We start from the raw sequence: 288358 nt of genomic DNA, 5'->3' as shown, positions 1-288358 counted from the left end.
AGAGTCTCAGTGAGAGTCCTAAAAGGAAAAATACTGATTATATTTGTTTTGATTTTGTCTTACATGAAGTAAAAGATGTGTGGTGTGTCCTGGGTCGCCACCCTAAGGGGTGTGTACTTAAAGACAACAGAATCAGACTCCAAGACTTCGATGTGGTTTATTTTGGTTGCAGGGCTGGGAAGATAAGATATAATTGTACCATATACATAGTGGTGCTATCAATCTGATAGATTATACTTCCCATACACCCCTGACCACCTTGCCTACCCTCTGCCTGTTAATCTGTTTCTAGCAGGATAACACCTAGCTTTCTGACCTTTCAAGAAACTTTCAACTACGATTTTTAAAACAGTCACAAAAATGTTTTTCTTTCTCCAAATGTGCAATTCTTCTCTCTGATGAAAGCAGTCAGAGGCATGAGATGGGTAACATTGATTACTAAAGCTGGTGTGCAAGTTCAGGTTCAATAAATTGTGAATCTTAGGGGCTAAAAATTGTTTAGTAATCTATTCTGGGTCTGGGAATAAGAGTAGACATTTATTGATAGTCCTGTTGTTTGCACTCCAGCAGATTCTAATACTGTTATTTTAGAACAATGTTAGATTCGTTTTTTAAAGTTTGTTAGACTTGGTGTGCCCTGGGAACCAGGTTAGAAAAGGTCTGAACTAATAAAATATGCAAAATGTGGTTTTAGGGCTCTCCTTTAATGTGGAAAGGGGAAGAAAGGTTTTAGTTGGTTAGAGCAAATCCAGTAAGGGAACTGTTTACTTAACGGTCTCACAGTTATTTTTTTTAATGTGCCTTTTCAGAGCTTTTCAGCTGGGTTTAGTTCATGTGGACTAGCATATTAAATAATGTTTTCTACTGATATGTGTTTTTCACATATCACTTTTTCACTCTTCAGTAGTTACAGTCATTTTCTTTCTGGCACACTGGTATAATAGATCCCAAAAAGCTAAAGGAAAATAACTGAACAGGATTTTGGAAATGGGGGAATATAAAATATAATCCCTATAGACCTGGAATTTAGGTAGGAAGATTGCATCTGAGTTTATTTTCCCATGAATATATCTAGCATATATAAATTGATGTGGCATTAAGAATATTACAGATTCTTGTTTCGTATGGTTTATATACATTGTGTGACTTTTTTACTTGAGTGATGCAGCCATCCTAAGAAAACGGAACGCAACAAAGTGTTTATACTGTCCTACTGAGAATGTCGTGTCTCTTCCCAAGTCCATGTAGTACTTGCATGTAATATAAAACCACATCCAACAGGTGTGTGTATCTGAAAATGGCAGAAGTGCCACTTCCTATCTCAGGAGTTCCAGTGCTTCCCTGGCTTCCTCATATTGATGATCGTTTCAGGACTTTTTTCACATTGGGAAAGACACTGGCAATACTGCATATTATTTTCCTACATCAACAGAAATGATCGCAAAAAATGCAAGGTATAGGAACATACTCCCTTTGTGCCAGTTAGGTGATACATTGTCTATGCTGGTTATGCATATTTGGCTTTGGCCTTTTTAGAGCCTTACCAAGTTTGGGTCCAAGCTGCTGAAGAAATTGTCTTGTACTTTATGTTTTTGCGTATAAACAAGGGGTTGCTTGGAACAAAACATTCTAGGTCAAATATCCTTGCATTTTCCTTATATCCTTCTGCCATCTTGATTTGGTGACATGCTGTAAAATCCACCTGTTCTCCTGGCTCATTTTGGACTCTGGAGAGCAGTAGATGAATGAGCCAAACATGAGAAACAGAATGGACAGTGAGTGTAGACAGTAACACTTTCCTTCGGACCTTAAAGTCTTAAGAGAATTTTTTCTGTGTCTGGGATGTCCTGCTCTTGTGCATTAGGTAGACTGACTTTTTTTTTCAGACCAGGAGTCTAATCTTTTTTCCCCTTCTTAAAAGAAATATAAAAAAGTCGCTCTGTTTATAGTAACAGTGGATCTAGATTCATTTAATTTTGATCTGATCCTCACAAAACATCAGATCTGTTTGCAGAGCTAATAGAAGTGTAATGGCAAGAGCAGCAGAGGCAAAAACATTTTTTTTTCCTTTTTTTTCTCCTTAATATCAAAGCTAAAAATGTGGTCTTGATTTATATGGAGGAGTACTGATTCGTATACTGTTAAAGCTATATAATGATACATCTAAAGCCTAGCACAGTTTATAAATACACAAAACATATGTAACTTAATAGCTATTTGTGCTGAATCTTTTTTTTTTTCCTGCATACTCTGTCCTACCTTTGTTACTCAGGGCACTAATGCTGCATTAATGTAAGCAGCAAACAGCTGCATTTATCTTCATTTTATTCTTCCAAGTCACAGCAACATGCTGGAACAAAAGCCATTGTCTATAGCAAACCTTCTTAAGTCTTTTAAGGGCATCCATCTGGATAGACTTTGTGGTTATAGAAGGGCTGATGCTCTAAGTATTCATTCCACTAATGATCTCATTGATTTTTATTTACACTCTTTGCAGGTTGCACAGAGTCTCAGTTTGAGTAAGAATTGCAGAATATATGCTGAATTCAAGAATTACAGGAGTATGTTAAACAAGGTTTCTCTATCTGTCTTTAGGGTGCTTAATCAAAGGGGTGGCTCAGAAGTAGACTGAACAGTCTTCAGCGAAGCAGATGAGAAGTGCAATTGGTAAGCACTGTTAAAAACCAGGTGCATAAGTTTGAAAATGTTGATCCAAATCACATTATAATAAGCAGTAGGGAAATGTCATGACTTACTGAGATTAAACAAAGACCTGCTTAGAATCTTGTGACTTCAGCTCATAAATGGATTTCATCACTCATTACAGCTGCATAAACAAATGCATGTGGTATATATGCATGTTTTGTTTTTGGAAGTTGTTGTTTTTAAAATCCCCTCAGAGTTTTTTTAATTGCTTCTAATGAGCCAACGTTCCCTAGTTCTGGAGCGATGCCTCGTGTACCTGAGCAGCATAGCACAGTCATTGCATTTAAGGGAATAGTTTGCCTGCTTTTCTCCCTTTCTGGCAGCTGAACTGCTTTGGCAAGCAAGTTATTTTAAAGGAGAAATTTACAATATGAAACCTGGTGTCAAAACTTTTATTCCTTTTATGAAAGTAGTCTTACCCTAGCGCTCCTTTGGAGCTATAGAAATGTAATCCCAGCCCAATCAACAATTGGAGAAAGTCCTATGCAATGTCTGAGCTCGTACAGAATAAGTTTGTGACGTATCTAGATATTTTTCAGTTGTTTAATGTAATTTTTCATGTTGTCTGTGGCCTCATTTCTCCTGATGGGCGCCTCATAAGGAATCCTAGAAACGGATGCCCTGTGATTATCCATGGGTAATTAGTACTTCCCCCATGTTTTCTTGCCAATATGTTGCAAGTGGGATGTGGCAAGATTAATCAAAGTTTTGGTCTTCCTGCTGCGATTATTACGTGAAGGCACTAATGGTGGCAGTAGTTTGATGTAGAGCAGACACTTCTCTGTGGATTTAAAAAGTAGTACAGATCAAAACTATCAAGCCATTCTCATATCTCTTGGTTAAAAGTTGCTGCTTTCAGTTAAACCTATACTATTCAGCATCTCAAAGCAGGCAGTGATCAAAGTTTAACCTCAAGAAACCAAGATGGCAAAATGTATGGGTAATTCTTTGAATTTCAATATGCCATTTCATATTCAGAACTGGGATGCTGTATGATTCCTGAATGGGTAGTGTCTCATTTTAATGTTACACTGTAAATTTTTTTTTTAACCATATCTAAAGGAAAATTACTTTTTTTTTTCCCCAAAGAAAAATATTCAAGGACACTCCATTTCTGTTGCCATTTTCTGAGAAAGATTTAAAAATCAAATTTAAAAATGGATATTGTTGGGGAAAAATTGTACTTTTTCTCCTGTTTTACTCACAGCCTCCTCTTTTTACTTCTAAAAACTAGAGTCAGGAAGGTAAAAAGAGCAACAATATGGGACAGTTCATGGTCAGGGATGCTTACACATGTATCCTATATAGATGAATTTGGCCTGAAGGGGTTTAGTTTGTTTTGCTCCCTAGAAAAATAAAACAGGTAATAAAAAGAAATGTAACTTAAACTGAATGAAACTAAAATATTTTTGCTTTTGTCAAGCAGCCTTATTTTTTAGGCAACTGGGGAGGAGTCTTAATCATGTGTGTTCCTAAAGCTTGCTTAAACAAATTGCTGAGTGTCTGAGGCTTTGAGTGTCCTGCCCCTTCTGTTAAAGTCTTCAGAAAATCCAGTTGCTCATCACCTCTGAAAAACCGCCCTCTTATGTAGGTAGCTAAAAAGATGCCTGACATTAGAGACTCGTGCTCCAAAATGTTGCCTCGAATGCCTTAAAATGTCACATTAAAATCAAGTATGGTTCACCCACAAACCATCTGGCTTTACAGATCTGAAAATGATCTTTCAATTAATTAAGCTTCTCTGCTTCCTAATAAGGCCTACTTGAAATGCTCGGAGGCTGGAGACACCAGGGCTGTCGGTCTGCGCCGAGCAGGAGAGTGGCTGTGGCCAAGGGTCCCCCCAGCCGGTGGTGGGTCAAGCCTCGCTGGGGAGCCCTGCCTCGCCTTACCTTGCTGCGCTGGCTGTGCAGCTCCTGGTACGGGGCTGGGGAAATACCTGGCTTTCTCCTTATAAGGCCAGCGAGCTGCTGCGGGAGCCCTGTTCCTGCCCCAGCGCTTCCCAGCTCTGCTCAGCCACAGTCCTAAAAAGGCAGTTCCTTGCTCCTGCTTCCCACAGCTGAGCTCCCCAGGGAGGACAGCCCTCCCAAGTCAGGCATTTTGCTTACAAGGAGAGCCGTACTTATGGATTTTGCTGTTGCTTCTCAAGGAAGCCGTTGTGTTTACAAGCACTGCTGGGGTTACCCTCTCGTTTAGTGAATAAGCAGTGAATAATGAAAAGTATAACAGAGTGCAGTGTCTGAGCCTGCAATCCTCTCCACGCAGGCACATTTCTGCAACGGTGTAGATCCCTGTAGGGTCCCGTGTAGGGAAGGAGGTGCACCGTGTGAAGCAGTTCAGAGCCGTAGTCTTGAAAGCATATTAGGTTATGGTTTTATAATAGAAAGTACTCAGCAGCAATATGAGCTCAAAGCAATTCATGTCCTTTTTCCTCCCTCCCCTGGCTGCCATTCCTGCGCTGCCTCTTTGCTTGTGCTTGCTCAGTTCTTTGTGGGGGCCATGCTGTGTTCTTGGTTTGATTTGTTCTGAAAGCCAGAAAAGAGTTTTCTGCTCAGACTTACAGTGTGGCTTCACAAAAAGTCATGCTAGTGTAAATGAGTGAGTGGTGGGTAGGAAAGGGGGGAAAAAACCTTTGTAATTAATGCCCTGTGCTCTTCCTAACATGAAACCGAAGCTGCTGTACTCTCCTCCTGAATAAAAACTCTTCAAATGCTGAATATTTTATTAGATATTTTTACAGGTTTAATTGAAAATTTCTGAAGGATCTGATTATTGACTTATTTATTTCACATGCCAAGTTACAAGCTTAGTTACAGTCTGATAGATTTTTAAGGACAAGTTCTTTACTGGAGCCAGATTTTGGAAAGACTTGAATATGCTAATTCAGAAGGGGTTTTACATGGGATTTTTTCTTTTTATTAAATCAACAAATCATCCTAGCTTAATTTGAAAAAATAAAGAGGAGTGTTTTTCAAATTTAAGATCTGTGAAATTTGCAGTGCATGTGCAGTGCACCGAGCGGTCACATACTCATTTCAGAAAGGGGCTTAAAATAATTCTTTTTCAAGGGGGCTATTAGGGAAAAGTCTCTGGACAGTGTGCTCTTTCGAGCGTGTGAGATGTTGGGGTACAGCTCGCAGAGTTTGAACATATTGTACTCGGGCACAGCAGTTTGTCTCTTCAGAGCCACATACTTTCTTGGTTTATCAGACTGCTCCTGGCAATTCTGTTCAACCTTTGGACTTTAAGTCCTCTCTCAGAATGTAGCATTGGTTCCCTAATATCTCTTCTCTTGTCTTTTATCAAGTTTACAGCAGGCAATGAGGCCGTGACAAGCAGAGTCACAGGTGTTGAAAGAAGTCAGCAGCACAAACAATTATTACAAAACCAGATTCCATGGTTACAAGGATGAAATACTGCTTTTCTTTATGAATCTGTCATACCAACCCCATCTTCTCTTTTTCTGACATTATAAGGGGTTTTCTAGCTCATTTTTCTTTCGTACCAGTGCTAGGTGTGTGCCTGTGGATTTAGTAGGTGGGGTTAACAGGACTGATGGTATAGATTTAAAAAAAATTTAAAAAAGAGAGAATGCCATGCACTCATGTAATGCACATTGTTAGCTGAGATCTGTTGTGTATTTTCTAATGTTGTTTTCATACTGCTGGTTCCTTAAATATGTCTGTCATGTAAAACATGTTAAACAAGTTATTCACATGTTTGAATGGTAGTAAAGGAGATATTTAGAAAGAAACAGAGATCAGACGATAAGGAAGAGGGTGATTAGAGAGAAACGTTGATCGGGCAATAAGGAAGAGAGCGATAGCAGCTCTGGTACGATGAGGCAGGAGATGACGTGTCTGACCAATGGCTATGTAATTTGATAATTTAGGAGGAAAAAGCATTTACAGATATAAGTTTTGGACACTAAATATAGCAGAGGAACATTTAACAAAATCCTGGTTGGCAAAGGGATGCTCCTGCCTCTGCCGAACAAGGTAGGGGCTAGTCAGAAAAGGTCGTGTTGGAATATGGGAAATACCGCTCACTAAAGAAATTGTTCCCCTTAGCATTTTTGGCTGGCTGCTGGTAGTGGTCCCAACACACACCATGTGTCACATTTTGTGACCCAGAGCTTTGGAGGATGTATGTTGTTGGGAAGACACACACATGAAATGATAGTGGGAGGACTGCCAGAAGCACAGTAGTTACTCTGAATTCAGAAAGTGCCCACATGTAGTTTTTCAAGTGAAAAGCAACTCTGCTGCAAAGTGTTCTGTCTTCCATGCTGTGTCAATAAAGCAGACTAAACTGTCAAGGTCTTTTAGAAATTTTAGAAAAATTTAGAATTTGTTTGACTGTTAGAAAAGTTCTCTATATACATAAAGCACTTGAATGCACCTGAGCTACAGTCGATTTGAATTAACAACCCCCATCTCATGCTCAATAGTGCCACTCTCAACCTATGATTGTGTTGCTTTTCTTAGTCCAAAATGTAGCTGCTCTGCATGGAGCTCTCACTCGTCCTTGTTTATATACAAATTTGTAGCAGAGCAACTCGGTCAGCTTTAGTGATGTTAGTATTTTTTTATACACTATTCCAACTGCATTCCTTTGTCTGAACACAGTTATAGTGAAATCAAAGACATAGTCTCCTTCCAGTATGTGAATTAAGTTGAATTGCAGAACCACATTTCAGAAATTATGAACCTACCCACTTCAGAAGGTTTCACTGCTTTAACCATACTGATAAAACAATGGAAACTTGTGAATGTTTTGAAGGTGAAATTTAGAAAGCCTGGGACCCTTTCAATCACAGAGGTGGTCTGAAGTCCCGCTGTCTAATGGTAACCCTTGTGTTAGCCCTGTGTGCAGTCTCAGCCCTTTGTTCATTCCCTAATCATCAATCTCCAGTTAATTCAGTGAGACTTGTTGTGGAAAAAGGTGACTAAAGGTATCTGAATTTGCCCTTTAACCATATAAGGAATTCAGCTACAATTCTGATAACACAGGTTAAAGCACACTTTAGAACAAGCTAATGTTGTTAAAACTGTGCATATTAATCTGTGCTTCTAAATGGGACCATTATCAGGAAACGTCACTAAGAGTCTAAGGAATCTTTAACGAATAGCTTATTACTTCCAGGGATGGGCTCTGTAGGTAGTTTATATAAAGCTAACATTTTAGTGTTAGTGTATTTCATCAGTAAGCAAATACACTTTTATAGTAAGTGCATTTCAATGTAAACAGTACAAACTCATGTGTTCTAAGCTGTCAATGTCATTGCCACTTGTGAAAATCAAACTTACAGAATTTAGAGAATCAACTGTCACAGCTCAGCTTACTACTTGTTGCTTTAACACGGTGTGTTGGAAATCAGAACAAAGGAATTAGTTCTGGGAAAACATTTATTGTTAATTGATTCCTGGTAGCCTGTGGATCATATTCTTTGATATTTCTAAGGCTGTTGTAATTTCTTTTTCATTAAGTGCAAATCCTTCTGTTTTAATAGAAAAACTGAACTCTTCAATGCTTGCAATAGACATCCTGAAGGCAAATGGACTAGTTAAAACCCTGAGTAACCTGGTCTGACCTCATAGATGACCCTGCTTTGAGGAGGAAGTTGAGCTAGATGTCCTTCTGAGGTCCCTTTCAACATGAGTTATCCTATGACCTTGTGATTTGTAAAAACAATTAATGCTATTTTTGTATCTCCTTTTGGGGTATCATACTTTGAACCTTTTTGAGATGGTCGCTTTTCAGAAAAGGCTGTAACACTGAGCACTGTCACCTGCTTGACTCTAATCACACAGTCAGTGCCACTGAAGTGAGATAGTAAGCAGACGTCATGTTATCCTTTAAACGTGGTTACTCAACCAAGTATGCCACTTTGCACACAAGTTAGTGCTAGCCACAGGTCTAGGTGTTCAGTGTGTTGCAGGAGCTAGACCATGTGTGTATTATCCATTTTTAAAAAAGATTTCATTAATATTTGATCTGGCCTGCCAAAAACTTAGCAATGTATGATTAGGCTTTTTTAAAATATCATGGCTTCAGGATTCATTTGGGCTGGGAGGGAAAATATGCCATCTCCAGGCATGTGAGGTGTCTTCTCTGTTGTACAGGTTGTACAATTTATATGCCATTTGCATTGCAAAAGGCAAAGTGGTAAAATACCATCAGAGTGCTTAATACAACTCATGGGGCCATGAGTTTTTTTCATGGGCCCTAAGAGCAACATATGGTGATACTAAAGGAGTTTACCAAAAGGAAGGTGTCATTTTCTCGGGCTCTCATCACAAGTGGGTACATCCCAGGTTTTAAAGGTACTAAACAGAAACACCTTGAAATGCTGGGCTGTAAACTACAGCAGACCAGCAGCTGTTGTGCAAGCTGTTTGATTCTTGTGGTGAGGATGGGAACGTTAAAAATCGGGTAGGGTAGAGAGCAGGAAATGGGAGCCATTACAGCTGTCCCAAGGGAAGTGGTTCCACTCATGAATCACAGTCCTGGTTTCGCCGTGCTGCGTGGGAGTGGCGTCCTGTCCCAGGCGAATATTGCCAGCTTCTGGGGCCCAGCAGGTCTAACTGCCACAGGGGGAAAAAGAGCAGGAAACTCTTAGTCCCACCAGCATCACTCCTCTGCAGCCTGCTAACCATCATTTGGGCAGCTAGAGCAGGGGAGAATCAGGACGCGTCAAGCCCTGTATGCCGCATGAATGAAGTGATATGGTCCATTGCTATTAAGAAGATGACCAGAGAGTGACAAGGACTGCAGTCCTTTACTGAAGAGTTTGACCACATACCACATAGGCGTTGGGTTATCCCGTGGAGAACAAAACCTACTACTGTGTGAGACAGCCCAGGTTGCCAAGTCTTGCCTTCCCCCCCGCCCCCCCATGAGTCACACGGCTCTGGCAATGGCTGGAGCCCATCTCACAGTGTCACAGGAACCTCCTGCCCTGGCTCGAGCTCCAGCCTATCCTAGAGAAAACCCTCTGTGTAGGCTTCTGGGCCCTCTCTTGCTGTGCCAAAGAGCTGCCACACCCCAATTTCTTCAGGCCTTCTTGTCAGGGCACCACTGACTTACTCATAACGGATACAGACATTGCAGCCAAGCAGTCCCTCCTCTGCTCTGCATGCTCTGTGGCTCCTGGAGGCTTTTTCAGTGCTGGAAGGAACGTGCCCCTTCACTTTGTTCTGTCTAGTCCAAAGCCTCCTACAGGAGCTGTTTCCATCCATTCTCAGGAAGAGAAGGCAGAAATGAGACAGATTCTGGCTGTTGAGTGTTGCTGTTATTTATCCTTCCTAAGCCTAATCATGAGATAAATCCCCAAACCACTGTTCATCCAAAGCTTGTGTGTGTTTTCTGTAGCAGTGCTAGCAGTGACTCTACGTTGGTAGCACAAGTCTGCTATTTGCAGTTTGAGAGACAGTGAGTGTGCACAATGGATGATGTGGAGAAGGGACAGAGCTGTGTCTTCCACTTCTATATCCTTCTGCACTGATTTACGTGCATCTTCTTCCGTCTCTGATGCAAAGGTGCACAGAGCTGTACCACAGGAGGAGATCATTTAGAGGTTTCTATTGTTCATAAATCATGGTGGAGAGAAAGCTAACATCTGAGTCCCCAAGGCTTCTGGTAATGTTGTGGCTCACCAAAGATCTTTCATCTCAGGCCTTATTTCTCACTAAGAACCTATCATCTTAATCATGGAGCTAGAGGTGCAGCAGCACCAACAATTTTGGGAACTTAGGTCTTTGATATAAATTTGAGTTAATTTTATGATATTAGGAAGCTGATGCAACAGAATTTTTGTATCATGAGATGTCTTTGCAGTAACAAAGTCTGTCATTAAATCTTAATGGCAACCCATGAAAGTGCTTGCAGTTTTGGACAAAAGGTGGCACTTATCTAGTGAAGTTAACAGGGAAGTGGAAGTCTCTAGACCTGATAGGAGTGACATAGGGCAGGTCTATTGGTCTTTTGTGGGTGGACTTCAGCTTTGTCTGCTCATATGTCAAGACAGCCAGGTGTAAACTATTTCTGTTAGAGAAGTTAAGTGTTCATGTTAAAGTAGCTTGTGGCCTGAAACAATAACCCCTGCTAAGGACCTGAGTTTATTAGGTCAATAATTAGCTTATTAGGCATACAGATATGCCTGTGTAGGTTTTTGAATTTCATGTTCCATCTGACTTGCATCCAGTGGGTTCGGTTTAGTCTGTAAAAGACAGTTCATGTATACCATGAAGGGGTTGTAAAAAGATTTGTTGAAGAAACAAAGGGGGAAACCTCACATAGGAAGTCTCAGGATACACAGGAGGGAGGAAGAAATGAATGTACTTTTTCCACAGAAGTTAGGTTTAGCTGAAGGGCCAGTCTAATTCATAGAAAGCAAGCTGGTCTGAAGGAGCTGTGTGGTTCAGAAGAAAGTCCTTGCATCTGCCTGGATCCTGTACCCTCACAGGGAACCTAGTATGACCCAGAGAATCTGCTAGAGCTATAAGCAAGCTGAGACAAGGTAATCTGCACGCAGTTGATTTCTGGGTTTTCAAGAGGAGCTTTGCACATACTTCTAAACTCACAGCTGGCCTGCTTTGCTGTGTTTTCACTATCATACAGCCCACCAGGATTACACAGTGAGCCGGGCTCCTTCTTCGGCTGGGGTTACAGGGAAGAGTGCGTGCAAGTTACAGGGGAATCATCAGGGTCAACAGAAGGCCCCTGGATGAAACAATTGGACTCTAGTTCTCAGGAAGGAGCACTGGAAAGAGAATGTGTGCTTAGAAAAGCCAAAACTAGTGTGCTTAGAAAAGCCAAACTAGGTTGATGCTTGGACTTTGCTCACTCCACAGAGGCTCACCACACGTTGTACCATGTGGGTTCAGAAGTTGATTACGTATTCAAATAGGGAAGGGCAATCGGATCTGTTGTCTAGAGACAGTGGTCATCTCTGCTTTCACTAGCATCTCAAGAATAGTGCTTTCAGGTGAATTCCCCACCTGCCTATAAGCTCAGGTAAGAGAAAACAGGCACATAGTAGGGTCTTAATGATAGAAAGATTAAAAGAAGAATCTTACAGAGAAATGGTAAGCGTGGAAGGGATTTCAGGGGTGGGTGTGCAATAACTTCTGAAAGGTAGAAGAATACTTGCAAAAATTGGATCTATTCAGATGCAAACAATTTCTTTTAGGGATATCTGATAATAATTTCCCCAGTCAAATACAATTTTTACTTTAAAAAGTGTGAAGAGATTCTTCTGGTTTAGGGTAGACTGAAAGCAACTCAAACCCCTGACTATCCCTCAGTAACTGCCATTTTCTTAGGTAGCTATAGCATCTTGGAAGTTTGTCCTTCCTGATAAAAGGGGGACACCTTTTCATTTCTGTATCGTAAAACAGTCTTCCCAAAGTCATGGTAGGGTTGCACAATATGTTGAATACAAACTATGTACCTGAACACAAAACCCACCAATCTTACGAGTTATTTTGTATTTGTTATTTTATGTTTTTGTTACAGACAAAATAGTCAGTAAAGTCAGGAGGGGAAGTGAAATTGCTTGCTACCAAATTCTAGTTGGTATTTTTAATGTAACAGTACCCCATTCCTGGATGGGAAATACACATGAGGTGACAGGTGGATGCAGATGGAGCACTGGGAAACTGGGAGGTTAGGTCAGGCCAGTGACACCAGGAATTGAACAAGAGCTAGGGCTAAGATTCCTAGTAAACCTTCAATTAGACATTCAAGCTAATGAAAGAGAGGCTTAACCTTAAAGACATCCTCTTCCTGGTGGTTTCTTGTACTCCTGGGTGCCAAGGCTTGTCGTGTTATGAGCACAGATCTGCAACAGCAGCTTTAATGAAAGTAGTATATCTTTCCAATATCACTGGAGATTTAGAGTGCACATGGGCTGAATCAGCATTTCTGATTAACCTCTGCTTTTTGTGCAAATGTTCCAAGGTATTAATCCTTATGTTAGTGTAATGAGCTGGAAAAGCTTTAGGTTGAAATCCAAGCAGCATCTTAAAAAACAACTAATGTTTTTGAAATTTTCTTGACTGGTAGACTGAACCCAACTTGGTCTGATTATTTTGCAAGTAAATGTGCTCAGACTGACAGCTTGTATGTTGTGTTTTATCTTCCAAAATAATTTTTACAGTCTGTAGTTATAAGCTTCAAAAATAGTATAGGTTTATAACTGAAGGACTGGCAGATGTTTAGCTGTTGTAGATAAAAGCAAGGTTTAAGTACAGCTGTTAAATTCACATGCTGGTATCATGTAAAGCAGTGCTGAAGACCGATGCATTATAATTGGCTTTTAAGGATACTAGCACCCTAAGAAATTGTTTATCTCTCTTCTGCTTATTCTTTGTAACTCTTTGTAATGCTTCCAGTGACTACAATGATATACTTAGATAGAAGAGCTGATCTACTGAAGCCTTACCCTAGAAATGAACTCCGCTAATCAACTGCTCATGACTCCAACAGATGTTTCTGTTTTTCAGACAATTGGAACCTCATGTTCTACTATATTTTTTAATTTTTTTTTCTTCTTTTCGTACTAGCGGCAAATGTCCCATTACACATGTGAGCTTCAAAAACCCATCACATGATACAAGGAACAAATTGTTAAGACAGTCAGCAAAGTTCAGGTTTGAAGTGGTGGTCCACTGGAGGCAACTGGGTCTTAGGAGCCGGAGGAGTGGTTTATGGAACTACCATGCTGTGGTTTTGTTGTAAATGCCAGTACTCTATTTCAGCCTCTCGTATGAAATTTGGAAACGTCAGATGAACTCAGATCACAACTCTTTTTTCAAAGACTGAATCACTTTAGGATGTGGAGATAAAGTTAAGTGATACTTTTTGAGGATATGAGTATTATACTCTTGAAACCACAGAAACGGGATGCGAATTGTTTATATGATGTTATATAAGGACTTCTTTCCTGTGGCGGGTCAAAATCAGTGAATTTTCAGACATAGTGGAAATACAGATGTGAAGAATTTACTTTTTACTTCAATTTGTTTAGTCTGTTGCATTTAACTTACCACTCCAGGTTTTTCTAATTGATAAGCGACTGATGGATCCTTGATAAATCAATATCTGTGTATGATTTGGGCAGAAGGAAAAATAATGTGGGTAGAAAGGATGATATATTGTCACACCGCAAAGATGCAGCGTACTCTGCTGTCAACAAAATCAGAACTACTTAGTGGAAACGAAACACCTGTTAAAAGAGTACAATGGAACCATTAGAAATTGTAGGCACTGGAGACACACTTCTTTGGGATTAAAGCAACTCATTTGCAAACCATTTTTCTGTTAGCAGTGAACAATTAACCATGAACTTTCCCCTACCCACAGCTCACCCACGCTGGATTGATTCAGGAGCATGGAGCAGAGCATGGCTAGATAGGCAAGACCAGGAAGTTTATCAGTATTCACGCTTCGTTAGCTAAGCAGGATCCTGACCAAATATGGGATACCGTAACTTGTTCCTTTCACTCTTTCCTGAAGTAAATATATTAACTTGCTGCTGTTGCTGGACTTGATTGTCATGATAAACACAAGTACAAAGAGCAGTGTGAGTTGTAAGCTGTTTCATTAAGTGAATGGAAAAAGGTAAGACTGAGGTTAGAGAGGGACATTGACTGTCTCTGCAGCCACTCTTAGGATACTAGGTACTTCTGAAACATTTCTCAGCTGATAAAGATTTAATCAATTAAGAATATGGCCAATAATATGCATTGGGCATGTTCGTAGTTGTTTTCAAGCTGGTGATGTGCTCTCTTCTTTGAACATCACATTCCTTCCTGTTGTTTTAAAGCCAAACTCTAATCTCCTGGTGCCATTTGCATGTATTTGATGGAACTTGAACTTGGATTGAAGGTCTGGAGTGCAGAAGGATTTCTGTCTGCATAGAGATGCTATGGTTTTCCATGGCTGTGGATGAGATTTCTTCTTTGATTTTTGCACTCTCTGTATAGAGAAGGAAACTGAGAAGCCCATAAAAGATTGGTAACAGAAAGCCAGTGGATGATCCTCATTAGAACATGAGCACAGAGTGATGGGAGTGGGAGAAGAGGAATCATTAGAGGAAAGAATCGTCTAAGCCAAGGGATGACAGGACTTCCAGAAGAGCTTTATTAGAAGTGCTGAAGTTGGCTGACAAGTCATGGAGAGAAAGGATAGAGTATTGATTTGAAACTTCGGCAAGTGCCTTTTGAAACTGAGAGAATAATGATTTTGGTGGAATGAAGGGGCAGGAGGTGGACTGAGCAGAGTCTGGCATGGACCTGGAGGAGGAGAAATCCAGATGTTGTTGCAAATGGTGAGCCCAGTGATCTTAGAAATAAATGGAAGAGGTGGGAGATGGGGGACACAGAGTGGGCAGTACTGAAAAAGGCAAAGCTGGGAAAAGAATGGATTTGGGTTCTTTTAAGTTAGCAGATATGTAAATGAGCACAAGCATGTGCTGTAGAGAGAAAGAATATAAGCACTGGAGCAGAAGAAAAGGTGTAAGGGTGAACAAAAAGAAAACAAGGTTGATTTGTGGATCAATGGAGAGGCTAGAGGGAAAGCAGATAAGAGGTTTCTTTATGGGATGTGAGAGGGCCTTATTTGGCAGAGAAGAAAAAGAACACATTGTGCATTATCGGTTTAACTCTTGGAAGTGATAAGCCACGTCCAATGCAGAGAGAAAAGTGGGGACAGAAGAAAGGGAGTATTTGGGCAGCAACAGTTTTGAGGGCTGGTCAAAGGAGCTGAAAAGACTGCTAAGATCATGAATGTGGGTTACAGCTAAATTAGAGGTGAATTTCTAGCAGTAGAAAAGTGGCAGGACAGAAAGGGGTGGAAATCAGTCTTCAGGGGCAGACTCTCACCAGGAAATTCTAGAGGAGGAGGCAAGTATAGGAAACAGAGGAGGCAAGTATGGGAAAAGAAAGAAAAGGATTAATGGAGAAGAATAAAACATGGAGAGAATCAAGCTTGTTGATGGGAGAAAGGTAAGATAGAAGTAGGGAGAAAGGTTGAAGCTGGGCAAGATGTCACTAATGCTAATGGGAAAGAGCAAGTGCAAGATCCCTGTCAAGCAATGCTGGAAGAGACTTAGGCAATGACTGAACTTGGAAGCTCAGCAGCAGAGCAGTGGAAGGTACAAAAAGCTTTCATGAAGTCAGCTCGGGGTGTCAGAGTGTTGCTGCAGTTAATTCCTTCTGATGTGAGCGGAATGTCACCCTCGTCAAGCCATAGGGTCTGGCTGAAGTGTGGCCTTCCTGCTCTTTGAGTGCTGGGTGCCAACTTGACCAGACCTTCTCTCTTGCATTGTCTGTTCTGATAGGTTTAGTCTCATTTCTTCTCTCCATATAGGCAGTCCTGCAGCACACGTAAGAGACTACCTTTTAAAACAGTTGCTTCTCAGAGTAGCCTGCCAGTTGGTGATAGACCTGATGCAGAGCCTGCTGAAATAAATGCAGATACTCCAGATGATGTCAGTAGTATTGGATCAGTAGATATCTGATGAAAAATCACTTTTCCTTTGGCTGTGTTTTCAATTTCTCGTTCTCTCACATGTTCAGGAGAGTTACACTACGAAAAGCACAAATCGAAATGTGTCTAAAGGAACATGTCAAGAGGTAATAGCAGTGAATAGAGTTGAAATGCTGAGTGAGTCTTTTGGACTTAACAACTTCTACAGTGGTGGTCTCGTATCTGGAGGCTGTGATCAATGTTCTACCTCTTGAAGTATCTAGAGAAGATAGCTTGTTACCATGTTAACCTTACCTTTGAAAACAGACCTGGGGTGTATAGAGAGACCAGAAGTCTGAATGGCCAGTGAGAATAATTTCAAGTGGTTCCCCAGACTCAAGATAGCTTGGTTCAAATAGTTCCCAGACATACAGAGATGAGAGAGAAGTTACGTGGTCAGCCTGACAGAAGCATTTCCCCTCCCCATTCTGGGGCAAGAGGAGTCAGTAAACCAAAGCCAGCTTTGCCTGTAACCCTGATTAAGGAGCTCCTGTAGATTTTTGGAGGGGTGTAAGAAAACTCGGTTACCCTCTGCTCTGCTTCCAGCCTTGTGGCCAGGGAGATGGAGACATTCCTCTTTCCGGGAAGGATTTCCAAAAGTCTTAAATCTGCTGTAGGGTTGACTTGTAGTAATCTTGTGTGTGTATCTAAAGCACATGACCTGGGTGAACGGGTCCCCTTGAGAGGGCGATGATGGGAGATCTGCTCTGTTAGTAGCTGGTCAAAGCAGTGGCTGCGTGGGCTACCCAGGAGAGTTCAGTCCCTGAGCGTTTTCGGTCTGGCACCTCTCACCCGCATTCATGCGCTCGCTCACATACACACAGTGCCATCAATGAGTAGTCATCTGCCGGCTGCACGCCCACAGAGCACATCAGGAAGGAAACGGCTGGTCTCTCAAAGTCAGGAGTATTAAAAAAAAAAAAAGGGGGGGGGGGAAGGCAGCAAACAGCAGGCAGCCTGTGTATTGTACCAATTCCTCCTGGACTGCAGGAATCCTTTGCCCCGTGATTCATGCTGAGCTGTCCGCTCCATCCGGCAGCAGCCGTGTCAGGCAGCCACCCACTTCTAACTGGGTGCCGGCTCTGCCGCTGCTGGCACCGGAGCCTACAGCGTTTCAGGATTCTTTTGTTAGTCAGGGCACTGGCACTTCCTTTGGCATTTGTCCGTCTGCAGGAAGCCTTGTGTGTGAGTAGGGGCTTTTTTTTTTTTTTGTTATTATTTTGTTCGTTTACACATTTTGGAACCTGAAGGTTTGATTCAGACGTCTTCCTTGCTCTCCACTTCCTGTAGGTTGAAGTCTCTGTTTTCTGATGATTAGCCAATACCGGCTGTTCTGGCAATGAAGATGTCTCAAATCAATCCTATCTTGTCTGGCTTTCCAGGAAGAGAGCTGCCCCTCCCCTCGCTCTCCACAGCCCCTGTCATCCAAGATTGAAATTTATCAGAGCTGCTGCGAGCAGGAAATTAGCTCCTTTACAACTTGTTCTCCACTGCTTCTCATTCATTTTATTGTTTTAACATTTTCCAGAAAATAAGGCAGAAAACAAACCTGCTTCCTCTTTAGAAGAGTTGTGCTGTTAACCTGTGAAATGCTTATTTCCCTGGCAGGCTGCTGCTTATCTGTATAGCAGAACCACAAGATTAAAATCAGTTAAAGTTGAACTGAGATAATGAAGAAAACACTGGAAAACATTTAGTCATCCTTTAGCATCCTGAAGATAAGGATTTCTACATATAGGCATCAAAGCTGTAATGAACACCGAGGGAGGGATAGGCTCAGGAAAAATGGAGTGAAGGGTACTGCCTACAGACTTAGGAATGTGCCTGTGAGGAACTTATTTGGGGGCCTGGGTCTTCAACACCTATATTAAGTTGACTTGACTTTCCTGAAGAGCTGAGCACCTGCTACTTCCATGCATGTGAAACACACCTTAGAATTGCATTCAGGTAACAGAAAAGTGGTTTTCACTTATTTTATGTCTGACTTTAAATATGGATATATTCATGTTTTCTGTGTGTCTTTCCAACAGCAACATTGGAAGATTATTGGTTTTGAGATATGCAGAAGGAAGACACTCTCTTAATTAATATCAGACATTTTTTGGTGTTATTCAGCATTAAAAATAAACCTCTGCCTTTGCCAGAAGTAAATTTGGCAATTGTGTGCTCCCTGCTGCAGGAAAACAATGTCTCTCTTTAGAACCAAGAACCAAGCTTTGGCAATGAAATGAGGCCCAATGTCCATTGATCTCAATGGAAAACCTATTATTAGAAAGATCACTGTGACCACATCCTGCCATCATTTTGTACTGAGAACCACCACTGAGGTCAGCAGGATTTTTGTGCAAATATTTATGGCAGGATATGGCCCACTTCAGGGCATTCTGAGGGTTGACAAGCCTTCAGCTGAATTGTTCCTTCTTCATGTTGATCCTATCAGCCCACTAAAATCTGATCCATGAACAATTCAAAATCCCACCATCCAAGCTGGTGTTGACTGAAACCAAGTAACTCAGTTCGTGCAATTTGAATGCAGACATGAGGCAAGACTCTGGCATTGCACAATGTCCTGACTGATTATGCTGTGCCTTGGACACTGAATGGGTTGTATCCTTCTAACTTCTCAAGAAAGCAGCAAGGAGTAAATTGCTGCTGTGATAGATAGGCCTGTGGCTTCGGCAAGTGAAAACTGTTGTTAATTGAGTAACTCAAGATTTTTGTTTTCAGCAAATGCTTTGCATATGTGACTAGTGCAGCTAATTTCCTGCTTGCCAAATTCAGTTCTATCAACACTTATTGGAACCACGAGCTTGGATAGCAAGGGGAATGCTCTCTCCTTTATCCTTTTGATATGGGGAATAAATGAATTCTTTTCAGCTTACTGTACATCCGTGTTTTCACTGGACAGCAGAAAACTGTGTCACTGACTCATTGTTTGATCTTGGGTAAAGCATCTAATCCTGTCTATCCCAGTACCCTCATGTGCATAAATAATGTAATGACTCTCATCTGTCTTTACAAGCTGTTAGAATAACTTTGGTTTATATAGTTTTAGCTGTTCTTTAGTCTTTTCCACAATGTTTTATTGGTGAAAGAAGGAGGCTCTTACCCAAGTCAAAGCCAAAAGGTTTCTTATCCCGCTCTGGGTGCTGAAATAATCAGTATTCACAGGTTTTTGTAATTTACATAAATGATAGCATTTTAGCTAAAGTGTTTCTCATACCTGTAGGGTCAGGCTTTAAGTTTATACAAATTTGACACTGCAGAATTTTCTCTGATAAAATGACAACCTGGCATTTTCAGTAATAGCTGTTGGAGCCCAACAGGCTTTTGGAAGGTGGAACATACCCGTGCTGTAAACCTCAGTTACATTCTTGAAACTCTACATGGATTCCTTGTAAAAGGTGAAATAGGCACAATGACGAATTGATGCTCACCTGAAAGAGGAGTTACACTATTGCCTGGTTGATATGAAGAGTGTATTTTAGATGGAAGCCTAAAAAATTACAAAACAAATTAAAAGCTTAATCATTTCCCTGTGTATCAACAGCTATATAGAGAAAACAAACAAAAAAAACCAATAAAAAACCAAGCCCAAAATGTGACCTGAAAAGATAAACGGGCCATTCCCCAATAGCAAGCCTGCAAGACATTTTCAACTATGGACTGTGCAAAATGATTCTTTGCATTATAATCTGCATCTTGAGGCCCAGGACATGAGGTTTATGGCCTCCTTCTCTTCCTCCTGTAGTTATATGCCTAAAGAAAATGTCACTCTAATGCTGGGAAAAAATGCCTTGCTAATAACAGAACTTTAGATAGAAATGTATTAGTTTCAACAAAACTGGTCTCTTGGAAACCTCCTTCACTCAGAGATAAAACTTCTGGAGGGAGGAGACTGCAGGATATGAGGATCTGAGAGTACAGGGGATGGGTGGTATTCTCAGTAAGAGCACTTCTAAGGGATGTGGGAGAGAAAGGTTTGCATCTGTTTGTTTGGGGTTTTTTTTACTTGACTTTTCTCTTTGGCTTTGGTGGAAAAAAAAGTCTACTTTTCAATTTCAGTATTATCCCAATGCAAGAATAAAACGAAAACCTCAAAAATGGTTGCAAAATGGAATTCTTGTTTTCCAGCCAGTTCTGGGCCAGAACAATTCTATGTTTGTGGAGGCCTGGAGAGAGAGGTTTCCTCTTAAACAGGAAAAGTTTAATCCTGCTACTGCACCTGAGTCAGAGGAGATGTCTGGTTCCCTGATAGAGCTTGCTGCGAAGCAGTCTGCATTCGATCCCACACAGCAACCATAGCATAGGCAGTAAGTACACTAATGGAGACAGCTTTGCGGTTAATGTGCTGAATCGGGACTCAGACTAGGTTCAGTTCTGGCTTGCCCAGAGATTCTTATTTAATCTTGAGCGACGCATTTAATCTGTCTGTGCTTCAGTTTCCTTTCTGTGAGAGTTTGCCTGCATGAGGAATCAGTGAACTGCTTTAAGTACAGATGTGATATTAATTTAGTACAACCCGTGAAGCAAGCTAACCATTTTAAGGTTAGCTTAAGCTTTTTTGGAATAGGTTTAAGCTAAACTAAAGTAGCTAATTTTCAACTCAGAGTACATACTTTGCACAGGTGCATCTAAAAATCTGATCAGATCAAGGTAATGAAGCTGACAGGTCCATGCACACACGTGCTTGCAGCTTAAAAATATTTTTTTCTCTAAACTTTGTCTGGAGGGACAGAAACTACCTTTTGTCTGGCTCCTTGCACACAAATGATCAAATAATTTCTAGGCAATCCTGGAGGTGTGAGGCTACCAACACCCCTGTTAGTTGGGGCCCTTATCCTGTGAGCTCCCGCACCTGAAAAGGCCCTATATTCATCTATGTTTTGTAGGGATAACGAGACAGACTTCAGGAGGGGCACAAAACCTGATGATCGAGGTTTCTTACAAGGCTCTAATAAAGAGTGAAGGAAGTACAGTGAGAGAAATCTTGACATTGGTCTCCATCATTGCAGAGGCTAAAACAGTAGGAGACTCCGAATTCAGTGGTTTTATTGCTGCCCTTTGAATGAAAATGTGCAGGTTCAGTCTGCACAAAGAAGTCGCATCACTGAAACGAAAGGGAATCTTTTAACCGCTTCCTTCTATTGTCTTGTCTGACTATCTGCTTTGCCACCGATGTTCTTTTTTGTTGGAATTAACACCATGGTTTTTGTTCCCAGGAATAATAATAGCAATGATAGAAAATCCCTGCTTTGCAAATAATTTTGGAAAGTACATACGGAAATCTTTAGGAGTGAAAATAGCTGCAATGGATGATAGTTGCTACTAGCAATGAAAATGTTTGGCTTAAGGTATTAAAAAAAAAAAGCATGTCAGAGATGCTGAAATTTCATCTGGATAGATATACACATAGACTGGGTGCATGATCTTCTCAGCCACTGGAAGGATAGAGGGGAGATGGTGAATACCCCGAAGTCCTGACCTGCCTTTGTAAAGTTCTCCTTACCACAGGCACTAAGTGTTCTTTAATGCAAGTCAAGCACTCCAAATGAGGAAAGAGAGAGAAATTAGTCTGAACAGGAAGCTTCAAATATTCTAAGACTAATTGAGTTTAGATAATTAAGGGGTTTTAGAGCAGTAATTCAGAGGAGAATGGAGAGGGGAGGACAGTTTAATTGAGATTGCCTGTCCATCTGTGAATTCTCTGTGCAGCCTTCTGTGGCATGTCCTGGTTGTCATTTGTTCTGACCTAAAGGAGTTGATGTCGTTTGTATTGACCTTATTAGTTAGCAACACTGCAGGCTTCCCTTTGCATTTTGTAGCTATTCGCGTACTGCCTCTGGTGCAGTGCGTGTGTGACAGTTGTCTGTGGTGTCCTTGACTGGAGGAAATGCCCTGCCCTGGCACGTCTGCCCTTTTGAGACCTCATAGTATGCTCTGGGGTCACGCCAGGAGTTGGGGGGATGAGGAGCAGTGTTTGAATGCTGCTTTGTAGTTCAGTAGAGGCTGTTCTGTGCGTATTGGAGCTAAGTCTTCATCTCTGCTACAGCAAGGCAGCCAAAACCGGAATCAAAACCCAAACCTCTGCTGCTAGGAGTGGGTTGATGGTGATGATAAGCCTGGCTGGTTCAGTAGGTGAGAGGAGATGGCAGCCAAGCCTCATAGCTTCCCAAGGGAAAAGGTTCCCAATAGCTTTGCACTGACTGCCACTAAGAAAACAACTTCCTTAAAGGATGTCATTGTATATTCTGCACCTCGGGAGCAAACACGCCTATGCTAGCTGCAGTGCAGCACCATGGATCCCCTCCTGCTCTGCGACTCCCTGTGCAGATGCAGTTGGTTGATGTCTCACAGATCAAGCTTGCCTGCTGCCTTTAACGGGCAGGGAGCATGACAGAGAGAGAGACCCCAGCGTGGTGCTGCGGGCAGGCGAGATTTGGGCACGATGGTCAGGAAGCGGATGAGTGAGACTGTCCTGTGGTGCAGGAGATGTGCTGGTTGTTGAGGATGGTGCTGAAGAGCTCACAGCCTTTGACTTAGCTACTGTTTGGCAGCATGGGCAAACCCAGAGTGCTGTAAGATGGGTGTTGACATCTGCATTTTGATTTAGTATTGAATAAATGAGAAATATGATGCTAGAGCTGTGTCCTGCTCGACCATCCCTCTCTTAGGCCATGTCCACCATGGCACGGGCAAGTGGCATGAATTCCGATTTTATGCTGACTGGTGCCTGTAGACGCTCCAGTGATTTAAATGGGGCTGGCCCAGCACCATACCAAATGTAATCAAGATCAAAATGCTGTTGAAACTGCAGCAGATCACATTTCTTAATTTAGAAAGAAGCTAGCAGATAGTGAGAGGAAAGGCCTTGAAGCCTCTACGAGCACTGACAAATGGTAATGCACTTCTTGTGCTGTGTTTGTAAATACAAGCAACTTGACTCTGCAGGCTGTTCTCTCACCATAAGGACCTCTGAGAAAACAATAAAGGCATCTGGAAGTGGATTGGGGTTTTCTTCTTGTCTCCTTCTGCTCTTTTACAAGTGTTGCAGTGGAGGAGTTGCAGCGAAGCACGAGGGGCCCTTTTCTGACAGACCGTCCCGCTTGCCCCAGGAGTCTGCTTATCAAAAATGAGGAAACAAACTCTAGGATATTTTCATGGGGAGAGCCAGGCAAATGCTCTGTTCTAACCTGCTATCATCAGATGTTTTCCTAGTGATTGTCATCGTTACCACCCCTCTGGGGCTATTTGGATACGGGAAAGTGGAATAAATAATCAAAGAGGATGTTCCTAGCTGCTAATTTTCAGTCAGATTTGATACTGGTCCAAGATTTAACACTTCCGTTTTCTGCCAACCACATACTAAAAATAACATATTTTCAGGATATTGGAGACCACTAGAAACCTGTGGTATTTGGCACGTGAATACTGCCTTTCATCTGGAGATCTCCAAGCAAAAATTGGAGCCTCACCGTGTCTCCTTGGAATTGGGAGAATTTGAGACAGTTATGGAGCTGTTTGAGATGTAGGTAAACAAAGGAGACAAAATCTCGGAATGGCTCAAAAGGTCTGAATTTTCTTGTTGAGTGACATCTATTTAAAAAAAGAAAAAAACACCTTTACCTTGTCAGTCTCATGGGTCTTCTGTCTGTGCCTCAGAGCATGGTTAGTCCTTCGTGGGGCCAGGGGAGATGCACGTGGTACATGTAATGGGGATACGTTAACCGAGAGGACGCTTTCCTCTGCAGAAAGGTTACAGCCCCCAAAAAAGATTGGGGAGGAGTTAATTCACATATTAGTGTTAGGTTTGGGTTTTTTTTTTTTCCTAGTTAAGCAGGGCTTTAGACTGCCTTCCAGTAATCAGACTTATTAACTAATACTTCTGGCATAGGGAATGTTTTTTTGACAAAGGGTTTTCTTTTTTGTTGTTTTTTGTTTTCCTTCTCTGTACTTTATTTTTCTCTTTGGTCTTAGTCGTTGGTAACATAGAGATGGTGGAAGCAACTAAAAAAATAAAAGTACTGTTTGGCTGGAAGAAAACCAGATTAGGTCTGTTTGTGTAGATCGGTTGTAATGTCACCAAGAGTCAGGAGGGTTCCCTGCCTGTTTTGTAGGCTGCCTGTTCTGCCCTGAGTATAACATGTCAGATGGGTCTTCTCAGGCCTTGGGAAAGCAGCTGCTTTTTCTCTGTTGGGAAAACAACACATAGGTGGTGAGCTTCAGCCAAAAGTCCAGTGAAAGAGCTTAAATAGAGACTGATCTGAAAGGCAGGCTGAGAGCAAGGCGTAAGTTCCCCAAGGAAACGGGATTTATTTGGATTCTCTCTCTGAGTAGTCAAGTGCTTTTCTCCCAAGACTCAAAGTAGCTGCGGAGTCTCTTCCATCCAGAGCTGAAGCACAACTAATGCTTTCTTGTGTTTGATAGTTTTGATTGCTTTGCTCATTTTGATAATTTGCTTAAGTCTCTGTAATTTAATCAAATTGGCAGTGATAGTCACTTGCCTGGAAAACAGCAAGACCGTTCATCCCATGGCGGTGGTGTACACAGCTGGCCATCGAGGCCACGTGCAGTCGCTGAGAGAAGAGCAGATTGTCTTGGGAATCACTGTCTCTAGCATCTCACACATCAGTCGATGTTCATGTTGTGCCACCTCTCACAAAATGGGAGGTGGATCAGGCCTTGAATTACCACAGGTACTGGGGTGTTTTCATTACTGGGAAGGGGGTGTTCTTACTCTTTGATGTTGGTGATGTGATGGCATGGAGATAACTACAAGAGCCTCCTTACTGTGAGCAAGCGTTGGATTGTTTATTTGGCGTAGAGAATGAAGTCACCTGCCTGATGAGAGATGTAAATGTTAGGGAAATGTCAAAACTGCCCACAACTGTTTGATCTGCCAAATCTCAGGGAAGTTATCATTTCCACCCTGCTTGGGGAAGCTGTTTTTGTTATGTTTTAGCAGGGTGGCTGTACTGTATTGTCTACCTGACTGTGCACTGAAGCAATTTGTTAGCTTCTGGTTGCCTTACCTCACCCCATCCTGACAGATGTGAAGGAGCACAGGTGGATCATAGAAGATTTTTTTTCCCCCAGTATTGATGGTAAGGTACAAGTACCAGGTCTGGTTAGAGATATTTCATGCCTGACTGTTGCATCATGCTTAGTGACCTTCAAACTCTTGCTTGTGTGGAGACTGGGGACCTTTTGATTTACAGCACTGCTATTTAAGTGGTTGTACACCTTGGCAAGGGCCAAATTACTATTTCAGTTCAAGTCTGTGGGTGATGAGTGAAGAGACACATTTTGCACTCCTGTCACTGCTGAGAGATTTATTTGTTTTTGAATGTTACAGATTTTATTTGAAGTATAAAAAGACCTTTTTTTGTCTGAAGAAGAAAATGCCTTGATGAAACATTTCTGTGTCTCTTTACTTCTTACTCCTTGGGGGTTGCTTCCTCAAGGAATCTCTGTCCCAGCTTTTCCTCCAGCTTCTGATTGTTCTGGGCCTTTCTCTCCATGTTAGTAATTTCTGGCTCTTGCTTGGGTTTCTTCCAGTACCCTTCTCTTCATCTCCACTTGAAAAAAAAAAAATCTTTCCTTTGCATCTTGACTCTCTTTTCCCTTGGCAGGAGACAAAAGGGAGGCACTGCTTGTGGAAAGTAACCGCTTTCAGACCTGTGAACATGAAGTGAGGCTGAGAGAATCAGATGCTCTCCAGATCTGGAGATGCCGTGCCTGATGTAGAGATGGAGAGATAGTAGATGTTTGGGGGATTCCTGCATTGCTTCTGGGCTGGAGGAACAGAAGTGAAAGACAAGACAGCTGTTGGGGGAGAAGAATTCATTCCCCGTCTCTCTGTCTACACTCTCTGGCCTTCTTGGACAACGAGCAAGCAGGTGCCTGTCGGCTGAATTGCAGTGGATATTGCACAAGAAACTGTAGGCTGGTGGAAAGACTCCAGGGAGCCAGCTTCAGCCTACGGACAGTAGGTTTGACTCCCTTAGTCTAGACACTCTCACAGGGATTACATCAACAATAATTTGTCAGTCTCTATTTATTTTCCAGTGGCATGGTTAGTATTTACTAATGCTGAGATTCTCCTTATAGTCTTCCATAGTCTATCATACAAGATTCACTTCTAGCAGAGCAGCTACCTAGGCCACAATTTCCATGTTTTTTTAAATAAAATTAGTGATACTAATGCTTAGGAGAAGGAAAGGCATAGGATGTACCTAAACATCCACATTCCACTGAGAGGCAAGAACGTCCTTTGTGTATTTTGAGAATCTCCACTTCCAACTGATGGCCCAAGAGCATCAGATATTTTAATAAGGATTGTACATATTCAAATATGTACATCAGGTTTGGGAATAAGGTATGAGAATACATTGCTGTCACATTAGGAAAAAATTCCTTCAGTCTCAAAACCACCGATGAAATGAGTGTCACAATTTCAGTTTTTTACACAACAAACCTATCACTTTCAGGTACAGTAACTTGAGCAAAATTATACACAATCCCTGGGGAATGTAAATGCAGCCCAACTTTAAACATTAATTTAGGTGCCTAACATAAGAGGGCACTGTCTCTGGGTTCTCTGTGTAGTTAATGAACAGGTGACTCTAAGCTGCCTTTTGCAGAAGCTTTTCAAGTAAACTTCTGCTCCGAATCACCCTCTGGAAGAGTTTTCCTCTTCCTATGGACTGGAGAGGAGGTCTGAATTAGGTAGAATAAAATTTTAAAATAAAGCTGTGTGAATAACCACCTTTTTGCTTCCTCCCTTCTTTTTGCAACTAGGATTAGAAGTTCAAGTGCTGACAACATTTTACGCCCTACCTTCTGGACTCCATTCCCTCTAATGACATTATGTCAAGTGTCCATAATACAGAGAGAGGGTGATTGAAGTATTGCGTATGATAAGGATCTGATATGAAATAACCTAAGTCTACAAAATACGGACTTCTTAGAATGTGTTTAATGCAGTGCTTGGCTTATAATATGCAGCAGGATAATACAAGTTTTGCAAGATGTGTCTTTAATGTTTCAGATCCCCCCCCTCCCGAGTACTGAAAGGGTACTAAACTGTGCAACTTGGTTGTTGGGGAGAGGGGAAACCTGTGGAAAAATAAATCTTTAACTCAAAACAAAAACCGAGGAACTCTCTCAAACTCAGAGGATCGATGTTGTTTTATTATTAAACCACTGTGCTGTTGTTCCCATGGAAACAAAGAAACAAATATTTGGAGCTGTGTAACACCTTCCACCAAAATTCCAGTTAAGAATGTTTTGGAAAGTGTTTCTGTCAATGAGAGCCCTCCTGTTCTCTGAATAACTGCTTTGTGCAGCCTTCCTGGCCTCCGGCACAGGCGAGAAGGTGAAACTCCGCACTCAACCTCATGAACATTACTTGTCTTTGCAATTCTTTAAAAGGAATTAATTGCATCAGGAGGTCTTTGCCCAGTACAAATGATAAGTTTGAGGCTGCAGCAATGACCCAAATGAAATGAATGTGGGGCAACGGCAGCATTTGGTCATTTGCTATTGGTTTGGGTGGGGTTATTTTAATCCATAATTTTCTACAGATCAATCGTAGCAACTTGCCAAATGATTTCACCTTGAACCCAGCATGATCTGTTCGGAAATGGAAGAAAAAAACCCCATGAAATACAACTGACATTTTGACTAAAAATCATATTTACTTTGCTAAGATAATATGATCCATCTACTCATTACCAGTGGGAAGAGATCTTTCCATGCTGCCAGATATCTTTTACCTGAGGCACCCCATCTGTTTATATTTGCAGACTGGGGTGGGAGGAGGAAATCTGATCAAACTTAGCAGGTGCTCCTTTTTTTTTTTTTTTGGTTTTTTTTAAATTAAAATGCTGCTATTGTCTTCTCTTTGTCTGCACACTTGCTTTCACCTGCAGGTCAACTGTCACATTTTAACCAGAAAGTTTTCTTGTTACCTTGTTTTCCAAACAAGGAGTAGTAAAATATATTGACTCTGGTTTTCTGTGTTAGATTTTTTTAGTGAATATAAGGTCAAAACTGTAATTAAATATCTCACCACTGGGAAAAGCATCATACTTCTCATTTCCAGTGTGGAAAATAGTCGGTGATGTCTCATTAAGTGCAAGCCCATTTTGCAACCTTTCCCTTGCTGGAAGCACTAATCACCTTTTTCTTGTCTACCCACATACCTATTTTCACACAGTTCATAGAAGTTTAATATCTCAGAAATCTCTTCTGCTCTGTTAAATGTCTTTGAAATCTACTAGTTGGGTTGGAAGTTATTAAGGATGAGAGGGGGAAAAGACATTTACATACTGGTTTTGCACATTAGGCTAAAATGTAAATTTCTGATGTGTGAAGAGACATCACAATGATTTCGACTCTATAAAATTGTGCTCCCCTTCTGAACTAGAGTTCATTATGCTGCATCTACTCTGTGTAATACCACTTGTACATGGATGCTGAAGCCCTCCGAATGTGAAATAAAACAAATACAGTTGTCTAAAACTTTCTAAATTTTAATGGAATTTTTCTCATCTTTCCCTCCCTAGTGAACATTGACATTATAGTTCAAAAACTGCTCAAAGTTGGAAGGTTTAAATTGTAACCAGCTCTAAAAATCATCCTTTTCAAATCACGGGCAGGCTAAAATATACCAGCATGGGAAAACCTTCCTTTGCTGTAGGGTGAATGAACTGTTCAGATGCCTTTGATAGACCACACATTGTAATACCTTTCACTATTATCAAATAATAACTCAGAAACCCTTGGCCATATGCTGTTTGAACTGAAGTCAGAGGGCATATTTGGCATGTGGTTTATCGTCCCTGGAATATATTGTGATGGGTGGAATATACTGAAATGAGGGGCTAGGAAGTAGTGCTTTTTATTTGTAAAATCCTGCTTAAGATAATTAAAGTAGTGTAGAGCAGAAGGAAGTCTTTTGCCTAGGCTAGTGGTTATCTGTGTATCATGGCCTAGCATGTCTCCTGTCTCAAAGGAGTATGTAATTCAAGAAGTGTCCCTATGAAAGGGAGAAGTAGCTTTTGTTCTCAAAACCCAGCATTGTCATGATTGAGGCCACATGTTCCCTTATGGCCCGTAATCAGTTTGAGGCTGATTCCTATTTAATTCCTTTCAACCACTGTTATTCCAGCTTTATGCTATTGTAAATTTGCTCGTTCTCATCAAGTTATACTGGAGTGATTCTCTAGTGTGTCAGGCTCTAGGTATACGGACACTGATACTCTTTGTAAGGTACTTTTGCTGCCTTATGCTGGGTAATATTTTTCTACGTAATGATTCACAGTAACTGTGCCTCAGGCAGTGGCTTGAGCTAGAAGGTTATGCAGCAAAGCTACAATACCACAATACAATACACTTTAAAATATCAGTTTTGCTTTTAAAGACGTGCGTGAAAAGGGAGGGGTGTTCTTGGGCTGAGGGTCGTCTACACAATTTGAACGTGTTGCAATATGGTGAAAGATAACCCATCATCTTGCAGAGAGACATTGTGAAAACTCATATCTTCTAAGCGAAGACCCTGCTGCAATTGCAGTTATTGGTAATGAATGTTTGAGGAGGCACACTCAATTGATCAAGGTGGCTGTGCATTAATGTTTTATAATTATAGCTTATTTTTCAGAACTGTAATTTTGCTAGAAAAGGCAGTTGTTACTGCTCCCAGTTAGTTTCATCTTTAACATGTCTGATAATTGATAATATTTTCTTTGTTGTGAATGCATCGCTGTTTTATCAAATACTAATAATTAGATTTATAGAATTAAAAAATAGTGAGTCTAATAAAGGGAATTCTTACCCTGGCTGTAGGAAAGCTGAGTTCTAGTCCCTTTTCTCCAGAAGGACTTGAACCTCTATCTCCGGCTTCCAGGAATGGTCTCAATCACTACATTTTAGGATTGGGTTTTCATTTTGAAGAGAGAACATTATGTTTTCTGGATCACTCACTGGAATTGGTCTCTTGCCCTCGAGGTGCTTGTCAAATCCACAGGGCTGCTGATTTATAGGTCATTCTCATTCTCACTATCTGGCCTGATGCTTTCTGAGGTTCTTCAAACAAGGGAGGAGTACCAGTAGAAGGGGCTTATTGGGGCTGTAGCCCAGAATACGCTGTACTGCCCAGCTGGGAGACTGGTCCAGATATACTTTCTGGGTATACTTTGATTAAGGGGCAAGGAGCCAGCATGTCAGTTGTTTGCTCCACCGAATTTAAAAGATGGGTTTGTCTGCCAAGCAGTTTTTCCCCAAGTCTTCATAGTACTAACATGAACTAAAATAATGCACTCTGCAATTGCTGTTATTAAACCCAGCATGCCTGTATTTCAGCCAATGCATTTGTGTTTAAACCAGTGAACTAATGATCAAATCCACAACTTCTAATTGCAACCAGTACATGGGGTTGTAAACATGATGCAGATGGCCTTGCTACCCTGTTAGCTTCCAATTAAAAAAAAAATAAAATAAAATTTACTGGTCACTTAACCCTCAGTAAGTCTCAGTGTAAGTCTCAGCCTGACATCAGTAATGCGTATTTATTTGTTGACTAGAGGAAGGCACTAGAATTTCCCTTCTTGCACTTTTACTCTTCCTTCTGTTAATGTGATCAGTTCGAATTTGACATTGGCTGCAGAATTTGCAGAACTTAAACATGTAATTTTTAGGACAAAATGGAGTTGCTATGGAGTAGTAAAAATGATTATTCCTCCTCTAGCCTAAGTTACTCACTTAGCAACAGTCCTAAACTAGATCTGCTGAGCCTGAATTGATGTTTCTGTGTAGTTGTTTGCCTGTTAAAAATATGAGAATGTCTTTATTCTTTCATGAATGCTAATAGTATCTTCATTACTTGATTTTGTTGGAGACAAAATTTGTCCCAGCTAATACTTTTTCCTTGACTGATCCAACTGAGTAACTAAGTACATGCCTAACTACAGGAACCCGAGTAGTATGACTAACTAGAGTATGATTCCCCTTGTACTTAAGAGATTGTGAATATTTGGGTGGGCTGGGACTGTTATGAGCCAGTTCATGCTTTAATGCGGTTTTTGTAGGGATGGTGAACTATATACTTTTTTGTGTATTTTTGATAAATTAAAGATACTTCTGACAAGTTCTGTAAATAGAGGAAGGGAACACTTTTCAGGACCAAGAGAGCCCTTTTCTGTCCAGTCCTAGGTGTTCAGATGTGCCTGCAGTTTTCATCTGGTTTTCCATGATGAAATGGTTTTGCTCAGTGCATATTACTGTGACTTGAGCCAACTCTGTTTAGGGTTGATCAGTGTATGTTCACTGAGCTTTGCTGATTTACTCCTGTTAAGAATCAAGCTTTTTCTTCTGAAATAAATAGTGGTTTAAACCCTGCGGCCAGTTTGCAGTGAGCTTTGGGAGACAACATATATTTTGGCTGGACAAGTCCCCGCCTATGGTACATCTTTTTCCAAATATAGTCCAGTGGTACTGCTTTTTTTCCCAAAGCAGATTTGGGAAAAGAAAAAGTAAGCAGTGGCACGTAGGAGGAGAAGTGATGTTCAGAGGGAGCACTGGGATCCCTGCAGCTCTGGAAAGCAGGCCACTTATATAGGGGTCAACACCGCTGTAGGAGTGCAAGGAAGACGATGCAACACAAGCTGTAATTTTGTAGTGGAATATCTCCCCATAAAATGTAAAAAGTGCTTTGAGACCTTGAAAGTCTGGCTTAGTTCTTGGTTTATGCAGCACCTGAAACAGTAGAGCCCTGACCTCTGAGTGGGGCTTCTGGGTGCTGCTGTGATATAAAAAGTGAAAAATACTGAGAAAAACGCTACTGGGACAAAACATGAGATTCTTTGTATTAATGACATTGCAAGACACAGGAATCTAAGAATGTGTTTGACAGTCTGTCATTGTAACCACTGAAACCTTAAAGGTCCAATTAAAACCTCATAAAGAGTAATTCAGTGATGTTTGCATATGTAAAATAAAATGCTTTCATAGCTCAGCTTTATGAGCATGTATGGACTCTAAGAATTCTGAAAACATTCGTGTAGTTTTATGAATGTCATGAACTCAAAATTATTTAGCAAATTTTGCCACTTTTTTTTTCTCCGCAGGCTTTCACCATTGCTTACAGCCCAAACCACAAATAAAGCATTAAAATTATTGATGTGAGCTAAGCAGGAGGGCTATTGCCAAAAATAGCAGTATTCACTCAGGCTCATTCTATGTAGCTCTGGAAAAATTATTCCCATGCTACAGCAAAGATCACATTTTTTCCTTTCTTCACTAATAGCAAAAATATTACCTTTCAAGTGGTCTGTTATTCCTGCAGCTGGGGGATAAGCAGGTTGGATGAAGTTTAAGGTAGCTAAATGAGCAAGGCTTGCCGATCCAGCCTCCTGCTAATACAGTGAATGATTTATGATGCTTTTCTCTCCTGGTGCCTTCCCACCCCCTATTTTTGCCTTCAAGGTGACGGCAAAATGAGGCAAACGGGCAAATGAAACCTCGTGTTTGACCTAACTGAGCTCCAGGAGCATTGCTCTTTCTTTCCACTTTAATGAAGTGCATGGGAGCAGTTTGAGTGCATGGTTGGGCTCTCAGAGAGTGTGTTAAGAATGGATGCTCACAGTCCTGCCTTGCTGTGACCGAAAAGACACTTTAAGACCAGAAGAAACATGGGCACTCTGAAGTTTGAAAAGAGTACGGGTATGTACATGCATGAGACTTTCTTGCGTAGTGTGTCAACATCCTCTCAGAGAGATTCAGTCCGCTTGGCAGTGATGGAAAGACACTTTATTCTTGGATAAGAATCCCATGTGTGGTGCTCTCTTAAGGCCAGGATCCCCGATTTGGGTGACCTCTTCCCCCATAGCAGCAGCAGCACACGGGAGGCCTGCTGCTGGTTAGTCCCTGTATGTACAGAGGACTCTGCATCATACGCTGAATGGAGTAAGCTCAAACTTATTCCATGTTATGTATGCAGCCTTGCTGTGCCTAGGGCTTGCCAGATGTTTCAAGGTGGCTTCACACAGGAGCTGACGTGTCTTAACTTTCATGAGGTTCCCCCATGTACACATGACATGTCACAGATATTAGTACTGTGGCCTTGATAGTGGAGCTCTGGGGGAGAGGCATACGAGCAGCCAGCCTTCGTGTGTGAAGCTGATCTCCCGCGCTGTATCAGACCTGCTTTCCTGACTGTCTCCTTCAAGAGAGCACAGCACCCTTGCTGACCAGTCCCTTACTAGTTTGTGACACTCTCATCAGGTGTCTGCATGAGAGGAGCTGAGCTAGCACTTGGCATACATAGTCTTTCAAGCCTCCAGAACCGAAGTAGCTGTTTTATGGGATTCAAACTGCAGCCCTGGGAGCTGTAGCGACTGGTACATGGTCCCAGGCTGAGTCAGTACCAGTGGCAGAAAGAGCCCACCAGTGCTGTTGCGGGGGGAGACAGGAGACTTTGGAAGGCAGGTAGAATTTACACAGAAATATAAGTGATCCAATGAAGTGCTGAGAAAGAAGGTGAGACATGTAAAGGAGAATTTTCTAAAAAGAAACTGATAATCCCGAAGTGTGTTACATTGTTGACGGGAAAGAGAGGCAAATAATTGATATTGTCCATTGTGATAAGTTCCCTTTGATAGGTACAACTCTAATTACTACGAAAATGCACTTTTATACTTCCTTCGGTTGGTGAGAGTTAGCTTTTGTGCTAAGCAGTGCTGCTTTCTGCACTGCAATTAACCGCAGCACAACGTCTCGGATGATTTGTTAGCTGGTGCTCCAAGTGATTTAGAAAATGACTTGAGGAGCAAGTTTTGGAGGTGGGTTCTCTTACCACCAATGCCCAGGTTTGTCCTTCGGCAGATCTGTAACCACCTCACTGCCTGTACTAAGATGAGTACAACTATTTCTTATCTTCCCCAGATGGTTTGAAAGGCTAAATTTATTTCTGTGAGAATATAGGGTTTTGAGATCTTAGAACAGTATCAGTACAAGGAATGATCATTGCCAGTTTTAAAATCCATCCTTGAGTCCATGATTCAGAAGTAAAGTGATCACGAGCAAAAATGAGAAAGAAACCTGATATCCCTTTAAAGCTCGACCACAAAGAGCTCATCCTGTTGATGAGCTATTGTCAGAGGTGGGATAGCAGAGAAAATGGACAAGGTGTTTTGTACGGTGTTTTGGTGATGACCCTGGAGCTCATTCTGCCCTGACTGAAGCCAGCTAGGCTTTTGTGTCCGACTTCAGAAAACCCTGTGTTATGCTCAAGCCATGGACAAATATACAATGACTAAGAACTTAGTAAGCATCGCACATCAGGTTATGCATAGTGAGATTGAGATCATTCCTCCACTTGCTGTCTGTAAAGGGTTTTATCTTGGAGCATAGTAGCAGCAGATCACCGGGAGGGCAGGTAAAGTGTGGGGATGCTGATGGCTGCATGGTGAGAGCAAAAGGAAATGATGCAGATTTGGAGCTGGGGGGGAGAAAGGCTTATTAAGCTGAGAGATCAGTGCCAGTAAAGGTGGGACCTACAGAAAAAGTAGGATCCTGGGAGAGATGTGTGCCTCCAAGCCCCATTGCTAAATAATGTGGAAAGAAACACATGCACATCATTGTTGTAGGAGTTTTTCTCATTAGATCAGAAGGACAACATCACAGCAATCTGTTGCTTCTGCAGAAAACACAGCATCCATGAGGAGGAGGAGACACATGTGGGCAGCAAGAAAGCTCTTGAAAAACAACTAAGGAGACAGCATGGAAGAAACAGCTTACGGGGTGGGGTCAGAGCAGTCCCAGTGCAGTCAGAGAGGAATGAGAAGGCAGATGAGTGGGTGAGAACAGACACCCTACTGAATGTTGATTGTGGCACAGCCTCCATCTGTCCTTCCTTGGTGCACCCACTCCTAGTGCTAGGAATAAGCTGTGATACCATGGAATCAGATTGCTATTTGTAATGGTAAAACTGCTGCTGAGAAACACAATCTTCGTTTCCTAGTGAATGACAAAGAAACAATAATAAATGGTGTTTACAGGCCTGCGTTGTTTATCCTTCTTTGTAGCAGCGCTCCTTTTCTCTACAGACTGTTTTGTGTGTGCCATCACAGCCTGGAGACCCCATGCACTATACGCATGGGTGACTTACCTTTCTTAAGCCCCAGTAATTCATGGCTACGAGACCAAGGCACTTAGATACCGTACAACCTCCACATTAAATAAGCACCACAGGAATTGCTGCTAATGTAAAGCTACATCCAAGAATTCAATAACTTTCACTGTTGACAACCCAGTAGAGTTTCAGCAGTTAAGACCTTCCTGTTGTGAAGATTCTCCTTGAGGACTATGGAGTAAAATAAGTCTAGGGTTGGTTAAATTGTGTATTCCAGCTTAGGCATTAATCTAAAAATGTAAGTTACCTTCAGAAAGTAGAATACCTTCAATCTCGTTTAATTCTTGATACATCCATCAAAAAGACCTTGTCTTTGTAATATCACATATCTTTCCATCAAGAAACTGGACAGGAATATCAGAGGAAAAAGAGGGCTTTTTTTCCTTCCTTATTCTTCTTTCAGACAGTTAGTAGGGAGAGGACAGAACCAGCCGTACTATGCTGCCTAAGCTACAGGGCAAGTACTCAAATGTCTGCAATACTAGCATAGTATGAAAAGCAGACAGAAAGGTCAGACCAACTTCCACACCCCAGGTTTGCTGTTAGATTAGTGCTCTCTTGACTTGTGTACTTGGCACTTTCCTTATGACTGCCTTGATACTGAGGATGGCTCTACAGCTCCAGATGTCTGAATTTTGTGCTGCTGGTAGAGTCCTGATTCACAGAACAATCCTGCTTAAAAACCTCAGGAGCTGTTGCACAGACACAATGAAATGTCAGAAGTAAAGAAATGGTTTTTTATTTCGGCACTGAATTTCCTTTGGAAGTATTAGCCATGACCCTTGGTATGAAATGACTGACTGCTCTACATGAGGGTGTTATCATGTTCTGGAACTGACTTTAATGTGGTCCACATTGGAGCCAGGAGAGGTCACCGGCAAAGGTGGGCTGTTTGTTCTCCCCGAGGTAACAGTATGTGAGCCTGTGGATTCGTTTTAGGCATATTTAAGGTGAGAAAAAAGAAATCCAGAGAAAAAAAGTAGCTAAATCTTTATGCGTGTTTTCTTTTCGGAGGGAACACCTGTCTGGGGTAATACTTAATTGCATGCATTCATGAGAAGTAGGAAAGCAGCTCTATTTACTTCATTATCGGCAGAGCAACTTCTCAAACGAGCACAAAGTTTCTTTTTTTTTGCCAGCTCCAAACAGATAAAATTACTACTTGGTAAATTCCACATAACCTTTAAGGCTTTCAATAACAGCAGTAAATGCTACTGTGCCCCAGCTCCTGCTTTTACTAAATTGTGTTATAAGCACCTTAATTATAGCCCATGCTGTCTGATGGGCCACAGAAAAGGTCGTCTTCCAAAGAACATATGATAACAAGGGTAGAGCGATACTGGTCATTGTTCGTCTGTTGGGAAAGAAAGAGCTTTGCAGAGAAGAAGATTAATAGTAAACAATGTTAATCTAAATATATCTCAGGCACAAAATATCACATTCCTTCAGGCTTGCCTTCTTAGGAGGTACTGGCATGAACCATTTTACTGTGGGGATAGCTACACAAAGACGTGCTCCTCCTGTTTGGAGCAGAGCTAAAAATGAGGTATGTTTTTGTTGTCATTTTACTGTTGGAGCTGCAGCAGTACAATGAGGTCTCTCACTTGTGCTGCTTTTAGCCGTTGAGTTCAGGGCTTCCAGGTTGAGATCTAGTTCAAGGGCAGAGAAGTGAACAGAAACATTCGCAGTGACTTCACGGTGGTTTGAACAAATTCTCCACGCTGCTGCAAAAGAGGAGAATCAGACCTGGGTCTTACAGATGGATTAGTCCCCCGTTATAGCTCATGTCTGCCTCTTTACTTATTTAATTATTTTTATAGGTCAGATCAAATATAAGTTGGAGGCAGCTCACTTTTAAAGTCTCTGCTGTACTCAGTATAGCAAAGCATCTGGCAGGACGATTTCATTTCTGACTCCCACTGTTAATGGCATGGCTTTGGGCCTTTGGGTAGGCAGGCTATCCTTATCACCTTGGCAGGCTTCCAGCTCCAAATAATAATCCATTAACGTCTGCCCTGCTGGCATTCTTGCCAAATACAAGGGATATCTTTTAAATAAACATTGGCAGTTCCCAGTCGGAGGAAAGAGAAAGGGAGTAGAGGAAAAACAATCCTTGACATTTCAGTGACTTTGCAGGGCTAGCTGACACCTGGTACCACCCTTATCTGCGGGTGTTTATGCAGAGCTGCAAAACACAGCTTCTTCTGTTGGCTCTTTTGCTTTCTTTAAATAGAACTAGGAAGATTTATAATGATAGGAGTAATGTTCTTGGATACGCGCTCTTTGCCTTTTTTTTTCCAGGCTAGGGAGACCCCTGTGTTAACATCTGTGCTCCTGTTTTCCTCTGAAGTACAGCAAGCACAGTGCAGCAGGCTTGCGTGCCTCGTGCTTTGCCAACAATATTTTTTTCCCACAGTTTTCCTCCCTAGTGGATTAGATACAATGCAGATTTACTTTCATGGGGGCACTTTCCCACCTGACTTCCTATCTCTTCATCCATCAAACCAAACAGCCACATCGATCTGCCAGTAATCAGAGCAACTGGGGCTCACCCCGATCTCAGTGTTCCTTGGGAAGTGTTTTTTCTGTTTGTTTCAACCATTTCACTTTCTTTCTCTGTAGCTGAACTCTCAATGACAGCTTGAGGTTTATTTTTCCAGCTGTTATATTTTGCTTAATAGCAATAAAATCACTTGTTTGGATATTTCATAGTATCAATAAATGAGCTGTCTAGGTTTTATTTTTGCAGTCCAGTGAAGATCTGGAGTAGGATTCATTCTTCCAGAATGTGATTGGGAGACAGTAAAATATTTATTGTTCAAAGAATAACATAGGGTCAAACCTAGAGTTTGCTACCCAAGTCTGGAACTGATTTCATTTCTGTTTGTTTTACCTTGATTCGCTGATTGCGCTGATGCTACCTTAGTGTGTATCAGCACAAACAAACTCTCTTTTATTCCATCTTTATAACAAGTTTATTAAAAAATTGGACAGTAGTTTGAAGGATTTGAAGTCTTAATGGTAAGGATATTTTGGTACTTAATTCTCTCCTGCTAATGACTTGGGACTTCGTTTGCCACTACTACCTTGCCAAAATTTCCTCAAATTTTATATTGCATTTGCAGCCTTGTATTTTGCTTGCCCCTTTTCATCTGAGTGGTTGAGGCTATTCCTATCTTTCCCTCTGTTTCAAAATAAACATCATCCCCACCCATGATTAAACTTCCTAACAGGTTAGCATCCTTACTGAATTTTCTGATGTGCAGCTAAAAGTTTCCTGTAACCCTATTGCTTGTGTGTGGGATGGGGCTGAGGCAGGCACCCTAACTGCTAAAGGGCACGGAGACAAACTGACAAAGTGCAGAATGCATTTTTTTGACCAGATCCTCATTTTGGGGCATTAAGCTTTTATGTCTCAACACTTCCCTTTTTGAAGCATGGTGACATTTGAATATGTGAATGGGTTTTCAATGAAGATAACTTAATCACCAGCATTGGGAGCTTGTATATCTCCTAATTAAAATGAAACCAATCTGAATCTCCCAAAACCAATCTTTGCTGTATGTTTAGTTCAATATATCGCTCCACCCTTGGCCAGCCTGTATATGGTAAACTTTCTGTTATTTCCTGCTCAGTTATTTAATGCTGGAGCCAAGCTAGTTTCAGTTCCTGAAGCAGAACCAAGCAAAGCAAATGGGGTTAGAATGGAGTTAACTGGAAACATTCCCAAAAGATAGCAGATTTACTCCCAACCGCATACTGATCCACCTACAGTGGAAAAGAAACATAATTTGCAAATCATAACCTCTTCACTCTGTGTAGATTCTGTCTGGACACTGACAGGCCTTTGTTAATAGTCTGTACTTAAAAAGAATTATGAAGAAGATGCTGTAGGCTCTTCACAAGCAGACTGTAATTGAAAATACTGTTAAGCATCTTTGCAGAGGAAGTTATCCCCTTAGTTGTTGAAATATTGCAGCTGAAGTGTAAAAAGGGGGCAAGAGAAGTGTATAACATTGAGAGGCTGCTTAAAATAGGCAAATGCATATTAAGTAAATGTAGGTCCCTAAACTGGATTAAGGTGACACATCGATGGCTCTACTTCCGTTGTTTTATTAAGCTGTACCAAACCCTAGCTGCTGGAACATGTAATGTCTCTAATTTTGCTAGCCAGGAAGACCCTTAAATGCGAGTGTGCTCAGTAGGGAGAAAGGAGGCAGCTGCAGTTGCTGTGTGGGCTAATAAAATGCTTTGGCGGGCATATTTAGGAGGGAGGAGCACTCCGTAGTAGCGTCCATCTCAGTCCAAATCTGGAGCTATTAATCGACTTTAGATTAGTCTATGAGGGTCTTCTCCTCTAGGGGAAACAGCATTCTTAGCCCCCCTGAAGTATGAGGGTGAAGGGTAAATAAATACAAAATTGCTGCATTCAGTAGAGGCTGCCGATTCGTGCCAGGTGAGGTCTGCGTTCTGCTTTCCTGAAAGTAATCCTAAAAAGCGCTTTGTAGAGTACTCCAGTGTATTTCTGCAAAACTGTCCCTAGCACCTGCTTCCCTTAGATGATAAAGCTTGCAGGGCAGAGAGAATATTTACCATGGTTTGCTAAAGAAATGTCTGAATTTCTCCTCCAGTAACTTTTCAACCTGTTCTTCAAATTAGATGGGTAGAGGTCTTGAAAATAAAATCCTGGATTTTTTGTGAAAATAAACAGTCAAATACAGTGCAGAGGCCCAAGTTGTGTCTCCCACTCTTGTGCCTCCCACTCTCCCCAGGGGACAATTGCAGTAGAGGTGAAACACTTACTAGACACTGGGGAATCCATGTAGGAATTCGTCTCAAGGAACAAAATCAATAGCAAATCTGGCTTCAGTAGCTCTTCTGTTCACAGGGTTAATTGTTTAAATAAAGGAATGCAGTAATAGAGACACTTTGCTTCAGGCTTCTCTCTTTTAGAGACTCTGTAAGTATTTTCTAACCCAGATTTCAAGAATAACAATATGTAGCTGTGCTGGAACAAGTGCTATTTTTGTTTCCTGTGGTTTAAGAAATTGTCAGATTTCTCTGTCTAAAGGATCGAGGGATCCAGAAAACCAGTTCTGAGTTTCTGGTATGAACGTTGAATGAATACAAAAATGAATAGACACTGATTTTCTGCATTGTAGCAGATGAAAGAAGATTAAAGATCTCAGCTATGCTAACATCAATCCAGAGCAGCTCCAGCAACTGTAGGCTTTAGTTAAATAAATATTATTTAACCTAGTTCAGGAAAATCCCTCCACTACTACAAAACAAGTTTTTCCACTCTTACGGGTCATGACCGTATACGGAAGCAACCCACGCTGATAACCTGTTGCACAACTGATACTGAGTAAGAGTCTTCAAAGAGCAAGTCTCTGCACCTGCTGACCTCCGGTCTGTCTAGCAGGCCTGTCCAGGTTTAAATGATGTAAGCTGCCATCTCCTGTGCATATCTAATTCTAGCTATTAGCCAGTCGTGCACAAGATATGCCTTTTTTTGGTGCAAGCAGAGACAGTTCACATGCAGAGATCTATATATCCTAGTAAATGTCCCATTCTACATGGGAAGATGCTGTCTGTCTTCTAGCTGCATCCGTGATGCTGTGGCCTACCTGCCGCTTTGTGGATTTTGTTATGGAATAGTTTCTGGAGCTCTGCTGGCTCTCACGGGTATCACTGTTCCTATGCGTGGGTGTTATCGGGCCTGGTATAACATGTTAAGACTACAGAATAAAAATACTTTTCTTTTTCATTATTATAACACCATAGGTGCTATTTATGTGTTTGACATGCTCCCTGTGACACAGCCTTTCTTGTTTCACAGCCAGCGGTGCCTATGAACATCTTTCTTCTTTGTCTCTCCTGCCCATGCATTCACATGCCCCATAAATATCAATAGTTATGATTAAACATAAAAGAGATGCAGTGCCAGTACTTGTATATTGGCACAGGGGAAGAAGAGGACAGAGAAGAGGTAAGAGTTTTGTTTTTATGCAGACTGAAATATTACAGTAGCAGAAACGATGGCACTTACAGTAATGTCACAATCTCCTGAATAATATAATTCCATCATTGCCTGGAAACTTAGCACTTACGCAGGGATGTATTTCACTCTTGAGTAATTGTATAGCATCTCAGCAAATGAGTATTACTTTATACATCCAGGAGATCATGAGCGCTCATGCATATTTTTTGACCACACGACTTCTTTCCAGAAATGCTACTTGCATAGGCCTTCCCATGCACCTTTGAACCAACTTACCTTCTAGACCACACTATCACCCTGTGCCCTCTGCCTCTGCAAGTGGAGGGACTCTGATGAGGTTGCGATGGGAGCCTATTGCTCACTCTTCTATAGACGAAGTGAAAGCACTGCATTGCTCCTTGCAATTCAACAAGTTACTGGAGGCATACACCACACTTGGAGGCATTTTTTGTCTTTGATATTCTCCTCTCTGTTTCCTCCTCTGAATGAACTTCAAGGCACTAACACCTTTCCCACATACTCTGAGTTTGGCTGATGTCTTTTTTAAGACCTTCAGCAGTGGAGCACAGCAGCAGTCTCTTCTGGTTCACATGAATTTATAAGAATCCAGAAGCCTTTCCTGGATGACATTAGATCAAAAAAACCAGTGGTATGGTTCTGCCCATCTGGGAGCATAAGGCAGCGTATATACAGTGCTCTTAGCAGGGACTTCTGTATGAGGAACATCACATTTTATGCCATACAATGCAGTGATCCTAGAAACTTTAAAAATATGATATGGGAATGGTACACAAATGAGCAGTTGTATGGCTTATAAAATTCTGGTGTGGCTTTACATTGCAAAATGACACATCTGGCATCTAGCTGAGAGAGCTTTTTCACTTTTTTTCCTACCCCAAAGTGCTTTCTCCAGGGAAAAAAAATAAAAGTCAATTGCCCGAAATAACATGCTTTCAGTATTAGCAGTATATGGCTATCTGTGCCCTGTGAAAGTGGAGAAAATATCACATATACAATCAGCACATTATGTTGTTGACCAAAACAAAACTGGAAAGTTTTAAGAACAACCACTGTATAATGTCAGATTACCACAGTGTCTGGTTTGGGGAGCCTCGTTCTCTTCTTTGAGAGTTATTATGCCAACATATGAAAGAGAAAACTAAATGGAAACCAAGACAGATATCATTTTCCCTCTTTTTTTCCCCCCTTTCTTTTCCTGTTGGGAGTCTTTCTGTTTGTCTGAATAAAACTTACCCATTCCAGTCCCTAACTACTGTTGAAGTTTGCTTGCCAGCCTGGGAAGTTGTTATGCACGTTGCCCTTAAATAGCTTGCGTTTGACTGCAGAGCACCTGTTAGTTGATTGGGAGACAGTAAAATTCAGGGCAAAGGCTTCCCAAACACAAAGGATTGCTTGTGGAAAAAGACCTTGTTGATCTTGGATGAAGTTGTAACCACCACTTGATGACTTTAGTGAGGCATTGTATGGTGTACTAAGTCTGTACATGTGTTTCTGTGTGTGAAAAAACAACACCTGAGCTAAACAGAAGAGAACAGAGCTAAACCAAGTCTCCTCCTAACAGTCTTTCTTCAGGTGGATTTTATGGAGCACTTTTGAAAGAACTTTTTGTGTAAGCCCCTTGGAAACTCTTTTCAAAGCCCCTGTACAGAAGTGCCAGAGCCTGTGGGCCACCTTCCTGCTCAGAGCTTGCATCTTGTAGCTCACGTCTTTCCAGTTCAGACTTCGGTCCATCAGATCAGGTGTTCCAGACCCTGCAAGAGTCGTTTGCCTTGGTGGGAGGTGGAGGAGCTTGAAATAAATGAGAATTTTTACAGAAAAGTGTTCTCTCTTTATCCCAGTCCCTGTTCATTCAACTCTTACCACACACTGCTGCACCCTTAACTTTGCTTCGTGCCTCCTGCTTGCTGTGCTCTCCAGAGGCATTCATCCCTTCTCTTAGAGTCAGCTTTGTGTTCTGACTCATTCTCTATTGTGTTTGTGGTTAATTTTATGGGGTGAAGCAACTGGGATAACCTTGTGCAGATCAAAACAGAGTGCTTCTAAGTGACACACAGTTACAGTACTAATTTTCAAATACATTTAGGAATAATATTGACATTCATTTGTTCTTTACAGGAGCATGCTTGTTTTGAAAGACAGACAAGCAGAAACTTTTCATGATAACATAGTTCATCTATGAAATAACTTGTTCATTTTCAGAAATTTTGTTTTAAAAGAACTACTCTAAACTGCCAGGGTTCATGAAGTTGTTCCCCAGAAGACATCAGTCTAATCCAGAGCCCACTAGAGTCTGTGAACATCTGGTTTTTTTGCTGACTTGATTTCCAGTAAAGGACGGGGTCATGAAACATGGTGACACCTCTTGGTCATGCTGACTTGTATCTGTAGGATCTCTTCACTCCTCAGGACCTCTCTTTTTGTGGTTCAACTGTAGTCTGCCGGAATAACTTTGACTTTCTTAGCAAGAGTAGTTACTCACTGCAAAGCTTGTCAAAATTTCCGCTCACTTCCAGAGCTAGGCAATTTAGTGAATTGGCACAATATGAACAGTGTTGCCCAAAATGTTTACAGTGAACAAAGCCATACCACTATGTTTTTGGCAAACAGCTATATTCTGAATAGTTGCAGGATCTTTTCAATAACCGCTGCATCCTTTCCCAGCAGCTCTCTCAGGGGCTGCTGCGCAGGCTGATGGGGAGGCTGCTTTGCGCAGAAGTGAGATTTGCCACCGGACAGGGCAGCCTGCTCCATCCATAGCGCCTGCAGGAACCGAGTAGGAGGTGGTAGTTATTTCTTACCATTCAAGTTACTTCATACCTTTCTTTTAACATTTCAACCAGAAATGAGTTATTTCTTAATCACTGTGCAAGGCAGCACCTCTCCAATCTTGCCGCGTTTGGGATTTACCACCCCACCACACACACACAATACCTTTTACCCCACTCCAAATGCCAGAATGAACACAATCCACGTGTTTGAACGTAAGGCATCCAGGCTCAGGTTGAGGGAAAGCCAAGCATTACACCGCTCACATGCAGCAAACTGATCTTGTGCTGCAGTTTTTGTTTAAAACCTGATTATTTGTGCAGGCTGGATTCTGAAACATTTGGTTTGGAGCTGGACAAGCAGAACCGACAAACTGGATGATTGCCCAGTACAACAAAGGCAGAGAAAGAAGGAGCCTCTGGTATCATTCAAGTGCTTGACTGTTTTTTTCAGCAGGTATTTTTTCAGTTCACAGCAGGCCATTGACACCAGAAAGTGCAGCAACAGCAGCCTCAGTGGTGAAACTGCCGATGTTACAATCGGAGGGAGATAAAGTGAAGTATTTGTTGGAGTGGCAGTACCAGGAAATGGCTGAGACATCACATGACGGAGGATGTGCACCCTGTAGCAGAGGGACGTATTTACTTACAGGCTAGACTTCCACCAGACTCGACCAAAGGCAGTTTTGGCTAGTTATTTGAATTACCTGACCCACTTGCAGTAGGAAGTCATTATATAGATAGTAAATACGTACCCCACCCTTGGCAGGCAGACAGACTCTTTGCCAAAACGGTCTAGCTCAGCTTTGCAGAATATAAAATATTGTAGCTTTCTAGTTAAAGCTGTCATTGCAAAGACATTAGAAGCTGCTGCTGTTCCAGTAAACTGCTCCGCTTCTTGGCATTCGATCATTGTGGAGAAAGCCTCTAGGATTTACCTGGAAAACAAATCATAAGCAAAGAATAAGTCTGAAATTCTTCTTAAGGTGCAAGTCACTTGCTTCTCCCACTGATGAGAAAAGCTCCCAGGCCCTCTGGCAGTCAGGGAAGTTGCCTGTGACAGAGAATACCGATAGGAGCTTTACATGGCCATTCATTTGGAGTGTTAAATAGAGACTCCAAGATAGTTTGTCCTCGATTTTTTGGTGTTATTTTCTTGTTATGAAATCTGCAGCTAACTTAGCACACATAACATGCTTGGTGATTAATTATTTTTAATTAATGGATAGTTTTAAAATTTTAAGCAAAGTGCTTGAAACATTATCTACAAGTTATCATTTTTAAAAAAACCCATGTTGCTATTATAATAATTCATAATAATTCATAATAATTATTTTCCCCATAAATAGATGAGATTTCACCAAAATCTGTGGCCTGCACTGATGTTGACCTTTAGCATAACCCCACAAAATATCACCAAAATAAGATTCTGATGTTGCTTACACCAGAATATAGTTGGAGAAAGTCCATGAGAAGACAGCAGTTTTATACTAATGCAGCTAAGAACAGATCTGGTCCAAAATAGATTTTGAAGTAAGAGGGCTTCTTTCAAATTAAAATGATGATGGCCTTTGCTTGGGCTGTAGGAATAGGTGATGATGGAAAAGGAAAAAGAGAAGAACTGTCATGTCTTCTACTGCACATATATCTCAGTTTAATTTTGCTTATATTTTGTGAGACTGAGGTGAGGCTTATATTATGTGAGACTTCAGATACCGATACATAAGATACTGGGATGGGCTGGAGCAGTTCCTTTAGCAGAAACTGAAGTGAAAAGTTAAATTCCTTCAAAGGTCACTTCTCAGAGTTCAAGGGGTAATTTTTCTTTTTATAAAGCCAGGGGACAATCTTGCTTGTCCTCCTCTGCAAAACCAGTGACTATTTGCTGAAGTCAGCCTGATCTATCTGTATGCACGGGGCTCGTGTATTGCTGCCGACTTCTCTGCGCACCACATGCTTGCTCCCTGGGTTGGATAGGCTTAGGAGAGACCACAGCTAAGTTAAAAAGGATTTATGCTCCTATTCTCCTGGATCATTAGTCACGTATGTTCAGTGTTAAGGACAATGTGTTGCATTGGGCTCAACAGGGGATTTTAATGCACTAAAGCAAAGATCCGTAAAGGACATAAGCACCCAGCTCTGAAGCTGCGATTCAGAAGCCTTAATTAGGATGCTATGTTGCCTGCACAGTGAGTTGGGAGAATTCAGTGTCTAGTAATGGGATTCACATGTACCAGTACTCTGAGCAGGGGGATTGAGTTAGCGAGCTGGAAAAATGCTGAAGAAAAGGATAGGTTTCTGTGCTTCAGTTGGTACCTAAGCACTTTTCTTGGATCTGACCCTGAATGCTGAAGTTTTAGTAATATGTACCAGTGAGCCTGTGTTTACAATTCCACTGAATTTCCTTAGGGAAATAAATCAAATTAAACTTTTTTTCATTTGACCCTGTTATTAAAGTAGAAAGCTTGACACCAAACTGCACTGGAGGCCCAATGCTATACTGGAGCCACACTTCCCTTGTTTCTATTCTATTTATGAATGCTCTTCATCAACTAATCACTGTTTGGCACAGTATTAAATTTAATCACTGAACTCCGAAACGTTGTAATGTGTCTACCTACTCCATGGTTCTATTTGCATGGAAATTTTCTATCCTCTCGTTTAAAGACTATTAAAGCCCTGCCTTTCTTGTGCAGAACAAAAGGGTATTGTTTACTTTGTTTTTTGTTATTTTTGTGTTTAACAAAAGATGCTTATTCTGTCTCCTCAGTGCTGAGATCCCTGTGAACATGTAGACTTCCTCCCTACTTGCTTTTCTTTCCCCTGGGTGACTACAAAACAGAAAAATTTTCTTCACATAGAAGCTTACGGTTGAAATGCACAAAAGCAAATGTTAGTTATCTAAACTTTCAAGGTTTTCCTAATGAAGGTATTAATTGAAAAGTTGATGTGAGGCATAATTGAACAAAGAAACAATGTTACAAGGCACAGCAGCAGCAGCAATAATGCACATTTATGATTAAGAATTAATCTTTCATGATATAAAACCAGTTGTTTCAGTGAAAACCTTTTGACCTTTGAAGAGAGATGCAGCAAACCCACAAACACGTAGTTGTGTGTTTGGATCCCATTATTGCCACACTGTAACCTAAGGAGAATAGCTGTTTTGATCCTCCAACTAGGCAGCCTGTGGGCAGGAGAGCAGGGTTCTTGCTTTTCGAGAGCTAGCAGCCCATTCACAGTGGGTTGACTTTCAAAAGACCCATTTATTGAATGACGCAAGGTGCAAATTATGACTCACTCTGCATAGGTTAAATTTGCAAAAATCAACCTATATTCATCTTCCCAGCACCTACACAGCTGCGTAATGTATTTATTATCTCTAGGGTCCCATTAACCCTTTTAGAGGCTTAAAAGTGATCTGCAATGCAACCCAGACAAACTGATGTTCTTATCTAGCGAATTGAAGTTTTTCTCTTTTATCACTGGTGATCTAGTGAACGGCAGATTTTCTTCTCTCTGGCCAGGACTAGGTCACAGGGTGGCCCAGCAGTCTGGGTTTCAACATTTCCTCCTGTTCTAACAGCCCTCATAAAAAATACCTTGATTGCTGGTGTTGTTTGCTCATATGTGACACTGTGTTTTCCAGGTCTTAACCAGATGAACCAGGTACTCTTCGATCTCTGAGTCCTCTAATGAACTTGCAATGATACTGTAAGTAATCGTTGTTTATTATAAACGGCTTTTTAAGCAGAAGTTTGGTGCCAGTCCAGCATATTTTATTAGTTGAAACATTTCCTTGTATTTCCCAGTTGTATCGCAACCTACTTTTTATGGTAGATTTAAGGGTATGGGAGCATTTTTGCTGTGTTTGCAAGGCCTTTAAAAGGACAGGCCCACCTCTTCACCTTCTCCACCCATCTCCTTCCCCGTCTTCCCTCCTTTCAAAGGGAGAACATCAGGAAGTTTGGAGATTCAGATGTGGTTCCTAAACCTGTGTCATTGAGGGAGGTCTACTACGCTGCTGGAAATGGTGTGCAGCCACTTGTTCCTGTATTTCAGCTCTCCTTCCTCTCAGGAAACCCAGACTTCAAGGGAGGGAAAACCCCAAATGACCCTTCTACATGTCATTGCAAAAAATGGTGGTTGCTTAAAAAAAGGGTGTTACCTTACGTGCATGGCTTCATTTCTCCACCTATTCCTCTACTGCACATGTGACAAATAATGACAGCTATTACAGGACTGGCTGTATGGGATGCACGCTGAGAAATGAAGCGTCTCTTTCTTTGACCCCTTGTCTGTCACCCTAACTCAGCAGAATTTTCCTTGTCTGGTAATACAACCAGACTAGAGGAGGGACTGTACCTTCTCTTACTACTGTGGGTGAATAGATACTGCAAAAAGCCTTTCTCCAATGTTGAATCAAACACTGAAATTAATTTACTTCCTCTCTGTTCATAAATACTACGTGTCAGCTTTCTGCAAGCCACAGTATGCTAACGTACTTGCAGAGATTCCTACAGAAAGGAAGTGGCAAAATTGCATGTAAGATTATTTACAGCAAACTAATGTGAAAAATGAACATTGCCCAGATACGTGTCTATGTCTTTACTCAGGGAACACGTATCACCCTATGACTTTCATGGTCAATCACATCTCAACGTAAAATTTGAGTTTCAGAACACAGGTAGGGAGCAGATAGGAATTGAGTACAAAGATATATATGCTGTTGTTTTTAAGCCTGTAATAAAACTTATTGAATACTGATGAATAATAGATGCACTTAAAGGAAATTACGATCTGCTCCTGTTTAATCCTTGTAAGAAAAAAGCAAATTCGCCTATGAATTCTCCGCAATGGTTTATTCTTTAAGACAGAACAATGGAGGCTTGGTACGAAACTCACTGGAATCAATAAAAAGACCCCCATTTTATGCCCCAAGTTTGTAGCCTACACACAAGTCTGTTATGGCAGCTGCCACCTTTACTAACACACCGGGGTTCGGACCAGGTTCCTCTAGGGCTACAGCGGCAACGGCTCTTAAGTCTGGCTGAAACAGTCTGATATTCCCTGTGGATCAGGCACAGAGGTGGACCTGTAACACACACTCACCTGTGCGTTACGTCAGTAAGTCTAGTATGTGCTGTTCCAGTTGTAGCTCTTGTAAATTAAACAGAGAAATAAGCTGCTTTTTCGCTTCATATGCCACTGCTGAAATACGATCCAAGGCTCAGGTAGATTCCAGCTGTGATCTTGCTCCTTGGTTATGAACATACATTTATGTTCTCAAGACATTAGAGTTCCTTCTACACAGGCAAAAATTGTAAAAACAAAATGAACAACGTTCTCTGTGTACAGTAGAGTTATTTAAAGTGCCTGAGGGTTTGAACATAAGCAGACACTGTGTTCGCATACAATATAAGCAAGACTTCTGGATTTTGGCATTTAAAATGACAATTAAAAATACAGCAGGCATATTTCAGCAACTTTATGGGATGCCATAAACATCCAGAAAAGGATTCCAGACAAAAATAAAGATTCACAATAAGGATTCTTTTCTTTTTTTGTTTCCTACCTCGGTTTTTAGTGTGATGTGTTGTGACACACCAAAAAACTAATGAAACAAAAGTAAAGGTGTCTCGCTCATTGGAAGCTATTGTATGACAGAAGATGCTGCTTTGGAGAGTCAAAGATTACAATCTGTATCGCTCTGTTTAGGTAATTGTCTTGGCTTCCTACTAAAAAGCCCCAAACAAGTCTGGAAGCTGAAAAACACTTTCCTTCCTCAACACAGAAACAAGACACAAGAGACTCAAAGTCTCTCCCTGGCACAAATTTGCGTACCATGACGCTACCTGAATTTTCTTAGATATATTTACCACAGGAATGATGCTACCGCAGAATCAGTCAGCTATTCCCGCTGTAGCCTCCTGACAGCATGCCATGGATTATGAAATTTTGTATTGTACTGTGTACTTTTAGGCAACATAGTGTTTACAAATTTATAAGGCACATCCTGTTGTGAATGTGTTTTAGGCATTAAGCTACGGTGAGAAGAAGAACCTGAATCTCAAGCAAAGGATTTAATTACAAGGCCTTTCTTCCTCAATACTTTTTTTACTACCATTTGTAAACCCTTTGACAAAAAGAGTTCCTCAGCTTCTTTGGGTTTTTGTACCCGAATTTCTCATTAATCTACTCATTAATCTCCAAAATGCTTTGAAATATTGTTATGACATTGAGTGGAACTTCCTCTAGGATGGTCAGCTCTTTCCTAGCCTTAAGATGGGAGACAAATTGCAGTTTGTTTTTAGATAGTTCTGAAATCCATCTCTTCTCTTTATGACACTTTAGCAATGTGTTTTGTTCTGTGCATGCATTGAAACCACATAGCCATCAACTGACCCACCTAATGATGCTCAGCCAAAACAATCCCCCCCCCCCCCCCCAGCTTTCCTGTGTTTCTCTCAGTCCCGTCCCCCCCCCACCGCCACAGGAGTCATGCATGGCTCCTTTTTCTTTTTTTCCTCCTCTCACTTTTGCATTCTGAAAAAGATGTAAAGTCTGTCATAGTTTTGGGGGTATTAGCAAAGAATTTACCTTCTTCCTCCATGCAGGGGCCAAGGAACAGTTAGTCTCTCTCTTCTTTCTTGTCACTGGACACCAGCATTGGGATTGTTTTCCAGGAGTCAGGGCTAAGTGAGAATTAGGTTCCTGCCACCCCCGAGTTAAGCAATGCTCCGCATTAGTGATCCAGCGTCTCAGTCAGGGCAGGAAGTGCACAAACCAATCCACAGGGACTGGGAGCGAGACATCTGCCAGAAAAGAGGGAGACAGAAGGTATCTTAAGGTTACATTTGTTTCCTGTGGCTGTGCATTTGCTTTGTTTTCGTTTTCCTTTCCCCTCCCCCTTACCACAATTCAAGACTATGTAGGAGCTCTTTTTTCCCCTTTACGTGTATTTATTTCCGTTAATTAGGCGATAATTTTGCAATCTGAGGGATTCAGAGCCAATCCCATTCTCCCTTTCTACCTTGCTAGGTGCAGCCTCTTGTTCCTGACCCTGCCACAGTTGCAATGCCATGCTGTGAAACAAAGTTCAAAGGTCTTGGTTGGTCTGTTGGTTATTACCTTGCATTCCTTCCCTTTCCCTGCCTTCCTGCTCAGTGTAGCCCCAGCAGCTCTTTTCCCCCATTTGGAGCATCAGGCACATCCCTCAGGCCTCCTACTGAATTCTTTCCCTCCCTCAAATACGACCTTGGGCTGGATCTCACCCCTCATGCAGGTGCTCAGCACAGAACAATGTTCAAGTCCATTTAAGAGCTATTTCAGGGGCTGAAGGGGGCATAAGATAGGGTGCAATTTTAATACTCATCGTCTGTGCAGGATAAATTTGATGTTAATTGTAGTGAAACTGCTGTGGTGGATAGTCTTTCTAGCTATGAGTGATCTTGTGTGCTTATTCCTTTTCAACAGCAGCTATGTGACTTCTTCATTGATACAATCAACCTGAAACTGTCTTGATGAAATAAAGTTTGTAATTGCTGCTATCACAAAAATTGTAACAGGAAAAGCAGTTGCAGTATGTCTCCAGAATGCTGTCTCCAACTCCTATACCTTGCTGAACATTGCAGATAGCTTCTCTGGTGATGGAAAAGCGGAGCCCGTCTGAACATGGGACAGATTGAATAATCTCTTGCACCTGTCCAGCAACACAGAATTGTTCCTTGCCTTTCATTTGCTCATGCTTTGCCCAGGCTAGTCATGACTGACAAAACTTCAGCTGTTTCGGCAAGTGTATCACAAGCTACTGCACCTCAGTCTTAGGAAATTTATCTTGCTGTTCAAAACAATTCCTCACACTCCTTGACATTTACTCCTATGGGTATTTGTAGGCTGTTATGTCTGCCCTTACTAGTTGTTTAACCTAGCAATAAGCATTTAGCTCTGTCCTCATAAACCATTTCCCCTCATCTCTTTAGCTGCCTGTGCTCCTAAATATGAAAAACCCAGGCTAAGCCTACCCTTTCAATGACTACTCCCCACAGGATTTTGATGGTGGCACAAAACCAGTGCTCAAGCCATGATTTCATTCCTGGCTTACTGCATGATCCTTTGCTGATTATACTGACCTAAGGATCTATATTAGCAGTTCTCTGGTTTTCTTTTCCCGTGTCCTCCCATATACTCTTTAAGACTTGTTCCACCTCTTCCCACAACTTTAAAACTGCTAATTCAGGCTCCCTGCCCCTTCTCCCCAAGAGCACATCTTCTGGGAGTAGCGGAGGCTGCAGGGACTGTCCCTGCTGCCTCTCTTCCCACTTCTTTCATCCCTCACTCTTTGCTGAAGGACTTCTCTGCAGCCAGAAGCTGGTTCCCAGGGGCAGCCGGGGCTTCCACAGCACGTCTCCTGGGATCGGTGTCTTGGGGGTGCTGCTCCTTGGAGCAGGGTAAGGAAGAGTAACTGGCTGGATTCAAACCTCCTCTGCCCAGATCCGTGGCAGGAGCTGGTGGGCAGAGAGCTGGGCCAGGGAGCTTACCAGCCAGCTGGGAGAGCATGGGAAATTCGTGCACTTTCACCCTTCCTGTGGGCACCAGTCTGCATTTTCGGAGCAGCTTGTCTGGACTTATCAACGTGTACAAATTTCAGGAGCTTTGTGGTGAGACCAGAATGTGCTGTGGATTAAGGCATCTTTGAAGGTATCCATATCTTAAAACAAATTAGTTGCCACAAAATATCACCAGGAAGAATGCAGGAGAACCCTGAAAAAGGTGCATTTATCCAATTTCTGAGGACATTTACATGAATGACTACAGCAAGGATTGAAAATAATTAAGAGAATGTAAGGCACAGGAATTACTTCAGGGTGCAAATCAGGCTTTGACTTTTAGGGAGAAGAAAAAAAGTTCTTGTGGGCAGATTTGCCCATAGGAAACTTCCTTTTACTTTTTCGCTAAATTTTTGTTAGTGGTTACAACCACAGATACGAGAAGGACCAGAGAGATCCCTAATCTGGCACAGGATATCATCTCATCAGCGTAGGGTATCCTACCTTCACATGTGAAGCAGAGTGTTGTTCTCTTTTTAGCTGGTAAAAATTTGGAAATTGCAAAATGATCATGAAAGCAAGAGACAGGATGTGATGGAAGACATTTATTTTCCTAAAAACTCAAAAAATTTAGACAAGCCTCAAGTCTATGCCGCATTTCTTTCCGACTTGCACATTCATTTTAGCTCCTCTACTCTTATCTCATTTGTTACTGTGTTAAATGTGGCTGATTACTGCAGTGCGTTTTCTTTCAGGACTCTTTCGTCTCCGGGTTGGAAGAATCGTCCACTTGCCTTGTAGCAGAAGAAGAGTTCGGTTCTAAATTTGGGATGACTTCTTCAAAACCTACTTCTGTTTCACGTCTGAGCTACAGACCCACCCTTTAAAACTCTGAACATTTATTTTGATTTTTCTGAAGACTGAATTGTCTTCTGACATGAGCAAGAGGGTCTTATATGACCATGAATTAAATTAAATTGTTTCTGGGAAGTTTAGTCTTCTTTAATGGCTTTGTTCAGTTATTCTACCTGTTCATTGTCTTTACATAAACATTAAAATGATACAATCATTACATTTTCTCCTCTGAAATAAAGGAGATTCTTCTAAGAAACTTAACTCTCTCTGCATGTTTTCTTTGTTTCTGTATGAGTGTACACATGCACTTTTTTTATTTTGTTGAATAACTCTTTTAGCCACATTTTTCCCCCTCTGTTTACATCTCTTCAGACACAAGGCAAGCACAGAAGAAGAATTCCAATTGTAAGCAGAAAAAAGAAAAATCTGCTTCGTCACTTAGATCTTCATAATCATGGAAGCATTGTATGTCTGTTTAAGCTGTTGTAGAAAAAGACACAGGTGTTCAGCAAATTGTATTAGGGTTTTCAAAACCATGGCATCATTTTCTGAAATTTGATTTTCTAGGTCCCAAAATGAGAAAGGAGAAGAAATGCAATAATCCACTTGGAAGTGAGGGTCTTTCATTTCTGCCTGGTTAGTAGTTTAGTAAAAGTTTAGCTATGTAGACACTTATTCATCAGGAAAGGTTAGTCATTGACATGCTTTCTTATACTCTGTTACCAGCTTTCATGTTCTTTTTGTGGGCCTTTCTCAGCAGGTCCGTGAAGTCTGACCTCTCTTACTGGCTTCTCATATTCCTCCATTGTATATCGATCATGCTAGAACGATGACCTCTGTAGAAACTCCTGGAAATACGTGCATTAAGTATTGAGGCAGCCCTGGCGCTTGCTACACATTCATCAGACGAAATCAGAAACAAAGCTGAAATCCCTTCTGAAAATGAGGTTGAACATTTAAAATGAACCAGAGGAGATCTCATTGGAACTGTCCATATTATCACTATCCTCTCTTCTTTAAAAAGCATGAAGACCGAAGCAGTCTGCCTGATAGGAACAGGTTCTGCACTAGTATTGCACAAACAAGTATGGACACTGAAGTTTAAGAATAGACTAGGACCTGCAAAAATATGCTGTAATCCCTCTGACCTCCTCTTGAGGTGTGAGCGTATTATAGGGAGAAGTGTGGGACCAAGCTAATAACCTTTATGTTGGCTGTGTGAAACAGGTCCAGCTTTCTCTGCTGTGAAAACATGGGAATCCTTGGTTTAAGGTTGATCTCATGAGTTGCTAAATGGCCTTATGCCCACTGACTCAGGGCAGCGTATATAAATTGGGTAAGCAATAGCTAATTACCTCCCACAAAACATCTCTCCTCTTGAATCTCGATGGGCCATTTTGTCCCATGACTAATTGCATGTCTCTTCACTTACATTTGATCCAGCCTCCACAGAAGGTAGTAAGAATTAATTTTCTGATTTTCCTGGGAAAGGAATTAGACCCTGGCTTTAGCAAGTTAGTTTCTCTGAGCAGACTGGTGTGTGGGGTGTTGCTTAATGGTGCAGTCAGAGGAGGAATTCTGCAAGAGCTGCAGGCTGATGGCAATTCTCTCGGTCCCGCTCAGGAGAAGACATTTGGCACACAGATCCATCTTCTCTAACAAGCAGAAGCACATATTTCTGTGGCTTGCTCTGCAAACACCTTCCCCTCAGAGATGGTGCATTTAGAGCACCAAGAACTGAGGGAAGTGTAAGAGGGTTTCTGTCTACTTCCCAGACCATTTCTAAGGGGGAAAAAAAAAAAAAAGGAAATTTAAAATTCAGCTGACTTGAACATTAAATAGAATACATTTAAAAAGCCATGACATTTTTAAAGTGAGGATGCATTTAGAAAACTTCCATTTTTTTTTACACCATGTTTATACTGTGACTTGTGGACACAAAATTATTACTACTTCATACCTGTAGCTGAAAAAGGAACCATGTACCTCTGAATGTCAAACATGGCTTTAATCTGCTTCGCAGCTTGTTTTGTTTTGTTTTTCTCTGTTTCATTTCCCTTTGCAGTGTTAAGCTCTGACCCTGAAAGGTGAGGAAGTGAAGGAAATGGAAGAGTGAAATTTGGGGAGTCTGACGCTAAAAAGCCAAGGGAACCACGAGGCAGTCTGTCTGGTTGTGAGATTGAAATGTAAGTGGACTTCTCAAATTAATTACTTTGGAACCCGCTTACTTATGTATGTGGACTCCCTTAAGCATAAGTCTTACATTATGTCACCGAGATGGCATTTGGGCTTGATTTATGTTGGCACAAAACTAGCTATAAACTGCACATGTGTGCCCATAGTAGCCCCTCTTCAAACAGAGCATGTTTATAGAAACAGGAAACATGGCTGCAGCAGGAGTACACCGAGCCTCTGCTGTGTCAACAGCGTCACAGGTATCCAGGATCTGCACGCTGCGTTCATTTTCCATGTATTTCAACTCAGTTGGCAACTTGGAACACCATTACCAGAGATTAGTGGTTGGTTGATGGAGCAAAAATGACTTATTAGGTGAAATTTACTCCGCTAAAGATGTGTATCTGAACAAGAGCCACAATCCACATTTTAATCTCTTTCGTTCATACTCTATCTAATCTGTGGTTGGTATTTCATGCTGATAATCTTTCTCTTTTTTTTCCCCCTTGGAGAATGAGGACACACTATATTAATTATATCTGATTCTGTAGTCACATAATTTATCTTTAAAAAGGTATGCACTTTCCTGTCTGAATAAATGTGAAGCCTTCAGGTCATGTTCAGGGAAGTGTAAACTCTTCACTGTTCTTCATAGTACGTTAGAAACAGTTAAATAAGCACCATTCAAGACTTCTTTTAGGAGACAGAAAGACAGACATAAATGAAGATCAAAAAGAGCAGAGCATTTTTGGTGACTGAGAAAACGGTATTCTTTGGTTCCTCAGCTGCATTTATTTGCATATTCAGTCTTCAACCTGTTTGAGTTGTGAGGTGCTGCTATAAATAGGCACAAATAACCTTCTCCATGATCCACTTGGATCGGCTGTGCCTGTAGTGAAAGAAGAGTGTTTTCGTGCTTCAGGAATGCAGCACCCTTGACCATCTTCTCTGTGACACCGATGAAACCCTTCCCACAAGGGGAGAGATGGAGGTGAAGCGAGCCATGAGGGCCCTATCCCCTCCATCTGGGTTGAGCTAAAGGCAGACTAAATGACCTGCACACTGTAGGAGTTCCCCTTTGCAAAATCCTTCTTCAGACTTTAAAGAAGTCTGTAACAGAGGCAGTGTTGTTGTGTACACAAAACAGTCTCCTCTAAGTTTCTAAGGAGAACCGATAGTGCAGGAGGAATCCTTTTTTCCATGTGGTATACACCCCCCTCTTTCCCTCAGTTGGGACAATCCTTATGTTGGTATTTAAACGATCCAGGAGATTTTTTGGGGGCATATCTCATACTGGGAGTTGGAAGAAAAAAGGTCTTCATGTTGTCTTGGAGAGACTGAGAGGAAATGGATGTGAATCCTAAAGCCCAACTTCAAACTAAGAAATGCTGTTTGTCAATGAAGATTAGCTTGAAATAGGAACTAGTACCAAAGTCTTTTAAATGGAAATACTCTACCTCTTCCACCTTTAGAGCTGACAGAAGGTGTAAGCATTGCTCATAGGAGCACGCCCTGAGCACAGTAAGCTATAGTGTTAACCGAGTAACTCAGAGAGTTTGGTCTATTCTCAGATCTTTCTTAAAAATAGCAGTAACTGTGTGTTGCAGTTCTTGCTTGGTGGATGTCGGTAATCTCAGAGACAATTTGAGTAGGCTATAGGAGTAGGACTATTGTATTACTCAGTGAAGACTTACACTCCCTTTCGAGATGGTATGAGAATGTATTTCTATCTGGGAAACACAGTTCCCACATCAAGTGTCTTAGGACTTGCTTATTTACTGATTGCAAGTCAGATAAATTTGTCAAAACATTTGTAACCTGCAGCATGAAAACCAGAGCCAAACAACCTGCACTTGGTGCTTTACTGCATGAAATATTTGAAGTCTGATTGCTGAATGTAGCCCTCGATGTCCTGGCATGGTCACTGTTATTAGAGGATCACAGGCACTAAAGACAGTAGCTGTGATGCTCTGTTGGGTTTGGGCTGGGATATCTTTTTACCCCTTTTGTTGGAAAACTGCTTGCAGGTAAATGCTTAGTTTGAATTACCCTCCTTTGCTGTTTAACTTAGGGGCATACTGTTGTGTTTGGGACAATATTAGAACAGAATAACAGGCACCCTTATCAGAAGGATTGGGAAACAGATACTGTAGTGCTGAGTGGGTGTCATGGGGGAGTGTTTTTTTACTTCCCTGGATTAGTGCCCAGCACAGGAGTAGATGGTAGGAAAAATCATGTTGGCAGAGAATTGCATGTTGGATCTCTGTGGGTGTGAGTTGAGGACGCCCCACAGAAGCCTGTAATCCCATCTCTGCTTTCAAGAATAGCAGGCACAGGCAGCACAGCCTTCAGGAGCTCTCTGATGGCAAAATGGGCTGCCTAGTCTGCCTTGTCAGAGCAATGTCCATGCAGCAGTATGGCCTTCAGACGCAAAAAGATCTGTTTATTAGAAATTAAAACATTTATTTCTAACAGGAAAGAAACAGGACATTTCCAAAGTTTTGCAACGTGTTCCAACTGTTTGAGGGAAATGTTTCCCTTCAAATTCATTGAAGTTCTTGTATCTGTTACTGCTCACTGTTCCTGTCTCACAGAGATCCACGGCCTTTGAAGGACTTATATCAGTGCAGTTTATTTGGATGAGTAAGACTTGCTGGCTCTAGCATTCGGTTTGTGATGTTTGTAAGGACTCTGAAAGTTGAGACATCTAACATCTGAAGTCACATGTTAGAAGGTTGCTGGAAACCAAATTACTTATTTTTGCACCGTAACTTTCATCTGAAATACAGCTCATGGTGTTGTATTGTCCATGTATTTGTGTAGTGGGAGCGTGGTTTTAACACTAAGCTTTATTATAACCCCTAACAAATTCTCATATGTTATAATCTTTATGCGTACCAACTTTATTTTTTTTTCCCCTGTGTGTGCTTGAAATTAATTTACATGAGAAATGTAGAGCAATCAGAACAGGATATGAAACAGGAACCTCTGGAGTGAGCGTGAGTAGGACGCAGATGTAATAGCCTTCAAAAGCATACGCTGCTTGCTGACCTTTGTCAGTAAGGGAATGGCCTGGAATCCCAGCCCAAGCAGATGTGTTGCAATAGGCAGAGGAAGAGATCAGTCTTAGTGTCCCTTGATGGCTTCTCCTGAAGATTTGAGGTTATGCCAGTTGCTGCTCCAACCGCCAGTTTTCATCTCGTGTTCCAGACTGGATCTGGAATGAAGCGTGTCTTCCCAGCCGTGATGTGTTCATGTTTTGGTATCTGTGAAGCAGAGACTTGATGTGAACCTGGACGGGGGAGCAGCACCTTCTTATAACTGGCCCTTGCCTCTATTTGTGTAAGAACTAGCCAGAGGAAGAGAAATGTTTATGCTCTCTTTGTATGTAAAGTGTAGAAACTGAAGAGATGTGCACTGAGATTTGCCAGCTGTGTTGATCACAGAGGTTTGCAGGCCACACTGCAAGTTTGCCCCAGAGCATCTTACACTACGATTCAGCTCCAGCCTCTGGTCCTGCGTAACCTCCTCCCTTTCCCCCGGCCCTCCCCCAGATCCCTCCATCTTCCTTATCTCCAATACCCCTCATCTGACCCCTCCGTTCCTGTTTTCAGAGTGTCTCCTCCAGAAGCTGGACAAATCAACAGATCTGTCAAGAGATGCAGGAAGGGAACCGGGGGTTATCTGAGCGTGCAGGTTATCTAAGGGGTTGCCCTCAAGAAACAGTATCTGTAAGCAGTACAAGTTATCCCAAGTCAGAGACAAGTAGAGGCCATGCCGGTGAGTTCATCAGGGCCAGCTGTCTTGTGGATACGGGTGAAAGATGAGAAGTCTGAAAATAGTGGTAGAGTTGCCATGAAGCCAGAAAGAGGTGCCTGCGATTGAGAAACATGGAAGGAAAGTTGGGGTTTTTTTATGTATTTGGGGCCTTTGAATTAGCTTCCTTGGTAAGGAAGGGCTTCCTGGAATTCTTTGACCAGTTTTATACCCAAAAGAGAATTATTTGGCACTGGATTCAATATACACGTGGGATTTGACTTTGCCGTGAGACTGCCCTATGACAAACCCCCTCCAAAATATAATCAGCAAAGTTTTCCTCAGATGCAAACTCTGTGTCTGCTTCCAAGTTGGACTCCTGCTTGCTCATTCCTCAGCTGGGTTTGTCAAAACTTCACAACATTTAGTCTTGCTTTTCCTTGCAGTGCTGAGTCACTCTCTGATTTGAGTGAGAATTAAAATGTTTGTTACTGTAAATTTTGCTAGCCTCTTGTCTGAAATCCAAGTGAAAAAACCTGCAATGTCAGTTTGCTCAAAAATGAGTTTTTAGAAGAATTTTTATCCTCAATACTTTTATATGTGACACTTGCACATATTTTGTTTTCTCTGTTACTTGTGGTCTCTTTAATTATACCATGGCAATCTGAACTGTGGCAGGATCAGACACAGAAAAAGCATGACCAAAGGAAAACAGAAGTTTTATTGGTTTTAAATAGATTTTTCAACGTAAGAGGTGACTTTTCCGAAAAGGCAACACAACATCCTTCTGTCTGCTAAGTTTTCTCTCAGTCCTGTAACAGACTGTGGGATTTTTATGGCAGCCTGAGCTCTCTGTGGCTGTTGTATAATGCACTGTTTGGGGTGTGTAGAGAACACTGGTCTGTAGTAGCTCTTTAGAGACTTGAGGTTTTAGCTCTATAGTTCCTTATTTCTGTCCCTGTTTATCCTGGTCAGGCAGGAAGCACATAAAAGGTGGTTGGAACAGGTCTGTACCCATGGAAGTTGGATGGCAGTGCAGATGCGTAATGCACCTTTCCCTGAGCAAAAGATGCTCACTTCAGGCAGGCGTAGCTTCTATCTGCTGAAGTCCCAGAGGCACATGCAGCTACATAGAGCTGACTCTGGGGGATGTGCTGGGGAGCTCTGAACATCAAACGTCAATCACAGTTGAGCTAACAAGCTAGGCAACTTCAGCGGTGGCAAAGCTGTGGCTTCATGGCTGGAGCAGAAAGCAGGACACCCTAGTGCATATAGTGACTGGTGGGGTACGTATGCACCGCAAAGTTTTTGCAGGGTACGAGGTATTGCGCAAATATAACCAAGGCCATAATTTTAAGGATTATACTCATGCACACAGAGGAAAATTTAGTTTTCAGAATTCTTTACTGGTGATGAAACATAATCCAGAAAGAACAGTGTTGGGTTTTCTGATGTCAGTGTGAGCTGACAGAGTTGGCAAGAAAAAAAATTATCCTTCAATTATAGGCTAAACAAGTTTAAAAGAAGTCACTGAGACATAGCTGGTATGGAGCCCCATATTGCTATTATTATATTTACCTCTCAGAAAAAATACATGCTTAGAAGTCCATAAACTGTTCCCTCTCCTTCTCCCTCCTCTGTTGAAAAATTAGTCTCTTTGTCACATGTAAGAGCTGTACAAGTAACAGGAACAAAACATGTAGGTGTTCTGAATAAAGTCATTAAACAACATGCTATTTGTTAAGCACATCAAGTTCGGGACAAATTCATACTGTAGCTTTTCTGTTTCATGTGCTCAGGTGATACAGAATACTGCAGAACTTCCATCAGTAAAACTTTTCCTTGCCTTGAATCAAATTGTGACTCAGAATGAAAATGTCACTGAGACATGGGCTATAGTGAGACTGTATGACCACTGTTTCCAATCACCCTGTAATTAGAAGGGGTTTTTGTTGGTGATGCACGAGCTAAGATAATCTCTGCAGGGCTAAGACAAGAATTAAACTCCGCTTTCATCAGAAAAGACAGTAGTTGATAAGCCATGAATTGAAAAATGTTACATTCAGTGGTTCTTCATCAAAAGGGCACTATTAATGACATAGAAGCATTTCATGGTAAGAAGTCTGTCCTCCCAAATGTTAAGATGGAATGAAAACACACTTTTTCAATTTTTACTTTTTTTTCTTCTAGATAATCTTTCTAACTAACTTCTTTCTGAATCTTCTGTGATCTATGATATGTTAATGGTATCATATAATTATATGATATAGTAATGATAAATGATAAATAAAGATTAAATATTAAATGTTATATATTCATATATATAACATGGCATTGGTTTTGGCTATGGTAGCTGCCATCAACACGTATGTCCAGGAGGAAGCATCCAGCCCTTAGGCACTGTTCATACACCAGGGAACTTTGGGAACTTCTGGTCTTGGGGTTGAAGGCACCCACTAACGTTGTACTTTATATGCACTCCCACTCACATTTGAGTGTACCTACCTTCTCTGTAGAGTCTTTAAAATGCCGTTACTCTGAATGATTCATCGCCCACGTAGGGAGGGAGGAATTCAAATCAGATGGGGAGCAAAGCGCTCTCCGCTGGGAATAGGAGGAGATAGGGCTTCTGGCAATGGGAGAAGTGGGGGAGGAAATGAAACCGCTGATGGGGAGGATGGGATTCTGTGGTATGGAAGGATATTGATGTAGTTAAGTGGGACCAGGATGTGGGAGCAACAGAGACATTAGCAGTGGGGAAAAGGAAAATGAATGTTCATCAAGCCCTAGCCCTAGGAAGAAAATGGAGGACAATACAGTGATGGGGAAAAAAAAGCCTGGCTTTTTCCACGAGGATACCCAGCTTGCCTATTTGAGGTAACACTTGTCTTTCTGGTTCATTCAAAAACTGATATCCCTGTCTGGAAGAGATGATGCACTTCTGGCCATATCCATGCAGGCCACAGCAATGGTGTTGGCAGTGCCATCACCCCTGTGGGTTGCTGGACACCCTTTTAGGTCATTGCAGGAAGCAGGAACCAGGTGGCTCCTGGCACACATCACCCCTCTGCATGCTCTTTGGTGGCACCGGCTGGACAGCCGAGAAGCCCAAAGCAGGAGGTGGGAGAGATCTGCAACAGGAAAGGAAGGACCAAGGGAAAGTAGCTCTGCTTGCGTACTTGGTTGAGGGTGTTTTTGTATAGGGCTACCTATTTTTAATGGATACTTTGCCGTCTCTCTCTTGCTGTGAACTGAGCTGTTGCCTCCTATTGCTTGCCTTCAGTACAACTTGATTACAAGATACAATTTTGACCCCATCATGTTTTGGATTTGCTCCTGACCTGCTTATCATTCTAAGTGAGGGTTACTAGAGAGGGAGCGCCGGGTGCTGGCCACCAGTGCAAATGCTAATTTGACATGATCCAAAGCTCTAGGGATAAAATGGCCTATCTTTTATTTTAGCATGTAAGCATTACCACACTTGTCTACGTGAAGTATCCACAAATCTGAGATAGGCTTTTGTAAGATGTTTCTGAGATGCTTTTTAAAAAATTAATTTCGAGTGTTCCCCATTTGCCTTCTTGTTTGCAAGTGTTGAGAATGCAGATGGGTCGCACTTTTGGGCTTCTTCATGCAATCAAGTTTGAGAAAATTTTTTTAGACATAATCATATACCCCCAGGAGCTGGATCCCGTTCAACTTGCAGAATAAATCACAACAGTTAGTAGGATTGTACTGGACTGAAAAAGTCCAGAGAAGAAATATCACACATTTGTAAAATGCCTCACTTGCACTAGTTTCTATTTATTTGTATATTTACATGTTTATTTACTGCAAAGGTAGTGCAAAAGTACAAGCTGTTTTGTTTAGATAAAATCAAAACATGTCCGTTCCTAAAGGTGAGAGAGTGAAATCACATCATAGATTCTGATTGCTAAATTTAGACAGATTTACCATCTTTTAAATACCACTGTTTGTTTTAGGAAGGAGAAGGTTGAAGTGGAAAATACCTGCTCGTCATTATGCAGTGAAACTGGAAGCCAGCCAAAACGTCAGGCAATGTAGTCTTCTGGTCTGAAGTGTGTCTCCTTGTGTCTCTGGGGGCACTGACCGAGCTATCCACACTGTTCAGATACTGAGGAACTTTCCACATCTCTGACTGCCCCTAGTTCTTGGTTTCTCTCCTTTCTGAGAAGGTTCAGAATGCTTCTTGAGTATATTCTCTGTGTTTTGAGATAACTTGTGAAAAGGAAACTTCTTGATTTTTTTTTTTCTGTTAGTTGTTGGGGAATTCTTGTCCTTTTTCCCTTCTCAAATTCACATGACTATCAGAAGTCGAGGAGCAGATAGGTAAGCACTAAAAACAAACGCAGAAGAGCGAGCCATCTGGTGTGTGGAGGAGGGCCGACTCCTACAGCTCTGATCTCAGCACTAACGTACAGCATCTGTGCGGGACTGGGGACGGTGGTAACAGGGATGTGCAGCACAATTAGCCACATGACGAGCTGGCACCTAAACACCTTGGGGGATGAAGTGCCTGATACCCAGGCAGCTTTCCATAGCAGCCTAAGGAGCAGAAACAGCCCCAAGGGCAGTGGGACGGGGTCTGGGGACACACATCTCTGTTGCAGTTTCCTTACTGGAAAGCATCGTTCATGGGAAAGGGAGGCTGTGTTTTAAATGTTGTTGTGTTTGTTTCCTGTAGAAAAGTGTCGTAAGAAAAAAATCAGAAGTGATTGCTCAGCCCAACTGAGTTTCAGCTTCCTTCCTCAACTACCCTAATGGGCACAGCGTTCCCTGATGGGCTGAGGGGAGGACAGGAATTCCTCACTGCTGCTCTTGTGGGAGCTTCTTCAGGCTGTGTCGATGCCAGGAAAAATGGGTTCCCAGTATTAGCTTTCCTGAAAACTAGATGTCTTGTGGACAAACCAGCCCCAGACCAGTGTTGTTCCATGCTCTGCTTTGCTGTGCAGTGGCACTGCCAGCCCTGAGATGAACTTGCTAACTCCTCACACAGCCATCGGGCAAAACCAGATGAGCTTCTGAAAAACATTGCTGTCTGTTTTGGGGTTGTATTCAGCCCTCACTCTACAGCTACTATTGAGGGAGACCTTCTCTTGATGGGTGTGAAACTGATGATTTCTGAGGTTGGGATAAGATGAACTGTCGTAGAGCCAGCAATAAAATTGTGACTGCACATCAAGCTGTTAGGCAGTGACACCCTACTCTGTACAAAGTCTTTTACCTGCTTTTTTTACCTCCTCTTCTTGGTGCGACTAATGATATTACCTAAGGATATTCCTGAAGGTGTAAGTAGTTCGTATTTACAGCGAGCTTCAAAGACATAAATGGCTACAGAGTTGCAAAGTATTATTATCTGCCACTTTGAAAAGATGCTCCAGGTTTCTCTGAGATTTAAAGCAAAGTAGAAAATTAGGCTGTTTATTCTACAATTCACTGGAAAAATAAGTTTCTATAGAAACTACCACTTCAGAGGTATTTACATTTCTCTACTATGAAGCATCTTGAGAAAGAGCATTCCCATAAATAGCAAATAGAAGTTGTTACATTTGGTATAATAAGATAATATTTAGAAAAGACTGTGTATGTTCTAAGTATTATTATGGGGTTGCTATATAAACCATGGATCCATTGAATATATTGTAAAAGACTCAAATCTCCCCATAGGAAAAATGAGATAGTGACATGTAAAAGTAATGTGTAAAAATTCCTTCGTGCCCTCCCTGGTGATGAGTCTGCACTGAAACAGAAGATTTAATCTAATATCTCTGGCAGAGCTGATTCTGTAAAAGCTAATTTCTGAGTAAGATAACAAGAAAAACATTGACATTTTTAGCTTTAGATGGGGTGCTGTCCATATATGCATGTGCTTGTGGTTAGAATTTGGGTATTTGTTACCGGTACTTAGCTTTGCAGTTTCCTTCAGCTCTCCAGTTGTAATGCACCACATGAGTGTATTGCTCTATAGTTATCTATTAGTGAAAACAGTATAAATAGAATAAAGAAAATATAAATAGCATTTGCTGTATTTGCAATGGTGGTGGGGTATTTAGGTTTGGAAGGGGTCATGAGCAGTGGATTGTGTGTATGTATCCCTACTTCCATTCTGTGTCCATCCTTTTCAATGAACAGATTAAGCATTGCAAGAGCTTTAGTGCTTCATTTCTTGTACATAGGCCCACCGTGATAAATGAGATTACAACCCACAGAAAAAACACCACCTGCCAGCATCTGCAAGCTCAGGCTGAAGTTGGTGGAGAATTTGGGTTGTTGCTGTTGCATACAGTGGAAACTCTCCCTAGGGGAGAAGGTCTGGATCAGGTATCATGTCCTTATTCATCACGTTCTTGCTCCTGCAGATCACAGTGATTAGAATATGAAAGAGGAAAATTTGGTACTGGATTAGGAGAAGGGGCCACCCTACCCATGTCCTGTCTTGAGGGGATCAGTTATCATAGATACTTAGGGAAAGAAGGTAAGAAACTCATGAATGTAGCTTTCCTTCCTGGGATGCCCTCCCAGCATCTGGCAGTCAGCTGTTTTCAGGACTTGCTGGGCTGGAGGTTGCATCCAACCTGTTGCATTTAGTAACCATTGGTAGATCTAGGCCTCAGTGAGTATGATCTTACCCTAAAGATGCGTCAACGGAATTACAGTCAAGCTGGAAATGGGAAGGTACTGAGTACTGAGCACATCCCAGCTTCCTCAGGAAAGCAGATTCCCTTAGGCGCGTTTCTTTGAAAACATATCCGAAAGATTCAGATGCCTAAACATCATTGATGTCTTCCTTGTCAGTTGAATACTTTGAAAAATGTTAACCAAAGGTTTTAATCAGTCCAGTAGCAGTGGAAGTCTATGCTCCAGCTGTAAATTAATTACTCTATTGATAAATAATGGCTGAAGTGGTTCTTGGTACCAAAACATCTTATGATGGCTGCTGCAGGTGCAGAAGTAAAAAAACAGATACTAGGTACTAGTATCATCTTTTCAAGGTAGTAGTTTAAGTCAATTAACTGACAAATGCAACCCCCAAATAACAGCCAATAAAAAGGATGGGCCAGGCTGCTGCTTCCTAAATCGGATTTGTTCTCTGACAAATGGCTGAATTATAGGTCTTAATAACAGTGAATGCAGCGTATTGGTGCTGTCTTGACCCATTTACTAGATCATGGTGTCTCTCCCATGCCTTTGTTTTGTTGTTTTTCTTGCCCAAGACTTCTCAGAAGCCTTGAATGCAAGACATAATAACACAGATCCTGCCCTGGCAGCAAATTGTGCAGTCTTTTGTTTCAAGCACACAGCATGCACCCAGACTTGCTCATAAAATATCCATAGCAAAATCATGCGATGCCTGTCTCTCTTATACATTTTTAAGAGCTGTGCCCTAAATCCATTAAAAGACTGTGAGGCATGAATAGAAGAATAATCCTTCCTACCTATGGGGGAGAAAGGAGTTGGGATCAAGTAACTGTACACATAAAACAAACCATGTGAATTTGCTGACTTCCAAACTTCTCCTATGAGAACACGTACCTCTTGCAGTCCAGCTCTTTTGTCTAAATTGCTGAAAAGTATTTTACATTATAGAACAGAGGAACTTAGTACAAAAAAAGTGGAGCTGGCATAAAGAGAGGTCAGAGAAATAGAACTGTGCAAAGGTCAGAAGATGGTGAAGACCATGTGTACCATGTGATAGAAGGTGCTTTCTGATTTCAGGACAACTAAGTTGAGGGAAAGGCGTCTTTATGATAAAAGTAATTACTTTTGAACTGTGAGGTGGTTGCTCTTACTCCAGAAGTGAACCTTGGAAATCCAATTCTATACATTGGAAAAAAATGGCCTTTGTTGTTTTACCCTTAGGAGAGAAGCAGGGAACCTAATGACATCCCTCATAACCTAGGTGGACGTTCAAAGGAGGAGAAGGGAATTAGCCACTCAGATTGAAAGGGAATTGGGTGTCTACTTCCCTAAGGCTCTTTATAAAATTACATACTACACCTCTTGCCAGGAGTCCTCTCATCCAATGATTTCTGTAGAACTGTAGTGTCTTTAATTCGGAAAATTTACACTCCACCTAAGTCTAGGTGCCAGATACTTCCTTTTCCTATTCAATGTCTTGCATCTTGGAATCACTTGCAGGTGCCCTCAGAGGTACATTTCTCCCTTTAGCCATGTCCAGGATCATCTGCAGGATTTTGGACGTATAAATGGGGCTCCTAAGCAGCTGGTTTTGCCCCCATGGAAGCTGGGAGGGGACTGGGAGGGGATGGAGACGTTGCCCTTACTAGGAACAGGGTGCTGCGTTCCTGCTCTTCTGTCACTACCCAGCGATGCAGGGCCCCTTGCACTTTCCAGGGCCCATCCTCCTTAGGCGACGTGTACCTCTGTCCTGAAGCAAGTTACAAAAATAAATTGCATTGGTATTTATTGTAAAAGCTTACAGTCGTAAGGCTAAATGTGGATTTCCATAATTCAGTGGGTGTGCGCTCTGACTGAATACAGCCCCACTCAACCACTACCACAGGTGGATTCCTAGGTGGGTCAGAAACTCCCAAGAAAGCAGCACAGCGTTATCTGGGCAGAGAGTTTGAGAGAAAAAGTGGCTCCAGCATTTAGGAACTAATTTCTGTAGAATCTACTCCCAAGTGCTTACGTCTCTTGAAAATGAGGTGATGTATACAAGTCCTCTGGTGCTTTTGCACACTTGAACCCAAAAGCCATGTGCTCTGTTAAAAGAAGAAAATAGAAAAGCTTCATAATGCATTCTCGAGAGCCTTGACTGTATGAACTGTGGGACTGCATGACTTTCCCACATGAATTTGTCTTAGTTCAGAAATGGATCACATTGACCTCACTTGTTGGTGTCACTCCTCTGAGCTTGGTGGAATTCCTTGAGTGAGAAGAATCAGTGTTTTCTATTTAGAAACAGGCTAGAGGACAAAACAGCCTCCATATACTCTAGGGCTTCACTCTGAAGAAAATCCCTTTGACAGAATCTTCAGTAACTTACCACACAACTTTAAAAGCAAAGTTTACTGTAAATATTAATTTGGGATTTTTCTATCTTGGTCATCTGCTTTTTAAAATGACTTGTTACTAGAATTGCCTTTGCAGCTTGTGATTCTCTTTTCTACTTTCAGTTTCCCTTCTGTACTGCCTTGGTTGTAAGTAGGCTGTGGTTTTCTGAAAATGTAGCTGAGATATTTGCTGTGTTTCCTTATACAAGACCTCTGTTAAAAAAAAACAACACCAAAAAAACAAAAAACACCAAAACCCAAATGACCAACCAAAAAAAAAATCTAGCCCAAATCTAATTCTTTCCCCCACGCATTTAAGCTACTACTATTAAGACAAGTTTAACATACACAGTATAATTGCTTCACCAAGATACTGCGTTCACACCACACCACACTTGTGCATATTTTGAGATTTTTAGTAACATTTTTATTGTTAAGGAGTCCCATTGTGTAGGGTGCGTGTGTGCACAGATCAGCTTGAACACGTGGTATGTGGATCCTTGACCATAACTGCAGGTGATGAAGTCTTCACAGTCATCGTCTGCCTCCTTTGTTTGTTTCTTTTACAAATAGCAACCTCAATCTTGCATTTATGTCCCTGGATCCCAAGTAATGTCAGGAGGCTTCTGTATTGGATGGGAGCCCACACTCCTCGTTTGACTGCTGGTGAGGAATTACAAGTAGCAAAATACCATGACTTTTCTGCGCTCTTCTCAGAAGAGAGATGTTATTATTGTAATACCTCATTCTCCGTATTTCTATTTTGCTGTGTCCTCTGATTTTGATTTCATTTTCATATGGTAAGTTTGATTCTTTTCTCTTTCCATTTTAAAATACCCCAGGTTACTTCAGGCACAAATTTTCTTGATTGGTAGGTGACCTCAGCTATTGTTATCGTCAGCTTGTACTAAAATCAGCAATACCTATTTTGCTCACATTTCATCTGGGCTACTAAATGTGCTTAGAGATGTTAGATTCCCAAATCAAGAGCATGGGATACTCTAATTGCTTTTTTCTTCTGTGAGCTAACTCCTGTTTCTGTCCGGGTGTGCCGCAGTGCCTCGAAGCTCACTGGAGCTGTGTACGCATCTCCGGAGACTTGAAGATCGAGCTGCCTTTGGTGCTGCTGCCGCCATTCCAGGAGATGTGATCTCACTGATGCTCCCTGGACCACTCAGTCGTGGGAAGGATGCAGAGCTCGACATTTTGCATGGGGTTTGTTTGTTTGACCGTATTTAGCCATCTAAAAACTGCCTAGTCCAAGGTAGTTGTCTGGTCTCCCTCTCTGGAGAGGGGCACCTTCAGAGGGTGCTTCCTCCCATCCCTCTTAGAAACCTGTCCTTGAGGTGACGTGAGTTGTGGTCTGAACACATCTGTTTCTCTGACTGTAGGGAAAGCCAAGTCTTTCCCTAGCTAAAGTCTAGCTAAAGTCTCTGGCTAAAGCTTCACTAGCTTCACTAGCTTCACTTTAGCTTCACTAGCTAAAGTCTCTGGCACCTAACTTTCAGACAGGTAAAGGCAGATGAGATAAAGCCTCTCTTTTATTTAGCAGAAAAAAACCCAATCATGTGTGCCGGATTTGTACATCCAGTGGTGGAAACAGCAACTTCTAGAGCTGTGTCCTCCTTTTGGTGGTGAACGTAGCACTTCTGGGAATTTCAGTGAAGGTATTAATCAAAGGGCAGGGTCTGCCCCTCTTCCTCAAGCGGAGCGATCCCCTGGTCCCTGGGAAGTGCCACCCGGGCGGGTTCCTGATTTCCGTGGGTAAGCGTGGACGGAGCAGACGTGGGGGAGAGCCGTGTCCCCCGCGCGCCGTGCTGCGGCGTTGGTGCTGCGGCAACACTCTTGGCTGCCGTTTGCTGCAGGGCTGCGCTTGCCATGTCGGGCCTAGCAGCTGCCTGAAACCGACCATTTCCTTCAGCTCTGGTTTGCCTGTAACGATCTTGAACTTGTTGACCTATGTGCCTATTAATTATTGATATAATGTTGCATTATTTAGGGTTGTTTCAGCAGATGGATACATTATTACCAGACAGACATTTGCCAGACAGGCTGATAGATAACATCCTCAAATAGTCTCAAGTTGCATTTGTACAATAAAGAACTGTAACTTCATTACTCTTCCTCCCACCCCTGCCTCTCGCTGGCAAATAGTGCCACACTACCTTGAAACCTTAATAGAAATCGAAGTATAATAACAATCTCTTTAGACAACGGGCTTAATCTTGACTTCGTTGGAGCTGTGGTCCTGATGTTGGTCAGTCCTCCAAAAATAGAGGAAGTCTTCTTAACCAATCCACTGAAACTGTTTTTCTTAAGATACAAGAAATTGTTTTGTTTTTCAAACCCTTGCCATGGAAAGGAGAACTGATTTGTCCCTGGTTGCTACGAGCTGTATTGCAACACTCCAGAGACACAGGCATAGCTTGATGTGTATCTCCCAGGGAAACCTGCCTTTGATTTTTTTCAAAGCCCGCTGCAGTCATTTTGTCTATGGATCCAAGGAAAAGGCGTATCAAAATGAATTAGCGGTAATTTAAAACATGCACGCTGCGCATTTCTGAACCTTTGTAACTGCGGTGTAGCTTCAGCTGAAGCAAGAATGAAGGACACGGTCCTTCGTGGCAGTCATATCAAAATTACGAGCGCAGTGTGCAGTCATAGCTGACGAGCAGTGCCGAGTACGTGACAAGCTTGTTAGCGTCTGCGTGCTGCCCTCTTTCCTCTTTCTCTGCTCGTCATGCTTCTCCCTGTCGCAACCAGTTTCTCCTCTGATGTCAAAATCCCACTGCTCGATATGTTGTCCGTACGAAAGCAGAAGAGGTGAAAAAAGAGGAAGGAAAGCAGACAGAGGAGGATGAGGACAAGAAATGCAGTCTCGAGTGTTACAAATCTGATGGCTCGTTTGTTTTCCAGGGGCTTCCTCAGGACAAACAGTCAGTTTGGGGGAAACAATTTCAGAAAGACTCAGCCGTTGTTTGCAAAAGTGATCTAGCACCAACTTCTTAATGTCGTGCGGGTACTTACTGCTGCAGTTAGACACACTGTGGGGTTTTCAGAGCTGTGTAGGCTCCTGCCACCTTGGGTGCCCGTGGTGAATTTCTTCATCCTTTCTGAGTCGCTTCTGTCTCAGTCCTGATTCACTGCTACAGCAGAGCCGTGTCTGAGCACCTGGGGAAGCTCCCTTAGCTCAACCCCAACTTGACCGATGTGTTTGGCCCCATCGCTCAGGGTCATCTCTCTCTTAGACTCTCCTCACTATGCAGCCACACTAGCATTTTTCCTGGATTTCAGGAACACCAGCCACATATGCTAACCTTCTACAAAAACAGGACCTCAGCATCAAAGCCTGTGTTAATCCCTTCATTTCCCCCCATTCAAGTATACTCTTTCCCAGAGGTCCAGCCTTGTTCGGCAGGAGGGGGTCTGTTCAAAAGAGATCCTTTAGGTTTGTCAAAAAATATTAACAGACCTGGACAAGACAATAAATGAGGAAACCTGCACTGGTTTCCTCACTGCTCTACGGCGTATTGTGGGTCTTGGTCAGCGTCTTTGAGATGTCCAAGTTTCCCCTGGCTCATGGCTTCTCCCCCAGGTGATACAGTCTCTCTTACTCCTGCTGACATTTTGTTGTTCTTTTTCCAGACGGATCGGTGAGGGACCGTCATCTCTCATCTCCTTTGTCACGTATCTTCTTCATCCAGTCTGTCCATCAGCGCTATCAAGCAATCCCAGCCTTCCACTAGACAATCAGTTCCCACCTCTTTGAAGTCTGCACTTGAAAAATGGTTTTCCTAAATGGTAACTATCTCTTTTTTGCCAGTAGTCCTCCATTTGAATAGATGACCATTGGGAGTTTAGCAGCCCTCTCTTCTAGTCCTGGATTAGATGGAAGAATTTATCTTATCGCATGGTGTGGGTTTTATCACCACACAGGGACAGGGAAGCAACTAACTCCCACACTCAAATCGAATTTTAAGTCTGACATGAGTAAATGTGTAAAATGCAAGTCCCTAACACTGAAGTCACAAACACTCTGTAGACTTTCTAAATTATTTCAGGCTAGTTTACTGAAATTAATTTACATAAAAGTCATACAAACCAGTGCATTATTATGTAAAACTCCACCAAACAAGTGCTGTGATTTCAACTGAGCTGAACAAATAAAACATTAAGTGTAATTTTTGTTCAGGGCCATGCGTTAGCTTTTGAAAACAAAGAGGAAATAAATGAACCAAGTTACACAAAACATATGTCTGCAGAATAATGATAAAACATATACTGTATCTGGACATCTTTTAAGTGTGGTTTTAATTCTCGCTGCTGTTGTGGCTAGAGGCTTTTGCTGTGCAAAAAGGCTACAATGTGTTCATATTACAATGCAGAATGATTCTTATTCCTACTGCGTCAGGAATAATGTAATCCTCTTGCAATAGGGTGGTGGGTTCTGAGTCCTTCAGCTGAGACACCTTCCTGGGGAGTGCTGGAAACTTGCAGAAAGACACAGGTCCGTCCTGCTGACTGTCTATCATACGGGTCACCTATCAACCCACCCAGGATATGAAGGAGACTGACTTCGCCTTTGGTTTACAAAACCCTAAACTTTGAGACTAAGAAGTCCAAAAGAAGGGTCAGTGTGTGACCAGCTGAATTTAAGCAGTCTCATACCAGAATTTCTGTCACGATGCTCTTAGAGTTGCTTGGTTAAAAAAGCCATATGAGAAGTGGTGTGTTTCTGTTCTCCCTATCGTGTGCAGACTGCATTTTGGGAAGAGAGGCTGCAGTGGTGGCTCTGACCATGCCAAGAAGACTCTCCTGCTGTATATGGGATAGAAAGGCACTTGCCTCTCTTGGCATGTTACAATTCATGCCAAGATTAACCAAAAAGGCATGCTCAGAGGTATTAACAAGATCCCTTTGGTAGCTAAAGATCTATCTATTCCCTGGATTCATCATTGCCTTACCATCCATCATCCTATCTTCTGCCTGAACTTGTCTTCTACAGCTGCTACTGCAGCCTGAACCCTGGCTCCCGTAGACTTCTCTTGGAGCACAAGTACCCATATCTTGCAATTCTGCCATTGCATCTTTGTCATTCTCAGGGCAGCGCAGTTGTGGTGCATTTCTGTCAGTGTTCAGGGCATGGGCCAAGAGTATAACATCTTAACTAGGTTTTTCTTGTTGAGCATGATTTCATATTGTAGGTACACGTGTTTAGCTGTCAGCTTGATTCTTGCAACAAAAGGAAAAACAAACCAGTAATAAATAGAGAAGTTGCACAAGCCAATCTTTAAATAATGGCATTGGGTAGAACACGTGATATAGGAGCTGTGGCTACAAAGCAGATTACTGCTTCCTATTCCTCCTATGAACATGATATAAATTACAGCTGTTTAAGCTGATGCAGCAACCAAGGAGAATATTGAAAGCCTGAAGATACCTCTGTATCCCTCCCGCTACTGCTGTTTCAGGTTTGTAGACTGAGAAGTGAAGAACCGAGCCCCAAGCCTTGTCCTCTTCCACTGAAGACTGGTTTAGTTCCAGTGTACTGAGCAAAAGCATTGCAAATTCACGCTCGTATTTCCTGATGTGACAGTCACTGATGCTGCACAGGGCTTTGAGGTCCCAAGTCACGAAGAACTGAGTAATCAGGCACTGACTTTTCAATACTCTTTTGAATGGCTGTGGGAAGGGATTTCTAAATCCTTAAAGAAATCAGGCCTTACAAATGGAGGCATGGTATTCCAAAAATATGGAAATATGGCTTTTAAAAGTCTTCCATCATTTCAGTTTTTTAAAGGTCTTAGTTTAGATTTAGAAGGTAATGACTCATTTTTGCAGCATTTCACTGTATCACATGAAATATGTTTTCTTGGTGAAGGCAGGTTAATGTGACCAGTAGACGCATATTCATCTATCAGTACATTTGTATTTAAATCAATGAGTAGTTTAAATGATTAATACCATTCCAGATTTCTTCAAACATCATCATTTAACATTAAGCCACAAATATCTTATTTTTAAAAAAACATTTCTTCAGATGTTTGCTTTTGGTGGTATCATATACCTGAAATATGAATGCATTTAGAGTGGCAGAATGTCCTCATGTTTTCTTGTAATATAAATGCTTTCAGGAACATACTGTAAAATTTAGATTTTGAAGCATCAAATTCCTCAGAGTTCCTACAGTTCTGTCCAGATTATATCAAAAAAAGAAAAGAAATACTGAATTTTAGTCTTTCTTACAGAAGCCATTTACACAACTTCTTCTGACTTAATTATTTACATGCCGGTATCACAAAATTCTGGAAAGAATGAGAAAAATGAGGTAAGAGATACCTGAAATACCGTGTGCCACAGCGATTCTCCTAGCCCTCAGGTCACACTTGGCCATGCTTTTTCCTGGGGACTTCTCTAACTTGGGCAGTGGGTTATCACGATGAATTATTCTGGTGCCCCACAGCTGACCCCAAGCTCTCCTCTTTCTGGAGGGCGTCACGTGCCCTTCCTTGTCATGAGATCACATGCGTCCACTGCAGACGGCAGTGTATAAGAACAACCTTCTTGCCACAGAGCAGAAAGGGACAAAAATATCAAGCGCTATGGGTGTATGAGACAAAAACAGTTTCAAACCCAAAAGATCTTGGTACCTCCATTTTCAGGTATTTCAGCTTACTAGACACATTTGAAACTCTTGTCCCTAACGTGTATTTTTGCAGAAGCGTCCTGCACTTAATGATAGTACAGTAGTAATCCCTAGGACTTTCTTCCTTCACAGATTAAAGTTATAACCTCATTTGGGTTGTGAATTAACTTGTATTATATCATCTAGGGCAAATAATGCTCCTGATCAAAATGTTACTGACAAATTTGTTGTTTACTTGAATCTAGACATAAACATGACCCTTGAACTTTTTGAGGAAGAAGCTCCTTTTTAACATGCATTTTTCACCAGAAAAACAAAAACTTGGAAATTATTTTATCCACAATTGTTTGCTTAACCATCAACATCTTTTTTTAATGAAATGGTAATGTTTTATGGGGGAGGGAGGAATAATTTTCTGGGCAGTTTTATTCTGAACTAAACCCATCCGACATGGATGTACTTGGCACTGGTGAGGCTGCACCTCGAATACTGTGTTCAGTTTTGGGCCCCTCACTACAAGAGAGACATTGAGGGGCTGGAGCGTGTCCAGAGAAGGGCAACGGAGCTGGGGAAGGGTCTGGAGCACAAGGCTGATGGGGAGCGGCTGAGGGACCTGGGGTTGTTCAGCCTGGAGAAAAGGAGGCTGAGGGGAGACCTCATTGCTCTCTACAACTACCTGAAAGGAGGTTGTAGCAACGTGGGGTTGGTCTCTTCTCCCAGGTAACAAGTAATAGGATGAGAGGAAATGGCCTCAAGTTGTGCCAGGGGAGGTTTAGACTGGATAATAGGAAAAATGTCTTCACCGAAAGGGTTGTCAAGCATTGGAACAGGCTGCCCAGGGAAGTGGTGGAGTCCCCATCCCTGGAGGTATTGAAAAGACGTGTAGATGTGGTGCTTAGGGACATGGTTTAGTGGTGGACTTGGCACTGCTAGGTTAATGGTTGGACTGGATGATCTTAAATGTCTTTTCCAACCTAAACAATTCTGTGATTCTATGATTCTACGCTTTTACAGCTACTTAAATGGGTCAGTGCAAGAGAGAGTCATTTACACTCCCCTGGAAGTGGGGAGTGGTGTGTATGCACCATCATCAGACATACTTGATTGAACCTCAAGAAGAATGCTGTTAAGCTTTCTGCATTAATTATGCTTAAAACCATTCCTCTAGTGATACTGGGGCTAATTTTTAATTGATACACTTAAATCAATTCCTTAATGGACAGACATTTGTTCATTATGAACTCGTTTTTACGCATGGCCACTTTCAGAGAAAGCAAGCTAATATTGTTCCGTCAGCAGTCAGGTACATTAGAGAAGCAATTGCTATACGTCTCCTTCTGCTATGTTTTGATGGTTCTCATTTCTTCTGGCATGCTTTTAGCTCCCAGTGATTCAGATGTGTCAGCTACTATAGCTGTAAGAAAACATTGATGATGGATTTATAACACCCAGGCTTCAACTTACTGACCTGAAAAATGGCTAAGTATTTGCTTTTGAAGCAAAATTGGTTTTATCCATACAAAAAACCTGCTTCCTAAGTTCCCCTATTGGTATTTTAATGAAACATTTTATCCTGGTTATAATTCATGACTCTTGTCAGACGAAGTTTTCTCAATGAGGCATAGTTGGGGTAGCTACTGAATTTAGGGGAAGGAATCAACTTAATCTCTTTAAAAGTGAAGTCATCTTGTAAGGTGTCAATTGAACTGTATTGTATAATGGTTCTGAAATGTCTCACTGTCCATATTAAGGAGGAGTTTCTCTGGGCAGAGAGATGCTGGAGCTTTGTCAGGGCAATGGTTGTCCAAGGAGGGACGCTCTTCAGATCTCCCTCTGGGAGCAAACGAAATTTACTGTTGTTCTTGTTGTTGTGGTTATACTGGTTTTAGAGCAGCTCCCATCTGAGATCAGGTCTCAGCATGCTAGGTGTTGAAGAGGTATGAAGGAGAGCACAGCCTCTGCAGCAAAGGTTAACACTCCAGACAGAGATAGGTTCGAAGAATCAAAGGATTAGTAAAAAACTGCACTATATGCAGACAGAGCTCTCTTCCTGCCAGATGAATTCCAGCAGTGAGATCAGATATCAAGGCTCCAGTCCTGCCGTCCTCATTCAATCCAGTTGTACTTCTGAGCAAGCCGTTCCAGCATAAACCCCGATAGATTATTAAATAATGAATTGGATGTATCTAATATTTATTTTCCATCTACGTTCTTTCAGTGGAGGAAGAGCTCCCTGAGACAGTGTCAGCTCTGGGCCATTCACACTAGATTTGTTGAAAGCTTTACTGACTCTCCTGAGACAAAAAAATAATCTGCCCAACAACAATCCCACTGGATGAAGTCAGGAGATCTCGGTTCACTTTTCAGCCTAACTACAGATTTTCCTGTGTCCTTGGATTAGCTATTCAAGCCCGTTCTTTCTCAATTTACCATCTGCAAAATGGGAATGACAGTCTTTCCCTCACTGACAAGGAACAGTCCTCTACTCAGGTACTATCCTAAACTGTAGGATAGATCTGGGATATATTCTTGGACTGTTTTGTCTCAAGTAAATAGGGTCTCCCATGCGCAAGTTAAACAGGATATCTCTCATACAGTCATATTTTGAGGGCTAGCTGGATTAGGGAGGACAAGTAAAAGGGCCCGCATTTTTTAAATGATTTCTATGCTGCAGATCAGTTTAAGTGTTTTGAAGTTACATAAGATCATCCCCTGTTGATGTTGGACAGAAGGAGTCAGATTATTTGGCTTTGAAGTACATCAGAAAGTGGCTTCTTCCCCTCCCTTCTCTGGCAACTACTGTAATATTTCTTCGTCTCACAGGGAGAATTTAGCTTGTAGTACAGGCTACCCCTGGAGCACCTTGAAGTGCATCTCCAACAGGGCCACAGGGATTTTGTAGTATATAATTCATAACCAGAAACACTTCCCTTATGGACAGGTTCCTTGGCACACCCTGGGCTGAGGGCAGACAGCTGTGGTTTTCCTTCGATTTCAGGAGACTGGGTTAACCTTCCTTCTGCAAGTCACTAATGGAGGTATTTAGCTCTTGTCACCCCTGCTGCTGCAATGGTGAATGGAAAATAGAAGTTACTGAGCACTGAACAGGCAGAAATCAGGCAGAAGAAGAGCAAGACGCCCCTGTGTGCTGCTCTCCTTGAACCTTAGCTTTAGCATTTAATCTTAAAACACATTCTGCCCTTGGCCTCCGGATTGAAGGTGCCAGTTACGAGAGTGGTTTTTGTGGTATCGACCTCTCTGGAAATGCGGTGGAAGCAAAGGCCGCCCGGCCACGGTCAGACAGTCGATGGCTTTTGGTCATTACCACACCGGTCTGGATGTTGACCTGTCGCGGGTGCGGCAGGAGAGTGAGTAAAGGAGCTATTCCCTCCCAGGGGAGAATGAAAGCGTTTGGGGTCCTCACACCAGATGAATGGGCTAGCGGGGAAAGCCGAGCTGCATCAAGGTGCTCAGCTTTGTAAGATACTGCCTTTACTTGCCCGTGGGGGGAACTGGGAGCTGGCAAGGGGAGTGATGAGAGACCCGCAGCTGCAGAGGTGCAGAGCCCTGCGCCTTGGCCTGAGGGGACAGCGGAGCCCAGAAAAGGCTGCTGCCATTTTGGGGGAGCAGAAAGAAATCGAACCCATTTGCCTGTCCTTCTCCCAGCCCCCTCCCCATCGACTGAGCCCCACCAGCCTCCTCGAAGGGGGCCCCAGACGCTTCTCCGCTGTGCAAGAGCCTGCACTGGGAGTTCCTACCTGCTCGCTTGTTTACGGTTCCCTGGCTCAGACCTGATGTCTGCTCTCTCCTTTCAGCTACTTGGCAGACAGAGGCCTCGAGGGGTTTGGTTTAGTGCCATCAGACTGCTGCTAGCTCCGGCAGTGGTGTTCTTCCCCAGACAATGACTTCAGTAGCCCCCGGGCACCCCAGAATCTCCTAACAAACATCTCTCATAACTGCCTTATTAACTGATTGCTGTAGTAAGATAATAATTAACACCCTTACTTGTGTCTTAGCTCAGCCAAAAATATTCTCAAGTGGACTTAGAAATGCATAAAATGAATAAATGATTTATGTTTACTATTTTTAATGGAGCTACTTATTAGCAATGCTCCAATACAGAGCACCGTGAAAACGCTCCTGATTTTGTTACAGATTTAGAAGGTGGTAATGAAAAGCTGTAGGGAATAAAATGGGGAAACACTCCACGAGCCAAATTCTGCTCTCAGTTGTATTTAAATATCTTGCTGAGTTGAATCCTAGAGAGGATTTTGGCCAGAAAAGCATTGAAATGGGGAGAAATCTCTGTCAAATCTCTACTCATTCCAGCTCACCCATTCAGAACCTGTACCAGCCAAGAGAAGGGTGCCTACCCCTTAAGTATAGACACAAAGACGCAAGTGCAGGACATGTATATCTGCAGCAGATCAGAAGGGCTGTGCTTACACACGCACTCTGCATTGCTGACTGTACGAGGCATGAGACAGTGGGGCATTCGGCCTCAGCCGATGAGAGAAGAGAGAGAGGGAAGATGTGCCGAGCTTTTTGTGGGCACTCCTTTGCAAACAGAGCAATGTCACTACACCAGGGCCTGGTGTTCATTGGGGGTTTTATGTGAAAAACTGAAAAAAGTGAAAAAAGCTAGTGGGATATTTCTTATGCGGGCACTTGAAATAAATTCTATTTTGCTTCTATCATGGTAGCCTGAAGTAGTTGTGCTGGCTTCAGGATGCAGGCCCCATACAGTGCCAGCATCTCTGACCTCGACGGGAAGTGGGAAGGTTCATGTGGCAAATCTTCACTAATTTATGTTGTTTCTTACAGTGATAAGAACACTAATTAGGAAGACATGGTGGCCTTTAGAGAGAGCCCTGATGCAGAATGCTGGGGACATGAATGCTGTGCCTTGCACGATTGCTGGATGACCAGAAATGCCACCCTTCCTCCATGTCCTCTGTACAAAATTGAAGGCACTGACCTTTGTGTTTAAGGTTCAGGTGCATTTAGGAGCCTTGACATATGGCAACAGAGCATGTGAACTCTTCACAGTGGATGGGTTTACTTGAATTTAATTCTTCAGCCACAAATATTTTTTGCTAATACTGTTCCTGAAACAAAGAGATGGGAGTCCATCACAAACTGCCGTGGCCTGTGACTGTTGTGTGACACACACCACACACAGTTCCCAGATTTGTTTGACTGACTATCTAAATCACATTGTTTTATTCCAACTCAGAGAGAAGTCCTAAGCCCTGCCTCCCACTTACTCTTCGAGATCTTCTACTGATCTCTCTTCAGTGAAGATAACCATGCAGGCACATATCCAGCTTGTGGTTTTATCCTGAGATACTTAGTATTCAGGATATTTCTTTTTGCATGCACTCTATCCAGCAAATGCTAATAGAACAATTTAGCAAATACCATTAAATACCTGCAAATATTTTCTTCCTGTCTTTGCTTGCATCTGTTGTGAGAATTAATAATGTTCGTCAGCTGAAGTTCCCCAAAAGAATTTGAAATGCCTGGCTAGCAGCACCATTAAAGGCACCTGATTTTTCTTCTAGATGGACAGGATTTCAACACTGTCCGAAAAATCAGGGCACTTTAAGGTGCTAGAGGTGTCAGATCATTAGTCTATGGATATGCTAGAGAATTTTCAAAACTACCATTTTTTCACAAACGTGTAAATGAAACATCCTGTGGATATTATCAACATTTCTTAGGCAGTCCTATGAGTCAGTCACATACAAGCTAAAGGCTACAGAACTACACTTGTCATGAAGAAATACAGTATTTTAAGATAACTGCCATACCGACCTCTCTGATGTGTCTTAAAATGATGTATTGCTCTATTTTTTTTAATTTCCAGAAATAAAAACGAGTTTGCTTCAGGGCAGAGACAGTCTAAAAGCTTGTGCTAATAAATCTATGCAAGTTTACTAGCACTTAATACATATTCTCTTCAAGTGCTTTTTAAATGCATTATCACCTTTAAGTAAATACAGTGGAAGACTGCCAAATGTCTGGATGCTGTTCTCCGTAAATTTATGCATTTATATCATTAATGCAATGAAATGTTTAAACTTTCATTGAATTTTGCTAACTGATTTGCAGTTTGAATGGTAGTAATTCTATGCATTCATCAATTACCATTTAAGTAGCTGCTATAATATTTCTGTTTAGGCAGGCAAAGCACACTCACCAAAATACTTTTCATCTAAATTAGATTTGGGATGAAGTATTCGAGTAATCGCAAAACAGAGGACACATCCAAGGTGTAAAGAGTTCAGAGTTGCTCATTCTTGATACAAAACAATATTGAGCCTTGCAGAAATATATTTTGGGGGGATGTCTCAGGTTCTTAGCCTACTGGGCAAATCCTTCTCTGCGGCACACTTGTGATGCAAGTGGATCTAAATGATGCCTTGTCAAAATTACTATCAATCTGTCACGTGTTGCCGTTATGCTGCGAAACCGTGGCTCCACTGCGTGGTGTGCTGTAACAAATTCAGAAGATAACCGTTGCCTCCATGAGTTGATATCCTAAAGAGGCATGGTCGCTTGATGCAGCTGTATATGGCTGTACAGGGTTCAAGGTAGTGGTGAAGTAAGGCTACTGTGTTTTGTGTCATGATGCCACGTGTTGGCTTTTGCGGGCTGTAGACGCCTCCTGCTCCTTTTGTTCTTCTCGGCCTCCCCACCCAGCTCCCCACCGTGTCCTCGCTGCTGTCGGTGCCCGTCCAGCCTGAAGTACCAGGCACGGCACTAGCCATGGCAGCAAGAGCTTTTTGTGCAGGGTCCCCATCTTTGTGCCCCGGCTGCTGCTTGTGTTAGGAGTGGCTGGACGAGGAGAGCTGGTCTGTAGCCGGATGACACAGGCGGACGGGACTCTGCCCCGTCTCTGTCCCCTGCCTGGGTGGAGTGAAAGAGGCCACAGACCACATCTGTGTGCACCCACCTCTTCTAATGGTATTGGCATGTTGGGCTTTGGTTGTTAACAGGAGAGGAAGTAGACAAAGCTGCAGTGGTATTCAGATGAGAGTCCTTTGGTAAAGTGTTTCACCAACTATTTTCTGTAGTCAATTATGCAAATTTTGTTTTGAACTGTTCTTCCTCCAGCTAGGCAGATCTGTAGGTTTCATGTGGGTTATGTATATGTAGCTGAGAGAAGATTTACCTACAAAATGGTAGGAGGTATGAGGATCAGTAGTTTGAGCACTCTCACCTCCAACAGAGGTCAATACACAGCAGCAGACTATGTTTACATTTTTTTAAGATCAGGCCCTACCTGTTTAGGAGCCTACCTGGAGGTAGACGTGATAGCAAAGTAATTTTAAGAGCTGTGTATTGTCTTTTTGAATTTATGCTAATTTACTAAAAGTCTTTGGCAAAGGAGTAACATATATGTTAAGAATAGTGTCTAATTTATAAGTGAGCTGGTCCACCTTAGTGGATGATAATTCCTCTTGAATTTTTACTATAAGAAAAGAAAGAATATATAATGATCCTGAATATTTTTCTGCCTGTTTTGCTTAAGTTTCAAGTTTGGAAAGAAGTGAAGAATGAATCGAGTGCCTTGTTTGAAGACACGGAAAAACATTTTTCAGCTCCCACTTGGGTTTAGTTTTCAAGAGTGACTAATAAGAAGGTAGTGATTGCTTCATTAGTATGCACTGAACTGAGTGCACAATATAATTATATATTTCAGTTGTGATTAGGACATTTAATTGATTTGTTTTAACTAAATTAACAGACATCAGGAAAAAAACAAGATTTGTGGCAGATTTTGAAATGTTTTCCACGCAGCCAGCTGGGTTCAGCTGAGCAGAAATATCTGTCTTATTTCTGGATAATGTTATGAAGATCAAAAACTTTGCTATTGAGAAACTGTTATGAAATAATCTTGCATTTCTTCAGCTCTCTCCTTTATATGACCAGTTGAACTTCACAGAATTCTTATAAGATGGGTATGGATCCCTTTGGGGAGAGAGAAAGTGAGGGATGGAAAGGACTCAAACAGGAGATGTTTCCATGCATTGCCACGAGAAATAGGGTTAAAATGCAGATTTCCTTTTATTAGATTGGTTAATTGGTAACTCTGCTACCCAGTTAGGCAAATACAAACATTATTTAGAAACCATCTTCTTCCTCCTTTTTGGTCACCTACTTCCCTCTGATTTTTTTCCTGGTTTTGCAACCTGGCTCCATACTTCTTCTTGATTCTGGGTTATTCTAACAAGATGGCTTTTCACTTCCAGTTTTTTGCGTGGAAGCAGAAATGCTGATACAGCATGAGAGAAGCTCTGCATGCAGTGTGGCTGCTAGAGACTCTTAGTGGAAGCATTACAAGGCCTCTTCCATCATTTTTTACCAGCCTTTTGTCTTGAGGAGAAGAGGAATATTCAAAGGAAAGCTTAGAAAGTCTGTAAGTTGAAATCCATCTACAGTATTTACAGCCAGCCAGATGCTTTAGCTACCTGGGCCGCTTGATCCATACGACCCACAAGGGCTGCCAAAACTAGCCACTGACCGCAGGGCTGAGAAGGCTGGACACCCCGACCCAAAAAGTGTTTACACTGTTGAGTTTCTGGGTGAAACTAATTTGGCTTTTCATTTCTGTTTCTATTGATCATATGCTATTTTGAATTTTCCTGATTTCAATACACCCATGTTGCAAAAATATAAATTTCAGTACACCCATGTTGCAAAAATATAAATAACAGCCCCAGAATCTACCCCGTGCGACTTGTCCTGAGAAAAATGCTGCAAATAAGCGTAGAGACAAGACATGCCTTGGAGGCAGCGATGGTTTGCTGCTCATGCATATCTGTAGTAGCTGACTGTAAGGAGTAGTTTAGAAACCTCTGGTGTGAGAATGAGGTGGGGCAGCTGAAAGCGCTGTGGTTCCTAAATTTATTCTGCTCGTACATTTACAAGAATATGTGGAATTGAGCGTGTAGCTAAATGCACACAGAACAGGAGAAAGAAAAACTAAAGGAAAGGCAGTAGCTGGGCACCCTTCTGGTAAAACCTGTTCTAGTTTTTAGGAACAGCTCATAATCCAGTGTTTACAAACAGCAGCAACATCAATGTACAGCACAAATGACTCATATTGAGACAAAACCACAAAAAAAAAAAAAAGAAAGCAAAATCCCCAAATTGCCACTGAGTTCTGACACAGGGCACTAAAAATAGGCAAATTCAGAATGAAAGTTAAGGCATGGCAAACAGCTCCCCTCTATTAATGAGTCGTGTATGGGCTCTGCCCTAAATGGGTGAGACGCAGATTTTTCTCTGAAATGTTTTTCCTTGAAAATATGGTTTCATTTGAACTAAAAATTTCTTCAGGAACTTGTCAGAAACTATTTAATTTCATTTCAGTATCTTAAGGCAAAGAGATCCTTTGATAATGTCAGTCATTTCATGTCAATATTTTCAGAACGTACACTGCATATTTTTATTTCAAATGATTGTTGATATTTACATATTTTTCAGTTCCTTCAAGAAATGTTTAGAATTAAGTTTGGAAATCAGGATGAGATGGATTCATTTGATCCAACGGAAATAATTCACTTGACACATAATGCTTTTCTATTTTTAACATCCTTATGTGGGGAATAACAAAATTTATTGCAACCCCAATAACACAGACTCAAAACCTATGGAAAAATATTTGCTTTAACAGCAATGTATATTACCAGCAAATCTTGAAATGCATGGTTTGTTCTAAAAACCATTTTGTGTTAAGTGTGTTTGCATTGAGAGTGTTGGCTGGATCGTTATGGTTCTGTTTAGGAATGAAAACAAGTTTTGAAATAACAGCTTCTAATAAAACAGTAATTTAAGTTTTTTTCCGAGCTGTAGGAGAAAGCAGAATTCCCAAACACCCTTTAAAGCACGGGACGTTCTGAACTCTGCAGTCAAACCAAATGTAAGTCATGGGGGACATGTAGAGAAAACTCGTACATGTGCTGTTGATTTGCACATGGACTGCGAGGCTTTCTTTTGCTTTTCTGTGAACAGACAGCTCGACATTTAAAACTTGGCATCCTGCGGCGGGAGCGAGGGTGTGCCCCTGCTTGGGCAGGGCCAGCAGCTGCATCTGGGCCCGGGGTGCAGCAGGGAGATGCTGCATGGATACGGTTACGTCTACAGGATCCAGAAAGCTGTTCATCCCCAAGATGTGGGTCCTGGTGCTGCTACCCCCTTCCTATCTTCAAATAAAATCCTGTTTTTCAGACGTTGGGAATACTTGTTGCTATAGTATAACAGCAGGATGTACAGGAGCTCAGCATCTTTGGAAATATGGCCTTATATACTACGTCATATTTCCATTTCCAACAGTTAAATGAGGAGACTGAAACTTTTGTTGTTTCTTGCCCTTCCCCATCCCATCAGGTTAGACCGTTGGCTGTCTCATGCTAGCTGTTATGAATCCAATCTCCATTTATGTCCGTGAGGTCAATTATATTATTTTTATTATTAATATATATTATGCTTCTGCAGAAAAATACAGCAAAACAGGGAAGGAATTACATATTTGGATCATCAGCACATCAGGATGATTCATAGCAAGGAAAGAGTCCGTCCATTTTACTACCCTTTCTATCACTTAGTAGCCAAAACTCATAGTTTACAAAATATTGAAAGTGTTTTATATCTTTAATGTAACACTGTTGTAAAGAATTTTTCTGAAGGGAAATACATGTATTTAGTCGCTTGCTTCTTCGCACTCTAGGAAATCCAAACTTTGTATTTTGGGACAGATTGCAACAGGAAGTAAAAAGGTCTAAAAAGGGAAAGTGAAAGCACATCAGCCCATTTTGGCTTTCGATTGGGGGGTAGAAATGCAAACTTTACAAGCACAAATAGTAATCAGATCTCTACTTTTCACTTTTAATGAGTATAGATTCCACAGCCAAAGAGTAAAAGTAAAGAATACTCCCGTGTGCCCTTTTAAAAGTTTGAAGCTTATAGTCTTTTTATTGTAGGAAACCAAGAATCTGTTTATTATAAGGCAAAAACACTTTCAAATGAAATATCTTTGAATTAGAAAAGACTAAACCTCAAATTAAGTGGGAGAGTTTGAATGCACTATTGAAGTCCTCCTGCTTTCTGTTAGCAGAATACAGGAGTTTCTGAAATCTGAAGAGAAGTTGATATAAGAGTAATAGTAGTAAATTACTTTAGGCTTGGAGCAATATATGTGTGGGTGAAGAGTGTTGGAGAAGCCAGTGAAGGTGGCTGAAGTGAGTTTCCTATTCTGGAAGAAGCTGCAGTCTAAAGACAGAATCCATTAAACATATTAAAAGGGATCTATTTCTTTGCCCATGTGAGTAGACCTGGGGAGCAAACCACGGTATCAGTTAGCTGTAACTTCAATGGTAGCCTACCAGTTTGCGTGTAGCTGATGATCAGGTCTCAATACTTCCCTGGGAATGCAGTAGTTCATCCAAAACATGGAAGAAACAAGTACTAGGGAGCTTGGTCTGCATACACCCCATGCCATAGCATTGTAGCACTTCTGCAGGTAGCTTTCAAAGCTAGTTTTATGAGCCACTGAATCTTTCATTGTTTGCAGGATATGGGCTATGGGTGCACTTAGATAAGGCATTAGGTATCTGCAACCCCCCAGGCCCTCAAAATCTACTTAGCCCACAGCTGACATCAATTAGACCATTTTCTGTGGCTTGTCCCATCTTGTGGCTGTTGAGGCGGGGGGGGGGATGTGCTTTGCCTTTCATTTGCAACTTCTGTCTGGCCACGCACACTTTGTAGGCTGAAAAGAGTATGCTGAGAGGTATGAGCTTCTTGTAACTCATTAATGGCGTTCAGGGTAGTGTGAGAGAGGAAGGGGTGTAACGAGAACATCATGTGGCTACTCTACCGGAGAGTACAACCTGGCTGTGGTTTAACAGCTGTGAAGAGGAGGTTCTCATTGTGTTGGCCTTGTTTTTGAAATGTAAGCAGGTGTTTGAAGGAAGAGAAACAGCCTGGATGCTCTCTTGGAGGTAGCTTGTCTCTGTAATGACTGGTTTTCTCATGGTTCTCCTTCATTTCATCGAAGTTTGGTGGGGTTTTTTGGTCCATTTTGTCACGAATTCCACTGAGGTATTTTGAATGGAAATGCATAAAGCAATCAATTCTGAGATACCTGGGTGGATGGGAGCCCTATGGCTTAAGGTCCCAGTGGGGTTTGTTACTCACTGAGATAGTTTTTGGTGGGCAGAGGTGTATCCCAGAGCTGGTTGAGATCTCCCAGAATAACCTAAGTAGCTTTCCACCACCTGGAACTGGACTAGGAGATACCTCCAATAATGTAAGTGATACTTTCCCCCATCATGTCTCATAGTTTTCTAGTTAAAATGCAGATTAAGTTTTAACAGGGGGAATGAATGAAAACTTTTCCTTGCCAGATAATAAAACAGGGGAAACGTATGTAATTACTTTGGAGTGAGAAGTCAACCTCAACAAAACCGTAGTCAGAGCGGTTGGGAGAGAGGGAGAGTGTTCTGCAGGGGCATGGCAGGTTGCTGTATTGCTGATTCATGGCTGAAGAGTGATGTGGCCAGCAGGCACATCTGAGAAAAGGCAGCAAGCTTGGGCTGAAGGCACATAGAATACCAGCCGCGAGACTATAATGACAGTCTTTACTCTGTCTAATCCTAAAGATGAGACCATTTAACCTGCATTAGCTGGCAAAGAGCAGCATGTTCCTTAGAAGAAGATATGATATACCTGAACGTTGGACTCCACTATTGTGGAAAGGAAACTGTGAGTTGAGTTTTGCAGGTTCTTCACGGCCAATATGATGATGTATTATCACTCCTGCTAGAGAGATGCTGAGGCTAAGACTACTGCCAAGAAACTCTGGGGATTAGAAACCTATCCAACAGGTAGCATACTAATTACTGGCTCTTGCAATGTTTCCCTTTGCTTCTCTCTGTCCTCCAGGAAAATTTTATTTGCTTCAAGCCCTTGGGTTTGGTGTTTCAGAAAGGAAAGGTGCTTGTCCACAAGTGAACCTAGTTGAGGTAACTCAGTTTTTGAGGTCTTTGGATAAAGGCTTGATTAATTTTTCAGAGGATCTCTTTAGTGATCATTTCAGAAAGCTTCCAATAGCACCTGGCACAAGGGATACTGGAAAACGCTTAACATCTTGTTAGCTCTGCTCATTTCCAGGGAAATGTTGAGTCTCCCTGTTATTGTAGTAAAATTTGGTAAAATAATAATGTCTGCTTTTCAGCCCTTCCTGAAAGCGTTATGTGTTGCTTCAGTAGTTAATCATATCAAATACCTGAAACTGAGAAAAACGTATCTTTCTGGAGAATAGTGAGACACTACAGAAAGGCACAAATATTTGCATTGGAAAGAATATTATTAATAACTCATATTCTTCCAAGAAATGTAACATTTCAGTGCCTGCTGGTTTTTGTTGTTTAAATCAATGTAGTGGTCTGTATGGATTAAGCTTCCTAACTAAATTATTAAGCGTAATTAAACTAAGAAATGCATAGCCAAAGACCCCAATTTGTGTTGAGATAAATGGGATCTGTAGCAGAGAAAAAATACACTTTATGTGATGCTGGCTCATGAAGTATTTTGCAGTTAGCATAAACAGTCTCCTGGCTACTCTGTTGTATAGATTCCTAATCTCATTTAATTCAATTTACTTTCCTCTTGTGGGCAGCTATAGCACCTTTTGCACCAGCTTTAAGAGCTATAAATCCTGCATTTGTATAGTCAGCTACTACTTTCCCTGGGGGCTTGAGGGAAAACTTAGATCTCAGAGCACGCGAAAAGGGGTGCTTTGACCTGAGCTGAAGAGTTAATCTGATGAAAACTTGAGCGCGGCCTCGGCTGAGCTCTGTGCTCAGTTGTGGTATTGAGCCAGGGAAGGACCAAGCCAATGAGCATATTCTGGCATCAGCTCTTGGAGGTTACAAGAACCTTATGTATCATTTTATGTATTTTCTTTTCATGTGTATGTAATCAATTCCAGTGGCGAGGCTTGTGTTTTGGTTCATACAGCCAAGCCAGGCAATTGACTTGGCTCCATTTTCAAACCTCTTGGCTTGCTAAATGTCAGAGCCTAAGTAGGGCTTCTCTTTGTACTCCAATCTCATACAATTGGCCTGAGTTATGTGTGTTCCCTGAGAGTACATGCATGGCCGTGAATACAAATCAAACCTAGTTAGGAGCCAAACACAGAGGTCAGCGAAGCAAACATTTTTGTCTCCCCAAACTACCTTTCTTGCCTCCTGGCACAGCTGTGTGAGGCCCTAGCTTGACAAGTCTTCTAAGTCCCATATGCCAAGAATTGAAAATGAAATAAAGTAATAATACTAATAGTGTAAATGCATCAACAGTCTCTGTTAAAGTTCCCCAGTGACTTTCTGGACTCTTGCAGTTCTGCACCTAAGGGAAACTGTAAATTCTCTGGAAGAGGGAGGCACTGGAGCGGTTTTTTGTGATGGCTTCTTCAGTGTGTTGATTATCTTGGATCTCCTTAAATAAGGTGGTGGAGAATACAGACTCCTGCAAACGAAAGTGATCAGTTCACCATGAGATATTTAAATTTCCACTAATACCTAGGAAACAGTGAGATAGTGAACCAAAGAATGTTTAGGGAATTAATATTAAATACATTATCTTCAGATGAGTCTTACAGGCTTTGACTGAAGAGACTGACATGCAATTTTGCAACCGTTTTATTGGAGCGTGGTCAGAGATGCTATTCCAGTTACAGCTGAACCAAGTCAAGAAACTATCACTCTCAAGATGAGCTAGCTCAAAAAAAAAAAAAAAACAACAACAAAAAAGCCTCAACAATAAACCTACTAAAAAGTATTTCATCTTGGATCATTCTGACAGAGCCAGATTTGGGAGTGTCCGCACATGTGGTTATGTGGCTCATGGAAAAGGGTGGTAACCCCTAATGGGGGGCAGTGGATAAACAGCTGTGGGCAGGCTGGAGGTGGTAACCTCTTAACCTGGCTCAGCTGCTGCTGGAACAGCACGTCGGGCTGTGCCCTCACTTACACAATACTGGGATTTCTTAATAGATGAATTCTTAGATCGAAGAGCAAGCTGCTGTCCAAGTTTGCGATGGGATGTGCTGCATCCCAAAATGTATGCATAAATATACATTCCCCAAACGTGTGTGCTAAGTGAACATTCAGTCCTTAAGAGCACCAGCACATAATACTGGCTCCGATTCCTCCCGTAGCCATTGTGGTTGGAGCACAGTATGTTCCAAACAGCACATTTTGCTGCATGAGTCTCAGCTGTAGACCTCGAGCAGAGAGAGGCTTCTATTAAATGCATCTGTACTTGTGTGTCTTTGGTCTGTATCAGATTCTCCTTAGGTTACTTAAACTGCTTCCAGACTAAGCTCTCTTATGCCCCCACTGCTCCACGATATTCTTAACCCTCTCCTCACCTACCATCCATCAATCAGGACAAGCCACTTGCCTGAACCCGGTACAACGCCCAGCGCTGTTTTGCCTTGTGGGAAGAGATATTAATTGGTTAAGCATGAAGCACACAAGCTGAAAAGAAGGGACTGCTCCACAAGCCTCTCTAAACACGAGGAGGAACGAAGGGCTGTGCTTTGCTGAAAGGTCACGGTGAGCTCACGCCGGCAGGAGGACAGTGTTTTGGGCAGGACTCTTGCTGGGTGGAGGGAGCTGCCTGAACCGTTCCAGGGCTGAACTGGCGAGAGGCTGTGTGGAGGGGAAAGCCTGACCACACCAAAAGAAAAAGGGGGGCGGGAGGGAATTGGATATGAGGGCTCCAAGCATTGGGTTGGTTTAGATTTGATGCAAAGAGATGGAAAGATGTGGTTTACCGCTATTAATACCTTTGTTTCGTTTTTTTGCCCCCAGAGCATCTAAAAAGCTATGACAGGGTGATGATGAGACCAACTGTATGCTTTATCATGAGGTTTTTCCTCAGGCTTTTTGTCCCATACACTCTCAATCTCTGCTGCACCGCAGGACCACAATGCCTGTGATTATGTGGATCACAAAGACCCTGTAGCAATTAGTCCTAGCCCGACTCCCGAGTGTCCCGTACCAGGGGAGGGGTTGCTGCCATGCCCTGGGCTTGCCACGCACCGTCCTGAGAGAAGCTCCGTGTCTGGCAGCAGGTGGGAGAAGGTGGGGTAGGGAAGATCCCACGCTATGCTGCCCAGCTGTCCCTCGGGCATCTCCCTTCGTCTGCTGAGCTGCTTTCAATGCCCTGTCAGGAAGGAAACCCCGCAGCACTGAGATGTTACTTTGAGGTACCACCGCTGGCACCATGTCCTGAGCTTGGCAGGTCTCTAAAATCTCCAAGATTTGGAGTCTGTGCGGTCCTAAACACCTACAGCCGCTCCATGGTGGAATGCTCCTCTGGTACCGTCCTCCTGTACTCTTCTGTTTAGGAAAGGGCAGTCTGTCCATGCGAGAAATATTTGGGAGTCTCCAAATTTCTTTTTTAATGGTGTGAGCCTCCGTGGCATCGATTGCTTTTTCAGAGTGAATGTTTAACACTGCTGGGATAGGTCTCAGGAGAAGGGTGAAAATCAGACTTTAAATTGTATATTCACTTAAGGTTTTCAAGGTGAAGCTTGTGAGAGTCTGGTATTGCTGAAGAAGGTGGATGCCCTGTGGAAGACCTTACTCTTCCCACCTGCGAGTCCTGCCCTGGTAGCCCCAGCTCTGCAGCAGCCTGCACCTCATCCAGCGCAAAGCGCGGGTGCCAGACCTGGCTTTCCTGGCTGGTATTCTTTTCTAAATGATGGTTTTGGTGATGCTCAGAAAGACTCATGTCGTTCAAACGTGCTGCACTACAGGACTTCCCTGGCACCGGTGCTGCCGGGAGGGCCATGTGCCAGAACCTGCAGAGCTGGAAGAGCGAATCGCCCTGACCTTGCACAGGAGCTGTTAAACCTGTTGGACCCTGTGTCCTACTGAGAAAGGAGGTTTCCCTGGAGTATTTGTGCATGAAAAGTGGGGGAAGAGGACTGTGAAGCAGCTCTTGAGAAGGCCCGAGAGGAAGTTAACAACCAAGTGGGAGGGGGAACCAATATGGATGTGTTTAAGGCCCAGAGAGGGAGCAGGTCTTTATATGCGTTGTTTCTGAATGCTGGCCGTATGTTTGGACCTGTATAGAGACAAGAAACAACATTGTACAAAGCTTGTATGGTTTTCCAACTTGAAAGGCTGAGGTCCAGCTTAGCTTAATTTGATTAGAATTATTTGATTAGACCAGACTTCATCCCTTCCAAAATGAATAAAAACATGGTCTTTAGTTGTAGAGATACAATTTTATAGGATCAGATAGTCACTAGAGTGGCTTAAGAAGGGCATGGAGACAAATCCTTGGGGTGGTGAGGGAGCAAACTAAAGCAGAGGCCTTTTCTTTTCTCTGCACGGTGTCAAATGTATGTAGTTCTTGGCACAAGTTTTCTGAGTGACCTTAGCCTAGTGATATAAATTTTAATTGCAACTTTAAATGATGCTGGGACCAGATGGGTGAAGACTAAAGAAACGCTGTTAGTCTGCCCACCTCCTCTCTGTCAGAGCTTTGCTTGCAGAGAGTATGGAGAATGGCTTTGGGAGAGGACTGACTTAGGCTGGAGAATGGCTTTGGGAGAGGACTTAGGTAAGGATCATTTGGTTTAGGGATATCAGCAGAGCAGGAATACATGTTATCCCCATCAGTTTGTTTGTATGTGGATCAGTGCTGCGGAAAAGCTCTTCGTGAGTTGCATGGACCATGCAGATAGGTTGTGAGGCCTGGGCCTGACCTACCTGAAGCTGGAGGCTTTGGTACCTCAGCATGGCTAGCTGCAGTGCTGGGACCGAAGGACGTGTTTGCGGCCATCCCAAAGTACGAGCTGAGTTGTTCTGCCATCCGGCAACACCATTTTTCAAAGACACAGGAGAAGCCCTCTCCGTGCTAGTTAGCTGCTTTTCTGTGAGTAGTTGCTTCCAATGAAAATGAAAGACTAGAAGCTTTGGGAGAAGTTGTCGAGCATCTGCTGGGGCGATGATCAATTAATCCACTGCACAACTCTTTCTTTGCTAGCATTTGCGAGGCATGAGGGTTTCCTATCCAATGTAATGTCTTCAAGAAATGGGTAGTTTTATTTCATACCTAAAATTTAATGGTGGTTGCAGCTAATTTCACACACTAAATTAGACAAAATACTTGAGCTACTCCCACCATCTGAACTCGGCAACAAATGAAACCAGCTTTTTGGAGGGTAACTTGAGAGTTACTTGAGAGGGTTAAACGTGTCTCACCGGTGCACTCAGTTTGACAGGCTGATGCACTTTGTCTAGATGATAGATATGAAAAACTAATATCTCCGTTTTCAGAGGGGGTTCTGAAACCTAAAATCGAAACCAGATGTGCAACAAAAAAGAGCAGTGTATATTACAAAGTGTTGTGAAATAGCCCAAGGGAGGCAAGTAAGCAAAACCAGCCCTGTCTCTTAGCAACCTGCAAAACAAAACAAGTAACAGCTTGGTTGGCATCTGACGGGGCAGGTTTTGGTCTCTGCAGTGGAAAAGACGATGGGAGAAAACATGGAATAATTCTGGAAGTTTTGGTGACCTGGAAACACCTTTCTTTTCAACAGAGTGGTTACCTGATTTCTCTCCTCCCCCAGACCTCCTCCCTACAAATGTAGAGCAGTTGAGAAACACCGCTGCTCTCTTCTTGTCTTTCCTATCCTGCTACAGCCTAACATGGTGTGGAACATAGATTTCCATTTTTTCCTTGCTTTCCCTCTTACTAAAGTCAATCCCACCCATGAAAAGCGGGTGCAAAGTGAATGTAAAAGCTACCAAATCAAAATAATTTTGAAGATTTTGCACAACTCTAAATGATGAGGTAAAGTTCGGTTCCTCAAACGTGGAGGAATATCCAAGTGTGACTTTCATGTAGAAATGGAAAGAAGTGTTCAGTAAGTAAAAAGTTATACTTAAATACATAATTAATAATTTCCAAAAGAGTATGTAAATCAGTTTCTGGAAATGGTGTTCCTTTTTCGTTTGATTTCATTCAGTTTCTTAATTAAACTAGTGCATTCTTTCAACCCCACAAACGAAAAAGTCACAGCTCAGATCCCCAAAAATTATTAGATAGGTTTAAAATTCAGTCCTGTAAGCTAGGGAGGCACTCGCTCACTTCAGTGAGTGCTGTGATGTACACTGGAAAGCTCTCCTGGCACAGCTGTGTCCATCAAGAGAGTGAAAAAGTCATACCTCGCAGCAACAGCTGTGCTGCCAGATGTTGTGCTGGGAATGGGCTTCTACCTTCAAACCGGTCCATTTGCTGAACGAGCTTATTCTGCTCTCTACGATGTCCATCGTAGCTGTTTGCCAAGACAGATCTACTGGTGTTTCTGTCTGAGCAAATACTTTCTGAGAAAATCCTTTCTAGCGTAGGCAAGCCATGGGGTATTCCTGTAATCAGCCTGACTCCAGGACCTACAGCTTGAAGCAAAACCACAGCGTGCCCTGAGGTTTGTAATCAAGTTGTGAGAGGTAGCGTTTGTGATGGAGAGGGAAGGTGGGTGGATTTGACTTGGCTTGGTTATTTTTATAGAGGTTGAGGCTGCCAGGCAGCCAGGTGTTATGGTTTGGGGTTTTTGTTTTATGTTGTGGTGGTTTTTTTATTTTAACAGAATAAATTTCTTTAGGAAAATGCTGTTTTGGAAGAATTAGAATTTTGGGGGAAGTTCATCTTGATGAAGTTTTCAACGGAAACGTTGATACTACTTGAGATTGAAATAGCAACTTTCATTTTGACTCTTTGTTTCAGAGTTTAGCTCTTTTTAGCTTCTAAAAATTACTACAATATTAAAGATTAATTATAGATATGAATGGTTTGACATTATCAGATAGAAATTCTTAATGAACTAATTTTGATCCTTTCAGCTAAAAATAACTCAGAGTTTCCATTCTGCAAAATATTTGATATTTTGCTTTTCTGTCTGATTAGCAGAAAAGCAAATGTCAGTGTCAGAATCTTCCATGGGATGAAAATCCCATTTTTTGGCTACCTCCAGTGAAGCCTTTAAGTCACTACCAAGCTGACTGGATCTGAACCGGTATGTTCAAAAGAAGGCATGGTTTTATTAGTCTTGGGTGCAGAACTAGAAGGGAACAAGGTTGTGTTACTGCCTTCTTTCTCACATACCGAACTCATCGTTTCTCTTGAGGCTTCTTGCAGTGCTGTAGGACATGAGGCCTCCTCAGCTTCAAAGTCCTGTTAGAAAGATGCAAACAAAAATGATGAAAGCGATAGAAAGTGATCCCAACATGATATCTGAAACAGGGGTCACTATCTAATCTGGTCCTGTTTCATGGGACCCATGGACACTATCAGGGCTCAGCTCGGTTTCCACCCAGTGTTTTAATTCTTTCTCTGGTGAATCAAAGCGGCAGGACTTGCCCTCTAGTGCTGCCAGCTGTCCACTAGAATCAGCTTAACAAGACATTTTATCTCAAACAGTGCACCAAAAGGAAAGCAGCACACCGGAACAAGAAAAGAAAGCAGGGGATGAAACTGTCTAACCCAAAGAAAATCATAAATGATCAAGATGTTGTGTATCCTTCACTACTGTCTCCTGATGCCTGTGCTGTTCCTGGCGAGTGTGAAACTCCTCTTTCTTTCAGTGGGATTTCTGGCAGGGGAGTCCCTGGCCCAAGCCCCTCAATAGCAGGCATCGAAGTAAGTATGTTTTGGGTAGAAGTGTACTGTTCTTTGCAAATGTATCATGATGCAGAAATTTGTTTTCCTGATGAGGAGGAGGTGGGCTGTTTTCAGTATGTGTATTCTTTGGCAGGCAGAATTGTTGCTACATATATCTTGCAGTGAGCAGAGGCAGATCTCACTGGTAGCGTGCAGCAAGGGGGGATGCAGGCGCTAGAGGGGTGGGTGGGCAGGTTTTGTACATCAGTACTGGAGTCTCCAAAGAACCATCTCTCTCATCACAGAGCAGCAGCAGAGTGTCATGGAGATTCACCTCTCAGTAACAAGGCGTCCTCATTGCTCATCATGCATTTCTTTTTGTATTGCCCCATATAACCATTGCAGCTGGTTTTCCTGCATGAAGAGGAGAGTAATTTTTAACTTAAAAAATAACATGACTGACAACTGCATCCACTGTAAGGTGTTTGCCAGTCTACTATTTTTGCTGTTTGTATTTAAACTCAAGGGAAGTATACCGGTAAAATTTGTAAGTGCACTCCAGGTCAAACATGGCCAGCCAGGCAGGTGCCGCCGGTGTTGATATGTACACTCCTTTTTTTAACTGTGGAGAGAAATGTGGGCGTGTTTACCGCTATCAGTGCCTGAGATCCACAATGTTTAATAAATTAAAATGGTTCTTTTCAAATTGCAAAGGCTTTCACATTTGACTTGCATTGGCCGATGGAGTCCATTAGTGCCTGAGTAAGTGGTAATTAGTGGTAAGAGTCGCAGTCATGAGTGTAGCTTATCTCCCTCTTTGTAAATCATGATTGGCAGCTGTGGGATTCTTCAGCAGCCCTTGACCAGTACCTGGGGCAGGAAGGAGAGGGCTCCAGGGCAGCGTTTTGGAAGTGGCTGTTTGTAGTGGTCTTGTTGCAGGGTTGGAATGGGGTAACCCATCTGTGGCGAGCAGCTCATTATAGAGGATGTGCTTCAAGAAACTGGGAAACTTCAAGAGCGGGAATACTTTGGGGGAGATGGCAAGTCTAGCAGTCGTAGGATATTCGTGTCTCTTCCTTTGGTATCCAAGACTCATTGAGTTCATTGCAACCCTACTGTGTAAAATCAGCCTGCTCCTGCGTGATGTCCTCTGTGTTCCCTCATCAGGCTTACAAATGTCATTGGGTGTCCTCTCCCCCTCAGCTTGTGACGGGTGGCACTCCTGAAACGGTAGGGAGTAGGGGATGGTAGGGAAGACATAAGGATGCATTTACATAAATACAATTTTCTCTTGAGGCAGCTTTGTCTAAATGAAGCATATAGACATTTTATTCAGTGGGACTCTAATATATTTTCAACTATGATAACGTCTTTGTAAATCGGGCAAGGAGATGCTTGAAGCTGTTGTGCATCAGTTGTGCTCTTGCTGCTCCTGTTTGAGTGTCAAGCATTTTTCAGAGTGTTTAGATGGTTTAGATGAAGTTTTCAGAAGGTTTAGATGAAATGCATAGTGATTAGTTTTCTATTCTGCATTTGAAAACAAAATATTTCTGTCCTAAAACCCCATTTTCAAGGGGCGGCAATCCTAGTCACTCTGTCATGCCAGTAATTGCCTTCACTTTATACTGGTGAACTTCAGTAGCTTTCGTGATATGGTGCTATCATTCATACTTCCAGGAAAGATGAGCAGAGAGATAGACAGACCTTGTGACTCAGTGTAAAATTATTTATCGGATTTAACACCCATAAATTGGTTTTGATGCTTCTCACAGGTACCTGTCCCATCTGTGAGAACATGCAGAGATGGACAGATGAGGAACTTCTAGTCACTTTGCAGCTGTGTTTTGTCACAGGATGAAAGTGTGCAAGATACAGATCAGATACAGCTGCTGAAAAACAAATTGAAACAAAGAGTCTCACAAAGAGAATGGCTGCAGCCAGAGTTCATAAAAGGGCTCTATATGCTTTCTAATGTAATAAGCCTTTATTCTGCCTGGCTAGCCCTTTGAGTAATCGTAAGAGAAAAACTGACATCTCTTTTCAATAGGAAAGAAGAACATTTATTTTATTCCTAACGGTTTTAACAAACCTCTCCATGATGAATTATATATTTATTGTAACTGCATGCTCCACAGCCACAAATTCTTGCAGTCTCTTTCCAGCTGAAAGCTCCAATAAAAGGCTTCCCCAGATAAAGGCCAGAGGATTTGAGCCATGGTTTTTGTGCTTAGATTAATTCAGTTACTCTGATTTCTCTGGACTGGAGATTTCACAGACCAGATGAGTCAAGAGTACAGTAAATGAAGTTATAAAATACTAAAAAATAGTAATTGTGGAACCGTGTGCCTCAGCTTCTGCTAGCTTCCTTCCTTGATTTTTATTTTCCCGCTTTCCCCCATCAGCTATGGCTTTTCATCTCTTTCAGTCTTCTTTCCTTCATATAACACTGAATCCAGAGGGGTTGACAACTTTTCTTCATTCGGAATAGATGTAAAAAGCAGTCAAGTTCTTTTTGGAAAAAAGGTAGAAAAGGAGCCATCGCCCCCAAAGAAACAATCACTTGCCAGCTAGGCTGAAATTCAGCTGTGTGGGCAGAGGGGATTGTTGAGGGAAGCTGTGTGCTCCTGGGAGCAGAAGCGCTGGGGAGTAGCCAGAGAGGAGGCAGACAGACAATAAGAACTGGAAATAAGAACTGAAAATGTGGCCATGAAAGATACTGAGGATAAAGGTATGTGTCCGTGGAGGATAGGCGGAAAACAGGCTTTCAACTGTGAGCAAAGAGCCCAACTCCAGTTGATCTAGTCCTGTTTTGTTCTGGGAAACAGGACCTCATAAATAAGATTACACTGGAGAAATACCTGACACTGTTCTGCGGCTAATGGAAACATCTTAAAAGACCCTGAATATAGGCCAACTATGTGGGTCAGTAGAGAAACTACTATTTATATTTGGACCTGCCTATGAATACAGTATAATATCCAGCTGTTGAAAATACTAAGAGAAGTTGCAGAAAAGTTTTTTAGGTATAAAATGCCAAAGACTTTGTCAAATGATGTTAGAACTGCAACTTTACTTTCATCTCCCGTGAATTCAGCGGGCAGCTTCTTAAAAGTTCCCATTTGGCAAGGTTATCTTCAATCTGGTGAGTAAAAAGGATCTGCTCCCTGAGTAAAAACCTTGCTGAACCACAGCATAAAACTGAAATATGAAATAACATACACTGAAAGTGAATTTTGCCGTGGATATTTTTAAGTATTTCTACTGACTTTCAGATTCTAGAAATTTATCTCTCTTTACTTGCTGGCTTGTCAAATCCACTTCTGTCTTGGGAAAGTTCCCACTCGCAGGTTAGAGGATCTCAGGAATTTTCACTGAGTTTGACCGAGCATGCTGCAGGCGAGCTACATACATATACAAAACCAGGGTTTTGAAAAGTGCGAGTTCCCTATCCACAAAACACTCATTGTAAATTATTCTTGCCTTGTAAAGAACATCTGTTACAGAACTTAGGATGTGATGCATCCCTTATAAAAAGAGAGAGAGGGGGAGAAAGGTTGCAGGAGTCACTGATGCTGTGAAAAGGGTGTTCATTATAATTTCTCCACAAGTATAAGCAACGAGCATTTTGGGAGATCTAGGGCTGAGCTCCATGTTGGAACAGGCCCATAGCATCAGTGGGAGCTTTCTGTTGGTGGGGTGGAGGACTTTGATTTCCATCAGAACTGTGGGGTCTTGCTCCTTATTATAAAAAAGGTATCACACTCCATCCTCTACTACATCCGTTGATGCAGGACAAAGGCTGTTACTTACAGCCAAGCTGGGCCGTAAGTTTGTATTTTTTTTTCTCTAAGTTCTTTTATGATCCAAATCTATAAGAAAACAGCCAACATGTAATTCTGCACTCAAAGAAAATGACTTTTTTTCCATAAATGCAATTTAGACAGTAATTGGAGTTAGCAAAGCTTTGAAGGTGCAGCTGGAGAGAAAAGTACAGTGCCATGTAGAAGGGTGTAGTTGAGTAAAAGAAAGCTTTTCCAGAGGACACAGGGGGCCTGGAAGGGGAGGAATTGGCCATGAAACCTTCCAAACAAGGCCAGAATGTAAGATTATTGCAGCCTTCAGCAGCCTGCATTGCACTGGTGGCTGGAGCTCATGCTGATGGGCCAAATTTTGCTCCATACCATCTCTGTTGCTGAGCCGAATATGCAACTTATCTGTAGCTGTATGGGTGCAACCCTATTTACTCCTGGTGGTATGTATGAGAAGGGTGACTGAAAGCAGAGTTAAATTCCTTGTATTTAGTTATTAGCTCTATCTGAAAGCCTTGAAGTTCTGCAAATATACCCTTCCTGGGAAGTTAGAACAAATGGAGAAAATGATGTGCAGGAGAGGTCAAGTGACCAGAGCAAGATGACAGGGTGAGAGCAAGGTCCCAGTCCGGAACCTCTGGTTTGCTCCCAACTGCAGTGCATGCCGTCTTTCATCCTGCCTGAAGGAAGTGGAAAAAATGATTTCATAATCCTCTGTCATGGGGTTGGGTATGCTGCAGGTCATGTGGACAAAGCCATTTGTTCAAGTAGCTTAAGTTGAGGACTCCTCAAAAGCTGTTGAAATCTCACGGCCTCTCCTTCCTCAAAGGAGTAAAGTCCTGCATCCAAACTAAACATGGACGGCTCCTTCCCCACTTAATCTTGAGCGCTGACCAAGACCTGCTTCCTTGTTCTCAACAGTGTCTTCTGTATCTGAGAGATTTTGCTGCCCTTTCTGCAGTATCCTTTAAGCACAGTAGGCCAAGATGAACTAAAAAGTCATCTTTCACTCTGAAAATCTTAAATTATTGCAGTTTGTCAAACTTTTTAAAAGCAGCAGCATTAGTAATATTTGGTGTTTTGACGGTTTGGCCGAGTCCCTCACTGCTGGTGTTGTTGTTGGTGTGTCACTGTCAGTATTTTGTACTGAACTATCTAACAGCTGTCTTGGCTTCCTTCCCCACTAAAACAACTGCTGTTTCACAAAGAACACAGATAATTTTGTCTTCCTTGATATTAACAGATCAAGAGATGCCTTTGCCAATACAAACTCATCTTTTATTTTTACAGTCTGGGAGAGACCCTTGGTAGAATTTGTTGTTCTCTTTTATTCTGTACTTGGAGACTAGTTAACATCTAATCTTTTCATTTCAAGTGATGCTGAGTGGGTGGGACATCTAGAAGGGGGATAAAAACTCTCACACAAAAGAATCAAAGTCAAAAGGAAGCCAAAGGCAAAACAAAAAGCCCTGCACAAGGCACCAAAATGAAAGGGCTTGTTTAAAGGCAGGAGAACAGTAACAGCACAGTCTTCATCTAGGTTTTAAACGGCAGTAAGATGAGAGACGCTGCACTGAGATTAACGTTCCTCTCCTGCCATGTCCACAAATTCCATGCTTGCGCGTGGGAAGGAGAGTGGCATCGTACACCAAATGGGAAATGCTGCTGTTCCTGCTTTAAAAGCCAGACCTGGAGAAAGGTCTGCAGTATCCACAGCAGGCCATTTTCCTCCTGCTCTGCAAAGCCTCTCTGCGTGGTGACAGAGATGTTCACCATGGATGTGTTCATGGTACAGAGTCTGCGGGGTGGGATACTGGGTCGTTACCAGTTTCTCCAGCAAGACTAAAATGCAAACCTTTGTATGGATGATCGCTGGGCTTGTCCATGAGCTTCTGGTGCAGCTGCAGCTGCAGGCAGGCATCCTGGTGTGGTCAGTGGTTTAATACTCAGTGGGAGGCCAGGACCTGGTACTTGGTACCTGCCATGGGAATGTTGGTGACAGAAGGTTAGATGCACCCACTATCAAACAGGAGGAGAGAGTCCTTCCTGGTGGACACAGAACTGCTTACTTTTGTGATCATACTAGGTCCAGCTTTTAGTAAATTGTTTAGTAGATCAATTACTTTTGGATAAAAGTAAGGCCATTTCAATTTGAAAATAGTGGAGGATGGGTTAGAGGAAAATTTTAAACTCAAGTGAAATTTTGGGATGTAAAATAGGGACAATATTTGGTTTTTTAATGTCATTAACAGCAAAACTCCTGTCAAATGCATAGTGTTGAAGGGCTCATCCTCCAGAATGCCCTAGCGGATTTTAGATGGTGAATCTCTCAGTGATTCAGAGATGACCTAGGTTCTCTGAAAAATCTGCTAAACACCTTGAAGACTTAGCTTGTGATAGCTGCATGCTATTCATTTCCAGCAACTTGGTTTTTCAAATACCTTAAGTTATACAAGGCTAGTCTATCAGGCAGAACTGGGGTTCTTTCCAGAGCACACTCACATCTGCACGTTGTGTCACAGTCATCGCAACAGTCACAGAGCAGGCTGCTGTTGCTTCCTTTCACCTGTTTCTTCTAGAGTCATCCAGCCAAAAACGTGCTGCTCTTTCCCGATGTTTCCCTAACGTTGCCTCTCTGCAACAGAAGATCAGGATCTCTGGGTCTTTCTTATTTGGACTGGTTGAAGGTAACCATATGTTTCAGTGCCCCTTTGGCTTTATAGCAGTTTTTAATGGACTGTTGCAAACTGGACAGTTCAGGGAGGCGGGAGTAGCAGAATAAAGAGTTTTTCAGTACCCAGGGTGAAATCCGGAGTTTGAAGTCAGAAAGGTAAGAATTTCATACAATCAGATTCAAATTTAGAATTCCAAATTCAGGGCTTGGCCTTGCATACATATACATGCCTTGCTGTGCATACATGCATACATACTAGCCACTGGTCTATTTAACTGTGAAGGTTACCTCTTAGCAGACGCGGTCATAGACTATTATTTGCAAGTTATATTCTTGGAGTCCTGATGGAAGAAAAGTAGTACAGCAGCGTGGGGGAAATCTGCTAGTTTCAGAGCGGTTAGGTGGGTAAACAGTAATACTTCTCACTCCCTTACTCCCACATGGATAATGAGCTGAACATGTACTATGAGTAATTTGTTTTTTAAGAATTGAAATTGACCCCAGATTAGAGTATCTGTACCACACTTAATGTGTTGTGGAAGAAACTGAAGGCTCGTCATTTGGATTTGGGAAGGTGGCTGCGTTTCTGTAAAATGTAATAAAATGAAATTATATGGGGAAAGGATCTTATGTGAAAGATGTAAGAGATTATTTTTAAGGGACTACCAGAGGGCACCTGAACAGTGTGGTATACTATAAAAACCTATAGAGATTGCAATAGAAAACATGCTACCTTTCCTCCCTTACCCCAGCATCTGTCAAGCAATTCCTATTTATTTATCAAGCAACCTCAATGACTTCAAGTTTCACAAATTATAAAAGTTTACCTGCAAACAAAAAAGCCACCTCTTAAATTGGTGGAGTATTCAGTGAGACGTTTTCTTTTGTGTTTGAGACGTACCTTTACTTACTTTAATGATAGCGGACTGGTGTACCCGACAGTCCCTTTGCATTTCTGTGTTACCTACTTGTGTGTGTGTAATACCTAAGTGGTTTCTTTACATCTGGTGTTATTTTTGCATGCCTGGTTAAGATGCCCGCCTATCAGATTAATATTTATTTAATGACTAGTGTTAGGTAGCAAATAAGCAACATGTAGATTGTGTGATGTAATCTGTGTAAAGAGTAGTATACGTTAGCCGAGTATGTTGGTCACTGCCAGGTCACCCTCTGACTGCAAATACCACACAAAGCTGTGGCAGAGTTGTTTTTTCCTCCCACTTAGAAAAGAAAGCTCTTGTGATAGCTTGTGTACCAGCGCGGTACTGTTGGCACATTGTGACTCTTTAATGGCTTTACTATAAATAAAAGCAAAATATCTTCATGATATAATTCCTTCTGGACATACATTGGTGGTGGTTTCTTAAATAGATGTTTCACAGCAAGGTCAGGGTTCTCTACAATATTTGGGTCATACCAAGTGCCTGAGGCTTCTCCAAAGGCTGTGCCAAATGGAAGAATTCATGAGATTGCTCTTCTGCCTCCTCTCCGTGTCTAGTCACAACCCAGCTGGCCTCCAGGCAGAGAAACTTGATAGAAGTGGAGACCTGCCTCCCAGACCAGCTCTGTCCTGAAGTCCAGGTGCAATGAGGTCCAGCCACTTGGCTGTGTGAAGCTCAAGCCTGCATTCAAGCAAGGGAGTTTAGGGATGGCCAAGATGTTTCTGTTTCGGCACTTCATCCCTCAGGAACAAAAAAATGCATAAGGGGGATTACTGTCCCATCCTCCTGCATCACAGGTCTCAGGCTTGTCAGGGTGAACAAAAGGGAGCTATAGACAGGACCTGCGGAGGGCAGGAGGAAGGAAGAGAGCCAGCGTCCATGATCTTCTTGCCCCTTTCCTTACTGCTGTAAATCCTAACAACAGGGTGTTCACTCCCATGCCAGGTTAACCCTCCTGAGGTCTGCTTAGGTGAGCACAGGACTCCAGTAGCTGGTGTACAGGACCTTCCTACCATCTGCCATTTCTCCCAGGCTTCTTCATGCAAGTGTGAAAAATCCAGCTTGAATCACTAACTTTGTATTTCCAACTCCTTGTACGTGCTAAAACTGAGCGAGCTGCTTTTGGTACGGCTCCACACTGAAGTGGATATGCCCTTGTCAAAGCTTCTGCTTGGCTTTCAGGTTCATTTATAAACTCTAGTTCATGTTTACAGTGGAAGCACTGACTTGATCTCTGCCATGGTGGTCTGACTGAGGCACAGAAGGCATAACTTTGGATAAGCATCACTTGAATAGCGTGCCTGAGCACATTTTAGTGCCTAGTCTTCCAATGGTGTCTAATAACTTGGGTTTGTTCTTTATATCAAATGCTTGGGCCTGACCTTTCCAAACTGCTTACATAAAATACAAATATCGAGGCTTTTTAGAGCTTAGAAAATTGTTTCCAAGTTGGAGGGAAGCAAAAAATGATAACACTTCAGCTGGAAATAGAAATAAGCAATATAGTTGTTTCTCTTACCTTGGTAAATATTCAGGTGAAACAGTAAGTTATGATTAGCTATACCTGTTGAGAAGCACCCAGGTTCTGGAGAGTAATTTTTTTTTTTTTTTACACCTTTCAGGAGTATAAGTTCATCCCCAAACTAGCAGGATCCTAAACTACTTAGGTGCATTCAAAAATTCTCCTGCAAGTCTTGGGTTAGAAACATTGACTCATGAGAGACCTTAAGGGTCGAGTGGTTTGAAACAAGATCAAGAACTCTAAGACAAGGTAATTAAATATACTGAAACCTCCTTCTTCCAAAACCTGCTAATCCAAATGACTTGGCCAGCTGAATGGCAATGTGTTATCCCCTCTGCCACTCCTGCTGCCATGGCTACATTTTGTCTCAAGTCAAAACTTTGGCTTTAAGGAAAAATAGAAAAAAAAAAAAAGCAGCACTCTGGTATGTCTGACTACATACTAATATTAGCAAACATAACCTTGAAATAGCATCGACGTTCATTAATCTGAACACTGTTCTAGTCCAAAAATGCTCAGATTACTGACGTTCACTGCAATTTTCTTCCCCACGCCACTATCAATAGCAGTCTTAATACCAACCTTTGAATATCCTAATTGCCTCAAACTGCCTTTAGGCAAATAAATAATTCTTTGATGCAAGATGAGGGAAAGGAGTTGGGTTTCTGCGTAAGTTAACTTGGACGTTTTCCAGTCAGCAGATACGTATATGCCCTCATTTAGCTGTTTACAGATTTTCTGCTAGAGGAGTTTGGTAATGCATTTTATGCCTATAGGTGGAAACTTAAGGCAAACTCGGGCACTCTGGGCTGTTCTTCAGCTGGTGAAGTCATCGTAGCTCAGCAGTAATCGAGAGCTCTTCCAGCTGACACCAGCTACAGCTTTGAGAATCTATGAGCTCTTTGACCTCAGAGCTCGGCTCCATCTGTAAAGAAGGTTTCATGGTTTCATATATACATTGAAGGTATGAGGAAGTATTCCTTGTGAAATTAGAGGTTTCAAAGGACCATCTTTTCAGTCTCTGAGAAAGTGAGAGCACGTCTTTGTAAGATGCGTTTGTACCTAATGTAGATTTTAAGTAAATGCTAATTGCTAAATTGTGTGTTACTTTGTCTTCAGAATGTCTTCACTCAGCCTAAGAAAACAATCTCTAATACCTACAAAGACAAAATTGTTAACTTCTTATATACAACCATGTTTGTCCTCCTTGGTATCTGTGAAGTAATTCTAGACACCCACATACAGAAAGTTAATTTAGGATTTTAAGAATTATTATTTTTTCCTAGTGCTCTCTCAGCACCAGCTACATAAATAGATTGAGAACATAGCTAGTAAATTTAGAAGGGGCAGGCGGAGGGGACTCAGTTGTGTCTGGGTCAGCTGTGGTTGATGTCCTGGCTTCACCATGGTGGATTCCTTGGGACGACGACAGAGCCCCGTACCCCCGTGCTTCACTGTTCCTTCAGAAACAGAACATGTTCACTGCTGTCACCTACCACCTCCTCTGAGAAACCTCAGGCCTGGTCAGAAGGACACAAATTGTCATTCATCGCTCAAGTTTCTCTTAGGAGCTGTAAGTCAGTCAAGAATTATAAATAGGCTGAACAAGATAAGGAATGCATGTGGTATTCCTTGTAGTTTTATTCAATGCAGTCTAAAACAACTTTGTGGTCCCATTTTTTCCTAAAACTCTGGAAACGGGAAGACCTGATGGTTTCGTTAAGCTAAATGGTTTTGGTGACACCATTGACTGGTAGGCTGTTTTTAAAAACTACACTAGGTAAAAGTACACTTAGTAAAGTGTACTTTAAATATAAATTGCCAGCTTCTCTGCAAAAAGATATAGCAACTGGAACTTGTCCTCATCTACTGTTTCCTCCCTGTAGTATATAAAAATGAGGTGCCTCGTTTCAGCAAATGCTTCTTTCTGAATTCTGTAGCTTGTTGATTTTTTTCCTGCATTGGCTTTTGAGTCTTGCATCCCTAAACAGAGCATCATAGGCGGTCATGAGTCACTGTACAGGAACTAAATGTCAAAGTTGAAATAAAGTTTACTGCCACAGTTGGTGTGAACAGTGTGACTGGCGGTGTGTCATTCTCATGGCATGGATGTCTGGACAGGGGAAAGCTAGGTTGCCCCCCTAGCATAATTCGACAGAGGTGTCACTGAAAGCACGGCAGCTTCTGCCTTGATGATCTTTAAAACGTACATTTGAGGGATTCAAGAGACCTTGAAAACAAATGTGGTGACTAAAAGGATATGCAGGGCAAAGCGCCCTCCAAGGCGAGAGAGCCGCGGTGTGCTCTGTGCCACGGTGTGACTCTGCAGACATGCTCGCACCCCAGCAGTATGGCGTGTTTTCCCAGAACAGCTGCGTATGGATAATTGAGGAGATCTCAAACTTGAGGTGCCATGCAGAAGGCAAGGCTCTGCTGGGCTCTCTCCTGTGGCCTTATGCTGGAACAGTATGTGAAAATTGTCTGTCTCGGGTCCTCATCTGACCCCCTCTTGACAGAAACCACTCTAGCACTTAATGGGGAGAGCTAAAGGATTATGACATAAAACTCTACCCTGCTCCTGTGTTAGGAAGTAACACTCAAGACACTTGTTTTGGCTCATTTCCTGCCCTGTTGTCACCCTTGCCATCATGGGCTCCCCTTCTTGCAACTCACAGTGTTGAAAATAGGAGAAGATGGAGGAGTCACTGTGGCCTTCTGATGACAGCAGAGACTGGGCTCTTCCTGCTACTGACTTGCCCAGCTAGCTCGAGTAAATTGCTTCAGGGTGCTAAGACTGGTTTGTCTTCTGAAAACTGTGTGGGGTTTTTTCGAACTGTTTTGCGATCAATAGCTGAAGCCTGTTCTTTCACTGTTAAGTGCTAAAAACCATAAAAAGTTAAAACATGAAAATTAAAAACAAGAAACAGAAACAAAAATAGTTGCAAGAATCCCTTGCTACTTAAACTGAGACTTCTTGGGAGCAAGGATCATCCTTTCTGAACACTGAGCAAGTGTTGAATGACACCTGTAAATAGTCAACGGCGGTTTAGGACCATGGTTTTACACTAGGTTGTGCCACTGTGATGGGAACTCAACACCTTTCATTTCTAGGAGTGTTAAAGGCACACAGCATCTTGCAGTTTGAATATTGGGTTTTTCTCTTTTCTTTTCTGGCTCTAAAACTTCATTCCCATTCAGCAGAACTCCAGAAATAAATAAAATAACTTAAAAACCCCCAACAACTGACAAATTGCCCCCTTGGTATTTTTAGGTCTTTAATGGAATCTTGTTTATAGAACATTATTTATAGAATTTTTTTTTATATGATCCCAGCTAACCTGCCTTGCTGGCTCTTTGCAGAAGCCTGTACGCTACTATAGTACATAGCAGCACCCCTGTAAGTGTCAGCATTCCTCTGCGAAGTTGACACTTCAGCAAGGACGTGCTAGGTACATGACCCAGCTCAGGAGGTACGTATTGTCCTACATAAAGTGCCAGTGCTGAGCCTGTTCCAGTTTTATTAATTCCCATTGCCTACATACAGCTTGAACATTATTATAGACAAAGATACATTCTCCTCCTAATTTGTGCCTCCTGGTCATAGTCCTTAATACTTCCTAAGGACAGGAGAGAAAACCTGGGAGTAGTGCATTGTAGAAGTCTGAGTCTGTGGAATAAAATTCAGAGCAAGAAGGAGAGTTGTCAGTTGCTAGAGTTCCCCAAATCAAAGTGAATTAACCAAATCTTTTAAAAATAGGAATGAGACAGGGTAGGATTCATGGTTGGGAAGCATCTTGGTAGCAAAGACTTGGAGGAAGCAAATGGTAGAGAGCTGTGATTCTGAAATGTGTTCCAAATCTGGCCCTTCCAAAGACCAGTCGCAGTTGTGCTTTGTGTACTGGTTGTTTGCTACGTGCTGGAACTAGGCTTGGGCCAAATGCCCCTGGTCTCAGAGAGCACGGAAGGTGCCAGATCAGAGTCTAAGCATTGCTGACTTGCAGCAGCTGCAGCATGGCTTGGATACTGTCAGGATATTCTGCTTTGCTGTCAGACTCTGAATGTCACATTGACTCTTGGGGCACTAAAAGAGCAAGGGAGCGCTTCTGGGACTGGGTCCTTTCCATAGACTCAGCAGGAGTCAGCTGTCATGACACCTAAAAGGCTGGAAGAGCCATGGCTAATGGTAACGGGTTAGGTTCAGCTGAAGGAGGCACGTGGAAGAAGCAACTTTTCCCAAAACTTGAGAAAAGGTCAAAGCATGTGGAGCTGGCATTCTGGGACAGTCCTACTGCTCATAACTCATGTAACTCTATCCGTATGAAGCCATTCCCAGCTTTCAGCTCCTTTCCAGGAGAAAGTGAAACCGTTTCAACTTTGCGAAAATACCTGGACATCACACTTACCTTATTGTAGACCACTTACACTTTCACCTCTGTCTCATCAGACCCTAAAAATAACTATTTTTTGTCTCCAAAGTCTTGATATCTCTCCAAGCTGTGCTCTTATTGCTTTTGGACCTCCAGCCCTCGTGAGTCATATCTGCAAATTACATGAGTCGGGTTTCAGTGGTGACCATCTCAAATTGGCTGGCCATTTAAGGTGGAAAAATTCACCATTAGTTCATGCGTTTTTATTTGGTCTATGGTCCTTGTGTTGTGAGCCTTTGCCATTTCTCTTTTCTCTTATTTTTTAAATCATAGCGACATTCAATTGTAAGTTTGCATTCAGGGCCATTGCAAGGAAAACTTTGCTCTGCTGGCCTTGGAGGCATTATGAACTTAAGATGTCCTTAAAACAGGAAAATGAGTTTCAAGTTCTCTGATTAACCTAAAAGCGGTGGAGTTTGCAGGTAACAAATAATACGAGGAGCCTGAGTAGGCCTTGGCAAGGTGAAGGACACTTGGCCAGCGTGGCTGTGCTGAGCGGTGATGGTGAGTATTGACAGGCACAAGCTGTGGGAAGCATGTAAGGTGCCAGAGGTTTGCAGGGACACTGAGACAAGATGCACTTGCCATGCGGAAGGTAACACAGGAAACATTACGTTTCCCGGAGCAGTGGTGGGGAATGGCAAAGAGTGTCCTCTACGAGCTTAAATTTATGAAAAGGAAAGCATTTTGTCAGCTGCAGCTTCTGACAGAATGAGGATTGTGGGTTTCTGCATTCAAAACCAAATTTCGTTAAATTGGCAAGCAGCTACTAGCGCTAATGTGAAGAGTTCTTCCAAACTCTGAGAGAGGGAATTTACACCATGCTGAAAACAGCAATGAAATCACGCTGCTTCCTTCCTTGCTGCAGCTAGCCTTTGTACTGCGCTTAACGTGTTTGCTGTTCCAGAGCAGACAGGGGACTGCTAATACTGCTTGTCTGGAAGATATGAACGTAATATAAGACAGCTATTCAAAGGCTACTGCTGTCTTCCGAGTGATTTATGGTACGCAGGAAAGATTCTGATGTGTCATGCTGCAGGGGGAAAGGAAAGCGGGACCGGGGTCATGAACAAAAAGGAATTTGCTTATCCAATTTCCGTCTCTTTCTGAATTTGATTGGAACTCACAGTTGTCAGGTTGTGTTTAAGTCTCGTCTTTACCAACGCCTCCTTAACTGCGGAAGGTCAAAACCAATTATTGTTTTGCCTCCAGGGACTTTCCTTCTTCAGAGAGACCTTACAGTGGATATTCTTTAAACCCTTTTCCTTCCAATTAAGGCAGCAAATTCATTTTTAGAGGGTTTTTCAGTGGGTGGGGGGACAGTAATCGGGAGAGTGGTAGGTTTATCAATAGGCTTGAAAAACAAAGCCTGTATGTCTCAGGAAGTTTGAAATCTAATTCCTTTCAATGACTTTTCTCACTCTGAACTTTAAATCTGTCGTTTCATTACACCGGCAATGGAAAGCCCCTAATTTTCCCAGGCTACAGTTTTCCTCTGTTTTTTAACCCTCAAATACCATGTACATCTGTACCTCTGAGTACCTGGTGTTTCAGTTTTTCAAGTTAGATAAAAAAGTTTAAGTTCTATTTTTGGTAGGGATTTACAGCTTTATGGACTGGGGGCAGTTGTGAGAGGCTGTACCTACACCAACAGCGGTAGTCTGACAAGTAATTAAGAAATCTTCCAGATCTTCAGGGTGGAAAGGGAGAACATCCTGAGATAGTGTAGATGGTTTTTTTTTCCTTTCCTTTCTATTATGGACAGCCTTATTTGCAGTTTTATAGACAGTATCTCCTCCTGCTCCAATCCACTGATACCCACTAAAGCCTGTGTCAGCAGATGGCTTTTTTTTAATTCACACATGTATCATGGCCTGCTGTCATTATTCTTTTACCCATTGGAGGGGTTAAATATACAGTTTCCCCTATATTTTGAATGTGCCATTTGTGGTGGGAGAAGTAGCAGCAGAGCAGACAGAAAATAATGTCTCTTGAAAGAGAAAATCCAACTGTAAGGTCAGGGGAGGGAGGCTGTGGAGGAGCAGTAGGTAGAGGAAGCAATACTTTGGTATTGCAATTGGTACAATACGTTGCAAAAATACTTTGTAATTGCTATTTATATCAGGATGAACTGTGAAAACGTAGTACTCTGTGTGAGGTGTAACGGCTGCACTTCAGCAGGTACTTCTGTATACTGTAATGTTTAGGTGGCTGAGATGACATTGACTATACTGGCTGCTCCTACAAAAATACTAGATTGTGCATAATATTAAAGGAAGTCTGTTTTTCTGGAGCTGGCAGATTTAAGACCCTTGATTAAATGCATTCACAGCTTCACTGAAGAATTGCAGAACTATGATTATGTGATTATAGGGCAGCTGTGGTCTTGTGGACTGAGAATAAGGACAGGAATTAGGAGATGTGAGTCTTGTTCTGGATCTGCCACAGTCTGTTTTGTAAGATCCTGGGCAGGTCACTTAAAATGCTTTGGCTACCATTTGATAGACCCATTTTACATGTTTACTTTTGGAGGACTCAACTCACTCCTTTGACTGTTACCCACAGAGTGTGGAGTGACTGGCTTGGGTGCTCAGGTTTCCATCCTAGATGCCTGCATTTAATCAGATAATTCCTATCTGCTGTGCATAATGGGGCTGACGGGTGCCCTGTTGGTCAAGATACTATTTGCAATTGGTTTATAAAGGGTTAATCTATTATGAAGGTCTTGATCAGTCATTCCATACAAAGTTGAATATGTCTAGGGGGTGCTGATAAATGACTTACAATTTACTGTTCCTGCCTGCAACATGCATATAACAAGGGTTAGCCAGGTATTAATGCTTTCTAAAACATTCATAAATAAAACTTGAATAGTGAGTGTGGCTGAAAGACTCTTAGGTATAATTCGGAAAGCGGAGGTGCAGAGTACTGTTTTCCTTTGACACAGTGCTAGCCTTTAGCCCTGAGATCACATCTGGGCAGAAATCACAGCAGCAGTGCTAAGAAATATTTTATTGGTTGAAAAGAATGATTCCCTTCTTACCCAGCGTAAAGAAAATCATCCAGATCTAACAATAGCTTGCTAATCTTGCCCCACCGGCCTAGCATAGATAGCTCAACGGAAATTTCCTTCTCAGCTACTGGGAGAGCCTGTCCCCAGGGAGGGCTTTTCTTTTGATAAGGTGTCTCTCCTATCCCGCGCTGCTGAACCAGCCTGAATCAGCACATCACCATGTGAGTGCAGGAAGATCCCGGTCTCAGCCGCTGAGTCACATGAATAACTGGAATAGTTCTGCAAAGCAGAATTAATTCCCAGAACCTCTTCAGGCATATACCAGCAGGCACATGCTTTTGCTCCAGCATTACTTTACAGCTCTGTGATGTAGTGGAAAGGACACTACTCATATTTTTAATTGAGATAAAGCAATTTACCTGGTGTTTAGAGTGTTAAACCTTACAAGTTTATTGTTGACACTCTCCTGCTTCCAAGAAGATTTAAGAATAAGCCACGACATAACAGAGCTAGTAGGGTTAAGCTCAAATCAACTGTGCAATGACTCAGAGAGCTTGTAGTCCTTGTAGACCAAGTGTTGGGGGGCGAAGCTTGTTATTATTAACTATTGAGTGGCTTGTGGTTCATGCAGACTGTTTAGCCAGCAAAGATGTCTAAGAAAACTCTCTGGATTTTTTGATCTATTGTACTTTAGCAAAAAGTCTGAGTTACAAGAACAGTAAATCAACAGCCCTGAGATTCTGGTTTAGCAAAGTCCTTAGACTACATGCTTGAAATTTGGGCAGAGATATGAAATTCTCTATAGAACCTTTCAGTCCTGACACTTGTAAAGGCTGCCTGTATGTTAAAGAAATGAACTCATCTAAAACAGGGAAGTGAGGGCAGAAGGCTCTGTAGCAAATGCAGAACCCAGGTATTGCTCCAAAAAGTGGACCAGGGTGTGGAGGCTGTAATAGGGAAGCAGGATGAGACAGAATAATAGGAAAGCAAGTAGAGGGTTAGTGGTACATGAAAATTTTGAAAGTTTTTCCTTTTAAGCTGTGTTTTGTGTTATCTGAATCACAGTGATAAGCTGACCAGGCACACAGGGGCATGAAGAAGAAACACCACTTGTACTTCCACCTGTTGCTCTTTAATGTATCATAAATGAATACAGGATAACCTGCTCCACAGCCCAGCATCACTGATAAGAGGAACTGATTACATGGCTTTTATTTCTGTCCTCTCTTCATTGTTCTAGAATATTAAAGTCGAAGTTTGTGCCATTTCTCTACAAAATGCTGTAGTTTTTAATATATGTTAGTCCTTCAGAAAACCTTATGCGGTGTCACTCTCAACCTGTTATTTTCAACAACCATCACAAAAGAATATGAAATTTAGAAGTTCAACATAATTGGGAAAACTTGCTGAAGAGGAGCTCTAGGGACAGCGTTTGGAAGTCTGGATGTCTGTGCTTTGTATTGTGCCCACAGATGAAAATGCACCACTTGCTTGGGCTCAAAGGCACTACCTTTCCCTGTGATATATCTGAAATGAATTCTCACTAAAACCAAACATTATTTCTGATGTGTTGCTTGTTTGGATGGCAAAATTTGTGATAATGGTCAGAAGAAAGTATGCAGTCCGGTAGCCATGGAAACCTCATATAGTTTTTTCCTGTTTCTTTTTCTACTTTTTCTAGTGAATGAATTGCTGCTGAATCCAGTTGGATGGCAGCCCGAGAGACTGCAGCCCTCAGCTTAGCCGCAGCACAGGGCAAACCTAGTCAAAAGCAGTGAGCTTTCTCTTTGCATGTTCTCACCAAAGTGCTATTTTCAGTAAGCAACTTTTTTTCAGGAAGAGTAGTTCAGTGCCTCAGGAAGAGTGACCATTCATTCCCTAGTCTCTCTGGCTATGGCTAGAAAATAAAATAACCCAAACACAAAGTAGCGTATCATGACTCATATCTACATGATTCAGCTCTTTCCCTCCATTCCTGCGTCCCAAACAGGTGGCCTCATCCAGACTGCCTCCTGGGAACAGTCCTTGGCCTTTGCTGTCCCCCAAGGGTGCCCAGGCATCGGCTGGGAGAGCACTAGCTGGGAGAGACCGGTGCCATGCCAGGGAGCGTCCTAACGGTTAGACAATTTGGGAGATCACCCATCAAACCTGTGTCCTGGTCCTTCTGAGTTTACAGTATAGATACAACCTCTGGGAAAGCTGTAAGCAGGGAAGGCAGCTAGTGCCAGCGGTGGTTTTGGTTGTGCGACAGGGACACGAGAACGAGGCCAATGCTGGCAGTCTTCTCCTCCAAATGCTAGTTCAGAGAAGAGCACCTCTCAAACCAGGGAACCCATAGGTAGAGCAAGGATGGCCGGGATTTTCAGGGACTATCTGAGGTCATCTGGATGTTTTTGCGTGGTACCTAGAGCTGTAGGATCTTGATCCATTCTTGCTGCACTGAGGTGCCACTGCAAATCAGCTGCTAACTTTTGGTATACCACTGTGCAATTAAGGTGGTTTAAGCGTATCTCTACTGTCTAGATATTGTGCAAGTGTTTGCAGTGATGACATATACTTTATCAACGCAATGCACAGGACAGACATACGGTCTGCTGCCAATAAAATGTTTCTCAAATTTGATTTGTGCTATCATATTTTGCAACAAAGAGCACTTGCATAAGGGCTCAGTCCAAGGATTGTTGGTGCTTATACCAGCTTTCCTGTTGATTTCAGTGGGTTCAGTATCAGGCCCTCAACATTTTCGTTGTGACAGCAGCAGCAATGCTGTTGAACGTGCTCAGCTGCTCCTACAATCACTGCTTTCAAAAAACTATTTGTTATTTTGTAGGGCTGGCCCAGTATTAACTTCTGATAATCCAGTCAGCACCTTCACCCAAACGAAACCAGTGTGTGGTTTCATCGTTGTCCTCTGAAGGAACTAGATGAGTCCTAAAAACCGTACAGCTACTTTGTGTGATATTAATGCATGTATTTTGTAGCTCCATCAAGGAAGGGTTAACCAAATACATAACATGGTTCTGCTCAGCTTTGCCTTTTATTTATTTTCTCCTCAGGCAAACAGGAGGTTGATAGCAAAATCATGATTTTATGGCTACATGGTTCAGACAATAGATCTGGCTGAGCAGTAAAGCTCAGTTTATGTTCCAAAATGGAGCAGGACAGGTATTTATTATAGGAAAGCCCCCAGAGTGCAATAGTTAGTGGAATGCTCTTTCTATAAAATTTTACAACCAGTTTATAGAATTCCGCAGAGAAGATTGTCAAGATGCAGTCTTTATTGCATTTCAGTCCAAATATCTGTGTGGCTTCTAAATGTCTGTAATAAGTGTGCCTCTAAATGGACTTGTCCCTGGTCACATGGGAAGTGCGTCATGCCAGAATTGATATCATCATTGGATTATCCTACTTGTTAGCACTTTGAATCTTCGTAATACACTTTGAAGTCTTCAGAGGAAGAGCTTCATGGGAATATTTGGAGAGCTTGATTCAGTTCTTAATTGGACTGACTCATGTTGAGTCACCAGAAGATCCATTAGCTGCGTCTTTAAAATCCAACACTCGGGTTTTCAGAGGGCTGTGAGGAAATCAGACACCCCCAGCTGGTGCTGAGGTTCCACAGGATTGGGATATCTACTTCCATTGTGCTCTCTGGAAAGTGATGATTTCTAGTCCACCAACCAACGCAGCTCTGGCTGCCAAGCCAGCCAGTTTCTGTGTTCTTCTGACACCCAGTTGACCAACTGCTTGCCAGGCAGCTTTTGAAAATTATCTCCTACTCCCTGGCTTCAGCATCACTGGCATCTATTACGCACAAAGAGTTCACCACACCCACACCTTGCCATCCTTCAGGAAGTACTTGGCTAACAGAAGCGAAGTTAAAAACGCAAGAAGCATTTTCCTTTTCATTTCTAGGAAAGGCTTTTTACTCCATCAATCAGCTCCTTGAACAAAACAGCAAAAGGCAGTGAGTAAGGCACCTGATGACTAAAATAATTTAGGTTGTGGGAAGCAGCAGAATTTGATGTTGAATAAAAATCTGAGTGGGATTCATTTCACCTAACTTAAGCCATCTGAAGTTAAGCATTCAGTCTAAGCAAGTCATCCAACTCCTGATCTGTTGTCAACAGGGACAAGTAGGTACTCTAAGATGGTGACTCATCCTGTCTGTCTTCATTCTGCTGGGCTGAAATGAATTGCCCTTTGAAGTCGCTTCCTAATACCACTTCCTAATACTCTACAAAATATGTAGAGAATCTGGGGTGGGTAGTTTAGTATTGCTGGTTGATGTTAGACAGCTAAAGTTAGGTAAGATAAAGACTAGCACTAAGACATTGCCATGTGTAAAGGACCATATTTAATAAAAGGAAACACTGTTTATACAGCCAAAGTCTGACTTGTATGAAAACAATCACGGGAATTGCCTAAACTGTATATAATCAACCAGACTCAACTGGTCCTGGAAATAGTCATACTGGCACTGACAGATACACGGATGTGGGATAGAGCATCTGCTCCTGCTTTGCAGGTATACTGTGGATGCTAGCAATTTTTCACTTAACCTTGTTCCAGACATGCCCATGTACTGAAAGTGTCTTGGTAGCTTTCTTTTCCTTTAGATGTAGCAATTGTAGCAGCTGTTTGCTCATTACCACTCCTTTTGGGGTGGAAAAAAGGGAGGCATCTAATCTGTGGACCACCTTGTGAATCTCTGCCCTATAAAGCCCTTTCCTAGAGGAAGACGGTTGCTTCATTCTGTAGCAACAACACCACAGAATGGATGACAGACGAGAGAACGAGCAATTCCAACTATTAAAATAATGAAGGGGAAAGAATCAGGCCACTCAGTCATAAAACTAAACTTTGTCAAACTTGGCCAAACCCATATGTGTGTTCTGGACCCACTTTATTTTACCTCTCTTTGAGGATCCAGAGAAGGATCTACAAACCCCAGCAGCATTATAGGGCTGCTGAAATTTCCGTCATGTAGATGCAATTTGGGCCAAGATTTGCAAACTTCTGTTTGATAGAGTAAAAAAAAAAAATCCCTACAAGGTGTTTGCAGAATTGAGGGTAAGCTACTAATGCTACAGCCTCACCTGAGGTGTAATTTTGCTTTTTCATTTTGATACAATAAAACTCTAAAACTAAGAAAAATGAGTAAGAAAAAACTTACTAAGAAGACCCCATGAAACAATGTAAGTGATCTGTGACAACTTTCTGAACAGCAGGTTTGACTTGAGAGTAACTCTGGGCAATTAAATATTGAATGTAATAAGAAGAATATTTCCTTTGTGTTTCTTACGACATTTCTATGGTTAATTATATCATGCATCTATTGAATATGTAAAGCGTGCTGCTAAAAATGTTCCACTTCTAAAATTATTAAAAATATGCCAGAAAACTAGCTGTGTTATGAATAACACTAGAAATGTTACAAATAATGACGACTATGGAGCCAACGGGCCTACTCCCACAAGTAAAAATTATCAGCCATGAAAAAGAATTGCAGGATGACAACTATAGTACTTTAAATCTTTGAAACACTTCACACATTTTCGCCCTAGAGACACCTTGCAACAAAAGAAGAGGAGAGATGCAGGACCTGATCCTGTACTGTTACGTCAAACGGACCTTTGCTAATGACTACAACAGGTCTAGGATCAAGCTGTATAATTTGCCTAAGGTTGAACTGGATGTCAGTGGCAGGATGAGCTCAGGCTTCTGGACTCCAGCCCTGTGTACTGTCCATGAGAGCATGCGACCACTTACATAGTGTTATCTTCTAGTGTGGTGGTGACTGTATAAATCACTCCTGCCTTTCAGTTTCCTATCATTCTAATATTAACAGAACTTAATATAGTAAATAATAGTAGGCTAGAAGTTTAGGAAATAGCATTATGTCCCTTCCAACCCAAACTATTCTATGATTTTTTAAATATATATATATATACACACCCCCCCACACACACACACATCCTTAAGAGGTGGACATGATCTCTTTTACCTAAAACAGCTTGTGGACCATGAAGACTAAGGCTGTCTTAAGGCTTTCTTTCTGATGGCCACACTTATTCCTCCTCGGATCCTAGGAGAAAGAGTAGTAGAGGTGAAATATAGCTGGGGTAGTAAGGGCTGAAGCAGACCAAAATGGAAGGGCTTAGGGGACAGTGTAGAAGTTACTGCTTTTTTTGTCAGAAGCTTGATAAATGTGTAATTCTGGAAAAAAACCCATGATCTGAAAAGAGAAGGGATCGGCAGAGCTAGACAGCAAGGGGAAGGGGCGGATCTGGCCCTGGTTTCAGCTTGCATTTTGGGCCTATTCCTGCTGTTGTATCACTCAGTGATGTTTGGCATCCTGGTGCTTGCAGATTGTTATTTGGGAAGAAAATCAGCTGGGCTGACTGACAGCATGCTGGTTATGTTGTCCTAGGAATAACATTTGCTACATAAGCTGAGGACTTGATGTAGATAGTGTACTTGCGTTTTGCCCACGCCTACGCGTGCATAATTCCCATTGATGTTGCTGACGCTTGTTTGTGAAAAGGCTAAGTGAAGCCCCAAGTTATTTCACTTTGCACTATCAACATTTCGGTCTGAACTAATAGCTGTATTTATGAGGACCGATCAAGTCTGATTGAAGTCTTTCCACAGACATTACAGGGTTTTGGGCTGGGCCTTAACAAAGACCAGATTTTTAAATTTATTACCATATTGCAAAAATGTTCTATGTTATTTGCTTATTGTTGAGTAATACTTGATTTTGGAAACTTTTTTTTCTTCCTATAGTAGAATGAGAATCTGGAAAATCATTGTTTTATGAACAGGACTGGTAAAAAAATGTGAGATATACTGTAACTCTTAAATGAGAAATTAAATCTGTCAAAACCCCACAACATTGGACACTCAAAGAGAAAGACGTGTCAGGAAGGAGAACCAAGCTTTTCATGGGTCGTATCCTTATTTTAGGCAACAGTGCCTTGTTGCTGTTTTGTTCTTTGCCAAATTTTCTTTTTATCATACTTTAGTTACTGTGCTCAGCTTTCTTGAAAAAGAATGTATAACATGGAATGATACCTGAATGGTTAGAAAGATATTTCAACATCATATCTTTGTTCATGAAGACTGTCCTTGAAAAACGGTAAGTGCTGCTAGGATTATTTTAGCCAAGTTTTCTAAGGAAACAAGACTCACGACCTGTATGTACGTGGCAGTCTGTTATTCCCTTTCTAGTAATCCTTGATGGTTTTGGCTGCTATTAACCAAATTTGACTGGGAAGCAGAGGTCAAATACATAAAATTCCTATAGATTTTGTGCAAATAGCTGGCCAGTTAAAGGGCAGGAGGTCTTCTTAATGTCCCTTATGAGGGAAATGCAAACACTACCCCTGTATCAGAGTCCACATGGTAGAGGCAGAGTGGGAAGTAGGTTTCTTTTGTCCCAGTGCTCATGGAACTACTTAGAGAGCAAAGAGTTCATCCCTCTCTAAAAAGAAATGCCGCATATTGGCTAATTGGGTGACTTTCGCTTCATGAAGGAAAGGTGCTTTTCAGAGGGCTTTAGCGATCAAGGTGCCACCCCATAACTAGTAAAGGCTTTGCACATGGAAAAAAGTAGAGGTTTAAAAATTAAAGAGAAAGATCCAAATGAAAAGGCACAAAGATACAGAGGCGTCAGGAGAAGGGATGAGTGAAGGATGTTGAGAGATGTTGACTGGACCAGATGGGTCCTCCTTGTGTCTGGCTGAGCATTGGGATGCAAAGCTTCACGGTTGTTTCAGAGCACATGAACAAGCAAAAGGATTAAGTTAAAGAGGTGTCATATGCAGAAGAGGGAGTGAGGAAGCTGATCTTAACAGCTACATTTTTCTACGTATGCTGCTCCCTTTTAGAACCACTGCACAATAGAGACATGATTTAAGACCTCTTATTTTGTTGGCAGAAGCAGGAATTGGTACAGAGTGGGACAAGGGGTACTTCCAGTTAAGAATGGCTGGGTCTGTCCCTCTGGGCAAGAACCCTGGATATTTTTTCCCTGAAGTAACACAGTCCCTTTCCCTCCTTCTTACGCTTTATCTAGACTCTGTAATTACTGAAAGCAAAGGGAGTTTCCATTGTATTTCTTCAGCTTTTGCCAGTCTTTCACATCTTACTCTTATTTCAGATACCCAAGAAGTTCTTTTTAGGGCTTAATTCTTAGCAAATGCAGTTTATCAGAACTGATTTTTAGTGCCAAATTAATGTGCTTGCTCTGTCCCTCTCAGAGTTAGTGAGAAGGGTAAGGTAGGGTGTGAGCACACAACATTTCAGCAAGTCCCTGATAACTGCCTGGATGCTCGCTTTTACCCTTGGAAAGTGGAAGTTAGCTTACTTCTCTTTTCCTGAAGGTGGCTTATTTTACGCTTACTGAAAACAAAAACAAAGCAATAAAGCCACTTTAAGAAGTTCCTTCTACTCTTGGAAGTTCATTTCTGCCCTTGTGCTGCAGGTTACTCTCTCCTCTTGGTGCCAGTCCAGCTGTGTATGGCTGCGTGCTTTAAATTAGATCAAATAATCTGGGCTAAAGAAAACAGACACCCCCCCTGATTTTTATTTGGATTTTTTTTTTGCTTGGATTATTTCAGTGATCCAGTTCTCCATGTAGTTCCACAAACAGTTGTCTTGCCACATGAATGGGTGGCAGGCATAGCACACGGGCAGAAGCAAAGGATGGGGAAAGCCTTGCTGCTGTCATAAGGTATCACTGAACTCTGGTCGCACGACTCCCTGCCGAGCAGCTGAAATGCTTCTGTTTCACACTGTATCTTACTTTGCTTTCGCTTGTTTCTGTGTTCACGACTGAGGCCTACTTAGTCGCTATTAGCCATATCTTTCTTAAGCAAATCACTGTAAGTGCATTTCCTGAAATAACTTCAAACCTCACTAAAGCTTTTTTAACTTATTGACTTTAAGACCTGATCCTGCTTCCACTGTCATAAATGACAGAACTCTCCTGATAGTGAGGCTGGCCACAAAATTGAAAAGTTATTGTAAATGCTTTAATACCAATGGATTTAGGGATTTCCTCAAGCACTTTATAGTTATGTTCCCAGCTTTGTCTCTGTTTCACTGACGATTGTCTACTGTTCTCCCTAATCCTCCCTGGCCTTTCTGGAGCTCTATCTTCCCTTCCCGCTGACAGATAAAAACTTATTGCTGCTAGCTTTAATGTTCTTGAATATTGAGATCTCACTCCTTTCATGTAAACGTAGGAATGTTTTGGTGTTTTCTTTAAGTCTTGAATTGTTTAAAGATCATTAATTCAAGCTATTATTCCGTTCCTATTAGGAACCTAACATCTGAGCTTTTAGTTACTCTAACCTTGCTGTTTAGTTGTTATAGCTTGCTCCTCACTTTGAAAATTGAAAGTATTAAATACTTTTGCAACATGATTATTTTATATTTGCTGAAAGATTAGCATCAGGATGTTTTAACCTTCTCTTTATATCCATTGATGGAGTAATATCCCTTGTCGCTTCCCTCCAGAAACCAGAGACGTAGACCAAAACCATCCCTAGAGTAATTTCTTTAACATCATTTGACTTCTGACAGGGAGAGATTTAGCTCTGTGCTACTTATCATTGTCTTTGCCTCAGCTTTCCCCACTTTTATGGTCCTCTTTCTGCTATGGATCCTTTTCAAGTGGTTGCTTCAACGGATCCCAGAAAGACTTGGGCATAGTGCTGCTGATGCATTTGTCTGTAGCAGAACCCACTTGCCCATGCCAGGAATGTATTCGTGATGCACTTATTTTGATTTATGCATTGGGAGATTAAAATTCAGTGCACCTTGGTTGATTATAATTACAGAATTATATCTCTTATCCAGTAACAGTAAATGTGGAAACAGCTGTCCTGTGTTGGCCTTCATCAGGGGAAGGAGACTGGGCAGTTGGGTAGATATCACTGAAGCTGTGTGAATATTCACGCTGAAAAAACTAAAAAAAAAACCCCTCAAAACTTAATCTTCTTTTTTAAGGCAATTTCCCTGCAAAAGAGATGTAGATTTATTATTCAATAGTAGTCCACAAATGATTCTGATATTTAGTCTTGTGAATTACTTATATTCTCCTGGACTATTACTTTTAAATGTTAGCTCTTACCATTACTGCTTGTTACTTGCCACTTACGCCACCACATATTGTTTCCTTATCACTAATTGGATAACTCCCAAACCCACAAAGACTCATGGCTTTAGTAAGGCTTTTTTTCTGAGGCTGATTTACACAAAGACATTTGTATGAATACTTATGGCAATGCTCTCTTTGAACATACTCCCTCCTGTAACTCTCTGTGTGAACAAGTAAAAGACGAGAATATGGTTGAAGCAAATTTAGTTTGTATGCATGTGTACCTTTTGGGTATGCTTGACCAAGTTATCCCATTGTTGCAAGAGGTCTCAGTGAGAGAAATATTTGAGTTTCTAGTCTACACTAATTTGGAGACATGGAAAAATTATGATAGTAATAGAAAGAGGGAGTTCTTCAGATTCAATTTTCAAGAAGACCATTAGAGACATTTTTCTGATATAATTTCCAATCTTTTCCTACTCAGCTTTGATAATAAATATCCCTTGAGGACAGCAAACATGAATCTATTGAGAGTCTTGGACGAGGGGTTTTAATGATTTCATTTAAAGTGCTGTTCGTTCAATTCTTGCAATCTGTCTGTCTCTTTCTTCAATTCCTTATGTTTTTACTCAAAGAATTCTCCCTTCCAATTAAGTGAATGAACCTTGGAATTGAGTAAGGCTGTCATAGCAAGTAAAATGAATATGACTGATTTTTATAATATAAATTGGAAGCAATTACCAGTTTTCTATCTTCATGCTTGCTTGGAAAATTTACACTTAACCCAGCGATACACCTTAATTAAAGGCCTATCTATCTATCTATATAACCTTCTCTTTCTAGCAAAAGTCCTTCTGTGAGCTATATTAAATTTACTACGGCTTCATCTCTTTATTAATAACCTTTTCGTATATTTTCAATTAAGTTTCTGGTCACATTATAGCACTGAGGTAAGAGCTCTGTCTGACCTTTAATAGGATATGGATAATAGAACATCTTTGGCTCATGTTCTCCTTTGGTAGCACAACCTCCCACTTTTACTAAAAACATCTATGGAATTTGTAGATGGCTAAATGTGTGTGTTGCATCAAGAAAGACTACACCAGACCGCAGTAAAACTGGATGGACTTCCATTCACAGTCTCTGAGACCAGACAGTGCTTAAACAGCCTCACTGTTTCTTGGTTTTATGGCAAACACCAGTGGGAAACCGTGAATGACTCTTAACATAAGATAAAAACATTTTATTTTAACTGATATTTTCCATATGGCAAGCCATGCTTCTCCCCACATGGAGTGTAAGGATCGTACTGTGGGGCAAAGGGTGTAGTTACTTTCAGATGATCAGGACCACATCATATTTGAATTCAGATGTTAATGTTCTGGGATTTGGACACCAAGTAGAATTGACAATTAATGATCTAGAATAATAAGGGATGTTTATGCTCCCTTCAAGCCCAAATTATTTCTGGGTGGGAAGAGTATATTTGGTAGCCAGCCAGAGTTTTGTCAATATGAATATGTGAACGAGCTGCTTTTCTTGCTGTTCTCCCATGGTTGGGTTAATCTGTTCTTATTTATGTCTTTGTCTTTTTTCTTGTAACCTGTAGTTCATGAGGCACCTATCACGTATTTTCCTCTTGATAGGTGATTATCATTGTACTTCATTGAGTATGAAAACCCCAGCTCCTCTTCAGCTGCATTTTTTTTGTTCTTGAATCAGCCTTTCCCTAATTTAGTTCAACAAATCATACAGCCAGCCTCAGCCGAAAGTTGCCAAAGCACAAAGAGGACATAGTAAGTTAAATTTGCCAAGGTGACATATCTCTGCATTGATTCCTGTTGATATTTCTGTCTCCATGGATGTCTGAGTGTTTAAGAAACCTCATCTGGCGTGTCCACATAAAGTGGGGTCTAAAGATCAAAGCAGTAAATTTGTCCCAGATGAGGCAGGGCTTGATATTTCAGATGGAGAACTTGATCTGTGGCAGACCCTCACTGGATGCCAAGGGAACAGCTCTGGGATGGGGCTTGGCTCAGGGCAGGGGTGCCACTCCTGCAACGATGTGACTCAGTTATTCCCACATGGGTTTGTCCTATTGACTTGAATGCAAGTTTCACTGAATTACTGGTTGAACCTGCTGGTAAATGTGCCATATCAAAGAGTTGTGGTGCAATATCTTCCTCAGGCGGGTGCTTGGCTCTGAGCACTGCTTTATTTCCGAGGCAGTCCTGCCTTGCTTTAGATGCAGTCCAATGCATCTTGCCCTGGAGCAGCAGAATCTAACAGTCACTGCCTGGGCTGTTTCACCCTTAGTCAGCAGGACTCATGCTTCATCACTGTCCAAACTGAAAACGTATTCATCATCATCATCATTTGTACACCTGTCACGATACCACCTTCAGTTCTACCAGTATTTCCAGCCCAGTCCACCCATTTATCAGCCTCTTCCACAATTATTTCCATACTTCCTTCTGTGTCATAGCCTATGTTCCTGGCATGAACTCCCTGACATTTTCCACCAGGCTCTGACCCTTTACGTATTTAGCCTCTCTTAAATACCCATTTCAGCTTGTTTTTCTACGGAACTGAATTTACTTCTACACGTGTTAGGTTTTGTTCCTGTTCTCCTACCCTCTTTCTACTTCCCTATCTGACCTGAGATTGTGGGTTGAGGAACAATCCCTTGTTTAACATGCAAAGCATTCAAACACATGCTAAATAATTATGCAAATATTTTTCAATTGCTGTCATTGTGATTTTTATTATCATTGTTTTGGTCTTATGATGGAAAGTGGAAGCCGAGTGAACAAAAGTACCTGTCTGCGAGCGGAGCTGAGACTAGACCCTGAATTTCCCGATTCCTGTTCAGGCTAGAGCACATGACTGTCTCCTCTGTATGTTCTCCCCTGGAAAATTTTTATTTACAGAAACAGAAGTTCTGGAATTTGCATAACTTTGTAGCAGCAGTTTCTGTACTACGCTCAAACCCCCTTTTTTTTATATTCAGGCCATGCCAGCTACATTTCTGCTAAATCATAGTAAAGGACATTACTGTGAACACTGAATAGTTCTCTACTGTTATATTTCCCACTGTGAGTTTGCTGTAGTTGCTACCAGGCCATTCTGTTGTTGGGAACAGGAGGGAGTGGCATAAGAGAAAGCATTTCTTCTAAAATGTGGTGCACATTGGAAAGAGTCTCCAGAGCCACGTGTCTGGGAATTGCATTCAGGCGTGTGTTTTGGGGGCTGTTAATGAAGCGTAGTCCTAATTGCAGAGGAGGGAAGGGACTGTGAAGCAGCAGATCTCTTTCTGTAGATGAGGCACAGGAGGGCAAAGCCAAGGAGGGAGCTGCTGTAAGCAGTGCGGGTGCTCTGGGACTGATCTCCCATCAACACCAAAGCAGCAGACTCATCCCTAAGGCGCTGTCAGCTTCGCCCCTGCCGCCTGCAGCCTGGCTTGTGCTGCTTGGAGGGCCAGCACAGCAGAGCACAGCAGGGCTGGGTGCTCCAGAGGTATGGAGAGAGGGTCCGCTGAGGGGTGCACCATCTCCTCCTGTCACGTGCTAACAGGGAACTGGCAGCCCACTGTATGTGTCATCACTTTCTTTCCCTCTTCAGGTAAATCCACCTCCCATCCAGTGGCCACTTCCAAACCAGGGCTGACACGTAATGCCAAGAGGAGAGGACAGAATGCTCTGGGAGACAGACACGCAGGATTTCCTCCCCGCTGCCAACTCAGCCTCTAACAATCAGTTTGTTTTCCTGGATATAATTTTAGAAAGAACTGGAAGGAGGGAAACCTTTCCTGCAACTTTCATTTCTGGAATGAAATAATTTCTGGATCTCATTTCTGGAACAACAGTTCTGCTTGCTAAGAGGTGAACACAAGGGATTTAAGGGAAGGAACTGAGCTCTGATCCTCTATCCAGATACTCCTGCAACTGCTTCTGCCGCTCATCTCCCTTCACCCTGCACAGGAGACATTGGGAAGGAGCTGAAGACATGGTAGGAAGAGCCTGAACATATTGTGCAAAATAACACATTCTTCAGTTGCGGAAAGGGACACTGAGGAATGCCACAGTGCTGGAATGCCATGGATCTGTGGAAAGACCTTCTGGAAAGAAGTTGAGGGGAAGCAGAGATATCAGGCAGCCTGGAAGATGGGATACCAAGGAAGTTTGCAAGAGGAGGGCTTGGGCTGAGAGAGATGCCTGGCAAGAGGATGAATTTGCTGGAAATTCAGGAGAAGACCTATGCACAATATTCAGTTCCTTTGTGATTCAATCCAAAATCATTCCGTGTTTTCCATTTTTCAGAAAGCCCTAGTTCTCATATCATATGATTATGTGAGGCTTTCTGCCTTCAATTAAAAATAATTCTACTGGTTCTTCAGGTCATAGAGGAAAGCTTTGCACAGGTAATCCAGTTTGAAAGGCCAAAAGCCTAGAGTGCAGACTGCATCCTTTGGGGTAATGTGTGGGTTTCCTGGTGGCGTTCACTGCATTACTTTTTTAGACATCACCAAGAGCCAGTCAGAGCTGCAACACGTATTTGGGTTTTTAGGCCATGCATTCTACCTAAAATGTGGTAGATCTGTGGGAGGAAGATGGAACAGTCCAGAAATGGCATAATTTTGACACATGGAAGACAGTGATTCAGTTATTTCACAGGTACATGGACTACTGCAAATACGCAGCTCATAAAAATCTTGACAGTGTTTAAAGAAGCAGTTTGATAGTGTCAGTCCCCTTATCATCATGCCAACTGGTCATTTTGTTTTGCCATATAAGCCGAGGGCTCAAGGAACAGGTGAGCACTTGGTTGGCCTGAGGAAATATAACTCTCTTCTAAGGAAGAAGCATTGTGCATGAAGCTTTCATTGACATTTCTTGATCTGGACTTGTTCTGTGAATGAGGAGAGGACCTCAGTCTCTGAGGATGCTAATCCGGCGCTTCTTGCTGACCTTAAATTGACCTATGTAATTTAAACCAAACCTATGTACAAGTGACACAATTTCTGCTGAGAAAGTGCAATGTGTGCCAACACTTTTAATATTACTTCTTTTTTCTGTCTGTTTAATCTAGTATCTGATGTGAATGGAGGGAAAAAATGATGTACAACATATTCCTTGCACCAAAGTCTTAGAAAAGAAAATGTAAATGCATGAGTATGACACAAACTCCCCTTCTGTTAACACACACTCACACAGACTTGTTCAAGTTGCCAAAAGCATAGTTAGCCAACCTACAGTGTGTATATATGTAATTTACTGAAGGGAGGGGACAAGTCTAATTTATGCACTTGGCCCTCAGACCATGGTTTACCTCAATACTTTTCAATGCGCACATTCTGTAAATCTTACTGGGAGAAAGAATGTCAGCTTGCGCCAGGCTCTGGACATGCTGAAAATGTCGCTCGCACAGATGACGACTTGTGTTTAATTTGCTGTTGTGGATGGGCCTGAACCAAACTCCCTTGTTCCAAACAACTCTAAATTTAGGAGGTTTTGGCATCCCAGTCCAGATATGAGTCAATAGTTCTCTGTGTTCCAAAGAATAAGTATTAGGTTGCAAAGGTGGGAGTCGTTATGTAAATGGGATAATATAAAGGAATATCTATATTAATACTTTTGTTATGCCTCAGAGCTAGAGGTTTGCCAAGGCTTAAGTAGACTCAGGATGAGCTGGACACATCCAATTAATGTAAGTAATGTGACTTTTCTTGAACAAATGTGACTCCTCAGTGCACATTACAGCTGTTGAGTGTTCCAGCTCTGCTGCATCTGGTCCTCGGAGGTTTAGAAATCTGTATTCTAGTGTTGAAGCCTGCTCTTATTTCTGATTTTGTTTGGTACTAAATAAATGGGCTCTGATTTTCAGTGCTTCTGTCAGGGAAGTAAAAAATATTGGTGTGTGTTATTGATGGATATACAAGCCCTAGAAAAAAAAACAGAATATGAAATTAAGAATTATGTGTCCATATGCAAAGTAAGTGCATTGGACCTCCCATCTTTTTCCTGATGTCACTGCTGTATTCATAGTTTCTATATCATGTAAAAGTCTTTTATGGCTTCTCTCAGTGTAGCATCTGAATTTCTTCCATCGATGCCATAATTAACATCTAAGATGTTCTGCTGCTTCCCTCTCTTGTCCAGAGGGAAACCATATGTGCAGTTTATCATGGGGCTCAGGTGCCGGCTCAGACAGGGCGGGTGGAAGATGAATGCCTTGAGCTACGCAGGTGTACTTTGCACTTTGAAGATGTACCGTGAGTTTTGGTCAAGTGTGCGATTCTGCTCAGTTTTAAGGAAAGGAAATGGGACTTCCTTTCACAGTCTCCTGCAGAACCCTTAATATTATTTAAATGTTTTGTGATTCACCTATCATCATATACCAGTCTCATTCCAGGATGTCTCCTGAGTGACTGGGATTCACCACTGGCAGATAAAAGGGAAGAAAAACAGTGGCACTGGGGAAGATTATTCCAATCCCTCTTATGGCTTCCCAGACTGGGCAAGACAGGCGGTTCCCCCTGCTCCTCCACAGCTCTCTCCGTGGCTCACCATGATCTCCACCTCCACTCCCTGCACAGGGCCCCTAACTGGAATTGTTCTTTCCAATCCAGTGGTCCCTTGCTGCTGTGAACCGTGCTGGTTATACTGCAGTGGAAGAAGCCAGGTTTGTCCCTTTTTCTATGCTGTCTGAAATGCTGTGCGTTTTGAATTACCCACACATAGAAGCAGTAGGCAGTATAATGCAAGCATGGAGCAAGCACAATGTACCACATGAGGATCAGCTTAGCATGTTGGATTGGTGACACTTTGCAGCATAATACAAACCACTTATTCTTTTTCACAGCTGTTCTCCCAAGCATTTTAAGCATACATTTGCCCTCAGCATGCAGGAGATTTACGTATTTCACTTCCATTGACATGGTAGAAGAGACCCTCCTCACTTGCAGATTTGTTCTTTTAATAGGCATCCAGCACAAATGGGAATTAAGTACATGTGTGTGTCCAACAGAGAGTAGACCAGAACCAGCTGTAGGCACAAATAACTGCTTAGGAGGCCCATTTTTTTGTGCTGATTTGGTAACTCACAGTACAGCCAAACCTTCCTTTTTAGGAATGGGAAGAACAGGAAAAATAGAGGACCTCATCTTCAGATTGTATCACCCGTGGAAGAGGAGAGTCAGCAGGGAGAGAACACTCTGCATGAGGTTCTCCTCTCCCTGCTGGAGCAGCTGGAGCAAATAAGGTTCATCGTGGGCAAAAGTGAGCTCATTTTGCCTCTACTCCAAGCTGGCAGAGAAGTCAGGGTGTTTCGGGCTCTGAGTCAATGCTGTGATAACTTGCTCGCGTGACTTACTAATTGAAGTTAGAGATCCTTCAAGATACTGAACGTCTGTGGCATAGACATGCTTCTCTCAGTCTTAGTTGTCCTATACTCCAAACCTTTTCGACTCATAAATCTAAGTCAAATGTATTGCAAATGGTGGAAGGACAATGTGGATTTTGGGAGAGACAGGGAAGGCTCTGTATGCATTCTCACTGTTGGGAGATGCAGAGGTGAGTCATCTGCGTTGTATGATGACAATGCAAGCACAAAGAACACAGTCCTCAGCAAAGTCCTTTTAGAATTAGCCACACAAAAAGTGGAATCTTAAAGACAAAACAAAATGGTATTGGGAGGAAAGAAGTGGCAATGACTGGAGCCCTTAATTTGATGCCAATGATATCTCAGAGTAAGCCATTTCCCAGAGGATTGTCAGAGATGTGAAATGAATTGTAAGAGCTGCTTTACAGGCATTTGTGGGCACACACACCTGCTTACAGCAAGGGAAAAGACAGTGCGTAAATGTCTGGAATATTACATAAAAGCTGTCTGGTAGACTAGGCAGAGCAATTAAAATCCATCTCGCTTAAACGAACCCTGAGTGCAGGTCAAACAAATCTAATTTTTATTGTTCCTTAAGGAGAAGTCTGTATAGGAGACAAAAGGGGGATGCAGCCGTCAGGTTAAAAAATCAAGATGCCTTTAAAAAATTAAATGTTCACAATAGTGCTACAGCAAGCTAGATAAATGATATATTACAGCGATGGTTTAAAACTAATTGATGACTAATGTTGTAATGCATTTGTAGCTACACTGATCTATTATATATCTTGGCCAAGCTGAAGGGACACTTCAAGGAGAAAAATTGCTAACTGTTTTAACCTGATGGAACTTGGGGAAAAAATAGTTACTTTAAGAGATAAATGGAAAGGTTGTGACCTCCTAATGTACATCTGGGTCTTGCAATGCAAAATCAAATTATCATTAAACAGAATGTGATCTGTGATGGAATTAAAACAACTACAAACCAGCCCAGAAATTTCTGTAGAGAAATCCAATAGTGCAGTTTGAGCTGGGACCATTAGCTAAAAAGCTGCCTGGCTAAAGAACTGGTGTAACAAGTTGGTATGGAATTGTTTTGCTCTAAAATGAAAGTTCGTTTAATTGGAGACGGCAGGAAAAATGTAAGCATATTTACAGCAATTTACATATGTAAGACATTCTATAAACATTACTTAATTAGTGTATAAATAATTAACAATTTAACCTAAGTTCTGAGTAACATGTCTCTGGCTCTTGGAGGGGAGACAGGAAGCCTCATTTTCCCCTCCTCATTTTTGTCATGCCTGAGGCTCATGCCCGCTGGGTTTTACCCATACAGTTGGAATTCAGAGAAGATGTCAGTCAGGCTCTGCTTATTTTCACATCTAATTCATGCAAAAACCAGGTTTCCTCCTGAGGCGGTAAACTGGCCCAGATTTGCTTCAAAGTTTGGCCTAGGTTCAGTGAATGACTCACTTTAACTAAGGTACATCCATCTTCCTGGCTGAAACACGATATGGGAAGTGTCGTCAAAGAGCAGATACCCCCCTAGAACTAGAGCTTACAGATTCAGGACCATAGAAACCAAAAGTAATAGCTTGTTTCATCCCCTGGTTTCCCCTTACCCAATATTAAGGACACTGAGTGGGTGTAATAAGAACATCGTTACTCAACCCAGAGAATCAGTGTGGGGTTTTGCACGCTAAACAAGCTGCAAATGGCTGGGATGTATTGCTGGAAGCTGTGCTGGGAGGAGTTGCAGTCAGTAAGCCTCCGTGGTCATAGGCTCTGTGCAAAGGTCTATGGAATAAATATGGCAACAGGTTACAAATGAAGATAACATTATGGGCCGCTGCTAAAATATGGATTACCTTGAAAAGGCTGTGATTAAAAGGCCAAAAATACCACTGCGATCCTTAGCCTTACCCTCAACCTCTGAGCTGATTCCCTTAAATAGGAGTATGATATGAGACCAGTCTCACAAAGACAACCCTCACCACAAGTGACACTAATTTTCTTCTGGTTGAGAATAAGGTAATGTAGCAAAAACATGACCAGCCTGTGATGTTGTCTGAGAGCAATGTATTCCTCTATGATAAATTAACCTTCCAGTGGGAAGGGAAATGCTTGCAATACCAAATTGCAAATATTTTGTACTCTGAAGGGTTTGATGTTCCAAAAACCCAAAAGCCTCCATATATTTTAACCGCTGTACATTAGGCTTTCTCCTTTGCATTCATTCAGTTTTGGTTTGAAGCCCAATACAGGCAGCAGCTTGGAAAAATAGTTCTCTAGCTCAAGATGGAGCAGCTGAAGTCTTAATTCTGGAGGTCTTTCTTTTAAAGGGGGACGTTACTCTTGGGTCAAAATTTTAAGTTATTCAGGTATTGGTGTCAGTTTTCAACAACGTTAGAAACTCAGTGACACAAGTACCACTGAACTGACTTAGAACATATATTTTCTCAAAGGATGATAAACAGTCACGTCCACAGCTCTATCTGGGATTTCTTTCCCTTCACTGACATATTAAAACAAAGCAACTCTAACACGTATTTTTCCTCCCATATCAAAGTGACTTCCTAAAGCTTGGTGCTGAGTAAATAATTCTTGGATGGGCATCTTTTTAAGGCAGAAAAAGCGTACAAAATGGCTTTAGATGAAACTTTGAGCTGACAGTTAATTTAAAAGCAATAAAGTAAGGGAAAAAACCTGAGTAAACTTGAAGTACAGCACTAGCCAATCAGGTTGACTGTAGTAGGTGGTCAAAAGGATGAGGTTGTATTCTGGAAAACTTGCTTCGTTCAGTAAAAGCTTCTTCTCCCTCCTCCCAATTCTTCAGGCTTACCTTAAGATTTTTTTGGGAGAAATTCGAGTTACAGCAGTAGAATACACAAATGAAGGAGAAGACAGAGTTAAAGCACCATTCCCTTTGAAGGCAGCAGAAGAGAGTACGTATAGAGGTGGTAGGACCCCCTGGCCTCCCTCCCCAAACCCTGTCACCAGCTTAGGGGGGTCTGTACAGGCCCCTGTGCTCCCAGCAACCACATGTAGCTCTAGTAGGTAGTGTGTCCCTCATGGTGGAGTTGTGCCCTGTGCATGGGCTTGTTTCTTAGCTGCTGACCCTTGGTGGCCGGGATTCCGTTGAGGGAAATGTTTGCAGCCCATGGGATAATTATCTGCCATCCTAATTTTCCAGTCCTGTATCTCCCAAGGTGACGACTTTTCAGTGTACGTTGTGATGATGGGGATGAGGTGTCAATTAAAACATCCCATGATATTTCCATGATTACAACATACTGTAGGTAAGGAAACTGTTCTCGTGTTTGGATCATACTCATAAACGGTCCCGGCAATTCTTGGAGAGGGTGGATTACGTACCTGGTCTCATACTCCTCCTACTCTTGAAACAATCAGACATAAAATAGCCTAAAATAAGAGTGCAGTTATAATATTTTTCCTTCCTCAATTTTTTGTCTTGCTTTATAACAACATTTCCTAGCTGTGGCTGACAGAAATGGCAAAAACGTACAGTAGTTCTGATTTTTGTTGTGTCTTGCTTTTTATTTCACTTTCAGTTTTTCAGACTGGTCCATGATTCAAACAGTTGATTAAAGCTGTGATGGTTTTATCTTTGCTTCAGAAAGACAAACTGTAAATCCAAAGGTTAGCAACCAGAATGGGATTTTAAAGAATGCTTAAAGCAGTTTTCTTCTGCTGCTTGTGCTTAACACTGGAAGACACTCTGAATCACGGCTGTCTTCTGTGCCAAAAGGGTTTTTAACTTTTGTACACAGATTACATGTTTTAATTTACTGGTAGCATTTGCTCCATTTGATTTATAGTAAGGCTTTATGATTGTCAGATTAGTGTAAAAATGCAAGTAGTAAATTTAAAATGTACCTTTGATGGTTCTGTAATAGAACCATCTTTACCATCTTTTTCCATGTTCTTTCTAATATTATGTCAATAGTCTAAAGGAGTTTTTGATGTGATGCACTGAATATTCTGACTCATAAGGGAGCTCAACATTGGGTACATAATTTACCAGTTCACTGCTGCCAAAAGCTATTGTGTCTTTCTTCCCTCTTGACCCAAGCTTGATTAATCTTTCCATAGTTTTGGTTCTGATACGGTTTTGAAACGGTGTTGGTTTTCCCAGGAAGCCTTAAGCAAGAACCTAGGCATCTGCTTCATGCTGTTTGGGCAGCTCAAACAACTGCAGAGAGAATGGAATTATCTCCCCCAGACCTCTGACAGCATCACATTTCCACTGTTCGCAAACCCTCCGCCCCCCCGGTGCCCGATATATGTAGCACTGGCAGGAAGAGTTGGGGAGACTCCTGTTTTCTGGCCCATGACCTATGAAGCTGCATGATTTTAGGAAAGACCAGGTTAGCTCCAGGAGGAGGGAAGTGTTATAGCTCTTTTTCTCTGTGCAGAAGCACAGAAGTCAGAAGTTTTCAACATCAGTGAGAGCATCAGTGCGTATATTCTGATTTCCATTTGTCATGCAAAGCATAAATCCAAAGCACTATGTGAGATCAATCATACCCAAAATATTTAAGGTTAGAGAGAACTAACATCTTACATTTTTCTCCGGTCCTGAGTGGTGCAGACATTCTGTTAATCATATATTACAAGCTCAGGCAACCCATTAAGTTTGGAAAATAGATTTATATAACAAAGATGAAGCAGAATTAACTGGATCCACAAATGTCTTTCTACTCACGGCTGTCTATAATTGTTTCATTATACTTCTTTGGGTTTTATCCTGTTTTGCTGTGACCACATACTGGCAATGTATCTGTAAGGAAAGAAAAAAAAAAGCAAGAAATTCTAATGTGTCAGACATACAAAATAAATCCCATGATGTTTTCTAACATATGAATATTCCTAAATGCCAGACTAAAGCATCCCTCCAACGGTTTCTTTTACAGACTTTCCTTGTTCCAGAAACTTGGCCTGAGTTAGGAGGAAACCCCATAACTGTCCCTTAAAAGTTGAATTGCATCAGTGTGGGTAAGATGTTGGGCCAAATTTTTTAATGGTGTAATTCCATGAAAATCAGAAATACTACACCAGGGCTGAATCTGCCCCATGGTATAAAATTATCTCCATAGAGGCAAGACTTCTGGAAACAGTATCATATTTTAATTATAAGCAGACAATTTGTTTTGGGTTGTATACAGAGCATGAAAATCTAACTGCTATAGGAACTAGCTACATATATGGTGATTCTATTCCTGTTTCTAGTGCTGTTTGTTTTATTTGTGTATGATACATAGGTAGCTAAATGATCCTACAAACTGCTTTTTATGTACTTGAATAAGCCCCAGTTGAATTTAAGATCTTAAAAGATTACAGTGCTGGCTTTAGAACATCATTTGTACATTTTGCAATAAGTTTAGGAGAAAGGCTGCATGTTGCTTATAATCTGGAAAGTCCAGATTCCAGCTAACACTCTTATTTTTTACAAATTAACAGATGCTGATGGTACTTTGCCTCCCATGACTGTGTTCATGAGCTTCTGAATTCAAAGGGCAAAGTAGGATCTGCCTTTTGTAGAAAGTCACAGTCATGGCACAAGGACATGCTGCTTGAAATGTGGTTGAGCCTTCTTCAACCCTTCTCCGCGCTGACTGGATTTTGGCATCACTGTATGATGTATCACCACTGTAACAAACTGCTTCACGTAAGCTGGTCATATTGTATGGAAAAAGTCTTGAAAGGATGTTGCAGAAAAATATTTAACCTCCGTTAGTTATTTTTCATGAGCTGTAAGGTATTGTGAAATTTAAGGAGCTCGACAGATTTTCACAGCTTGGCTTGTGAAATTCGTTTCCAGCTCAACAGATTGTGATTTCACGATTTTGCACATCTGGATTTTGGCACAGAGCTATGATGGAAGACGTCTCTGGCAAATCTGCCTCCCAGACAGAGCAGGGCAGTATGCCTGCTTCTGGAGTGAGGAGTCCAGTCCTGCCTGTGAGTTGTAACCTGCCTGCCCTCACCTATGTAGCCTCTGTTCCACAAGGCAAAGGCTGCACAGCTGTAGTTGGCCCTGCCATCAGCGATCTCAGGAATTACTTGAATATAAGTGTTAATGATAAAGTCAGATTTCTAATATTTAAGGAGTGTAAAGGGATATGCAAAAGTTGCAGGCATATCTGTACTGCGTGTTCATAGACTGAATCTGTTGTGGGGAGCAAAGAGAACATTTTCACATGCTGGCAACATGGACAGGTACAGCACAATGTGTGCAAAGACTAAGACTGCAGCAGCGGGCTTCTTTTCTGGCCAAGCATTGGGGGAGGGAGGGTCTTCTCCTTAACCTAATCTGTGGAGATCTGGAAGTCTTGCCAGAGGGGAACCAGTTGATGAAAACATGACTTTAAGCCAGACTTTTTTCAGCATTCGCCCCACAGAAGGAGAGTTTATAAAGGTGGCAAGAGTCATGCGCATTTTGCCTTTGTGTATCGCTGTATGGCAACCAAGTCATCCTATTTTCCCACCAGGATCACACGGTGTCACAGAACTTCACTTATTCTTATGGCATTGGCAGTGCGGTTTTGAAAGAAAAATCCCCATGCTGTCTGGAATGCTCAACTGTTGGGTACCAGAGTCAGAAAACATCCTGCCTGCCGTGAACGTTAGGAAAACAGAGCAGCCCTGACTCAAGTGCCAAGTGGTTTTTTGGAAGGCTGACTCCCCTGAGAATAAAGGATATTGGTATCCAGCCAAGAAAGCAGGCAGGAACAGGCCCTGGGCAAGACACTGGAATTTTGGTGGAGCCTGAAATATGGTATGCTTGTTTGTATCAGCTTCTGACTTTTGTATTAAAAGGTGAGCTACCCAAAACATAAGGAAATGGGTCACAAATTGATAAAATCAGAATTATTTTTCTAGCTATATTTAGAGCTGTGTAAAAGAGGGATTTCCCTTTTTTGGCTGCTCTAGTATCTAACAGTAACTTAATATCTCTGTTAAAAGCAGAAAAAGTCCCCCAAAGGACATTTCCTTTTTTTCCTATTGTACACTCAAAAATCCCTTCTTGTTGTTGCATAGAATTCCGTTGTTTTTTACTTCCCTATTTCCCTGTTTGAATGAATAGTCCTAGTCCAATGACTCAGTAAGCTCTTCATCCAGAGTATTCCCCAGCTTCTATTTCCTATACCAGTGTTATACTACTTCTCAAAACTGAGATTGAAAACCACCCTCAGGTGCTTGTATGAACTGCCTAAGCAAGCACATTACATGACCTTTTAAAAAGCTTTTCTTCCCTTCAATTGTTATGCTAATCAATACCTAAGTAAGCGGAATTTTCGAATGCTCAAAGAGCTGTTTCTGCTTCTGTAAGTAAAACAATTTGCTTATCTGCTTGTTTTCTTTTGGTACATGGATTGGTTTTAGATGAGGTTTTCTGCATAGAAATTCTTGAAAATGCCACACATAAGTGGGAAAATTGCAAAAGAGGAGGAGATTGTATATCTAGATAGATTTTATATTATCAGTTTCCTCTTTATCTGAAATTTAGAAAGATTTGAGGGATAATAGATTAGATCCCTTTGTGGCTTTGAGTGCTGCAAAGCAGCTCAGTAGCCAGCAGGGCTAGTCTCTAAGCTTCCACCTCCTCTGAAAAAACTTAGGTAATGTGAAGTTGTCTTAGCGATGCTACTTGTGCCGTCCTTGGCATCACTGAAGGATAGCGGATGAGAATATGTCCCGATGATCGCTCTTTTATCTGTGCTGAAGTTTCGCGCTGAACCTGCGTAAGAACTAACTCTTTTTTTCCCTGTGGTTGTAGTTCCAGTTATCAATACGTACCCACGCTTTCCGATTCGGGGCCCAAAAGAAAGTCCCAAAGCTGTTTCTGTTCAGCCTCTGGGGTTGAAGTACATCCCGCTGGACTGAAAGATCTTGTCTGGTATATTTGAGAATCCTGAATCACTGGGTTCAGAAATGCCAACAATTTTTCCACTTACTTATTTTTGCAGAATGCCCTGTTGACTGCAAAGCTAGGCCCAGTATTTGCATTTCCAGGATGGCTACGGTGGGCAATTCAGCAAGACATTCTGCATATAATTTTTTACTGGGGCATCTCACCTGCGAGCATGTGCACTCCTGAAATTATGTTTCTTACTAACGTTCAACAGCAGGCTGGGATGCTGGGCCAGAGCTTGCATCCAGGGAGGCCAAGAGATGTTTTTGTGTTGATCTCAATGGAGCGGGACTGGATCTTTATTTCCTCGACAAGGCTGGAAAATGTTCATTCTGTCTCTTTCCCCTACACACACATATTTTCTTTCCTTTATAGAATAAGTCATTTGTCTTTATCTCACCATTCACCTCTCTCTTTGATTGCAGTTAATGGAATTGTCACCTTTATGTACTCATGTTCCATTTCTCAACCTGTCTGGACTTTGGCCTCCAAAGGTTACCGCTGCTAGTGAAGTAATATGATTAAGTGAGTCTTTTTAGACAGATTTATGCAAGATTTCTTCTCCAGCAAGTGTCACATCTAGTCTAGTTCTGCAAAAGAGAATATTTCAAAGATGCCAACTGTCATCTAAAACCACTAAATTGTTCTGCAGTGCTGGTTGAGAGGACTGCAGGCCATCTCAGACCAACGCTGATTTACGCTACCTGAAGCTGTATCCCTACAGCTTGAAATACGGGCTTTTGTTAATAATGAAAAAAAGAACGTTCCTGTCTCACAGAAAGCACATTTAAAATGGAATTTTCATTAGTTACTCTGTAATGGAAAGGCAAAAGGGTGTATTTTAAGTGAATCTGTCCAGAATCTTGGAAAAAAAGGAAGGTTATTTGAAGCAGTAATATCGGAAGCAAAACTACAACAGCCACACGCTAAACAGAAAAAAAGTGGTCTTGTGTTCCATTTAAGGTACATATGTCTACAAGGTATTTTCAAGTTTATAGAAAGACTTTGAAATTATAGAGGATTCACTGCGCACATATCTACTCTTCCTGCATTTGATACGAAACACAAATTAATCATCATTATTCTGCACTAATATAACACCTCTTAACCCTCAGCTTTCAGAATATTTCAAAGGAGTAATGAATTAAGCCTCATGTGGTCTTGGGAATATGTGATAATCTAAACTTTGATTCTTTCATTTAAAAAAAGAGCATTTTCAGGACTTTGATTTTGGAGGCTGGAGATCTTGTAACTTCAGCTTCATTTATATCTTCTTCAAAATATCTTCATTTGGCACCCCCTTGGAAAGAAACCATGTGAGTGCTAGAGAAGTGTAATGAAATGGAAAAATGTATTAAGGAAAAGTGAATACAGTTGTCTGTACTTACAGACAGATAATTTGGGGGTTTTTTTCTATTTATTGGAACAGAAAGACCTGGATAAATCAAGGTACTAATGTGATATAGGTGTAAAAAAGGCAAAACTGATCCCTGTCTGTAACTAAAAGGGTGCATAGGGAATTATTCTTGCCGCTGTGCAAGTCACTGGCAAGACGTGGTTTTGAACATTACGCTGTATATTGGGCTATGATCACTCATGTTCAGAAAAGATGAATTCTGACTGAAACAAGTGCAGAGAAAGCTTATTAGATAATCCAAAACTTGCTGTTATGAAAGAAAAGGTAAATGGTTGATGTTTAACGTAGCAAACAAAAGTTAAGGGATTTAAATGTGTACGGAAAGGTTTATAGGATTTGATTGTCAGATAGTGGAAGCACACTTGGGCCTATTTCTCTGGACTTCATTTTACTGCTTTTCAGTTGAACAAAACATTTTGGAATATCCACAGCCACAGTACTTTGTTTTGGGTCACTGAACTAATGTGAAACAGTTTTTTTGTGTCTCTGAACTTTACACTTTCTCTCCGTGGAGCACTTCTTTGGTCAGAGTGGTAGCCTCACGCTAGGATTTGTTCCCATGGGCCAGGTGCCTGCATGCCTGGACCGGTCTGACTCAGATCGGGTTGTACACGTCTCAGAAGAGAGACATTTGCATCCCACTACAGGAGGTGCAGACCTCCCGGGGAGCAAAGCAGAGCGTGAGAGCACACACTCCCACCGTGCAATGAGCTGACTTGGAATTACAGTCAGAAGGCTGGTATTTTTTAAAGAAATCTATCTATTCAAAGCAAAACATTTGGAGTAATGCAAGAAAACTCCAAATACTTCAGTTTGGGTCTAATGTCCTTTCCTACCCCACCTAGATGCAAGGTATTCCCAACAGAAAGTCAATTTTCACCCAGAAGATTTCAGTTTTGTAGAAGTAGTGTTTTCCATCAGAAAAATCATTCCAACGGAAAATTACTAACTGGTTCTAATACAAAGTGACTAGCGAAGCTCTCAAAATGATTCAGTGGCAAAGCTGGAATGAGAACCCACAGCTCCTGACCACGAACCCTGTGCTCTAACCACGAGACAACACTCATCTTTCCCTGAGCAAAGTCGTTCCTGCAGTATTTCTGCCTGGGCCAAAGTGGGAAAACTCTGCAAATGTTGCAAGAGAGTTTTTTGCTACAAGATTTCCTGGTGTAGAATATTTGGGGGATAACGGGAAAAATCCCTGGTGGCTCCCTGGGGCCTCTTCAGAAGTGTTTGGACATCATGGGACTGTGAGGGTTTCCATCCGCTCCTCCCTACGTGGGTCTTGGAGGGACGTGGTGGGGTCTGGTCCGACCCACCGCTGGAGCGTGCAGCCACTGCTGGCCTGTCTCTCTGTTGTCAAGGGATGCGTTTGAGGGGATCCTACTGCCCTGTCCTCCATTTTAAGCAAACCTTAAATAAACTCAGGGTTTATTCCTCACATCAGGAATTTTCCAGCTTTTCAGGTAGAACTCTCAAACGGAGGAACCCCATGCAGAAAATCTAACTCGTGGCTTGCAGTCCTGTTTTGTGTATTTACGAAGCGATTAGATACTTATGGATCAAGGTGGGGGATGTCCTCAGTCCAGACATACCCTTCTGCTTGTTTCCCTGTATTTATTCTTCCCCTGGCTCTCAATGTGGCTTCTTGCACCACTTACATGCTAAATGCTTCTGCAACCCCCAATGTTTCTGCAGTCTTGTAGGGCAACAGGGCTGCGGCTGAGAAATACGATTTAGCAACAACCCCTTTAACAAAAAGAGCCAAGCCCCCTCCTTGTTTCTGTTTTATTCGCTTTTAAATAAAGGAGAAATACGATTCCCTTTCCGAGGCAAAAATACTCGTATCAGTTGAATTCCTGACAGGGCACAGTGCACGCTCGGCTTTCCAGGGCAGTGCAGCTTGACAGCTATGCCTAACACACAGCAGATCCCTTCAACAGCGCTCGGGGCGAGCTCCGCACGCGGGCCCCCAAATGCAAACCAGATGCCGGCACCGGCCGGCGCAGCCTTCAAAGGCGAGCGGGGGAGACGCGGCCCCTCCCGCCTCCCCTTCCCCGCCCCAACGGGGAACGGCAGCGCAAGCGCGGCCGGGCCCGGGGGGAGCGCGGCGGGCTTCCCGGCAGCGGCCGGCGGTCAGGAAATTGCCCTGTCAGGAAAAGCGCGGTTTCTGTAGCCCGCTCCCTGCGCAGCTAATATAGTGTTTCAGTTTGGACAAGTAAGTGACTGACGCTCGCCAAGCCCCGGTGGCGACTAGCCGCGGCCGGGCGGGCTCCCCCTCAGCCAGGCGAGGCGGGCGCCGCCCCTGAGGGGAGCGCGCTCCCTCAGCCCCGCGCGCGCCGCCGCTGGCCGTTGTAGCCGTTAACGGTGGCGGCCCGGCCCGGCCCGGCCTGCCCTGCGCGCGCGGGCAGCCGGCCCTGCTAGGCCCCGGCGGGCGGCCGGCCCAGCCCTGCTCCCTCTCCGGAGCTCCGCGCTGAAAGCGGAACGCGGTGACGTTCAGAAAGCTCTTTCCCAGTTTGGGAGGTGCTGCTGGTTGAGGAACCGTATCGCGTTTGCGGTGCTGGTTTTTAATTCAAAAAACCTGTGGTGCCCGTGCGTAACACCCCTCTCCGGCTTTTTCCCCAGGGAACCCCTCTCGCTGCACCCCCAGGCCGCGTGTAGCTTGTCCAGGGCGTGCGTTGGCTGCGCGATTAAATTGCTCCAAATCAGTTTCGGAGCCTGGTTTTCACATAGCTGGTGGAGCATTATAGGATTTACATTCTTGTCTCCCTGCCTGGCTTCCCGAAGTTTGCTTTTACTGATGTTTCTCAACAGCACAGCCTATATATAACGCCTAAATTTAATGAGAATAGGTCTGCCCTTTATCACAGTCCCTTTGCGTTGACAGGCTCCAGGCAGCACTGGGGGCGTGCAGCGCCTGGGGAGGCACTTGAAGTTTTGCAGGGCTGGGGTAGGCACGTCGCTTCCTCCCAATGCCTCCTCCTGCGGATGGTGGTGTAGGAGTCACCATTTTCCCTGCCGCCTTTCCCTGAGCTTTAAATGGCAGCGCTCAGGTGACCTGATGTAGGCAGTTGGGACACATACATCACTTACATATGTGCTTAATCCTCTGGATCCCTGGGAGATTTCCTTAAATGTATTTCTTGCCCTTACTCGAGTTGGTAGTTTCCAGTCTGGTATCTCTGGCACAGGTATCGCTGGCACTGGTGTCCTCTCGCTGCTTGCTTCCACTGCTGCCTCCTTCCTCCTCTTGCAGCTCAGTTTTCTTGCACCTTTGCAGCACTGTCTACTTCGCATGGCAGTTGCTCCTACGTTCTCATAAAGCTTGTGGGCTGGCGTGGAGCCCACCCCAATTACCTGGTGGAGTTTACTTGTGCTCCACTCCAGCCTTCCCCGTAATGGCCGTGTTCCTCGCTAGTGACGTGCTCTGCACCAGTTAGGAACTGGTGACCTTCCAGATTTTTTCTCTGCTGAGGTGCCTGGGACTTGTTAGCTAGTTTAACAAATTTAGCATTAGTGCCTCTTCTCTGGTGAACACTTAAGAAATAAATGTCAGGGAAGGAGAGGAGAGGGCTCTCTATTACTAAGAACTGAGGTTCTTAGTAATAAACAGACATGTTACTGTGAAGGTGTTCTCCTCGTTTTTCATCCTCATGTATTCCCTCATCCTTGAAGACCATTTGCTTAATTTATTGAAATTAAGTTTTTTCTAAATATACTTAAATATAATACAAAAACATACTGAAATTTTAAAGTGTCTTTAAATGTTAGTGGCCCCCTTTCTTTCAAGAATATGTACTGGCATATAGTAAAAAAAAAACCCCAAAACAGCTTTTTTTTTTTCCTGGGAAGGGTGCCTGGGATAGGAGGATGAAAGAGGAAAACAGGGAGAATTGGGTTCTTGTGGGCACAGCTGTTCCCAGCTGTAATAATCAGGGCAGAAACAAATTTATAGTGTCAGGAGAGACTAAATAAACTAGTACTATGCTGGGACATTTTAATGTATGTTAGCCACTTTTGTTACTCTGCCTTGTGTTTCTAACAGTCGCACAGCTAAGTTATCATTTGAAACTGCTGGTTCTTTTGACAAAATCGTCCTCTTCCCAAATAGGGCTCTTAGCCATTTTGTTTCTTGTACTTCCTCAATAAGTGTGCCTTCTCTCTTTCCATAAGCCATTCTTCCTTTAAGCGTTCTTTTAATGCTGGTAGAGGTTGATCTGTTTCCTGAGAACTAGTAGATTTACAGGAGAGGATCAGAATAGCTCTCTTGTGTGTTCCTGTTTTGTATCTTGGGCTTTTCTAATGACTCACATTGAAATTTTTCCCTGGTACCTGCCACCGGAATATCAAAGAGCCTGATGTGAAAAATTGACAGTAGTGGCATGGCCTTGGTAGAAATGTGTTTCTGAGTTTCATTTTCAAAGGGAAATCTCTGAGCAGTGTTGTCTGTTTTTCTGGCTCTTGTTAATACCTTCTGGTTGGTGTCTTGAGTTGCCTTCAGTTTCCCCTCTGCATGTCCACATGTGAAAGGGAAAGTACTCAGGCCATTCATAAAGTTTGAAAATTTGTGACCTTCAGCTGTTTGAGGCAAGCAAGCTTACAAGCTCTTGGCCTCTGAGATGTTTTGAGCAAGTCATTGAAGGGAACTTACAGAGAGGTGTTGGCCTGATACCCTTTCAGGCTTGTCTTTGTGGGAGTTTGAAATTGAGACTGATAGGCTCATTACACAGGCAGATTTTGCATTGATAAAAACAAAACAAACAAACAAAACCCCCAGCTGTGTATGCAGGGAGAAGGAAGAGAACTCACTGGGTTCAGATGAACAGATGTGATTCTTCTTTCACTGTAAAAAAGAAGGGGATGTAAGCATGTTACACATGTACGGCCTATCTAGATATCTGATTTTTGTGCAGAATTTGTGTTTCTTTTAACCTAAGCTAATGTGCAACCCCACTTCCTCTTAAGTAGTTGTGACAGGAACTTCAGGGCTAGTGTTTTTGGAATTGCAGCCTAAATAAATGTTTAATTTTAAAATGACAGATTACTTAGGGCTGTCATTCTTCTCATGCTCTTACTATGCAAGAGTGAACAAATACTGTATAGTAAACTCTGGATTTGACTTACAGACACATGTTTGCTTCTGGGCTGAGCATCTTGAAAGAAGTGGTTTACAGCATGCCTTTAAAAATTGATTTCACTGTTGCATCTACTACTGGCCGAAGTGTTCCAGTATCTGCCAGGAGTAATTATAGACAGTTGGTTCAGATGTTGCTTAAATGTGTAAGCCTTGATGGGAAATGCAGTGGATTTCAGCCAGAATGCTAATTTTGATGGTTTGTCATTTCATAAAACAGTGAACTCAGAACAAATTATTTTTATACTGATCTACTGATACGTAATCACACAGCTAGTGCCAAATTCAACCTTGAGGTACCACAGGAATCGACAGATATGATTAAATTTAGAGTATCAGCACTAACCTAAAGGTGGCTAATATGGTATCCACAGTAGCATAATGGCTTTATTTACCCAGGATTCCAGGTGAGCGTGTGTACCCTGCACTGAAGCTCATGGTGCCGAGGCTGGTTTGCTCCAGGAATGCAGTTTAAAGCTAGTGTGCGTATGGTTACATGAACTGCAGTTGTGCCTTTTGAATTGCATTCTGCTCCAAGTTACATTTATAGTTTAAAGAGATATTTTGCAAATTAACATTATTGTGCTAGGGAAGTGCTTACTGTATGCTTCTTTTTTGTGTGTATTTATTTTATTTGTTTCTCCATTTCTGTTATAGCATAGAGGAGAATGAAAAAATACAAAAGTCACAGTACAGGAATCTGCCTCTCTTTACAGGCAGTGAACAGAGATTGTGCTTTCTGTCCAGCATGGGGTAGGTTAAAGTGATAGAGATCTAGGAATAAGAAAGGTCTTCCTTAGTATTAGATTAATAAGCTGATGGATCCAACCACTTGGATCCATCAGTCATTTTGGAGCCTGTTACCTCCTTTCAACTAGTCACGAAGCTGTTACAGCTAGAATTTATGTAATAATCAGATGGCTTTTTTTTTTTCCCCTCACAGTCAATGTAAACAAGATAGTGTCTTCTTTCAGAGCTTCAAGCATTCTGCAGTGTCATTTGGGACATGTCTGTCTGCCAGATCATTAGCACAGCCTTTAGGGGATGCATGCAGCTGCAGTGTCAGAGGAGGGAATGTAGCTAAATAGGTTGGTGTGCGTGAATTGTATTGATTTCCGTTTTCAGGGTGAGGAGAAGAAAGGGTGCTGCTATATACCCTCTTAACTCCTTAGGTTTTCCTGCGTGAGAATTGTGTCTTGGCATAAACTGATCACCATTTCCTCTGTTTAACAAATTGTAGGTTATGGCAAGCATTCAAAATCCCGCAGACGTGTGAGTGCACCTGTGATGTTCACAAGTGTCAAGAGTTTAATCCTGAACTACTAATATGGCTGGGAGTTTTGCCACTGACTTTAATGGATGCAGGATCAGACCCTGCTTTTGAAGTGATGGCCCAGTCCAAGCAAGGCCAAGAGAGCCCCGGAGGGAATCGGAGCTGTTGGGTTTCCCCAGTTGCATGTGTCTTCTCTCCTCACCTCATTTTGTGTGTTCTTGTGGCTCTTTGCTCAGCCTTCCTTTTTCCTGCGAGCTCCTCTGTGCAGCTGTTTCCTGCTGTTCCTGGTGTTAGACAAGCAGTGAAGCAGAGAGAGAGCTGAACTTGTTTCTTTTGTGTGGCATAGTTACACACTGGGGAACAAATGGGGCAGCCCAGTTTACCACTGTCACGTTGACAATCTTACAGTGATATTGCTGCTCTGCCTTTGGTCTCACAGTCTCTGCCTGGGCAGCCTGGCTGCTTTGCAAGGCATGCTGCGGCATTGGTCTCATGCCTGTTGCAGTGCAGAGCCTATCAGGGCATGCAACAACCGCGTGGGTGCCTTGATCTTCCTTCCAAAAAAACCCAGGGTGAGCAGTAGCCTTAAGTATTCTCCGAGCATATAGTTCGGAGGAGCTCTCAGATTCCTCTGTTTAGACACAATTTGAGGGCCAGTGTTTTGGGAACTGCCTGAAGTTTGAAATCCCTGGCCTTCCATAGCAGGACCGCTCTGTTCCCGTCAGTTGACACCAACGTGTTGTTTTTCTACTGTGAGCATCTCCGAGCAGTATCTCTACTTGGCCAAAGTGGTCTTGGGATTGTTCCTTGCTGCTTATTGGTACTTACTACTGCACTGTATTATGGCACTCATTATTGCCACATCTCTGAACAGAAAGAGAGCAGAAAAACGCCTTTTGACTTACCTGATCATGTTAAGAGTGTGAGTTCAGCTCCTCACCCATGGTCTGTAGATAGCTGCAGTGAGCCTTCTGGGAATGATTCAGAATGCAATGTAATTGTGACTGCATGGAGAAGGTAAATACAGAGCAGTTGCTTAATGTCTCCTCTAGCTCAGGAACTCAGGCGCATCAAACAAAACTAGCAGGTGGCACGCTCAGAACAAATGAAAGGACTTTTTCTTGCGTTGTTTACACAGAACTTTATAACTCATTACCACAGGAGTTTGCAGTTGCAAAAGTTTCCCTGGCTTCAAAAAGAGCAAACAAACACGGAGAGGAAAAAGCCTTCAAGGTCTGCTAATCCTAAAGATAAAATTTCTGGCTCAGGAAGTGCCTCTACTATAGATAGCAGGAGGAAGAAGGTGTCCTGTGGAAGTATCGCTGGATGAAAAGGGCAGGCATATGCTTTTCTTATGGCTTCTGCTGTTTGTGGCAGGATACTGTACTAACTGGACCTTTCATCTGACCCAGTGCAGCCGTGCTCTTCCCTTTAATGAGGGTCCAGAATGCTGTTGCCCTTATTTGATCAACGGTACTATGGGCTGTATCTGCCAGTGTGAGTTCAAGAGAGGTACTGAAAGGCGAGCATCATTTTTCTGTTTTAGTACAAATCTCTTCTAGAGCAGATTATAAAGAAAAACAACTCTGTTGTACATTTAAGAGCTTGATATTTGTTGACACTGGTCATGCTGACATCTTTCTGCTGTTCATGAGTGAGATATCTATGTAGGCAGAAGAAGCTGAAAATAAATAAATTTTAGATCTCATTTCTTAGAATGATTTACTTAGTCGTTTTCATTTCTCTGCTAATTAGTAACACGAGGATAAACCGGGATATATCTTGCTTTCTATCAGAGCAGGTGGAAGTAGTTTGGCCTGAAAGTATTTAAAATACAAAAGATAGAATTAAAGGGCAGAAGGCAGTGATGAAGTAATGGCTTTGTCTTGGACACTGAGAAAGGGGAAAAAAAAAAAAGAGATGGAGACATTCCAGAAGATTAGTACATAGTGAATTATTTATAGAGAGAAAAGGAGATACTAGAAAGTCGTAGAATATTTTCAGTCCTGTGGTGGGATTTATTGAGACTATGTTACAATGTTGGGGAGGGTAATTATGAAGGTTTTGGTGGAACAATCTAGATATTATGGGACTGGGAGCTGGGCTCTGATTCTACTACTAAAATGAGGTCTCTTCCACTATTTGCAGCTGCTTTTCTTTGTTCTAAGATGTGCAAAAGCTCCACAGAATTTACCAGAGAATAGATGAAATTGTGTAGAAGTGTTTGGTTTTTAGTGAAGGAGCATACTTTCTCCAGTTAGGTTTTTATTTATTCCAGTTTTGTTATTGTTAACACAGTCCTCACATTCCAAAGACTGAGAGATCTCCTGCATGTACGTGTTTCTGTTTTGGGAAGGGAAAAGGAGAGATGAGGTGTGCTTTTGTTCTTTGTTTTTGTTTTGTTTGCTGTTGGGTAGCTGAAAAATAAATGCTTGTTGATAGTTATACCATAGTCCCTTGGGCATTTAAGGGTATTATTCTATATTAGTACTGCCCTACCACGCAGCGTTAGGATTCCCCATCTGCTCCCACTCTCCCACACAGACATGTGCCGCCTTTGTCTCTTCACATCCAAACAGGAATTAAAGATCCTGGAAGAGGAAAGGGAGTTCACTGTCTTCAAGAAGGGATTGCCACTCTACCACCACCAGTTTTGTTAGTTTACTGTAACCCTAGAAAGCCAACGAAGTGCTGAATTTCCATTGTAATGTCAAAAATGCTTCTTTCATTTTCTCTCCTTTCTACAATTGAAAAGCAGCTTTTATTTAACATATTTAGATCTTTTCACACTAGGATTATGAAGCCTAATTTGAGCCTGTTAATCTTTTTCTCGGTAATCCATAGAAAAGCACAGCTGCACTACTGGAAACGTACTGTTTATCCATGATCTCTGGGTCTGGGCAGCCTGCAGCGTTCCAAAGATCAAAGTTTAAAACAGACGTGCCAGTCCTTCATAACTCCTTGTATTTAAGCACACTATACCACAAAATCTATACTTGCCGCTGATAAATACTTCTGCTGAGCTTCAGCCTGCGTGTATGTGAGTGTGCAGCCTTCCAGTACTGTAGCTTTAACAGAAAGGTACGTCCTGGCAATTTGATAACCATGAAGTAAGGTAGGACAAACTGAGTTTAGTAGTTAGTTGTAATGAAACAGTCATCTGGTTACTTAGTCATTCCTTTTAAATTAAAGTAAACAATGTTAAGGATTTTCTTTTTTTAAAGAAATATTTTTGCAAATGACGGTTTCACCCCTCTTTTTTTTCATTGCCTATGTGGGAAAACTAGCACATTTGTTTAAGGATAAACTGGGAAGTCTGTGGTTTCCAGCACGCACATTTTGAATAATATTTATACAGACTATTATTTAATGGGCCATATAAATATTTATCGTATGCTGCAGCCCTTTGATCATAAACGCTTGTTTGAAAAGCCATTCTGTCCCTGCTGTGATTTGCAAAGAAAGAGGCCATTGCTCTTTTAGTGCTTGGAGGGAATTTTGGCTTCTTGTCCTATCTTAGCAGTTGTAGTATGGACTAACACGGTCAAGCTGGACATGTCTTTTAAAAAGTATTTTTTTTCCTCTCTCCCTCTCTTTCTGTTTTCAAATTCAAATAATAAGTTGTAAATATGAGGCCCTAATTCTGCCATGGACAGACAAAGCTGTACTGAAGTTTTGGGGCCATTTTTTCTCGGCTGCAAGAAGCCAGGCTTCCTGAGTTAGATACTTCAGGGGTATAAAAGGTAATGGTGGTATCACCACTGCTTTCCACGACTTGGGAAGTCCATAAACATGCATCATCCATGCATCAAATATTTTGGTGTCTTGTTAGGAATATTGCATTCAAGGAACTGACCTGTCTGACTGGACCTCCAGGGGGTTTTTATTTCAACCGTTTTTCTGGTTCGCTTTTTTTCTCATGATTGTTTTGACCACAGAAGCTGTATGCTAAGAATCCAGTAGATACAAAATCCAAAACAAAGTTTTAATTGCACAGCAAAATTTTATTTGCACATGGCAATGAATGTTGGTGTCCGGATTCCAAAGCAGGAAGTTTGTGCTGGGACCTTCCTCTACCTCTGAACTCCGTTAAAGAGTTTCTTAATTTCTGATTTGGAGACTCCTCTTGTACCAAAGGAATCTTTTGTAAACAAACCTGAATGACAGCATTCCTCTTTAAATTCTTGATAAAGTACTTTGGCTAAATATTTTCCACCAACCTCACTGCTGAGTTCTTAGGTTCTCACGAAATACCTTTAGGCAGAGTCCCTAGTTGGTGACACTTATGACCTAGAGATGACAGTGCTTTTTGTGGATCCGGCTGACAAGTAGGTAGCATACCAAGTGATTGGTATTCCAGAAAAACCCTTGGCATCAAATGATGTTTTTGCAAGCAGATCAGATCCTATTGCAGAGACGCTATACTTTGAACAGCCTCGGTAACTTAGTGCATGCTGTGCTTGAAAAAAGGATTAATATTTACTTCTAGCCTTTTTTTGTAAGATATTGAAGTATTGCTTTGTAAAGCTAGGTGAGCTTTACTCAGAGAAAGACTAGTTTAAATAGGTCTGTGGTTCTTGTTTTTGGACTCTGTCACTTAACTCTTTCTTGCTAGTTGTCTGCAGATACACAGAAATAAAAGAGTGGATATGCAGAGACTGATATGTACTGCTTGAGCATATAAACAAACTGCTTCTTGCGCAGTCACTCACACATGCGCATCCTGGTTGCTTAGTAAGGAAAAAAGGAAAGTAAACATTACATGGGCTGATGGGGTTCCAGGTTTCAAATGTTTGTGGGAAGAATCCAATGCAAAGCTATAATTTTAAGTGCTGAGTAGGAGGTACTATGAGCTTAATTCTCTAACATCTGTTAAGCTTGTTCTCTAAGTAGCAAAAACACATTAATGAGCTAAAATCAAGGCTGCCATACAGGGAAGAGAAATAAAAATTTAGAGCAATATTGTGTGTGTGAGAAGGAGGCAGGATGTAAAATACGCCTTTTGTTATTTGTATTTTGTGAAAAGCAAGTAAGAAAGATTTGCCTACGTTTAAAAAAAAAATAAATCTGCTTTGCAGCTTGTGGTTTATTCTCCTCTTTTTATGAGTCAGCAGCTAAAGGCAGTGCCGAAATAGGGAAAAACAGGGAAATTCGTGAGATGATAGTATCAGGAACAGTCTTACGCAATTTCTTTATAGTAAAATTTCTTGCAAGCAGCTAGCAGCATCTGCAGCCAGCCTTTTAAGCTTTAAAGAGATGGAGTGCCAAATTAAAAAGTGAACATCATTTGTTGAAAAGAATGTCTTAAAACTGCTTTTACAGCCAAGGGCTAAGAGGAAGATGCAGAGTGCTGTGAGTATCCCCAGCTGACAGACGCAGTATTAATCAGTAATATCAGGAGAATTGTCCTCTCTGTGACAGAGGCATTAGCTTTTGTTAGTCTGACCAGGTCATAGAGCCAGGGCCAAGAAAATAAAGCGAGCTTTCTTGCCAATATTCCTAGGTGTTAGACTCATGGCACACCATTATTTTTAGCTGATTGCTCATCGCTTGAACAGATGACCTTGCTTAACAAGATTAGTGTATATTGCACCTAATCTACTGGGCAGAATCAGAATGCTGAAAGAGAGTAGCTAGTATTTCCATCAGTACCACAATATGCTCTATAGCTTTGAGTTTTTTCTACTTTCTGATATTGTTAGAAGCTAATGATCTGTACAACTTCCTCTAATGACCCTGCCATGGTGCATGCAGAATGTGGTGTGGTCACTGCTTTGGTTTGTACCGGGCTGCTTAGGCGCTTTAGTGATGGACAGAACTCCATCATGCAAATACTGTCCAAACGAAGAACAAAAAAAAACGGTCCCTGGCCCCCAGCAGTGGTAGTCTAAGCATGAAATGACAGATTCAGGTAGTAGAAAAATGATCGTATGGGGCAGGTTGTGATAACAGATCTCCACAGACTAACCACATTTCCATGAACCATTTAAGGGGTAGGATGAGGGAAAGCTGGGTAGTTTTCTTTAGCCAAGGCATTGGTTTATGCTGTTTTAAGTGCAAATGAAACTTTGTCCTAACTCAGCTGTTACACACTGCTTAATTATTATCTGGGGTGATGCTTGGAGTTTTCTGAGATAGGGGACTGACTTTTTTCCCCCCTTTTTTCCTTCTTTATTTTGCCTGCTACCACTAAACCTCAGTGATAACAGATTTGTAATAGCCATCAACAGCAGTAGTTACAAGCCAACCATAGATGTGAGCAGCCACTTATATTGTGCCAACACTATGTTCAAACTGCCACCCAAGGATGGATCTTGACCTGTACTCAAGATATTTCATGGAGAAAATAAAGTCTTGGTTTTCTGTCTTGTAGAAATAAAACAAGCAAAAATCATTGCTTCCAAAATTGAGTACAATTTGCATGGCTATATGATCAGCTGTTACTGTCTGAAGGTAGAAATAGAACTTTCACTGTTTTCTGTTCCACTGCTTTTTCTATCAGGCTTTTGGTGTACTTTGCCACTAAACTCTAGTTATTTAAAAAAAAAAAAAAAAAAGTAATTTGAAATGTGAACTGTTTTACTAAGCAGTACTTTCCAAATCTTCCCCCCTTTGCCCATGTCTCTCCCTCTAAACAATCCACCTTCCATACACAGAAGTAATCCAGGTCACTTCTTTGGGAGAGATGGGCTGTTTTTAAGTAGAGCCATTTTGGTGCTCAGTAAATGCTGTGTATTCATCAAATTATAATTGATCCATTCATTTTCTGGAAGTCAGAAACTACGCATTAGCTGAGATTTGTGTGTTTTAGAGGCTTATGAGGAGATTCATACAAGCAGAAAACTCGTACTCATCTAACATTTTAAATACTTTGTATCAGCTCTTACTTAGCATTCTCCCAGCTTGATTAAAAAGTAAATGTTAACTATTAATTAAGGACAAACTGTGAGAAAGTACAGTGCCTTTGTCACTGTATTAAATGTCAAATAGTTAAACGTAATATAGTGAAGTAAGCAACTCATTGTGAATAATTAAATCAATTAACTTAATCTCACTTTGTTCTTGTAGATTGTCAGAGAGTAGGCAGAGATTTCCTGGGATGCTCTCATAATTCAACGTATTATCAGCAAATTATTTTGTGAGTCTTTAAAATTGTGTGGATTGATGGTGGATAGCTCTTAAAAACCTAACCAGTTTGTTTTTCAGGTATTGTTTTTTTCTTTGCAGGGCTCAAAATTGGTTAATATGTGCCAGATTGTCACTTAGTTATTTTAATTATCAGCATCACACCACTTTTTTTGGGAGGGGAAACAGTTTTCAGATTCTGCAGAAATTCAGCCTGACTCACTGTCTCATTCAGCAGTAATATGCCACTTGTTAGCTGGTTGGCTCTATGGGAGGCAGCAGCTTGGCTCCTCGTTCCTCTTCAGTTCAAGGTTCAGTGGAACCAAACACACCACCTCTTTCACTGCTTCAGCAGTATGATTTGTTTGCATGGAGGCAATGACATATCTGTGGTGGTACTTGCTGCCTTGTCCAGAGGTGAATCCAACTTAACAGTCATCAGCAGCTTCACCATCTGCCAGAATTCAGGAAAACCCCGGAGTCTCTGGATTGAAATTTGCCTTCTGTGTAAAGCACCAGCTCCTGACTGCCACTGACTTTCCTTCCCTTCCTATCTCCTTCCCTCTTTTTCCCTTTATGTAGGCATGATACCATATGACCACAGCTCAATTCCTTGACTGTATGAGTGCATGAACTTTATCATAGCATGCATATTCTTAGATGCAAATTGACAAATTGCTTTTCAGGAACTTCTGTACCATGCAACTTGTATACAAACATTTGAAGAAAGAAAGTACAAGTAGTGCAAGACTTGAAAACTCAAATTAATTAAATAATACCAAGTGAAGACTTGCTGCAAAAAAGAGTTATCGAGCAAAGTGCCTGCACAGCATCTCTCCTGTTCAGCACAGCTTTCCATCATCAGTCATTTTATCTGTTTTTAATCCCTTTTTTCCCCCCCCAACAGGTTTTATTAAAAATGCACAGTAAGAAGGAGGCTCCAGTAAAATACTATGTTGGAATTGATGTTGGGTCAGCAAGTGTTCGTGCAGCTTTGGTAGACGAGTTTGGGACAGTAGTGGCACATGCAGATCAGCCAATCCAAATTTGGGAGCCCCAACCAGGCCACTACGAGCAATCCTCTGCTGACATATGGGCTGCTTGTTGCTTGGTCACAAAGGTATGTGAAGAAAAACAAAATGAAGGAGATAAGTGTTGCAGGTAGCTCTTAAAGTTTGGAAAGTTTAAGGCCTTCCAGTCACTGGCCTTTAATAGCCAGTTCTGTGCATGCTGTATTACTGTATAACTTGTAACCATCCTTGTGCATTAAAGGCACCTTTAGGATATGGCTGATGTAGCCTCACAATGTGTAATATAGGTGAGGAGGTGAAGGCCAGACTGAAAAAAGCTTGTGCTACAACTGAAAATAGAATTAAAAGCCTTCCTGTCAGCTCAGGAGAAGGACTTCCCCCCTGCCTTCAGGATTCACATCTGTGGGTTTTGTTTCGCTGGTGTATGTTCTAGCCATGAGACAGTTCTCTGAGGAGTCGAGGTTGCTCAGAACCTAGTAATGCATGTATTTGAAGATGTGTGTTGTGCTGTACTGGAGTCACAAAGGAACATTTGTTGTGGAGAAGTTGTAATCTGGTTTGTGGATGGTGCCTAACATAATGTCTGTCACCTCTGATCCTCATTAAGATGCCTGTCCGGTATTATAAGACCAAAGTAAATTATATGCATTTGCGGATAGTATCAAGCATAAAACCAGACTGAAATAAACCTTATTATAAGGGAAAATTTGTACCCTCTGATCCAATGATCTGCCTGTACATACTGGTGGTAAAAGTAAATTAGTGGCCGTGCTTGGCAGTGCACATGTAGGCTATTTCATCCTTCTTAATAAAGCCCCAGCCTGCTCCATGTTCTAAGGTTGGCTTTTTAAATATTCATGATACGGTTGGTAATTTGCAGATGGACAGTTCACCCATTCTCTTGTTATTGATCAGCCTTTTCAAACATTAATGAGCTTGGCTCTGCAGAAATGCCCTGAGATAAAGGAGACGAGGTGAAGGGGGAAGGAAGGAAAAGAAGGGAGTGATAGGGAAGAACAGCTTGATGTTAAAGCAGAGCAAGTCTTTTATTCTGCTTATTTGAGTTTTTTCTTTGTGAATTGCTTTGTTCTTGCTCTGGACCTCTTTAAATACAATCTCTTATGTGTAAGCAATAAAATACGGTCTCTGAAACTATAGCTTTACAGACCTGGTAAGAGACTGGCACTGTAGCAAGTCTAGTGAAAGTCTTTCGTTATAGTTCTAATTAAAATAATGATATTTTTATTGTTCCTGAGAAGTGGCAGTTTATTACTGCGTTACATTTTAGGTGTCTTGCAGCCACACTTGGCACTTAATCCATGTGGGTGTTGTGGTTTTTTTTCCAGTGCTGCTGGAAGCCATGAAGTTCAGACCTTTTGGGGTGGTGATTTTTTTTGGAAAATCTTCCAAAAAGTATGCTATCCAAACTCTTGGTAGCAGAGCCTTTGAAAAGGCATGCATTGCAGAGGTATTATCACTGCTGCGGATTTTGACCAACTTTATTTTTGGGACCCTTTGCTATTGCAAGACAGAAAGCTGTGGCACAATGTTACCAAAGCAATTCTAGAAGATTGTTGCTTTTACAGGTGGGAACTGAGTGATCACTATTAACTGATGGAAACACTTGGCCCTAATCCTGTGTCCATGTTTCACATGCAGCTCAACCCCAAGCTTTTAGAAAAGAGAGAAAATTAACATTGCTAGTTTTCTGTTACCTTTATTTTCTGATATTTTTGTGCTTCCTGCTTTCATCCAGGGCTGGGGCTAGTAAGATTAGAAAGCTATTAAAGAACTTTTAATGGACCTTTGAATTGAGTTTTAAAAACCAAAGAATTTTTGGTAATTTGGTGTAGTTTTGATTAGAGATGTTAAAGAATACTGAATCTCAAAAATTTCGGAGTTTGAGCTTGCATTTCTAATTTGTAACTCATTTTCTGTACTCATTAGTTCACATGGTACATGCATATATACGGATATGTTTGTATTCATCTGCGTTTTGTATATTTGCAGAAAGTTGTCTGTGGAGTAGATGCCAGCCAGATTCGAGGAGTTGGTTTTGATGCTACATGTTCCCTTGTTGTTGTGGATAAACAGTTCCAACCTTTGGCAGTCAACTGTGAAGGTAGGACTCCAGCACAAAAATTGGTGTTACTGGATATATTTTGCCACTGACGTGAATGAACTTACAATTTCATCCAAATACCAAGTTATGGGGTTGACTCTTGGAGATAAGGATGATAGAAAATCTTTTTTACAAGAGGATTTTTTCCTGGTTTTACTACTTTAATTCTACTACAAAATTAAATTTGAGGTGAGAATTACTTACTCTTTGGCTAAATGTTTGGCATCCTAAGACCAAATTCATTCGTCTTGGCTCAGAGAGACTGCTGCTTAGAAAAATCCATGCTTATTTTTCTTTTGTGCATGTTTTCTCCTTCAGACTTTACTAATTATGACTTTCATAGTGTGTATAAATGCCCATCCTCACTGGCTAAAGGAATACTAAAAACGTAGTGTTAGTATAGTCTAACTGCTTATTCTGTCATGGAGCTGCAGGCAGGAGGTTCAGCTTGTATATTTTATTACACTGGTGTTCTGTCTTTGTCTAGGACAGTGCTAAACTTCAGAAACAGTCTGTGACCTTTTTCTAAAAATGTTAATTTTTTTAATTAGTTTTCGAGTAGATGATTCAGAAAACTCAAGAAGTCTGTGATGCACTGTTTTTTAGTGAATCCCATTTAAGATTAGGTGTGTGCTAAATCAGTAGTTACAGAGCCATAATCACAATTCTGTTGATGTTCCCTTTCTATTCTCAGAGGTATTTGTCATCTCCTCCTATCCTCAAAAAACCAGCTTTGCCCCCAAAATGTCCTTCACTAAATTTAGACGAGATTATTTATTTTTCAGTTTGAGAGTCTCTTACAATCTGTTCAATGCCTAATGATGTCTGGGGCTATTTTGGTCTATTGAGTCAAATTCAGTTCTCATTTTTGATTCTCTGATATCCCCAAGAACTTTGAGTTTACGCAGTGGTGTTGTTAAATAAAAAGACAAGAGTGCACTGAATACTGTCACGCTGGTATGGGCATGCAATGGTCTGGTTTCAGGCGGTCTCACAGTTCTAAGTTGTATTTGAATCCCTGTTAGAAATGCTGGTGTGCCTCATACTTCTGCCTTGTCTTGGAGTATGTTTTCAAGATTATGCATGAGTGGCTGTGTCATGAAGTTGAGTGTGCAGTGTACTTAGCAAGAGAGGAATCTGAAGTGTCATCTGGATTACAGTTCCACCTGTCTAGCAGGTCCTCTGTAGGTTAATTTTGATAAAATGTTCTTTGCTTCTTGTTCTCATGTGTTATGCAGACTTGCCAAATGCTTTTTCCTTCCACATCCAAAATAAAAGCATGTCAGCTAATTACCCTCCTGAAACCGTGTTTCTGAAAGGAAGTAGGGTAGTTCTTCTCATAACAATAGAAGAGGAAAGAGAACCCCTGTAACTATCTAGCTGACTAGCTTAGTTAATTTCAGTTTATAACGTAATTGCTCAGATTTTGTCACATTTTTAGTTCCTAGTCACCAAAATGCTTCTTTCTATTTTAACTAAATATGTGTACTTTGTCAAGAAGTTTGGGTTCTTTGAATGAAATGTAGTCTACAGGAGCATGGTGTTTCAAAGTTCTTGGATGCTCACAAGCCCGATTGGTTTCAGTCAGCATTCTCAGTGCTCAGCATGTCTTAAAGTTGGCTCAGAGGGCTGGAATGTTATCTTTAGATATCCACTGTGGATTATTAACGCAAATAGAATTTGAGTTTTCTATGTAGAAGTGAAAGTGTGAAGCAGCTTAGAGTCTAGTAATTTACAGTACTGAGGTGGGGTTAAACCAGACCTAAAATAATCTATTTTTTTCTTTTCCCCAAGGACAAAACTATAGGAATGTTATTATGTGGATGGATCATCGTGCAGTCAGTCAAGTTGAGCGTATCAATGCAACGCAACACAAGGTTTTGAGCTACGTAGGGGGAGTGATGTCAGTGGAAATGCAGCCACCTAAACTGCTGTGGATAAAGGAAGTGAGTACATCTAAGACTGTGGTGCGTTTTTACTAATGATCAATGCCCTTTGTTTGTTAATTTCTGAGAATGGAATTTTTAAAACAAAAGTCTACAGCCTTAGTGTTGAACCCAAAGGTGCGCAAAGTAAGGCCAGCCTTAAGTTGTGATGAAAATGTTTTGAGGTTCTTTTCTTCCTCTCAGTTATTTAGAAATATCTTTGATTTTACTGAAGTTTAGTGTTTCCTGATTGAAACAGTTAATATGTCTTTCTTATCTAATTTTAAGGTTAGATATACATACAAATTTGGTTGCAGGTAATGAATGAGTCCTTGAAGTATCCTAGGATTTAGTTATGGGGGGGTATTTCCTGCTCCAGCTACTGTAGCTGGGCATGCTTACAGAGATGTAGGTGCTACTTCTGGGATGGATTTATAGCAATTTGAGAACAGCACCATCTCAACATTGGATATCCTGGCCAGAGGTACTGCCTTTGAGGCATTGCCTCGAACAGTGAGGGGATGTGTGATGTCTTTGGCTGCTAGTAGAGAAACTGTTCAGTTAGAGCTTCAATTCAGTTCTGTTCCATCTGTAAGAAATAGACCATCTGTAGAGGGAAGGTGCTCTGTTCATAATGTGGAACTCTACCTCTGTCTCTTGTGTTACAAGAGATTTTATGTGTTACAGAATGACATATGGCCTTTTAATAATAACTGTCAGATAAAAGGAGAAATGCTTGCCACTTGAATTTTTTATAACCTCCTCCAATCTGGCTTTTACATTTGGTCTCGATGCTTGCTGTCATTTTAACAAAGCCCAAATGTAAATTACTTGCTGCCAGTTTCAAGCAGCCAAAGTCTCCTGTCCTTACAAACATGAAACATCACATGGTAACAAGGTGCAGACTGGGGAAAGTTAAAGGAATTAACTGGTAGAAGCAGGTACTGACAGATTAATGATAATACAGGATAATTAATGTTGTTTGTAGATGCTATACTGAAATATGAATATCCATCTACTAGTTCTTTCCTTCTTGAGCTATGAGTATCATATGTCAGTCATTTTATAAATAATAAAAAGTGAAGCTGTAAAAAAAACCCTTAAATGAATCCATTGTGTTTAAAACATGTTTATATTGCAAGGTCTGGAATATCAGTACCTGACTGATCAGGGAAGCACAGACTGTGGGGTCTCTGAATGTCGTCACCCAGAGATGTAAGTCTATGCTATGGCCTCAAAGCCCGCCCACATAATTGCTGTAGTATAAAGGGCTTGTTGTATTGCAGGGCTTGTTCCCTCCATGAGCAAATGGGTAGGAAACAGCATTCACCTTACCCAGCCTGTCAGCCAGTAGCAGAGATTGTGTGGCAGAAGGGCATTACAGAACAGGGCTTGTTCATATGTCCCCTTTCAGCTCCCGATGTACCATCTAAAGAGATTATTATCCTTAAGAGAGGGGTATTTTTACCTCAGTGTCTGCTTGCTGAGCTGCTCACGCGACAGTTCCTCCATCCTGAGTGGACTAGCAAAGACATCCTTTTAAACTGCTTAAGCTTACCCTGCTTAACTCGGGCACCTTAAGCAACCTTTACAGAAGCACCTCAGCTAGCTCATGAGAAGGAACAATAACATTTATTATGGAGTCGGTTGTAATCAGTTGAGATGGAGGCATGTAGTGTTAAACTTTTTAGCTTTAGAGAGGTATGTGATCGAATCTTTGCTTACTGCTTCTGTACTTGTTGCAAAGTGGGGAGGGTGAAAGGAATTGTATGAAGAGTGATGGTTTATTTTCAGTGCCAATCACAGTAATGCGCCTATGTATTACATGACTTTTAGGGCTAGCAGCGAAGGTTCACGTTAGCCTCTGACAGCTGAAATTCAGCCTCATGTATTGCAAGCGTTCTCACTTTTTGCCAAGGAAGGCAAATTTTACAATAACTTTGAATGTCAGGTTCTCCAAATGAGAGCTAAAACACCGGTTTGCATATATGTTGTTATTCAGTGGAGTGTCTTCAAGTCGTCTACAAATAATAAATTACTTAAGTCTCTTCAGAATCTTTGTTACTAATATTTTATAGATGAATAAACTATGACAGAGGTATTAAAGGCATGGTCAGCAAAACTACTTACAAAATGTTTCCTTCATGTCTTTTGAGTTGTATCATCTTTCTTTTCTGTGTTTAGTGTATTTCCCTCCTGCTAATACTGCACAGTTCCCAAAGGTGCAGTAGAGTTAGATTTTAATCCAGCTCATACACCACAAGGAAAAAACATTCTATTTTGTTTGCAAGATTATTTCTTAAGCTAGTGATAATGCACATGCTGGCAAAAAGGAAGTTTGGTTTTCACATCCCTTGGGAGAGTCACAAGATTAGCAGGAAGAAAGAAACATTTTATTTTTATTTTAGCCTTTTCAACTGAGAATATCTGAAGGCTTGGCAAAGTTGAAACTAGAATTCCCATTGTGCATCTATTCAATTGTGACAACTGGTTTTCAGAAAATAACTGCACTGTACCTGGTTTGTGCAGGCCACCCGCTGAGTCGTTTGACTAGATGGGAACTTCATCAGCATAAACTTAGACTCTTTTTAAAAACGTGGCCCTCGGTGTTGCTGAGGAGAGGGCCAAAATGGGATCGTTATGAGCACTGAACGTTAGGGGTGAGATGTGTTGGCAGAACTGCCTGGGGAAGTTTACATAGCGTCTGTCCACAGTGTGTGCCTGGCTGTGATCATGGCCTTTGGTCTCTCCAGCTTTCCTGACTGCTAAATGTCACCAAATATGCTACCAGCAAGATTTCTTTGAAGTATCGTGGATCTGAATAGTTTATTTGTCCTACTTAAATCCTCACCTCTGCTTATGTTTTCTATATCATATGGGAAATAACCTTTCCTACCAAGCTACTGCTTGCTCCAGTGAGCAGTGCAGTCTCAGGAGCTGCTTTAAAATAAGATCCCTCTCAAAGCATCCCAAAAGTCTATTGCTATATTGTATAATGCTCTCCCAGAATTTTCTCCCAACCTCTGCAAATATGTACAGTTGGTTCAGGTTTTTTCTGAAAACACTTCCAGTATTTCTAGAACTATTTCCAGCCATCTGACTGCAACTGGTGCAGCCTGCTGCTTGATGCAAGAACCGTATTGGGTCAGACCACAAATCCGTTTGACTCAGTATTTGTCTGATTAGTCGTGAGTGTTTTGCTCTATGAATTTAGCTAATCTTTTCTGAACCCACATGCACTTTTTGCACCTACTATGTCCTGTGGTAGAGTTCCACCGTTTAACTGTACTTTGTGTGAACAGGTATCTTTTTTTCTGAAACAAGCTCCTAACATTTCATTTGCCTTTTAGTTCTTGAAATGTATGAGACAGTGAACTACATCATTCCCCAGTCAACATCTCCGTGCCATGGACCGTAGTGATGTTTTTGTTCCGTTCCTTCTTTATTCCTTTCTTAATATTCCTCCCTGATGTTGAATACCTGACAGTATTCCAGAAACTTAAGGCAAACAATGGATTGGGCACATTCTTCTATGACTGGCCCTAATCAAAACTGGCTAAACCAAGGTGTATCCAGAAGCTACTCTGGGCCTTTGTCCCTTTGGTAGGCATCACGTTTCTGGAAGCTTTTTGATTAGAAAGGTTGACGTGGCTGCAACACATACAACACATAGATGTTTTCAAAACAAAACAAAACAAAAACCACAGCCATACACTTTTACAGTCATGCTCCAGGTCAGTGGGTACAACCTGATATATGAAGATTCACTGGAGACTTTTGCCTTGAATTCCCTGGAACTTTTTTTTTGAACTCTCTAGGAATTTAATATTTCTGCTATTAAATGCTTTTACTATTTTCCCCCTGTACATCTTTGCCTGGGATTGGTGCTGTGCATGTTCCATATCTGTTTGCATTGATCAACGTTTTGCAGAGAGGGTGCAGTGAGGAAAATAACTGTTTTATGTCTGAAGTTATGATAAAATAACCTGGAACTAATAATTAAGAACAACTTATAGACCCATTGATGTAACCAGCAGAATTAATTTTCGTATCACTGGGAAAACGTTTGATAATTTCCTTTTAATCGAACCTCATGTATTTGTAACAGTAAACAGCAAGTAATTGAAAGAACCTTAAAATGAATCCTAATGAAATATGTTCCTTTCAGTGGGTCCTTAGTTCTCTGGAACTCTTAACGTTGTTTTCTTGAGCTTCAAAGTTTATTTAGGCTGGCATAAATATAAATGTTTCTTTTTGAGTTTATTGCCTAACTGATAAATATTCAAGATATTCCCTTGAATTTTCCATGTTCCATATTCGTGGAGTCAGTCACATGAAACTGCCGTCTTGCTAATACAAGATAAATTGCACAAATGTGACTGTAAACTAAAAAAGTTTGTTAGAAGTAATTTAGGAGACTAGTGATTTAGGAGACTAACTAGATGCACTTCTGGAAATAAGTTATTTAAGGTATTGATACTAAATGACCCTTTGGACTGTTATTATACCTGTAGGTTAATTGTGTGTACATTGTCATCGAAACCTCCCTCTCTCTTTCCATGACGCTAACCTGACGGTGGAAGGCCACATTAGGAGATCCTGCCTTCTCACTATTTGCCCTGGGCTCTCCTAACTCCATAGTATCTGAAAACTTGACATCTGTGAGGAGGGGTCTGACAATTCAGCAGTATTGCGAAGTGTTGAGTGATTAGGCTGTCCCTCAAAGAAAGGAGCTGAATTTCTATTACTTGAAGAATTTTCATCTAAGCAATTAAAAGTATTACTAAAGAATATGACTTTGCAAATTTACTCTGAATTAGTTGGAAGTAATGAAGAGGGAGGAGAAGGGGGAGAGGGCTAAGGTGACCTAACTGTGCTTTTCCATTCCCATCATCATCTTGTTATTAGAATTCAAGTTGAAGATGACCTCACTGACTGTGAGGAATGAGCTGACATCATTATACGGGAAGTAGATGCTGGTCCTTATCTCTTGTGGCTTTCCTGTTACACTTCACTTGTATTTATTTGCAGAGGGATGTTGCAGTTTTTCTTCCAAGTCAAAAGTTACCCTCATCTGCTTCTTTCTGACTTTCTTTTCCAGATAATGCTTTCTCTTGAAGATTTCTCTTCATCTCCTTACAGTCTCACTGTACACAGAATAGAGATTCAACTAGAGCCTAGAGGCTTCAGGGCGTATTCTGTTCTTCCAGCTCTTCATCTCTATTCCATTTTGGTTTTGAATTAAGAAACTAAACTATGAAGGCCATAGAGGTCTTTTGAGATCTTTTGTTTGAATCGTATTGGCTTACATTCAGTTTAGTTTGATTGCTGCCGAATCATTTTACCCTCTAGCGCCTAGTGGTTAGTCTACATGAAATTAGTTGGGTGGTCTCGATGTTTGTAATTGCAGATAGGTGTTCATATGACAAAGCCATCATTGCGAGTGGAGTTTGCATGTCGGGGACAGCTGTTTGCAGTAAATGATCAACTGAATGCAGCTACTGTATAGCCTATGGGGCAGTCTTGTTAAAGTGTGCACATCTGTGGTCCAGTTATGAGGAGTATTGTATTTCTCTGCCTGTGTGGACCATGTGTAGTGATAAAGAGAGTCCAGTGTTAAATCTGTAATGTAAAACAAAATGAATAGATGATTTTTTTTAAAAAGCTAATTTCTGTGGATACAGACACATTTGACTTTTGAATGTGGTCAGCTGAATTAAGAATGTTAACTGTAGATTAAGTTGAAATATAGAATCATTATCCTTTCACAAATATTTAGATACTAGCTGAAAGAGAATTCTGACAAAGTCTTCCTGAAGTCAGTAAGTTTGAATGTAAACTTCACTGAAAAGGAAAGTAGTCCCTGGCTACTGGGTCTTTCAAAATAACCAATTAAATTCACTCCTCTTGCTGTTATTTCCTCAGATTTCTTCATTGTTTAGAATTATCTTGCAAAACATTATTGCAATGGTTCTTTACTTCTGTAGATGCAGGTACATTTTTTGCTGCTTTGCTAAGCAGGTTGGGCTGTTTTGTTGACTTTGGCTAAAGAAATTGCATGTTCACTGACTGAATGAAAGTGTAGATAGCTCTGGTGGGTAGATGTGTGCATATGATCTGAAAATGTTGGTACATACTCCTTCACTTGGAAATTATTTTGCTGCAAATGTTTGTCAGTACAACGTGACTATATGGGTGTTTATGCTGTGGCAAACCAACACCACAGCAGTGAGAGCATAGCTTAAACAGACCAATGTAAAAACTGCAGTGAAGCTTTGTCCAGCTGTAGAATTAGCCTGTTAGTGTGTTTTTCCCAGAGGTAGCAGAAGAAAAAATCTTGCTTACTAATTTCTGGCTGGAAATTTTATTGTGGCTTGTGCCAAAATGAAAGGATGCTTGTTATGTTTTCCTCATAGTAATGACATTACAAATCAGCTATTTCTAAAAAATACTAGTCCCATTAAATCAGAGGTGCTGTAGCATATTCTAAATGGGCGGGGGATGCTGGACTGGGAGCAGGTATTTGCTTGGTAACTGTCTCCAAATGAAATGCAGTCTTCCTACAGTGTGCTTTCACAACTCTGTTTTTAATGTGGTGCATAAGTGCAAGGAAGAGCATCCCTTTAGCAAAAAAATCGCTTCACAGAGTGAATGGCTAGCATATCATTCCTTTGCAATTAATAACTAAAATCAATAGTTTTTGAGTAATCTGGCACAGTGGTCAGTGATCTTTCTGTGTGTTACTGTTCACATCTTCAGTTACAGCTGCCTTTTTATGCATCATTGTTCTTCTTTCTGTACACCCGTGACTTGCAGCGACCAATGGGATAATTTGCAGAAACAATTAAAACATCTCTTGCCCTGGCTACGGAGGGAAGAAGAATAGCGGATGTACTGGCATTAGCTTGGCAGCAACTTCTTTGTTGATGCATATTTCTTCCCTTGCTTGCTGCCTTTGCCGCTGGCTTTTTGTTTAGCTGAATGTGACTGGTAAGATTTTGCCATTAAAATAAATAATCAACTCCATGTTAAATGAGAGTGAGTCCAAGGTACTGGGTTCAGAACTGAACTCTTGATTAGAATTGTTTATAAATGCTTTAACAGCTCTGTTATCAAAATCCATACATAGTGCAGGCATGTGTGCGTAAGTTGTACTTTGGACTGTTGAGTTTGGCTTTTAGTTGCAGTTGCTAATCAAGCAGAAGTACTTTAAATGGTAACTAAAAAGATTAACAGCTGGGAGGTTTGAAGCACCTACACTTCTAAGTATGTCCTACTCAGTCTGTCTCCCAGCCGTATCTCTCCACTCCATTGCAGTGTGACAAGGCTTACAACATGCACACAGATTGTCCTTCTTGCCTTGTTACAGCTTCTGCCAACTCCACCTTTAATGTGCCTGGTCTGTCCCTCTGTAGCCATTTCTGACCTGGACTCTGATGCTCTCCTGACTTGCAGTGCTATGCTCAGTGTGCCTCAGGGATTTGAAAATACCTGCAAGTGTCGAAGACGGTGTCTTGGTGGTGGAGACGGTGTGTTGCAGCAAGGCAGTTTTCTCCACCTTCAGCAGTAGCCTTACCCTAAGAGGTTACTTTCCAAGCCCCCCTTCTCCCCCCGCCCCTAGTTCCAGCCTCAAGATGAATCTGATAATTCAGTTAGTTAATGTTTTACCAGTTAATTAGAGTGCAACTGGTAGTTGCAGAATTGGTAAGTTTGCAGCCTTGGCTCTGGCAAGGATAGGATTTCTGCTCAGAGCCTATCTTGGGTATCTCAGAATAGCTCTATCTCATGACTTGGCATCCGATCTGAAGTATGAGAGATCCAAGTTCTAAGTTCTTGCTTTGTCTGAATTGGAGTAGGGCATGGGACATGAGTTTCTTATATGCCCATGAGTGTGTGCATTAAGTCTTCAGTTGTTCTCTTTCTTCCTTTCACACAATGTATATTTGTTTTCTGTAATTTAGAAAGAGAGACTGATACACTACATAATCTCCCAGGCAATCTGTAATAGTAGGCTGAGATTCAAATTTGGGGTTGAATTGGGAAAAGCAGACAGTTCTTCAGTGAATGAGTCTCTTTCCTGATTTTCAGATGACTTAGATTTTGACCTGATGTGGAACTTGAATGCTCATGCCAGCTTTCTTTCTCACACTAAACGGTATAACATTTTTTCTGCTTCCATCAGTCCATCCTGGTTTTAATCTGGATTTCTAACACACCATTTGGGGATGATTTTTGAATTTGTGGGGTTTGGCTGATAAGTAGCCATGAAATACAGACTGATAACCTGTGCTAAATCAGACGACTTGCTTCTAGCCCATCTTTAGTTAATCCCATGGCCAACAGGGATCTGATACGAAGACTGTCTATAATGGCATTTAAGATAATTTGATTAATATTTAATCTATTAGCAATAGCAAAAGTCAGGACTTCTTTGGTGTTTATATACACATTTTACTTCTGGTGGAAAAAAATGCGTTTTCACAAACATTAGATGTCTGAAGATCCTTTACAAGAAATTTATATACCCAGTAAGAAGAGAAATCAAAGGTTTCCTGTACAGAAACAGACTACGTCAGCAAACCAGTAAAACATGAATGTGAAAGCTCTTTCAGCTTTCCGAAGGAGAATGTGCCTCAAGGTGTCTACAAAAAAATTGTATCGGATGCTGGAGCTCACGTGAAATTCTTCATGTGCGTGTATTTGCAGTCCAGTTAAGAAATGAACAAATACACATAACACAATACAAAATTGTGCAGTATGGCTTCATGATAATCTTTTGACTTGTCAAGGAACAAATGGGCAATGGAGGCCTTTCATGTGCTCTATATCAGTTCTCCCATCCCTCACTCTCCTGGACCCTTCTTGTCTATGAAGATTAAAAGACACTGTACTTCATAATTCTTAAACTCTTTGCCCCAGGTATTTGGGATTATCTGTAAGGATCTCAAAAAATTATTGTTTGGAGGTATAGTTCTTCAAAAAAACACAAAACAATCAGAGAGAGAGATGAAAAAGGGGGACTCCATAAGTACTCCTGGAAAACAGAAAGATTGAATTCATTTCTTTACAAGTGAATTTGAGAGTGAGTCGCAGGATATGAATACAGCATTGGGAACGTTCCCGGATCTTTTCCACAATCCTTTTAATGTGGTCACAGATTCCTGACTGTGAGTGAAAATAAATTAGAATTAGCTTCAGTGAGTGTCGAAAACATGGAGACTTTTAAATTTGTTTGGAAAAAGCATCAGGGCATGCTATGATTTTTTTTTGTCTGTACTAATTAGTGATGACAAAGCATCAAGATGGCAAAGAATGAATCATTTAGATATTCATGAAACAACTTATTTTAGTGTCACTAACATGTGGCTTTGGGAAGTTCTTGAAGTAATAGAATAAGGATCCAAGGAGTATCTTTGATGAAACAGATTTGTTTGAAGAGGACAGTTATTCTTAATCCAATTTCTTTTCTGATTAAAACTAATAGCCAAACTACTCCTGTTGTTTCTTGAAGACTGCCAGGTATGTTAACAATAATAATGGCTTATATTATCAAAATAATCAGGCTGAATGACCTTTGTACTAAACTATGGAGCACCTTTGCGTTTGCATATAAAGTGAAATTTGATGTGAGTAGCAGCCACATATGTCTAGGAGGTAAGCTAAACCCGAGTTATTAGGAACAGGCATCCAAAGTTTGTGCATTGTATGTTAAAAAGTTGTAATCGGAGCATGTCTTTTTTGAACTCATTAAGAACCCAGTAAATTTTAGAAGCTTTTGAAGGATTAAATTCAAAGAAGACATATTTTTTTTCATGATCCAAAATGAAACAAAATTTTGCTTTTTTTGTACTTACCCAGTTGCATCTTAGTTTCTGGAATTCATAGATTCCATTTCAGTAACTTTCTGGACTTGTAAGATTGTTTGAAATCACATAGTATCTAAAGTAAGTTATAGAGCCAAATAGTATTTCCTAAAATGGAATTATCTTTTCTTTTAATTCAGCATGTACATTCTTGATACTGCATGTAATTAATTTTTGCTCCAGAAAACTGATGGCAGCTTTTAAAATGCAGGTAATTTAAACTGTCATGTTAGTTATTGACAATTTACTGAATAATTTGGAAAAAAAGCTTTGAAAAGAAAAGCATGATAACAAAACTACTAGACCCTTTGCTAAAATACTTGGGCCTCCTGCTCAACTGTGTACCACAGGTTCTTACAGGGGTTTTTTGGGGGGAGGGGAGAGGACTTGGAGTTGCTGTTGACAAAGCTTATGCTATTGAGACTCTCTTAGTGTTTAATACTTTTACTTCTCTAAAAAATCCTCTGCTTCTGGAATCTTGTACAAGAGTCTTGGCCTGGACTTATGGAGAGTAGATGAAAAAGGTGGGACCTGAAAGCTAAAAGACAAGGCGGCAAATAAATTGTCCCTCAAATTTCTTGTGTAGAGATGAAGACCCACATAGTTTCCTATGTCATGCACTTCTGATATATCTCTCCAGCTCTGCCTTAGCCTGCTAGATGCAACTGTTGACCTAACTTGTGCTCTTGCTGAAGCTGTGTCATCTAGCAGGGCTCCACGCCCAAAATAGCCCAGCTAGGATTTGTGTTTCTCATACAACAGATGCTCTTAAGTGAGATTGCTCTTAAGCAATCGTCTCTTTCTGTGGAAGTCTGATTTGCGAACCTTGTGACTTTTGTTTGGTTTTGATATTCTTCAGTTATTTTAACATACTGAGGCCAGAGATGGCCATTGGATGGTATAGGTGTATTGCAGTATAGTGATGCTCACTCTTTATGTCACACTGGAATAAAATGTTACACTTGGGGAAACTTTCTTCCCATTCAACATTGTCTGATGCCTGTGGCAAGTGTGGAGATTGTTTATGTGGAAAAGTAATTTTAAGAATATGCATTGCTATCATAAGCTGAAACCAGACTGAGCTTTGGAGGTAGAAACAAAGAATAGAGCCTGGCCCAGGTGATATGACTTGCCTCTTGCTTTCTGGACTGCTAGCTCTCTGTCGAGTATAGTGTTGGAAACTCTCTGTAAATAATCTGTCTTGGTAGAAGAGGTTTTTTTTAGGAGTTTGGAAATGTCACGTGGCTATCAGGAGCTTACAAGTGTCATTGGAGGGCTATCCTGTAACTGTCTTCAGTTACTCCCTCAGCTGAAGAAATAAGATTGAACCTCTTTTCAAATGGAAACTTAGGCATTCATACTGCTTTGTGTATTATTATGCATTTCAAGGAAATTTTGCAGACGGGCAGAGTTTGCAAAGATAAACTTCTGTTAATTGTTTGTGTGAATTCATGTGCATGCTGTGATGGCAACTGTAGGGTTGTAGTGTGGATTTAAAGCTGATTGTTACTGGTTAATCCAGGCCCCCTCTTCAAGGGCAACTCTTTTCTTATGATCAGTCTGTGGTGGGGGAAAGGCTCAGTTCTTCAGGCTGTAAATCACTGTAAAGTGAGTAGAGCGGTCTAGATGATCAGAATATTGGGTTTGGAAGAATTGCCATTTTTACATAAATGGCAGGTCTCTTAATTGCATTAAAATAGGGACATGATCATGCCTGGCCTCTAATATCTGCATTTCTAAAAATTTTTTTGTTAGAACTTGCAAGAATCGTGCTGGGAGAAGGCAGGCTACTTCTTTGATCTTCCGGATTTCTTATCTTGGAAAGCCACAGGTGTCACTGCAAGGTATGTTAATTTTAATGATACGATTTGGTCGTCTTTATCTGTTTTCTTATGTATGTTTCTGCTTTAATTCATTTTGACTGGACATGCCGATATGTACGTCTGTCTGTAATTCAGCCTGCTCCAAAACATCTTGAACCTATCTGCTGCTTCCATCGTGCATTCCTGAACACAGTTGTTCCTGTGAGCAGTGTAATTCACAGATACACTATGTTGCTACAACTGTTGGTTAATTTGTCTTATACTCCATTTTGGAACATAAATATGATTGCGCTAGTTACTGTGAAACACGCTTCTCATAATTCTTTGAAGTCTGTTTTTGTTGACAAATTTATTGACTTTTTTGAGAATTGGAAGAAAGCACTTCTTTCCCGTGTGGGAGGGATCTGGTAAAATCTTGTCTAAAATAGGCACTTCACTGTAAAACACGGCAGCTGTATTGCTCCCCAAAAGTGTCCTAGAATACTTGCTGAGCAGTTTAACAAAACCCCTTTAAAATCTTGATTAAAGTGATCAGTACAAGTGAAGTGCATTTGCAGATGAACTAGTCATTGTGAAAAGTGAGGTACACTATTATTTATTTAAAATAAAGTCTTATTGACCAATTCCATGCCCATCTCAGTGCCGTTCACAATTGTTTCCACTGCAGTTTGTGGAGCTGAATCTGTGCAAAAATTAGTCTAAAATGAAAACTGGTCACAGGATAGTTTTAGTCTCTCTGGAAATTGAAGATGCCTTCACATCAGATATGGTTCTTTTTATTTGAGTGCTCTTTCCCCCTAGTTAGTCTCCATGATTGACAGCTATTGTTAAATATCTTGTATTATAGAGCAGGAAACTGCTAGATGATAATTGAAAGATAGTATCTCAAATCTTCCTTCCTTTGGACTTTTAGTCAGATTGTGCCGTATGCTGTATGACTATGAACTATGTAACAGAAGAACAACTCTCACCCCAAACTTCTTGCAATCTAAGCAGTCCCGTCACCTGACCCAACTCTAACTTCAAGAGGATAAATCCCAGGCTCTCAGAGGGGGAGGGTCTCAGAGTCATGCAGGGTCTCCATCTTGTGAAAGTACTCAAGACTTTGATTGTACTCAAGTACTCGGGGATGGAGAAAGGTGACTGCTTTGTTGTAAAGGTGCAACAGATCAAGTGCCTCTCAAATTTAGGCACAGTCATGTGTGAGAAAACTAGTCACCTGTCCTGAAGAGAACCTTTTTGAGGTAGTTGGGGGATACGATGACCCAGAAAATAAATGTCACTTTATTGGGTTACGGATTCTTGCAATTTGTCTACTAATAGTTCTGTTTAATAGGACGGGGGAACATTTTCATCTGCTCTTAGATGTGGTAGGGGTGACTTCATTCTACCCTTCTTATTTGGCTAGGGACCCTGTTTGGAACTTAGTTCCAAACACAGTTTTAATTTGGCTTTGTGACCAGGTGATGATTAATAGATAGGATAAAATGTGTAAGCAAATCATGAAATGTTCACCTTGTGCTAACGGTCACCTTGTGCTAGCGGCTGAAGGAGCTAAAATAAAATATGGTCCAGGTGCGCTTGGAATCAAATATTATTTGGAATTTATTTTTAAAGGAAGGGAAACAGTTTCAGAGAGAATGGTGATATATTTGAAAGAGAGTTCTTATCTTGCTTGAGCAGAGGGATCTCCAGCATTGATAAACAGAGTTCCTGCTCTTCCCAGATCCTCCTTGATCCATAGCATGTTTTGTCTTGTTTTTAATAGTGACAGCCATACTATATAAAAGAAATCTGTCTCTCTGCCCTTCCCTCTCTCCGTCTCTCTTAACCTCCAACCCAATGTAGCTTGTGAGAGCAAATGGAAAAGAACAACAATGCCTTCCTGCAGACTTAAAAATGTAACTGTTGTTATGACTAATTCTTTAGCTGTTGGGAAATGAATGATTGTATTGAAGTACAGGTGTTACACTAGCTATGCAGCTATCCAGGTTGCAGAATTAATGGATCGCTGCTAACAACTGATGCTGCAGTAGTGGGGAATCTGGATGGAAACGAAGATAACAGCATGCTTAGTACAGTAAATTTTATCATCTTCCTTTTACTTGTTTCTGAAAACTCGCATTTTGTTTTTTCACAAAACTCTTGCTAGAGTTACACCATGCCTGGTACTTGCTATTCCAACGTTGTATTTGTCTATCTGCTTGCTGCATGTACGTGTCAGTGGTTACAATTTCTGTGAGGTCTTTGGGAAGGGCAGATGTTTTCTTGGGTGTGTTGTTAGTGCCCAGCACTGTAGGACCTAATTCCCTCTGGGAACTTCTGTTGCAATAAATACTACTAATAACAGTGAAAGAGCAAACAGATCTTAGGAACTAATGATTGTATTCTCTAGTGCTCCTCTAACCTGTACAGGAGTACAGTCTGAATTCCTGAGATTAAAATTTTCAGCCTCCTCTGCAACTTTTGTATGCAACCAAAATGTATGGCAGGAGGTTTAAAAGGAAGTTAGGAGCGGGTATACAGGAGCTTAGAGTATGATAACAGAGTTCCTGTCTACAGTCCCTCATGGATGCCTTAATTTAGGAGGCAATGTTATTTGCGGGTGTGGGGAAGGGAAGAGAATGATGGGGTAAGAATAATGCTGTGGACTTAGTGTAGTGGTGCTGTCAGCTGGTGTCAGGCTGTCATGGCTTGCAGTGGACTTTGGGACTGTCTAAACTCAGTGAAGCTCAGGTTTTGCTTTGCAAGTAGGTCTGAAAAGGGAGGGTGCTGTGGTAATGACAGCTCCTTGGTCCTGCCTGGCTTTGGCTTTGTGTTCTTAGCTGTAACTTTCTGGAGGTAAGGCAGAGAATCTCTCTTCAAAAAAAAAAAAAAGCTGCAGAAGATTATACTGAAAAGTGGAGCTGACTGAATTTTTACTGGCAAGTTCATTTCCTTAGAAATGACCTTTTGATTATTCAAAAACTTTTTGATTGTATTGACGAATGTTGTGAGGGAGAAAGGAATGTTGGGAAAAGACTTTCTGGACAAAGTCTTCCCCCACCCTTTGGTTGAGAGTCTTCTATGTTGCATAAAATAGTTCCTTGTACATCTTCCTTTGCTGCCTTAATGTGCTCCCCAAAATTAAGCCCATTGTTTTGGATCTAGTGGAATGTCTTATAGGGTAACAAAGGAGGAAGAAAAAGGCAGGAAAATAAGGACAAGAAATGTTTTGTTGGAATCAAACCTAATTTTTTTTCCTTCCTCTGTTCTGCCCTGTGCCCACCTGTTTCTTGGGAATTTCCTTGTAGTTTGGTGAAGTAAAGTAATTTGTCCTGCATATGCTCATAATACTAGGGAAGTGTGAATTTATCAAGTATAAGATTCTTAGCACCTTTTCTCCCTTTGAGCACAAAGGAGCCTATTCACAGGGCAAGACACAGTGTTAGTCATTGTGAATCATACATAACTTGGCTCTGATAAAAGAAAGATTTATTTTTTTGAATTTATTTTGGTGATGGGGATTTTACCAAAATAAATGAAATTCCAAGGGCACTTTTGTAGGAAAGACTTCTGCATTCATTGAAACTATTACTCTTGCTTCTTGAAATTTTTAAGGGGCTCTTTAAAACATTTTGTATGTATTTAACATCTAAAAACTATGTATAGTCTTTTTGGCTTCACTGAGATTACTCAATGCACAAAGTTAAGTAGTGTGTGAGATCAGGATTTGAAGTATTTGAAAAGCAGTTCTTGATGTGTGTTTCTGAGTATGAAATCGTTTGTCTTTCACCTTTGATTCTGCTGGCTTGAACTGCCTTGTAGCCAAGTTTTTTCCAGTGGATGTATATGTGTAAATGTGTATGCATCTTTACCTGAAAGGTGGAGACTCAAACATATTCTGAGATTTTTACCTAATGTCTTTGAAACTGCTATATAGCTCACCGAACAGCGTCCACCCATCAATTGCAAAGGATAAGTTCCAAATCGTTGATTCCCGTTGTTCTTGAAAGATTGTTGCCTGTAAAATTCCATATTAAAAATTGTTATTTTTTATTATTTCTCCTTTGGGTTGATGAAAGACCATCGAATTGTTCTGAACAGACGGCTGACTATTCTGCATTAAAAAAATGTTACTGACAGCTCTTTAGTTAACAAAATTTAAAACTTTGGAACTTCCCTGCTCCTGCCCCCCAAGGTTGCAACAATGAGTATTGGTTTTGCCACTTGAATACTCAGTTGTCTTGTTTCAGAAATGCTGTTGTGGAGAGGAAGAGAGAGCTGTTTTTTCACAGACACGTTAGCAATGCTTTTCAGAGGCTCAGCACTTTTACTCATGGTGAGTGTGACTCACTGCTCTCTTCCACCCACCATCTATAACTTCTGATAACTTTTCCTTTATATGGTATTTTGGATAAAGCTATCTTAATAAAATCTAAATGCCTATCTGGTTTAGTTGCAGGTTACTGTGTTATGGATGGAGAATTCTTATCAGAGATGCACATCTGCAATTTTATTGTATTTCTGAAGTCTTGTGAAGGATTCCATTGCAGATAAGAATATGGCTGACCTGTTAAATTGGGTAAATTCACACACAAATTTCTCAAAGATCGTGTGTATTTAGATCCAGCATTCTGTTTCAGGGCCACTTTCAATCATAAGCAACTCACTGGAAAATTAGCTGGTCTCTACTGGATTTCCGTGGTTTAAGATGAGCTGTAACCAAAGAGAGATTAAACCTGTGGAGGAGGATTTGGAAGCATAGGGAAGAATGTCAGGCTGACATTATTGAGGTAGAGAGTGTCCAACATCATGCTATAAGCCACCTCCCAAAATTACCAAAAAAGTTGGAACAAACTGAATATTTGTGCAGAATAATTTTTTAATATGATTACATTCTAGATATATTAATAGTTGGGGAAAGTAATGTGTTATCTAGTAGAGACTTCATCTCATATATGAATGTTGACCCAAATAATTTTCCTGTGGAAATACTTGTCCAGTCAGTCTTCAACTGCTAGCCATCACAACAGGGAAAATGGTGTAACAGAGATGTTTCATATACTTTTGGGGGATCTTTTGTAAATTATCTTCTTCGAACAGATCTCGGGATCATGAGTTTCTTCAGATAAAATCAGTTTTATAAGAAAAAATTCATACTGTTATGGTAATTACAGATGGTAAAGTGAAAGACAGATGTTTGTAGTTCGTAAAAAACATTTCTGGGAATCACATAACTAATATTAGGCTATATCTGTGTGAGAGTGAGTGATATGTTTTTAATATACAGTATGTTTTCAACAGGAAAATACCTTGAAAAATTTTTTTCACTAATTTATGCAGAAGAGGCTAGTTCCTTGGCTTGTGCACGTTTAAATAGCTGACTCTCTATGTTAAGCAGTGATTAAGTCCTTAAGGTTTATTTGTAACCTGTTCCCAGGTTTCAGGATTATCATTAGGGCTAGAGATGGCTCTGTCGTACTGATTTAAATCCAGAGAACTCCTGATGTTAGCAGGGTTGATGCAGAGTACGCTGGGATAGATAGAAGTAGAGTCCGGTCCATTGCTGAATTGCAATGATGGAAGTTTCTAATAAAACATTAAATCTAGGAAGGTGCTTTTGAAGCCAAGAATCTGGATTCAAGTCTCTGGTCTGTTATGTCCCCTGTGTTATTTGGAGAAGTGAATTAAATCTACGTCTTTGGAGGTGTTTAGGCAGCTGAATACCTTTGAGGATTTGATTCTTGTTCATTCCTGTGTTTTGTTCTTCATCTGTTAAACTGATACATACATACACTCTTAGGAGGTTGCTTACTTTTACCGCTGTGAGGTACTTCATCAGTGTGGCTAGTGGTGTCCTCACCAAATACTTTATCCAGATAGGCTGGAAACTTTGAAAAGAGAGAGAGTTTGGAAGAGGAGCTTATGTTTAGAGGTACTGTTGAAAAAACAAACTGGTGTGAGTTAAATGGTTATCTGAAGGATGCCTGTGTCTTTTTAAAGGATTGAGCAATCCTGGTTAGTGAGATGTGGTAACTGGAGCAGCACAGACACCAGTTTTTTGGGGCCAGCTGCCCTTCCCTTCCTTCCTAGCCTTGCCATGACTAATGTATACCCTTTGGCTGGGATTCTGGCCTTTGGCTTCTTGTTTATATTTTGTGCCTACTTCAAAAGATGCCTGGTCTAAAAATTAGGCCCCTCTCTGGGAGGAAAGGAGCTAGGGAATATTTCAGAAAGCTTTCGTGATCAGCACTGCAGCCCATGTGGCGGTGACAGTATCCTGAATTGCACTCAGGTTTTGTGTCCTGTTTATGAAATGAAACCCAAGACTTCAGACTTGCAGGCTTGTTTGGAGAAGTCTCTGGAGAAGGGAGAATTATCTTGAAGGGCTGGTTGGGAGGGGAGGGATAGTGTTTTTGTGGATTGGACAAACAAAGTACCATGAATTTCTTGTCATGGAGCCAAAAGCAAGTGTCCTTGTGACGGTATCTTTGCCAAATGAGAGAATTCCACTTCTATCAGGCTTTTAATAAATTCAAAACATGTTCTTTGGAGACTGGTGACACACAGACTGATCCAGTGTAAGAAAATAGGAAACATATAGCTGGAAAAGTTATCAGGACTGTGAAGGGCAGGTGCAATGTTGGTCATTGCTGTTAGATTTCTTTTATTTTATTTTATTTTATTTTATTTTTATTTAAAAATGACATGTCCTTGAGTCTACAGAGTAATCTGAAAGAGTTCTGTGTGCTAAATAAGAAAATTGTTAGCAGGTCTCGTTAATGTTAGCCAGGAAGCACGCAGGCAAACAGGAAGCTTTAGCTATTGTTATTGTACAAGTGCCCTTTACAAAATATTAGCAAAAGAAGCTTAATGTGTTTTCCACAAGAACAGGAGCCCTTCATAGTGTCTAACTGTATCTGCACAGTGAAGAAAAAATTGCATTGACCCTTTCCAACAGCTTTGACATACATTGAGACATTGCATTTCAGAGATTTGCATTCAGATCTTCAAATATTTACTACTTTGATTATTTTTTTAAGATGCTAGGATTGTTAATTAGCTGTCACAGTATCTAGCCCTTAGTTTTCTATTGTGTTCATTTGCTGCTAAAAAAAAAAAAGTCAGCTAGGTCAGTATAGAAAAGGATTGGGGGCAGGCGCGGTAGTAGATGTATTACTGGCAACTTGCCACGGAGACAGTGAACTCTGAGCCAACCATGAAGTCATTTTGAACTCAGGGAGTCTCACTAATCCAAGGCGATGTGTCTTAATTTGACAAAGCAAAGGCTGCTTGATAAGCAACCCTTGCTAGAAATGCTGTTAAACGGGGGTGTTTGTAAGTTTAGACTGTGGACGAGAAATGTGGTGATATGAAAGGAATCATCTCGTTTTCAGGTTCTTACTCCCCCAAGCCCAAAGGCAGGCTTGGCTCTGTTCTCCCCTGCAGTTCGGGCTGTGCAGTGGCTTGATGTGAAATTTGAGAAACATATGTAGTTTTCTATTTCAGGAAAATGATCTCAGGGATTGAATGTGTGCTTTGTTGGCTGTTAAGCTCTGATCTTGCCTAGTGTGGTAGTTTGAGAGTGTGTGTATATGTGAGAGTGTGTGTGTGTCTGTGTGATGGTTAAGACATTCACCAGTGCTTAAAAAAAAAAATAAATCAGGGTTCATATATTCATTACTGTTAAAGGTCTTACTTCTTCAGTCTCAAAATGCAGTATCCTACATCATAAGAAGCCTCTTAAATAAATATACTATGTACATCAGAAAATGTTTCTGTCTTTTATTTTTCCATAATAGTCATTAACATTTACTTGAGCTGATGAGTGGTACACACACAAAGTTTTCCATCGAAGCAAAGGAGCTGTGTTTAAACAACCCTTTCATTGTTGATCCTGTGCAGAAGCAATATATATATATATGAACACTGTAATTATTAGCTTCTCTGAGGGTCAGATAATAATCTCCCCTTAATAAAATTTGTAAAGAGATGACTAGGAGTCTTTGAGATCCGGCTTGCTGACATGCTAACTAATGGTGGGACTGGATAACTGTGTTTCACTGAAGCTGGGGCGGGGGGGGGAGGAGTATTGGAGGAGGTTGTGGTGTTATGGCCTTAAATTCTGAGGAAAGACAAGGCAGAAACCACAGAGGAGCTTGTTGTCTTTCAGTTCTCTTAATCTCATTTTTTTTACAATCATCTCGGTTCTCTTCAGATATAGGCTGGGTGTTCAGGGGGTGTATGTTTCTTTTGCATTAGCTTCTGTGAACGCCATCAGGGATCAGACCCTCATGGTACAAGGCATGTTATAAACAATCTGTCATCTTCTTTGAACTCTTCCTTATGTGAAACACCATGGAAAGCCCCATGCAAAGCCCTTGTCCCTTGTGAGATTGGGTCTCTGTTCAGCAAGAGCTGTGTAGCAATTGCTTTCTTGCATAAATTTGAACCAGATAAGAAAATAGCCATATTTATGAACTCCTGGGTCACTTACAGCCCCAGCAGTGTTTCAGCGTGCACATATATAATGCATGTATTCACAGTAAATTCTTAAAAACCACCCCCTGAAAACAATAACATTCCAGGAGTGTTCTCATCCAGTGAAGGAAAAGAAAGCTATGTAGCATGAAGTCTGTGCATTGTATGTGTACATACAGTGCTTAAAAGTATTAAAACTCACTTAAATTTATTATTCCATAAGGGGCTCGCTCTTCTTTTTTTTTCTTTTTAATTTTTCTTTAAACTTTACTCTTCTGTGATATCTTGCATACGAAAGAGTCTTAATAAATTCAGCCTTAAAATGCTCTTCTTAAGTAAGAAGGTGGCATTATTATTTTACAGATGGGAAAATAGCTGGATAATTTGAAGGGTAACATTTTTCGAAGTGTTTAGGTGGGCGTCCAGATTTCTGTCCAACTTGCAGTGAGAATTAGGAGTCCTATTCCATAGGCATTTTTACAGATCACACTATAAATTATTTATTCTGGACCAATTCTTCCTCCAGACTTCCCAAACAAATGCTTTTCACCACTAGAGTGTTCCTCCCATCACTTTCACTGTAATACGTGGTTGTAACAACAGTCTTGGCCTGGAAGGCAGTTTACTTACAGGTTTGCTTTATTTTTGTTGGCTGGCTGTCTAAATCTGTTTAATGTTAGTAACTTTCACTGGAAATTCTCGTCATGCTTTAGGATGACACTGATGGTGTCAGGGTTGATTTACATTATCTCTTTAAAGTAGCATTAGCTTACACAGAACTTTTTCTCTTACTTGTTTTAGCATTCATATTATCCAGAGAGGAGTCTTTTAACTGTGAAATGTAAATAACCTGACAATGAAGACTTCAAAAGAAAATGATTCTTTGTCCATGGCAGTGATACCAATTTTGCCAACTCCGTAACCTTTAAAACAGTGTACTTTTATGCTTGACCTGTCATCTGGCTATAAAAATAATCTTAGATCAATGATACGGTGCTTTCAAGAATGTGTCTGAAGAAAGCAGACACTTCTACATACGTGTTCTGTCTTTTCTTCATTGTGGTAGACCATCTGCTGCTTTAACTATAAGTAAGATCTGCTTATTGATTTGGTGTAAGTGCCTGGCTGCGCCTTCTACTTACATTAAGATAGTGAATGCTTTTACTGTAGCTTGCAAATTGATGTTGCCAGATAGTGAGCCTGATATTATATAAATATATAATGTGTTACATGAAATCACCAAGGATTTGTTTTTTCCTTCCCCTGTTCTTTATTCCAGTGGCATTCCATTAAGCTGCTCATTAGATGAAAGGTTGTAATTCAGTCTTCAGTGGATGAAATGTATGTGCATTTATGGAATCAAAGGCATTCCAAGAAAGTTTGTTTATTTTCTTACTACCTTCTTTAATTAAATTTTGATGGTAGGATTCTGACTGTCTGACTTGAGAGAAACAGATGAAGCAATAATGATTGCAGTGTGATACAGCAAAGATGACTGAAATTATGTTTATTGGTTGTCAGACCCTGCATGTATAGGAAACTTAATTCTCCTGTGGATAGGATAGTTGAAATTTCAGATTCCACCATGGCTGTTAGTTTTATTTTTAAAGTGAAGGCGGGAAGTTTTCTATTTTATCTTTTAGTATCAGCTGGCTTCAGATAATATTTGGATTTTATATATATTTGGCTCAGATTGCTCACATTCAGCTTTAAATTGCCTCTGGAGCTGCTAATCTAAGTTAAAATCAGTGTTTGTCCGCTTTATTTTAGTTCAAGTGCTCTATCTCAGATTTGTCAGCCTGAGTTATGAGCTTGCTGGTGTTCTGTGTTATAGATGTATCCTTGTACTCTTCTGAGTGGGGATTTGGAAACAACAAGCATTCCTCAGAAGGCCTGTCCCTGTGTTACCCGCAGGGCTGTAGTCAGCTCAGAGCCCCAGAGCTGTGGCTCTTCTGCCATCGCTCCCAGGCTCCAGGTGCCAGTGGCTGTTAGAGTAGAAGGCAGTCAGTGGAAGGTGGCCTGGCAATTGCCTCTAGTACCCACGCACAAGGAATTTTTGTCAAAGTGGGAAAGAAAGTAGGAAAGCCCTTCATACTGCAGAAGTTGATTGAGAAAAACTTATCTGAGGATGTGCAAAGAGATATGCCTGTTATATTCAAAACCCTCCCCACCCCCAAAACCCACTTGCATTTATGCATATGTAGTACATGTTGTTAGGATGAAGGAAATAACTCCAGCTTTCATTCACTGTAGTTTGAAACTCAGAGTTTTGAAACTTACAACTTTGAAAGATACTCTCCTCTCCTTCCAACCTAATTTTCCAAGGTGACTTCTTTCTTCAGAGGGATGAGGCTGGATCTGCACACTAAGGTGTTTTTATATTTCATTAAAAGTGATGAGAAGGGGAGAACATGCCTCAAAATGCACAGAAAACTATTTTCCTGTAGTTTCCATCTTCTAAGATGCCCTCCATGAACCTGTACTTGAGAGTTTTTGATGCTGGTTTGTCGTTGTATATAACGTATCTAATAAAGGCTCTTTTGAGAAAAAGCAATATTATGATATAATTTTACTTTCAAGAAACAAAGTCAGTGTGCTTCCAATCTTAATGGAAAAAATAGGCATGATGTTGTCCTTAATTCCTTGAACACAGCATCTGTATGCGAGGTTAATGCTGCATCTCCCTATAAAGAGGGGAAAATGGGGAAAGTGTAAGCATGATACACTGTTGACATCTCTTCTTCATGTTTGTCCTTCATGAACGATATCTTTCATATGTCATACTGGGTAATGCTTGTCCATGATACATATAATTTGAATGTGTATCTCAAAGACAAATTAGAGTTCTTTAGTGTTCACCATTCCTCATGCTGATGCTGCAGTATCATCAGGTATGAATATGATGGGAGAGCTTTCTGGAGGGATTCCAGTTTGTTTCAGACTTCCTGGTTTTGTATACTTTGTCCTGTAGCAACTCTTCATTTTGTGTGTAAGGACAGTTCATAAACAGATGTTGAATCTCAACATGGTGCCTGAAATTTCCTGTGATTTCTGACCTGCCTGTAATAACACAGACAATCCTTATTTACACTGGTTAGCTCCGCTGGTAATCTATCTAAGTAAATTTCCTCTTAACTCTTTCTTTTTCAGGTTATGTCTCTTTAAATGTGGCTCGAAAGAAAGTTATACCTACTAAAAATGTTAAGAGTCAAGAGATTTCTAATTGCCTAAACTATCAAGAGACATATTAATTAATTAATTAAAGTAGATGCTCATTTGCTTTGGCACAAACAGAGTAATAGGGAGAGAAAAGAGGAGGGAGAGTAAAAAGAATAATGTCCAAAATGACATAGCACAAATTACCTCGTAACTATGATATCCACTGTGCTGATGGAAATCTCTTCAGGCTGATCTCTAAGGCTTCGTCCGCTATCTTGTTTACTTGTTGGTTTATCTGAAAGGGCCTCTATTTGTGTGTGTGTATATGCACACATGTGTGCATAATATAGGGAATACAGTTTTACCTTATTAAATTTGTAACTCTGCTTGGAGGAATATTGCTCAAGAAAACCACATCAGGCCAAGCTTTTGAAAATGCAGACTGGTTTAGAGAAAGCATTTTAATATATTGAAGCCTTAAGCCATCTAGCTCTCTACTCCTGAGAGCTCTACCTGAAAACTTCCAGGGCTGAATAATTTAAGGTTTCGGGTTTTTTAATCTTTCTGCAAGAAATACTAGTCTGATGTTTTATTTTCTTAAAGTCTGAACTCCACATAACTTTTTTTCAGAACTGTTTATCCTCACTCCAGACATGAACCTTGGAAAGGTGGCAGAAAAAACAAACAGCTGCTGTGTTTTTGGGCAGTCTGCATTCCTTTAAACTCTCTGAGATCAGACTTGTGCTGAGATTTTCAAATTATTTGTCCTAGGGCTTAACCACTTTCACTCCTGCTTAAAAGTGAGTGAGTTTGCCATACCAGTGCTTGTGAGAGCTGTCATGCAAAGCCTTAATGATTCAAGAACTATGAATATATGATGTGTTCTTAGGGTTTTTTATTATTGTTTCGTTCCAACTTCACCTACCTCCCTAATCATCTTTCCATTTTTGGACTCCAGCCTTTTTTTAACTTAAGCATTTTGCTTAAGATATTCTAGGGAATTTTGTTTTCATTTTGGTTTTGTGGTAAATTTGACGCATATAAAAATGTTATTAATGGACCAGGGTGGAGGTAATAAAAAAAGACTGTCACATTCCCAAGACCCAGATTCGGAATTATCTTCTCCAAGCTTGGGTTTCTTTCCTTCACAAGTGGGAGATGGGAAGGAGAGCCATCGGTCCTGTGGCAGTGTTTTGTGCCCTCTTGGTGAGGTCTCCAAAACATGTTCTGTGGAGCCTGATGTAAGAGGTGGAAGAGTCAGGACAATGCGGGCTTGTGTGGTGAACTACTAAAAGCGTGTTTATTGTTGGGGGCTTCATGTGGGTTTGCCTGTCAGAGAGATGTGAGGGTGCTGCTTCTACTCGTGCCTCATAAGTAGCCTAAATCCCAAGCATGTCTTGCAGTTCTCTCGCTTTCCAATTCATGGAACTTCCCTGAGTAAAGAGATTGACTGTACCAGATCGCTATTTTTGTGATATGGGTTAAATATATTGGGCAGGATGCTGAGACCAAACGTGTGTTTACTAGCAACTGGAGTTAATGGAAAAACAAAGCAGTTGGTCCAATTCTGAAGGGCTTTTCAGTTAACCATGTTCATTCTTTTCTTTGGGCCTTTTTCCAGCAAAGCACTTAGGCACGTGCTTAATGTTAAAGCATGTGCTTAAGTGCTTTGCTGGTCTGGGTCCTTTATTTGCTATCCAAGCATGTTGGTATGAACAGGCTGTTGGTTGTATGAATGTTTGGGGAACTGTTCTTCTTACACTGTTCGTTTTTCTCCTCTGAACTTTTTGCCCACTTACGGTCCAGTTAAGATAATTTGTGATTTCAGTATGACGCAGATAACGATTTGCAAACAGTCTGTAGGTTATTGATTGAGATTAATTGGCACTGATTATGAAGAAATTGTGTATTTGGAGAAATCAGGGTCAGTCCACCCAGAGAAGTTTTCATCTGATGTCTTGCTCCAGCTGAGTAATCTGACTGGCAGCACTTGTCATATGACAAGAGCATCTTCAGACAGTTAAGGTACTGTGGATTTAGCCCCTGGTATGACACGTTATTCCTTCTTCCAGAAGATTTTCTTTAAGTAGCTGCTGCCTTTTAGGTGGCACTTGCTGTTATTTTTTGATCTGGATGTAGATTTGTTTGTTTATTTATTTCTGGTTTTCATTACTGCAGTCCAGAGTTGTGTGTTTCTGATTACTGCAGGACAGCAGGTTTTGTGCTGTCCCTCCTCCTCATTCTCATACCATCCATGGCAAGTCAGGACAGGAGAACTCGGTTAAATTCAGACTTTAGGATTTCTATCTGCATCTTGCAGTGGTGAAAATCGGCCTTTCACCTCTAGAGCCATCTTAGAACATCAGTGAGTTAATTTTCTTTGTGCTTTTCTTTGTCAAGGTGCAAACCACTTTACTCTAAGGAAAATAGCTTAATTATGCAGAATGGGCAGCCTGATACTGCTGACTTAATTGCTAGAGTTAGTAAGGACTATCTATATAGAGTAAGTCAAGCACAATCCTGCAGTTACTTATGCAAACAAGTGACTTACACATATGCTCCAGTTGATGTCAAAGACACTATTCGTCCAGGTCAGGTTACTCATACCTAAGCCTTTATAGGACCAAGCTCATAGATAAATAGTAGTTTGCAAAACTGCATTTTAAAAAATTTGTTCTTTATTTCTCTTACATAAAAATGTACAGAGTTTCTATGAAGAGTGATCTTTTTAATTCCATCACTTAATTTGGTAAAACACATAAATGTAGAAATTCTTGCCTTTTTTTTTTTAACTAAAAAAATATAAAGCATTAAAGAGGGAATAAAGCATTATTTTTTCAGGCAGCTAACATAGGGATTTTAAATTGACTTTTAGTTCTTTCTTCTCTGTGCCTGCAGCATTTGCAAGTGTATTTTCTGCAAGTATTGCATTATAAGTCAAGTATCAAGAAAGGGAAAGACAAATATTTTAGTGTTGTTAGAACTGCATGAAAGGGTTCATTAGAGTTTAGAATAGTGGTAAACTCCACCCTTCTGGTTCAACCGTCAGCTTTCACAGCATTTAGTGTAAGGCAAGCTCGGGCATTACCTTGCTTACCTGGGAGGGTTAGCTCTGGCTCTGAGAGAGCTGTGGATGTTCATTCCCAGATTAAGTTGTTTTTAAGATGCAAATGAATGTAAAAAGCATTGATGTCCACCTTCCTCATGTAACAGGCTAAAGCATCTGAAATTAGAAGAGTAACATCTTTCTTTTAGCCACTCTTCCAAGAAGCTGCGGGTTGATTTGTTTGATAGTTATAACAAGTCAAAGTGGAGGTTCATTTTGTCCGGTCCCTTCTCTTTTACAATGGCAGCAGTAATTGTTTCTGAGGAAAAAAAGGAGGGAGGAATCCTAGAATTGTCAACATATTAACTTCCTTCTGGTGACAGTTCTTTTAAGTCATGCTCAGTTAATGAGGGTTTATGTTCCTTTATATTATTTCTCTCTATTATTATGAGTGGAAGCAGTCTAGAGATCCATGTAATGTAGTTTGGTTTTTTGGTTTTTTTTCTCTTTCTTTCTGTTAAGGTTTTGGTCCCAGCAATACCCATACCCTTTTTCACTTGCATAATGATTGCTTGTTTTGTTTGAATGAATGTATTGCTGTATTCTGAGGAATAACGACACCTGATTTATCTGCTCTGTAGCCTTCCTTATTTTCTGTATTGATCTCCCATTCCTCTCCCTACTGATGTAAATAAGCTGGTTTTTTCATTCTTACTTTATGGAAATTTATGTATGCTTTTACTCACTTCTGTTACCTGTTTCAGCACTCCTTGTGGTTCTACTTAGTGGGGTTTTCTTTGTTTGGTTTGCGAAATCACACAGCTATCCAAATAGTACTGTTGATCTCCTTGCTCTTTTGAGATTTGCTCAAAAATTTACCATCTTTTTCTACATGAATACAATTACGAAGGACTGTAAACTCGAACTATCATTATTATTATTATTATTAAATACACTCTAGAAATAGGTGCACTGATACTGTCATTTAAAAGACTAAAATAGAAGCATACAATACAGCATATGATGTATATGAAATGAGCCATCTTGCTTTTCCTTTGACTTAAATGCCTTACCTTAAAATCTAACCATCAAAAATGTTAAAAATTGATAGTAATAACTGTAAATTTTGACCAAATATATCTTGTATTTAGGAATGACTTATGATTTTAAGAGTATACGTTGACTGAACTGCTTCTTGTGACGGGAGGTAACAACAGACCTCGTTGCCTGTGTAGGAATCTCCAATGTGCATCTTTGATTCAGGTGCACGTGGCAGGCGAATCCTGTCATCCTAACTTGAGTTAAGACAAAGGAGGTTTGCCTGAGTAAAGGAGGAGGGCTCAATATTGGAGTTTAGCATGTGAAATCAGATCAGTCTGCATGAAAATGTAGTTATTAAAACTTTCTTTTATTGCAGTACTCTTGGCAATTTCCCTGCTTCTGTTCTGGTTTCACTTAGGCTTTGTCTGGCCACAAGTGCATGACAGCCTAGGTTCCAGTTCAGCATAGTCTGACTAAGCTGGTAAAAACTCCCATTAACTCTACTGACATTTGTTTAGGACTTTATACTTGCACATATGTTCAAGTACCGTACTAAATTAGCCTCTCAATGGTTTTGATGTTAGGAATAGAGACATTATTTACTCATGAATTAGTAAAATGTGTCTTTATAGTGAACTTGTGAAGAGATTTCTGGACTAATAGTTCTCTCTCTAAGTATCAATGTTAGGCTTGTAAGGGTGGGTTTTTTTCCCCTCACTACTCTAATTCTAACCAATTATATGAAAACAGCACAAACCACATCGTGAAGTGTAGCATTGCTCATGTGTAGATTTGCTTTACTGGTCAGTGTATTGAGTGTCAGTGTCCACATGGCTGCTGGCCAAGCATTGCCCTCAGCATCATACCACACTTTCTAAACCACTGGAAAAGTCCACAATACTTCCTAAGTCTTTGTGCTCCCTGAACATGGTTGCTGGTGGTGCACGTCCCATGTTTACTTTTCACACAGTAGAAGGATAAAGTGTCATGGAGCTAATAACTGAAGTCTTCCTATAGCCTGCTGATGCCAATCCTGTGGAATAATAAAGTCTACGGTAATACAGCTAAGAGATGTGAGGATATGTGTGGCCACGTGAGGACCAGCAGCTGAAGTACCGACTGGTACTGACAGATGTGTTAGGTGATGCACGTGTGGACGTGAGCAGCGATGTGCTGCCATGATGGTAAGGTTGCTGTAAGGGAGTAGTCTTGCTCTAGCAAAAGCCATATGGTGGTGAGGGAGCTTGCCTGAAACCTGATCTTCCTTTTTCTCAGTTACTTGTAGTCTTTGCTTAATCTTTTGACTAACTGCATTGAGTGTTTGGTGAAGCCTTGAACTATGGTAAATTTGCTCAAGCTTAGACTTCCAGAGGAAAGCTGTATACTGGCTCTGTATACTGATACTTTCAGTTTTAATTGTGTAATAATTTTAACTGCCTGAAGAAGGTAACAGGAGAAGATCCATTTTTTAAATACAAGCTCTTAATTGAAATAGATATATGACTTCCTATTACAAAGTGGTTTGCTTGAAATACTGAGCTTGAAAGAGTATCTTTTTCTGAATAAATTGAACTGAAACACTGCTGATGTTGCATAATGGCAGGAGGTATGTCCAGAGGGCAGGCTGCTGGCCTGGAGAGGCTGGGTATGTGGGCTTTATTTCCAGTTTTGCTTTTCATTTACCTTGCCATTTTTTGGATGATTTTTATAACCTCACCTCTGCTTATTAAGCTTTTAAAACTTACAGTAGCAAAGAGATTCAATTTTATATATGTGCATGCTTCTTGTTACTCTCATATTTAAAGATTTAAACTGTAGCTGTGCGTAGGAAGATTTTTAATATGTTCGGCATCATAGTATCTGAATGGTATTTTTCTGCCTGGGTCTCTAGACTGACTCTCTGGAGTTCAAGATTCAATTCAGGGGTCTGAATGAGGTTTACTCTTTGACCCTTGGCCAAGTCACTCAATTTCTTTTGCCTCTGTTTGCCATCTTTTAAGGGAATGGATTAATATTTCCAATCCCACGTGCTATGTCTGATTTGTCTAGACAATACATTTTTGTGTCTAGGACTGTGTCTCATTATGTGTTTTTCAACAATGCTGAAGACAATGGGCTTGAATCTTGGTTGGGTGTCTGTAATATAATACAGAATGAAATTAATAAAAAAGCAAGCAGTCTGCTGACTGTTTGCTTCCCCTTGCCTCATGACATGGTGAGGTGTATGTGGGTGGATAAAATATTCTTATTTTGTACGTTCTGGTCCAACTCAACATGTTTAGCTAAATGCATCCCTGGTATGAATCCACTGAAATTACTGGATGTACACAAGGGATTAATCTGACTCAATGTGTTGCACTTGAGATGGGTGTTTCCCTTCAGGTCTGATGACATAACTTCTTCTAGGAATGCTGAATTTAAGAGTCTGAGTCTTTAAATCTTTTGATAGTGTGTTCCTAAAGAGAAACACACTTTGTTATTTTAATTGGACTCTGTTACAAATAGTAAAAGAAACATAATCTCATTTTAGTTAGTGTGATTCACCTTTTGTTGTACGGTTTTTTTGGACACTTGCAGTGTTTGATGCATTTATTTATTTATTTTTAAATGACAGGTTTAAATAGATTACAGCAAACAGTTACAGACAGGTAACTCCCAATCCAAAGTAACTATCTGTATGTGTGTAAGTGTGTGTGTGTGTGTATTTATGAAAAGGTAAAACATGCAAGTTTTCTTACAATACTTATATATCAAATGCGTACTCTCACATCTCTGGCACGATGTACAAAGGTTACTTTCTTAAGGTACCTTATCCAACACAGCATTCTATTTATGTGGATTGATCCTTAAAGTCTGAGTGTCACAGAACTGGTTTTCCCAACAGTCTGTCTTTAAGTTCAAGGTACATCTGTATAATACAACATCAGTCTCATACCTCTTCTGGAGTACAGGAAACATCTATGCTTTATACTTCTCAAGAGACTTCTGTGCTTATTGTGGTGGCAATTGGAGGTCACTCTTAACTCTGGTTGGGGTGGTCAGTAGGTCGATATCAGAGTTTAAAGCACTTTGCTGCTTTGAAACCTTGTCTGCTATGTAGTCTTTGAAAATGATCCTATTGTTGTTCTTTTTTTTTCTTTCAAAGTGGCACCCAGGGTTTAAATATAACATGGAATCTTGTCAGGGAGTGGCTGTAATCAGAGGATATTAATTATAGATGTGGGTGTAGAAAATTGCAAATATGAATTGTATTTTTCATACAATAAAATCTATCCCTTTAAGTAAGCAACATATTTGCTTAGAAAATTATGTAATTTAAAAAGGCAGCCAAAAACCTCCTAAGTGTTACAGCATGAACACCAAATACTAGAGTGAGGTTTGAGTTAATTACTGCTTTTTCCCCTTTACAGAAATAATCTTAACTTTTTGATTTACTAATTGAAAGACTTTCTTTCCTGCTCACTTATTGCTGCTGAGGTCTGTGAGTGGGACTTCAACATGCACACGTGGTGGTATGTGTTCAGAAGAGTCAAGAGTCCTGCTTCTACATGCTGTATCCTGACAAAAGACCTAAACGCCCATGGCAATATGTCTGCCTTGAAATGCTTCCTCTCATTGAGGTCCTGGAAGTAATCTCCAAGGAAACTATGTTATGGTTGTGCAAGAAATTGTTTCCTTGTATTTTCTTCCTGGATATTGTCGAGAACTTATATAATACTGAAATGGTGCTGGCCAGCAAGTGGGCATGGAGACAATATTTGTGAAACGTGCTCAGCCAGTGCTTTTCTTCTCGTGGTGCAACCTTTGCCAGAGTTGGAGCTCCTGCTTACTGCATGAAAAAACCAGTCGTGGCCATATCTGTCTGTTTTGCCTGCCTTGGGACAGCTGCCCTTTGAAGCATAGGGACCATTTTTGTGCTTGGATCTGTAGCCCTAGGTTTCCCTGAGCAGAGATGAAGTCTGATCTAATACCTCACAAATTCAAAAGAAACTCTCCATTTCACCTTGGTGGAAACTGGACAAACCCCATTACTCCTTACAGCCCCATGCATTTCCTTGTCTGATAAATAAATTTTGAAGTACTGGTGTAATGCCTACGTCTGTTGGTCAGAGATTTGAAGGATACCAGTCCCTCAAGGCTGTGATGTAGCTGCAGTTCCCTAAGAGCCTTCCTCTTACCTAAAAGAGTACATTACTCTTTCATGGACTGTGCTTTGGCAGGGAGATTTATGGTAGAGGAAGGGAGACCTGTTTTACATTTTTAAATAAAAGCTGCACCACCAGTCCAGTGAGACTTCTGACTTTCCAGATGTGAGGCCAACAGAGCTGCTGAATACAAGTTCACAAATTTTTAAACCAAAATTTAGTCTTGTTGATTATGAAGGAGTCTTTTAAGACTATACAAGTTCACTGAGTCAGCAGTGTTCCGAATAAAATGGAGGGAATAGCGTATCTTGAAATTCAAACAAATACTTTAAACGCAGATTTTAGAGAAAACCTGTGAAATCTTTAGGCCAAATGTAGTACTTCAATATAATTTTTTTGCAACAAAAACAATTTGGCTTGAAAGGGTTTGGAAAGATATTATATAGTCAAATATCAGTATCATCATTGGCTTCAATGTATCCACCTGATAGGTCACGAGCTATTCACTGTCCTTCGGGTTGGTGACTTTGTGGATTGGTATCTTCTACCAAACTTCCACACTTGTAGTAAAAAGAAATATTTTCTACTAAAACTTTATATTTTGAAACTGAGGAGCTGTTTTCTGCGATTCATTTTTCTTCATGGTGAATTCAATACTGAAGGTGTTTAAAATGAGATAATGAAGACTTCTAAACAAAAAAAAAAAAAAGAAAAAAAAAAAAGGAAGAACCAAATAATTTTTGGAACATTAACTCTTGAAGGCTGACATCTGGAGTTTAATCCTATTTCACCTGTGAAATATAACAAAATTGCCATTGACCTTAATGTTAACAAATACTGGCTTTTCATGGCATCATGCAGAAGGAATGAAATTCGGCCTAGAGTTTTATATCTATACTTAGATATATTATAGATCTTTTTTTTCTGTGCCATTTTAATGAAGATTTCAAAGTGGAGAGAAAGCTCTGATTTTGCTGTGATTTTTAACTTCTTTAAAAAACCTAAATGTCAGTCAGAGTACTTTTTATTATTTATGACAAATGTAAGTGTTATCCAGAGCATAGAAAGGATGAAGCTAGTAGAATTGCTAACGCTGATCGCCGTAATTGCCTTGCTACCTTTATTGGCTAGGTTTAAGTCCTCAGACATGCAAAGACTGAAAGTCGAGGCCTCTCAGTGCAACTGGTATGTGTCTGCTAGTTGTTCCAAACAGGCTTCTCCACCTGTCTTTTTTGTTTGGCATGTTTAATGTTTTGTTAGAAGAAGAAAACCCTTTTCAGGCAAGAGTCATATTGCACTGCTGTGCTAAGACAATGGGTTTGGGCAGGCAGGAATTTCATAGGCTTTGGGTCAAAGGCAATAATAATAAAAAGTGGTGTGTTGTAAATATTAGGAACTTGGGATTTGCACGGTTGGGTGGATGGAACAGACCCTGACATGTTTCGGTTTGTGTACGTGCAATTAGAGGGCTGTTGAATAGGTGAAATGAGTAAAATGCAGACAGCGTATGTGAAATAGAGCACACCCGACTTGGCCCTGTGGTTTAAAACTAATCTGCCTGAGAGATCTACTGTAGTAACTGAGTGACAACAGGTGCAGCTCCTCTTACACCCCTGTGAACTCAACCCACCGCTCTTTGATTCTTTTTAGCAAACACTTAACATGGGCAGCATCTCATGCACTTCATACGTTTCAAGACTAAATGACTAGGTGTCACATTTTTTCTCCTATTACCTGCAAAGTATTCCCTTAGGACAAATTGCCTTCTTCTTTTCCCATTTCCCCCAAAGCAGGCAAATATACCAGGCAGGCAGAGACATTGGCGTGACAGGTATAAATGCCAGCGGTGTATGTGGATCTAATAATCTGCTTCTATTTCAAAGGTCATTTATTAATGTATATGGCATTAGCCATAATGGAGCAGAGAATAATTACATGTTTCCTATTCCTCTGTGATAACCTCTGCTGTATTTCAGGCTCTTGCAGTACCAATGCCCAGTTCTGTTTAATATAAAGCTTGGATGCTGGGAGTATGTGTGCTGTGTCTTAGTTTTTTTGTCTGGAACATTTTTGCAAAAACCACAGTCAGATCTGTGACTGTGTTAGAGTGGTGAATTGCTCATTTTTGTAAAAAGCCTCGAGACTGTGGGGTGCATAATTTGGGAGAACATTGACAGCTTGGTCCAGATGTCAGTATGTGGAGAAGTTCACTTGAGCAGAACCTAAGCCCTGGTTTTCAATTTGAATTCAAAGTCTGTTTTGAATTTGAAGTTTGCAGAACAAAAGGAGAAATGTGTTTGATGTTGTGACAGTCACACTCCATTGTTTCAGGTCTTCTTGTTGCCTTCAGAACATCACACAACTTTCTTGGTTCTTGATTCTTTGTAGCTTTAAATAAATCTGGCCAACAGACCCCAGAAAGTTACTTTATCCTACTGCACGCTATTCCTTTTGGGACCTGACTATACCCTATCCTAGCTTCTGTAGGACTTAGCTTTGGTACCATCCTCAGCAGGTGCAGTTGGTTTTAGTTCATCACCACCAAGTCACTCTCAGTACAACAGCCAGGTTGCAAGGACATTTTTCACGGAATCAAGAGCAAAGCTTCCATTTACTTCAGGATGATCAAGACAGGGTACTCTGCCTTTAAATCTGGTGGCTGACTCATTTTCCAGGCTAACTAGTAGTCTACCAACCCTCTTGAATGGAAGATCATGTATAAATACCTTATGGGGTCACTTTTCAGGGAACAACTGCTGCTTTTAGTAACAATCCTTGTTAATAGGACTTTTATATTAATTTATACTCAAAATTAGAATGACTTCCAGAAGACTACTGCAGTTATAGAATACACCCCAAACTGTGTTTTGTTGTCAAAGATAGCCAGTATTCTCCCAGACAGGGCAGAATCTCTGCAGAGTTGGGAGTCATGTCCTTGCTTGCTTTATCCCTCCTGGAGTGTGGGAGATGGTGTCAGCAAAGAACAGACCAAAGTGTAAAGCTGTGGTAACTCTTAAGTAGGTGTGGAGAAGTTTTTTGTGACCTTTATATTTTAGATAAATTTTTATGCATAGGGTATGCATACAGTATTTCCCATTTTTAATGAGTGTATCTGATTTCCTTCTCTCCAAGAAGTACAACAGAGTGAGGGATAATACTCAGAATGGGTAGACAGTGTGGGAAGAGCCATATATCGACTAACTTTGAGCACCTGAGTTGCTTTGGCCACGAGTCTAGTTGCCCTGGATCCTTTTGAAGGTCAATGGGGGCAAACAGTTGCTTCCAGACAGCATTTTGGGAATTATCAGTGTGTGTTCAGTCGCTACAGACTCCCTGAACCTCATGGTTTTCTTATGAGGACATACTGCTCATAAGGTGGGTTTTTCAGAATGCTGAGATTCTGGTCGTACAGGACTTCAGCACATCCACAGTCAGTCCTCAGCAAGAGATGTGCAAAAACTCAGAGCTAGACAGTAATAGAAAGGATTGTGTAATATGCTGTGCCCAGCTAAATCTACTTTGTAATGAATGTGGCAGGGATTTTTTTTTCTTGAGGCTGTTGGATGCAAGTAGGATCCTATAGTTCTTTGTAGACTAGAATTTGTAAGAAACTTTAAACATAATCATGTTCCTGTTGAAAATCTGGTTTAAATAAAATAAAAGTTTTCCGTACAAAAGGGTTGGTTTTTTCGGTAGGAGTATTCTAAGCAAAACTTTTTGTTCTGAGCAGAGAAAGGAAATCTTTCATTTCATTGTATTGGGAATATGTTTGAGGAAAACAGTCTTCAAATTCATGGTATTTCAGCCTAGTTACATATGGCCTGTGCTACTGAGGGGTTCCACACACGTCTTCTCAAGTCCTGCGTTAGATTAGGCAGTCGGGAGAGGACTGTTGCCTCAATGATTGCCTATTAACTCAGCACCTTTGAACCCAGTCCTGGTAGTGAAGTAAGGGGAACATTTGCTTCTATCCATCTGGTTCATCCAGCTTCAGCTAGTGCAAGTCTGGTGTTTATGGCCAAATAATTGAGGCAATACTGCCAAATAGTTAGGAAAACAGGAATATACCACATTGAATATCAGTACTGTTTCTGTTTAATGTCTGCCCTTCATCTTATAAAATTTAGGAGTTACTGTGAAATACAAAATTTTCTAATAGTTGAGGCTTGCTTTGTAGGTGTAATGATTTCGTTCCTCAGCTTCCTCTTTACCATAATGTCTTTCTGGATACAGTTTTTCCAAGTTATGCATCGTGCTATCACTTCCTCAGGGTGATACTCTGGAGGAGAATTTCTGAGTGATTGCCCATAAAGCTAATATATATCTATGCCATTGGTATTCAAAGGTGAAAAACCATGAATGAACCGCTCTCTCTACATGTGCCTACAGCTCTCTAGGATATACAAATGGAGCAGCTGTGTGTAATTATTGGAGCACCTCATCAGATAAGTGGCAGGGATTTGAGTTCAACACATCCAGGTTCTTTTGAACCATGTAGTGAAGTTAATCTGTCATTACGGGCCTCTCAAAGAAATCCTTTTTTCTTGAACTATCATCTAAGAGACCAGAATGCCTTTCTGCAGTATAATACTTTGTCTTAGCTTTATACAAACCCTTAATATCTATATTGTTCAATGAAACATGTACTTTTTACGTGGCAATTGAGTAGCAGCAAGGGTGGAAGAAGGAGCTTAAATCCCAGAGAAGTGTAAATGCTCGGACAGGATTTACAAGTGTTTTGAGGTTCTTGTGACCATGAAAATAAGACCTACAGACATAACGGGTTAGTGTTTTAGCTCAGATTTTGAGGTTGGTCTTCATATCAGAACCTTCCACTTATAGATCTGCCAGTTAATTCATTTGGGAAGAGGTGTCCTTCCCAGTTCACGTTTTCTGTATTGTATTAAAAATTCGATCAGAAATCAGCTATTTATCCTTTTTCTGTACGCAGTTTGCATTTATAAGTCTACACAAGTAAGATGAAAATGCTCACAGCCCCATTGCCATTTCATACTAGAGTATGTTCAGTGCAGCCATCTCCAGTAAGAGGGCTCTGATATGCCGGAATTCAGTGGATTGGCAAGGGCTGGTCTCTCCCCGTTCACGCTGTTTCAGTGGGCCTATACATGTAGTGTGGTGTTGCTCAGAGTGAGGCGGGCGTATGGAAGAACTGGCACCTGTTTAAAACATGCTCTTTGGAGTCCAGCAAGGCTGCTCTGGTTTCTCTTTGGATAAGCATGGAGACTCAGAGGGAGTTGCTTTGTGATCTTTGAAAGTAGAGAGCCATGACATTTAACTCTCAGCCTTAGAGCATTTTTCAGGGCATGGCAATAGTTCATAGCATTGATCGAATTAGAAAAATACATGTTCAGTTCTGATGATAATTTGTTATGATTTGGTATTTACCATATTTGGGGAAACTTGATGCATTATTGTTTCACTCTTTATGTCTAAATTTTTCCTAAAGTGATGAAATTACCTTTATTTCAAATACTTTTGTCTTTATTTTTCCATTTAATGAGAGGTTTGAGCTGATTTGGGGAAAATGTTTATTTTTTCCCAGTATTTTCTTCAGCCTAGAATGTATTTATTCACCCAGTTTTCATCAATGATCCTAATCAGATTTCTGTGCCTGGCTTTTAAATCCTTGGAAATTTGATTTTTTTTATATCAACATTGTCATTGCTGTAGTTACAGGTCATGTGCTTTTCTGTTTTCAAACCAGACACTGAATTGTAATTGTCTGATCTATTCTTAAACTGTTTTTTTTAAAAAAAAGGTGTGTGTGTGTGTGTGTGTGTTCAAAATTGTTTGAAGGGTAACCCTGAAATAATCTCCACAATATTTATAAGGATATAAATAGTTATCTCTATTTCTCTTTTTTCCCCCAAAAATGTGTAATGTTAATAAATTATCTGATTGCAAAGAGCAAACAATGCACCTTTATAAACAGTGGGATTGTGAATGAACATCACCGGTCCTCTGGTTGTAAAAACATGGTCATTCCAAAAACCAGAATTAAATGGAACATGATGCATTTAAAATACCCATTTCTGAAGCTAAACAGATTAAATACTGATCTTCTGAGATGGTTGTTAGTGTTCAAACAGAAAACAGTCTGTGTAATACTAAATCTTCAGGAACGTTATTTGTATTTTGGGGGGAATGAGAGGTTGGGGACATGGATCATTTTGCGAGGAAAACATTCTGTTTGCTGTGATAGACGTTTCTGCAAGTTCTCTTGTCTTTTGTTTATATTCTGCTCCTGTAGTTTGCCCTTGTGATGCTGTACTGTCACAATGAAGTTCAGCATCAGCTTATCAGGAATGAGACTTGAAACAAGAACTTAATACTGCACTCAGCTGCGTCACGGCTACTGCTGTTTCAGCACGTCACTGAATTGTCATCGGCTTCTGCTGAAATACAGACCGAATGATAGTGGTACTTGAACACATGCTATGCGGAAGCTCTGGTAGTTACATGCGATCTTGCTTGTACACATTCACCTGATAAAGGCATTTTGTACCTGCAGGTATTGAAGCAGTGCCATTTAACCTAATTATCAGTGCATACATAATCTCCTGTGAATTGTAATTCAGCTTGAACATAAGTAATAGAAAGTTTTTCTAAGGACATACTGTGTGCAAAACATTGCTATTTAGGTACAGCCTGGAAAAGCAGGAACCTTTCTCTGAGCTGCTTGCTAAAGAGCTGTTATGTTCATGCTATGCTGTCTTCTAGGCATATGCATGGCCTGTTATTTGACTGATTTATGCAATGAAGTGGCCAGACCAGGAGTTGTTTCAGCAGAGAATAATCTTAAACATAAGGTCCTTTTAAGGTATCTCAAGACATGCACTCCAAACAGTAACCAGTTTTTTTTTAACGTTAGCATTATGCTTGGAATTTTTGACCAGTGAATGAAGAGATCATTTTGCACAAACTTCTTTCTAGTCATAAGTTTAAAACCAAATGTGTTCATTTGCCTGATTCCATGCCTATATTGTATCTTTTCTAGGTCCCTCTGTACAGTAGTGTGCAAGTGGACGTACACTTCAGATGGAGGTTGGGATGACAGTTTCTGGAAAATGATTGGTTTGGAGGATTTGGTGAAGGATAAGTATGAAAAAATAGGTATATTGGGGTTGCTTTGTTTTATACATATACATAAAAAAGCTACATACATATATATAAAAGAGATATATATATAAAAAAATATATAAAAAGATAAATACATAGAAAAAGATATTTTCCTGTATTATTGTGAATGTCAGCAGAAATGTAGCAGGACTTGATGAAGCTTCAGATGGGTTGATAACAAAGCTGGATGCTCATAGGTAACAGCTTTCCTAAGTACACTTTTTATTTGGCATTGTCATCAAAAACTGTGTTTAAAATTTGTATCTTCTACCTTTCTGAAAAGCCTGGCTAGCCTTTCAGTACTGCTCGGCCTCAACAATAGAGAAGTAAATGGGAGCCTCAGCAATTGATTCCATGAAGGAAGGATATGGGTATATTGGATGGCAGGCTATGAAAAAAAGCCACAATGTAATAATTTATAGCTGTTACTGATAGCATGTTTTGCGACCTGTAGCAATCTCCTTTATAGTAATTTTCAAAAAAAAGTGCTACTTCTGCTTGTTATTATCTTCATACTGGTTTTTTTTCACTCTCTTAGAGCCTAAGTTTAATTAGAATGGTAGCCTTGCTAATAGCAATTCCTACAGCAGATATTCATTAAAAGTCCATAATGTTAATATACCAGAAAATTTCCAGGATAACTTTATTAGACTTTCCCTGTTAAGTTAATGGACTTTTAATGGATGTCCTAAGCAGACATGTCATTAACAAGAATATTACCAGACATGAATTAAAATATGCTCATTCATCAAAGTTAATTATCTGAAATTTCCTTTGATTTTTTTTTTTTAATGTCTAGCACTTTGAACAAGTTTGTACAGCAGTTTAAATGCAGTAACATGAAATGGAAATAGTGTAGGGAGGATTGTAGTGAAATTAAATGTAATGAAACCTATAAACTTCTCTGTTCATCACAAAATATACTATAAGTCATTTTCAGGTTATCAGAAAATTGTACTTGAAAGCTTCCTTGAATAGATTTCAGCTTTTCCCCCTGCAACTGAAACTGCTTATGCAAAGGTATAAAACCTACTAGGAGTATTAGGCTTTTAGCTTCCTGAGGTTTTAGTTTGAATACAATTCTTACAACATCTATCACATGTGGCTTTTAGCAAATCTTCAACAAGTTAAAGTAAGACTTGCAATAAATACATGTTTTTACCAGAAAATTGAACATCTTGGCAGCTGATGGTCTCATGGAAGAGTATTTTTAAAATATATTATTTATGAAGTGTAAGCTAAGGCTTTAATACAATATTTATGCAATGCACTTCAAGGACAGTGCAAAGCAATTTGCCATTTTAAGTAACTAAACATACATGTCTTAAATGATAAAGTAGCCATTAATAAAAAGGGCCTGTTGTTGTGATGGAAGCCTCATAAAACTAATCTATATATGGCTCAACATTTAGCAAGACAAAAATAATTAATTTCCAATATCAGGCTTACATTTTTGTTAAAACACAATGTTTAGAAAATAAACCAGTAAATTAACTTCTGTTGATAGGCGTTTCTTGCAAGACAAAAATGTTTTCCTGGGTTAATGGGGAAAGTGTCTGGTTCCCTGGGCAATTGCGTTGATTTTCAAGAAATGAACCGTAGAATACCTGGGTGCGTCTCTGCTGGAATTGGAGGAGCAGAATCTGACCTCCAGAATTGCACCAAACTGTAGGCTAGAACTTGAAGCTTCTGAAGAGCACATACTTTTACTCACCTTGAGAAATCCTTTGATTTTCAGATTCTTGGGCTGATTACCTTAGGTGTATCTAAAGTATAAGACACTTTTTGTTTTGCATAATAATGTTGAAACCTGGCCTTAGGTAGAATACATGGTTATTTCCATGACCATTTGTCTAACCTTGCCTTTTTAAAAAAGGAAGGTGTTACATTCATTGTATTTAGCTGTGTGATAAAATCAGAAAAAAGCGGGACAGTGACCTTCATTCACGTGTCTATGAAGAGGGAGCAAGAAGCTCTCTGTATGAATGTGGAAATCAGATAGCAACTACTCCTCCCTTCCTTTGAATTTATCTTCTAAACTGTGCCTCTTAGAGTCTCTTGGAAGGGTTTAGCTTCAGAAGAAGACACCAAAACAAAGCAACTCACTCCCTGCCCAGAAGCTACTCAACAATGTTGAGGTCTGTGTTGTGGGCTGTGGAAGTGCTTTGCTTTCTGCCACCCCTGATCTTATCAGTGTCCCTGTACCTGGGAAAATGGGAATGGTGACATTGTTCCAATTAAAGTTGGGGGGGGTGGGGGGTGTTCTTGTTTTAATGAGTGTTCAGCGTGGTTGGACTTGGGAAGAGCACTCTGAGTAGGCTCAGCTTTCCTTTACTCAATTTACAATAATCAGGACAGTGTAGATCCCACCTACCAGGAAAGTGCCATTCAGTCACTCGGGCAGCGCTGGTCAAACTGCAGCTGGAATGGTCTTGTATAGTGGAAGACTCTTTCCTACCAACTCCCACGGTGTTGGCGTTGGTGGTGAGGCACCATCGCTACTGAATAGACCTCCTCCCAGGAGCCCACAAATGCTACACTGAGCACAGCGAACACAGGATCACACCTTGCACAAACTCATCTCAAGGTATATTTATACTATTGCTTCAGGGTGCTGTCCCGTAAGTGAACAGTCCCAGCTGCCGTTAACTTCAGCACATTAAACAAATTACCTTCCTTTTGTATAAGTAACTCACGTGGACAAACAGTCAGAGTGTGCGCTTTGAGAAAAGAATTCAAAGCAGTAGACTTAGCTGGCTTGCAGATTAAGGAACTCAAAATTGCCACATAACTGAGGTAGGAGTAGGTTGGAGGGAGATTGTACATGGTCAAAAACTCTTCCTAAAATTAAAACAAAACTGAAAACCTAACAAGTCTGAAGTAATTCTAGTGGAATTTCCTTTTCTGTTCTCAAGTTTGTCCAAGTCCATGTATGTCTGCTCAAGGTTTATTTAGCTCAAATACAAGGATGCATTTTAATGCCTGCACGTTCCCCTTGTAAAGAGAGATAATAGTAATTTTTCTCACATATCTTGTCTAAAAGATTAGCAGGCTCTGAATCATCACTTCTTTCTAAACAAAAGAAAATGTCACAAGATAAAATTAGCAAAATTTTCTTACTGTAACAAAAGTAAATTCATAGTTTGCCAGTTTAAAATAGGCAGAAAAGCTATGTGGTTTTTTTAATCTCTAGTGAAATCATTATTGTTTCCAATCAGAGGGAACTATAGATGAATAGTTATGACTAGACTTTTTTTTTAAGTAGCTTTAACTTCCATGACACTGGAAATATTTATGGAAATTACCTGAGAACAACTTTTTAAATGTACATATTTCTTTATTCTGATAAATATGCTTTTAAACATCACTTTTAAAATGTCTTGCCCTTTAAAAATATATTTACTGTAATCAGAGTGGTGCTTGTTGTTCCAGGTAGTACGCTTCTCTTAGTTTCAGTTTAACTTAACATACGACCTTGTTGATAAGGGAGACCCTCACATCTGACCTTTAGGATCTTCCACAAACCTTTCCCACATCAAGGCGTGGGTTCACATATGAAAATTCCCAGGCCTTTGACATTTTACATTTCTCAGAGCAGACTAACCTTTCAGGGAATCCACATAATAAGCTGTTTGTGGTCCCTTCTGTACATCGTGAATTTACTGATCACATTTGTGAAGGTAAAGAGTCTTATCTGGAGATACTACAAAATTTATTGATCCCATTAATTTGCCCACCAAGAGAGTAGAATATGGCTTGTATTCAAAACCACTATGAAAGTGTTGTATACTACAGGCATTAGCATTTATCTGCTGTGGTGAAAGCACATGGTGAGTATCTCTTTGTGGTATTATAAAACCTAGAAAGACATTAACAATTCCGTTAAAATTTCATGTACTATAGACCTCTTAGGGTACTGAAGCGTATATTCCATTTGGAGGAAAATGCCTGATAAATTTTCACCACAGCCCTCTACTTCAGGGGCTACTTAAGGGACCAAATAATGATTTTTTTATTGAATGGTAATATTTTATGCCAGGTCTTTTTTTGGTTGAAGACGGTGCCTTTGTCTGAGAGTGCATTTCAGGTACTGCAGAATAGGTTTTACTGTTCTTGTAGAGCATGTGTTGAAGGCTAAAATGCTATCTTTTGTAAAGGGGCGTTGGTCACCTTCTTTCATCTGTGATGGAGCAGCACACTGATTTTAATGAAGTATTTTTTTGAAAAGCAAGCTTCATACTTGGAAATATAGCCCTTCAACATGATAAGGATTTCATAAACCCATTTCCCAGCTTTTCCTGACTAGGAATTTACAGCCACATCCTCAAAAGTGGGTAATACACCGCTCATACATATGGGATCTTTATGAACATCTGAGGCAAAACTGAGAAAAGTATTTGGAGTGCTTAAATCTCACAGGTTTTATGGAAATTCAGTGCTTGCTTGAACTTTGAGTGCTTGAAATTAATATGCTAATGAAAATAACTCTTGCATGGACAGACTGTGATATCAGCAGATAGGTTTTTGTAGACAACCATCATCAACAATCCTGTTCACAAAATGATAAACTGTTTCTTAAAATTACTTTTTTCCCTTAAACTTTCATAAGACTGGATAATATGGAGATCAGTGTTTTATGCCTGTCTTCAAGCAGCACTTATCTCTCTGTTTCATAACTCTAAAACTAGCTTTGCTTAATTTGCTTTAGCATAAGACTGGTAGAATTCTTTCATGTTTGATTTTGACTTTGCAGGTGATGATGGTGTAAGGAAGAACACCCTCTGGTCCTTATACATCCCTTTACTTAAATCCTACTCTGGGTCTTTTACCCACTCATCCTTCTTTGCCACCTTCAAGAATAATGCTTCCCATTTTCCACAGATTGCCTCAATCCATCTCCAGTAGGATTTCTTCTGGTTTGTTTTTTTTTTGTTTTTTTTTTTGTTTTAAATGTTGGCACTGTGTTTTCAGTTATGAAGGGTTTGGCTTGACTCTAAAGTGCATTTATGGTTAGTGGTCTTTACTCCCATACATCAGTACAATAGTGTCACCCTCCCAGTTCCAGCACTCTGACTGTGTTTTAGTGTACAGCCTGAGCACTTTGCAATCTCTTGTCCGTAACTCTTCCCTTACTTCCAGGACTTTGGGGACTAGAAGCTTGATGTTTTCATGTACCGGGGCACTTGTGTATGCCATTTTTGAATGCCCTGAAAAGAAGGATCTGTAGAATTGTAAGACTGCATGGACGTTCTTTTCTAATGTTCTTTCATTTGTAGTACTTATTCAGAAATTGGTAATAAAGAAAACCAGATATGATTTGGGGCTTTGACAAGATAGCTGTGACTCTCTTGAGCCTGCTGTCATTCTTACTGTGCAGAGGCTTTACGATATGCTGGGTTTTCAAATGTAGGTGCAGCTCTGTGTTCCTTTAGGCATTCAAACAAGTGACAAAACAGCAGGCTGTTTATTCATGAACAACATGTTATTATATGAATGGTTATATTCTTGCATCTGCCAGTGTCTACTTCCACATACAAAACTAATGAAGAGAATGGTATTGTATACCTCACTTTTTACACTTAAATAGAGTCTGCTTAGGTTTTGTATTTTGTCAGAAGTAGTCAGTTTTAATACTTGGAAGTTCTTTACATTTAGGCTGAAAATGGAAGATTCAGTCCAGGGTGGGAGAATACAGTCAATATTAACTTATGTTACAGCAGCTGTGAAGGGAATGGTCAATCCATTAGTTCTGCCAGTTTTCTATCTCTTCCAAGGCCTTTGATGCCAGATGCCTCAGAGTATATGAGGGATTTCCTTGAAGGCTGAGAGAAAGGGATGATGATATTTTTCAGGTCAGCTTGTAGCTGCCAGTTCTTCATAAAACTGGATTGTAGCAACAAGCTTTAAACACCGTGCTTTGCAAATGGTAGAGAATAATAAGTAACAAGATTCTCTTAAGAATGGGGTCCCTTTATCTGTCTTTCTTTGGTCTTTTCCTATCCCCAATAAATTACAACATGTTACAATTTCAAACAAAATTAAAAGGATGAATCAGAGGATATTTACACTTAGATGCTGTCAAAATCCATGGAATTTACAAGTGAAGAGCATTCCAAATATACTAACATTTTTCTGGCTTCCTGTCATTTCAGTCTGTCCAAGAGCTGTAGCAACTGTAAAGGAGATGAAACTGGCACGGTGCAAAGAGGTTTTAGGGTGTCTCCTTCCTCAAAACTTGAGGCATTATTTCATAATATATGATTCAGCAGTAAGAAGTTAGAAAGAATTTTTCTCAGAAAAGCTACACATTCCTGTGATTTCTATTTTATTTTATGTTTTTTCTGTCTTGAGATCACTGAATCACATGAATGGTTGAGGTTAGAAGGGACCTTCTAGCTCATCTAGTTCAGCTTCCCCTGCTCAAAGCAGGGTCACATACAGCAGGTTGCTCAGGGCTGTGGCCAGTTAGGTTTTGAGTATTTCCAAGGATGGACACCCCAAAATCTCCCTGGACAACCTGTTCCAGTGTCTTGACCACCTTTCCCCAATAAAAACATTTTTTCTGTTGTTTAAATGTAGTTTCCTGTATTTCAGTTTGTGTGCGTTGCCTTTGATACTGTCACTGGGTGCCACTGAGAAGAGTCTTGCTCTGTCATCTTTACTCCCTCCCATCAGACATTTATGTACACGTTGATAAGATCCCCTGCCTCCAAGCCTTGTCTTTTCTGGGCTTAAAGTCTCAGCTCTCTCAGTCTCCCCTTGTACGATGTGCCTCTGTCATCTTTGGGGTCCTTCTCTGGACTTGCTCCAGTATGTCCATGTGTCTCCTGTACTGGGAAGTCCAGTATAAACCACAAGACTCCAGATGCGGTCTCCTGAGCAGGGAGCAAGGATCACCTCCCTTGGCCTGCTGGTGGCTCTCTTCCTAATGCAGCCCAGGAGGCTGTTGGCCGTCTGTGCTGCAAGGGCACGTCGCTGGCTCATGTTCAATATGGTGTACACTGGACCTCACGGTCCTTTTCTGCCAAGCTGCTTTCCAGACAGTCCATCCCCAGCCTGTCCTGGGGCATGGCATCCTTCCACCTCTTGTGCAGAACTTTGCTTTTCCCTTTCTTGAATTTCATGAGTGTCCTGTCAGCCAATTTCTCCAGCCCGAGATATTCCTCCTCTTTCCAATAACCATTCTTTAATAGGCTGGGCTAAACTCGGGTAGCTCAGTTTTCTTCACAGTGTCTCCAGGGTGTCATTTTCCATTCCTCTTCCACTGTAAGGAAGGGAACCATCATTCACCCTGCTTATCATCAGGTTGAGTCCTGCTGGCAGATGGTATCTTTCCACTTCTCCCTCCTCTCTGCTGCAAGAGGTGAGGAGTACTGTGTGGTGTTCTTTCATCCTCAGGCTCTGTCACAGGTTAGATCAACTAATAGTAAAAGTTTAGAGCTTTCAAAAAATAATAACAAAAAAATACCCACTGCCCACTTCTAGAGTTCTGGTCTCAGGCTCTGTCTGCCTGGATAATCGTATTTTCTTCTACTCTAGCAATATTGTGGACTTGTGAACTTTCTCTCTAGTATGAAAACTAGGAGCTTTTTCTTTGCATTTCTGTTTTTAATAGTCATAGGAGAAGCTTTGAGCAGACTTTGAGCCTGTTGTGATTGTTTAATATTTAAATTTCTCAAATATTATCCTCCTTTCTTGTTTTTCATACAGTTCTAAAAAAGAGGGGAAAAAAGGCATTTCTCAGAATAGTTCTGGGTCATTTCTTCTTTTTACCTGACTCTTCCTCTCCCTGGTCCTGATATGTTCTTCATCATCTTTTTTTTGCTTAAGCCTCATGCTGAGATCACTTTTAAAACAGAGATGTCTCCTTTATGAGTCAGGATTCACAAAACCAGAAGGACTATTTCAAACAATTTGATGACTTTCTCCAAGTTAGAGGCTGCTGGACTCCCTGAAGTTAATGTTTAAGTAATTTAAAGTGTATCTTAGAACCAGTCTTGATTTTATAATTTCCTGTGATGGAGAGCCCACTTCAGACTTAAAGGTTGTTGATTGTGAGTTGCTGTCGTTTCTCAAAATTTATGAATTAATTAGAGAATACACTTTATTTTTCATCTGTATTTTAACTTCCTACTCCTGTCTGGCAGACTGTAGTGACATGCCTGACCTGCACAGACTGAAATTTTCTACGTTAAAGGAAAACACTGAGCTGCTTGAGGTTTTTCACCAAAACTCTTATGTGAACTGTCATACTTCTCAATCCTTGTAATTGCTTTCCTGACTCATTTCTGAACCCTTTATAATGCATCAGTATCTTCTCAGTAAAGGTATTAGAACTGGATACTGTGTGAATGTGGTGAGGAATAAGATTGTGCAGGTATCAGAAGCTTAGCTGAAAGATTCAAAAGTGTCCTTTCAGTAACTGATCAGGTTATTTTTCATCTGTCATTTCTTTCGGTTTGGAAGAAGGGGTAATTATTTCTTCAAAGAGGAGTTGCTATCATGTGAATTACTAAAAAAACACCCAGTAATAAAAAACATTCTGTTAAGTAATAATCCGTCATTAATACAAGCTAAATTGCCTGTGCAATCTTAGTGATGTACTGTACCAAACCAGAGTCTGATTACTTGCAACTCTGGAAGTATAGCAGTAGTCACGTCATCTACATTGATGATCCTTGTATTTAGAGAGGCTATTATTAGGAATACTGTACTGTAAAATGCCAGAAAGCTAAATTATCAGCCTATTGAAATTATTGTTTGCAAGCAAAAACGTGAGATCAGGTAGCTGAGTTTGGCTGCAAATACATTGCATCTAGTTACTTAGTAAGGCATCCAAATATATGTATTGTGTACCCACATGCATGTCAGCATAGCGAGTAGTGAACCGTGCATTACAAGAGATGTTCATTCTGCACTGTTTCACTGAAATCTAGTAATGAAAACTCAGTCACGTCCATCAATGTACACGCCTAATGATCCAATGATGCAGAATGCTTTTTTTCTTTTTCTTTTGACATTTAACCAGGAAAGCTTATCACTTATACATGAAGTAGCTCTCTTTCATTTGGACAAGAAGGCAGTAGGCTTTGTTGAAGTAGGCACCTATAGTCTGCAGACCAATTTACTTTTCAGCTTAATGAATCGGGATCTGCCTGCACATAGGTTGCTTGCTTTTGCCAGTGTTTAGCAACCTAATATGTCTGTGTTAAGTAATTACATGTTAGGTAGTTGAGGTGTAGTTCAGCCAAAGGCATAAGCTGTATAGGAGAGTGGGATGGAAAGGACCCAAATTAGATTTGCCTCAAGCTACTGTGGCACCTCGCAAAGACAGAGATGAATTTTGAACTGAAGAAAGCCAAAGTGATTTTGTTTAACCAACTGTTTTTCTCGCTTCTAAATAAGCTGGCCTATAATATCACGATTTGTTTTGGTCTTCCTGAATGAAAATTCTGAAGTTTTTAACTGCCAACTAGGAAATTTTATGGAGGGTATTTCCATGTTAAAAAAGCCTCAAATCTGACTGTTTCTAACACCCTTTAATCACCATACATTTAGTTCTAAGAAAAAAATTAATATTATAATTTTTGAGTCCGCATCATTATCCTGCTTCCTTCTGATCTTAGCGCTATTTTTGCTAATCAGCTGGGTTAAAAATTGTAGAACAATCAGCCATACATATCTCAGTTAAATGTGAGTATTGTATGTAATTGAGAGGGATATTTGGTAACGCATTGTATGTGAGGTGGAGTTGGGACAATGTATCAGAAGAGTTATAATATTATTTTTTCAGCTTCCTTGCATATCCCAGACTTTTGGCATTGTGTGGATTATTATAAAACACAAAAATTGGTGATTGTCTACAAGCTTTGTAATGAACAAAGCATCGAGGGGGAAAATCCCCCTCGTACGTTGCTTATGATGAGATCCATTTGGATGGATGGTGCTTCTTTTTACTAGGCTCCTGTTTCCTTTGATGCTGATTTAGCACCATTTTGTTTAACTAGATAACTTCTTCAATGCATGTTATATATCGCTTATTTAACAGGATATCTGTTTTGTGTATTGTCTTTTAAATTAAAAAGCATTTAGATTGTCCAGTTTGGGGAGGCTATAGAATGGAGACAGGATGTACCCTTTGGTTGGGTTTCTTTCTGAGGTTGGTGGGATTTCAACAAGGGAGGGATATATCCAAGTTCAAGTTTGCCTGTGTCAAGTTAGTGAAGGAAAGGGACATCTCCTTTTGATTTTCTTCCTTTTGTGTTTACAGCCAGATATAAGTGCTTATGAAATGCAGCCGTGTTCTGCATGATAGATGAAAAGCTGCTCTCCATGGGTATGTCAGAGTTGAGTCAGCTGGGCCCCCTGCTGCGCTCTGCTTTTGTTGTTTTTAAAAAGGTCTATGTCCTAAAGTACCTAGTTCTGTTAAATATTAGTAAGCCTGTACAGTGAATTTTGATTACTAAAGTTGACTGAAGATGTATTGTCTGCCTTGCGTGTTGCGTCTGGTAAATAGCTGGTTGCTGTGGGAACCACCTAAAAAGGTAGAGGGTCCTTGGTACCACGTAAATTCTTTAAACAAAACCTGATCATAGCAAATTCTAACATTAGTCTTCGAAGAAGGATAAAAGAGGAGGAAGAGATTCAGACAGCTTTTTCCTTTTGTAAACTCACTGCTTTATAGGGGAAAAAATAGCTAGAAATAGTCTGTCTCGTACGAAATGAAAAGGTTGTGGATTAAGGCATTGCATTAGTGAAACAGCTGTATGAATGTGAAACAGAAAGTTCTCCAGCTTCAGCCATTATGGGTTTGTTTGGTTAGGTCTAATTTTGGAAGTCATTATAGCAAAGGTAAATGACTTGCACAGGAGACTACTGTAAACAAAAGACTCGATACATTTACTTTGGCAGGAGCCTTGAGAAGACTCGGTCCTTTCACTGCCTCTTTTATGCAGCCTTCTGTACTACTCTTACTGCCTGCCTCTGTGTGCAGGCAGTTCTCATTTCCCTTCCTCCCTCCCCGACAGCTTCTTTCCCCTGACAGGTAGGATTTAAGGGGGGCAGCACCTGCTGTTGAAATGCTGGTGTGTAGCTGTAGAATACCTTTATTTTTATAGTAGCTGTCCCTTGACTTCTAAAGCTGCTGTGTTTTGCTCAAGTAAGAACATATTCATTCTCTCCTGCTCTAGTACTGGAGTACAATCTGTTTCAAATGCTTTGCTTTTTAATTGTGGCTCCTCTTTGGTTGCTTTTTGTGGTTTTTTTAATTATTATTATTTTTATCATTTAATAGCTTTATACCTACAGATTCTAGGCATACTGATGCTTAGCTGAGTTTTCTAGTTTTTCAGTGAAGGGTAAACCATGAGAAGTATAATTTCCTTTCCAGGTCTCTACCCATGTGGGTTAAGTCAAGGCTCTGCCCATTCCACACCTATTTACTTACACTTGTGTGGGTGGGGAGGCAACTTCCACGATGACAGAAAGAGTGCCCATGCAGAGCCTGCTTCTTCCCTTTTACAAAGCTCCTCGTGAACGTATCGTAGGGGTGTAGCAGAGCTTTCATTGATTTCTAAAGCTGGGAGGATGAAGTAGAGGGGCAGGGTCAGTATCCTCTCCTTACTGTACTCGCTTGCTGGCACCTCTTTTCTGCTCTCCCTGACTGTTAGGTGACCTGGGAGACTCCCCTTTGCAACCCCTGCCGTGGATGAGTTCTGACTGCTGTCGCTTCCCAGATTGTTGGGAAGTGCTTTCAGTCAAGGAGTAACTGTTTACCTTGGCTCCTAAAACAGACGGGGCATATTCTACTGTTAATTACTTTTTTTAAAAAATACAAGATTTTTATGGTGCATCTTCAAATCACAAGGAACTCATCCCTGCACGTTCTCACACACTTTATGTCCATGGAGGATAGCAATGCTGCTGGTCGTTCTCATATATAACTAGTACCAAAGGAATCTATAGGGTCATTTTCTACTGCTGCTGTAGAAGAGAGGATTATCTTTATCTCTGAAATTGCTCCCTCAGTGCTCATTAACTAGAAATACAGTAATTGAGAAGCTGGTAGGAAAAGATTTTGTCTAACAGTAGATCTCTAAAATGAAGTTTAACCACATAATAATTACACACTAAACCGTTTGACCAGTATGACTGATACAAACAAGCAAACCATGGAACTGAGTGCCTGGAAAGACATTTTATTTCAGGTTAATTTCATCTCATGCTGTGTATACAAGATATTTGTGTGCTTTCAGGTAGGCGACTGATTCTGAAGAAAAAGATGTGGGTTTAGCTGCATGAACTCTTTTGAACTTCCTTCCACCTGCAGGGTCTTTGAATGTCAGGAGAAGTAGACAACTTTGTTTTACTGGTATTATTCTCTAATGTCTTAAAAAACCAGAAAGGTAATACAAAAGTTCTCTTAGAGAGAAACATCCTGCTCTCCAACTTACGGGGGAAAAAATGCAAAAGATATGCCTCTTGAAACAGCTAGCACAATGTTTTGACTTTACACTAAGAATTAATAAGATATAGACTTTTTTTTCCTGTGAGGAGATAGTTTAATGTCATCACTTCCTTCTGTATAAGCTAAATGGTGAGGTTTGGTTACTGCCCCCAATATTTGAATATAAACCCAAAGTCAAGTGCGAAAGTTTTGGCTATACACACTTGTTTTAAATTTCCAGTATGAGATTCAGCCTAGCATTTCAGAGATGGCGGTGTGGCTGTCATTAGAATAGAAACTCTTGGAGAAATGAACACCAAGAAGTTGTGTGTGCTGTCTAGCCACAAAGTGCTCCATACGCTGCATCCGTCAGGAAGTGGGCACCTTCCTTAAAGTGAAGAACCAACATTATTTACAGCAAAGACAAAGATCTAAGTGATATGTAAAACTGAAGACCCGTTTTCCACCCGTGAATTTCAGATCATAACCTCTTTTCATCTAACAGTAAGGTAGTATAACTGTATTTCTGGAAGATTATGCTCATGGGCATTAGTGTATTCCTGATATTTTATGATATGCTATTTCTCTTAATTAATGTCTATTGTGGAGGGTGTTTTACTTCCTTTCTACGCATCAGAACGTGCTTTAGGTGTCACATTCTCAATAGAATTGGCTGTGAAAATAGGCTTGTTTTATTTTAAAAAGGAGTTTTGTCAACTCTGCCCAGAAGATTTGTTGAATTTAGTGAACGCTACAGATACATACTAAAAGCCATGGTATTGGCAGGGAGGTATATGGGAGCTCCCACTGTGCCTTTCACTGCCTTTCACCCACCAAATCTTTAGATAAATAGGGAAGTGTGTGCGGTTCCAGGAGCTGTCAGTCTCATTGCTTCGGCTGTGGTTATACTCAGCAGCCAGAGAGGAGGCTGTTGGAGGGGGGGGGTGTCCTTAAATTCGGAAAGTTTAATGAATATAGGTTTGTCCTTCTAAACTCTGAGCAATCTCTATCACCGTGATTTAATTATTGAAACAATCTCTTTTCGCAAGACAAAACTTAATGTGCATTATGGTAGCGGAGACAAATGCAGACCAGACCTGCCACCAGGCTCCCTGGTGACAGGGCTGAGAGGGAAGGGTTGCATTGCTTGTGTTCAGGGTGCCCATAATGTTCTTCATAAGGCCAGTGAAGACTCAAAAAGGGATTATTTAAGTCTGTGAGGAAATACAGCTGCAATAGGAGGAATTTGCTGCTTAAGCCAGGTTCTTTTTCTGCTTTTCTGTTACTATAGCCACCTTTTTCCTAGTAGAAACTGCTGGAAAGGATGGAAATGGAAAGAAAAACTGGCCCCTGCCTTGTGCAACAGGTGCAGTTTTCAGTTGTGAGCATGGGCTGAGCCAAATCTCGTTCACATGCACAGAGAATGGCTGCAGGCAGCCTAGTCAGTAACTACCACAAGAACCTGGGATTTCTGCATAAGTTTTTCATATCTCTTGGAAAGATGTGAAGCAGATTTTAATTGCTTGTGGTGAAATCTTTCTCTGTGGCTAGATAGGACATTGAATACTTTGAACTTTCAAATTGCTATGGGACAGCCTGATGTAGCATGGTTGTATTTAATATACAGACAGATAATGAAAGATACTTCTTCATCAGATAGGGTTCTTTGATGCACCTTTTTGTTTTAAATATACCACACTAACTTGAGGGAGAGGAAGGGAGTTCTTGTAATAACATACACATTTGTTTTTCTGTTTAGTAAATTGACAGGTGTTTGGTTTTTCTTGTGTCTGCCCAGGAAACCACGTCTTGTCTCCTGGAGAGTCTGTTGGAAAAGGTCTAATGCCAGAAGCTGCAAAAGATCTCGGTCTCCCTGAAGGGATTGCAGTAGCAGCATCTCTCATTGATGCACACGCTGGAGGACTAGGTACGCAGTCATATATTTACTATTCTTAGAAACAGGAATGTATTGAATTAATTTTAGAAAGCCATTTTTTCTCACAGCCTGTTTTGTATCCAGCAATTTGCTCTGATGCTATTCTTATGAAATAGCATAACTAAAATAAAAAAACCCCTCACAATAACTGCTAATATTGAAGATCTGTTTATAGAAAGGGGCTATCACTATTTATTTCTTTTCAGCTGGATTTCCAAATTGTTTGTTAACTTCTGCTAGTTCCACTTTGAATTCCTGAACTGAAACACCATTGTGTCGGCATGACAACATGCTGAGAATGTGCATCTTCTGTTGCTCAAAACTTTGGGGATAGGCAAGAAAAAAGAAAAATTAACATTCTAAGGGAGAAGTCTCATGTCTCTTGTTCATAGTTAGTCTTCCTTCTTAGTTTTAGAAGCGATTCATGCTTTGTTTAAGTAACGCAATAGAGACTTTTTCACACACATTTATGCTACCACAATGTGGGATATATGCTGAAACCGCTGCTTTTGGTCTAGGGGGTTAGAATATGTAAATATTGTGTATCTAAACTACTAAGCAAAAGTAGAGGGGGAACTGGCCACTGCACAGCATTCCCCTTCTACAACTTTGAACTTTTTATCCATAACTGGAGTGGGAGGCCTGATGCTTAGATTTTTTTTCTTTTCCAGCACAATATTCTGATATGCCCAGTTTCAGCCATGTTGAAATATATTTGGTTAGGCTCAATGGCTTCATTTTCTTACTATGCTGTTTGGCCTTATCTAAATACAGTCAATAACAAAGTGATTCAGTGTAACTTTTTCAGCAGGAAATTGAGGTTTTTTTAGTTTGATAGTTTAGAAAGAAGTCTTACCTCAGAAAGTTTCAGTGTTATTGAAACAGTACTGTTCAATGGAAATCTATTGCTCATCAGAGTATTTTTCTCTAGATCTAAATGAAATATGATTACCTGCTAAAGTACCAGTTTTGTTTCAAATATTTTGTGGTGTTTTACATCTCATTTGTTCTTCTAGAAGTTGTGGCCTGGAACTTTTTAAATGTTTAAATCCATTTACTTTGCTTCTGATAACTGTTTCTGATGAGTTTAAGTAATCATGTAGATTGCTTTTCTTATTACCTCAGAAGGATTAGGCAGAGATCCAGCTGCAAACAGGAAGACTGAGTTTTAGTGTCATAGTTGTAGATGTGTTGTGTTCCTACTGTTGTGACTTCAAAATCTGTTTGTGTCAATTCGTATCCTAGTTGCATAAAAATGTGTTTAAAACTATGTGCCCGAGCAGTTTTGTGTTCTTGAAAAGGATGTAATAATAAGCTGGCCTGAAATAATGAAGTTGCTGAAAAACTGGATTGTCGCAGAGCATGTGAAAATGACAGTGGAGGTTCCTCGTTTAATTGGCATCATTATGTGAGTACTGGATTCAGAGCACAAAAAGTTTGCACAGTAAATTTCATGTGCTGAAGTCAATGAATTGAATCTAAAGAAGAAGAGAGTGTTGTTCATTTGCTATAGTCTTCTGTAAAGAAACTCTAACATGAGAAATATATAGCTACTGGCATCCAACAGAGTAAGACTTCAGTGGATAGAGACAGTCTGCTTATGCTAGTCCTGTTTATCAGAATATGTTTTCCCAGATGTCACCACAAACACTAGCAGACTACTGAAATCATTGCGAGGAGAAAAGGAACGTATAGGTTGTTGGAGAGGGAGAGATGCATTACAGAGGGAAGAGTCAGCAACGCAATGGGAGAACGTTCATGCTAATCACACGATAACTGAGGAGAGTCTGGAAAAAGAGGAAGATTTAAGATGGAACTCATCCTTCTTGAATCTGGGAAGGATAATAAATAGGTAGGGAAACTAGTAGAAAAGACTGTAAAAAGGAGAAGATTTAGATAGTAAAAGAGAGAGCAGGAGCAAAAGGAGAGCTGGAGAGTGCAACTGTATGTAAAGAGAATGAATAGCGCGGCTACATCTCAAATACTGAATAGCTCTCCTTCATCCATAGCGGTTAATAACAAGAACCTTAAGCTTTTTCAAGTCTAGTTTAACCTACAGTGTGTAGAACACAGAGCTGAAAATCCCGAAGGAAAAACAGAAAAGCAAAAGGAGAACACAGATAATAGAACTAGAAAGTGAAATTGTGTTCTGATTAAAAGATATTAAGGATGGCAATGCACTAAAGCATATTAATCTTTTAAAAATGATAAAGGGGCACAGAAGAAAATAAAATAGAGAAAAGATATTTGAAACTGAATTAAAATGTGAAAATATTGGAAATAAATGACTCTTGTAGTTGATGTAAAACTTTTGTTTTGAAAAGACACTCATGTTTCTTTTAGTGCTTACTCTGCTGTGATCTGTATTGAAATATTGAGGTTTACAATTTGTTTGAAGGATATGACTTGTATATTAGTAAGCACTGGATTAGTTTGTGGGACAACAACATCCAGTGGGTGGCATTATTCTTATTCTTGAACACATTCTGCTGGTTGTTTTAAAAATAGTCTGTAACAGCAGAGTAACAAAAAGGACTTTTTCGTATCCTGCAGGCTAAACCAAAATGACATGATGGACATCTTGTTTTCAGTGTTAATAACTTTTGACACACTGTTCAGATCTGCTTTGGGCTGGATATAAAGTGGTTTTGCTGGACAGGTTCCTGAAGTTTATGAAGGCTTCAAAGTTTTGAGTAAAATAAGGTAAAAATAAAGAATTATGTAATACATATGTTTGTGGAGGTCATCTATGACTCCTGAATCAGTCCATCTGATACCTATTATGGAAAAGTAAAAATCTAAAAGCTGAGTAGTTATGTCTTACATTTTGACCTACTGTACCAATTTAAAAGAGACTACAGATAAAAATGTGAGTATGGGAGGCCAGTCTTTTTGAACTGGCCTCATAAAAATAATGTTTACATTGCACCTTTTAAAAAAACATCAGCATTGTTTCAGCAAAAGTAGATAATTTATTGTATGGTATCTAAAATACTTTGTCACTGCGGAAGAGATCCAAAAGTACGCATGCTAAGCGTTGCCCGCTTTTCTAAAATCTCTCCTACAGTTTGTGTGGTATACAGACTTCTTGTTCTCAGTCTCTCTTGAGAATCTTCGAAAGATTTTGAGTCTGCCTCAGAATATGAAAAATTTCAACTATGTTAAAGGTGAAAGTGACTTATAACAGCAATTAAATTATTTTTAGTGAATAAAATATCTAAGCTTTCATTATTATGAGAATGTTCCAGACTTATTTGCTGTCAGACTTCAATTAATCACAAACAGGAAGACTCTAGCAACTCTAAACACTAATAAAGCCACTGACAAAATCCCACTGATTTCAAAAAGCCCCAGAATGCATATTTTGCAGAATACATGTTTTCTTAGTGATTAAAAATATCTAAACGTGAGGCTCTTCAATTTTGTATTGCTTATGAAAATACATTTGCAACGTATGCTGACAATTCAGTTTAATAGATTTGTTCCCTCTGAAGTGTGAACAATATTTTTAAGTCCTTTAAGAAATTCTAATAGTGTTGCCAAGTACAGGAAATTGCCTTTTAGACAAGCCTATCCAAAATTCTTAATATGAACTCATGCGTGTCTGTGTTTGAGCAGTGAAAAATAAAGCATAAGAGGTAGAAGCCATACTCTTACCTTTCTTTTGTTCCTTATAAATAAACTCTGTGTATGACAGCTATGCTACTACATAGTTACAAGCCAGCTAGGATAAAGGGACATAAGGCCAGATTTTTAAAGACTGGAGAGTTTTAGACCTTCATTTTCTGATTATTTAGGTAACTTCCAACGATGATAATACCATGATAACTATGGCAACCACGATAAGACAAACTCCAACAGACCGATTTAATAACAGAATCTTGCAGTGGTGACCTAACAAGAAGGTGTTAATGAAATGTAGCATACTAACCAGCAGGAACACTTGGCAGCTTTCACAATGTCCAGCAAATGCTTTCGTGTTCCTTCTACAGTGAGGAGAAAGATATTTTTTTTTTTTTAGCAGGATTGGCAAACGGGTCACCAGACTGCTCATTGCAGATGCAGATGCAATGCGCAGCCTGGTGACCGGTTTGCCAGTTGAAAAGTAATGCTCAAGAAAAAAAAAGACAAGCAAAAGACTATTACTTGTTGGGCTGCTGCATTCTGCTGGGTGCAGCACAAGGTGATGCAAGAATGCAGCCTAGGAGAGGAGGAGGAGAGGGCAGGATTTCCACTTTAGCCTCCCCTTAAGTGAATGAAGCATGATGTGATGTATGCTGAAGCTTGGCTGTAGGTCTGCCCCGTTCTGTAAGCAAGCTCCTGGCTCCTCTCTGGCATCTCCTGGTGTATGTTTCTGCTGCGGGCTGAGTGCTTGCTGAGTTTGTCCTCCTTCCTGTCCTGTCCTGCACGCAGAAGCTCCTCAGAGCCCAGCACGGTTCCTCTTAGGGAAGGAGTAATCTTCCTTTAAATGGTTCTGTCTGACATGGACAGAACAGCAGCAGCAGTCAAGACAACAGAACTGGCAGCCTTCCAGTCTCCTGCCAAGTCACCCCTTTCTCCAACTCATCCCCTGACAAAACACATCATACGGTATATGCATGATAAACTGTGAAGAAATAAACATATCTGCAGTCTACTGTACTGCCTTTCACAACAGGGCAGTCTTTTATTCTGCATGTTAGTGTACTACCTAAGAGAATAAAGGTCTGGTTATAGTCAAAATAACATTTAAAAATTATGATGATAAACATGAACATAGAAGAAATAATCTTGTGTCCTCATGTATCTGGAATAAAAATACATTTTAATCTGATTTGATAAAATAACTTTGTTTATTGACTAAGTAGACTACTTTTGATTTGTGGCAGTGGTGTGAGATACTCAGCAATTATTTGTGTGCAGAAGAGCTCTGTTTTGTGAGTGTTGGCTTGCTCTTCTTTAAAATAGAATTTTAATTTTATTTTAATAGGAGTAATTGGAGCAGATGTGAAAGGACATAACCTGCCATGTGAGAACCAGCCAATTACATCCCGAGTTGCTATGATCTGTGGAACATCTTCATGCCACATGGGGGTAGGTTGTATGCATAGTCCTAATTTGTACAGAATATACAAATGTTTTTGAAGGGAAAAATGGCCTTTGTCCTTCTCACCCTTTTCCTTTTCCTTGAATTTTTTCTGGTAACTCTATCTTTACCTTTGGATATTAATTATATATTACCATGCATTTGCTATTAAGCAAGAACTTTAATAGTAGTAGAAATCAATACTGAAAAATAACATGGAAAGTAAAAACCACGATACTAGAGTGGCTTAAAGAGCAGCCTGAAATCTGAGCCAAAGACTTTGAGCTTGAGTTATCCGTGACAAGCCTGTCACTAATGTGTTACAGAATAGTGTCTTTGGAGAAGGAGTGCATGTCTTCAGTCACAGCCCTTCTCCCCCATCTCTTCACTTAATCAATATAAATCCTTCTACCTCTGAAAGTTGCCATGATGTATAGAATTATGATACGTATCATGACTAAAAAGAAGGAAAACCCCCGATAAGCAATTTTCACGTCGCTAATTTTTCTCAGTGAATTAATACAAAAGCTTTTTCTGAGATTGCAATTAAAATTTAGTGTCCGCTTTTGAAATTTATACCTTTTTAAAATGTATGAGTCTGAAAGCATTCCATTTAGATAAGTACCCTTTTCTGCCACATTTTTTATTTAAAACTCATTTCGGTCTTAAATTTAGACTGATTATAATTTGGATTTTTCCTAAACGAGCAAATGGCAATGGGGTTTTTAGAGAGGACTAAAATGCTTCATGGAGAGAGCTCCAGTAGAGAAAAAGAAAGGAAGCTGATAATAAAACGTCAGGCTTAACAGTAAGTTAAGTTGTCTTCGTAGTAACAGCATGAATACATGGTGATCTTGAGCATGAATAAATGGTGGTCTTGTCACATGGATTGTAGTTCAGCAAAGCATTTAAGCAAGTGATTGAATTTAAAGATGTGAATAATCCCAATATTGCGAAGCAGAGCATTTAACAAAAATGGATATTAATCCATTAAATTGGATTAAATTATGTAGATCAATTGAAATATATGTGGATTCCTTCCTAAAAAAGAGTTTCAAACCTCAAACTCCACCACTCTTAGCTTACTCTGTCTCTGAAAAATTACCCTGGTATCTCTTTGTCTGTCGTGGTGCAGGTAGAGCACTGTGCACATACCAGCTCTGGGGGAAGAAGTCACCCTTCAAGCCTGCCACTACTTTTATTATTTCCAGTTTTTTTGATGGAGGCTTCTGCCCTTTCAGAAGAAGCTGTTTGTATGAACTCTTCCTAACCTGTTTCATTTAGCTGAGTTAGTTTAAATTGTTAAAATGAGTTGGGTTAATAGAGACATAATACTGGACCGAAATGAGCTGAGGACCTCGCAGACAGTTTCCCTAAAAGATCTAAGGGCAATGTGGAGCAGCTGGAAATGGGCCAGCTGGCTCTAACTTATTCCTTTAGTATAACTAGCCTTGGAGGAGGAGATGTGTGTGGTTATTTATTAATTTTTAATACATGTATATTGGTAAGTTCTAACATAGACCCAGTTCACTACTATAGTTTGTTTTGCTTCCCAAACTAGAGCGTGGCATATCCGTATAAACACTTCCATGACACTTTTTGTGTGCATGCTCCACGACCATGAGAGATGTGGCTCCATTAAATATGCTAGTGTAACAAAAGTGACATGGTAAAGTCCATGTTTATGTTAATCAATGTTCTCTTCAGTCATTAAAGCAACCCCAAAGACATACACAGACTGCACGCCATAGACAAGACAGAGCTTTTTAAGGCTCTTAATCACTTGAATGCAAACTCAGGAATAGATGCTTGTGCAGTTTTTGGCTAGACTGAAGTAGATTTTTATTTAAATGTAACTACTCAGCATTTTATAATCATTTCCTTAACTGCCTTCCTTCACTCATCTGCTCAGAGGTATAACAATCTCTAGCCAGCAGACAATAAGCAAATTCTAAACTTCTCTGGATTTAATCTGTGAAAGGACTTTGTTTTACTGGTCTTTTATCTATTACCTGCATAGACTGCATGCAGTGAATGTAGAGCACACAGCGCAGTTGTATTTGTGTTTTAATGAGACCTATATGCAGCTGCATTTGGCTGAAATTAGCTGTTCCTTTTTTTAATTAGGGCTATAAAATGAAAGTATATTATACTTGTGTTTTGATAGAAATATATATTTTTCTCTCTCTGTGTGCACCAAGGGACCCTCAGGGCTACAGAGATTAATCATCGAGTTTAATTTAATGCAGTGGGAGAGAGACCTGTGTGGTCAGGCGGGCATTAAAAAGTGCCTTTGATCTGCCTCAGGTGCACTGAGCCCCAGTGAGCCAGCAACAATAATACCTTTGTGAGATGATCAGAGACGAGAGAGGGAGAAAATGGCCTGTGTGGAAACTCAAGGCCGCCCTTTGTTGTGGTTCTGGCAAACGAAAGAGCCAACTGTCAGGAGAAATTCGGAAAACAGAAAGCAGGGTGAAAGTACGGTTGGATTTCTTTCAAGGGATCGTAACAGGAAACTGTTCGAAATCATCTGCTATGCCTTTCTTTCGCCCCCCCCTTCTTCCTTTTTTGGTGAGGGCAGGGGTACTACTGTTGGTGTATGTGTGTTGGTACAGTTTTCCCATTCTCTAGACCAAATACTCCATGAGTCACTGACGCAGGTATTGCTTGAACACAGCATTTACTTTAAACTTTAATAGAAACTACTCCATGACCCAGTTTTCATTACCTCAAGGACTCGAGAGATCTTGAACAAAAGACTTTGCTAATCATGCCTTTGATATTTTAGAAAGTACAAATGTGGAACCTAATTTTACTCATGGCTATAATAGTTTAATTTGTGGTAGAACTACCATTTTTAAGTGAGGATACGCTTTTGGAATTAACCACTGACAGTTTGGGGTAATCAGACACACACAAAGCATTTTGTGTTTCTGTTGAGATACTTGAATAGCTCATGAAAGAAGCAAAAAGCTTGTTTTAATTAGGTTACTGATCCAAGTCCAGGTCAGAGTTGGTAGATGCTGAAAGTCATGCCACCTCAGGGCTCATCCATTATCCATGAGGAAAAAGAAAAGAAAAGATGGTTTTCTGAATATTTTTGGACAGTTATTCATTTTACAAGATTCTCTGCTGCCTCCTTTGCCCTAGCAAAAGTCATCGGCAGAATTTGCATTTGGAATGACAAATAAGCTGTCCTTTTACTTGTGAAGGATTGTCCCTTAGTTTAGGGCTGGGATTCATTTGCTGTGGCTTTGATCTGTCTGTGCAGCGTAGGTATTCCTTTCAAGTGACGGATACTCGGTGGCTGACTTTTCTGAAGTGGGCTGCTGCATGTCATCATGCTTTGTAAACAGGGTCTGTAAGCTCCAGCACCCACATTTAGTTTTGGAACTTTTAGGAGACTTTCCTTGTCTAGCCATGGTGACTACACAAAATGTGTGAGTAGTTTTTCACAGTAAAATAGCAGCAGGTTTGAGGCCTTGAAATAGGAGCTTGCATGTTATTCCTAACTAGTAGTTTGCATGGGTCTAACAGACATGCCCTAACTTCTGGGAATAAGGTAATTGGTTTCCCTAAAAGCCTGTCTTCCTGCCAGTGTATTATGGGTTTTATGGGATATTTTAAAGGTTTCAAAAATCCTTTGTTTTCTTCTGAAGCCTTTATGTGACTGGAGGGATTTCAGGTATAGATATGTGTATTATCTTGTCCCAGTCCTGAACACAAGCATGCTTGCCCTTTTGCAGATGTGTAAAACCACCAAGAATTTAGTTAACTCTCGGGTGTCAGGTAGCAAATGGCAAAACAGTAACATGAACAAGCAGTGTGACAGAGTACTTGTACACTGTCATTTGTACACAGAAATTTGCTAGTATTCCTTGGAGCAAGTAATCTAGCAGTACTGCTGCTTCTTTCTGGTAGAGAAATCTTGCAGTTTCCCATACCTGATATCAGCATAGCACTCTTCTTGTGGCACTAAATTCACATAATAAAACTTTTTTTTTTTTTTTCCCTCAAAGTAAAATGTTTCATTAGACTGTAAGATTTTTGTCAAAGAGATTACAGGTTTGAGTAAACTTATGTGACACCTAACAGACTGGGACTGTTTTTTGGTAGCCAGAGGTTGTGAAAGGAATTTGAAGTAATTTAAAATGGTAAGCAGAAATAAATGATAGTTCTGGAGTGGGAATATTGAGAGTGCTGAGGGTTTTGGAGTCGCTAGGGCACAGTGCCTCTTCCCCCAGACTGGGACTTTTATAGAGGACAAGGAGGACATGCATGCAGACCTGCAAGATCCAGAAATATTGAAGCCCATATTGAAGAAATTTTGAAGATCCAGAAATTGTGAGAGAGAGCAGGGATCTTCTTTTGCAAAACCCCATCTTCTCTTTTGTTGTCTGCAGTATGGGGTCCTTGCTAACCTTGTATGAGTACAGGATATGTGCTATTTATGCATCCTGAATAAAGTAGGAGAGATCCACATAAAATAGTCCTGTTCATAAAATGTGTATAAACTCTCATTTCTCCCTATTTTGTGGTGAATTAGGCTCACTTAGAGATCAGTGTTCTGCTTTGCACTTGTCCCAGGACAGTTTTTCCATTATGAAAATACTTGTCATTCTTGCTCTAACACCTTTTTGGATTCACAGCTGAAGGAAGTAGCCAGGGCAGCTTCTAATGAGGATGTTGTCTGGCTTGATTTCAGCTTACCGAGGCAGGGGGGGTCTGAATTTGCTGGCATTTTGAGTCCTAAATATACACGGTTTGTGTTCCTTCCTATCCAGAGTCTCTGATATTTTTTTCTGTCTTTGTTTGGTGATGTGGTCTGTGTGCTTCTTCAGTCATTCCTTCTTTATCAGCTCTCTGTACTCAAAACTTCTTCTTTGGGATTGTCAGGGAATCTTTTCAGGTTTAGATGGAGCCTCATCCTTTGCATCTGTTTTTGTTACTACTCTGACTCTTGTCATTGGGAACTGACTCACCTGGCTTGGTGCACAATTCTTTCTTCCCCGGGTGATAATGTGTACGTGGTTTGAAGCTTATAATTTAGTAATTTTTTAAATTGGAGAGGCACAAGTAATTTATCTTCTATCTTTTCAGATTTACTACATGATCTAAAAGACAGGGCTTGAGCAACTACACGAACAGCAAAATGGGCAGATCATTTTGCTGTCCCAGTGTTTACTATGGATTATTTCAGGAAGAATATCCCATACTGTCTTTTACCAAGCCTGACTAGTCTTTGCCTGTTTTCTGCTAAAGGAACTTCAGCCTAATTTGCTTATTCTAAATTTGTTCATTTGATTCTCGTGATGACTGGCAAACACAATAGAGCTTCTTTGCTCCACAATATCCGGCCAAGCTGCCAGCTTTGTTCACACAAATAGAGTGTAAAGCACGTTTCCACCCCCAAAGCATGCACAGTACGTGTCCTTTGCAGTACATCCTGGAGTGGAGACTGCAGAGACATGCTGGCTCAAAGTGTTCTCATAGCCTGATCTCTGTAATCTCGCTGGGAGCCAGACCAGCAAGTGGATTCAGTATATTTTGGCTCTGATATGAGAGTCTCCTCTTCAGAACATGCCACGTTGTTAAAGCAGCAGACTTTTGAGTAATTACTACACAGGGACTCCTCAGCTGCTTGAAATCATCTGTGATGAGAGGAAAACTTGCAGGGACTAAATAGGCTGGTACTTGCTTTACCAGCTATATTTAATCTAGTGGGATGGCACTAAGCAATGTGTTTCTGGAGAGAGAATCGGAGACTGCGTGCAGCACTTCAGCCTCACACTCTTCAGTCATTGCTGCACATGCATCCCTGACGTGAAACGTGCAGTCTCCGAGGGGACAGGGCCAGAAGCCTGGGGCAACGTGTCCGAGTGCCAACTGGCTGTGACCCAGGGTTTAGCAAAGGCAGCAATTTGTCCTTCTCCTGACCAGGGGAAAGGGGCTGGGTTTGGGAGGGTCAGGCGAGCGGGGAGAAGGGGGAGGAATGCAATAGGAAGAAAAATAAAAACAAAAGCAAACCTATTGAAGCTAGGGCAGCCTAGACAAGTTTTTGAAATGATCTGTGTGAGCTTTATGAAATTGATAAGCGCCTGCCCTCTTCGTTTTTTAATATTATTCTCTTCTGTAAGGCCTGTTCTGCACATGAGTCACAGAGCTAGAGTCTTTCAAATGGGAGAAATAAATTAGTATCGCAGGAACCTCTCCCTTGCTCTGTCCTCATTCAGTTCAGTTCTGCTGGCTTATATATTGCATTTGGCAGCAGTCACAGTGCTGACTTCCCAGCTAATGAAGACGTTTTACATTCAGGGAGGGCTGTGTGAAATGAAAACCACATTTATTTCACGACTGTTGTTACAGGTTGCCCGTCCTTAGTGTACACAGATTTAGCCTTCTGAGGAAAAGGTCACAGAGTCTATTTAGGTGCCTTTTCAGCCTATGGCCTTAGAAGGGTTATATATCCATAAAATTGCTGCCTTCTTCTACTTGTCCCTCAAAGAAGTCCTCCACACCCTTTTTTAATGAGACTGTCTCATTCCATGTTCTAGCATCCTTGGTTTGAAAAAGAAACAAACAAAACTGTAATATCCCCTTTGCTGGCATTAATTTGACATTGTATGCTTTGTTTGCTTTGTTTTGTTTTGAAAAGGCGAGAAGTAAAATATCTCTGCTAGCAGGGTATATAGAAGATTGTTGCTTTTCTGACCTCCTTATTATATTAATAAAAGCTAGGAAGACTTCAGTAGTGGTGGGAGATCATGTGCAGGCAGCCTCCAAAACCCAAAGCACTTACTTGCAGAACTAGTAAACCACAAAGCTTAAGATCTTGAAATGTAAATAGGAAGTTGGAGAGTTTACTTTAGAGCCAGCAGTGGTGAGTCTGTATAATGTTTATTTCTGCTTGCCTCCCAGCCTTTCCTAAAGCTTGTCAGAGATGAAAGGGAGGCTTTCTCAGTAAATGAGTTATTAAAAGTTTTTCTTATGAGCAAGATTCCTTTGTTCCTGGCCTGACATAATTCACAGCTCAGGTATGCCTTGGTGACTGGGAGAATGGGATGTTCCTATTTAGTGTATGCCTGTCAGAGACATCCAAGTTTCGCACCCCATCGCTTTGCTGGTAATCAACCTGTTCAGGGGAATGTAGCTGAAAGCAATACAATCTCTATTGTACATAAACTAGATAATGCTTAGTAACATGTCCAGAAAACTGTGCAGTCAACTCCTTCCCTTTCGTGGACAGATCATTTGAATTCAAAGACTTCAAGAATATATGTGGACAGAGCGAATGCTTTGAAAAATATTCTGCTTGGAGACTATATGAAGGCTGATACTCTAGAGATGTCTCACTGACATCAGTGAAAACGCTTGCTTTGAAAATTCCAGCAGACGCGGTGGTTTCCATACTGCGGTTGACTGCAGGCTACCTTGTGTGACGCAGAGCCATGTATTAGGGTGTTGGATTTATAATACTAAGCCTTTCTGCAGTGTCTTCTCTTTGGTGGTCTTGGGGTTCTTTGCAATGGTGAATGAATGGGGTAAGAGAGTAGGAACTGTTACTCCGGTTTTATTAGGCGGGAGACTGAGGCACTTCATAGTTTAGTAGGTTTTTAATTGTTATGTCTTTACTTTTACAGACTGCACCTATGCAGTGCTTTGGGAGTGTATGACATCTGAGTTGGAAATTTTGCCTTGTATGTTGCAAGGTTCTTCCGTGTTCTAAAATGACAGCATTTACACACTACATACAATAGTGTATTGCACTGTGTGATAAACAATGTGTAAACCAGAGATCTGTTTTCTTCCTTCCTTGGATTTTCTATTCTTTTTGATGTGAGCACAATGGATATAAAGGCTTATGTTGGGCTTCCTCCAGGTCTGACTGCTAATAGGGCTCCTCTCCTGTTCCTCATTCCTTTTCCCACGTTTTGCCTTAGAAAGAGTGAGCAAGAGAGACTGAGCTTCTTACGTACTTATGTTGACGCTAGTAAGATTTATCTGGTCTGGCTGTTGGGCTGCCTAATTTGGGCCTAACAAAAGCAGTGTGGGATTGAAGGTTACCTGTTAGTAGATCTAGCTCTAGAAGCTAGCACCTTGCATCTTTATTTCCTAACTATAACAGCTGTATATTTTAATACGGTTTGGGGTTTTTGTTTCTCCTGTTGTAGGAAGGAGATTGTATTCTGGATTCTGTAGCTAGAAAGTTATAAAATTGTCTTCCTTCATTGATGTCCAGATAGCATAGCATCACTCCATTGTAGGGGACAGGATAAAGCAACTTAATTTTGATTCGTTCTTTAGGTGTCATTATTCTCATTTTTGTTTACGAAAGTCCATCAGCAGCAGCAGCTCTTCATTGTAACAGAAGATTTTTATCTTTCCTTTTCTATATTCTTCTAAGTGATGATATCAGATTTGACAGGTACAACACTCTCATCAACGCTGCAAAGTAACCAATTCTGATTGCTCCTCTCTAGACCTAGAAGAATGTATTAGCCTGAAGCCCACAGTCTTGAGCAAACCCGAGTGTCTTCCCGGAGTGTTCTGTTCTGAGGAGAGCTGGATAGGGGATTTCCCTCAGATCACAAGTATATTTATGTATAATGAATGGTCTTTCCAGATCCCTTGTCTATCTTGTTTTTGTGTGTAGGCATGAATTGATTAAACAGCCTGCTTATTCGGTGTGTCTAGATCTCACGGTGAACAAAAAGGACTCCTTTTTGTGCTCCTTTTCTTTCTTCAGTATGTTTAACTGAACTGTAAAAGAATAACTAAAGTACAAATGAAATGAGATATGATAAGGGATGTCCTTGATCATCAGTTAGGTTGTCTCTGGGCCCTAAAAAAATTTAATAGAATTTTCAAGAGAATACAATAGTTGTATGAAAAACAACTTAATAGTTTTCTGTTAGTTTTAAAATTTTGGAATTAGCCACATTTGCAATGAGTAGTGTGGACTTCGGGGTCAAAATCCTGGATTTTGTTTAGCATTGCTGGTTTGCTGTATGGTTGTCAGATTGTTGCCTTTCCTTAGTTTACGCACTTGCAACATGAGCACGAAACTGAAGCTGTGCAGACAGAGATCTTTCTAATGAAAGGTGTGGTATGTGAGTGCTGGGTATTCAGGACTCCATGGTCCAAGGAGATACAGATGCAATGGTATTTCTAAGTATCTTTTTACTTTTCTTAACAGCAACAAATCCCCCAGTCAGGCAAACTTCATCAGTATTTGGGCAGTGGGCCTCTTACTAAGGCTTTTTTCTCCATTTCCAATTGTATTCAGCCTCTTGTGAATCAGTAGTTCTTCATCTATGTTTCCTGTTGCTGCTCCAGCTGTAGGTGGGGGAAGATCTTAGATGAGGCAAGTTTTATTAGGGAGAAAGTAAACCTCTTCTCATATAATCATGCTGGAGGCAAAATGAGGAGAAGCATTAGCTGCTGCTTTTCTCCCAGTGCCAGCTGGGAATCACAGTTTATGCTGAGTTCATTGTTTATAGCTGTGGGTGAAGGTCTGAGGTCCTCTCTCAGTGTTTACTCTGTCCTTGGGAGTTTGTCTCAGTAAGTAAGGGCTGAATAAACACCAAGTAAGGTTCTCAGGATTTACCCATTTAGTTATTCAAATGTTTAAAAATACGTTTAAAATAGTGTGTGATAGCATATCCCATATAACGTAAATCAGCTTCCAGTAACTCAGGGGTATTGCAGAAGAAGATTTATTTTACCTGTAAGTATGATACAATTGTTGCTAGTGGCCTTCACCGATACAGAAGGAATACTTACCTAATGGTGAAAAAGGAAAATAAATCTCTAAAATGAACTGTATTATGCAATAAATAAATGAGAAAGGCCTTAAGGTACGTGGCAAGGGCATCCAGAGTAGATAAATACACCAGAACTCATTGGAAAATATTTTGGTTTTCCTTGATATTTCCCATTGATTGCAGTAAGAACTGCAGGTTTTGAAGAAGAATTCTCCCCCATAAATAATAAGGTTAGGAATAATACCTACATGCAAAAAACCCTTGCGTTTCCTGTTTAAATGCCACAACTGAGATTTATTTCCCACGCTTGCCTTGAATTTCTGTCACATCAGCTACTAAGCTCCAAGTTCTTCAGGATTGTCAACATCTGATACAATGAGTTGACTGGATTGGGGTTATCCAGGCCTGGACTACTTAGCACGCATATTAGAGATAACTGTGAGAATACTTTTCAAGAGAAGACAAGGATCTTACGATACAACCTCCAGGAAAGGGTATGAGACAGGATAGCTCATATCTTCCTACAATTCACAATTCTGCCATCAGCTCTTTGGGGAAAGGTCAGTGCTAGAAACCTCTTATGGAGACCCTCTGTTCCTGTGCTGGCCCAGGATGTCACACTGCTCTCTTCCAGCCACAGTGACAAGCACTGGGCCTGCCTTGGACTACACAGAGTTTGGCTGGGAGGCTTGGTGGGGTTTTCTTAAGTATCATTTGGAGGTGGAGTTCATTTTGTATCTAGTGAGTGAGGTGCAGCATCCACCGGTATTTGTGACACAGCTGTTCCATGTGCACGGTTCCTAACCTTGCAGGTTGCGATGAGGTCTCACTAGTCTCCTAAAATAAGATAGTGCTGCAAGTGGTCTCTGAGGCATGTTTGTTTAGGAACCAGAACTGAAGTTGACGCGCCGTGAGCTAAAAAGGAATAATTCTGAGACACTTAAAAAACTCCAATGTTCTTGTAAAAGACTTCTACTGATCTACAAGTCAGCATTATAGTAAATTTCTTTTCTAATGCACAAATGGAGCTTTTTACTGAGAGATTGCTAATGTTCATGAAAAATGTGTTTTGTTTGCAATCTCAGTCACTTTTGAAGACTTGGTCTCTTGTGTTGGTTGGAAGTAAGAACAGAAATTTGCTTGAACCTCAACTCACTGGAGGCTGGGAGGATGTTCTGGGGAAGAATTATTGTATGTTTACCCTGTTCCTGTGCTCTTCCCTAAGCCATCTGTTACTGGCCGCTGTTAACAACAGGGTAGCGGGCTACATGGATCTTTGGTTTGACTTTTTAATTTTACTTTTTTTAAACATTGAGAAGAGTTAGTTCATATTGTGATGAGCTTTTGGGAATTTAATTTACCATAGCAGCAAATTGTAGTGTTATAAAGTGCGTATGTAAAATGGCCTGCAGCTAGTTGCCTGTGCTGGAAGATTTATAATCTTCACATAAACTGGTATTTTGTGACAGTGAGTATCTATCATTGGAAGAGAAGAAAAAAATAAATGGGTGGTATAAATTGTTCTAGCTCATTTGAGGCCCTGTATCCCCAGTGAGCTATTGTTATGAGAGGCACAGAAGTAACTGCTGTGAGTCATGGAGCAGCATTGCTTTAGAAGGGTACATAATAGCATTTCAGCAGAGGACACAAGCAGAAGCTACGGTGTAACCAGACAACCTTTCAGTCCATTTATCAAAACACTTATAGTTCCCATTTCAAGGAAGGCGACACAGTAAATATGAGCAAAAAAAAAAAGGTTAATCTGTATATCTGTATCCAGACATTTCACTAAATAAAACAATAAAATAAATCAATGCAGAACAGCTAGTGCTTAAGTGCTTATCAAAAAGCTTCTGAATCCATCAGGAACGTGGGCTTTTTTTTTTTCTGTTTTGGATCTCGAAAACTATTTAACAGATTAAAGGTCTTTTTTTGCCAATTTATGTAAGAAACCTTGACCTTTGGGAATACAAAGAAAAGGATGATATGCTACTGTGCGCTTGTTGTATACTTTCCCAAGCCAAAACATAAAATATGCTTAGTGTTAATGGATACTGATAAAAGGCAGAAGTAAATGTATGTGAACATTCACGCTTGGAACAGTCAAAATTCATCTAGTTTAAAGGTTTTGTTTCAAAACTGAGCATTCAGTCAGGGTCCTTGATAAGACATTTGAAGTTCTTGCATCTCTGATTTAGGCAGATGGAAATGGTGAACATTGAATGAGTCTGGAATGATTACCCATGAATTCATTCTTATTTAAATTCTTCCAGAGCTGAAACTCTCAAGTTGTCCCAGGCTTAGTTCCAAGTTTGCTTCCTGGAATAAACACGGGAGGTTAACCTCACACCCAAGGAATAAAAACTTACAGGGGTGCAAATTTTCTGTGGAGGACACCACTGTTGTTTTTCTGTACTGAGCAAACCCAGGGACGGATCTAGGGGCGGATGCTGTGCTTAGACTTCTCTGTTCCCATTGTGATCGCCTCAAGACCTATCTCATAGATGACTCTGAATGACCTAACTGTTAATCTGAAACTACTCTCTAGACCCTCCTGGCCTCTCCTTGTACTGATACAGAAGCTGTTTGATCCACTTGCTCCAGCCCCTCTCTGGGGACGGTCCTCAGTTCTTGGGTCCAGTGTCTCAACCATCTGACGGTTTCTCGTAACACTCTTCTTTTTACAAAGAAAACAGCATCATTCTTCTGCAAAGAAAACAACATCTACCCCTCTAACACCTTTTAGTTTATGATATCTTTTTAGAAGATCATCCGTTGGATCACCAGCAGCCTCCCCCAGCCCATTGGTCTCAGGAGTACTTTTCTACTATCTTGGTCTTTTTGCCTGTTGCTCAATTTGAAGGATAGATTTTATTGCTCAGATTTTCTGTTCGTTGGTTTCAGTTTTACCTGAACAGTGTTCAGGACTTGCCTCTTTATAACAGGAGTCTCAGGATCCACCTTCCAAGATGGCAGAGCTACCTAGCCTCAAGCTGCCATTCTCTTCCATCACATGTGAGTTAGTGGCCCTCATTCATATATATATATGACTCGGAGTGTTCTAGTGCTTCATGGGTGGATTACCCACATGAATGCAAATATGAGAGTCCTCTGTTCCCAGTGGGTCAGTAAAGTCATCACTCAACTGTCAGGAGATGGCTGGCAGAAATCTGCCAGCTCTCTGTGGATCTCATAGAAGGTTGAGAAGTTTGTGTCTATTCCAGAACATTGATTTTATTTTTCTTCTCTCTAATTGCTTGTCTCACAAAGTGGCTACAGGTAACATAGTAGTATGATTACTTAATGCTCCTGATACAGATACCATTAAGCCATGCTCCTCTTCCAGCTTGTGCTGTTAAGTGGCCAACTTCCAAACACTCATGTTCTATTACAGCTCCCATCCTTTGCAAACAGCAGGCAAATTTCAGGAAATAATTGAAAAAGGACTTGAAGAACTCTTTCAGATGTGGTCCTCTCAGCTTCTGTGGCCAGAATGCTCCTAGGTAAAGTTAAGATGAGGTGGCTGAGAGATGCATCGCATCTCCTTACACTTCCTTGCACTTTTTTTCCATGGTGCATCATCTGCTTTTAAACAGTGGGTCATGGATCATGTGTTTGTGATATCTCTAATCCTCCTCACAACTCCTGTACTATGGCATAGAGAGAGATAATGAGAATATAGGTTGTAGGCTGTCTCTTATGTTTTTATTAAAAAGTACATGGAGGGACAGGGTCCATATGTACAGCTAGGAGATTTGTTTAAATGGGAAGGAGCTACAAAGACATTGCTGGTAGCCTTGCGAGAGTTCGGTGCCTGAGTATCGTACAGTGTCTGGATTTCGGTATCATTTCTGAACTGCAGCACCCACTCTGTTTTTGTTCTGTCAGGAGGAGAAAATTAATCGGGAAGGTTTAATGCAGCCCTAAATGCAGTGAGCCAAACTCGACTTTCTTACAGTTGAGTTTCCTTGCTCTGATGAGGTAAGCAATAGTGAAAATAAAATATATACTCACTCTATTTGATTTAATCATGCTTGAAATTTTCTTCTCTCTCTCTGTCTACCTCTGTCTCTCATTTTACTAACATCTTTTCCTGGCTGAAAAGGAGATTTATAAAAATACATTTTTTGGCAGAGAACTGATATTTTATTAACATTTCCCCATTTTTAAATAGATAATATTAAGGCAAAGAAAATGAAGAGCATTTTGCTTCCAATCTAATTTTTACTTTTTTTTCCTGGTTTTATATTCTGCTTTTGAATTTAGAGTTTTGAGTGCAAAGAGAGGAAGTCAAAAGTTTACAGTAGGAGAAGTAGGTACTGTATTTTCCCCTCAGGAAAATGGCAGAATTTCATAATGTGAAAAATACTATTCTTTTTAAAATAAATCTCAGTTGTCCAGCTTTGCTAGTTAATATTTGCAGGCTGATATAATTGCAAGTTTCTTTCATAAGATTAGTATTTAAAAAAGAATTTTAAAATCCTGTTGTATGATCAAGTAATAAGAGTACAGGCAGATGAAGAAATTAACTGAGTAATCTATAGTATATATTTGCACAACGTCAGCAACTCCGCAGTAGCACTCCTGGCCCTGGTTTCCTGTGGAATGTGCGAGGTCCCTGGGATCTGTCACACGATACACCACAGAAAGATGATGAGTAGAGGTGGTTTTGCCGGGCAACTGACCTCCTAGTTTTGCCCATAATAATTTATTCATGCGGCTGTACCCTAAGACATACTAATACCATACATACCATTGGCTGAAAACTGATGCAGCATATTGAAAAACAAGCATAAAATACCCATAGTCAGCTCAGATGAAGAGGCTAGACCTGGCTGCTGTCTAAAAATGGGCCGCCTTGTAGAGGGGTCTGTTGCTCTGTTAAGGAGAACAGTGAGTTAGTTAAGCCCCATAGTATTCACTGTCAGGTTTTCTCAGAAATGCAACTTCAAACTGGCTTCTGGTGGCAGACCTCCAGAAAAGCTGCTTATACAAGTGCAGCCTGTGACCTCTTGCATTCCCTGCTCTTGGCAAGGGCCTGATCTATTGCATTTTAAAAGGTAAAATAAAATACAGCTGAGTAAAACAGGGGGGTTTTTTGCTAAATTTGATTTTTTTGTTGTTGTTGTCAGTTTTAAGCAACATTTTAATTGATGTGTTTAACTGTTTTAAGAACCACGATCCTCTGGGTGAGGGGTGAAGCCCCCAAACACTGCCTTATAGTTTCTGCTGGTGGATTAGTTTTAAAGCAGTAAATGTTTGAGTATGTGGTCATCCCCTTGAGTGAGCAGCATGCCTAGTAAAGTCACGTCCAGCTCTCAGTTTTTGAAGCGTGCCTAAGGAGCTAGTGTGATGTTCTTAGAGACAAAGTGCTGACTGCAGGAGCTGTCTTCAAGAACTCTCTTGTTCCCTACTTCTAGGAAATGAAGGACATGAACATGCAGAAGCAAGCAGACTTCCTTCTTCTTCTTCTGTATCTAAGTATCTACTGTCCCTTGTTTGAAGACGTGTCTCTCACCTGTATGGACATTTGCTGGCATTCTTAATTATAGGCACTAAAAAACTAGGGGCAGCATAATTCCTAAGGGTAGGTGCCCAAGTCCACATTTGGATACCTAAACAGCTGGCTTCATGTTCTAAGTTCCTGAGCCAGAAATCAATGGGAAATAGGGGTCTTTGGCTTTTTTGAAAATCAAGAGTACTTATTTAAGTGTCTAAAATACAAGTGTTAGCCCAGATCTTCAGACAGTGTAAGTCAACATATCTCCATGGAAGTTGATGGGTAATATGCTGGTTTATACAAGTTGAGGCTTTGGCTCCCAAGGCTGGAAGCACTGGTCCAGATGAATTTCTCTTTATACCCTTAAATATAAATTAAGTACAAGTTGAACAACTAAAATTATTGTGATTCATCATATTCTTCCATTAAAAATAATAAGATTTTAAAAATTTTCAAATACCTTTCCTTATTTAGCCTTGAATAAAAAAATCTCACAGTGGAAATGTTTAATAATCTCAGTCCAGTTTTTCTCTAATTAATTCTTGTTAGATGTAAAGCCAGGTTGTGCAGTATATAGTCCCATCGCATAACTCGCCTGAAATATTTTCAGAGATGAAGCAATCAAGTTACCCTGGGAGTGTGGTTTCTTTACTGGGCATTAATCACATACCTTGTTTGGTCTGTAGTTTGTAGACCAGTTAATGTTTTATGGAAAATTTAGAAAATTAGAAATAGTTCTGCATGCGTGTCATTCACATTTTGCTGCCCTTTTCATAAGGGTTACTATTTGGAATAATAGCTAACAGTAGTCCCTAAGAATTCATCTGTATCTCCTACTTTTAGGTTGTACTGAAAGTTTTGTCTGGAAAATAACTAAAGCAGGGATTGAACTGGAATGCTAGCTCCAAATCATCATCAGAAATTTCAGATCCCTGTCTGCATTTTGATGCATACTCTGTATGTTTCTAATTCTGGTAATTTTTACTTAGGGGTGTTACTGTGGTTGTGATCGGTTTGATTTTTGTCATACAAATTTGTGATACTACCAAGTGCAGACTAAGCAGCAAAATCAAAAATGTGTTTGTTTTATTGTCATACCTGTCTTTTGTGGGTCTACTGCACTTGGAACCTTGCTGAGCTGCTGAACTGAAATGTGCTGGACCTGTGTTCTTAATGTTATCATGGTGTGTAAATAAGCAGTATCACTATCTTCTCCCTTGGCCCCTCAATTACATTTTCTGTGCGTAAACTCTCCTCTGAGACCCCTCAGGCCAATTCCCTCAGGCCCTGCGAGATAAATAGGTACATACGTCTCTGCCAGAGCTCCAGTCCTGCTGGCAGTCGCCCTTTACACTTACCTCGCGTGGTACTAAAGGCAGTGAGGGGGCCTGGGTGACATAAAAACATGTCTTTACTACAGCCAACACAAAAGAAACCAACTTGGCCAAAAAAATAATACTGAATACATGTTTCTGTTTCAACTTTCCCACTACAGGCCGCTCTCTGGCCATAAGTTTGCGCTCTGGGCAGTGCCCAGAACCCTTTGATTCTCTTGCATGATTTTCTCTGGTTTGGATGATATCTGCCTTTCTGTCTCTTCCAACCTTGCCTGGCTCCACAGAAATCTTATCTTACATTACCTTATATTGCAAAAATATTGCCAGATGTCTTTGAATATTTTTTTTTAATTGCACAACCTCAGTAGACATTGTTGGACAATTTTGTTTTGCTTTGATTCATTCTATTGCCATTCTCATAACTAAATGGGAGTCTCTAAGGTTTAGTAGCTTTCCAGGTCTCTGGGTTTGGTAAACCTGTGACATAGCCTTGGCAACAAATGATGGAGCATATGCTTAGCAAAGCATTTATAAAAGTGGTTTCATCACACAAGCCAGAATTCTTCAACTGCATGTAAACAGATTACCAAAATCATCTGTGGATGGATGTGTTCAAGCAGAATCCCAAAGTCCACGTTCTGTATCTATGTTGTTGTCACTCAAGTTACTTCCATGCTTCCACTGGGATAAAGTTAGCTCTGTGCAAAAATTTTTGTGGCCTGGTCTTAATATCATTGCAGAGCAACTCTGTCACTGTGGATGGCCCGTGGGATGCCAACCTGTCACATGGAAGAGAGCTATGTGACTTGCCACCACAAGCTATGCAGCTACATAGCAAACCAATGATGGCCAGGGTACATAAGCTTAAAATATAATCAAATAAATTACTGGTGGTATATGACCTATAGGAATTGGAATATTAATAATTTTTAATTTCCTTTGTGTTCTGAAGTACATTTCTTTGTCCCAAGACCTTATTTGCTTCAATATATTTTACATCAGGTTAAAGCTTGAATGCTGTTACATGTTTAATACGTAATTACTGCTAATAATAAATATATTTTAACAAGTTGACTGTACTCACCATAGTCTTAACCTAGAGAATTGCCTCCAGAGTTATGGGGAATCTTAGTTTTAAACCCATTCAGTGCTTGAGAAATAATGCCAGGATGGCAATTTCAGAGTAGGCATTAGTTCACTGAAAATACAATTGCATGCTCCAACTCCGCCCAGTTAATATATATGCCACCAAAAAGTACTGTTATTAAATCACACGTTCAGTAGCTATTACTATGACCTAAGTTTGAACCAGAAACCTAGAAATGAAACATTCTTGGGTTTCCCTTTGAATTCTCTCCTTTTTTTATGAATCTCTTTCATTCTTTGTCAGAGTTGTGGTTGAATAGCTATATAAGACCCATCTGTCAGCAGAAGCAAAATTATACAGTTTTCTTAATACAGGATTTTATGCATCAATGTAAAACCCCTGAATTGAATGAATGTCAGTATTCTCAATCCACAGTCAGTCAGAAAGTTTGAAAGTTAAAAGTCAGCAGAGAAGTTAATGAAAGTATTTGACTTGTCGATGATCAAAGTCCAGAACTGTAAAGAGCATTTATTAGTTGGTGACTGATACAGTGCTTTTCCTTGTTTCTTTCCCTACTCTGCATTAATATCTTAGATCTTTTTTCATACCTGCCCTAGCCTAACAAAAGCAGCTGTTATTCTGAATTTCTGGCTATAGAAACTGATAAGTGAGGTGATTTTCAAACAAATTTTCTGACCTAGGTTCTCGTTAGCAAATGGTTACTCTAAAAAAGTTGTGACAGTAGAATGAAGGCTTAATTTGGCTTTCATCTAAGTGACAGTAAGTCAAGAATAGTTCTACTGAAATTTTATTTTTCTCTCTCTATTGCATACTGCAAGTAAATAGAGAATCTGATAGTGATACTAGAATGCTGCCAAATGCCAGAGGCCCAATATTAGGAAGCAGAAATAAAAATGGAAGATGGATATATAGCATTATACCCTGTTTTATAAAGATTTACTTTTCAGGTAATAGCCAAATTCTCCAATAGTGTTATTATAAGGAATTTGTGTAAGCCTCCACCAGCAACAGATGGTGTCAACTAAGGAAGAAAATTCTCCTGAAACTCATGCTTCCATAAAACTGCTCTCACGAGTGTGGCCTGTTTTATTTTATCTTGTCTCTGATTACCGTAACATTTACATAAAACTGAGGAAGAAACACAAGCATGTGCCTGATCATTATGGCTAGTCTAGCAAAACAAAGCTAAGTAAAATAAATCTCACATTGTGACTTGCTCATTTTATGGGATGGCTGTATGCCTAGGTGATTCTCGTCTGTGAAGGTCTGTGTTCTGTTCTGCTCTTTGTACTAAATGACAGTCCTGAAAGCTGAACTTAGTTTGGATTAAAGGCACTGACTCCTTCGATTCTCTTACATGAGCTGTGTTAGCCTGTAAGTGGTAAGTAGTGCTTTTTTCCACACAGACTGCTACAATAGAGGTGGATTTTTTTTTGCCTGTTTTTGTTTTAGAGGGAGAGGCAAGTGGGAAGGACTAAACTAAATTAAATACATTACAGAGCTCATATTAATGCCATTTAAGCAGGTCCTTTCGTACTTTAGCTTAGTTTTATATAGCATTATATATTTTAAAGAGATTTTTCATTTCTATAGGCTGCCAGATGTGCTGCTGATACCTTCTGATCTTAGATAGTTTGACATTGATTTTCCTAGCACACGCCAGGGTTGAAATCTGGTCTGTAACTCATCCAAATGATCTATTCATAACAAAAAGTGCCTTCTGGCAGTTGCACCACAGCTGAATATTGTTAAACTGAATTCATCATTTCATTTGTTTCTGATTGCTCTATAATGTTTACATATCTTACATATTAGTATGATCTTTTATAAAGCACACACTGAGGTTAAATCCTCCCAGATAGAACTTTTTTCTCCTTTTTCTCCTCTTCTGAAAGAGAAGGTGTTGAACTCTCTTTCCCTTCAAATGAGCAGGAATCTTGGAACTGCTTAGTGCTCATCTCATCTGAAATGATGGGCTGAGCAAGTAGGAATGTTTGTGCTGGGGAGACATGGAAAGGTGACATTTTCCTACACAAAAGAATTCCTCCCCATCCACAGATAGAATAACTGTGAGGTGGAATTGCTTGTCTGAGTATAATACCTCTGTAGGTAAGCATCATCATGGATGAGGGCAATAGTCTCCGTGTGAATATGTTCAACTGAAATATTTATAGATGCTGCTTCTGACTCAAAGTGTGAATAGGTTCAGATTCTTCTCATCTCCCATCTTCAGATTCCTGCTGCAATAGTTGTTGTGCAAACATCACTCTAACGTCTAGCAGAGGATATCCTCTCTGTGTTTCAGTTTCACTATATGTAAAAAAATAATAAATGTTAATATGCCTCACAATAGGAGTGTGTCACAGGATGAATTTAAGTGAAATAGAAGGCAGAAAATCTGAGGCTCCCTTTGAATGCGTATTTTAACTTTCAAAGAAGGATGACATCTCTTATTTGCTTTAAAAATAAAAATCAATTGCCCATAAATCTAAAACAGATGTTGTTTTTCTACTAAAAAGATTAAGGATTTTCTTAAGCTCATTAAAGGAAAAAAAAATAGTGACACCACATTGATACTCCTATATCATCATAAGAATGTCTGAAGGCAATAGAAAGCTATGAAAGGACATGGGATTAGCGTAACAAAAATAGCTCTGAGTCTGGCAAATTGTGCTTATCTTCTGGGTTCTGCGGCAAACTTTGCGCTATTTCTCCAACCTTATGCTTATGTCTAGTCATGTGTTTTAGTGGGATTGGGTGGTATGTATACTCAAACAGAATCTGGACTTTTTATTATGAAAATACAAATGCCAGCTGCTGCATGGCTTGAAAAACTTAAGCATCATCCAAATTATTTCAAGGAGGGGAAATGGAAACCATTTGCTATTTCTTATGCATATATCTATGGAAGAATGCTCACCCTGTTGCTTCTCAAAAATTGTGTGTTTGTTTTGGGGAGTATGTTATTTCCCAATTTTCACACTTTCCACACGCATCAAAACCCAGAGTCTGCAAAATGTGAATTAAACTCTTTAAGTGGAAGGACGAAACAGGAAATCTGATGATGCCATATGCGGTACCAATAAAGCCCAGCATGACAGCCAACATTCTTTATTCTAGTTAAAAGTTCCCACAGCAGAAAAAAAATGATAACCTAGTACCCCACTGGCTATATTCATCAGTGTGGCAATACGCAATTCCCTCGTTTGCTCTGTTTATGTGTTGAAAGTTTGCTGGAATGTGTACAAACGGTACTTCAGTAGTAAGATGATCGGAAAGTCTCAGTGTAATTTGAGAAGAGCCAGCACGGAAATATCCTGTCCTGGCAAATTCCTGTGGTTGTCCAAAATACTAGGCCAGAAGTACTGGCTGCAGGGAGAGTTTGGTCTTTTAATCATTCTAAACCTTTTAGTGTTATCAGACATATAGGACAATTTGGTAAATTGTGGACTAATGACAGAAGAAAGATTTTTTTTTTTTTTTAAACTATATTGTCCTTCTTGATCTTTAGAACTTCCTGTGTTTTCACAAAGCATCTTTGTGTCTTTAATATCCTTAGACTAATTGGTTTCTTCAGACTCCACCGCAGTTGGATTTTAAGCTTGGTCTTGGTACATCTAGTGTAGCTAGAGTCCTCCTTCAGAAATCACAGTAGAGTACAGAATACTGCGAAGTTTGCTGCATCAAAAATATTTTTAGATGAGACTTCAAAAACCCAGGCCCCTTCTGCCCTAAATGTTCCTTCCCACCTGTAGAGACATGCCTTGTGTCCACAGCTATAGGACAGGAATGAGATGGGACACTTGGGTTCTCAGCATGCTTCCATCACTAGTTCAGAGCAGATACTAACTGGGAATTTTGACCTTATGCTGTGTTCTCAGTAAGGTCAGTAAGGTGGAATTGGTCTAAAAATCAGGTTATTGTAGCATTTGCTTTCTGTTGCACTTCATTTTGTTATTGAAATTGTAAAAGAAGGCTTGCCCCATAGAGGTGTTGAAAACTCAAAGCTGTATTAATTTGTAGTTTTAAGAGAAAACAAAACAAAACCAAATGTCTTTGCAATGTTTTTGACGTAGCTTCGTCCACTTGGAGTCATAAATGCCTTTTTAAATTCAGTGCAGCTATTCTTGCTCTTTAATGGGTTTAGCCAGCCAAAATCTTACGCAGACACACAGACACATGTGCACGCATACATCTTTAGGGAAAGTAAGTCAGCGCATGAGAGCTGAGAGCGGAGAACTGAGCAAGATTCTCGTATTTGTTAGATGCATACCTAAGAAAAATCAGGATTCCTTGATGCTGTAGTGATGTACTTTGAGAAACCAGTTTTTGTTGTTTCGTTTTCCTACTTAGCTTCATGACAAGAATCAGCTGTAATGTAAGTTTATGGCTTGAGCAGACTATTGTTTGTGCAGCAACTTCCCTGCTGGTGTATTTACTGAACATGTGTGATGCACAAATGCCAGTAAACTGCATCTTGGAGCATATTCCCTAGCTGCTAGCAAAAACTGTCTTCAAAGTTTGGCCTGTTTAAATATAGGGAGAATGTGCATCAAGTTTAACAGGAACAGGCCTGAATTTTTAATTACTCCTCCTCAAAACTATTTTGACGCGAAGTCCGGGCCTTATTGAAATCAATAGCAAACCTCAAGCATCCTTTAACGGGTCTAGAATTTTGCTAATGAAAAGCAAGCTCTAAATACAAAAAAACATTGTTGCATTGACTAAGACTTTTCTTTCTTGCTGTTCCGGCATTGCAAACATACAGACTTATTTTGTTAGGGAATTCTCATGTTTCCTCCTCTTGGAGCACTTCCCACCTTCTAGAGAACAACCGCTGCAGATTTAGCTTTCCCCTTAACATGGACTAGTGGAAAGTGCGTTTGTGCATCATGTGATGGTGTAGGACTGCACTCCCGTCCTCTTTTCCCAGTGAAATCATGGCTGCGTAGGCCTCGAAGGTATGTACCTCTGTTGGTCCTGGAGAGAAAACATGAATCATGCTTCAAAGCGAAGACAAGTTGCCTGCCAGGGGGGTGGATGACCTGTCTTCTCCAGCCCCCGCTGCAAGACTTATTAATGTGTTCAACCAGCGCAGAATACGTAACTAGTCTTTGTAGCAAGTACTAGGATCCAATTTCCACTAGCCCAATCCCTGTTGCGTACTGTGCCTTACTTGCTAGACTAGAGAGCATGCCTCCTTACGCTTGCTTTCTGGACCAGAAGGGAAGTCTAGAAAGTCCATCTAGTTTATTGAAAGTGGAACAGCTTTATAAGAGGAAGGAAAATGCCCTCCACCCTTAGAAACTGATAATTTGCATCTTCTGAAGCAGAGAAAGGAAATGAACCAGTGTCTCCCACATCCTGAGTGGTCTAACCACTAAAATATTGCATAGGAGCAGCATAACACTGTATATGTGGGTGTTATATTTGTATGCAAGCAGTTTTTGGATGGTAGTGCTTAGATATCTGCCTTGATGAAAGGGTTCACGGGTGTGTAGGAAGGAGTGGTTTGTGTAAAGCTAAGCCTAAGTGAGGGGCAGAAGCTAATGTTTACCCGGGCAAATGTTTCCTGTTGGCCAACACAAGCTCAGGTTTGCAGCTTCTACCCAAGGCACCTAACTCTCCTGACAGTGCTGTGAGAGCACTGGAGCTTGGGTTCCACTGCAAGCCTTGGGAGTTGACGGTGGATCTCGGGGGACCTTGCTGTCCTCTGTCAGCAGGATTCCCCCTCAATTCTTAACTCTGAAGACATACAGGATGAGCGCTCTGTAAACACCGGTTGCTGATTACATTGGCTGTATTTTCTGATGACAGTCAAGCAGAGTGTTGTATCCAGCTGTTCATTCTAAGTAAGGTGTTTTTCTGGAGAAATGGGGCAGTTTCTCACTCCCTGTAAAATACAGCTCCTGTGCCTGAAATTTCTTGCTTTCTGCATGGCCAGACCCAGCTGTTCTGTAAAAGGGAGTGAGTGGGGGCAGTTGTGCCATCAGTAGCTGCGGCTATGTCACCTCATCTAAAAATGATGCAAATGGGGGACATATTTCTCCACATTCTCCTTAGAGTAAATCTCTACCTGTACATCTCCACTCATGTTGGTAACTCGAGTGGAGGAGCAGGAATCGTTTTCAGTATTGGACTCTGATAGCTGCCAAACATTAGTTGTGAAGTACCTACTTTGACAAGTAGTTTGATGCACTGGAGCTTTCTCTTGCTTTTCCAGGTCAGTGAAACACCCATTTTTGTGCCTGGTGTTTGGGGCCCTTATTTCTCTGCAATGGTACCTGGATTGTGGTTGAATGAGGGAGGTCAAAGTGCTACAGGAAAACTGGTAAGTGTTTGGAGACACAAACGGACTCCAAGATGGGAGGTCTGCCATAACTGCTGTCATTCGGGTTAGCTTCACTGTCAATTCAGGTAGAGCTCTGCCTGAAACACCTCCGTAAGATCATAGGAGATACCATGCTGCTGAAAGCAATAAATGATTAGTTGATTGTTATGTCTCTTACAAACTGTTCATTTGCATACTGATAGGGGATTATATATGGGGCAGAGCACTAAGGGCATGTCTTCCTTTTATGACGATGGTGATGATTATTGTTATTATTTTACAGGCAAATAGGCATTCATTCTTTACTTTAGTAGGAGGCTGAGATAGACTTTGAGATAAAGAAAATGATACGTATTGTGTTATATACAACAATTGTGCTCATTGATGGGCATAAATGAAAGATGTATTGTATGGACAGAATAGTAATATATTAACATGTTATCCTGTCTAGATAGTTACTGCACATATTGTCACCTCAATTCTTTCCTTGAGCGCAAAGAGTCTAACTATATTAGGTTAATTTAATTTATCAATAAAAATTAAAACCAGACTGGATTCTCTAAACATGAATTTTCTTATTTACAGGGAGGCAGTCAGAACTAAAACACTGATGTCAAATGTAAAGAAAGGCTAGATGTATGAAACAGTGTTTAGGCTTGAGTCCAAAAGCGTCAGCAAGACCTTAGTGGCTGTTTAGCCCTGGAAGCTTCTCAAGCTTCCTGTGTGTCTCCCTGCTCAGTCTGTAGAAATACTGACTGTCCTTAGGGGTGAGGTGCCAAGCTCCTCTTGAGAAACTACAGGAGGTGGGCCCAGTCCTGTGGGTATCCTGTGTAAGCTCAGCAAACATACAGGTGGGTTTGGCCTTTCACAAATTGCAGGCGTAATTGCTCTCTTAGTCAGACCTAGCACCACCCACCTTTTTAAAAGCCTAGTGATCGGAATATATGTCCAGGAAGTAGTAGATTGGGGCATCACCGCATTTATACATTCCATATGGAACAGTCACTGAATGAGAAACAGAAATAATCCTGGATCAGGAAGCCCAGGCACACCCTAAGCGCTGAGCTATGAATTGGTGTTCCCTCCTGTCCTCTCTCCTTGGCCACGAGAATCTGACGTTCCTCTCTGTACAGTGTCACAGCTTCAGCGAGAGAGTCATCCCTCTTCCTCTCCTGCAGCCTCTGCTTCCCATCCCACCTCCAACCCATCCTTAGCCTCATGGCCAAAGCACTCTCGCAGCAGGTGGGATGTGTGTCCTTTAAATTTTTCAGGTCAAGGTGGGGCTAGACCCAAAACGTCCCATTTTATAGGTAACTGCTACAACCAGAAGTAAAATTAAATTACTGCTCATAACACCACCACTTTAAAAGGAAAATGGCAAATCTTGTGCGTTTCTTTGTAAGAACACTTTTGAGAGAGGTCCCTATGTGCTTAATCCAAAGCAGGTAAAGACACTTAACTAAGCTCTAGAGAGGATACAGCAAGTCAGTGTTTTCTGTTGGCTGGCTCAAGGTGGTTCCACACTTAAAGTGTACCATGAGAGTTAGGGCATTTCAGAAAGATTATTTTAAAAATCCTTTCCATTCTAGTGCCAGAGAGCAAAGATGTTCCTGAGTCATTAAAGACATTGCTGGAAAAAATGTATGGTCTTGTTAGGACCCATAGCAAAACTCAGCTGTAAATACTGTTAGGTATATTAGGGAAGCTGTCTTATTAAAACATTCTTGGAATATCTCATGTGGTTTTCTTGAGGTTGTATGTACTGAAAACACATAGGGAGCCATAGGAGGAAACAGTATATGTACATACTAGTGTGGAGGATAGGTTGCATTCATTATCTTTGTAATTTTAAAGCTGTAGTCTTTTTAAAACCCTGCTTTCTCATCCTTCAAGCTGTCTGAAAACAAAAAAATGAACATGTTTTGGGATTCTTTTTGTTGCTTGATCTATGCCCAAAGGTGAATTCTTTTCATGAAATTTGAACAGTCTGTTGAACTTCTTAAAAGTAAAACTGATACACTTCCCTTTAAAAATGTCTAATCAACTTTTTATTGATACAGTCTGTTGGATTTTGGAAATTGGTTCAGACAGAGTCCAAATGAAGAATTAAGAACTCGGCTTGTTTTGAAAAACCTTGTTTGTTTGTCTGTTAGATAGGCTTTTGCACTGGACTTTCAAAATTTATAGGAAGAAAGATTTTGCACAACAGAGAGAAAGGATGGCATGACATCATTACAAACTGTAAAATACAGAATAGCAGAAAAGGGTTTCTAGATGCAACCCTCATGTGGCTATGTCTTGAATTAAGGGCATTTAAATATCTAAAGTCATAACTTCTGTAACATTTTCGTGTAAAGTGCTTTCATATCACACACGTATATGTGATATTTATTGGTAGATGTAATTCTGAATTTATGAGCTGCTCCTATGTGCTAATGAGATTATGCAAGATGGCAAAATTCAGTCCTGAGGTTTGTTTCTAATGCATGCACGTGTTTGAGTTTTGTCTTTGATGCAAATCTCAGAAAGAACAAGCATGCGTTATTTTTATTGCTATGTTCAGATGTGTATGCTTCATTATATGTTTTCCTACACTGGTTAAGGACTAGACTTAGGCTCTTAAAAATTAAATACCTAATGTGGTTTGCTGCCAATAGGTATTGCCAAATATACTCAGTGCTCTTGAGTAGTTCTAGTTTTGCCTCCTTAGCTTTTACTGTCACCTCTGATGGGATATTATCAAGAGGCCGCAAAACCTGCTGAATTATTGTCTTAAAAGCCCGTGTTATTCTACCTGATACTTTGTTTTGTGAATAATGGTGGCCACTCTGGAGTGAAAGGACAAGCTGATTTATAAATTTAGTATAAGACAGAGCCTATATTGATTTTTTTTTATAGCAATAATTGCTTGTCAGGGTATACATTTTGTTTCCTGCAATGAACATGTGGAGCATCTATCAGGATGAGAACACACCTTGTGTTTTATTATAACAGTGTGATATAGAAAGATGTGGGGATTTGGGCCAAGAAGATGCTCCTGGTAGAACTCCAATGAGGGTATGCATGAAGAGAATGGGAGAGACTAGAGGACATGCTCTCAGGAGATGCTGGACAGGAAAAAAGTCACCCTTTCAGCTTGCTCTTCTGACTGAGGAGCTGCATGCTTAGCATTTTGCCTATTTTTGGTGCAGTGTTGGTTGTTTTTTCTTACTGTTTTTAAGCCAAATCCTGGATCTAGTAATGTCAGTGGGAGTTTTGCCATTGGCTTCACTAGGACTAGGACTTAACACCTCATCAGTAATTTAGAAGCTCTTTTGTCTTTTTAAAGTTATGACACTGCATTACCCTTTTCCAGGACCAAATTTTTAAGATGTAATCATCCCAAAAATGTTGCTTTCCTCTTTTTCAGATAGATCATGTGGTCCGAGGCCATGTCGCCTTCCCGGAATTACAGTCAAAAGCTGCAGCCAGGTCGCTGTTCTTATTCCTTTATCACATACCTGCCTTACAAATTGATGATATGCTGTATTCCCAGCAGTGCAGAATTGCACTGCTGTATCCTTATTCTGAAACAGGGGAATTAACAGTCTGATAGTGGGTTGGAAGTATTTACAAAGGCTTGCCAGGTGATTGCTCAAAGATGAAAGCTTTAAACTCCCCTCAGATACCTTCGGTGTATCTAAGTGGTGATATTAACTTTCTGCTTTTCAACTTCTTTTATATCCAGCCCAGGGTATTTCTTGATACCATAGCATCAGCCCTGTTCAGCAGACGTTTATGCCTTGGCTAATGATGTGTTTTAATTTGTAGGTGGTACTATTAAGCTCCAAGGATGAGATATAGCTTAATTAGGAATATATTATGCAATATTTTTGGAACAGTCATCTAAAGGAAGGTATAGCCACTGTATGAAAAAATTCTGCATGGCAGCACAAATAGAACAGAGAAACACAGGATGAATTTTCAGACAAAACTTAAGGTGTAGGAGTGAATTGGAGGTAACTCCAGGATTCCTTGAGCGGCAGGCTGTGTGCGATGTGGAATTTTAGTTTGGTCTGCTTTAGCAGTGAATGAAGACAGTCCAGACACTTCTGTCAGATCTGGACTTTCTCAAGTTCTTTTGGCTTGAATTCCTTTTAAGATGGTTCACCTCAGTCCCAGAGAGATCTTAGCTGAACAGTTAGGCACATTGGATGAAAATTTGATTCTCTTTTAATTTCTTTTTCCTCCTTAGATTAAAGAAAAAACCAGAAAACTTGGCATTTTATCTTCAGTTTATCCCTCTGGTCTAAAAGGCAAGGGTCAGTCTTGATAGATGTATTAAGTGCATGCAGTTACACTTATTTTCAGGCCTCCTGGGGGGATAAAGCTACCTGGTTTCTCTGGATGACCCTTCCATGCTTTGCAGTGCCCAGTTCCTTACTTGTTTGTTAAGAACTTGACCAGGATTCCCAGAAATGTATTGGACTTCATTCAATATGAAATAGATTCATGCTTCCTAGAATTCTCTCTGTTGTTCTTTAAAAAAGGAAATCAGGAAATAAATGCATCTGTATATGTTTGGAATAAGGATTGATCTGGGTTTTTTCCCAAAATTTTGGCTTCCAGGCCATTTTTCCAGTGCCCCCATATGAAGCGCAAGCGTAAGACAAACAATTAGTTTAGACTGTAATGCCAGGATAAACCATTTTTTTTGTGTTGGAAAAATAAGTATAGGGTAGCCTGCTTGTCTGTACTAGGTCTGATACTGAACCGACTGACCACAACTAATTTCATAATGCAAAAAGCTTGAATTATGATATGAATAGGACACTAAATACAGAGTATCGGGAATAGAAGTCCATGTTATCGGGGTGTGTGGTGTCATAATTTTGGATTTGAGTCTCCTGCAGTTAGTAAAACTGTGGAGGATAGCATTGATAAAAAGGGTTATAGTATTTTATAAAAAGGATGCTAATATTTTGTAAAGTTAATTTGCTCAGTGGTGTTTTATAATGCTTTCCAGATATTGCTCTCTTAATGAAATGTTTGGATAGCTAGAAATTTAGTAAACAAGTCTCTTATTAATTCCCCCTATGCCCTTTCTCCCTGTCCTTCTCAAATATTCGTGAAATTTAAAGAATTTAATTTGAACAAACAAAAATCAGGAACTTTGCAATTCGAACTGAATTTTTCTCCTTATTTCTTAATTTCTTTCTGCAGATGGAGCACAAGCTTCAGCCTTATCATAGGGACTAGTAGCAGTAGCTATATAAGTGTGAGGCATTTTTTTAGTGAACAGCGTTGGCCCAAACTTTGGATTGTGTGTTTACTTACATAAAGTCATATACTTAGTAAGAACATAGTGTCTTGTTTTGGAGGATTGTTGGTGATGATGGTAAATTATTTGCCTGGAAATCTTAGCAGAATATTTCAGAGAAGCTGGTTTATTATGTTTAGTATGTTCTCTGTGTGCGTGTAGGAATTTATCCAGCCATCGCAAATGGTCATGGAAAGAAAAGAAAATGAGAAGTTCATACTTAGGTGTGCAATTGCGTATTACCTTTACTTCCCATTCTAGGCGCAACACTGTGGAGAGTTAGGCTGGTTTTGTAGTGACAAAAAGCACATGCATGTCTGGATCATTAAAAAACAACATCTGAGGTCACAAATCTGTGCCTCTTACTTGCTGCTGCCTATCACCTACTTCGACCTTCCCAAGCCTGTCTTTCCTTTTTCCCAGGTTCCCAACACTGCTGATAAGTAGGTTCGGCAATGGCAAACTGCCTGCTGAGCAGCTGATCTCAAGAAGCTTCACTGTGCAGACTTCTGTTCCTTTGCCTATATCAGGAGCAAGAGTTTGCAAGCTGCATTTATCACTGTTTCAGTAATTTGTGGTAACTTGTTAGGGCGCGAGCGGCTTAGACAGACTTGCCAGAAACCAGCTCCTACTGACCACTTGCGCTGAAGACCAGTCTTGTGCAACCCTCCCAGTACTATTCCTATGTTCTCTTTTCCCTTCTTTTACTGGAAGTGGAGAGGGTTGAATTACATGAGGATTGTCTGGACAGCTGTAAATTTAGCATTTGGTCTAACTAATTGGCATGCTCTGTGAGCAACAACAAAACTTGGTTTCTTTCGTGCAGAAATTGCTTTGTAGATAGAACATTTGGTCTTCAATCTATATATTGTGCAGGTCCGACACCTAGCCATTACTGATATGGTAAAATCCAGTATAGGTAGGCTATAGTAGGAAATAAAAAAAAGAAATAATATGATAATTTATGCTTTAATGTTTAATGACTTCTGTTTCCTAGAATCACAGTTTCTAACTGTTTGACAGCAAAGGTTATATGCCCTTTGGCACTTTGTGAAGCGCTGTGTTCTAGGACAGAATTTCCTTTCCTTCACTTCTCAATGCCATTTCCCCATCTAAAGAGATAGCTCCTGAAAAAAAAGTGGTGAAGTGACACACATATTATCTATCAGCAATTCTGGGATCTTTCAAGCAGAACATAATTATTACATTGGCAGTTTTCTGTACCTCTAGCTGTTTTGGAGGCCTTTTTTTTAGATTTAGAAATCTAAAATTTTTAGATTTTTTTCCTGAAAGATACCTGCTGGCATCTTCCAGGATACCTGAACAGATTAAATACCAGCCTCTTGTTGCTTTCTGACGTTATGTCCCTAATACGAACATAACACTGGGCAAACTTGCATTGATTTCTTATTCTCCACTTTCAACATAGTTCCTTTTTAATAGTAATAGCTTGTGCTCAACTCTGCAAGTTAGATCCAGCTGCTACTGATACCTTCTCATTGAACTGAATAGAAAAAGCTCCAGAGAGCTGATGGTATAATACTACATATAACACAAACTTGGTCGAAACTGGAACTGGCAAGTGTTTGAAGGATTTTGCCAGTCACTCAGTCCAAATGTAGTGCCTCGAACCATATCTATATGTAGAAAAAAAAAAAAAAAAGTGTGAAAAAAAAGTGTAATTCCAAGGTTATGTGGGTCTTAAGCATACTTGGCTGAACGTCAGCCTCTTTTGTGCAGTCCCTGTGTTCTGTCAGAGCTGCAGAAATGCCTAATGCTTGCGAGAGTAATCAAGCAACATGGCGAACAGATAGAAGCTGGGATGTCTGGTAGGTCTGTGGTTGAGTGAAGCTTTCCTTTCTTTTCCTTCCCAACAGTCAAGCCATGATTTAGACTGGAAATAAAATGACTTTGTCCTTAGCATGTACTGCTTATAGTGCAGTCTTTAGGGATGTAGAAAATAGGGCCACTTTTACAACAAGGGGGAAAAAAATGATTGTGACCTCAAAATTATTATAATTCAGGTCCAGGAAGACACATAAAGTACATTTTAAAGTACGTGAATAATGATGTGAATTAGTTATTTTAATGTCTTCCAAGTGTACTTCATTTTGAATGATATCCTCTGATAGCATACACATGGTAAGGTATAATTGAAAAAACATGCAGCTGAATGGTTGAATGCAAAGTATAAATATACAGCTGCTAGCAGGTCAGAAGTCAAACTAGTAAAGCATATGCCAAATTCCCTTAGGGATCTCATTAGTGCATGATTGAATATACATGTAGAGGCTAAATGAATATCACTGTTTGGGTCTACAGTGGATGAGACAATGACTAATCAATTGTAATTAGGGTTAGGTGCTATTATTGACCCACATGTCTAGAATTAAATGCCCCACTTGGAGATTTCCGAGGAGTTGAAAAATATATATGAATCTGTTTATGATAGTATGAGTGTTTGAAAAAATATTCTGAGCATAATTGCAACATTTTTTAAATGGAATGTCACTAGAGTCATTGCAAGCCAAAGCACTGAAGAATTCACCGTTAGTCCTAAGATTGGTCCAGGAAAAAGTCTGTTGGATATTGTGGAGTTGGGTGTAGTATCTGAACTTAGATAGAATCATATTTAGGCCCATGTTCTGCTCCTCCCTAAAATAGCAGCCACTTGCTTTCTCTCCTCCACCCTTAGTACTGCATTTTAATCATAACACACATTGAAATAATTATGGTTTAAAAAAGGAAAGCTGTAAGTCCAGTGCTATTGATTAATCAGAGAAATTTTTAAACATTTGTAAAGGAATTTGATTTCATTTCTGTCTGGAATCCTCCTTATTCCTCTCTCTCAGCTTTCTTTTCTCTAGCTTTCTCTTTCACAGTGTCAGCACCTTTCTGCTAGAGACAAGCGTCATCAATGCCCAAAGTATCAAACAGCTCTGGCTCGTCTAGGGACCCGTAGGAGTCAATGTACAAACTCAAGATCACAAACTGCCATTACCTCCCCTCATCCTGTGGGATCAAGGAATTCAGATGGCCTGTTGAATGGACGTGCAGACAGACATCCCCGCTGCCCGCACCCTGCAGTGCCATGGGCTCAGCAAGCACTCGTTTCTGCCTTTCTCCCCCTTTGTTTTAAATTTGAGATTTGGCATTCTTTGATGGGTTTTCTGCATTTGATGGTGGTACAAATGTTTTATGTTTGATGAATAACCTCCCCCCCTCTTTTTCCAACTTGTTTTTCTTCTAGTGCTCACAGTATATATACATACTTGAACAGTCACCTGGATCTGATTAAGAAATCCTTGCCTGTGGGTTTCCTCACTGTTGATTTACATGTTTGGCCAGATTTCCATGGTAACAGATCTCCCTTAACAGATCTGACACTAAAGGGCATGGTAAGAAACAGCCTGGCTTTGCAAAAAGGTCAATACAGGGTAAAAAAAAAAAAAAAAAAAAAGCTTGGAAGGAGCTTTTTTTCAATTTTGAGCGTACTCCTCCTTAGCTATTTAAACTATCCCATTGGATTTGGGTTTCTTGCTGCATTTCGAAGTGTCCTAATGTTCCAGTAGAAAACCAGAGATCACTGTAGTTGAGATATCACTACAGCCACGTTGATTTTCTAAAAATACGAGGAGTGTTGTGTGTATCCCGCTATCTTTCCTAGGAATCACATTTCAGAGCACTGACTAGCAGTGCTTGCTGTTGTTTTAACTCACCTGTCTACCGAATTTTGCGTATCTCTTGCAATGAATGTCAACACAAATTTGGGTATACCTATCTGGGAAAGAAATGAAATATTCTGAGGAGAGATTGCTTGATTTAAACAGATAAATGTTCAGTAAGTGTGCTGTATTAGAGTTATTGGGTAGTAAATTTCAACAGAAACTGAAAAGCTCCTCTGCTTATTGTTAAAAATGGGCATAGATGCTCTCATGATTGGAAATATGCAACCGTGGTGCTTCCTGCATCTTTGTTCAAAGATAAACCTGATCTGATTCTGGCTTGTGGTTTTAAAATTGCTACTTTTGGAACTTAAAGGGATTGAAATATTGTGTTCTGCACAAAGAACTTTTCAGAGCATTGCAATCTGGGACCCAAAAGAGCAGCGTTTGGGAGCTCACCAGACAACCTCTGCTTGGGAGATTTTCAGCCTATCTTTAAAGGTTTGGGTGTTTCTCTTCACTGAACTTCATGGTGGTAGATGGGCTAGGTCACAAGCCAGGATGTTACTGTGCAGAACTATAGTAGAAGAATATCATAAGGGTATAATTTGATGATATCAAAATACCTGCTGATTAATGCAAAAATGTACTTCAAAGTGACATATTGTCCTTGAGGTGAGCATCTCAAGCTACTCACCAGCACCAAAATCTGCTGTATTTGAGGCTGAGATAGGAAAGGGTAGGCGTAAGCACTGCAACACGTTTTAAACCACAAATAAGGGAAACATAAAAAAAAAAATAGATGGCTTATATATTTTTAGGTTCTAATAATACCTATATTATTTTATGAAAGAATTATATGCTGCAGTAGAATCAGAATTTCCTTGGTATGATGACTGTATGCAAATACTGGTAATAGCAACACATTTTTTCTGCCGCAGTTATGGCTGCATTCAGGTCTTGCCTATGCTGATATTAATCCAGAGTAACTACAGTGCAGCATTGATTTATGTCAGAGTAAAGGAGGTTAAGATACAGTCTTTAATTGTGTTTCAGTGTTAGGGTGCTTGGAAGGGAGGGGGAGAAATGCTTTTAAAAAGTTATTTTTATGTAATACCATTTTCATATTATTACATTAAATACATTCACGAGCAATATCTGAGTCATAACATAAAACTGTCAGAGTTAATCTGTCTCTAATCCCATACGATATGCTGTTTGTTCTTTATTTCTTTGCAAGGGCAAGAACAATTTATGTTTCTTCCCCCAAATCAGGAATAACATGTTTAACATAACATTATGTGTACAGCTCACAAAAGTAGGGCTTAGAATTAGCACTTAAAACTTGTTACAACAAGAAACATAGAAAATAATACAGTTTTACTTTGGCTGGATTGATACTTTTTTTTTTTTTTTTGATCTTTGCACAGGTTGTTGGACTAACGTTGTCTCAGGGTCTGGACGAACTTGCCCTTATCTACTTGGCCACGATTCAAGCCATTGCTGTAAGCCATTTTAAGTGCATAAAAGAATAAATGAATTGTCTCATGTTCTGTGGCAGGGTGATCATTCCCTTCTGCTAAACAGATTTCTAATAATAAATGAATTCACTTAATGGACTTCTTAAAGGAGCAAGATACTGTTTACCCACATTGGTGACTACTCCCTACTGTAGGATAATCGACAGACTGTGTAGAAAATTTTTCGAAATTTTTCTCCTTATGGCAATTCTGTAAATGGAGCTCTTGCCTCTAGTGCAGATGTGAGGAAAGAGGCTGATACTGTTATGGGGCAGTGTTAACATCATGGGCTGTCTAGAGGGAAGCAGAGAGAGTGGAAAGAAAAAGCTTTGGCAATTGTATGAAGGAACTTGCGCTCCCCTAAAATGCCTCAGCTTCAGATTGTTCCTAAATCCATGGATTTCCCCTGCTTGCCTGTTAGATGAGTCAGAACTCTGTACCACAGCGAGTCGGAGTGGGTCTGTGATTCAGTTCAAAACGCTACAGACCAAACAGACCAGACTTCATTCCTCCCTCGGTTTCACAGAATCACAGAATCGTATAGGTTGGAAAAGACCTTCAAGATCATCGAGTCCAACCATAAACCTAACCCTGCTGCAAGACAAGCAGTTGCCTCGTGCGTAGCATTTCCAACCCATGGCCGTGTTTCTGTAAAAGCAGACAGAGGGACAGTCTTTATGAAAATGTCCTCGATGTTTGCTAACATGCAGAGATGGCAATTTTATTGGAATACTTTTGTTTCTGCCCTGATTTTCTCTGGAACCCAGAATTTCCAGTTCACAAGAAGTTCTATCTTGAAGTGAAAACCTGGGTCAAATAAGTTGTTTTGAAACCCTGGTGCAGCGTATTTTCAATGGGGCATGCTATCCCCAGGCATTTGGTGACTGAAATCGGCCTTCCTTTGACATCCTTTTTGTGATTTTTTTTTTTTTTTAAAGTTTGTTGAATTTGAGGTGTTTTTGCAAAACATTAACAGTTTGATGAATTGGGGAGTTTTCCTGATAAAACTGCTCAGCTGGAAAACTTCCAAACTCCTCTACTGGTTAAACAACTTTGCTAGGCTGGGTCAGCCATCTGGGATATAGACGGTGGGCGGCTGCTGTAAATTTACTGTGAATTGTACATCTTATGTGTTAACCCTCCCTCTTCAGCAAATAACGAGAACTTAACCCCAGCCTGGAATTCACTGTTGTGAGGTTTAATCCTTTTTAAGACTAATGTAGCTTGGTTATACCTGATGCTTCAATATAATCCCACTATTTAAATAGGAATGTCTAGGAGAGATTAAACAATGCCAGCTACTGATACTGCCCCCTGAAAGAAACTTTCCAGTATCAAACAGGTGCCCCGTTATTATATCGTGCTAATGAAGTGGAAACGTTCTCTGCTGGAAATCCTGGGAAAGTCACCTATTATCTCATTATAGGATACAACTCAAATTTTATGGTAAGACGCAAATACTGTGTTGAACACTAAATTCAGCGTCTGCATATCTTTTTGATAGCTAATTGCACTGATCATGAGATTGAAAATGAAAAGGCCATACCGTAGGTTTCATTGTAAGTTAACGGAAATTCTTAAAACGCTATTGAAACAGTAACTAAAAAGTAGACAGAGCAGACTTGGTTTTGACTTGATATATTTACTAACTGCTAATGTGATACCTAGGAAATTTAATTTTCCTCCCATACTCCATCACTCCCAATTCTAGCTTCACTTTTGCTGAAGGAAACAGTTCTCGTTCAGGACAGCCCCAATCCCGTACCATTAGCTGTCTTCAATGGGTGCAAGATAGACTTTAAACCTAAGTAAAAATCTTGTAGAAAGTGTAGGCCTGCCCACAGAATGTTAATCTCTAGTTTTCTTTTCAGCAGGAGACGCTTTTTTCTTTTTATATAAAATTTGCATTTGAAGCCCCTCAATTTGCATTTTCTCCAGTCCAGGATTAAATTAGTTCCCCCCCACCCACAGTGAAATAAGTCTGGCTTTAATTTAAATTGCTATGTGAATACAATTTTCCAGGCAGGTAAACACAAAATAATTTTCACAGCATGTTGTTTCTCAGGGTCTTTGACGTGTGTATGTTGTGAGAGAAGTTGTTAATAAATTTGAATTTCAGAAGTAGTGAAAGAGAATATCCTTTTAACTATTCATTGCAAAATGTGATGCAACAGTTAGACGGATGAGAACATGATCAGAGATATAATTGTGGCCGTCAAGCCCGTTCTGAGGAGACAGACTCTTTTTAGAGCAGTTTATTTTTCCATAATTAAAATTGTGGCTGTGTGATTTGGAAATTAGCCCTCTGTGTCAATAGGGAAGCGATGGATTTAGTCAGCTGGTGTTGCGGCTGCTAAAGTTCCTCGTAACCGCTTGCCTGAAAAACCAAAATACATTTGAAGGCCTATCCAGAGTGGTGCCAGTCATTCATAGTAAACGTCTCCAGTCTGATGAAACTCTGCTAGCTTCAATTTTCAGTAGCTTTTATTTGAAGAGGGGTTTATGGCAGGCTGCAGACCTCTTAATGAACTTGCAGCATAGCATAAAGAAGACTTAAACGACAGTTTGTGAAAGCTTTGCCCAGAGTGTGTTTTGTGGGCAGTCTACCTACAAAGGGTCAGCTTGGGCAAAATTTTGGCTTGAATTTGGCATTTTGTCAAGTCTGAGCTTCAAAATTAACTTCCAAGGTATTATAAAGAGCTGGGAATTATTTTTGGACAAATAGTTTGTCAAAGAAATGGAAAATATTCTTGCAAGAGGAAACAGGGAGAAGGCTGACTTTGGTGAGTAGTTGGAGGCAAGCAAAGCAAACAAAAAGAGAAAAGATTTTTTCAAAATGGCAACGCAGTTGCTGTCATCATTTGCGGAGCAGAACACTGAGCTGTTCTAATTTGAGTTTCTCAGAATGGAGACTGTAAATGAAAAGTTTAAAAATATGCCTATATTATAGATGTTTCAATTAATCCAGGCATGAAATGGAACATTTTATTTTGCGCAGGGCAAAGGCCAAGAGAAATAGTTAAGCCAATACAAAATTCTTCAGCTTTTCCTTTTTGCTGAAAAGACAGAAAATACAGTTTTCTATTTGCTCCTTTTTTTGTTCTGTTTTGCTATTTGGCTTCAGAACTGAAATCTCTTTACTGAGAGTGATTTTCAGATGCTGTTATACAAAGTAAATAGAAGGTTTTGGTGGGGATGTCCTTGCCATGTAGGTTTTAGTACTGGACCTGGAAATGTTTTCCGTACTCTGCTGCGCTTGGTCACAAACAGCTGCTTATCAGTTTTTCCTGGTGCCCGTTTCTCTGTCTTCTCGTAATCCCTGTCTTCACCCTTGTCAGTACTTCCCTGTAAGCCCCATTTCCCTGTGTTATTGTGTACTGGTACGTCTTCACTTCTTCAGCCAGCCGCAGGATGTTTACTGCAATATGCTGTGCCCATGTACTTCCCAATTCTTTGTGCCATCTGTTTGATTTTTCTAGTTCTTAATTACAATGCCTGTTACTGGCTGGAAGCGAAGCAGAGGCCGTACCCCTGCAGGTCTGTTCCCAGCCCTCAGGTTACTGGTAGGGGCAGTTAGTAGTATCATTCTTTCATTCTTTTTAGCAAATTGTACTTTAAGATCTGTTGCTGTGGCTGCTCTCCTGTGCTCATCTGGTTGGTTTTTTTTTCCCCTCCCTTTTTGAAGTTAGGAACAAGACATATTTTGGAAACTATGCAGGCTGCAGGGCATCATATCAACACGCTGTTTCTGTGTGGTGGGCTGAGCAAGAACCCTCTCTTTGTGCAGATGCATGCTGACATTACTGGTAAGTTAGAGGAAGTGCGGGGAAAGCAGTGTAAACTACTTTATTTTAGGTGGCTAAATACTTTGTCTTTGGAAAAATAAATACCTTCTTTATATAGAACTGTATTTTGCTGGTTGGCCAAAAAGTGTGTAATGAAATGTTACTTCCTGCAAGGCTGGATTTCCTGAAATTTAAAGACATTTGAATAACAGAGATGCGGTGCAAGCAAAGCTCCATACTTCATATTGTTAGAAAACAGACTTCTGGAGAAACCTCCAGCATGACTTCCAATCTGTGGATCTTAGACTTACAGGTTTTTTAAGAAAGTGCGATTGAATAACTGTAAAAACTTTGTATGGAATTTTTAAAACCAATATGTATAAATTACATGTCAGAGATGTTTCTCACTATCAGATTTTTATTTTTAAAAATAATTCGAAACATTCTATAGAAATTATTCCATTCAGCCAGACTACAAGAAGTTAGTTAGATGAGGATAATGCCCAGTACATTTTGTGAGCATGTTTTGCGTAAGATGTGTTTTACTAAAACCTCTATTAGCTTCAACCTGTTTGAATTCTGTTGGACTTATCCTGACACTTCCTGCTCATGCTGGACATTGTAGCCATTATATAGAACAATTCTTTTCTGAATTACTTCCATGTCAGTATCATTAATATGGTTTAGGGGACAATTTCTGGATCCTTGCTCCTACATGGTGTTGCATTTGGTTTTGTAGAATTATTCCTGATGGGTGGAAGGTCCTGGGTATGTGGTTCATGACAAGAGGAGGTCTTAGGCTTGCATGGTATTTTTGGTCTCCCTTTAGCCTGTGTGTGTTGGACATCTTAGCGCACCTGTGAGTCAGTTGAATGTACTTTAAAAAATGTGGGAAAAAGAACAAAATTTAGTGTAAAGGACTTCAGAGAAACTTTGAATGATGTATGTTTTGGTTATATTTGAAATTAAGACCAAGTTGAGCTGTCATGAATAAAGTTGAAGGCTCAGATTTGGGGCATTTGGTCTGGAGATCTGACTTGCCCTAACGTCAAACCACACTTCATAACCTTGCTGCAGGAGGTGAGATGAAAATATGCTTTATGTGCTTACAGGAGATGAAAACGGAAATGGAGGAGCAAAAAGCATAATGCCTATTGACCTTAAAATTCACTAAATACATTTTAGTCAAAGTGACGCTTTCTGTTTGTGAAAAATGCTGTCAAGTGTGTGCCTTTCCTTATATAACTCAAATGTTTTAGGTGAATTTCAGCTACGTTAGAGTTGGGATGCTGGTTCATGATGTGTAAAATAAAAGATCTGTGAAAAGGTATTCTGATTAAAATGTAATCAGAAGTTCTTTGACTGTAACTAATGGTCAAGTACAATTAAGCACAAAAAGGCCTTTTTGCAGTCTGGAGTTCTCCCCCATTTGTAAAATCAGTGACTGACAAGGGATGTCAGAGTTCATCTAACTGAAATGCTCTCGGTTGTGTTGAACTCATTAGAGCCTATCAGATAAAATAACTAACATTCCAGGATCAATCCCCCATTCTTTCCCGAAAAGAAAAAAATCTGAATATATTATTGTTAGCTGCAAATGCCCATGACTCAGCCATGCAGACATCCAATAGATAATTTTGCAGGCCACTTAAAAAGTATCTTGATCTTTTTGTTTGCCTGGTAAGAACTCTGTATTCATTCTGATGATGCGGGAAATGTGCAGTAAATTTTAGAGCACACTGAAAACTGCTTACTGCTTCAACGCCTGGCAAACAGCCGTGTGGCTGTAAGCTTGGGTTTTAGATTTTGTGTTCCAGGTTGACCCAGGTCCTGAGCTGTGGTCCTGAGGAATGCTTAGGTGACTGATCCTACTCTAATGTTTTTAAGGTGGATTTGTTCGGTCAGAGAAAATTTAAGGGATGCTGTAATTACACTAGTTCGCTGTTAGTAGTCATTCCAGCAATCAAACAACAAGGTCTCACTGTATCCGCTTTCTTTCCCCATCACTCTGCCTGTGCTAACTGTAGGAAAAAATGGCATAAAGACCACTGTGGCACCTTTATGTCATTGAAAGTTGATTGTAAGGAGCTTTACACTGGTGGAACAGTGCAATGGTAGCATAAAGTAAGTGGATGCTTGGGGTGCAAGGTGAATTTGCTTTGTATCAATAATTGTTTCTGATACTAATAATTTTATGTCTCATTTTGAAGAGAGTGTGTTTGCCTTTTCCTCTGTAGGAGTTGTTCATGGCTCCCTTTAGATCTTCCTCCAAATTTCAGCTCCTTCTAATCTTACAGTTGGCTCTCAGGAGCAGCATTTTTTGGGACGTAATATCATTGAGGCTATTCACAGAAGGAAGCCCTCCTCCCACCACTGTGTTTGCATCATCATTCATTGAATGAAATTATCTCAGTAATGGAAATTTAGACACGTGCCAAATACTGTAGGAATATTAAATTCGTTGGCTTAGTGAGGATGAATGTCTAACGTGTAGCTAGAAAAGTATTTAGACTTATGCTATTGTTTTAGGTTTTGTAAGGAGAATTAAGAAAGTAGGCCAATTTTTATTTGTTTATTACTCCTTCTCCTGCTGTTTTTACATTAATAATACAGGTCTTAGAATACTTTTTGTGTGAACTGAGGGAAAGTCTGTTCATAACAGTGCCCATAGGTGATGAAACAATAATTTTTAATTCTACTTCAGATTATATATTGACTTTGTTTGTTGGTTTGTTTGCAGTGTTTTAATCTTGTTTTTGAACATTTTGCACAATTTGGAAAACAAGATTTCTCTTATGATTTCGTACATAGCTTGTGAAAGTTTACTACTCATATTTTCATGTCTTCCAGCAAAACCAGACTGGCTTTGTTGGCTATATATTTAAAAACAAACTCAAACAATCTATTTTTTGTTTATTGCAAAAGAAACAAAAAGGTTACCACCCTGTTTTCCCCTCGAGGTGAACTTTTAATAGGCACGTGGGTTTGGAGGGTGTGGGTAACAGGTTTATACCAAGCCCTTTAAGATAAATAGCCAGCGTCAAAGATCTGGGGGTTTGTTCTTTGTATGCTTTATGTTCTGCATTAATATTTTGCTGAAACTGTTTTATTTAAATTCTGCATTTTTCTTGGAGCCGGGAACCACAGAGCAGAGAGATTTACATGAATCTACAGTAGACTGTAGCTCTGAATGGAGTTGTGAACATGGTTTTCAAGTCCTTTTTGATTCCTTTTTTCTTTGTATTTTTTGCTTTAATTATTTACTGTGCCGCTAGTGCAGTACTGCTATATTCTTCCTAACAGAGGCATGGCTTTTTCTTGTATAGGCAAGCCTGTTGTCCTGTCCAAAGAAGTGGAGTCTGTTTTGGTGGGCACTGCTATTCTTGGAGCTTGTGCTTCTGGAGATTTTGCATCTATCCAGGTATGCAGTACCTGATTTTTTTTTCCCCGTTTTAATGCGTTTTACACTTTGACATTTGGCACCATGCACAGACTTTAATTCAAGTGGAAAAGTTTGTACCTTCTGTACAGCCAGACAAGAGCCAGCATCGCTTTCTCTCCACCCTCTTTTTAACTCCTTATGTTATTTAGGTGTATTGAAGATTCATTTGTCTTTTGTCTGGAGAGACATGCAAGTAGAAGCTGCTATCTATGAAGTTAGGCCATGTAATTTTACAGACGAAAAAGGGAGTTTGGCATGGCTCTGATACTGCAAGAAGGTCACGCTTTCATCTCAGTTATATCTGTCCTATTTTCCTTCCTTCATATTGAGGAATGTTAAACATAAGAAACAACATAGCATTATTTATGCAGTAAAAAATTACACACCTATACCTCTTGTCTTGCCCACAGTGAATGCAGACTTAATAATGAGGGTGGAACTTCATGTTTATTCATGTTATTTCAATGCATTAACAGTCGTAAAAGTAGCAGTAAGGCTTTTATGTTCAGTGGATAAGCCAAAGCATGACTTAGCTTCATTTATATAAACAACGGTAGTATACAGAAACCTGAAGAAGGGTCCGAATGCCCAAAATCGTATCTGTTTTGCCACCTCCAATTCCACTGGTATAAGACATGTCCTCTCCTCATGCTACACAAGGACACTAAACAGTACATTGCATCCACTTGGATGAAATTATTTATCAAGATGGTCTCGATGGTGCCTATCAGGCACAGATATTTGTAGGTGAAATTTTGCACAAAAACTTATCAGAATGTATTTTCTGAATAGGGGGTCAGCTTCTCAACCTGGTTAAATTGACACAGTTCCACTGGAATCAATGAACAGCTCAACATAAGCTGAGGAACTGGGCCGTGTTTGGCGTTTTTCCAAATGTGAATATACTACAGTGCGGTATAGGTTAGTAGGAGGAGCAGTTTCCTTTCGTAAGAATTTTTCCATTAAAGTTAATCCCATTGCAACAAATATATGGTACAATATATATCTGTATTTAATAATTCTAGTGTTTCTAAGGAGAACTCGTTTTGATAAATGTAATTTCAGTACCAACTTTTGGTGACAGGACTTCATATTTAATTCTTACTCTTCTGTTAATCTTCTGCCTTCAAATACACAGATATTTCATTCCAAGTTTAGATGTTTTGCACTACTATGCAATAACTGAACGTCTCGGAACTGATTTTATTAAGTCTGTCTTCATAACCATTAGAAAAATCTAATGCTGTGAAATTTTCTGTGATGTGTTTTTATATAATTTTGGTATATTCATTTACCTTTAGTTTTTAACCCTGCCCTTATATGTAAAAATATTTCAGAAGCATATCCAGTAATGTCAGAACAGATATGTATATTTTATACATATGTACATCCATGTCAGTCTGGGTAGCACACTCCTTCAGAACTCTTTTTCAGTGAAACTAGATCCTTTGAACCACTCATGTCACACTTTTTAATTTAAGAAGTGTTTATTCTTTTACTGTTATGATACATCAGGAGGTTCCTGCCTCTTCGGCTATGGAAATGTGTTTTGGCTTGTCATAAGTACAGTGCAGGTTCTGTTGGGTCTTGCTGGCGTAAACTTCTCCTAAGTGCTTACCTGTGACTGTCGGGAGCCGGATTTGATGACTCCTTATGCCCCCTTCCCATCTTTGCTTGAATCAAATAAGTTAATACCAGTTCATAAAGAAAAAGAATAAATACAAATTTCAATCCAGTGCCTCAGCACTGCATAAGGAGTCTGATTTCCCAAATGCAGCCTCTGCCTTTTTCAGTGCTTCCGCAGCTACTGACGCAAGGCCTGGTTCCAAGGGTTTTGCTAGTCAGCAGGAGAGTTTCCTTTTGTTTCACTGAGTTACAGGTCAAGCCCATGGGCTTTGCTGGGATATCTCTGAAACAGAAAAAGGGAAAGTAGTTTGGAAACTACTGCTATTATACGTCCCACTGGGCATTTGTAGCCTGTTTCTTTCCGTCATACTGCTTGTGCTGATCACTGGGAGCCAGGTGAGGCCCTGAATCCTATCCAGGATGCCACAACTTCTCTGCAATGTGAAGAAACCACCTACTAAGTGTTTTGGCTTAGTGTACATTCAGAAGATTATCGTTAAAGAGGTGCCACCTTTGGCAATATCAGTTGTATCATGCAGCAAATATTTTAGATTATGTAAAAATATTTTTTAAAGAATTCAGCTACATGAAATCAAGAAACAAGAAACTGAATAAATGTCTTTTGGGGGAGGGGGGAATGTAGATGCCTATCTAGCCTTGCAGTTCCATAGCCTTCTCTTACATTTATTTTTCTGCCACACCTTCCAAAACAAACCTTACTTAGAGGTGTTGCTGCAAGTATTCAGCATTGTTGTAGACTCTGCAAAGAATAGAAGTTATTATCTGTCCTTTAAATAGATGGTTTGTGCTTAATTATTGTGCTTTCCAAAGCTTGTTGTTTGCTCAGTCTAATAGTAATGGAGAAAATTGTGTGTTTTTTACCCTCTTTCCTTATGTCTATGTTTATTTGAAGGGGAATTTTTACTGTATTTGTCCCAGTGATTTTGGTCAAGTTTCTCAGAAAAATTTTTGGACATTTCCACCCAATGTCAAAATCAAAATGTTTAAAAGCTATCTGGTTTTCATGGGTTGGCTCAAAATCACTTCTGATAATCTTGGTCTGGCTTTAACATGCTCTGCTGACAAAAGGACCGGCTGCTGAACAGACACGTGAAAGCCACTAGTGATAAGCAATAGCAGTAGTGCTGCCAGGCTTCTGCCAGGGAATCTCGTATGGAAGTACGTGCGTGTGTGCTGTCTAGTATGTGCACAGTGAGTGATGCTTCAGGGAGCTGGTGAGCCTACGGAACAGGGCTGTTCTTGTGTCTGAAGGCTAAATCTGATGCTTTGGGGGTGTAATATGCATTAGATGTAGAGTTGACCTGCTCATGCATTCTGTCAGCGTGGGGGTTTTGGGGCATGGGGCAGCCAAGTCAGAGCCACTGCTCTGGCAGTCTGCTCTTCACTCAGAACATCTACCAGGGCATCACTTTCCAATAGAGGAAAGAAAAGATGGGTCATATAGGAAAGACCCAACTCGATGGTAACCTTATATAGTAATTAGAGTTAGGCTTTGGTTAAGAGTTAGCTTATAGTTAAGAAATGTGTTGGAATTGGATGGTATTTCCTTAGGGGTAAAGTATGTGGATGTGGTGGTCGCTGTCACTCTCAGATTCCTGTACTATCCTGATGCTTCGTCCTGTGGCATTCCATCATTGGGATTTGGAAATGGGGAAGTGTCTCCTTCAGAGACATTTTAGAGGATCATTATTAGAAGGACAGGCAGATTACTTACCTACATACTGCTGTATGATGAACCCAGTCAGAAGTGTACATGAGACAACAGGATTCTCACCCTTCACTTTCTTGGGCAATCGGCCATAGTGGCTGGAATACTAAAGAGCTTTTCCTCTGTCCTTTGGTATCTCTAAATAAGTTTCTTCTCACAAAGAAACAAGCACCAATATACCTCCTGTCTCCTCTCCCTTGCTATAATACAGCAGTGACTGTTTGCAAGATGCAGCATTTTGTCCTAAGTCTTAATTCTCCTATTTTTTTATTCTTATTTTGAGTGATTTGTGGAGTAAAGGTTTTCATGCTTTCTATTGACCACATCTGTATTAGTACCAAAACTCTCAGTATGCTGAGCTTTTGCAAAGAAGCATTGGAAACAAAGGCTATTGCAAAATTTGTAACCATGCAGGTTAATTTGGTAGATTCTGGTGTGGTTTTAAAAGCTCAAGCCCCTTGAAGTTGCAATTTCATCTTTAGGTAATTCTATCAAGGAAAGATTTATAACCTCCATCTCTCATGCCTGGTCACCATATGTTGTTGCTTCAAAGAATGTTGACTTCCCTATTTTCCTCTTCATTTACTCTGCATTTTTCTCCTCTGTGGTAAAACTGAATTAAAACAATTGGTCTATCCAAAAAGAAAAAAGAACATGTAGTGTGGTGAGTTATTCCCCATTTCATCTTTTGGTTATTTAGTCTCTAGAATCTCTGGAAAGGGGAGAAAATCTTCTGAATTTCTTCTTGCAATTTGGGTTATCTTTTCATTTGTCCCTGTAAATGCTACACCTTTTTTCTTTTAGTGGTTTTGTTATGTTTTGATTGTTGTGCCTATGAACCGTAACACAGCCTGGCTGAGTCAAAGAAGACAGTGCTGTGTAAAATAGTATGACATAAGGATTTTCGAAATATACACTGTGTTTTGGGTTTTTGGATTTTTGAAATATGTGCTGCATTGAATGAAATAACCTTAACATTGCTGGCTTAGATGGGTCAATTTATTGGTTCTAGCCATTCCTTTCACGCTGAGCAGCAGGATCCTGGTTTTCTGTGTGATTGTTTCTGTAGTAAAAATATAGTTTCCGGTTTAGCAAGCCAGCAGTTCCTTCTCAGTAAAAATGTTCAATAAATAAATGTCAAAGTTTCCAGTATATCCTCGTTACTCTGCCTCACTTGTATGTAATTGAAAATGGGAAGAAGGTGCTGTTTGATTTGGCAGCCATCCAGCTCTTTTTCTTTTTGGATAACCTACTCTTTGGGACAAAGCTGTACACCAGGGAACAGGATTATTGCCTTATAAAATCCTGCAGCCCACTGACTATTCCTTAATTGCATATTAAAGCAATTAATAAAATTACCTGTATGAAACCAGATTACCAGATTTATTTTGGATTTGCTGTCTTAACATGGGTCATTGTTACTGGCTGATACAGAAGAGAAGAAACTTCGTATGATTTACTATAATACATTTTACTGGTAACTTTCTGTAATCAGCTTTCTGTAATCATTTTTGGTGTAAAACATTGAGCTAGAAATTAGAGTCTACATGACTACAAGATTTTTCAGGTATAAAATTGACTTTTAAGGGAGGTGTAGTCTTTTCTTTGTTTTGGTTGTCATGCAAGTTGGTGGTATATCCTGCAAAAAAATAGAGAAAAGCTTTTTCATTGTTTTTATAAAGCAGCTTGGAGGTATATAAAAATTAGCCGGATTCCATAGAAAGAAGCGTTAGGTAATTACCTAATGTGGATTAGCCGAATTATTTAGCAGCAGTAGCAGTTGAGCAAGTGCAGTACCCCTTAGGTACAATTTGCATACCCAGGAACAGCCCTAGAAGCTTTGTGGATCCAGGTCACCTGGCTCGTCTTCAAGACAACGGGCATAGAGGCCATAACTGTGAGGGAGGTATGTTGTAGACGAGGTTTGAAGTTATGATGGTGCAGGTGGAATGATTCAGTTACAACTCCGTACTAAAGGAACTCGAAAGAGTTTTGTTTGTGCACTGCTTGATTATGCTTAATTTAATGGACATCTCCTCTCAGTTGTCTAAGGAAGTTGTTGGGTGGTATAGCATAGAGAATAAAATCAAATAACAAAACCCACAGATAACACAAGATTTATAAAGATCAGCCAGGAAGAACATGCGATATTCAGTGTCTTTGCCTCCTAACAATGAAAATGTTACAGACTATCATGAAAGTAAAGAAGTTCTTTAGTGTAACAGTTAGTCCACAACCTTGGTAATGGACCAACTGGCAATTGTGAATAGACAACATTTCATAAGAACACCCATAAATAGTACTGGGACATACTCAACATTTCTGCTGACAGAACTGAAGGGAATTAGGCTATTTCCATTTCTGGATCAGGCAGTCTCTGGTGTAATTTTGTTCCACTTATTTCAATGGACGTGCTTCAGTTGATGATCTGATCCTCTATTCCTCTTCCAAAGCATTACCTGTCAGGTCATGGATTGAAATTAATACAAGTGTCTTGTTGATTTCCATATTTTCAAAAGCAAGAGCTGAGTGAAATATCAGGGAGGGGATAGTTTTTTCCTTAGAAATGGTAATAACTTGGGAAATCAAAAGAGGAAATAAAATGACTTCTCCCTGTTGAGTTAGGGAATGTTGCCTTCCCTCATCTCATTAAAAATTTAAAGCACTCTTGTTTTTGAGCAGGGTGAATTAGTAATTAAGTGCTATAATCAACTCATGTAAACATAATATTGAAGGAGAGCAGCAAATTAATCATTTCGTTGGCTTGCCTTACCCAATTAATGCACCTTTTAGTAAAGGCCTTCCTGCCGTGTTGGGATGGTTTTTTTCCTCCTGTTCCCTTAATCAGAGGATTTGGGAAAGGCAGAGGAAGGAGATGGTTGTTCTTAGGCACCATGCTGAACACAAGGAGTATGTTAAGGTGCTGTGATCTTGCCTTCCTTTTCTTCAAAAGCTCCAAATTTGTACATGTACAAATGTACATGTACAGTTTGAGCCCAGGGTTTAGCAGAGACCGTCCTTGGGCAAGGCTGGGTGACAGCTTTTGCTTTTCTGAGTAGTGTTTTGGCTGGGTATGGCCTCTTCATCTAAGTGATTTTTTAAAAATTTCTTCCTGGATGTGTATATCACCAGTCTCAGCTGACAGGACATGTGCTCCATGAAAAAATTACTTTAAATTTCAGTGCATAGCTTATACCTACTGTTAGAGATGGTGTTTTAGTGGTGAAGAGAGCTGAATCTTCACAGTTCATTCATTTGTTGTTCTCTCACTTCTTACTGGCAGCAAAGTTATCAAGGGATGTCATGGACGGTTCATGATGTGGACTCTACTGCTTGCGGAGAACCAAACTGTTTTCCACGTAAGCAGCTAAGCCGTTCAATGGCTGTGGAGTATATTTGCAACTAACCAGGCCTGGACTCAAAGCAGTGACTCGGCAGTAGAAGAACTCTATCCCTTTACCTCTTTCCTTGGTGTTTTGACACTGAAATACATCTTTGCCTAATTGAAAGGGGTTTTTTTTTTGTCTTGCATAATAAAGTTAGATTCAATATGGCATGCATGAAACCACCAAGATACTGGCAATGCCTCTGGCTTTTGTATAGAGTCAGCTGCCTTCTTACCAGAAATCTTTAGAGAAATATAGATGAGAGAGAAAAATTAAAAGGCAGTGATTTGATGGCCACTGTCCAGTCCCTTGTGGCCTAGTGTTTATGGTACAAAGAGTGCCTTTTTAGTTAGCATATTTTGGCCTTACTGTCAGAAGTCTTTGCAGTAAGGGTAAAAAGCGGATGAATCACAACTACTCTTTTGCCCTAAGGATGATCCTTCTGTATTAAAGCTGAGAAATATAAATGCTTGTCTGTCTCTCCCAAGCACAGAATGAGCTTTCAATCAGTTTGAAAGTGTGATTTCCCCCCCCCCCCTCCCCACTTTTCAAGTTGCAATAAATATACAGAAGCATTTCTACTTTCTTTCAGCTGACTTCAGTGGACAGTATTTTCATATGGTTGGAAATCCTTCTTGCTGGGGGTTAAATCACACATACAAGCACCACCACTTAGAGAGTCAAACAGCTGAGATGTGGCTGTAGCTGATAGCACGATGCTTTCACAAAAGTGCTAAGAAAAGTACCCTCTGTCTTGTTGCTGTTTACTGACATGTGATACTGGTTGACATCTGTTGCCCTTCTCATTTGAGGACTGTTTGCTTTACTAACTTTAACATTTCCCCATTGCTATGCTGTTGAAGTGCAGATACACAAATCTCCTTGGAGTCCCCAAGGTCCTTTTATGAGGAGCAGAGCTGCCATCATTTGATATCATCCTGCTGGCTGCCTTTTATATTGGAGTTTAGAGAAATAATTCTGTTGCTGTTAAATGTTCTTGGTGGAGTGCAATGTCTAATGCTATATGTTGTCATACATTTGATGTATTATCAGATCAGTACATGCTGTACGGTAGTGTTTGGTTCATTGTCACATTAGATGATTTGTAGTTATTTTATATCACTTGAAATAATTACAGGTAAAAATTTGTCTAAGAAAATGTCAAAGTTTGTTGTAGCAGGTCATATAGCTACTGAAATGACAGATGATCTTAGTCCATAATCATAATGCAAAATTCTTGGTTAATGTATTAACCAGTATTGCTCCAGGATTTCAGAGGAATGACACCAGTTTACTCCAGTGCCCTGATCCAATCAAGCACTTAGGTACATCATCTAACTTTCAAGTAGGCAAGAAGCTCAGTTGAAGATAAGCAGGACTGCCCGTGTGCTGAATTACTTTACTGGATCAGAGCCCAAACAGGAATCTGACACACAGCTCACTGGTAGATGACACATCTTGAAATGATAAAGGCTATTACAGCTCTTGCAATTGGTTCGTATTATTACCCGTGCAGAAACAAGCTGTGGATGCTATAGGTAATAGGATACAAAGGCGGTGTCTTTTGTTAAGTGCTGTCCTTTTGTGGAAACTTAGCATGCTCCATTTTAAATGTCATCCAGTACACAAATGTTCAGATTTGGAATTTCTCAGTAACTCTTTAATGACAAGGAAAGGCAGCTGCAGTAAGTCAGTGTAATATATTGGCTATAACAGAACATTTACATTAGCTGAGTATTTGGCACAGAAGTACTAGAGTTGGAGGCAGCAATCTCAGAAATCCAGTACTTAAAGATGTGGCCATATCATTTTTCTAAAAGTAGGTGGTTTAATGAAGTACCACACTAATGAAATAAAATGAAACATGGCCTTTTATTTGGGCATCGGTGGAAGGAGATGGGGCACTGTGTGTTGGGATATCAGTGTGACTTACCTGTTTATTAATTCTGTCTGAGAGTGGTGATAAAGATTTTATTACTTCTTTTTTACATTTATGAGGATGGACTGAAAAGGTAATAAAGACCTCTCAGATGCTCAAATGACCAAAGAAATCTATTTAATCCTCTGTCTTTATGCTGAAGGTGCAGCCGGCTTTGCGCATTGGCAAAGCTCCATTGACTTCACCTGAGTTCTATATCTTGCATGCACGTACCCGATTACTGTATTAGAAGCAACCATATGTATGCAAATACAATCTCTTCTGTCTATAGGCTGAATGTGTAGATTGTCATGCCTTTCAGCTTTTAATAAACTCACATCAGCTGATGTTGGCAAAGAATAAGATTTAGTGTTTTGTTAGTCTGCAGAAGTTGAGACTCTTACTAAACCAATGGTATTCTTCTCATCTGTCAGTAAGCCCAAGACCTGGCAAACAGGAGGAAATATGCTGCCTAGAATAGTTCAGGTTCTGCTGCTGCATATTTTTGTAACAAACCATGAAATGACCATGGTGGAATTTGTCTAAGGAGATGTACAATTAGTTGAATTTTTTTTTTTTCAAGCAGACTAAGACTAAGATCAGCCCGTAGAAGAAGTTTAATAATATCACAGCCTTACAGTTTTTCTAGCTTCCTGGCCCTGTCTTTTCTTGAGGAAAGCCATAAATATGAGGAAACCATAAATGTGTCTTTATAGTAGCTAGATATTTTCTTTAAAATGTACTATGATCCATCTCCTTTCTATTTTAAGGACAGATTTTACCCACATACTCAGACATAGCTGAAGTCATTTGGACCTTGGACTCCCCTTCTGTCCAGGCCATTTGAGCAAGGAAAAGTGTGATAGCAATATTTTATAGGAAGGAAAAGTACAAAGGAGGATACCATGGATCCTTTGTAACTGTCAGTAGCCAGTAAGGTCCTTTTCAGAGCATGTCTTGCTTAAATGATGTTCGGGATGTCAAACAAGTTAAAGTCTCTCTGCCCTCACCTCTTCAATAGCTGAGCACAACAACCTTCCAGTTATGCACTGGAGAATTGGAAACTCAATCTGGCTACATTGTGAGATTAATTTTCCATCTGGGATTTGCACTCTTGCTATGTCAGCGCAGGGGATCAGACTGTTCTGTGGCAAAGCACAAGCATGTAGAGTCACAGCGCTAGCTGTCTGAAATGCTTGAGGTTTTTTCACAATAAAGTTTTTGAAGGACATGATGATCACTTAGTTGTGGGATTTGATGCCGGTAGGACATACTTTTGCCACCCTGTATTTGAAGAAGTTTTATAACTTACGTGTACTATGTTGTCTTTTCTCCTAAAGATGTCTAGAGGGGGTTGTTTCTCAAAATTTGCCCTATCTGTATAGTTTAACAAGACTCTGTTTACTATCTAGGCATTTCCAATACATTTCATTTTATTGTGGTTAACAGTAAAGACATTTTTATTTACTCCCTTTCATATAAACATGGATCTGAAATGGTAGAGGAGAGATCCCATAACCTTTATTAGTTTTATTAGCAACAGAAGGCAGTTGCTTTATTAGCATACTGGCTTTCCTCATTCTCAGAACCGGAATCCAGTTCCCATTATCCTTTCTTTGTTTGGCTAAGCCATAGGTTCTTTTTTCCTTGGTTTCTTAGATATAGACGTATAACAACCATTCCCAACCCTTGCTTGCTTTCTTGTTTTGAAGCAACTTTTCATGCCCACTGTGCTTAAACATTTCTGAGGCACATTTTGATACTAGAAATTGGACAGTGACATGTAGAGAGAATCCATACGAAATTGCTTCATGGCTCTGTTTTGTTTTTACTGGGACAAGTGTTCACGTAATTATTAGCAAGACCATAATTGTCACTCTTGAGGGAAATCTAGGCAGAAAGGCTAACCACCAAGTGGGCATGGAAAAGCATAAGTTGCAGATTTTTGCACAAGATACTCCTCCAGATGAGGGCTGAAAAACACTAGAAGAACATGAATAAGGAGAACCGCTGGGCCCATATCTTGCTGTGCTTTATAAGCGTGTATAAGCAGTGAAAGTGAGTTGGATTGTCATCTTTCACAAGTGCACTTTTCAGCTAAGAATAATTTATAGGGGATGTACTCAATGTGTAGTACTCCTAGGGGTTGCATTCACCAGAGCATTACTAGCCTTCAGTACATAAATCTATTTTGCCCCATGTCGAGCCTGTTTGTGTGAGCACCTGCTATAAGTTGCTGTTTTCTGCACAGCTTCCAGATAGTCCTTTACCAGGTAGAAATTTTAGGGAGGAGTGTGGGTGGGGAAGGTCTGATGGGAGCACATTGTTTTGTCAGGGAACAGAGTAAAGTGATATGGCAATGCACTCCTCGCTAAGCAGAGTGAGGAGTGGTTAGATCTCACCATGTCACTTCTTTTGGAGCTCTGGAAGCGTAGGGGACCCTCCAAGGGAAAACACTCTGGAAAATAAACCAATTTTAATCAGTATTTTCTCCTCTGAAGAATCTCTCCACAACAAGAGTATGTGTGGAGGGTTGTACCATCACTGAGCCCAACCTCTCCCTCCCAAAATTGTGGGGTGGAGGTTGATAATGTGTCGCATTTGGAAGGTCCCTTCATTGCCCAGTCCTGTAGCTCAGAACTGAGTTAAACACCTTGGATATATTCAGCAAAATGTTGCTGAGTCTAGCGGCCTTGTGTCAGACTCCTTTTGCTTTCAAAATGTCTGGTAAGACTTGATTTTTGCCTAATTTTCGCAGACTAACGTCTTCCTATCTGTTGTCATGAATCACTAATTTCTGTTAACTTTAAGTAGTTTAGATAATGAATCCTGTATCTTTAGACTGGACTGGGGGAAGCAGTGCTTAAGTGTCTTACAGCAGATAAATTGGATATGTGTTAGCCTCTAGGTTGGAAGCTGGCACTTAGTTTAGGTGAAAGAGATGAGTAATGGCCCTAAAGATGCTAAGCTGTTTGAAGCCCTTCTGATAAATGGGGTCTTTTTGTGATGAGCTATCCTCACTTTCTTTGACTGGTTGGTATAAAAGCTTTGTATATACAAGCACATTACTCATTATTTACTGGTCATGGTTGTAAGGTTGTTTAATTTTGCAATAGTCCCATCTAAGGGATGATTCTTGCATTGCATGAAAGGGAGACTAAGCAAGCTTTGTTTTTCATTTGCCTTGTATAACTTTGCCCCTGTGGAAACATTGGATAGCCAGCACATTTGCCATAAGACACAAAATGCCAGACTTGTGGCTTTCTGGACATGGAAGTTCCACTCATCCCAGAGAAGAACCAGAGGACTGGCATGGAAAGAGAATAAAAGAAACATGAGAAAGATGATAGGTGTGGTGGAGAATGGAGCTTTTCTTCTTTGGCACTAAATCCTGGTATCCCCACCATCTCCCTCTCCCTCCTCCCACTCTGATATTGTTTATTCTTTCCTCTTGTATTCTTGCTGCCTTCTTGTTTGTGCCTCTCTTTTGTTTAAATTTTTCCACCTTTTCTTCTTTTCTCATCTGTTGATTCTTCTTCTCTTCTCCTATTTCATATTATTCCTCTTCTTTTGTTCTCTCTCTCTCTTTCCCTTCTCTTTCCATATCGCAGTCCCTTACCTGCGTCTTCACGTAATAAAAAGCAAAGAGGAAGGGATGGTTTGTGGCTCATTCAGTGCTGCTCCTTCAGGTCTCCTCTCAAGGCCTGTAGGACTTCAGTAAAGCGTTGTGGTGTATCTTCTGTTTATGGGTACAGCATAGCCACACAGCACTGACTGGGCTGTGCCAGTGTTCTTGGACTGGAAGAGGAAAGATTTATGATGGCATTGATCACAGTGCTAAAATAAACTGCCCTCCCTTAGCCAGAGGAATAGGAGTTTGTAAATGCCAGCGTTTTATACACAAAATGAAGGACACCGGCTAAGGAAGCCAGCTGCCTAGATTAGCTGTTCAAGATCTGAAAATGGCAAGTCTTTAAAAGCAAAGGGACAGAAAAAGTAATTTATATTAAAACAAACTCTGTCATGAGTCATTTGACTTCTTTTTCTCTTGCACACATAGTTTATGTCTCAGGCCTTCTAAGGCCCGAGTAACATCTGATACTCTTTAGGCTGAGCCGGCTCTAATAGGAGTAGGTTCCTGCTTCCAGTTACAGTGTACCACTTAGAACTCTATTTAATTTGAGTCTTCTGTTTACAGGCTGTAACTATTACTTATTTGTCATTTTTATGGTAATAGAAAAGATTGTTTGTCTGTGATTCAGTCCCACCCATGCTGTTGAATAGTTCTGTGTCCGCAGCAGCAGCAGCAGAGAAGTGACCCGAGAGGGGCTTTGGCTCTTCACCTCAGTCATTTTTCTCATGCGGCCTCAGTTGTGCAGGTCACGCAGGTCAGCAGGCACGAGTGGGGATGCAGGTCCCTTGCCATCCCTCCCAGCCACTACCTCGGTCTAACAATATCAGCAGAGCGTTGCTCCATGTTTCTCGCACAGTTTGCATATGACCTGCATGTGGTTTTTCTTCCCTTCTACTTTAAAAGAGATAACACCAAAGTGTACGCTGTCTGAAAAATACAGCTTTGCCTTTTTTGCCCTTTTTCTTTTTTTGGTCCTCTTCCTTTCCTTCATCCCCTCCCTTCTGCTCCCAGGTTTCTGTTTAAATATTTTTTACCAAGTGCTTCAGGTGTGAAAATAGTTAATTGCAGCTAGAAAATAGGAAAGGTGTATGAATTCTTCAAGTCTCATTAACTGCTTGTTCGACCTGAAAGGGGAAAACGAAACAGAGCCGAAGGTCAGAAAAGCTTACGGGGCAGGGGGGGAAGTGTTCCCACACCCCAGCCAGCTCCCCCGGGCAAGGATAACCCTCAGGGCCCACTGCTGCAAGTGACAGCACCTTCATTAAGCAGCATGGCTCTTGTTCCCCCTAGTGGCTAATTACACAGGATGTGTTTCACACGAGCATTTCATTTAGCTGCCTTTGAACTTCCCTGCCTAATTTTCCTCCCATCCACATGTTTTGCTATGCTTTGTAACTTTAATTTCTCCGAATGATGGCATTTGCCATTCGTTTGATTGTGACTTCAGGAAGCAGGAAGATGTGTGATGGATAGATAATACCTTATATCTGCGACACAGCAGTAGGATTTAGGGTTGGAGAGGTTTTTGCACATATTCCACCCATGCATGCTGGATTTTTTCTGCAGCATTAGCAGTAAGGGTTAAGGAAGAAGGGCTTTTCTTTGTTTATCAGCATCCCGGTTCGTATTGTAACTCCTCAAGTATGAACAGATACGAATGTCCAGAAATGTTAGACACCTCAAATCAGCAGGCTTGTTTAATGTCCTTGAGATAAGAACTGAATTGCCTGGCTTTACAGATCAAGCAAATACCATGTAAAATGTAGTACAGTATTTCTTAGTGAGAGAGGAAAAAAACCCCTGTATTTTCCCGTGTAGTTCTTATTAGCAGCCTGGTAATGGGAGATAATGCATAGATTGGGTGAAACTCATCAGCTGTACTAGTTCAAATCTAACATAAGCCACTGTAGTATCAAGTTCTTCTGAGGTTACCTCGGTATAAATAAAAGCAGAATTTTGCCATGAGAAAACAATGCGTGTTACCTAACTCGAGAGTCGGAGTACATGGGTTTTAATCCCAGCTTTACCACTGACTCTGTCTGTGACTTTGGGCAAGTTGTTTAACTTTGTTCTTCATCCAGCTGATTTGTGAAGCAGATCTAGTGATGTTGTAAGTACCTCATAGGCTGGTTTTATAGTTATATTAAAGGTGACAGAATGAAAAGTGCAAAGAAAATGAATGATGATGCTAATGATGTTGCTCTGGTGGATTAAAACAAGTAAGAATGGGAAGGCCGGTAGACTGACGACCCAGTTGCACATAATTGGAAAATCTTTTGACTTCCGCACAAGAAAACAAAAAGCTTACTAGAACTGCAGCCAGTTTATTATGTGTGGGAATTTTCATTGCTATGTGTATAATAATGAAAGATGGCTGATACAGTATGACATGAATACAACTCAGAAGTTTATATAAGTTTTTAATATTTAGAGCATTCATGACTTTTAAAGGTGTTATACATTTACAATGAAATGCACTTCATGTGCAGAATTCTTGTTTCTAGAAAATACTTGGGCAGCAAAGGGAGACCACATCCTTTAAAGCACAAATTCACTCATGGTTTGTGTTGGCAATTCCTTAGGAACAACAAAGGCTAATTCAAGATCAGCATTTTCATTCACAGGCTTGTAGCTGTAGACATCTAACGCTGTATCTAACATGTAACTGAGAGACTGGGTGTTCTTTTTGCTGAAGTATGGAGCCTTCTAAACTGCAGTTGAAGACATTTGCTGGAGACTTCAGCAAATCAGATGTTATCCTTTTTGGACTGCAGTGCGATCAGGATTAGCAGAAACAACAGATGCATCTTGCATTGCTGAGCGTTTTTTGATTTGCATCTGAAACTGGTTTGTGACAGGTCAGCAACCCAATGAATGTAATGTAAAACATTCAGCAGGATAAGACCTCCTTGTTAGGACTGTATCCTTTTTCTTGCATGTCTGGGTTGTATTTTTTTTAATTAAGTTATGGAGTTGTAGAATGGCCTGCCTTCCTTCTATTCCTGTAAAAATGAAATGACTGACAGCTTCTCAGTTGCACACGATCCTAACGTTTATTAGAAGAGGAAGGGGCAGGATAGGATCCTACGAAATTTTTCATGTATTATATATAGAGAAAAGATTGTTGATCATGAGGCAACTGCATCTTATCAAGCAGTCTGTTACTGATCTAGTCTGATTTTATATAGATCTGCACAAATTAATCTAAGACCAAAAACCAAGCCAGAGCAGAACAATGGGTAAGTGCGTTTAGAAAAGTTGTATAGTAAAATTAAGACTTTGATCAGATAAAAGTAATTTAATTTCCCTCTTCTCATTCTATACTTGTCACAGCCAAAGAAATACCTTTGAACAAAAACTAGCTTTTTTTTAGATTTGCTGTATTAAGCAATTTCCAAAGTACAAAATTGCTGCTAATGGAAAAGCGAAACAAATCTGGGATTTGAGCTAGAGCAGTATTCGTGCAAGTAATTAGCCTGTACAAAAGGAGCATTCATCTTGAAATGACAGATAAGCGCTAAGGACAGGATTGAAAACTGTAAATATGTTAGCACTTTAAGCGAGAGCACAGCTTCAGCACTTGTTAGACTCATCAGCTGCTGTAAACAATATGGATCTTTGAAACGATCTCTGCTGAGATCTCAGCACATTAGATAATGATATAGTTGTTCATTTTTGCTTTTTCTATTTTGTTTTTTCTTTCAGAAAGTACTTTCTGCAAAGAATAGGCCTATGATGCTGCCAGCACACACACTTATCTTTCTCCATGAGTAGACCCAGTGAGGGCTGCAGAGTCACTGTGGGGAGTAAAGAACAAGCCTGCAGAGCTGGGCTCTGCCTTTCCCGATTTATGCACAAGTGAGGAACAGTATGTGCAGCCGCAGTACAACTTTCCTCTCATGGCTGTGCCTCTACCCAAGGCTAGGAAAGGCTCTTTGAGGTCATCCAGGCTCAGTTCACAGTTAGGATGCTTCTTCAAGTACAATTTTAAAAGGCAGGCTGTGCAGGTGGTGGTGGTGGTAGCAGTTTCTCTTGTGTAGCTTTGTGAAGGGTTAACAGTGACTAAGCTGTAACAATGGAGGGATTCATGTTGTGAAAACTGCATACAATAGAAATTAATTTGAAACCAATAAATCCACTTTGCAAAGGACACTATAAAAAGCTTGCATACCACGATAACTCGCAAACACTCACTGACCTCGCTGAGGTTCTGATTGGTGACCTACAAGTGAAAAGCTCCATGAGCCATTTGAGTCTCTGCTATTCATCTCTTCTCTCAGCTTGCTGTCTTTAAATGAAAGGCCAGATCCTCAGCAGCAGGAATTGGCTCCATTCTTAGGATCAGCTGAATCGTGAAGCACAAAGTGTTTTTTCTTCAGTTGTGTCCCACATTGGCTAGATTTCCCTCCTAAGTGTTTGATATTAATCTAGTGGTGTTATTGATTCCCATGGAATATATGAGAAACTGAGGTGGAGAAAGCTTGCGTGACTTGTCCAAGATTAAAATTCAGGAGCTGGCGTATCCGACTGCCCTCCTTACAGTCACAGAAGTTGTGCTGGGAAGAGCTTTCCCCCATAAGCACTTCAGGAGCAGTGGGTTAGAAATTTCTCATTAAAGTGAGTGAAGGGGCAAGGTTTGCTTGGAAATAGGAGCCACGAGGTGCAGCTCACTGGGGGCTTCTTAAAAAATGGGAAATGGGATGGGACAGCAAAGTAAAAGTAGGAATGGTGACCGGCTGGGTGTTGTGAGGTGAGAACGTCCCTCTGGAGGGATTCAGTGCTGCTTGCCTTTCCCGGGGATAAAAAGGACAGCTTATAAACAAGCTCACCAACCCTCCCACCTAGCCAAAATTTGGAGGTGGGAAGGTGGAGTCTGTCCAGTGTGCTCTTCTCTGCAAGATCTCTACTTTAAAGATAACCCCTGGGGCAGGATGGTGCTATATTAGATCTCAGGCTGTGAGCCAGCCAAACTCTGCTGCCCCTTGATGACTCACTCACATGCGAACTGCACTTTTAATTCTAACTGGTGTGTTTTCAGACAGAACCACCTATTGTTTTGGGCACCGTCAATTATAAAATGCGCTCTTTTTCTATTTGCCAAATGAATACAAATGCTTTCTTAGAAGGTCTCCTAAGGAAAAAGATGCCTCAGATACCTTTAAAAATTCCTGCTGGCAATGCTGGGTGGCAGGTTTAGATTTGCTCATTAAAAGAGGTTATGTAATATTACTGTAATCAAAGGCTCTTTTATGGCTCTGGGGCAGGTGGGGATTAATAGCCCTTGGTTTTGGTTTTGTGTAGAAAAATGTCAAGCCTGACAGATAGATAGAGTAGTGATGAGGGTAACTTTTGACATTTACCAACAAGAATAGTTTCTTCCCAATGAATTTGTGTAAGTTGGTGCCAACAGGTTTTTCTGTGCAATAAATGTAATTGCAATACACAGAGAGGTTGTGCATATAAAAAGGTTCCTACTTACAGAGAAGTTTTAATGCTAGAGAACTGTATTTACCATTTCCCAATGGTCTCCAAGACATACAAGCCAAACTTTTTAGGAGCAAGGGGAGAAGAATACCTATTTTGATGTGACTATTACAGTTGCCTCATATAAATCTCTCTGAATTCTGTGTCCACAGGAATCCCACCGTTCACGTTGGGATTCTCCCTCGCTGCTGTTAGAGCACATTTGGCAACAGACTGGCCATCCCATCCGTCAGACCAGGCTTCCCAGGTTTTTAAGGAATCAAGAGCTTTCTAAAATTTTGTAGCAGTATGTACCCAACATTTAAAGTGCTTTTTAGGAACAGTACTGTTCTTAAAGGACAGTTTTAGTGGCAGAAGAGCAAATGAGAGCAGTAGCTTCTCATCCCTGGCTGCCTCTGATTGTCAGACCTAGAGAAGAGAGGGTGCCCCTGTTTTTAACAAAACAGGACAATATCATCAGCTGATCAGTGTGCTTTGCTTCAGCTCTCACTCAGTTTAGTCACTCGTAGCCTCTAATTTGGGAAAGAAAAATACTTTCTGGAACAGTGTGCTAGAAAAGGTTGCTAACTCCTTGTCTGTAGTAATCATGGCAAGGAAACCAAATGCCCTCTGCCATAGACAGTTATCTTCTCTGTACTGTGCTGCACAAGGAGAAATGGCTATGCAGTCCAGTTCTAAACTCTTAACAGATTTCTCATGTCTTCTAGGTTTTACTCTCTGCATGTTGGATATCTATAAAATACCAGTTCTCTCTTAAGTGATATTTTATTTTTTTGTTGGAGATAGGATGTCTGTAAGGTTACCAGAAAGGCTCTCTTAATATTTTAATGCAGTTTTACTCTCTGTTTTAACATCTCAACCTTCTACTGGTTTACAGTAGTGAAATATTTTTGTTTTTAAAGGTCTCGTGTTTTTTATGAGCCCCTGTCCAGGGTAATTTCCCAAATGCAGTCCAGACTGGGTAAAATGTAAGCATATTTCTGAGGTATATTTTTTTTTATAGTAAACCACACATCAGATTAACTAGATAAAAAATAATCCCAAATCAAAACTCTCAGCAGGGATTTCCCTCATTAACCTCAGGTAGACACTGGAGCATGGCAAAGAATATATTTGAAAGATGAGGGGAAAAGGAAAGTCTCCTCAGCCAGTGTTGGAAAGATGGAAAGAATAATTAGATGGAGAAGAGTGAAATGTTGCTAATAGTTTCCTTTTCTTGATGGAGTAACCCTAAAGCAAAGTGTAGGCAGAAGTTGTTTTTATGACAAAATCCCAGCTAGATACCCCAAAAATGCTAAAACCCACCGAGTGGGGAAATGAACAGAGAGATGTGTGCAGATTAATTAGATTGAAAAAATGTTTTGACAGCATAAGTGAACATATGGAAAGAATTGAGAGAACCTGATCCAGTTCCCCATGTGTAAATGATGCCTTAGCCATAGCTCATAAAGCAAATTCAGATGAAAAAAAAAAGGAAAAAAAAGCCCCCTTTCCTATCCCCTCCCCCCAGTAAACCCCAATCCATTGCCAGATGGCAAATAAAAATTTGAACTCAATGACTAAACGCGAGGAAAGCTGTATGTTCAACGTGAATGTGAAAAGAAATCAGCTGAATAAATCTGAATTTTGCACCTTAAAGGAAGTGGTGCAGTTCAACTAAATATTGTGTCAAGTACACAGCCGAGTGTCAGGATATCCTGTGCGGATGCAACTTCTCTGTTTTACCCTCCCCTGTCCAAATGACTCCTTCTGCTTTCTGTCCAGCTCATTTCTTTTGTTGTGCAAGTTAGTGTGGAAGCACACACCTGCCCGGCCTGCCCCAAAAGTTTTACCACCTCAAATTGAAGGTAAAAGCATTAGGACAGATACTGCAAGCAGAGGGTGAGAAGGGAGCCAGAGAAGCAAAATAACTTGTTCCAGGTTTCTGCAGAAGACCAGCGCTCCCGGGCTTAGTTTACTCCATCACCAGCAGCGATGAGTATGGAGAGGGCTGATTTAGCTTAACAGCTATAGCGCAGTCCCTGCATCGGGATCTGGTGTAGGAATCTGCTCTCTTGACTCCCAGGGGGGCTTGCTTTCTGTTAAACAGAGCCGCCTGTTAGCGTAATGTTTCCAAGCCTAAAAAGTAGGTTAAATCAATATATTTTCATGTGGTTTCTATGGACAAACCTTCTTAGTCTATTGTAACAGCGATGCTATGTGTGGTTAACAAATTTATTCCACCTCAGAAGGGGGTGAGGGAAACGGTACTGTCTGTCCCAGTTGGTGGTGTAGTCAGGGAGCCTCCCCTTTGGTAACAAAGCTGCCAGCCGTGGCATTGCCACCCTCAGTGTGGGATGGGCAAGGAGGCAGAGTGGGCCCCAGGTTGTGGAAACCAGCCCGGTGGGCAGGCTGGGCAGACCTCTGTGCTGCTGTGATTGCATCTTGTCAGTATCTGTGCTAGCCGTATCAAAGCTATCTTGGATCTTCATACACAGACGTTGTAAAGTGGACATACACTTCATGAATAATCTATGCAAGCTCATGTCAGGGTAAGTGTGGCTAAACCATGCCCCAGCTCTGGTGCAGACTGCTTAGATGTTGCCCACCGACTGTTGATTCACGGCACCCAGTGCCAGCAATCTGTGAAACTGAAACAGGAGCTAAACGCTTGGGCTCTTTCCATTGCCCAGGTAAGCTGAAACCCCTGCTAAGCTGTCAAGTTTGCATCCAAGCAGCTTTGGGCGCTAAGAGGTGCCAGCAATGGAGCCCTCACAAAGCAAACTGCTTAATTATTTGATAGTCAAAGGCAACTCGGGGGAGTGCAGAGTCAAATCAACAACAAACCAACCTATATTTAGTAGCAGTGTGGCTGGAGCTTAGACCCAAACATAGTTTCCAGCTGATAGATGATGGGGCAATCATAGCTGACCCTCATCCCATTCTAAATTTGGTCTGCAGAATAAGTAATTAATATCACTGCTAGCACGACAAGCCACCCTTTACAGCAGCTGCATTGCCACTGCTGCTCCTCTTATGGCTTTGTCTGTCGGCTGGCCAGCCTGGCTGAAGCACAAGCTCTGTGCGACACTGAGCTATGGTGGCCACAGTCTGTCTGCCACTCAGCGTAATCACTGAAGCAGAGTAAAAGTAGGTGCTCTGAAGGTAGATGTGGTACCGTGGCCTTATCTGCACTTGTCTCTACTGTTATGTGATCTCTTTTCCATTTGTTCTTGTTTCTGATACTAAGGAGTGAAAGCCGTGCTCCTACGGTACAGGACAGGTCAAGTGATACGTACTTTAATGAGGCAGGGAGGGCTGCAGTAGGACTGAGAGCTCTGTGTACCACCGACAATGCAAAATTAGGGACGAACCTAGAGTTTACAAACTTTATGCACAAGCCAGATCAAACCTGGGGGAAAATAATTGGGCACAGCCTATTTCAGAGGGAGGTAACTGAAAATTAAAAGAGTAAATTACAAGTCCCAAAGAACTCGGGGAACCTGTTGCAAACTTTCTGGATCCTGGTTCAGTGCTTGAACCAGAAAACTACCTCATCTCAGTACTGAGGATCCATCCAGTTGGTCTCTGTCAACTGAAGTTGGATGGTTTAGGGGTAGAATAATGTTGGGCTGCTTCTAAGCTGTCTGTTTTCCCTCCACCACAGTAACAGTCTTTAATAAACAACTGCGTAAAATATTCCTCTAAGATGGGCCAGTGCTGTTATCGAATGTATGGATAATGAGATTCAAAAGGCCAGTGCCTTTTCCTGGAAGATAGACTTGAACTCAAGTCCTGAGCTGGTGTCCTGCTTGCTGGATCTTCATCCTTCTGTCCTCTTCTCCCTCCTTCTCTGTAGTCTCACTTACAGACACAGACAGACGGAAACACTCTCTCTCTCTCTCTCTGAAGTTTGATGCGAACACAGAAATCTATGTTGGAACAGAGCAAAAGGAAAATACAAGCTTGTGTGAAATTTTCCACCTTTTCACTAAATGAATGAAAGCCAAATTTTCACACTTTGGTCTTAGGTGTGAAATTTTTGCTCAGCTCTAATATTTATCCATAATGTGTTTTAAAACTTGGCTTGCTCCATTCAGAATACCACAGAGAATTGAGTTACAGATTTTGGGCTTTGTGCATGCTGCCAAGATCTGCCCCTATAACTCAAACAAATTTAAGGGGGAAAAAAAAACCACTAGAAAAATATTGTATATGGTCCATCACATGCTTTCTTCATGCAGTCATATACCACTAAAAAGTAATGTTCTGCTAGGGCTCTGTTACATAAATATATTCATGTAACTCCTGTAAGCATAGATAAGATGAATTTTGCATCTCCAGGCTATTGAGTAAGCAATCCCTAAATAAAAGCCTATAAGAAAATAGCAGCCTTGCTTACAATTCTTAGAAAAGTTTAAAAGTATTTCTTGAACATCAGCATTTCAAGAAATCTATTTATTCCCCTCAAATCCAAATATATCTGTGACTGGACTTCTTAAAATGATGTTACTTAGCATCTGTTAGTCTCAGCGTTTGTGTGTGGAATAGCGATGAGTGAGAGAGAGGTTCTTCACTGTTGAAGAACAGTAAAAATTATTACATATAACATTATTTACTGTATTCATTATGAGGACTTCGAAGTGTAAAGAAAGTCAGTCTGTTAGTTTCAGGATACTTATGCGTGCTGAATTCTGCACATCAGAACAAATCTGGTGGGGAAGAATGTTCCTACATGTCAGTCTATTGTCAATGGGGCAACTTTTCAATTCTTTTCCTCTGATGCTGGATCTGTGACAGTATAGAGCTGTACCAAAACACCAGAGTCGAGACTGACCTGAGTGGGAGTCTGGGTAATGTTTTCAGGGTAATGAAGGCAAAATTCGCGTTTCCAAGCTCTATGTGGTTCAGAAGTTGAGACTGACCTTCCATGCATACGCTCGTGTCATTCTCAGGAATATGTGAAGAAGAATGATTGCTGGTACAGATTTCTCACTGTGTTTGGCTGTAAGAATGGCAGCATTTGATCACTTGGCTTGTATTGCCACAATAAAAATGAATATAATTTCCTACTTTTGCATAAGTACTAAGATGAGGTGAATTAACAACTTCAGCTTGGGAAGAAGAAGAGTAAGCCATGCATCTCATTCCAGCTTGTTCTGAGATTCCTGAATTAGTTATGTTATAATTTATAATCCAAAGCTGGTTTACAGCAGAGTTACTTTTCATCCTTCCCATCATTTGTCGGCCAGTCATTCTTGGTGCAACAGAACCATGACTGTCACTGGACAAGCCATAAACCAGCAGAGTTCACGGAGAAAACTTGCTTAGTTTGCATTTGAGTACACCTCTTGGTTTTCATATTGTCTCAGGATCTGTCCTCCAAGTAGCTGGCATGCTGTTGCTGTAACTGGAGCATGGTATACCCACACAATTTGGTGAGCTTTGCTGTATGCTTTTGTATGTGCAGGCCAAATGCTTTCAGCCACTGAAATTGTACAGTAAAACTTTAGATGATATGTGGTTGTTTTCACGGTTAAGTTAGTAGCTATGCTGGGTGAAAGTCCAAAGATTTCTTGGGATTATCAAAATGAGTAAGTGGGGAGAACACAGCTGGGAAATTGCATTTGTGCCTGAATGCCTCATCCATTTAACTTTGGATACAATTTTTAAAGTACCTAAATATAGCAAAAGCCCAAATTCTTAAGGGGACTAATGTCCCCAGCTCATTAATTTCAATGGCATTTAGTTACTTGACTTCCTTACCTAAGGCTGACATCCCTATATCTGATTTCTCATTTGATGTATGCTTTGGAGAGCCTACATCCCATTAATTTTCAGTAATATTCAGCCACATAAGTCCTTGAGTCACTACTGAAAATGAGACTTAGGGACTGTTCACAAGTGGGCTAATCTTCCTTGGCTCCCTTTGTAGTCCCAAGGGAGATGGGCTCCTCTTGTGGGATGAGCGGGATCATGCTGGGTGCTCTGAGACAGCCCTTGCAGGAGCCCATTGACTAGGGAATCGGAGAAGACCGCTCTCCCAATCTAAAGATAGCCCCTGTAAGCACCTCCTGCGGGCTCCTGATGCCAGGCTGACATGCTTTTCCTGGTGCCTCTGGCATGACTGAGTAGCTTGCTGCGCTGTTGTCTGCCACACAGTGTTAAAAACCTTTTCCTTTCCATTATTAAAGGGACAACAGTTGAAACTGCCAGCTTTTACATGCTGTGTCAAAATAGGGTTTCCCTAGGAGATAGGGTTTTCCCTGGGTTCCAAATAGGGTTTTCCTGGGAGATCTACTGCCTTTTGAGGCTGCCCTGGTGTCTTAAACTTATTCCCTGCCCCAGATCATGCTGAACAGCAGAATTAAGCCACCAGTACCGAATGCATTTGAGTGCCTGCTGACCTTCCCAGCTGGGTCGCCTTTCCGGCAGCAAAATGACACCTCGTTCTGAAATCTTGGTGGGCCTTGGAGAATTTGGTTCCCTGGGCCTGTCTTCCTTCTGTCCCGGGCAGGGTAACCCCGTTTGACTAACTCTCTCCGTGGTAAGCAGAGTGTTTACTGGCTTGTATCTGTCTCAGCTTTGACACTCTAACAAAAGGTTAGAAATCATGAATGCATCGCTTTATTTCTGCTCCACAGTGCCTCTCTTTTTTTCTGTGTAAACCCTTCACTTGCCTCTTGCCCAGCCTTTAGAAATGATGATCAAATGCGAACTTTCAGGGTTTATTTATAGCACAGCCTTTATGGAAAGAGAGAAAAGAAATGATTAAAAAGCAATTTTACAAAATATTTTGTTTTAAGAGAGAATTCATTGTGTTTAAATCACTGTATTCATTGTACTGTCTAGACTGGCAAACAAAGAAGATAGAGCGTCATTCAAATTAAGACTGTGAAATTCTTGGTGACTGGAATTATGGATTTGGATGTCAACCCTCAAACAAACTATTTCTGAACAGCAGTATTATCACTTTGCTATATTTAAGGCTTTGTTGGAGACAGAACAGTGCACAAGGTTGATCTGATTCAGTAATGCGATTCTAATGTTCCTTTGTTTCCGATTTCATTATAAATTCATATTTTCAATGTTCTGTTCCTCTTTGTCCCCAGAAAATTGTTGAAAAGACTCTCCTCTGGGAGTAAAGTTTTTGTTCAAACTAACAATGACCAAACTGACTTTAAAAAACAAAAAAACACACAACCGAAATGCAAATTAGGAGAGGGAATTAATTTAGGATATTTTGAGCAACCTAGAATGAGTGAGTTGTTGAAAATTGCTGGCTGTGTATTTTTTTAACATGTTATTCCACATTACCATGGTAGTTGCTGTGAGAGCTTAATGCTGTGGATTCTCAAAGACCTATGTATTTTCAGTAGATTTAAACATACAAAAGTATTTTACCTGATAAACTGGAAAGACATGGCATCTTCCTCCTTAGCTAATGTGGACAGATGGGTGAACCAGCAGAAGATAAGCAGCAGCCAGGCCCTGCTCCCTAGTTTAGATCAGGGCTTGAAGGACTAGTTGTCCGTTAGGGACCTCTCTAGCCTGCCTGCTGCCAGCGCCATCACAGAATCGTGCAGTCATTTCGGTTGGAAAAGACCCTTAAGATCATCAAGTCCAACCATAAACTCGGAGCAGTGGCTCCCTCCCCGGCTGCCCATCGGAGGATGGGGCCTCTGTGCCAAGGGTTTCAGGTTTGGGGAGGCCTCATGGGGAGCGTTAGGAGGCTTTCATCAGCCCTGTGGAGACTTGGTTTCACCCTTTGAAGACCACCGCTGCAAAGCGCTTGGTCTGAAAGATGGAGTGTCGCAGGTGCCCCGTGTGGTGTTGGGCCCCAGCAGGGTGGCGGAGGCACGGGTGGGCAGTGAGGGGACGTGCGGGAGGGAGCCCGAGCCGGGGCCGGGGCTGCAGCGGCCGGCGGGACAGCCGTGCCGACCCAGGCTGCCCTCACACCTTCCACGCCTGGTAGAGTCGGCGCTGGTGTCTGTTCTCTCTTGAACCAGCCTGAGGAGACCTGTAGTTAGATGAGTAACAGCGTAAAAATAAAACCAGTCTGAAGATATGTTTATCTCAAAAGGCTGGCTTATTTCCCAAAGAAGCAGTAATGCATTTTTCAGTGCTGGAAGTCGTAAGAGGCCCCAGAGTAAAGCAGAACATGAGCGCGTAGAATACTTATGGCAGAAGCAGAGCATGTCCTGGGAACGGCACTGTCTGTGTCCTGGTCTCTGAACGCTGCCCAGAACAGGGCAGCGGCAGGCAGACCCTGCGTGTGCATGGAGGGGGTGGATGGCAAAGTTTGGCCCTCCCTTTCATTTTTGTTCACCTGAGAAAAAAGTGGATTTGTCTGAGACTTTTAGACCCTTTAGATGTCTTGGTTTTATTTTTGTGCAGTATCTCCAAGGCAATTCAAAAAGAGATGTGAAGCAGGGAGCAGAAAGGAAGGCAACTCTTTCCATTAGCGAGAGTGCTTCGAGGGGCTTTGCCTTTGCCTTACGTTTTCCGTAAGACACAAAACTATCTGGAAAAGCAGTATTGATTGTAACAGAGGGAATTGCCTTTTACTCTGAGGGTTTTTTTTCTGTATGTTCATTCACTTTTTTGGGTAGCCTCTAAATCCAGCTGGCCATGTAAGGGAGTTGTAAAAGAGACTATTGTGAACAATGCTTGAGCAAGTATCACCTGTTACAGAACAGGGAATAAATGCCCATTTCTCTTACTGGGAAAGATACCAACCTTTCCATGCCAGTATTTTAATCTGGCTGGTGTGCAGAGTGTCTGTGCCAGCAGGCTCACATGTCCTGGAGAAAAGAACACACTATCTCACTGGAAGTGTTATTTCAAGGGTGTTTCTTGGGGAATCAAAGTCCAATCAACTTCTGCATGTATGAAAGAGTATAGGCATATGAGTGCACAGAGATACGCCCTGCTGTTTTATCGGAAGCACTAACAGACTAAATCCTGACTGCACCATCACTGGCAGTGCTTTTTACTTTGGTAGAGCCATGATTTCATCCAGTATTAACTGCCTGAGGTTGACAAAGGTAGAAAGTAGGTGTTACACATTCTAGTAGCACACTTGGACTGGCTGTATAAAAGGACGTGTTGATGCTGAAGGATGAAGCAAACACGCCCAGGACATGCCAGGTAATACTGCAGGTTCAAGCCAGCCAGGCAGGGGTGGGCACCGCCTGCTGCTCTGGCACACGGGTGGCATCCCAGGCACTTTGTGCCTCGCTGAGCAAACACTGCTGTGCACGGCAGAAAGAGTACCTGCCGGCTTCACGGGCAGCCCACTTACATCGCGGCATTTAGGTCATGATCGTATTTCTTTAGCACAGGGGAAATGGGAAACCAGAAGATCTAAGGTCTGCCAGTCATCTTGCTTATCCTCAGAGCCTCCCTGCCAGTGCCAGTCCTGGGCCGGTGAAACTGTGCTTACATTCCTCATCTATGCTGTAAAGTTCTCGGAGATCCTCAGCTGTAAAATGCTGGATTAGTGGGAAGCAAAGATTTTACTACAGCAGATATTACAGCCTATAAAATCATCCAACCCTTTTAAAAATCTAGCCGTAGTATTTGACTAGATGGCTTCCAGCAGCAGCGCAGGCTTGACTGTTCTCCAGGGGCCATTCTGATGCGCTGTGCTTTAGGCACTAACATTAAAACAGATTTAGGGTCCTGCTTAGAAACTATGAACGCTGATAGAGATTTAGTCAGACACTGATTCTTGAATCCTGATCTTTTATGTTTAACACTGTTCCATCTGCAAGCTATTGCTTTAATGTTCCTTGTGAAATAATTTCCACTGAAAATAGCCTGTGCCTGCTGCCTCCACCCTTGCCTGAGAGCTTGATCCTCTTATTAACATCGGTGATTAGTGTCTCATTCCAGTGGGATTGCTCAGGAGAATCCACAGACAATCAGAATCTCACAGAGATCAGGAAAGGAACCAAATTATTCAGTCCTCTCCCTTCCACACGGGACTCCGTCCCAGAGACTCCTTCTGCAGGGGATGCTGTGTGATCTCTTTGTCTGACTTTGTTTTGGCCAAAAGCAGAGCAGGATCAAAGTCTGGCTCTTACACCTTTCTGCTGGAATGCGAGGGCAGCTGTGGGCTCTGTAACAGAACTTTGCAAGTTACCTTTAGCTTCTGGAGCGCGCTCGAGTCCTCCCTTGCTGCAGGGAATTGATACGTTAAGGATATGATTAAGGGATCTCACATACAGTATCATTTTATTAGAGAAATCTCCCCTCTGGGGATGCAGTGTTTAACATTTCCTTTGGTTACTGTAAATAATAAAAGATAAGTATGTTCTGCCTCGGACTCCCAGTAAGAAAGAGGAACAGATTTTGGTTTACCGAGGGGTCTGCAGTACTTTGTTCTCATGACTACTATATAATGGGATTGAACATATTTTATGCCATCTGGCCTGTTCAGCCGAAACAAAATACATCAGTAATGTTCCGATTGGTTTTGAAACATCTTGTTCTTGTCAAAAAGTATTTTAAATCAAAACAGGCTTTTCCAGTTTGTGTTTGTCTTTTACTAGGAGGCCATGGCAAAAATGGGGAAAATTGGGAGAGTCGTGCAGCCTAACCACGAGCATAAAAGGTAATCCCGACTCCCGCGTGCTCAGCCGTGAGAATGTGCTGAAGTTAAGGCCTGTCTCTCTATAGCTCTGCCTGAATGCAGTAGTATTTATCACCCAGACTTTTTAAGGGTTGTGCAGGCATCCAGCGCTTTCACCTGCCGGAAGGCAGCCGTTGGCTGGCGGTGGGGAGTGCGCACCGCGGCCCGTAATCCCCCGCCCGTGCCCACGGCTTTCCTCGGCAAGCGAAGGCCGCCGGCAGCGCGAGGGAGGCGATGGCCGCTTCCGAAGCTGCCGGGAGGTCAAAGCCGCCCGTCCGAAGTGACCGCAGCTGCCGGCCGGCCGAGGGCCCTCCGTAACGCCGCGGCTGCGGCCCCCGCGCCGGGCCGCCCCTGAGGGAGCCGCCGCCGCCGCCGCCGCCCGCGGGGCTGAGGGGCCGCTCCCGCCCGGCGGGGCGCGGGCACCCCCTGGCGGCGGCGGCGCGGCGCTGCGGGGGGCGCGGGGTCCGGCACCAGAAGGCGCGCCATTACATATATGTGTATGTGTATGTGTATGTATCATAATAAGGGGGCAGAACGGCCGGGGAGCCGTGAGCTCTCCTTTACAGAGCCCTGGGGCTCCGCCAGCGGGTAGAAATGGGGGAAGAGCAGCGAAGCCCCGCTGCCTGCCCGCTCCCACCGGCGAGGGCTCCGGGGGAAAACTGTCTGAAAAGCAAAGCTGGCCACAGGGTAAACAAGAGGTATAATTAGAACTCGAAAGCACTTGTTTGGGTGGGAACTGGACTCTGGCAGCACACAGGACTCTGATCCTAGTAAAAGTTGTAATTAGGAAAGAGTCAAAGCTTCTTTGATGCGAAGTGAAGGAAGTAAACATGCATATTACAGGGGACTTAAATCTTCTCAGGCTTTGTTGAAATTAACTTTCTTACACAGGTTTTATGACAAGAAATATGAAGTATTTTTGAAACTTGTGGAACATCAGAGAGAGTATCGCTCCATCATGAACAGCATCTAATCCAGAGTCATGTAACCTGGGAACAGCAGGGATAATGAATTTCCAGATCCTTGTGATGAGGGTAATTTCTTCTTACGGTACTGTCCGTGTTAAAAGTATACTTTTATCATTTAAAGTGTACATTTTAATTTTTAATGAGAAATAAAATGTACTCACTTCACTGTGAAGCACTGGGTATTTTCTGTCAATAATCCCTGCACCCCAGGGACAAGGAATAATCATTTGCTCCAGTCAGAGAAGACAAGACAGCCAGCTGCGGGTGCCCCAGTGCCGGTATGTACAGACTGGCCACAAGCAGGAACAGCACAAGGAACAATGTAACTGACTCGATGGACTTGAAGTGCTGCCCGTTGCCATGCTTTTCACAGGTAACTACACCCAGCATCACACGTGGTCCGTTTAATTTTCATATCTGCTACAAAATCTAAACATGATTTCCATTGGAAAGTTCTGTTTGGGTTTTTTTTTTCTCTGATTATAGTACTTCTTTGGTGGCTGATACTTGAGAATCACTTTTGCAGCTGTGCAATGTTTTTCTCTCCGTTTTCTTCTGTTTCCTGCTTTCTTTTTTCTGTCTCTGTTCTTGCAGCACAGTCATTTTGCTATCAGTAGTTTGTGCCATTTTGTCTTTTGCAAGTAACTCGCCCTCATCGTGCGCTAATCACTGTGCAGATGCGAAACGGCCCGCTGTTGACACTGAAAGACTAGGTTGAGCAGACACAGTTGCTGAAAATATGTTCATAATGCAGGTGCATTCCTTCCATCCTGCCAGCTGCCTCATGGGGGGTCAGCCCTGAAACAGCCCAGCTCTCCCTGTCCGTTCTCATCACGTTGCTTCAGCCAGACCCAGCTCAGAGCATGTGCGTCTACACCGCCCGCCAGCTGCAGAGCTGAACTCAGCAACAGCGAGTACAGGGAATGCAGAGGGACAGAGAAAGGGTTTTCCTTCCTTAGACTTGCATTTGTCAAGGCTCAGAAACCTTCCTGGCTGCCTGCGGGCCAAATCCAGTCAACAAAAGGCTTTTATTTGTTCCCAGGTGATTTTGAAGGTTGCCCTGGCTAGTTCGTCCTACAAGGTACTGCCAGGCTCGCCACAACGGGTCATGGCATAACTGGGCTGTGGAAGGAGAGAGTTTGGACGCTCTGGCTGTATACAGCAAAAATGTTTCACCTCCGACAGTACAAATTGTTTTGATCTTGCAAGATCCAAACACTGCCAGTGCCTTCAGTGAAATTCTCTCAGAAATTCTTTCTTTCTCTGCCATTTGTCTGTTGCTTCTTAATAAAAGATACTATTCTGTTCAAAAAGCAAAGCCAGGGTCCCCAGCTGAGGGAGAGGATTAAGAAG

The 288358-nt window shown here is 40.8% G+C and overlaps 1 protein-coding gene across 8 annotated transcripts; it reads left to right on the top strand.

Moving 5' to 3' along the window:
* The first annotated feature begins 62334 nt into the window (after nucleotides 1-62334).
* FGGY (FGGY carbohydrate kinase domain containing) lies at nucleotides 62335-287109 on the top strand. 8 transcript variants are annotated; one of them, XM_072868151.1, is made up of 17 exons: nucleotides 135387-135494; nucleotides 136318-136604; nucleotides 153598-153810; nucleotides 155732-155843; nucleotides 157638-157789; nucleotides 169387-169475; nucleotides 196327-196442; nucleotides 210692-210820; nucleotides 215799-215902; nucleotides 239827-239934; nucleotides 243344-243405; nucleotides 248484-248631; nucleotides 250329-250403; nucleotides 254104-254224; nucleotides 257530-257624; nucleotides 285958-286019; nucleotides 286929-287109. In XM_072868151.1, exons 2-17 carry the CDS (start codon nucleotides 136602-136604, stop codon nucleotides 287008-287010), a joined length of 1671 nt encoding a protein of 556 aa, XP_072724252.1. In that variant the 5' UTR covers nucleotides 135387-135494; nucleotides 136318-136601; the 3' UTR covers nucleotides 287011-287109. The 8 variants fall into 8 exon arrangements, with proteins under 8 accessions (XP_072724255.1, XP_072724252.1, XP_072724251.1 ...); XM_072868154.1 differs by lacking the exons at nucleotides 135387-135494; nucleotides 136318-136604 and adding an exon at nucleotides 62335-62430; XM_072868150.1 differs by lacking the exon at nucleotides 136318-136604 and having other exon boundaries at nucleotides 135472-135494.
* Nucleotides 287110-288358: the final 1249 nt, after the last annotated feature.

The sequence above is a fragment of the Ciconia boyciana genome, chromosome 7, assembly GCF_034638445.1.
Source record: "Ciconia boyciana chromosome 7, ASM3463844v1, whole genome shotgun sequence".
Taxonomy (NCBI): Eukaryota; Metazoa; Chordata; class Aves; order Ciconiiformes; family Ciconiidae; genus Ciconia; species Ciconia boyciana.
This window is presented reverse-complemented; position numbering and strand designations above follow the sequence as displayed.

Bases quoted from the DNA above. Each gene is read 5' to 3' on its own strand.
- FGGY (XM_072868151.1), top strand. The intron at 157,790-169,386 runs GTGAGTACATCT...TTTTTTTGTTAG, and splicing joins AACTGCTGTGGATAAAGGAA to AACTTGCAAGAATCGTGCTG. The intron at 239,935-243,343 runs GTAAGTGTTTGG...CCTCTTTTTCAG, and splicing joins AAAGTGCTACAGGAAAACTG to ATAGATCATGTGGTCCGAGG.